The sequence below is a fragment of the Lontra canadensis genome, unplaced genomic scaffold (genome assembly GCF_010015895.1).
Source record: "Lontra canadensis isolate GAN:19392208 unplaced genomic scaffold, GSC_riverotter_1.0 scaffold3, whole genome shotgun sequence".
Lineage (NCBI taxonomy): Eukaryota > Metazoa > Chordata > Mammalia > Carnivora > Mustelidae > Lontra > Lontra canadensis.
Genome location: NW_022630997.1, coordinates 45,266,828 through 45,551,758, shown reverse-complemented (window position 1 = coordinate 45,551,758; position 284,931 = coordinate 45,266,828). Strand labels below are relative to the sequence as shown.

General features: G+C 52.0%; 1 protein-coding gene and 1 long non-coding RNA gene across 13 annotated transcripts; one reads left to right on the top strand and one right to left on the bottom strand.

Moving 5' to 3' along the window:
* Positions 1 to 28,150: 28,150 nt before the first annotated feature.
* On the bottom strand, positions 28,151 to 35,443 carry LOC116879656. The gene is made up of 3 exons (XR_004385074.1): positions 35,371 to 35,443; positions 30,736 to 30,922; positions 28,151 to 28,322 (listed from the first exon to the last, which is right to left on the bottom strand). It is a non-coding gene; the product is annotated as an uncharacterized LOC116879656 (long non-coding RNA).
* A 65,618-nt stretch (positions 35,444 to 101,061) lies between these two features.
* COL13A1 (collagen type XIII alpha 1 chain) lies at positions 101,062 to 241,603 on the top strand. 12 transcript variants are annotated; one of them, XM_032841345.1, is made up of 42 exons: positions 101,062 to 101,895; positions 116,607 to 116,679; positions 145,903 to 145,910; positions 163,067 to 163,093; positions 165,860 to 165,895; positions 168,301 to 168,327; positions 170,516 to 170,566; positions 176,895 to 176,930; positions 177,756 to 177,782; positions 178,827 to 178,853; positions 182,768 to 182,794; positions 182,895 to 182,921; positions 183,752 to 183,778; positions 186,792 to 186,857; positions 190,389 to 190,496; positions 192,624 to 192,650; positions 193,454 to 193,489; positions 202,722 to 202,766; positions 203,660 to 203,692; positions 204,387 to 204,413; positions 206,953 to 207,006; positions 207,766 to 207,852; positions 209,373 to 209,426; positions 210,244 to 210,288; positions 210,688 to 210,756; positions 211,758 to 211,781; positions 213,612 to 213,674; positions 214,700 to 214,744; positions 215,094 to 215,246; positions 215,854 to 215,952; positions 217,201 to 217,245; positions 219,709 to 219,750; positions 220,677 to 220,703; positions 221,632 to 221,712; positions 224,988 to 225,023; positions 227,714 to 227,767; positions 228,918 to 228,971; positions 229,968 to 230,003; positions 235,632 to 235,718; positions 236,705 to 236,782; positions 239,515 to 239,553; positions 241,275 to 241,603. In XM_032841345.1, the coding sequence occupies exons 1-42, from the start codon at positions 101,602 to 101,604 to the stop codon at positions 241,275 to 241,277; spliced, it is 2,304 nt and encodes a 767-aa protein (XP_032697236.1). In that variant the 5' UTR covers positions 101,062 to 101,601; the 3' UTR covers positions 241,278 to 241,603. The 12 variants fall into 12 exon arrangements, with proteins under 12 accessions (XP_032697236.1, XP_032697247.1, XP_032697258.1 ...); XM_032841356.1 differs by lacking the exon at positions 186,792 to 186,857 and adding an exon at positions 185,663 to 185,719; XM_032841367.1 differs by lacking the exon at positions 168,301 to 168,327.
* The last annotated feature ends 43,328 nt before the right edge of the window (positions 241,604 to 284,931 follow it).

The following is a 284,931-nucleotide window of genomic DNA, read 5'->3' as shown; positions in this document are numbered from 1 at the left end:
CACCTGATGTCTTATACTTTGGGGGTGGAGTTCAGGGGTCTGGAAACCCCGCCCCGTGTTTGCCTCCCCGTCATTCACACGCTGCTTCCAGTGGCCAGTTTCTCCACTGACTATGTCGGAGAATGCTGGGAGAGTCCTTAGCTCTGAGTGAGAGACATAAGCGCTCCAGGGACCGAGTTGACATGGAACTGGTAGAAAGAGGTGGACTTCTCGAGAAACAGGCTTGGTTTGGCCAGTCTGAACACTGAAAATAGATCTGATCTGATGACATTTGGGCAGTTATTGACCCTGTCATGGAGCCTAAAGCCCTCGGCTGGACGGGCGGGGATAAAGCCAGAATGATTTCAGAAAGAATGCTTCTCTGCTTCAGCCACGAGGAATGCTGGGTCATTCCTTCCCTGGGGGAGGGAGCCAGGGGGAGATGAGCCCCAAGGGGTCGGCCGTTGGCCAGGCCCATCTGGCCAGCAGGGCTGATTCCTCACAAACCAGTCGAGGTGGACGACTGTTCTCGTTCCTCAGGGTCTGTCTCCTGTCTGTCATGGCATCCTCTGTGGCAGAGTCTGGGCGGCAGGCCAGGGGTATGGGGCAAAACCAGACAGAGTGGGTGCTCTAGATGGGCTCAGATCCAGGGGCAGCATGATGGGAAGTGTTCTGTGCTGGGGCACATTGTTGTTGGAGTCAGGCTGGCTTTCCCACCCTGGGGCGTCGGGGAGGGAGGGTGTGAGTCACCTGAGAGAGGTGGATTGAGGTTCTGAAGCTACGACTTAGTACTGTGTGTACTTACGAAATGGATAGTCTCATGTCTTCATCTTTACAAACCGAACAGTGATGCCTGTGGAGGGCTCAGCACTGTGCCTGTTCAGGTTTTTATTGGTGAGGTACAATGCCAGGCACAAAGTAGGGTCTCAACAAATGGTAATTGATGGAATGACGTGTGGACATTTCCTTGGAAATGACAAAGGCCTGCATGGATGCCAGACGACTATCATCATAAAGCAATGGGGCACTTCAGGTAGCATGTGGGGTCTCTGCACCTGGGGGACCTTCTCTTTGCCTCTTAGCCTCTCAGGTTGGTGCTCACCTGGGACTAGACTAGCCATGTGACTGACCTTTCCCCAGGACAGGAAAGGCTTCAACTGGGGTGAGCTTCTAGACAGAAATTAACCTGTGATCCAACCTTACGTCTCTGTCCCAAACATTCAGTGGTCAGGACTCTCGGGTACACTTGGTACCTTTCCACCAAGCTCCAGTTGTAGGCTGGAGTAGTGGAGGGCTCTTTCAAGAGTGGAGGGATTTGGGGGGAACATATATTTAGGGCGTCAGGAGGAGGGTCCCTTTGATAGAGGTGGGCTGGTTGTCTCTGGTGGGCTCCTGAAGGAGGAGCTCAGAAGCCAGGCTGAGCTGGTGGTAAGGAAGGCACCGATGGAGGCTGACATATTGGTATCTCATAGCTCAGCCCTGTTCCCTGACCCATCTCCAACCCATTCCCCCAGGATCAATCTTTCAGCTTCTAAACACCAAGGAGCCCACCATCTCCCTTGTCTACATGGTGAGGAGACCCAAGAACTCCCCTTCACCTCCCTGGCCCATGACTGCCATGTCCTCACCTACAGACGTGGTCTCACATACATACGTGCATATACTTGTGGATCCAACACACATATATATGCAGACTTACTTTGAACAGATATTTCTTAAACCCCTGCAGGACCCTGGAAAGTTCCTTGATGCTCTCTCTTGTCTGGCCCTGGTGGGACTCAGTGTCCCAGGCCCGGGATCCTTGACACTCTGCGTGTCTCTGTCACTAGGAGCTACTAAGGCAGGGATTGTGTCTTCGTGCTCCAGCTCCTGAACCAGGTCTAACATAGGGAAGATTTTCAATAAATGTTGAATAAGTACATAAAGGAGGATGAAGAGACATGGGGCAGAGAACAGCCTGAGGAAAGTCATGGAAGACAGGAGATGAAGGGGAGTCAAGGCATCTGTCCGGACAGAGCCCAGAGGAAAGCAAGCTAAGACAGAGACGGAAGACAGCAGCCCCAGCCCCACTCACCAGCTCTTCCTGTGAGTGGAAGAAGAACTTCCTTTCCAGTGAGGAATGAATACTTATCATTCATACAACCTCCTGAGCGCCTGGGTCCAGTGTCTCCACCATCACTTTTCCCAGCTCACACCCCATGGCTGGCAAATGTGAGCTCACACCAAGGACGGGCAAAGGCTCTGCCAATCCAGTTCCCATTAAGGTGCCCATAAAGAAACTCGGGAGGTCCTCATGATGAAATCAGACCAGAGGTGAGTAGAGTGACAAAGGTCCCCTGAAAACAGAACCAGCCCCCTGGTTCTGACCTGCCTGAGAGGTTTGAAAATACTCACGGCTCCCTTGGTGTTGGGGTGAGGGCCGGGGAGGGGGCAGCCGGGAAGACCCTTCCACGATGGTGTTCCCAAAAGAACATCAAGCAACACCATCGAATGACAAATGCCTCACCAACGTTGGAGCCAGAGAGCAGCCTAATCTCCCAACAAGAAACAGGTCACTGATAATAGTATCACAGTTATGGTGACAAGGAAGACCGTGCTGGCTAACGCTCACTGGCGCGATCGCAGAGTGGAAGAGGGCAGTCCCTTGGATGATGCCGGTCCTTCTGCTTACTAGACTTTCAAGCTTTGGTGAGGATTCTGCCGGGATCCTAAGGCCATGTGCAGCCTTTGAACAGGGCCTGGCTCAGAGTCCATGCCCCACAAGCATTAACCATATTTAGCATTCTTGGTAAAAACTCCCAAACAAACCCAAGAGATAAGGAGGAGAATCACACCCAACATTCAGAAAAGGTTCAGACACCAACATTCAGAAAAGTTCATTAACACGTCCCCAGGACACGCAACACAGCTAGAACTGGGAGTGAGCCCTGAGCCCAGGCAGGCTGACCCAGAACCCTCCCTCTTGAGCTCCGTTTTATAGGACTTTCTGGTAAGAAAAGGGAGTTCAGGTCAGAGGGACTCAGAAACGGTGTTGCTTAGAGCTGCCGATGTCCGTCCCCGAGAGGTGGGCAATGCCGGAAACAAGAGGTGAGGCAAAAAGTGATGGAAATGCAATAAACAGGCGCTGGAACATTAGAAGATTCCAGAACGTTGGAAGCCAGGCACCGCCTGCCCCATGCCTTCTTCAGGTGTGCAGGCCGGCTCTGGGCAAGGTGAGCGTGAGTCCAGGGTGGGCCAAGGGCCAGCCAGGCAAGGCTCCCCGAACCACTTCCTGTTATTCAGTCTCGTTCCAAGAGTCTCCCATCATCTGGCCAACTCGGGGCAACAGAATCCAGAGAGCTCAGTCCAACACTTGGGAAGTTTTGTTTTCTTAAAATAACAAATCCGTGAACTCGGTTAAAACTTTTCAGTCAAATGCGTGAGAAATCCAGTCAGGTGGGTTGAAAATTCGGGAAACGCAGGCCGCGCTACTCGCAGGCAAGTTTCGTCGTTAACTTCTGCAAAATCAATCAGAAACCCGGTCCGTTGCTCCCGAAGCCCTGGGAGTCTAGACAGAAGTTCAGGCAGGCTGCTCACGTACCAAGATGGTGAGTTGGAAATTTGGTGAGGTTGGCCCAAAACCCGGCAAGGTCAGTCCAAATCCGGGTCAGTTCCGAGTTCCAGGCAGTGAGGTCGAAGTCCATGTGGTGTCGCCGCACGGGTCATGATGTCTGCCGGACCACTTGGCCTCACACAGACTCGACATCCTGTTGTGGGACTGGGTTAGTAACGGGTAAACAGAGAGACAGAGACTGGCTGTGTGTACAGGCAAGGGGAGCTAAGCCGGAGACAAAATGGTACTGTCTGAGGGTTTCCGGAATCATCTCCATCAGGAGCCAGGTGGAGGAAATGGCAGGGCTGAGCTGCAGTGCTGTTCCCAGACAGCCCCCGAGACTGTCTTGAATGGACCCCAAATGCCACTCTGTTGAGCCCTCTGACCCTGGTCTAGGGCAGAGCTGTGGGACCTTCTAGAGCCAGCCTCCCATCCAGCCACTGGGCTGCCAGCCAGGGTGTCCTCACCTGGAGGACAGCCGCCCGCTGAACAAGGCAGCCCGGCCGCCTGTCTGTTCTCCCACGCTCCTTCCCCTCGAGGCCCAGAGCTGAGCAGGCATAGCCAAGAGCTGGCCTGGTGCCCCTGCGCCTGGTGTAGCTGGGCTCCAACCCAGCTCTTCAAAGAGGTTCCATATGGCCCTCCCCGCCGCCCCTCATTCCCCTTCCCCACCTTGACTGTTTCTGAGATTAAAATCCCTTCCTGGTTGTCAGCAAACAGCCGCGGGGAGGGGCCGCCTTGCTGCTTTGGGGGGCTGAGCTGGTGTGGAATAGTCATCAGAAGGCTGGCTGGAGGGGACAGAGTTCCTGGGATGTTGGGTGAGAGGGTGTGTGTGGGGGGGTGGGCAGGCGGTCGGAGCGTGGGAGAGACCTCTGTGTGTCCCCTTGGCCCTGCTGCAGCCCCTGGAGCCATTCCTGAATGTCTGGCCTTGACACAGGGACCCCGAGACTTAAGGTGGGAACGTGCAGGGAGTAGCTCTGACTCTCTTCTGAACCCAGAATTCCTTCTGCAGCAAAGAGGGATATGATGAAAGCAGAGAAAGGGACTGGGATGGGAGGGGAGATCGTATGGGGCGGGGGGAGGCTAGTAACTGCCGGTAACACATGGGCTGCTCGGTCAGAGGGGATGCCAAGCCTGGCGCTGGACTGGGCCTGGCATCTGTCCCTTCGTTCCGGTGCTCACCCTATGGTTGCAGGCGGGGTGTGGGGAAATCATGAGATCCAGGGCCTGGAGCATGAGGGTGGGGGGTGGGGTGGGTGGCGCTCCCAGAGTTGGGACCGTGGCTAGTGTTACTGATATTCGAGTAGTTAATAATTTAACAGCCAGTTCAACAGTCCCCGGGGTCCTGGCTGGGCCTCTGCCATGGTTAGAGCCCATCTCAACTCTGGCTCTGCCATCTTCCCCGGGAAGGCATCTACTGACTATGAAATCTGCACTTGCACGTGTGTGTGCGTGTATGAGAGAGAGAGTGCGTGCACGAGCTCTGGACACGTGGGCTCCCAATAGCCAGGAAATCCACAAGCATGTGCCCACCCTGGAGCTTTGCCTGCCCTTGCACCCCTGCCCCAGCCCCAGTGGGTCCAGCCCAAAGGCTTGTCCGGATATAGGGGCACAGCTGATCCATCTCTGAGCTCCTGGCTGAACCGTGTCCTAGGGATTCTGAACGCTTATCCCCCTCCATCCTGTCATAGACCCATGCCCAGGAGCTGGCCTGAATGTCTGGTGTGCTGAGCACTTGCAAAGCCTCCCCACCAGCCTGTCCTCCCAGCCCCACCAGCCACACCCTTGGCCTTGCTCTGGGAGCCTGTCCCAACCCCTTGCAAAATCAAAGCATCTCCTCGTCTGCTCCCAGTGATGACATCTGGCTGTGGCAGGTAGCAATTTAGAATCTCAGCCCTGGAAGGGCCTTGGATCTCCATCCTGGCTGTCCCGTTCTGCACGTGAAGACTCAGAGAGGAGAAGGACCACCAGGCTGGTGTCTGTGCTGGGACCCAGGGCTTCGCGACTTCCCCAGAGCATCCTTGTGGGCAAACGGAGACAGTAGGTGAGGCCCCTCAGCCAAGACAAAGCTTTCCCTCTCCTCCAGAACACGTAGGGACACAGGGAGGGCAAGTCCTCCTTGGGGATGGAGGTCACAGCTTCGGTCACCTCTCTGAATCCGCAGGGTGTGGGGACATCATGCTGTCACAGGGGGACCCATGGGGGTTGCAGGACAGTTTGGAGTGCATAATGGGAACATGGCCTATGAGATGCTTTGGATACTGGCACAGGGGAGGGATCCCGGAGAGAGGAGCCCAAGTTCATTCAATGCCACATTTTTGTCTTTTTAGTCCCTTCCTCTTGCTCTCTCTTTAGCTGTTCAAACTGCTGCTCTGCACAGTTTATTTTGCTTCTCCTTTCAGGTTCTATTTGCACGTCTAGGGTGGAGGGAAGATGAGTCATGGCTCCAGCCTGCTCTGGAAGCCTGAGCCCCCTGAGTGAGTGTGTATGGGAAGGGCACGGTGGGGGATACACACCCAGTTCAGCTCCCCCCACTGTGCCCATCTGGGCCCCCTCCCTTACAGAACATCCCAGTTGGGGTGTGGGGGGCTTTCCATAACCACATGGCCACCAAACTGTCACAGCGGGCCACTTTGAATTCATCTTGCAATTTTTCCATCTCTTGGCATCTGGGTCCTGCTCACCAGATTTTTCTTGAAAGGCGTCTTAGGACTTCCCACCCTTCCAGCCCAGCTCAGACTCTGCTAGGGTCTTTGGTCCTCTGACCTTCGTGTCATTTTCCCAAAACACTACATTCCTCTGCTAGGGCACGACCCTCCGAATCCAGTGAATGAGGTGGGAAGCACTTGTTGGCGATGTTAACAGTTCTTTTCCTGGAAGTTCACTCTGTGCTCTGTGTTCAAGACACAGAGCCTGTGTGATTAGGAAGAGGGACGGGATGGATGTCAAATGGAAACAAAGAAGTCTGCCTGGCTTTGACCCCAAGCCCCAGATCTCAGGAAAAAAAAGAGAGACTCCAAAGCCTTCATGGAAATTTGGGGGCGAGGTCTGGAGCAAGAGCAGGTGTTGGCCGTTGAGGAAGAGGCTTCCCTGGAGAGCCCCGGGAGGTAGCAGGACGCCGGGATGGAGGGGCTAGGGGCAAGTGCAGGCACGGCCTGGCTTCCACACCCGGGTGAGGCCCAGACCTGAGAAAGGGTCCCCGGGCCCCAGTACCTTGCAGGCAAGCAGCAGGAATGAGGATAGTTTTGGTGGTAAGCTTTGTGGGTGGATGCCTGTGTCTCCAGGACTCCACCCAGGACACCCGCAGGGGACCCCAAGGGGCATGCTATAACTCCTTGAAGCACCCAGGCTCATATAAATAACTCCAACTCCTCCTGGCGGAAATGGAGTGCTGCCCCAAACTCCCTGAGTCTGTGCCCATCCCCTCAGGTGCTTGGAGAGCTCAAGCCAGAGACGAAATCGCTATGGAAAGATGAATTGTTTTGTCCACCTAGCTGAGCTGGGCTCGAGCATGGTACCTGCCGAACTGACCCCTACTGACAGGACCTGGGACAGCTCCACGCACACGCTCTGGTTCCTCCCATTCTACAGATGAGGAACTGAGCCACAGACGCCCACGGGCCAATTTGCCCAAGGTGACAGAGTTGGTTTGCGGGTCAGAGGTGGACCCTTATGGGTCTGACTCCCAAGCCTTGCCCTCCCTCTTAGCGGGTTCCCTTCCCCTCTCTGGACTGCCCCATCGGGGGCTGGGGCTGTGTCCGTTCTCCAGAAACCCAACCCCAGAGTCTCCCTCCCCATCCAGCTTCTTGCTTTGTGTCATTACAAGTTCAGGAGCTCCTCTACCCAACAGCTGTGGCTGGGAACGAGCACATCATCCATGTTGTGACAGTCTTACCTTCTACAGGTCACTGTACCTCTAGGAGGGAGGTGGGGAGTGGGAAGAACTGAGGCGTGGGGCTTGACCTAGGTCCCCCTGAGGACAGGGAGGTGGAACACAAAGGCTTGTTCCTCCTTATTCCCCAAATCGGCTGGGAGATGAGAATCAACTGATACGTTTATTCAATACTGATTCTTGGGGGTTTTTTTTGTTTTTGTTTTTCCTTTTGAGTAGGCTCTGTGTCCAGTATGGGGCTTGAACTCATGACCCTGAGATCAAGAGTCAGATGCTCCTCCAACTGAGCCAGCCAGGGAGGGGCCCCTGATTACTGGATTCTAATTCAGATCTTTAAACCAGCATTTCAGAGAAGAGAGGCAATTCACCTGCCTTTTCAGACAAAACTCTCACTAATGATTTGCAAATTCATTTGAAGTCTAGGAAATTTTACTCCCAAAATCTTTATGCTGGAGAGAAAACCAATGGCATTGATCCTCTGCACAGATTGAAGGGGCTGGAAACTACCTCCCTGTTGCCCTGAGGGGTTCCACAGAGTCTCTGGAAGCCCCCAGGACCCGGTTTAAAAACCATGAACTAGGGGCACCTGGGTGACTCAGTGGGTTAAGCCGCTGCCTTCGGCTAGGTCATGACCTCGGGGGTCCTGGGATCCAGCTCATGTCAGACTCCCTGCTGCTCCCTGCTCCCTGCTCCCTGCTCCCTCCCTCTGCCTGCTGCTCCCCCTGCTTGTGCTCTCTCACTCTCTCTCTCTGTCAAATAAATAAAGTCTTAAAAAAAAAAAAAGACACCCGAGAACCACACTCTCATTTAAACCCCAGGTCTGCCACTTACCAAGTGTGGTCCTAGGAATGTTAGTTAACGTCTCTGTGCCTCAGTTTTCTCATCTGTGCATCTGTGCCACGGGGACAGTAACATTGCCCGCCTCACAGCACTGTTGTGAGGATCAAATGGGCGAATGTCTGTTAAGCACAGAGAAGGACACCTGGCCTATGAAGAAGGGCTAACTGAGTCAGTGTCACTCCTGGGCCACCCTGGCTCGGCTGACTGTGTGTGGAGGACTAGACCATGCGTCAGCTGATTTAAACAGTTGCTTTGGGCAAAGAGAGGATTCCCTGGCATCATCCTAAAGAGGCAGAAAGGAAAGCAGTCAAAGTGATTTGTAGATTTAATTGAGCTGTGGAGCATTTTTAAAAGCCACTGATGGGCGCCTGGGTGGCTCAGTGGGTTAAGCCTCTGTCTTCGGCTCAGGTCATGATCTCGGGGTCCTGGGATCGAGCCCCGCATCGGGCTTTCTGCTCAGAGGGGAGCCTACTTCCCCCTCCCCCTCTGCCTGCCTCTCTGCCTACTTGTGATCTCTCTCTCTCTCTGTCAAATAAATATTAAAAAAAAAAAAAAAGCCACTGATGGGGTTGGGTGAGTGCTATTGTTCTCCTCAGGGTGACCGGCCACCTCTGTAGTCCTGGCAGGCCGGGTGTGTGCTGACCCAGTTCTGGGCCCCCACCCAGGCTTCCGGGAGAAGTTCCCACGGAGGTGGGCAGACGTGGGACGGAGGACTCGCCACCAACTGTTTCCTTGATTGCTCCGGTGCCCTCAGAGTTGCCATGGGGTCAGATCCTGGAAACCCTGAGTGGTTTCCCAGATGGGACCTTTGAGCTCTGCTAATTCATTCCACCCTGTTTTCTGGGAGAGCTTGGCAAAGGGGTTATTCACTTCCCTCCCCACCTCTCCCACAAGGCTCTTTGGAGAGGGGCAGTCCTGTCTGCTCCAGGCAGGGAGGGACATTGGGAGGAGGTTGAGGACAATGATTTCTTTCCCCGTCTCTGTTCTCTTCTGTGATGATCCTCAGATGTGTGTGGGACATCCTGGGTTTCGGGGGTTCTAGGAGAGGCTGCTGGCTCCCGTGGAGACCCTGGCACAGGGTGGGTGGGGGCTTAGGGCAAACCCCATATACATCCAGGTGAGATTGGTTAAGCTGATCATCAAACGTCAGCCTGACTGGAGGGAAAGGAAAAGAGAGATCTGATCACATCACTCACCTCCCTGGTCAGGAACTTCCACTAAGGATAAGGCCGCCAGTTCTCCCCGCACCCTTGTCCTGTTTGACCCACGTTGTAGGCAGCCTCAATCTGTGATGGTCCCTCCTGACCCAGGCTCCGCTACAGAATGCTGCTTCTGCCTCTGGACCTTTGCACATGTTGTCCATTATTGCTTTCCCCAGCTTTTTACCTCTCCACAAAGCAGAAGCCTCAGTCTAAATGTCACTCTTCCGGGGAGTCTTCCTTGAAGCTGTGCTCTCCCCCCAACCCACCCTTCCAGCTGAGGTTAGGGGACTTGCTGTTCCCCTTTATTACACTCAAGCTCTTTAGAATTCTCCTTCAGGACCCTCAGCACGGCTGTAATGAACTTTTGCTTTAGTGTCCCTCTGCTGGGGCCCTTGTTTGCTGATGGCCCACAGCTGCACCCCTCACTGTGATGCAGAGCACAGTCTGCAGGGAGCTGCCTCGCCCAGGTACCTCTCCTTCTGGTGGCGACTCTCAGACAGTGACCAGCTAATGCTGGCGTATGAAGACCTGGCCCTCTTGCTTCAATCTGAGACAATGCTCAGTGGCCATCTCGGGTCTCGAGTGTCCTGTAGGATGGCTCAGGCCTGGATTACAAGCGCATGGGACAGCCCCATTCGTCCCAGGCCTGCCTTCCTTGGTTCCTGGAGCTCCTGCAAGCATTTCTATACATACTTTCTGCACGTAGCTCTCGGAATCAGTCTGTTTCTACTGAACCCCATCTGAGACACCCTCTTTCTTCACTTCTCTCAGAGAGCTCATCCTTTTTCCTTATCCAACCTTCTTTCAGGAAAGGCTGTGATAAGCTCAGTCACATGCAGGTACCAACAACTGATAACAGCCCAATGGTTTTTCCATTTCCAGAGTTATCTACTATTTACAAGAATTCATAAGAAGGGTAGATAGATATTTAGGATTCAGCAAAGTGGTAAATTTAATAAAGTGGTAATGGGGTAAGATTGGGGTAAGAATGGGGTAAGGTTGAGACATTTCTTATTAGTGAATCAGGGACCACACCATGTCTAGTGTAAGGCAGAGTAATCTTAAGGCCCTGCAAATGTCGGCTGGTGAGGCTGGTGCTTATGGAACCCTAGGGGTCTACCATCTTGGAGTCTCAGATTGGGAAACAGTGCGGTGTGACAAAGAGGGTTCTGGTTAGCTGTATGACGACTTCCCTTTGGAGCTCAGCTTCTTCAACTATAAAATGAAGGATCCTAGGACCCATTATCAATCTGCATATCCACACGAGCTCAAGTATGAAGAAGATACACACATTTCTTTGTATTTACTGAAAAACTAGAAGCAGATGGCCTAGAACAGAAGTCCCCAGACTTTCTCTATTCATTGCCCATGTAGTGTCAGCGACGTTTTTATGGTTCTCTAGGCCAAAGGAAATACCCTCAAAGTCCTTTGATTAAGTGGTTGGTCTAAATAACTCAAAGCATATTATGTAGTCATCAAAAAATAAATGAAATTTAAAGAAGAAAGGAAAAACCATTTATATTTCATTCTTAACCACAGTTATTTACTAATGGGATATGAGTTGGGCATCGCATGACTCTCAGACCTTGGAATCGTGTCTCATCACCTCACTTCCTGCACCACAATGATTTTCACATGGTATTTGCTTTTTATCACAGCAACCATCAAAATCCGGGTTTCATAAAGTTATGACATTGTTGAAAGGAATGTTGCATGATCTCATGTTGAAGCTGTGGACTTCGAGAGCTAGTAGTTGGCAGAGCACCCGACAGGTGTCGCTGTGTTTCCCTCAAAACTTAAAACATCCCTGCAGGGTCTCTGTGGATCCTCTTTTGTGCCTGGATGTTTCCGTGCGCCATTTGGGACCTACCTGCTTGTAATCTTTTTGCAGTGTGATACGCTCATTATGAAAGAGATGTGGGAAAAGTAAAAGAAAAAAGCAAAACTGATCCCAAACGACTTATAATTTGGGGCAGGAGGGGAGGCACCGTTCAGTCCATCAAACAATGCAAATCAAAATGAGATTTTTAGTTCACGGCACCTGCAAGATGATACATGCTTTAGTGGTGTAAAAGGTGTGGACTTAGAGCTACATTTTAAAATAATTAAAAAAATAATAATTAGAAAATAAACTAGGAGAAGGCACTGAGATTAAAACATGATCTCCAGGCAAAATATGTTGGGGAAAACAATCTAAGAATCTGAAAGTTTGGGAAAGGACAGATGAAAGGACAATTTGAGATCCAATGTAGGATAAAAGCCATGGGGTACTAGCATAGAGAGAAGAAAGAGCAGCTTTCTTAAAGTCACCACAGTCTAGGGGCACCTGAGTGGCTCAGTTTTTCGTTAAACGTCTGCCTTCGGCTTAGATCATGATCCTTGGGATTGTGTCTCTCGTTGGGCTCCCTGCTCAGTGGGGAGCCTGCTTCTCCCTCTGCCTGCTGCTTCCCCTATTTGTGCTGTCAAATAAATAAATAAACTCTTTAAAAAAAAAGTCACCATAGTCTAAGCTCTCCATCTCTTCACTCTCCCCTACTATACTGGAGCTGATTGAGAATGCTAGGAAAGCTGTGACGTCTGCCTCTGCCTGGGCATGGACAACCTGATGTGCAAGCTCATGGTCATCACGCTGATCCCACATCATACATATATTTAAAGAGCTATACCTAGTTTATCAAAACTTGTTATTTTGAAATGATTTTAGACTCACCTAGAAGAGCTGCAAAGATAGTACAGAGAGTTCCCTGTGCCCTTCCTCCCACTAGCTCCCCATGGTGGGAACACCTTAAATTGTGGCACACTCACCAAAACCCAGACCTCAACAATGGGCCAATACTATGCTCTAAGCTATGAACTTTAGTTGGCTTTCTCGGGTTTTCCACTGATGTCTTTTCGTTTTTAGGATTTGGTCGATGATACCACATTGCATTTAATGATCATGTCTCCTTAGGTCCCCAATCCTCCGTCTTTCCATGTCGTTCATGGTCTTGATGTATTGGATGAATGCTGGTCAGGCATTTTGTAAAATGTCCCTCAATTTGGATTTGTCTTTTTTTATTTTCCTCATGATTAGACTGCGGCTACGGTTGTTCAGGAGAACTTCCCAGGGGAATATGCCCTTCTCATAGCACCAAATCTGAGGGTCTGTGATATCAATATATCTTATCACTGCCAAGGTCAAGTTTGATTAACTGTGGTTAAGGCAGCGGTGCCTGGATTTCTCACTATCAATGCTACAGTTTTCCCTAACCCTAAGTGAGGCTTAAATCCAGCCCACACGCACCGAGAGGGGAATTAAGCTAACCTCCCAGATAAAGGAGGATCAAAGAATTTGTGGATGTGTGTTAGAAGCACCATAGAATTAATTAATAAGTATTTGGGGGGAACTGCTTTGCAGCTACACAAATATTTTTTCTTCCTGTCATTTGGCCCACTCATCTTAGCATCCCTCAGTAGATCTTGCCTGCGAAATATTATCTTGATGTTCTAATAGTGATTTCCTTTTTCCCTTAGTCCCTCCCCATTTATTAATTAGAATTCTTCTATAGGAGAGATTTCTCTCTTCTCCACCATTTACTTATTAAGTCACTTATTTATATCACTCTAGCTTCATGGGGACTTATTTTGTTGCACAAATTGTTGCAGCCTCAGCCATTGAAAATTCTTTCAGTTTAACTCCTCTGTCTTTTGACTTCTTTGTTTTTGTTTTTGTTTTTTTTTAAAAAGACACCTCCTTATTTCTTGGTACCAGAAGACGTTTTAGGATCCTCTTATACTTCCTCTGCCCCAGTCATAGAATTAGTCATTTAACCAAGGAGATTGGCTCCTTTTATTGGACGATGGTATTTAGAAACCAAGATCTGGCCACAAAGTGTGCTTATTGTTACTGGGTGTCCCTGCTTCTAGATGCTCTCAGGGCACAGAGCTAGGAATGCATGTATGTATATTAACCTATGTATAGCCACATATCTGTCATTTATTTTAAGATAAGTGTGCATTCATACCCATAGCTCAGACTCCAATCCAGCACAACAGGGTATATACGTTGAGTTTTGAATTTGGACAATTACACATACTTTTCTTGTTTCCAAAAGTTCAATCTGATTTATTTGCAAAGCCATCACCCATCTTAAGTTTTTTGAGTTTTTACAAATTTTTATACACCCATGTAACCACCACCCAGAGTCAAGATAGAGTCATTCCAAAAGGCTCCTTTATGGTTTTTTCCAATAAATCCCCATCCCATACCCAGACAACCACTGACCTGCCTTCTGTCACAATTGATTAGTCTTTTCTAGGGTTTCATAAAAACAGACTGGCACACTATGTATTCTGTATCTCTCTTCTTTTACACACTATCAGTTTCCTAAGGGCCACCATAACAAAGTGTGACAGACTGGTTGGCTTAAAGCACCAGAAATTCATCCTCTCACAGGTCAGGAGGAAAGGAGTCTGAAATGAAGATGTTGGCAGGATTGGTTCCCTCCCAAGGCTCTGAGGGACGATCTGTTCCAGACCTCTCTCTTCATACTGGTGGTTGCTGGCAGTTTTTGGTGCACCTTGGTTTATGGAAACTGTAACTGCTGGCTCCATCATGTCCTTGTGTCTCTTCTGTGTCTCTTCTCTACTTATTAGGACACCAGCTCACCTTATTCCAGTATGATCTCATCTTAAGTGGATTACACCTGCAAAGACCCCATTTCCAAATGAGGTCTCACTCACAGGTCTCAGGGTAATGTCAGGACTCTGACACATCTTTCTGGAGGAACAATTCAACCCACAGCATAACAATCAGAAACTTGTTCATGCCACTACATGTGTAAGTATTCTTGCTCTCTTTTACTGATGCACTACTGTTCCCATTGGATACCTCCCATCATATGGATACACCAGAATTTGTTTATTCATCCTCTTGCTGTGGACATCTGAGCTGTTTCTAGTTTGGAATTATTACAAATAAAGAGACTCTTAACATTCACGTGCAGATCATGACAGCTCAAATTTTTGCACATGTTTTGTTGGGTTGCTTATCTTCTTATGAGTTTTGATAGTTCTTTATATATTCTGGATGCTTATCCTTTGTCAGATACATGTATTGTAAATATTTTCTCCCATTCTGTGGCTTGAATTCTCTTCTTCTCAATGGTGTCTTTCCAAAAGTAGAAAATTTCAATTTTAATTAAGTCCAAATTAAGAATTTTTTTATGGGTCATGCTTTTTGTGTCCTACTCAAAGTCACAAGGACTGTCTCCTATATATTCACGTAGAAGTTTTAGTTTTTATGTTTATATCTTTGCCCATTTTTAGTATTTGTATATGGTGTGAGATAGAGGTTGAATTTTTTTTTTCATATGGCTATCCAATTCTGGAACCATTGTTGAAAAAACTAGTCTTTCTATATTAAAATACCTTAGTATCTTTGTCAAATCAATGTATTGCCATATATGTGTGGATTTCCTTCCAGAATTTTCATTCTGTCCCACTCATTTATATTTTTTCTATATTTATGCTGCTATTACATGGTTTGATTATTGTACCTTAATAACAGGTCTGGATAACAGGTAGTGTATTTTTCTAACTTTGCTTTTCATTTCCATATTGTTTTGGCTATCCTAGGTTGTTTGCATTTCCATGTAAATTTTAGAATCACCTTGTTAATTTCTACCAAAAAAAAAGTTCTTGGGGATTTTTATTAGATATGCATTAAATTTGCCAATCAATTGGGGATAATTGACATATTTACAATACTGAGTCTTCTGACCTCTGAGCTTGATATAGTCACCATATGTTTGGTAGTTTTCAGCGTACAGGTCTTGGACATATTTCATGAAATGTATTTCTAAGCACTTTGGGATACTATTGCAAGAGGTATTTTTCCATTTCAATTTCTGGTTCTTCATTGTTAGTATATAGAAATTAATTGATGTTTATATATTGGCTTTATATTCTGCAACCTTGCTCACCTCACCTATAATTCTAGTAACCTCTTTATAGATGTCTTCAGATTTCCTATTTACACAGTTGCATTGTTTAAAAATAGAGTTGCACTCTTTTTTTAAAGATTTTATTTATTTATTTGACAGACAGAGGTCACAAGTAGGTGGAGAGGCAGGCAGAGAGAGAGCCTGATGTGGGGCTCGATTCCAGGACCCTGGAATCATGACCTGAGCCGAAGGCAGAGGCTTTAACCCACTGAGCCACCCAGGTGCCCCCTTTTTTTGTTTTTAAGATTTTTTTTTAATCTAAGAAAGAGAGAGACAGCATGAGCTGGAGAGGGACACAGGGAGACAAGCAGATTCCTGGCTGAGCACAGAGCCTGATGCAGGGCTTGATCTCATGACACACAAGATCATGACCTGAGCTGAAATCAAGAATGGGGTGCTTAACCAACTGAAGCATCCAGGTGCCGCTGGATATATCTTTTCCACTGTGAATGCTTTCACGTTGTCTTACCTCAGTGGCTAGTACCTAGAACAGCAATAATGTTAGGAGACAACTTTTTCAACAGAAGATGCTAGAACAATTGGGTAGTGGTATGAAAAACAAACAATTCCAGTGATTCTTAGCACTGTGTGTGCTCTGAGAGTTCTTCAGCTTATAGCTCCCTGGTAATTGTTCTCTCAGATATTGTTCTTTGCTTACCTTTGAATGTTTACTTCATGCCACACAGATTGGACATCAGACAACGACTCGATGAGACTCCAGGCAGATTTTAGAAGCCCTTCCTTTGCATAATTCCCTCTCCTCTGATATTCTGTCCTGAAAATTCTATGCATCTTGGCCTCCCCAGACTCAACTCAGTGAGACTGCTGTCACTGTTTGGGTTCCCAGCTCTGCATTTCAGAAATTCCCTCTATGCAGAAAATCGGTGTGAGGTCTGATCTCATTTGTTTCTTGAGTTGCCTATTGGCCAAGTTCTGAAAACTGTTGTTCAGTTGTCTAGCTTTGAGGATTCTAACCTTTGTGGTCCTTGCTAAATCTCTGGTCATTCACATCCTTGTGTGTTTGGTAATTTTTGATTGTAAGTTGACATTTTGGTAAACTTAATCTTTGGATCTCATGAGGATCTACCTTGGGAATGCATCCCCAGAGAGAATTCATGCTTGGCTTGGAGCCAGAGAGGTTTTTCTGACTAGGAACTCCTGTGGGCCATTTCAGGGACCCTGGACATAACATAGGAGTATCCGTTTCAGCTCCCCAACCTGAAGGTGGCTCTCTTTGGTGTTGCCAAAGATACTTACCCTCAGGTCAGTATCACCTTCAGGTTTCAGTTTCTTGTGAGTTTTTCCCTCCTTTGAACATTTCTCGAACGTTCTGCAAGCTCAGAAACATGTTTAAAAACGTGTGTTGTAGGGCACCCAGGTGGCTCAGTTGCCTTTAGCTCAGGTCATGATCCTGGAGTCCCAGGATTGGTCCCACATCCTGCTCCCTGCTTGGTGGGGAGTCTGTTTCTCCCTCTGACCCTCCTCCCTCTCATGCTCTTTCTCTCATTCTCTCTCAAATAAATAAATAAAATCTTTAAAAAAAAATGTGTGTTGTAATTTACCCAGGATCAAGTTCTTTAGCAAGAAGGCCTTGCCAGGTGCCTATCTTGCCATAATGTTGGAACCAGAAGTTCCCATCTTTCACCCTCCATCCATCCTTCCATCTGCCCTTCTGTTGATCTTTCCTTCATCCCTTACTCATTCTCCACTGACCACTGTGTTGTTTCTAGCCCCCTGCAAGATGCTTCGCAGAAGACAGGGGAACCGCCTTCCCTTTCAGGAGTAACATAGTTGAGAGAACACCTCTAACACATGGATCCCCATTAAAAATGTCCCTGGGGCACCTAGGTGGCTCAGTTGGTTGAGCAACTGCCTTCGGCTCAGGTCATGATCCTGGAGTCCCGGGATCGAGTCCCACATCAGGCTCCCTGCTCGGTGGGGAGTCTGCTTCTCCCGCTGACCTCTTTCCTCTCATGCTCTCTCTCTCTCTCAAATAAATAAATAAAATCTTTAAAAAAATGTCCCTTCTTCACTTGTAAGCCTTTCCTTCCCACATGGATTTACCCTGGCATTGCTGGACCAGGTGTCTAGCTGCTTCCAGTTGGGGGGTTGGGGACACTCCCTTCTGGCTTCTCCTTGTGACCTGGACCTCATTGGGCCCAGGGCCACTCTTGACCTGTGGTCTCTGTCCCACCCTGTTCCTTTATGTGGTCCCCAATCCACCTGCTTGTCAGCTCCAATCCAGGCTTTCTTTCCTGGAACTCCAGAAGCTGATGGGCTTGTGAAGAAAAGAGGGCAGTAGCTGGGGTGGGGAGCACGAGGGTGGGGATGCACTGGAGGGTGTTTTGGTCTTGAGTACAGAATTAGCAGGTGCAGCCCGGGCCGGCCCAGGCCTGGCAACATATGCTCAAAATCCCTGGGACAAGCCTTGCTTGTTAAAAGAGAAAAACAAAGCAGCTCATCTTTCTCTGCGCAGAGTTAATGCATCTTTGAGGGCTGGGGCTCCTCACGGGCCTTGGCGGCTGCTGACACTCATGTGTTTGGTCAGGCCGGCTGCCAGCCCTTGCCCTGTCTCGTGGCACTCCCGGCCCTCTGGCCCAGTGTCTGAAACAGTAAATCACCCACACTCCCTCAAGGGAAGAGGGCTCAGGACGTCCCGCGGCTGAGCAGAAAGATGCTTTCCTACATGAACACCCTACACTCCTTCTCACAGCAGATAAACAGCTTCTGTGGCTGCCAAGGATTTAGGGGGGAGGTGGCGTTCTGGGGGTAGTAAAGGGAGGACAGGTCAGATGACACCTTCTCCACCCAGAGCCCTGAGGACGAGGGTAAGAGCAAAGTTCTGCATTCCCCCTAAGCCGGCACTTTCTACGCTGCAGTGCACCTGCAGATCTCCTGGAGCTCTTGCTCAAGGGCAAGTTCTGGTGCAGGAGGGCTAAGGTGGGGCCACAGGGGCTGCATTTCTCGTAAGCTCCCAGGGGTTGCCCATGCTGCTGGTCCAGAAGTCATGAGGAGCGAGCCTGAAGGGTTTTGCCGACCTACACAGGTTTTTTACTGTATTGGATGCTGAGTGGGCATACACCTTAGAATCACCTGGAAAAATCTGAAATACACCTGGCCCCGCCCCAGTCACTGAATCAGGCACTGGGACCTCTGTGTGCTTTCTCCCTTAAAGCTCCAATGTGCGACCAGGATTGAGAACCATTACACTAGAGTAGGAAAAATTAGCCGCCACCCTAAAATTCGGGGCCGTGAGCAATGCACTTGAACTCAGGGAGGAATGGCTGGGAACGGTTCACCGTGGTCCTCTTCCCGGAAGCATCTTCATTTTCACAGGGGGCCTGTTTAGCCCCAGAGAAATGACAGTGGCAGACCTCCAGCGGGAGAATGAACGGTCAGGTCATCTTTTGCCCAAATGCCGGTGCTACGTGATCTCATTCCAGCAATTTCATGCCCGAGACCTTTGCGTCTTGGCCCTGGCCAGCAGACCTCCCATTTTGGTTTGTCTGTTCAGCCCAGAATTCCCAGGGGTCCAGCAGTTTTCCACAGCTCAGGAGGGTTTTCTTCCCTTCTCGTCTCATCTAAGTGAAGGAGGCAGCTGGGAGCCCTCCCACCCCCACCCACTGAAGCCTGTGCTCCCTCCAGTGACCCCACACCAAGGCTGAGGACAGTGGGAACAAGGTGCTAATGCCCCCAGGCTTGAGTACATTGTTCCCCCAAGCCCCTTGTATCTGGTTTCCATTTCCCTCTGCAGTGGGCCCAACTGAAGCAGAGCCTTTCTCTTTGTATCTCTTGGAAAATCATGCCCGAAGGCTGGGCAGGGTCGGGCCACCCTGAACAAAATCCCCCAGAACCTATCCCTAGACCCTCTCCTCCCCAGGACCTCTAGGAAGCAGGTGGGTCCATGCCAGAGGGGAGGGGAAAGGGTGGAGCTGGCAGGAGTGTTGGGTCCTTGGAGACTTAGGGAAGTGGGAAGGTTTGGGGCCATTTGTAAAGAGAAGGAAAGGCGCATGAACCGTCACAGAAAAGGAGTGTCTACTTCCCCTGAGGTTCTGAGACTGCCCATGGGTGATCCAGAGCCAGCATTCAGAAAGCTCAAGGCTCCTCCTCAGTGTCACTGCTGCAGTCAGGTGGGTGCAAGGGGAAGGCTGCCACCCACATCTCTGGGGACTTCTTCCTCTCACCCAGGCCCTCGGGCACAGAGAGAGCAGGGCCCCATGGGGTAGAGATGGGGGCTTTTGGGATCATAGTCTAAGGGATATCAGTGTCATAAAGACAACAAACTTGTAATACTCACCGACTGGAGGATGAACACCCCACCCCCACAGCCCTGATGTTTCCTCATCATGGGGGCATTACACTGTGGTGGTCAGGGGCACTGGGATCTCATGGATCTCATGGATCCAAGCCAAATGCTTGCCCTGCACTCAACCTACATGGGTCATTGAACCTCTTTGAACCCCTTTCTTCTGTAAAGTGAGGATAATAAAGTAAAAACTGAATTGGGTAAAAAAAAAAAGCGAAGCACCCAACCTAGTATAAAGCCAACAGTTAATAAATGGTGATAAACACCTGTTATCCATCTATCCATGTATCTGTCATTCATCCATCCTCTATCCATCATCCATCCATCCATCATCCATCCATCTCTCCATTCATCCATCATCCATCCGTCCATCATCCATCCATTACCCACCCATCCACCCATGTACCTATTACCCATCCATGTGTCCATCCATTCATCCATTCATCACCCATCATCCATCCATGTATCCATCCCTCTATCATCCACCCATCCATCCATCCATCCATCCATGTATCTATATATCTAACCGATATGATGAGAGTCCACTAGGTCTCGCACCTGGAAATCTTGTTAGCTATGCTGATCCTGGACCCCCTCCCAGAGGTCCTAATTTACAGGTCTGTGGTGGGGCAGGAATCTGCATGTTCACCAAGCTGCCTGGGCGATGCCAATGTAGGTAGTCCTCGAACCCTCTCCAGAAGCACAGGCCCGATCCTCACCTCATTTTACTGAGGATGAAAGAGGCAGAGAGGGTGACTTCGCCAATTGTGTGACTTGGCGATGGAAACAGGACTCACCCTCCACCCCTGTCTCTGTGAGTGTGATGTGTGGGGTGAACGTGACCGGGGGCCCTGGGGGGGTCAGCTGGCAGTCCCCCACGCTGTCCTCCCAGCACCTGTCCCCCCCCCGCCCACTGACACTGCTCTGACTCCCACACTGAGCCTGTCGGGGACCAGGGATTTATTCCTCCGGGCCAGCTTTTCACCCTTTCTTTCTGCGTTATTTATGTCCCCTGCCTTTTATCTCCCGCCTGGCTGGTCCGCAAGGCCCATTATGTGGCTCTGGATGTGGCCACATCAATCTCCAGTGCCGGGGGTCCGAGCCTCCAACCCACCCTTCTCATTTATTTTCTGGGTCCCTCTGAGGCCCGGCCAGCAGATGTCCTGCTACATGGACGATCTGGCTGACGTTGTCCCACAAGAAGCTTGTCTGGGGCCCGGGAGTGAGGTGATCTTCCAGGAGTCAGAGTTGCCGAGGGTGCACCTATGGCACAATGGCTGTGGGGACTTCCGAGTCCTAGCCTACACTCGGGGCTCCATGACACCCTGGTGGCCTTAGACAAGGGACAGCACCTTTCCAAGCCTCAGTGTCTTCCTTTCTAATATGGCTGCAGGGGTGGGCAAGATGGTCAGATAGCAGCTTCCAGGACCCTGGGATATGTGACAGCACTTTCTAAGCTGTGTTTTGTAAATTCGCTAATGTTCATGAAAAGGTGGGGTTGGGGAGATGCGGTTCCATGATCTGGGAAGTTCTGGGTTGAGCAGAGGTGTAGAGAGTGGAATGGGGGCCTCAAAAATATATGTCCAAATCCTAATCCCCAGAACCTTGAGCATGACCTTATTTGGGAAAAGGGCCTGTGCACATGTAATTAAGGACGTCGAGATGAAATCACCCTGGATGAGGGTAAGTCGTAGGTCCAACAACATAGGAAAGGCAGATGCGCAGGGAAGATCATATGAGGACGAAGAGGAGTCATGCTGCCTCTCACCAAGGAATGCCTTGCAGCCACCAGAAACTCAAAGAGGCAAGAACTCTCCTCTGGAAACTTCAGAGGCATCTTGGCCTTGCCAGCACGTGGATATTGGGGTTCTGGCCTCAATAACTGTGAGACAATAAGTGTATATTGTTTTAAGTCACCAAGTTTGTGGTATTTTTGTTATGGCAGCCCCAGGAAACTAACCCAAGAGGGAAACAAATTTCTTTATTGTAGGACTTGTCAGGGCCTTTAGTAGCTAATGTTCACAAGGAAGTGCTAGGGATGCTGGTGGAAATGTGACCTGAAACATTCGACTGGGAATAGCCCTAAAGGCTTGTGTCTTACAGGGCACTTTGGGAAGCACTGATTTATGACTTGGAGGGAAAAGTGAGGGAAGTAGGGTCAGGAGCAATCTGCCTGGTCTGAGCTTTTCTGCATTGGGGCAGAATAGGAGTCAGGGGCCCCTGCCCAGTTTCCAGCTGTGAGGTCTGATAGATTTCAGATCCCTGACAAGGGCAGACCCGAGGCAGCTCGATCCACTCCCAGAGGGGTTTGTGTGGGTGGGCAAGAGGGAGCCACTGGCGGGGTTCCTCCTCCCAGCACACTGTTCCAGGCTACAGGCCAGGCCTAATGCCTACCCCGAAATCTCTCACAGATGCCAAGGATAGGGTGATGGGGCTCCTGTACCCTAGATGCCTCTACTCAGAGGAGCTAAGCTTGTTGTAGCCCCGGAAGCTAAGGATTAATAACAATAATTATCAAAATGATTCTATTCATTGAGAGATTACCAAGTGCCAGAACCTGTGCTAAGTGCTCTGCACATATTAATCAACCTATTCCTTGCCACAACCATATAAGCCCATTTTACAGATGAGGAAGTGAAGGCACAGAGAGATCGCATAGCGTGCTCTGAGTCAAACGACTCGTAAATGTGGAAGGGAGCCAGGATTCCAACCCAAGCTGTCTGACTGCTCTTCATGATGCTCCATGACCTTCCCCATCAAGCAGGGACTCTGGGGGGATCACACCGGGTTTGGAGGAATGTCCCTGGGAGGGAATGTTTATTCATTCATTCCTTCCATCACTCAGCATTATTGCCTGCCTGCACTGTGCTGTTGCTGGGCCAAGCTCTCAGGTCACAGGCTGAGCCTGGGAATTCCTGGCCCCACGGAGCCCTTGAATAGCTCGGGTAGGGGGTAGGGAAGTGGAAAAGATGCCAGACACTGGACGCCAGTACCCACAACTGGGTGATAGGGGTCACAGAGCAAGGGACCATGCCCCATGATTCAGTTTCTCTTTTGCTCACTGGGCTAGGATTTCCAGGGTGAAGAGGAGTTAAGCCAAAGGGAGAGGAGGTCGGGCACTTGGGCTGAAAGAAGAGCATGTGGGGGGTCCTTCTCCCAGCGCGGGGCGCCGAGTCTCCCAAGGGGTTGGGGTGGGATGAGGGCCAGCAGGGGCGGCGAGCAGTCCAGGAGTCTGCACTAAGGTCCGGATGATACAGCCCGTCTCCAGACTCCAACATCACCCCCACGGCCGTGCCTCTACGTCTGGTAATAATTGCTCCATTTACTGACCCTACTGTGTGCCAGACATCTCGCTAAGCCCTCTTTGTAAACAATCTCACTGAATCTTCCCAAAAGCTCTGTGAGGGGCAGCTCCTACTAACCCCATTTAACACAAGAGAAATGGGGGCTCCCCATGGCTGTGCTGTTTGATCATGTTGCGTGTTGTGTGTGGTCCATTCGGCAAAGGCCTAGGTTTAACCACAGACGACATTCAATGCAATTTTGACAACAGGGGCTTTGGGGACTCTGACCCATCAGTGAAGTGCTGACAAGGAGCCTGCCGGAGTCCGCCAGCTGAACCCCCACCCTACTGGCCACCCAAACAAGTACTTGGAATTATGCTGGGAAGAGAGTGGGCACCAGAACCTTTTTAGCTCTTCCTTTCCTTGTCATTATTTTCATTATTAATTACTCTGCCCAGGATTCTGGGGGAAAGCAGGCCATTCTTTTCCATTTCACCGGGCATTATCTTCCAGATTTTCTAAGATCTTATTTACAGGTTACTGTGCTGCTCAGGAATCTTCCAGATCTCCCCCTTGCCTGTAGGAAACAGGCGAGCTGCTCTGCTCGGCACAGCTCTCTAGGACCGGCTCCAGGCTCCCTCTCCAGGTAGATCCCCCTCCTCCCCCTCAAGGAGACCCTTCTCCACCAGGCTGCCCTCCCGCCCCGCCCCCCAGCACTGGGCTTCTCCCCGTGGTCTTCACCAGCCATTCCCCCTCCGCAAATGCCTCCTCAACCAGCCATCTCTGCCAAGAAGTGTCAGACTCTTCTAGCCCTCAGGGAGCACCCACTTTTGAACGCCCTCCAACTGCCCCCGTCCTGTTCCCACTTGTCCCCTTGTCAAGCAGCATCAGACACAGGTCTCTGCCTCCCAGCACAGCAATCACAGAAACCACTCCTAACGGGAGCTGTGGTGTTGCTCCTGAGTCACTATTTCCCGGACTTGGATGTGCTCACGATTCCCCCTGGGGATCTTGAAAAGCCAAGATCCAGGTTCATTAGGACGGTGGGCCTCACTCTGCCTTTTTGACCTCTGCCCAGGTGACCCTGATGCGGCTGGCCCTGGGGCCCTGCTTAGAGCAGTGACGGTTGAGGTTTCCATCAGAGCTTCTAGCCCCTTGGTTCTCAACCATCAAGACTCCCCTTTTAAATGGCTGTGGGTGGGCCAGGCACTGGTTTTGGAAATGCTCTTCCGGTGACTCTGATGGGCATCCGGGGCCAGCGCTGTGATCCAGGCTGTGTAGATTCAAAGCTCTTGGAGGACAGGGTCTGGTTCGGGACACAGGGACAGGTGGGGGGAGTCCAAAGCACCCTCACATTTCACACTGGGTGCCTACTAAGTGTCAGAGCACTTGGAGGGCATCAAGGGAGGGCATCCCCCGCCCCTCGCCCCCGACAGTCCAGCCCAGACAGGATTTTGAACCTACCAACACTACCCACCCCTGGCGCGGGCAGAGCAGGACTTGGGAAGGCCTGGCTGCGGGGAGGGGAGCCCAAGGAGACGGGTGCCACGAGCGCCCTACTCCTGCAGCTGCCTAGTGGGGCCAGGGCCCACCAAGGCCCCTCACCCCCACCCCTGCACCCAGGAAACAGGCAGAAGTGCCCACTCAGCAGGTATGCAGCGCCCTCTGCTGGACGTTTGAACCACTTTTCCCCAGGGACTCCCAGGGTGAAGCGCGGCCCTGAGACCACTTCGTCTCACCCCCTGAAATCTGGCAAGGTCAAAGCAGGGCCGGCTGTTCTGTGTCTCCTCTACGTCTCCCTATTCCAGGACGGGAAATACTTGCTCATAGAGCCAGATGGCACTGAGGCCTTTCCTGCCCCTCCACCTTTTCCTTCTCACGTCACTGGGCTGCATGTAGTGGCTCATGTTTAGAGGCAACGGAACTGAAAACATGACTTTTGCTGTGTGTCCCCAAGAGGGCTCAGCCTTGAGCTCCCATGATTCCTTGTCTAGACTCCCCTGTGGGGCCAGGGAGAGGTCAGTGCCAGGACCAACTGTGATGGGAGTTAGCATTCTGTCTGGGGCCCCGGGCTAGGCCCAGGGGTCAGCCTGTGGCTAGGGTCTGGGGTCATTCTTGCAGAGTTTGGGGTCAGCGGTGTCCAAGGTTGAGGCTCAGGAGCCAGGTAAGCACCTGGCTTACAGCATGCATGAATATCAGAATAATATTTTGATGGCCAGGTCCATCTCATTACAGCCTCTGGCCATGTGTCTGCCCATGGTGATGGAGGTCAGTGTCTAGGAGACACAGGCAGGAGCAGAAAATGCTGGAAACAGAGGCAGCCTGGTTTCCTCCAGCCCGCTCTTTTTTCCTCCATACCTTTGCTCTTCTTGGGGCTGAGAGGCAAGGCATCCATGCGCAATGCCTCATGGGTGTGATCCATGGAGGGTCCAGGGCTTTGGCTCTGTCTCTGGGTTTAACACCTTGTTGTAATCGCCCTTGGCTTTGTCACTCGTGCATGCTTGAGACCAGGCCAATGTGAGCAATACTGAGGGGAAGGCGCCCCTCAGGCATTATGTTTGGGGAGAGTAATTGATGCTGCTGTAGACCAGGGACGTGGTAACTGAAGCCTGAGGATGGGCTTCATGGGTATTCTAGAAACCCACACACTCACCTGGAATCCTATGTGGATTTCTGCATGTGGGGCTTTCTGGGGCTTTCTTTCTTTCTTTTTAAAACTAGATTGTCATTTGGGGCTTTCATTAGATTCTCAGAGGGCCATAACCAAAAAAAAAAAAAAAAAAAGCTAGGAATCCTTACCTAAGCCCATCCTTAGCTTCCCCCCCCCTCAAAAAAGCACCTTTTAAAATCATAGCTTTATTGGGCTATAACTGACAGGCAATAAACTACACACTATATATTTATAGTGTCCAGCTTGGTAAATTTGACATTTATATACTCTGTCAAATGATCACCACACTTAAGACAATGAACACAGCCACTGCCCTGAAAATGGATCTGCTTTCTGATCCTATAGATTCATTTCTAGAATCTTCTATTAGTAGAACCATACAGTATGTACTTTTTCTGGAAGGGGGTCCGGTTTCTTTCACTCAACCAGATTATTTTGATATTCATGCATGCTGTTGAGTGTATCAATAGTTTATTACTTTTTATTGCTGAGTGGTACTCCATTGTGTGGGTATGCCACAATTTGTACAACCATTCCGCTATTGCTAGACATTTGAGTTGTTCCCGATTCTTGGCTATTATGAATAAAGTTGCTATGAACATTCATGAATACATACCTGTGTGGACTTATGCTTTGCCGTCTCTTGGGTAGATACCCAGCAGTGAAAAGAAACTTCCAAACTGTTTTCTAAAATCGTCGCACCATTTTGCATTCCTATTGGCAATGGACAAACATTCCAGTTGCTCCACATCTTGTACAACACTTGGTGAGGTTAGTCTTTTGAAGTCATTTTTAGCCATGGGACTGGGTGAGTAGTGATATTTCCTTCTGCTTTTTCCTTCTTTCTTTTTCTTTTTTCTTTTTTTTGCATTTCCCTAATGACTAATGACATTGAACATTTATTTATGTGCTGCTTTGTTATCCAAATCATCCATGAGGTGTCTGTTCAAATCTTTTGCCCATTTAAAAAATTGGGTTGTGTGTTGTCTTCTTATTGAATTGGAAGAGTTCTTTGTACAGTCTAGACACCAGGCCTTTGTTGAATAGATGTGTTTTGAAAATGGTTTTCCTAGAGTGAGACTTGCCTTTTCATTTTCATAACCACTTCTTTTGAAAAGCAAACATTTACAATTTTGATGAAGCTCAATTTATTTCTTTTTCCTTTTATAGCTTGTGCTTTTTGTATCCTATTTATGAAGTCTTTGAGAAACCTAAAGTCACTAGGATTCCTCCTGTGTTTTTTTTTTCTCTAAGTTTGTTAAGTTTAGCTTCTACCTTTAGCTTAATGATCCTTCCAGTTAATTTTTGTAAATGGTGTAAATGGTGCAAATTACAAATCAGAGTCCTTTTTATTTTTTTTATTTTTTTAATTTTTTTTGTATATGGACATCTGATTGCTCCAGGACTATGTTTGAAAAGATTATCCTTTACCAATGGCCTGGCCCCTCTGTCAAAAATCTATTGACTGTGACCATATATATATATATACTTTTGGGCCATCATTTTCCTTGATCTTTATGCCAATGCCATACTGTCTTGATTACTATAGTCTTCTAATTAGTCACAAAATCAGACAAATTAAGGTTTTCAGTTTTGTTATTTTTCAAAGTTATTTTGACTGTTCTAAATCTTTTGCATTTCCATAAAATTTTAGAGTCTGTTTGGCAATTTCTCCCAGAAGCCTGCTGGCATTTTTACTGGGATTCCATTGAATCTATACATTAATTTGGCAGAAAATTGGCGTTCTTATAATATTGAATCTTCTAATCCATTAACATGACACATCTCCCCATTTATTTGGTTCTTTTGCTTAATTTCTCTCACCAGTGCTTCATAGTTTTCAGTGTGCATGTCTTACACATCTTTTATCAGATTTATCCTTTAGAATTTCATATTTTTTCATGCTCCTTAAGTGGCAGTATTTTTAAATTCCATTTCTGATTACTCATTGCTAGCACATAGAAATACAAGTAATTTTTGAATATTGATCATGCATTCTACAATTTTCTAAATCACTTATTCTAGTAACTTTTTTGTAGGTGCTATAGGTTTTTCTGTGTAGTCGATCATGTTACCTGCAAATAAAGTTTTGCTTCTTCTGTTTGACTGAGATGCTTTTTATTAATTTTTCTTGCCTTATCACATTGGCTTTGACCCCAATGCAATGTTAAATAAGAATAGTAAGAATTGATTTCCTTTCCTTGTTTCCAGTCACACATAGTAAGAAGGTATTCAACCTTGGTTTTTATTTGCCCTGGTAAGTTCTAGACAAGTTCAAAGGGGTGGCCTTTTAGGACTGATTTGAGGGCCCTGGAGTTAGCCCTGGGCAGTGTGCCCTTCTTTCCTGTGTTCTGGCTGTGCATCATGGCTACTTCAAGTGCCTCTTCAGGGCAGAGATGGTATATTTGACTCCAATTCTTTTGCTATGCTTGGCGTGGTTGGTCAGCTTGACAAATCCTCAGTGCCAACCAGGTCACCGAATCACACAGAAAGGGCCTGTTGTGTGCTCTTTGTTTTCCCCCTAAACCAAAAGCAGTCATGCTTTCCTCCTTCCTTCTCTTCCCCCTCCAGAAACCTGAATGGAAGGAGACATGAAAGAGAAGGGCTCAGGTTTCTCCAGCATCAAGTTACTTTCATGAAGTGTCCTCATTCAAAAATAAACCTGAGGGGATGAGGGGAGGAGGGTGACAGAGACAAGAGGGAGCTGTTAGCATAGCTCTGCTTCCAGGCTGTATTTTTATTTTAGGGCTGGCATTTAGGTTTGGCCTGGGGACAAGCGGCTGGAAAATGCAAGGCATTTCCTCTTCCTGTCAGCTGGAGACACTATGTGTGTGTGAGTGTGTATATGGGCCTCTGCCACCTTCCACTTAGCACCTCTGAGTGACCAACAAAATACACTTCCTCCACAGGTCTGCTACGTCCTTGGCCCCACCAAGCCCTTCCAATCCCATCTCATCTTTGGACACTCTCAAGACTCCCCCTACGTGGGACCATTGCACATGCTGATTCCTGCAGGGAGAAGAACCCCTTGCTGCCTCAAGGGCAGACTCTGTGCTCTCTGAGGTCCTGGGTGGGATATTTCAGGAAGACTCGATGATGTAACAGGCTCATTTATTCACTTGTTTACTCATTACTTGCTGTGGGCCATGTGTGAATTACTTAATTCCTCAGTACCTTAATTTCCCCATTTGTAAAATGAGGATGGTCATAAAACCTGCCTCATAAGAGGGTTAAGAGGGTTCAGTAAGTTAGTAGGTGCAACGTCCTTGAAACAGCACCTGGAAGGTAGTTAGTTTTCAGTAAAGGGTGATGGTATCATTTGATCATGTATACTGGCCTTGAGCTTGGGCAGAGGCGGGGGCTGTGGCAGTGGACTAGACCGACATGGTGTCTGACCACTTGTGACTTATTCTGTTGGAGATCTGTATGCTGCCTGTGACTTTAAGTTCTCAACTTCAGCTTTGGAGCGGAGCACTACTGTCTCTCCAGGGAGTGAAAGGTCTCCTTTACTCCCTACAGGTTGATGAAATATATAGTAAGAGACATGATGGTAGTGATGTCATTGGCACTTTGTGGCGCTCTGGCTGGCTTTGCGTCTTCTTTGCTTTATAGAGTTTATCTCACTTTTCAGGGGCTCATTTCCCTTATTTGTAAAATGAGAAAAAGAGCAGTTAACATGGATGCTCCCCTAGGTTCCATTCCGATCCTTTTCTTCACGAACGAATCATCTTTTTCTCTCACTCCCTATCATCTTCTCCTTCCCATACACGTATCAGGGCTGATCTTCCCCAGGACCCCACTGGATGGCACTCCCCAGAGTTGTACAGTGCACAGCCTGTTCAGCTGTATAATCTAGCCTGTTTATGATCCACCTAAGTTCCTAGAATCCTGTCTCCTGAGTTTATGTGAAGAAGAAAAAATATATAGTCTCAACCAGATGAACTAGGAATGGCAAACAAAATACACTTATCTGATCCCCCTTTTTATTATTCCATAAATTGGGAAGGATGTTCCACTGTTGGTTTCTTTTTCCTGAGCCTTAATTAAACAAGCACTTGTTGACATTCCAGTCATTCATTTAACAAATATTTATTAAACACTTATAGTGGGTGAGGCACCGCAGTAGGTGCTGGGGTACAGCCGAGACTGAGGTCCTTGTTCTCATGGAGAGTGAGTTATAGTTCAGGGAAACAGAAAGGAAACAGGCAGACAAATAGGCAAGACAGTCCAAGAAGGTTGGGTACAGTGTAGACAATGACAGAGGGTCCTGGGTAGGTTGGTGTGAGGGAACAGCTTTAGACCATCATGAGGGAAGTCTTCTCCAGGGAGATGACATCTGAGAGGTCATGTGAATGACCAGCAGCCAGCCACATGGACATGGGTCTCTTCACACTGGCTTGGCAGAAAAGGAGTGAGGTCACCTCACCCTCTTAGCCTCTTTTCATCACTCCTTGCTTTTTCTCTACACCACCATTCCACTTCCCCTTCCTCCGAGATGGGATCCCCAGTGGCCCTCCATCTGGAGAATGGAGAAGTCTGCAAATGGAGACTCATATATCTTCATTCAGACTAAAGCTGCCCTTTCCTCCTTCCTCCTCTGACAGACCCAAGCAGAGAAGAGGGAATCTTTCAGGTCTTGCTGTGGGAGGATGTTTAGGGCAAGTCTCCCCTTGAACCCAGCTGTCACAAGGCTGTGCAAGGGGCACCTGGAAGAGAGGTCACTCGTGTCTGCCTCGCTTTCTCAATGGCTGCCCTGCCTGGGATGATGGGAAAACCAGAACCACTAGGTCAGGCTGGTGAACAAGGATAGTGTTGTCTGTACTCTCTACAGGAACGTGTGTAGGAGCACAGCAGCTGGAGGCAGAGGGCTGGAGTTCAAACCCCATCTCAGGCTCTTACCGGCTGGGTGACTTGGGGGAAAGGCACTTGACCACTCGGGGTCTCGGTTACATCATTTGTTATAAGAAGCAAGGAGTAATAGTACCCACCTCACATGGTGCTGGGAGGCTCCTGTGAGTTTATACCCATGGAGCCTGGAGCGGCATTTGGTATGCAAGAGCATGTGTGTTCACCCTGATCTCATTTTTCAAGAGGATTATCTAGCCGCTGGCGAGTTTTCATCCATGTGTCAGAGACCTCTTTCCCAACTCTTGGTTCACGCATAAGAAACTTGACCTGGAAGAGGCAGAGCTGTACGCAGGTCAGGGGGATTATCCGAGTGTGTGTTTCTGGTATAGGGGAGGGGAACGGGGTGGGGGGGACGTAAGTGGGGCGTGGCTGCCCTGGTTTTCTGCACCAGTGTTTTTAGCTTGAATATGTAGGTATCTACGTTTGCATCTCTAAGAGGCATTTCCTCACTCTGCCTATTATGAAGGTTTCCATCCATCCATCCATCTGTCCATCCATCCATCCACCCGTCCATCCATCTGTCCATCCACCCTTCTTCAGCACTTATTTTTGCTGAGTGTTGTGTTGGAGTTACCAAAGTCAACCTTTTCCAGCTTGAGTTCCCCCAGAAAACAGAACCTGGAGCAAATCTTGTGTGCTAGTGCTCTAATGGTGCGTGCAATGCCCAGGAAGCAAGAGTGATGGGACAGAAGTAGAGCAGGGTGGAAGGAATGCAATGCCTAGGCGACATATTTCCAAGCTGGCCTCAGTGTCTCAGAGAACGTGGCCATTTGCTCAGTTCTGTGGACCGTCCCTAGAAAGGTCCTATGGAACCACTGGGTCCAGAGCAAGCCACCACGTGGGGAGAAAGTACAAACAGTTTTTTGGCTGGTTCCTCCCCACCCTCCATGTAAGTACTGTGTCATTCCGGACTGGATGGCTGCCCAACCCCCAACACTCCTGGCAGCCGGCATGATGTCCACAGTGTCTAAGCTCGGCTCTGCCACCAAGTGATTGTGTGCAACCCCAGACACATGCCCTGAACCTCTGTTGTGCTGTCAGGCAAGAGGCCCTTGGAGTCTTGGTGTGTGGGGGTGCAGGAGGCAGGACACCCACTCTCAGGTGGGCATGTGGCAGTGCTGGAAGCAACTGCTTTTGTCCTGTGACTGTGTTGAGGGAAGGAGCGTTCAGCCAGGGTCGCAACACCAGACCACAGCCTCTTGACCACCCACTGGCCCAGAGAAACAGGGTTCCCACCCACAAGTCTGTGGGGACGTGGCCGCGGCCTTGACCCAGCATGGTTTGAGGGCTTCAGGGAGGAATTTGCCCCAATGACACCTTCACCCCTGACTTTCCATTGCTCCCGAAAGGAGTTTTGAGTTAATTATCCTTGAATTAAGAACTGACCTCTATAAGACATTCTTCAAATTAAAAAAAAATTACGGAAAAACATACACGATATTTACCATGTTCACCATTTTTAGATGTGCGGCCCAGTGGTATTAAGTACAATCACACTGATGTGCAACCATCCCCGAGAACTTCTCGTCATTGCAAACCGGAACCCCATAGCTATGACCCAGTGATTCCAGTTCCCCATCCTCCTGGCCCCTGACGACCACCCTTCTCCTTCCTGTCTCTTTGCATCTGATTATTCCTGGTACCGCATCTACGTGAAAACACACAATATGAGTCCTTTTTGTGACTGGCTTAATTTCCGTTGGCATGACGTCCTCAAGGCTTAGCCATGTTGTTGCATGTGTCAGAAAGTCTTTCTTTTCGAGGCTGCGTGGTAGTCCACTGTCTGACTACAGCACGTTTTCTTTGTCTATTTATTTGTTCATTGATGGGCACTTGAGTTGCTTCTGCCTTTTGGCCGTTGTGATTAGTGCCGCTCTGAAGATGGGTGTACAGATATCTGTCCAAGTCTCTGCTCTCGTTTCTTTGGGGTATGTACTCAGAAGTGGAATTGCTGGATCATACAGCAGTTCTATTTTTAATTTTTTGAGGAACCTCCATATTGTTTTCTATAGCGGCTGTACCATCTTATATTGTGTGGGACTTTCCTGTAATAGGAGGTTGTGGTGTGAATATAAGAGGTCCCCCGAATGAGACACCCACCAGATGCACCGAATTTCCCTCTTTCCTTTTTACAGTGGCTCAGGGTTGCCAACTGGTTGTGAGGTACAGTCATTACCCCCTTTTATAGAAGAGCTTGTAGACCGTCTGATTTTATGGCAGGCAGTTGCTGTTTTTGCCTACAGCCTCTACTTGCCCTCCTTCCAGTTTTCCTTTGGGGAGCCACCCCTCCTCTACTCCCAGCATGTTCTGATCCAGTGGGGGCTGACGCTGCCCCGGAGATCCAGAGGTGAACCAGACATTCCATTTTCCCTGGACATGGTGATCAATTCAGCAGGGGTTCCATGACCCAAACCCGGCCAACAAGAGCCTGCAAGTATCTTCTGGAAACTTGCTAAGTGCTTGGGGAAGTGGAGTTTGTTGTCAACTGGGGTTGCCAAACGGTTAGAAAGTGAGTCTTCAGCTGCTGATAGCCGCGTCTGCCACCTCTTGGAAAGACCATAATGGAGCTTGAAGCTAACTTGGAAACACAGAGCGAAGAGGTGGAAAGAGGGAGACTCCGGACCATGTCATCGAAGCACCTGGATCTAACTGTACCTGAAGCTGTGAGATCTACTCCTGGACATTTCCATACCAGAGGCAAGAAATCTCCTTACTAGCCTAAGCAATTGAGTTGAATTTCTCTCCTTTGCACCTGAAGGGAATCCCAGCTAATTGAGAGATTAAGAAACTTGCTCAATGTGCCTCAGGCAGGCAATGGTGGAACTGAATACTTAGACCCCGAGGGGAGTTCTTGGCTTAGATCTGGATCCCAGCTCTGAGTCAGGACGAGCCCCTGTCTAATTCTCCTTCAGAACTCAGGGTCAGCATGCTGTCAGGGCACAGCAGCCTGGGACAGCTGGAGAATTGCAAGAGCCAGCCCAGAGGCGAGGCCTGGTGGGAGCTGAGCCCTTCTGGGAGCTGGCAAATGACAGCCCTCAGACCAAATCCAGCTCTCCTGTTTTTGTAACAGCCCACAAATTAAAAGGGAAAAACACCAAAACAAGAATATTCTGTGACACATGAAAATGTTACGATATTCAAATTTCCTTTTCCATAAATCCCATCTTCTTGGCTCAAAGCCACGACCATTCTCCAGCAAGTTGTCTCTGGCTGCTTTGGCTGTGCAGTGGTGAAGTCTAGCAATTGCGACCAAGATCACTACAATAGTTACTGTCCAGCCCTTTAAAACAAAGTTTGCCTGTTGCTGCCATAGCCTGAGCTACCGTCCTCAGCTCTCCCTGGCTCTCTTCCCAAACCACATGTCATGCACCCCTCCTGCTTCCTCTTCCCCCTGTGGGGCAGGACCCCACAAAATCAGTGAACGGATAGTAAGTACTCAGCACAGCACCTGGCACATCATTAGTGCCCCTGAGTGGAAAAGCTGCTGTTGAGCGACCTGACTCGGCAGTTAAGGACGCACACTGCGGCTGTGTGTCGTTTCCAACATTCAATCCCTTTGTGACCTTGGACAAGCGGTTCCAGTATCTCTGGCCTCAGTGGCCTTCTATAAGATCAGATCGTAATAGTATCGATCCCAGGGTCCTAGGGAAGGTCAGATGAGTCATTCTGTGTAAAGTGTGCTTGGCACACAGGAAGTACTCGGTAAGATCCTAATTGTTTTTCCTATCGCTTAATCTCCCTGAAGGAGGCTGAGGTCTGCCTACTTCTGAACGTGGCCCTGTTCTCACCCAGGGTCCCCCAGCAAGGCCAAGGCTGTGCCAGGAGCTAAGAGCCAGCCTCCAGACTTAGAGCATCGGTGCCTTGTCAGGTGGGGGCTTCGTGCTGGCCCTGGCAGAAGGCAGCCGAAGGTCTCACCAGCCAGGCGCTGACGTGGGGTCTGAAGCCAGGAGATCCTGGGCTTGGTCCCTCTCCTGTGAAAGTGCGTGTGTCTGTGCGTGCTTGTGCAGCTGGAGGAGACGGGCTCATTTTAAGGAAAAGAAAGAGCATGTGGGCCCGGGGCAGGGTGAAGAGGGCAAGCTAGGGACAGCAACCTGGACAGTGAATATGGTCCCATACCCTCTGCCCAAGTCTCTCAACCTCCTAGACCCTCAGAGGGGACTGGAGGAAAATCGGCAGGATCAAAGGGTCCTTGGGACTTCTGCCCAGGCTCAAGGCCATCCACAATAAGTTCTAGAAGTCGCGTAGGAGGGAGGATCTCTGTGACCTATTGCCTGGAGTCCCCAAGGCTCCAGGTTGGTCAAGACCTCAGTGGGGGTGTGCTGAGTAGCCGGGGCCTGGCTTTCTGACCTGTCCCTCATCTGACCCAGCCCAGACCTCTCCCCATCCCCTCCCTGCTGTGTATCCGGGCCAGAGCCCAGCCCTGCCACTCCCCACAGGCATAAGTGTCCCCTCCATTACCTGGAGGGCGGAGTGGGGGGGGTGGCAAGAGGAACTTCCTGGGCCCTTTCAGCCTCTGTCCCTCCCCCAGCAGCCTCACAGAGGTGACAGGAGAAAATGGGTGCCGAATGGACACACACACACACATATATACAAGCTCAGTGTAATGCCGTATATTCTCAGAGACACACGTACACATATCTAATGACACACACACCCAGGCACACACTCCTAGACAGATATGATCACACTCCCCACACATGCAGAGAACTACATACCCTTGACTGTCACACACGCAGCCCCACTCCGACCTCCGCTCACACTGGCACGTCCTGCAGGCTCTTCCTGACCTGTTAGCGCGACTGTGCTTATCTGGGCCAGAGCAAGCTGATGTCAGCCTTCCGGAGTGACTGTGAGAACCGCGTCCAAGGGACATCACACAGAGGCCACCAGAAGGTCAACAGGTTCTTACACACCATCTGGGCCAGTGGCTCCCATACCTGGAAGCACACCTTAAAATTAAAAATTCCCAAGCCCTGTTCCCACCCTAGGCCTAGTGAAACTAAATCTCAGGGAGAGGTGACCCAGGTAGGAGGGCTGACCTCACACAGGCTTTCTGGATGTTCTGAGGCTGGCTGGATTTAATCACCACTGGTCTAACTCAGCCTGTCGCTGTTCAAATGCCGAATGGAGGCCAAGAGACGGAGAGTGACTTGTCCAAGGTCACACAGCAATGGCACAGGAGAGCCAGGGCCAGAAGCCAGGTCTCCTGACGGTCCATGGAGACCCTGCCCCCTTTCCCCTACCTCCTGCCCCTGAGTGCCCCTCCTGGCTTTCTTCTGGGCAAGGGAGTCCGCTGGCCCTCCTGTTCTGCAGGGCCTGGCAGCACCAGGCTCTGCCCGTGGCAGGCAGTGCCCTGGAGAAGAGGGCTCTCTCCAACCCACTTCTCCCACCATGCACCCCCCGCCTCCAGGGCAGAGGCCCAGCTCAGGGATGGCAGGGGCTGGGCTTTGCCACAATCCCACATGTTCACCACAACAGGCCGGGCCCCCACCCCACTCCTGGGGCAGGCCGGAAAGCGGAGTCCGCACGCTGCCCAGACATCTGCATTTCGCACAGAGCCAAGACACACTACCCAGATGTTCGCAGAGCTCGGGGCTGGGTGTCAGCGGGGAGCAGACACCTGGGTGGAGGTTGATGTTTATGTTGGAGAGGAGGGGTTGTATCTGGTGCAGAGTCAGGTTAATTTGGCCCAAGCTGGGGGTGGAGGTGCAGCCTCAGGATGGCAGTGTCCCCCCACAGCCCCTCCACCCCCATGTGGTGTGCTAAGTGTGGCAGATGTGGCCTTTTCTGAATAGGAACCAGACCCCAGGGGCAGCAGCCAGGGGGCATAAACATAATACTAGCTGACTCATCACGAGCACTCGCCATCTGAGCTCTGCCCCAGTATCTCATTTAGCCCTGACAGTGATGCTGTGGGCGGAGCACACTTACTGTCCCCTTCTCTGGGCAGCTACACAGGGAGGTCACCTCACTGGCCCAGGCTCACTGTGGCCCAGGCTCACTGTGGCCCAGGTTCACCCAGTGAGCCGGTGATTCTGCTGGGCTTACCCCCTCTTATGGCCCAAGAGCACCCCAAGCCGTTTCTCAGGACCAGTCCCAGCATGCCCTGGAACACTTCTTTCCCCCAATATAATTTGCATATGAGAGAATTTTCATTGCGAAGATGGGAATCTGGGAGGTGGCCCTTTTCCTCGTGGTTGGAACTTGGAGGGGGTGGGGGGTGGAAATGGTAGGAAGTCAAGCCAGGCACTACCCCTACCACCCTCCACTGGTGGGTGGCTGGAGGAGGGGATGCCAAGTGTCCTGGGGCTTCCAGGGCAGAGAGAGGCTGCTTCTTCTTTTTTTTTTTTTAAGATTTTTAAAAAAAATTTATTTGTTAGAGAGAGAGATCACAAGTAGCAGAGAGGCAGGCAGAGAGAGAGGGGGAAGCAGGCTCCCCACTGAGCAGAGAGCCCGATGCAGGGCTCGATCCCAGGACCCTGAGATCATGACCCAAGCTGAAGGCAGAGGCTTAACCCACTGAGCCACCCAGGCGCCCCGAGAGACTGCTTCTTGAAGAGAAAGTGTGGTGGGGTCCCTGGGCTGTGGAGGAGAGGGACAGAGAACTTGGGACAGGTGACGGTTCAGAGGAGGGAGGGGTCCCATCAAACGGTTGCGCAGGACAGTCTCATAGCCAAGGTGGGGAGGCCCCGGGGTTTGACCCTGGATTATGGCTCAGAGACGATGGGCCCAGAGACATTCCACATCCCTCACGTGTTCCTGAGGCCCTCCAAGGACATCATCTTTGGGCCTGGGGTGGTGGACAGAGAGAACAGGGTGCTGGACTCAAACACGGGGTTCTGGGCTCAAGTCTGTGCTCTGCCACTGACCTGCCAGTGACTTGCTTCCCTGGCTCCTGGGACCTGCTTTCCTGGTTCTCTTCCTTCACTTCTCCTTTGCTGTTGCTTCCGCATCTCTCCTGCCTCACGTGGGAGCACAGGACCCATCCTGGCCTGTCTCTCCACTGCTCTCATCCTTCAAGGACACTCAGGTGAAGAGGATGGAGTCTTGCATCAGGAGAGCAGCACGAGTGAAGGCTTGGTGTTAGGGGTGGGGGTGGGGGGGTAGGAATTTGGTGAGTTGGAGGTACATGGTGTATTAAGGTGGGGGGAGCGCAGCAGTCTCCTGGGCCCATAATGAATCATTTCCAGAACCTGTAGTCTTTCAGCCAGGGGACTGTCATGAAAAAGTAGTTCTGTTAAGGCACAGAAGGTGTTTGGGAGAAAGTGACCACCAGACTCTGAGTTCTGTATCCTCCTGTGCATTGGGGTTCCTCCGTCCTCCTGGGGCCATTTCTTGGAGGAGGGGATCGATGTCAGAAGGGACTGAGGATCCCTCCCAGCAACTCCCCATGGGATCCCTGCACTTCCCCACACCACCTCAGCTGCCCTTGGGTAAGAAGGTTCTGGGCTGTCCAGGGCTGAATGAGGTCAGTGCTAAGCCTGTGCTCAGACAGGTTAATAGATCCACGCCAAATGCAAGCGCTGGCAATTTTCCCGCCTCTGGAAGGGCCTCCTGAGAGGCTGTCCACAGGGCTTTCTTGGCCAAGGCTGGGGCCTCCCCCGCAACCCACCTTGGTTCCCTGGCCGGGACTATACAGAGCAGCAAAGGGATAAAAGAGCTTGGACCTGGGGTGTTTGACTTTAAAATTGCTTGTCTGCCTGGCAGTGCTGGGAGGAAGGGAAGCCTCCGTCCCTCTTTGGCACTCCTTGACCTTCATCTTGGGGAAGACTTGGCTGCCCCGGCCAAGGGAGACAGCAGACCAGTGTGCATGTCACCTCTTGGGCTGCTATCCTGGACTCGAACTGCCACAGAGTCGCAGCGTCTAGGCTCTGTCCTCCCCAGCATACTGGGCCGTGGGGCTATCATCTGTTCTGGAAGGAAGGGGACAGGATCATCTGGGTGTTGTGCTCTGGGGACTGGGACCTGGCTTCCAGGGACACCACCTTCAATCCCCTTCAGTGACCAGCTCACCAGTCAGACCCAAGCTGGGTGCTGTAGTAGAGAAAGCACTGGGTGGTGCTGGTGGTGGTGGGGTACAAAGGGAGGGGTCACCAGGGGTTTGTCAGGGAGCCTGGCTCTCCCATAACCTGCAGGGCGATCTGGAGAAGCCTCTTCCCCTCCCTGGGCCCCATTTCCTCCCCTGTACAGTGACTCATTGGCCTGAGGCAGCTCAAGGGATCCCTTTGTTCTGCCTCTCTTGACCTGGATGCTTTGGCTGCAGCCAGGCCTCACCTGGCTGGGTGGAGACAGGGGTTCCAGTCCTGGCCGCAGGTGACTGGGGACAGCCCACTGTTCGGCCACAGCTACAGAGCAGCCAGGATCAGCGGAGTCACCGCCTCCCACATCCTCCCCCATCCTCGCAGGCCCCCTTGGGGTGCTGTTCTGCTCATCACTTCACCGGTCCATTGGCCCTTTCTGGAAAGTCCGGGCAGGACTCTTGGAGTGAAAAACGGTAGCTCCATGAGAGCCTTCTGTCCAGGGAGGCCAAGGCCTGCAGAATGTTCCCGCCCTGTGAGGGCCTGCATGGTGTGCCAGGCACAGAGGGCATGAACTGTTCAGAACTTGGGGGCCAACGCGGGTCCTCCATGGGTCCCCTGAAAGGCAGGCAGGAGGACACCCGCGAGACGCTTTTGAAACCTGCCTCTGCTGAGAGCAGGCCAACTTCGGGGCCCAAATTTAGTTCTGATTCAGCTCCCCAGGCCAGGCCACAGAGTGGGGCCCCTGTGCCGAGCCAGGGTGCACATGCACTAGCACGGAGGTGGGGGCCTGAGTGTGCATGGCAGGGGAAGGAAAGGAAGATGTGTTTTTATGGCTCTGGTGATCAGCTCCTTTTTAAATCCAGTTTCAGTTTTCTCGGACATCACTAACATCTCCTCCCAGCCCTCCCCATGAAAGAAGTTCATCCATAACTTTAGGGCTAAGGGCAAGAAGGCACCAAGAGGTCACTTCTCTTGTCCAGGGTCCCATAGGCCCTTAGGGGGCGATGTTGCCCACTGCCACCCCCCACCAGCTTCCCCTGCCCCACGTGTGCCCCTGTTCCCCAAGCCTTGGAGAAGCTCCAAAGTCACCTTGTTAGGATCCCGGGTCTGTCCTGTGTCTGAGACCCAGCTGGGGGCAGAAAGTCACGGAGACCAGAAGCAGGAAGTGGCTGGAAGTCGAGTGGGACTCCAGAGTGAGCACCTGGCCCCGAGCTGGGATGACTGTGCACTTGACAGTTCCTGGGGGGCGAGCCAGCGGAGCAGCTGTGGCCTGAGAGCGGGCCTTGGCCCCTGACCTGGACCTCAGGGAGGCTGGCACACCCTGGACTTCCTCCCCGGCGGCCAGCCCCTTCCACAGGAGCCACTCCTGGCAGGACAGCTGATGCCCAGGCCTTCGTGGGGTGAGGGGGCCTGGCGATGAGGACACCCACTGGCCTGTCATCTCCCCTGCAGTCAGTCCACAGCGGCCTGTGGTCTCCGCACTTGTCCCCTGGCACGCCTGGGGTCAGGGGCCTAGCAGGAGCCTCCTCTCTTTGTTAGTCTTCCCTAAACCAGAAAGGGGCTCCTCCATTAGGCAGTGTGGCTTGATTTTTTGGGGGGGACCATTCTTGGGGGGGTGAGTCCTGATATAGATGAGGAATATCCAAATTAATGAATGTACCTCCATTGCCTTGCAAAACTCAGCAATAGTGTGACCGGATACCAACAGAGCTGCCCTTGGCTGTCCCTGGGTCTCCCCTTTAAGGAAAAGACCAGAGACTCTAGAGACAAGCCCAGGTAGGCAGCCAGGCAATGAGAAGTGACTGGCAAGTCTGCCTTCATAATATTACCAATAAAATAACAATAATGGTGAATTCATATACTCCTTGCCATTGGCTGGATGCTCTGTTCAGCACCTCTGACATGTTCATTCATTGAAACCTCACAGCCCATGAGGTAGGTATTGTCATATTATCCCCATTTTACTGATGAAATAAACAAGGAACAGAGATGCTGAGTGCCTTGCTCTGGGTCACAAAGCTAGCAGGCTGGCCACACAGCCCCTGTTCTCCAGCACTTATGCAAATGACCTCTGCACTCTCAGGCGGCTGAGGAGGCCCTCTGTCATCCTGTTCCGTCCTAACTCGTCCTCTGATTTGGCTCTTTCTTCCTGGGTGGTACAAAAGCCCATGTTTGTCCATATTCACATGTGACCTCTTGCAAAGGAACTACAGGAGTAGATTTTTTTTTTAAAGATTTTATTTATTTATTTGACAGACAGAGATCACAAGTAGGCAGAGAGGCAGGCAGAGAGAAAGGAAGGGAAGCAGGCTCCCCACTGAGCAGAGAGCCCGACACAGGGCTCCATCCCAGGATCCTGAGATCATGACCTGAGCTGAAGGCAGAGGCTTAACCCACTGAGCCACCTAGGCGCCCCTGGAATAGATCTTTTTAGGCCTGTGGGTCTCCCCTGCGGCTGCCCTGGCCTCACCCCCCACCCTGGCACCTCTCTTCCCATGCCCTCAGCCCCGCCGCTCCTCTGCGGGAGTCCTGATTACAGCCTCTCCCTGCGGAAAGCAGCCCTCTGAGTCCTCCCCAACTCTGTGTCCTCCCCAAACAACTGAGCCAGTGCAATATGAGAGGGGAGAACCCTTGCCAGAGGTTTCTAGAAAGCATCCAGAGGTCACGCTGGTCTGGCTCAAGTATCTTGGGCCTTGACCACTGCCCTGAATAGCCACCATCCCGCCCCGGGGCCACTCCCTCGGCACCAGAGCGGGTTAATTGGCAGGTGGGGAGTCCATGGGGCTGGAAGCTGGTCTGCAGTTGAAGGAGGCAGCAGGGGAGCCTGGCATTTGACCCAGTAGCTGCCACATATCAAATGCCAAGGAGATCATGGAGTGAAGAGTCCAGATCTTCAGCCTAAAACTGCCTTCCCAGGCCAGATCCCAGTCTGTGTACTCAAACCCCTCCCAACAGGTGGCCTAGCCAACCACCCACCTGACCAGCCCACTCTTATCTGCCACCATCCAGCTGATACCCGCCAGCCCTCTGAACACGTGTTCCCTATCCCCTTCCAGACTCCCAGCACTTCCCCTACTCCCTTGCAGCCTGGGGTATCCACCTTGCCCACACCAAGCCACCACCCTACGCAGGTCAACTCCAGCTGCATCCACCTACCCTTTCCCAGGTCTGTTCACTTCCATGCCCTGATTGCTGGCCAGCCCGCTCAGCACCCAGCCACCTCTGCCACAACTTTGACCCACCCACGTGGCCCCTAACTCCCCATTCACAGCATCGACCAGCCACCAGCCCACTTCCCAAATACACAGGCCCCCAGGCCCCCATTTTGTGAATCAGTGCCACTATTTCCCAATCCAGTCTGTCCAGGCTCTAGTAACTGTGCCCCTGCCAGCTCTTCCAGCCACCCCCCCTACCCCAGAATCATTTTTAGAGACCTCAGCTTTGACAGAAATATACTTTACTCAGGTCTTGAAGGAGCAAGACAAGTGGGGCTGGGCACTTGAAAAAATCGCCGCTCTCCCCCTGAGTGTTTGAGTACCACCCTCCTGGGGAAACACCGGAGGGCTTTGCACATCTCGTAACCCTTTCTACTGCAAGATCTCTTTGTGAAGAGACACCAGGTTTCAGAAGCGAGGAGGCAGGCTAAAGGGCTCCCCAGCGAATGAAGGTGAGGAGGCCCAAGACAGATGAACAGAACTCTTCTCTCTCCCTAAAACCCAGAGCTAGATGGGCAGAGTAGAGCCCTGGGAAGGACTGGAGTAGGAGGGCGGGGCTTGGCTTCCTCTCTCGGCCCCACCACTCATGGATGACCTTGGGCACTGGACTGTGGGAGTCTGGGGTTCGGGGTTTAGAACCAGCTGTCAGGCTTGGGCACTCCAGCTCTAACAGTTCCTCATCTTCTGGCCAAGCCCCGCCTGGTGTCTGGTTCTCATATTAGCCTCCATGCTGAGCAAGAGGAAGAGCAGGCAGGGAGACCTCTCCAAAGACTTCCTGAGCCGAAGCCATGTCAACAACATCGCCACGGCCAAGGGATGGCAAATAGGCATTATTTTACACGTCAGCATCCACTGACTGCGAGGGGCTGCCTGGATCACAGTTCAGAGAAAAATTCTGTGCTCAGGGATCAACTAATGATGTCTGCATAGATAGCAGAATAGGAAAAAATGGACAGGAATGCCAAGAACTTGGAAACCCTAATGAAGGTCCATGCCAGCCTCTGGGTGTATTTCCCTATTAGTACCTTCAACCCTATAGTCAAATCTTGTCTAAATGAGCCTCCTCTCAGCCGTGCTACAGGTGAGCCTACCCCTGGGCCAGATGCCAAACGGAAAGCAGAGCCCTCCCTCCACCTCAAGTCAGCATCATGGCGGCATGGGTGACTACCTGGAAATCTTCCCAAAAGCCTGGCTCTTGGGCAGCAAGGTTGCTGTGGAGTGTGAATCCTCAGTGGGCCCTTTTTCCTTTTTTACATTAAAAAAAAATTATCAAATTTTCCCATGAAAATACAGTCCATGAGGGCAGAGTATGCTCTTGTGTCTGCTATTTCCCCGTGAATGAACTTCAAGCCCTGGAGGATCTGAATGTGTTATTCATGGTTCCTTCACTCCTTCCTCCCTTCCTTCATTCACTCCACATTCACTTCATTTAACCATCCACCCAGCTACCCACCCACCTAGCCACCCATCCACCCATCCATCCATCCACCCACCCATCCACACATCCACTTACACATCCACCCATCCCCCACCCATCCATTCACACACTCACCTACCCATCCATCTATCCAGCCACATACCCATCCACCCTCCTACCCATCCAGCCATCCATCCACCCACCCATCACCCACCCATCCCTCCACCCACTCACCCATCCATTCACTTCCTCACTCAGCCAACATTCCCCAGGCCTGGCTCACCCCCAGTTGCAGGGAGTCTCTGTTAAACCTTCTCACCAAGGCCAGGGAGGCTCTCAAACTAGTGAAATGTTGAAATATAGACTAAAGGAAGCCCCGCTATATGGTCTCGGGGAAGTCACCTCCCCTGTCTGGCTTTAGTTTCCTCACCTGCACGTGGCCAGTTGCATAAGAAGGAAAAGGGAGGAACTGCCAAGGTAAAGGGCAAGTGAGACACTTCCTGGCCATGATAACGTGAGTCCTGCTTCCTGCCCAGACCCAGGGGAGCTGGGAGGAAGTTAGGGAGCCCAGGCCGGTATCTAGGAGCCGCTTCAAGTCTCCAGCTGAAGACTAGGTCCGGGGGCTGTAGCCTGGGGGGCTTCCCCTGCTGCTGCTCCGATGGGGTCTGAATCTGTGTGTGATGGTGTACAAATACTTCTGAGGCCGTTGTGTGTTCTGTGTGTGTGTGTGTGTGTGACTCTTTGTATACATACACACAGTGCTTCCCAGGAACATGGATGATGGTACGCTTCCACCCTGCAGCCCCTTCTTGGAAGGGAGTCGCAACCCTGCTCTCTCCATCCAACTCCCCTCACCTTCTACCTTCTTCCTTCCTGTTGCCTGTCTCCCTTTGCAGAGGCCCTGTTAGCAGAGGGGTAAGAATTTAAACTCTCGACTGCTTGGGTTTGAATCAGACTCTGCCAATTACTGGCCAATCATGTGATTTTGGGCCTAGGAGTTTCCCCATCAGCAAAATGGGGGTACTGGGTGACTCTGGGGCCAGTGCAGCCAGTGTGTGTACAGCCCAGCACTCTTGCCTGCCCCGTTCTCCCTGCCTTGGCGCAGTGCTCCACTAAAACCCCAGGGCCTCCGGTCCAGATGGGGGAGGAGGGGGCGGGGAGGAAGACCCATTTCCCAAAAATATTGACTTCAGCCCTTAACCCAAGCAGCTGGTCAGAGCTGGTGGCCTCTCTCTGAGATTGTTTATATAGCTCTCTTTGTAAACACAAAGGACGGAAAACAAACCCCAAAAATGTTTGAAAATAAATCAATGAATGAGAAATCATTTGTCGGCGGCATGGGCAAGATCTGGGGCAGAGGGGACAACCACCGGCCACTACCTCGGGGATTAAACGCTTGAGTGGGGCCAGGGCCTGACCCCAAGGCTTTCTCTAGCTGCAGCCCCCCCCCCTCCACCACCACCATTGTTGTCACAGCTCCCAGCCCTTCTTATCTTCCCAGAGAGACCCCTGAAACACCATCGCCTGGTCTCAGACATAAAGGAAGCTTGGGAGCCCCAGCCAGGATTCGGCCCACCTCTGCCCAGCTCTGGGTGTGACCTCGAATAAGTCTCTTTCCCTCTCTGGGCCTCAGTTTTTGCAGATCTCCAAGGATCCTTTCAGGATTAACATTCTTCGATTCCTTCTAGCTTGGAGAGTGGTCATGGGAGCACTTTGAGAAAAATAAAGCATCCCATCATGAGAGACTCATTCACACAATGCTGGAGGACAGGGCTCACTCCACCTCTTGGCTGCCAGGAAAAATTCTTTTTTTTTTTTTTTTTTTTTTAGATTTTATTTATTTATTTGGCTGAGAGAGTGAGAGAGCATAACCAAGGGGAGCAGCAGAAGGAGAGGGAGAAGCAGATCCCGAGCAGGGAGACTGATGTGGGACTTGATCTCAGGAGCCTAGGATCATGACCTGAGCCGAAGGCAGACACTTAACCATCTGAGCCACCCAGGTGCCCCAGGATGAATTCTTTTTAAAAATTCTTGAACTGTCTGTTTTAGGACTGTTTAGGCAAGATCTAGGCCTGAATGCCCTCTGAAATATTTTTGGGGCATCTGTACAAAACAGAGAAGGTCTGTCCGCTTCCTGTCCAGAGTCAGATGGTATGTCCTGAGACTGATTGTCCCCCAGGAAAATGGGCCCCCCTTCCTCTCAGTTCTCTGGTGACATAGAACCACTCCATGTTTCTGGTCTCTCTCTGGCCCAGAGCAGACCCAGTGTGCAATTCCAGCAGCCCACCCTGAAGCTGTGGGGCGCAGCAACCTTCCCTTCCAGCCAGATTCTACCCCAGTCTGGACCACTGGCAGCTTTGGCTTTCGGAGGTCTGTGTAGAATGGGGAAGGCAGGGATGCCTGGCTGTCTCAGTCAGTTTAGCATCTGCCTTCTGCTCAGGTCATGATCTTAGGGTCCTGGGATAGAGCCCCTCGTCAGGCTTCCCTGTGCAGTTGGGAGCCTGTTTCTCCCTCTACCTCTGCTACTCCCCCTGCTTGTGCTCTCTCTTTCTCAAATAAAGTCTTAAAAAAGGGGGGGGGGGGTAAAGGAGGCTTTTAATCACTGTCCTGAGTTGGAGATACATCCACTGCAGACATGGCTAATCCACCACAGCACCCCATCACGCTGGGCTCGGACATGATCTCAGGCTCTCTTTAAAGGCAGTCCTCCAGTGTTTCCAGTCAACTTGTACCAGGTGGGGACTCTCCCCTGCCCTGCTTTCCTTCTGGGGTCACCCAGCGAATAAAACAAGATGGCAGCTGGAGGAAAGGAACATACTCCAAAATCAAGTCCAAGTGCCAAGTCTGTTTCTAAGCGATACAAGCCTGCAGAGCTGCAGAGAGGGCGCCCTTCCTGAACATACAGGAGAATTAACCCACAGAGCCAGGAGCAGCTTGTGGGCAGGGACCACGCCTGTGCCCTGGAGCCCAACACCCAGCCTGGCACACATGGCCTACTCACAAATTCTCGTGTGAATGAGCGCACACCCTCCCATGTCTGCCCAGCCCACGGCCACCGACCTAACGAAGGGCAATGCTTCCTCACTCCTCCTTTCTGGAATAAGCCAGCCTAGGCCTGAGGGGTGCAGGGAGGCTGGACTTGGGACAGACAGCTCCTTGGGAGGCAGACCCAGGGCCCTCTGCTGCGGAGAACTGCAGTCAAACACCCTCCCAGGCCTTGTCCACGTGTCTTCCTTCCTTTCTGGGCCAGAGCCTCCTGGGGGCAAGTTGGCCTTAGCAAGGGTGGGGGGTGTCTGTTTGGCACCTTCTCCTGAGTCACCAGCTAGATAAGCCAGTATCCAGGTGCCCGTGGGAACCTCTGGGGTAGCTGGGGCCCGCATCACAGAATATGACAACTCGTGTGTGTTTGTGGAGGGAGAGGAGGCCGGGCAGGGAGGCGGCCGGTCAGCCCCTGCTTGTTTCCAAAGCAGGCAGGTGACGAGAGGAGAGGTGGATTCCCGCAAGGGGAAATGGAGTCTGGGCTTGGCCGGCTCTGTTCTGTGTGTTTATGAACAGGAATCTCACTCAGGAGTCTGGGCCTGCAGACTTTTCAAAGCCCTCTTCCATCTTGGGTCTGAGATGAACCGGGTAAGGCCCTGGGAAGACGTCCACGCAAGGTTGGTACTGTGCTCTGTGAGGAAGCTGGACCAGAGAGGTGAAGCGGCTCACCCAGCGGCACCTAGGAGACCACACTGGCACCATCTCACATGAGTCCTAAGTCCCCAGAAGGCTGTCCCTTAGGGGCCATAGAGCACTCTGGGAGGGTGCCTAGGCCCTGGAGTCAGGCCGTCTGGACCCAAACCTTGTTGCCACCACCTTCAAGTAATGGGACCCTTCGGCATAAGATTTGACCTTCCTAGAATTCACTTCCTCATTGGAAAACTAGGGAATATTTTACCCGCTTTATAGAGGTTTTGCAGAATCATCTTTCTCTCTCCCCCCTCGTCTCCATGTACTGAGGTTTAGTCACTCTGTGTCAGTCTTGAAAGTCATGAAGTACAAAGATAGACAAGTTGCCAACTTCGTCCTGGACTGTGAGAGCCAATAAGCGATCAAACACCGTTCGGGCAGGGCCGCGACTCTACATATTGGCCTGGAGACGCCTAGGAAGGACCGACTAACTATTGGGAGGGGGGAGGGAACTGGGAATCAAAGTACTAAAGGCTGAGTTGGAGCTTCCCAGGTAGACACACGTGTCAGACTAGTATGGGGGATGAGGAAACCCTCTTGCAAGGACCTGGAGATGTGAATGAACACGGCAAGTCTGGACAGCAGGGGGTGGTTTGGTGTGGCTGGGAGTGCTTCCCTGCAGAGGGGAGCCCCAAGGGGTTGTGGGGTCCCTGTCAGGAGCTTTGCATCTGGCCAGGCCCCACAACAGACGAGGGGAGGGTTTCTTGCAGGGCAAGATCTGAGGCCTCTGACCTGGGCTGCTGCTTCTGGGGGTGAGATTCAGGCTGGGGGCTGCTCCAGCATCCTTGGGGCAACAAGGAAGGGAAGGGGGCAGAGGAAGATCCAAAAACTAGGACCTGTTCCAGAAGCCAAACCAGGAGCAGACATCTCAGGGCACACTGATGCCTCTGGGTCTCAGGTTGACCTCGAAAGATTTGAGTTCCACAGCAGAAGCATGACATCAGGAGGGCGCAACCCTCATTGTTCGCTGGCTTCCATTCCCAGGCATCTGGGGACCCCTGGGGAAGGAGGCTCCTGGGCAGGGCAGAACGGAAACCTCACTTTCTGGAGAAGAAGCAGAGAAACTCAGAGACATCAACCGGCCTAGCCAAGGGCACCCAGCAGATCTGGGACAAGGAGAGGCTGAATGGAGGGCTTCTGCAGCTGGGAATGCTGGACCTCTGTTCCTAAAATTATGAAGGAGGACTGGGAGTAGGAGGAAAAGCCATTTAGGGGGCCTATGCCACTGGGTTAGGGGATTTTTGTTTCCAATGCCAGGGATCTCAGAAGGTCCTCATGCTGACTACCGTGAGTGAGCGTGACATGGGGAGAGCAGAGAAGATGGCTCAGAGACAGGTAACAGCCCTTGATGAGATGGGGTTTTGGTAAAACCCCCCTCTGCCTCAGGCTGAGGAGAGAAGGGAGGGCATGGGACCTGAGGCCATGGAGACCGGAGCCCAACCCCAAGGATCTCTGACAGGAAGGCTATGGGAGGCAGGAGGAGTGGACATCAGGAGCAGCGCTCCTGGGAGCTGCAGTCAAAGACCTGAGTCCTTCACCGCACTGTGGGAGGAGGAGGGCCAAGTGGCTTCCTCCAGATCTTTGCAACTGTAGAGAGAAAGGACCCCCCAAAATAGGACCCCTTCGTGTGCTTTCTCCTCTTCTTCTGGGGAACCCAGAGTTATCTCAGAAATGATGTCATTCCTTTGATGTTTTACCCAGAACAGTAACCGTAGGGTGGAACCTTCAGACAAAAGCAGAGGAGAGAACAGCCAGGGAGGTGGCGGGGGTCGAGGGGAAGAGAAGCAGCTTGTAATCACTGAACACTGCGCGGCGGGGGGCGGGTAGCAGGAACCAAGGGAAGGAAAACGAAACTCTCCTTCTCTTTGGGTGACCTGGTCTCAAGTCCTTGATCCACCCGTGTGCTCTGTGTCCTGGGACTCACTGCAGGAGTCTGGTTGCTGCAGAGCTGGGTTAGTACAAGCAACTCAACTGGCAGGAAAAGACTTGAAACAGACACAGCCCAGAAAGGGTCAGAACCCATAATATATCAGGAATGGTTACAAACCCATAATGTTTTGTTTACAGACAAATGTTTGTTATAACATGCTACAGACAGAACATTTACAAATGACACAATGGAAAAGCAATAGCAAATACTTTGAACAGACATCTTACAAAAGAAAGGCAAATGATTGATACCTACATGCACACATGCTCATCCTCATTAGGAATCAGAGAAATTAAAACACAATGACAGTGTTATCATCAGAGTGGCAAAACCGCCAACATGATTATGGTCAAAGGAAAGGAGGTGGGTGGCACTAGGACCCACCTGCACTGGGATGGGGGTATAAATTGCTACAATCGCTTTCCATAGAAATTCAGCCAAAATTAAACCTGAAAATGCATCACCTAGGATCCAGTAATCACACTTCAGGGAACCTACCTGAAGAAACACTAGCACATGAACAGGATGTTTGTTCCAACAATGATGGTGAAACAAAAAGGGAAGGAAACAAAATAATCCCAGTTGGGAATAGCCGAACTGAAATATGGTTTCTTCCCCAATGGAACACAATATACTAGGGGAAAGATGATCCCAATGCACTTACATGCATGGGTCTCAGAATCATCGGTAAGTGCGGAAAAAAGCAAGCCATAGAGCAACATATACAGTGTAAGTCTGAATCAGGGTTTCATTTTTGTATTAAGTAAACAAGCACCCACTCTCCTATAGCTTAAAGGAAAAGGAGTTTATTTTTTCTCTTGTAACAAGGAGTCCAGAAATAGCAACTGTTGGAGGCAGGTCAGCTGCTCAGCAATACATCCTTCAAGATCCTTTTGGCTTCCCCTTTTGCTCATTGCCTCATGGTCACGAAATGACTACTGTGGTTCCGGACATCACATTTGTACTCAAGGCAGGAGGAAGGGAGGAGTAAAAGGCTTTTCTCTTCACAACGTTTTGTCTTTTTCTTACCGGCCGCAGTAGAATTTCCTTTACATTTAGTTAGGAAGAACTGGGGCATCCGCCAATCTTCAGACCTTTCTGGTTAAAGGGATGAGATTATTGAAAAATGTTTAGAACAATAATGATTCATTCTCCAGGAGTAGGGGAGGAATATATTCATCCTGATATCAAGAGATTTCTGCCCACTACTTGAATACATCAGGACCTATTATCAGGGAAGAAAAGGGTGCCATTGGTTGTTGGGTAGGAACCGGACAGTCTCTGACACAGATACAATCTATGGTACCGAAAAACATCCCTGTGTCCAACATTGTCTATCTTTGTACCAAACACATATCTTTGTGGGGGAGGAGGTTGTGGGGAGGTATTGGGAGTAAGGAATGCACTGGGACATGGTGCTCAAAGGGACCTTTGGTTTTACTCACAATTCTCTAAGAATTTTCAAAAAAAAAAAAAAAAGGAGACTGTATTCATTTATCATTTGTGTAATTTAAAAAGTCAGTTTCTGAAAATATTCTCCGTGGCCAGTTTTGGCACCCATAGCTTTGGTCCAAAGCCGACGCTGAGGAAACACAACCATCACTGGGCTCGATTCTCCAGAGTTCAACTCAGCGCCCATGGGAGAAGAGGAAGGAAACTGCCTGAGTGACTGAGCTCTAAGAGGAAAGTTGGGAGCTGATCACTTAAGGCTTTGAAGCCCTGTCAGCGGGGCTGTGTTTGACAGACAGCAAGTCAACCAGCCGCCGTCGTAGGTATCTCCTTGCACATTCTCGGGCCTCCCTCCAGAGTCTGCCCTTGATCTTCAAACAGAAACTGCAGGCTCTGATTCAACTGCCCGTCAGACCCAGATAGACACAGCTGGTGTCCTGAAACCCGATTGGGAGATGCTCTGGGGCACAGAGGTGGGATGGACCTATGGACAGATGGACCCACGGGCAGAATGCAGGCTCCGCAGGCTCGGGGGAGCAAGGAGGGAGCGGAGGGACCTTGGAGTCACTGGGTCTGCCTGCAGTGTCCCGGATCCACATGGGGTAGCAGGAAGAGCGGCCTTTGCTGAGGACCCCATTCACCCTTACACTTCCTTTTATCTCCTTTTGCAAATCGAGCTACGGGGAAAGGATCTGCCGAAGTTCATACAGCACAGACAATCTCACAGGCACCTCTGACCCGCAGTTAGGACCCCCCAGGAAAGCTGGAGAAGCAAACGAGAGTGCTGGGGATGGAGGAACCCACCAGCATGGGCTCCTTCCTCCAAGGCCTCAGTTTCCTCCCTGTGCCTGGGGTCCCTCCCAGATATCCCAAGCCAAAAACCCCTGCCCAAGAGACTTGGGTTCTCAGAAGGTCCTTGGAGGCCCCTAGGTCAGTATGGTTTTTCAAGAGTGGGTAGATAAAAACCAGCTTTGAAAAAAATGAAATAAACAAACTAGAAACTAGAAGATCTTGGCATGTCCTGCTGGTCCTAAATATCAGTGTTGTTTCATGAAATTTATCTGTGATGTTTTTACGGAGTCAGGAACAAGGGTATTTCATACTCTGGCTTACAGATTAAAAAAAAAAAAAGGAAAGCTGCTGATTTGATCTGCATGCTTCATTTTACAGATGGGAAGACTGAGGCCCAGGGAAGGGTGTAACCTGCTCAGGGTTGTGCTGTGGGCTGGGGTGGAGGGTGCGCCAGAACTTTCAGGATAAGCTCGGAGTCGAGGGTCAAGCTGCTTCTCTGGTTCCCCGGGCCCCAGAGCTTCTGGGCCCTCCTGGGGCTGCTGGGATTTCAGGAAGCTCTTCCTACCAATTCCCAACATTTGGGCTGCTTGTTTTCCCAGGTCTGCTGTTTGGGTCTCCAGCTCGGGGGGGGGGGGGGGGCTATTCCTTTGCTGCTTCTGGTAATCATTCTTGCTACTGTAAATACCCAGCTGTAGTCACCCCACTTCCCTCTGAGGCCCCTAGCTGGCTCTTCTTTCCCCTTTGCACACACACCAGGCTGGCTGGGAAGGAACTCTCCTTCCTTTACATGGATTTGGAAGCTGTCTTCTCCAGGGCCGGGTGTGGTCTGCCTCTGGCTGGCTCAGCCCTTGGGAGGGGCAGGGACCAGGCCCCATGTTTCCGTTGGGAGGGCAGTGGCCCAGGCTGGCTTTCTTGATGACGCCATGTCAGGACCAGGAAACCTGAATTCGTACCTTGCTTCATGACACTGAACAAGTCACAAGGCCTCTATGACTCAGTTTCCCTCTCCATAAAATAAGCTGATGATCCAGCACCCTCCGCCACAAGGAGCAAATGAAATCAGTGTTGACATGAAAGCTCATCGTCTTGGATCTCCGTGATTTTTAACCTGACCAGCATCCGGGTCTTACCACTCACCTTTTCTGCTAATGGTCTCCAATTTTCCATTGAGGGACCGACAACCTCTTTCTCCGTCAGTCCCCAACATGGGCATGCGGACTGCCCCCCAACCCCCAGACTCACACCCTCGACCCAGGCCTGCTACACCAGGGACTTCTTTCCTCCTGGCCTCATGATACTTGAGGAGTGAGGTGTGAACCGAGCCAGACCGAGGGGGCTGAGGCCGGGGTCATTGCCAGCATGGCGGCTGAAGGAAGAGCCCGGAGCCACAGGGAGCATCGTGTGATGAGCCAACACGCTGAAAAATAGATCCAGGAAACAAGAGGAAGAGACAGCTTGCTGACATTGCCTGGGCCTCTCAGTCCAGATCGACATAAAGCAACCTCTGCTCCCAGCCTCCTGAAGCCAGGGAACTCTCCTGATGGTTTAAGCCAGCTTGACTTGAGTTTCTTCTGCTGGCAGCTAAGAATGCTGAGTACATCAATGGCCAGAACATAGAAAGTGTTTGAAAAAAAAAAAAAAAAAAGAAAAGAAAAAGAATGTTCTTTCTTTGGGGGCTCAGGAGGACCCATTCCCGCTGCTGCGTCTCCTGCTCTGCTCGCAGCTACCCTGCCCCACACTCTCAGGGCCTCCTGAGACCCTCTGTACCCATGGGCTGGGGCGGGGCTGGCCTCACCTGTCCCAGAACCCATCCCGCACAGACAAGAAGGGAAGAGGTTCCCAAACTGTCCATGGCTGGTTGGATGTCAATTTCTTAAGTGGGCCCCAACCCGCCCGGCTCTGGCCCATCCTGCCTCAGCTGGCCCCCTCTCCTCCTGTGGGAGGCCCTCCAGGCTTGCAGCCCACTTGGGCCTTTTCAACAAGGCAGCTTCTCAGCTCTGCCTGGCAAATTCCTTCCACTCACCAAGCTGCTCAAGTCCGTTATGTGCTCTGGTTCTGCCCTTCCTCCCTGCCTTGCCTCCTTCCTCTCTGCTTCCTTTTCCTCCACCCTATTTGGGATCTGTCCCTTGGCTACTGCTTCCTACCAGCCCCCTCTCTCGGCAGCCTCTGCGCTGCCTTCCGCAGACCTGGCACTGCAATCCAGGTGGCATTTCCTCACGGATACAGGTAAGGAGAGCCCTGCCTCATGTCCCGCTTGGGCTGCTGGGACCTCCCCAGCTGGTGGGGGCACCCTCTCCCATCCTTCCTGAGACATGATGGCAATCAATTCTCAGACATCACGGCCTTTCACACTGAACTCAACACACTGATCCCAATGTGGACTGTGCTCCAGCCTAGGGGTGCTCCAAAGTACCCCCTCTCCCATGGGACAGGCAGGTCTTCTCAGGTTGCAGTGGGAAATCAGGGTTTCGAGGCCAGTTCCCAGCTGGGAACAGGTTCTACACTCACAGTCCATGGTCAGCAGCAGTCTGAGATGGAGTCATGGCCAGAGCTCCCGGATAAAACCCAACAATTTCCAGTTCCCTTTGAATTTCAAATAAACAATGAATTATTTTTAGTATAAGTATATCCCAAAGATTGCCTGAGACATACTTATCCTAAAAAATTAACTTGTCGTTTTTTCTGAAATTAAAACTTAACAAAGTTTCCTGTTATGATGTTTTTGTTTTGACTACATCTGCCAACCCTTGCCCCATAGCCAGAGCTGGTGAGATGACAGTAAGTTAGAGAGAGAGCACTTACTGGCCACAGAATTCTGGAACAGGTGCCTATGGCGTTTCTACCTCTGGAGAACTTCAAGAAGTGTAGAGAGAGAGAGAGGGTGGTGCTGGAAAAGAGATCATTGTCAGTTCGGAGGTGGATGAGCTCCCAGGACTGTCCCAGCTCTGAGCTGGTAACTGTGGCTCCTGTGAGCCTGTGTTTGGGGATCTGGCTGTATTTAAGCATCATGGGCTCTGATCTCCTTCCCAGACGGTCCTTCTCTCAGGGGTTAAGCTCAGGATTTCATGATTGTCTATTAGCACTACAGAAAGCAACAGCAAGGGGCCCTAGAGGCCCAGAGAGTGGATGGGAGAAGGGAGGATTCCAACAGATGTAGCGGGGGGGTGGGGGGGGTAACGATGCGAAATTAGTTGCCGCGTATCAAATCCTAATTTTTCATTGACTTTAATTGTTAAATTGGAGATGGATTCCTCTGGAGGGAAAATCTGGACTCCAACATGTAATAAAATGACTTTTTTTTTAAAGTAAAGTTAGTTGTATAGTAAAGGGAAAAATAGTTTCCAGTTTAATAATGGGGAATATGGACAGCAAGTGGCCAGGCATTAATGCAACTTCAAAAACACCCAGCGACGACTTCATTGAGCAGAACACCAGGCTCATAAACCTCTTTCCTCAGTTTGCCTACAGCCGCAGACATCACTGTGTTTCTTGGCTTCCTGGGGTGCATTTCAGGCACACTGGTTGCTGCTGGGTCTGTAGGTGTGACTCAGGTTCCCCTAGATGAAGGCAGGTGGAGGTCCCGACTTAAAGTGAAGCAAGGGTTCCCAAGGGGGCACAGGTGAACAGACGCAGAAATGAACAGAATGTGTGGCTGCAGAGAAGAATCAGGGAGAAGGGTACCATGGAATATTCTAGAAAGTATCTTTTTAGGGTTTTGAACTCAGAACCAGTGTCTAAAGTAACACTAAAACAGAAGCATATTTCTCTTCATTGTGTTTCTACATTTTGGGGGTCCCTCTATAAATAGGAAGCCCGGAACAGGAAGCCACGGCCCATCAGAGGTGCACTGTAAAATAATTTTGCAGCACCTAGCAGACACGTGTTGCATGACCCAGCTCCTAGAAGAAAAGAGAAGTCCTCTGGGACTTCTTACCACGTGGGGGAGTCTGCATTACAGAGCCAGCCTCTTCAGAGACTGGGAGTGGAGGCGGAGGGAGTGAGGACAGGCAGCTTTGGCTGTGGGTTTTGATATTTGCAAGTTTGGCCCACAGCGTGTTTCTCCATTTCTCTCTTGCTCCGCCCTCCCTGGCCCTGTCACCCCTAATTTCCCCCTCTTGTCCACTTCGTCCTCCTCTGCTTCCACCAGGCCGATGTGGGAGTGTATCCTGGTCTGGGCCAGTCCCTTGGCTCTGGCCTCCGAGTGCCGTGTGTGTGGTGGGTGCCCCGGGGGTGGTTTGTGGCTCATCAGGATGGAAATTGTTTTTCCCAGTTTGGAACGCTGGCCTTACGTGGGGGCTGCTCAGATTTTTCCAGACACAGTGCAGAGGAGATTCTGGAAGAACTGAGAAGCTTCTGGAGAAAGGGGTCTGAGGTTCTGAATGAGAAGGAAGAGGGCAGAGGACCGTTTCAGAGAGCAGGTTCCAGGAGGCTGGATGCCAAGATTTGAGGAGAAAGAGGGTTTGGAGAAGGTGGTGCCATGGGAACAGCAGGAGAGAAAGCCTGGAGATGGCACGTTTCAAGAAAGAAGTAAACCTCCCCTCAGACCAGGATGGATAGTTCTAAGGCCCAAGGAGCCTAACTTAACAGAATCCCCATGCATGTTGCTTAAGCCATTTTCATTCTTTCTTTCTTTCACTCATAGGCATTTATTGAACACCTACTGTGTGTCAGGCTTTATACATCCCGCCCTCCGGAAGCTCCCAGGCTGGCGGGAGAGCCCAACTTACATAAAAACTCCCGGTACTGCTGAGCAGTACAATCTGGGCAGACCAGTTCTCACTCAGATGCTGTGATGGAAGCTGTCAGGCCTGTCCATCAGCCAGCTTTGCATGAGGCCTTCGGAGGATGAGAGAGCTACCCAGTGAGCCTCTGGGCTCCTCCCAGACTCCCCTGAGCTGGCCTCAACTCTCCCTCTCTGTGGCCCACCCAAACATCCAGGGCTGGTTCTCTTGCCTACTCCAGGTCCTCTGCCCCAGCCTGAGCACCAGGACCCTTCTGCCCTGACTCCCAGGACTCCCTGCCCCGCTAGTCTTTGCTCACTGTGGCATTTGTACTCTGGAGCCTTCCCTACTCTTTATAACCCCTGGGGCTCCCTAGGCTTCACTGGATTCATTCCCTCCCGCATGCCAAGAATGGGGAAGCTCATGTTTGACCACTCAGAATCTTTGTTGTTACTGGCATCATCACACTATCGTTGTTTTGCTTCTTACAACTTCTTAATGACTTTTGTCTCCAACAGTCCAGTGAAACAGACAGGCAGAGACAATGGCTTCCATCTATAGGTGGGAAAAGCCAAGACCCTGAGAGGTTCAAAAATTGTCACCAGTCACCCAGCTGGAGTGAGAATTTAACTTAAATGATTTGACTCCACCACCCCCAAGGTCCTGTGGGGACAGGATGCCGGTGGCACAGTAGGACAGTAGGGGGAGGTCTGGTGTTTCCCTACATGCTGCAGAGTACCTGGGTGGTGATGGGGACAGAGAGGAACCAACTGTAGTCTCCCCGTTATACTCAAATGAAAAGCTTAGAAATGTAAATGTCAAAAATACATTTTACATTAATGAAATGTAAAATTCCACTTTTAAGTGAACGTAGAAGTGAATTTCTCTCTGGTCTTGGAGAGTATGGAAGGATTTGCTAACATCCCAAACATACTTATTTTAAAATAAAATATTAAGATTAACACATTATATCTAAGATGAAACATCAAAAGATGGGACAACTGGGTATCTATGTGCCGATAGATAAAGTTGGACCCCTACCCCACCATATACAAAACTTCATTCAAAAATGGATCAAAGCCCTAAAGAACTAGAAACTATAAAATTTTGAGAAGAAAACATGGCTGTAAATCTTTGTGACCTTGGACTAGGCAATGCTTTCTTAATATATCACATCAAAAGCACAAGAAACCAAAGGGGGGAAAAAATAGTTAAACTGGACTTCATCAAAAGTCCAGTGCTTCAAAGGACACCATCAAGAAAGTGAAAAGACAACCCACAGAATGGGCGAAATTAATTGCAAATCCCATATCTAATAAGGGACTTGAATCTAGAATATAAAACAACTTTTGCAATTCAATTAAAAAAAAAAAACCCAGGGGCACCTGGGTGGCTCAGTCATTAAGTGTCTGCCTTAGGCTCAGGTCATGATATCAGGGTCCTGGGATCAAGCCCCGCCTCAGGCTCCCTGCTCTGCAGGACCTTCTCCCTCTCTCACTCCCCCTGCTGGTGTTCCCTCTCTTGCTGTGTCTCTCTCTGTCAAATAAATAAATAAAATCTTTTTTTTTTTTAATTAATTTAAAAAATTTTAAGACCCCAAATAACCCAATTAAAGGATATCAGGAGACATGTCTCCTAAAAAGTTATGTAAATAGCCAATAAACATATGAAAACATGCTAAACACATTAGCCATCCAAGAAATGTAAATAAAAATCACAATAAATGATTACATCTATGACTAGAATGGTTGTACTCAAATGGACAGATAATAGCAAGTATTAGCCAAGAGGTGGAGAACTTGGGACTCCCTCATATGCTGTTGGTGGGAACAGAAAATGCTGCCCTCACTCTTGAATACAGTTCTTCAGTTACTCTGAAGTTTAAACGCACGTTACCGTCTGACCCTGCAACCCCCCTACTCAGGGTATACGCAAGAGAAGCAGACACGGACACCCACACGAATACTTGTACCGGAATGTGCCTAGTAGCAGTGTTTGTAAGAACTGAAGAGCAGAAACCACTTAAATTTCTGTCACATGACAAATGGATGAATGCAATATGGCCTGTCCACATGAGGGTGTATGATTTGGTAATAAAGAGTTCATGTGCTACAACGTGGATGAACTTGGAGGACATTCTGCTGTGTGAAAGAAGCCCGTCACAAAAGGCACGTATTAAAATCTTAAAAAAAAAAAGGCGGGGGTGCCTTGGTGGCTCAGTGGGTTAAAGCCTCTGCCTTCGGCTCAGGTCATGATCCCAGGGTCCTGGGATCAAGCCCCGCATCGGGCTCTCTGCTCAGCGGGGAGCCTGCTTCCCTTCCTCTCTCTCTGCCTGCCTCTGTGCCTACTTGTGATCTGTCAAATAAATAAATAAAATCTTTTAAAAAAACAAAAACAAAAACAAACAAAAGGCACGTATTGTGTGAGTCCTTTTATCTAAAAGGTCCAAAACAGGCAAGTCTACAGAAACAGAAAGCAGCAGTGGGGGAGGGGAGGTGGTGCTGGTGAGCAGAGATTGGGAGTGACCGCTGAGGGTTATGGGGTTTCTGTTTGGTATGAAGAACATATTCTAAAGCTGTGAAGATACTAAACATCATTGAATTGTACACTCTTGTTTTTTTAAGATTTTATTTATTTATTTATTTATTTGTCAGAGAGAGAGAGAGAGCAAACACAGGCAGAGACAGAGAGAGAAGCAGGCTCCCTGATGAGCAGAGAGGCCGGTGTGGGGCTCAATCCCAGGACCCTGGGATCATGACCTGAGCCAAAGGCAGTGACCCAACTGACTGAGCCACCCAGGTGTCCCAAATCGTACACTCTTTTTTCTTTTCTTTTCTTTTTTTTATTTGACAGAGATCACAAGTAGGCAGAGAGGCAGGCAGAGAGAGAGAGAGAGAGAGGAGGAAGCAGGCTCTCTGCTGAGCAGAGAGCCCAATGTGGGACTCGATCCCACGACCCTGGAACCATGACCTGAGCCGAAGGCAGAGGCTTAACCCACTTAACCCAGGAGCCCCCCAAATCGTATACTCTTAAGTGAGGGAGTTGTACGGTGTGTGAATTATAACTCAATAAAGCTGTTATTTAAAAGGAGAAGAAGAAGACAAAGAAAATTGAAGACAAACCACAAAGTAGGGCAAGGGGAAACAGAGCACACGACAGCCTAGTGGAGATGCCCCTGTGAACGAAGGGCTCTAGAAGCCTCCTAGACCACTCCTGGGATGGTACCCTGGCCTGGCCCTTTCCTCTTGAGCCATTGGCAATCTGCGCCATGTTAAAAAAGTCTAGGCTTCCTGGTGGTGATGCCCAGGACCTGGGACTGGCTAGTCCTTTCCCGGCTAAGGAGAATCCTTTCTTGGGGAATGGAAGACCTTGGTCAAATCAGCACAGAACGGGTCCTCTCAGGTACAAGTGAGATTCCGGCCAAGGGAAGCGTTCATCGGTGGGTGGAGTGACATCACTGGCTTCTTGGGGTTAGATTAGGAACCTGCCTCAGGTTCCTTCCTGAGTCTGGGTCCTTACAATACAATGACATGTTTCTCTGAGACTATCTTGTCTCACCCAACATCGTGCCCCCATCCACATACACCATTCCATCCTGAGAGAGAGGAGAAGAACCACGCTGTACGTTGGGGTTTGGAAGTCAAAAGTAAGGGACAGGGACCCCCTCACCAGCTCCTCCTGGACTAGCTTTGTCTTCCAAACCCTGCCATGGGAACATGTGACACCTGTGCCCCGAGGTGAACAGGCTCTGGAAGTCTCTAGTTAAGTCAGCCCTGCACATACACCCAATCGGCTGGCACCCAGAGGCCGGGACACACTGCTGTAGGGGTTCAGGAATTCCTCACCTAGACATCGCCTTTCTTCTCGTGGGCTTACCCCTGCCAGTTCGGGTCCACGTTCCCTGCCTCTCTGATCTTAGTGATCCTGAAGGCAGGCATGTCTGAAGCTTAAGTCCACACACACACACAGCTTACCTCGATGCCCCTGGGCCATGCTGACTGGCTGGGCCTCTGTGACCAACCACCTGAAGCTTTTCTGAAGGACTGTATCCTATCTATCTATTTATCTATCTATCTATCTACCTATCTATCTATCTATCCTCCATCTATCACCCATCTGCCCATCTGTCTTACAAAGCTGATCCAAGCAGGAGGAAAGATTTATCATGACAAAAGGATACAAAGTAAAACATGAGTCCTCATTCCCTGCTGAATTGGGTTTATTTCCTTCCAGACTTTTCTACTAAGCGTGTGCGGACATACGTAATATCCATATATTTTTATCAAAGGTAGTACTCCTTTTTCAGAGAGAATTGCTTGTTCGTTCGTCTGCTTTCACTTAATGGCAGGTAAATGCTTCTCTGTGGGATGGCGAAGCACTGGCCTTCTGGGAGGCATGGAACAGACTCAAGCCAGAGTGAGTGGGAGGGAGCAGGGCAGGCTTGAGAAGAAGGCCTGGACCTTGTCCCTGCTCCATCCCTCACAGGATCTCCGTCCCTCACAGGATCTCCGTCCCTCACAGGTTCAGGGAGTCCCATCTGCATGGTGAGGGGGACTGTCCCACTGATTCTCAGAAGCTCTTTCATCTTTGGCTTCTCTGATAATAGCTCATGTTACAGAGAACGTTCTGTAAATGAGCTTATTTAGCTCCCACGAGCCTGTGAGTGGGTGCTATTAGGACGTCCATTTCGTAGACAAGGAAACTCAGGCCCAGAAAGGTTAGGTAACTTCAAGTTCGCACAGCAGCGCATAACACGGTCAGGACCAGAACTTCAGAGAGCCCGTGAACTTAGACACCAAGCCATACCAGCGGCCATTGTGTGCCAGGGAGCATGTGGGCAGACCTGGGAGGGCAGGTCGGACTTGGGCTAGTAAAGACCTTGGCAAGCATCACCAGCTCATAGTTTAGAGTAAAGCAAGGGAGACAATCTCCCAGAATGAGCTGAGCTGCTGGGGCTCCCTGCCCTGGGGTGGGGGTGGGGGTGCGAGGCAGGCTTGGGGTACAGGCTCAGCTGCCCTTAGGACAAAACCACTCGGTGTCCTAGCCTCTGGACCTTCCCATGGGGAGAGCAGGTCTGGCAGGTCAAGCTGCACAGTCCCCAGAGGGGCATCCGAGCCCACTCTCCTGAGGCTGAAAGGCTCACAGAGCAGGTTAATCCCACGGGTGGCTCCATCTGCCTCCCAGGAGACTCTACCACATCCAGCTGCCTCTGCCCAAAAATCAGCCCTGCCCTTGAGCTGACCCTCCCGTGCAGACCAGCACGGCCTCGACAGCACCCTCCATGTACACCGTGCTCCCTCCACATCATCTGTCCGGTCTTGGTGGCAGTGACCCCGCAGGGAGGGGGCACGCGGAGCTCTGGGCTCATCCATAGTGGAGCTGGGAAGCCACAGCCTTTGTTTTCCCTCTCTTCCTCCTCCACCACCACCAGCACCTGCCTCTATCTGCAGCCGGACCCGGATGCCAGGAAATATCTTGGTCGTTTCGCTGAAATGAAAATACGTGCTTCAGATGCAAACCCTTCTCTGTTACAGTTACATTGCTATCATCCCTGGGAACTGGGAGATGGAGACAGGGGCCTTGGAGGCCAGTGACAGGTGCTCCCAGCCCTGAGTAGCATCAGCGTGCTGGCTGCATGGGGACTTGGCGGGGAGCAGGGGAAGGACAAAAGACCCTCCATGGTCCTCCCCAGGGTCTCTTTGCTCTGCTTTCCGCCACCTTCCTAATAAACTTGAGATCCCAGGTCCTCGTCCTGACTGATGCTCGCTGGCTGTGTGATGTTGGACAAGTCACATCACTTCTCTGAGCCTCCACTTCCTCTTCTGTAAAGAAGTGATAAAAATGCCTTCTTCCCAGTATTGTTGCAGGGTGCAAAGGTACTTTTGGGAGTGGAGAAATGGTTTGGGAGTACAATGCCTTTACAAACAGACCTGTGGTCCCTAATGCACAATTCCCAGCCCCAGAGGATCTGAGAACCAAAAGTAAGTCATTTGATGGCAAAAATCAGAGCTGAGTTGATAGAAGACTGTTTATAGAATGTGTTTATCCCACTTGGTTTGAATATTTATATGTTTGGCTCAAAAATATTACTATGTTTGATCACGGGCTGCTGCCCCAGGCCCCACTAAGGGCTTGATGTGTTTATATAGGTATACTTCAAATCCAGAAAGTTCTGAATTCTGAAACACACCCAGAAGCAAGGGTTTTAGGTAGTGGCTTGTGAAGCCATCTTTGGAAATGAGGAGGAAATTTATTTGTTGTTTTAAGAGTTGGGGACACCTGGGTGGCTCGGTCGGTTAAGACTTTGGCTCAGGTCATGATCCCAGAGTCCTGGGATCGAGTCCTGCATTGGGCTCCCTGCTTGGTGGCAAACCTGCTCCTCTCTCTGCCTCTGCCTGCTTGTGCTTGTGCTCGCTCACTCTCTCTCTGACAAATAAATAAATAAAAATCTTAAAAAAAAAAAAAAAGAGTTGTGGTAGAGGAAGGTACCTGGAGGGGCTGAGTTGGTTAAGCGTCCAACCCTTGAATTTGGCTCAGGTCATGATCTCAAGGTCATGGGATGGAGCCCTGCATTGGGATCCACACTCAGCTGGATGTCTGCTGGAGATTGTCTTTCCCTCTGCCCTTCCCCATCACTTGCTCCTTGCCAATAAAGAAATTAAAAAAATTTTTAACCAAAAAAGAAGGATGTCTGAAATTGTGCTGGATTTGAGACCTTTTTTTAAAAAGCCCCTTTGCACTGCCCAAGTAGCAGCTGTGACCCAGAAATTGTTAATGGGTGCATATATCAAGCACTTATTATACACCAAACACTACAAGAATACTTTATAAATATTATCAGTGGTAACCGCCCAAGGGGCCCATGAGATCTTTCTATGATTTTCTTATTTCCATATGAGGAAATGGGGGCTCAGCAGAGGAGGTGCGCCCCGCTTATGGGCACAGCTGGTCTGACCAACACCAGAGTCGGACACCCCAGGCACCATGACACGACGGAGCTCAGAAGGGACTCTCCTGGGTGGGTGGGGGGGGGTGCATGCAGGGATGGGATCCTGGGCAGAGCAAGGGACCCCAGGAAGGCTCCTTCCGCTGCTTGCCTCTGGAGGGGCTCCAGCTCTGCCTCTGCAGGACACGCTTCCCAAGCCCAGACCTACGGGTCCTTTCCACAGGCATCATCCTGATTGCCTTTTCCAGCAAGGAAGGCCACTCCTAATGGTTCCTGAGACCCACCTTCTTTCCCCCACCGTGAGATCGTATGCCCTCCTGCTGGCTGCGGTTCTGAGTCACGTCATCCAACAAATGGGCCTGGTAACTTGCACGTGGCTCCTCGTGAGGGGCTCGGACAGGCCGTACCAGGCCCACAGGCCCAAGATGGTACAGACCGCTTTAGGGATGTTGGGAAGCGGTCCTGGGAACAACAAGGGGATGGTTGCCTGGGGACACTGCAGGGTTCTCCCATGGGATTGGGCTCCCCCGCTGAGAAATCCACCCTCGATGCCTCCCTCCCCTGTAGACACGGCCCCGCTGAGAGCTGCCTGCATCTGGGATTTGGCTTTGGATTTTAACCACACAAGTGGCTCATGAAAGCCTTCTCATTAGGGAAAACACACACAAGTGCACAGAGCGAACAGGAACAATTCAACATTTTCTCCTTTATGTCCGCCCTCTCCAACCTACCCTCTTCCTGCAGTCACTACTGTTTACAGTTTATTATGTATTCCTGCAGCCCATTTTCTTGGCGTTTATTTACCCTCACATATCACTGGATCTGTCTGGGACGTTTTAAATACCCACCTCACAGTGTTCTGCAGTTTGCTTTCTCCTGCTTCCCAGATGTCTTGGAGATCTTCCCACATTGGGGCTTATATGTCTGCCCCATTCATCGTAACAGCTGCCTCATAGCCACCCGGTGGATGCATGGGGCCTTGCATACCCACCCTCCACTGAGGAACATATAGGGCATCTGCAGTGAACCTCTATGGATAGGCACCACCACGCCCACAGGTCATCTGTGATGAAGAGCCATGTATGGGGACCATTGTGCCTACAGGTGATTCGATTCTAAAAGAGGAATTCCTATGTCCGAGAGTAGGGAATGTTTTAATTTTGCTAGCTTCTGCCAAATTATCCTCTAAAAGGCTGAATCCATTTAGACTTTCACTAGTTGTATATCAGACTCTGAAGCAGCAGCCCCCACCCCCCACACCCCTCTGCTGGCTGGGTCCCAGGTTTCCTGGCAGATGGTTCTGAGAGGGCTGGGACTCATTTCACCTCTGGAGGAGACTTCGGGGGCGGTGGAAATTGCCTCCTCTGCAGCAGTGTGCGGAGGCGGACTGCAGGTGAAGGTGAGTCATGTCAGGAGTAAGCAGTAGAATGTCGTGAGGACCAGCTGGGGACTGGCAGCCAAGAGGACTTGGGTTTGAGTCCTGGCTCCACCATCCATGTATTGTGCGATCTGTAGCTAAATATAACTTCTCTAAACCTTTCCATCTGAAAAAGAAGAGCAATGATAACCACATCCGGCAGAGAGGTGGTGTAAGGCTTTGGCAAGATGGCACGTGGAAAAGCACTTAGCATAGTCCCTGCATAGAGTACGTGGCAATAAATGGAAACTGGCATTTAAAAGCTTCTGATTATTCATATGTTTCCAGAAACAAAGCCCCCTTTTCTCGGGGTGGGGGGGATCCTCACATCCCCACCTGTGCCAGCCACTGTGCCCTGCCCAGTGTTGGGCACCATGTTAGTTGGCCAGTGGCCATCTTTTGGTGCCCACTGTGGGCAGAAGTCAGAGCCCACAGGGAGTGATGGTACCAGGAGGCAGCATGAGCAGCTCTGGCTTCCAGGCTAGAAGGGCAGACAGGACACAACTGGATAAACACCAGTAAACAGAGGTGCGGAATCTTACACAGACCCATGCCAACGCTGCTTCTCCGAGATCAACACTCAGAGCCAAGTCGCCAGGTGGGAGCGGAGGGAGTGGTGCGGATACAGAGCTCGGGTGGGTGGAAGGCAGGGGCAGGAGGTGGCAGGGAGGACAAAGCCAGACAGATGGCACAGCCTGGAAAGGGGAAGTGGAGGACGGAAGTGGGGCGGAAGGGGGTTGCTTCGAAGGTGGCCATGCTCCTGGCAGGCTCGATGGGGACCAAGGTGTCCTGGATTGGCCGGCCACCACAGTCCTTGCTTCAAGTCCTTGCCCTGCCCCCTTTCTTGACACTGCTGTGTCTGACCTCGGGTTAATCATCCTCCTTTCCTGGGCTAGTTTGAGCATCTTAAAATGCGACACGCGGGAGTGCTGAACTAGATTACTCTATCTAGAAACATTTCCAGCTTGAGACTTGTAGGCGTTCCTACCCTGTAATAAAATCTCTGCTATAAGGAGTCCCATCTTGAATTTGAGTCACTGGTGTCATTACTCGAATCTCTCCAAAGTCCAGGTACTTAACAGTTTATAAACTATGTTCCCCTCTGTTCCTTCACCCAGTTCTGCCCTAGAACTTTGGAGGCAAGTGGAGCTGAGATGCGAACCTCATTTCGCATGAGATTAGCTGATGGGCCTGACTGCAGAGGCTGGAAGTGAGAGGAGCTGGCATTGCGCCTCTCCAGATGCTGTCCTTGCCCCTCCCAGGCTGTCCAGGTGCAGACTGCAAGTCTGACAGGAGCACTTGGTGTCCCCACACCAGTAGTTGGGCCCTGGTCACACTCTCCGTGTCAGATTCTCTGCCCATATTACCTTGTCCAACCCTCACAGATAGGCATGCTTGTGATGCTCACTGTACAGTTGAGGAGGGGAGGCTCAGAGACGCTGTTATTGCCCAGGGTCACCAGCTGATGAACAGCAGAGCTGGGCTTCCCAGCACCCCACAAGCAACCCTCATCCCTCCTTTACCCCTGCTCGGAGAGGGAGCTCACACTCTCAGTGACACCTGACAGCTCCGCTCACCATCCGTTTCATTCCAAACCATCCTCAAGGCCCAGCTCCCTCACTCCCTCTTCCAGGAAGCCCTCCCTGACCACTCCTGTCACTCCCAGGCATTTGTGCTATTGTCTTTCCCTTGCGTGCACTCCTGGCCTTTATGTGCGGGGGATCCAGGGCACCCTCCACTGGGCAGAAAAGGGTTTCTCCTCCCCTGTGGCAGGAGCTTGTCTTTCCAACGTGGTGTTTACAGTTTCCTAAATAAATAAATATATATATATTTTTTTAAGTAATCTCTACACCTGACTTGGGGCTCGATCTCACCACCCCGAGATCAAGAGTCATGTGGTCTAGTGACTGAGCCAGCCAACCGCCGCTAAATAGATATATTTTTAATGTAATGGCTGACTTTGACACAAGGATGAAAAACAAGTAACGTATGTATGAGGTTTATTTGGGACGAGCTGGTAGCTGAATGGGGAAGTAAGATGGGTTATGGAAGAACTCAGGAAAGTATGTGTTTCCAGCTGGGCCCCACAGTGGGCAACTAGGACTCCAACTTGCTGGGGGACTCTGGGAGCCAGTGTACAGCCCTTGACACAGAGTCATCTCCCCCAAAGGGCAAGGGGCCTGGGTGTTCATCTAACAGCTCTGGTCAGTCAGTGGTTGAGGGCTCCTTCCAGGCAGAGCAGACTCTGGTAGCCAGAGAGAAGCCCCAGAGCAAAGAGACACAGGCCCTGGAAGGTTCGGGGAGCTCCTGGATGGGAAAGGGGCACTGGCGGCATCTGCCATACACCAGGCTCCTGGAGATACAGCAGTGAAGGAGGGAGAGCAGGTCTCCATGGGCAAGGTCCTCATCCCCTCATGGGGGGCGGAGGGGAGACAGATATTCGTGAAACACTACAGAACAGATCCCAGTGTAAATAAGCCAAGGAAAAGTTCAGGGCTCTGGGCTCAGATGGCCAGTTGGAACCCCAGGTCTACCACTACTTTTGAGCAAGTCACATCCCATTTCGGGGACTCAGGTTCCTCCTTTCTAAAATGGGAATGAGGAGATGATGAAAGTAGTAGCATCTGGGGGGCAGTTTGAGTCCATTTCAATCAAGACACGCAGAACACTCAGTCCAAGGCTGGGCAGGGTGCCGCCCGTGAATGCTGGCTGTCATCATCGTCACCGTGAACGCCGGGGCCCCATGGCCACAGAGGAGAAAGGGAGATGGCAGACTGCTCAGCCAAGGCTCAAACCCCGAGTGTCGGAGGAGCACCTTGCGATTCTCCCAGAACCCTCCCCTCATAGGAGCCCCTAGGCCATCTCCCACTCTCCTCCCTGCCTCCCCTGGGAGGCTGTCCTGAGACCATTTCTCCGTGGCCTGGGTTCTGGTGAGATCTGAGGCTTCTGCCCTATGCCCTTCGGGGAGAGCTGCACAGCAAAAAGCAACTCAGGGGAGTCTGGAATGGGCTTCTCGGGAGCCAAGTATCTCACAGTGCCCACTGCCCTCATCAGGCCCCCTTGGTCTTGCTGTGTGGGACAAGGACCTAGGGAGCTGGCACTACCTGCCCCTCTTCCATGTGCTGTCTATGGGAATAATAAACCGTATGATCCCAAAAGTGGTTTGTTGTCTCTCCCGGCTGAGTCCCTCAGGCCCTGGTCTTGGCAGTTCTGCGACACCAGGAGAGAAAGACTGGACGACAAGACCAAGGAAGGTGGGCTGAAGTGGAGGTAGGGGTAGGAGATGGCGGGAATCATACCAACAAGAGCCATTTATCCAGTGCCCAGGACTATGTTAAGCCTTTACTTATTTATCCTCACAATAACCCTTTGAGATAGGTATTTGCCTCAGAGGTTAAGTAACCCGCCCAGAGTGGTTGAGTAACTTGCCCAAAGTCACACAACCCTTAAATGACAGAGTGTGGGTTAGCCCCAACGCCTAAGCACTCAGCTGCTGGTAGGAGGACAGGGTGGGGAGGAGTCTTCACAGACTGGAGCCTTTGGCTCATCATGGCCTGAGTTGTTCTTGCCTGGGTCCTGGGCACTGCTTGGCAGGGATAGGAGACGTGCCTGGAGTGCCCTTCTGACCCTGTGCTGTGTCCATTCCAACAGCTCGAAGGAAAGGAGGGGCAGCTGGAGCCTAACCCCTCTTGGCCACGGAGCCCTGTGCCTTGCTAACCCAGCTGACTCTGGAGATCAGTGCTAAGGAAAGAGGCAGCTGCCCCACCCCACCCCACCTGCCAGTGGCCCCGTGGCTGTGGTCGCTGGTGGTCGCTGGTGGCCAGGCTCACTGCCGACAAGCAGTCCACACAGCTGCTGCACACAGCAGTCAGACTCCAAGGCAGCTCCCTGGGGCCAAGAGAATGTTCCAGGACAGCTTGGAGTCATTAGGCACTCTCTGCTCACTGTTTGCGGTGAAAGCTGGGTTTCAGACCCGGGGGGCTTCTCCCGCTGTCCGCCCTTCTCTCATTACTTCAAACAGCTGGCAAGCCTTGTCGGGAGAAGGGACAGGAATGTGCTCGGCCCTCCAACATTGCTCCCATTTTCTACCTCGCCTGCGCTCTTCTCCCCAGGGTTCTCTCTCCTGCTGCTCAATTTGAAAGGAGCTACTTCATCCCTTGGAAGGCAATGAAAGAAAGCCGGGTCCTGGTGTTGAGTCTGCTGTGTGACTTTGGGCAGGTCGAATAACCTCTCTGGGCATCTGTCTGTTTTGTTTGTCAGCAGGAACCTCTGGTCCCCACCTCCCCCGACTTTGTGAAGATGAGGAAAGCATTCTGGAAAACATTGACGTGGGAAAACAGATGCTCGCTCGCAGGGCCTAGAACACATGTCACCTGGGAGGGTCAGGCCATTGGGCAGCTCAGAGCATGCAAAAGCATAGAACTGAATGGGCATTCAGGATCATCAAGGAACCTGGCTCACTTTTTTTTTTTTTTTAAGATTTTATTTATTTATTTGACAGACAGAGATCACAAGTAGGCAGAGAGGCAGGCAGAGAGAGGGGGGGAGCAGGCTCCCTGCTGAGCAGAGAGCCCGATGTGGGGCTCGATCCCAACACCCTGAGATCATGACCTGAGCCAAAGGCAGAGACTTAACCCACTGAGCCATCCAGGCACCCCTGCCTCACTTTAAAAGAGGGGAAACAGGGACACCTGGGTGGCTCAGTGGGTTAAAGCCTCTACCTTCGGCTCAGATCATGATCTCAGGGTCCTGAGATAGAGCCCCACGTCAGGCTCTCTGCTCAGCGGGGAGCCTGCTTCCCCCCCTCTCTCTCTGCCTACCTCTCCGCCTACTTGTGATCTCTCTCTCTGTCAAATAAATAAATAAAATCTTTTAAAAATAAATAAATAAAATAAAAGTGGGGAAACTGAGACCCAGCCCATGACAGAGGAAGCTGGGGTTGGCAGCTTGGCCTTCTTTCCTCTGCGTCACCTTGCCATCCAATGACGCTGGGATTCACTGACTTAGAGAGCATTTGGTTGCCAGACCCTAGCCTTGGAGCCTTCCATGAGGCATGTCCCTTAAGCCTTTAAGAGAAGGGTATTAGTGGCCTCCAGCAGGAACGAGACTGGAATGGTGGGCTGGGTGTGCCATAGTCTATTTGCCTAAACAATGGTTGTTTGTTTGTTTGTTTGTTTGTTTTCTGAGCATACAACCTTAAGAGGAAATGTATGTTTTGTAGACACAGGAAGAAAAGATTACCTCTCTGGACTTGGTGTCTGGTTGGATGACAGGTTATGGATGTTTGCTGGGCCCGGTGTGGCTGGGATGGGGCATGAGGGCCATGAGCTGGGGCCGAGAAAGGCTGGTGAAGTCTTGGGTTAGGCACGGGTGTGAAATCCCCCAGGGGAGGGGACATTTATGCAGCAGGAGAACGGACCAAGTGGTATCCCCAACTCAGGTTTGACTCCTGAACCCCTCATTCCCTAGCTATGCCTCCCTGGACATGACGTAACATCCCTAAGCCTCAGTTTCCCTATCTGTAAAGCAACCCGTGTTCTACATTCCTACTGGGGGGACTTGAAATAGCTCACTGACGCCTTGGACACTCGGCGAGCCACTAGACCTCGGACAGTGGGATGCAGTCGGCTCAGCCTGGGGAGGGGGGAGCTTGGTCTGCCCGGAGGACGGCTGGCAAGAGGGGTAGGGAGCAGAGGAAAGACTTGACCAGTCTCCCCAGCACCCTCATGGTGAGAGCTGGCAGCTGCTCAGACCCTTCTTGGCTGGTCCTGCCGGGGGCCCAGGCCAGACGGGCTCTGGCAGAAACCCTGCTTTCTTCTCTGAACAGTGTCATCCTCCCAGCCAAGGGCAGCAAGAGGTGGGCCAGGGAGCTGACAGCTCCGTGGAAACTTCCTGGCTCCTGCCTGCCCTTCCCTGGCCCTCCATGTTTGGGCACATCCCTCAGCCTCCCCGCCAAAGTTTTGTCGTCTGTGAGGCAGGGATAGAGTTAGGCACCCTCTGCGCCTCCTCGATCCTCAGCTGGTCAGACTCTTAGCAGCTCGGGTGGCTCTGCACCCTTGTCCCCGAGCTAAGGGACCCCAAGGGAGGCATATTGGAGTTGCCTTCCTCTTCCTTAAGGAAGGGCCTGGAACAGCAGGCTCTGGCCTCAGGGTCATTTCCGAGGTGCTAAGAAGCGTGGGGCCCTCTCCCTAGCGCAGATGTTCTGAAGAAGGGAGACCCTCTCCACACAGACGCATGGGTACGGGCATGAGTGTGTGCTTGTGTGTGTGCTCGACTGAGTGTGTGCATGAGCACGTGTGTGTGGACACGTGCGCAGAAGGGTCTGGAGACCGGAACTTCTGAGGGTAGGTGCTGGCAGCGACAAGCTGAGGGTCATGGGCTGAGCTGGCTTCCTCCCCTCTCCTTCCGTCTCCCACATGCTGTTCTGGGTGCTGTGGTGACAGCATGAACACCATTTCTTCTTTCATGGAACTCCCGGTCCCTGTGGCAACACACAAGTCCACCAACAAGACGAGCTAGAGAACAGTGCAGGACGGGAAGAATGTGGGCTCATGCCTGGAGTCGTGGTGGGGGTGCTGACCCTGCTGTCCTTGCCCTCCCCTGGTTTTAGGGCAGGAGGGAATGACAAGTGAGGGACGGCAGCAAGGTTGTAGAAACGCTGGGGGTTGGGGGGCCTCCAGCCCAGTCCTTCCCTGCTCCCTGGGACAGGGCAGGAGGCTGAGGCCCCGGGCTGTGCTGCGCCCCAGGGAGGGCTGGCCTCCAGCTCTCTTCCAACAGCCAGGGGCATTCCTACCTGTTCCTTTCAGAGCCTGGTAATTTGTTGTTGGGGGGGAAAATGGAAGAAGAAAGAAAGTGGCAAAAACTCCATTTTAAACTCTTTCAGCCAAAGCTCAAGTTTTTTCCTTCCTCTCTCCCTCCCTCACTTCCTTTCCTTCCTTCCCTTTCTTCCTTTCTCCCTTCCTGCCTGCCTGCTCGCCTTTTCTTTTCTTTTTCAAAGAGGAGAAAGACCAGAAGAATAAGATAACACAAGAGGCCTGGCATGAATCAGGCCATCTTGTTTCCAAACCCCAGGACAAGTGTGTTGCCCCAGAAGCTGGGATCTGAGCAGAGAGACAAAGGAGCCTCAAGGCCAGCTGGGGCGAGGGCAGGGCTCAGAGTCAGGGTGGGGTCTGTGGGGCGCCTGGGGAGTCCCTGAAGCAGCTGCCTCGTGGGGTCCAGATGTGCTCGCAGAAGGAGGGTTGCAGTCCGCAGGGGCAGGCTGAGGTCCCGAGCCTGGGCACCCTGTGGAGCCGATTTGCTCAAAGAACAGGAAAGCCTTGGTGTTAGGAGAATCCTGGCCCCCCTCCCAGGAGGTCCCTCCAACCCACAAATAACTCTTTCATGTGTACATTGATGCCTGAAAGACCTTCTAATCATTCAGCCACAGATGGCTTTGTTTCCTCCCCAATGCAACCCTCAACAAGAGGCAAACCCCCAGCCATGTCAGTCATTTACACTTTAATATAAATGAGTCACCTGGCCCATTTCCAAGGGCAGGTTTGGATAGGAAGAGCAGAAAGAGCATGAGAATGCTGAGTTTCAAAGAGAAAGGACAAGACTTTCACGGGGATTAGGGATTATAGGACAGGGAAAGACCCAGAAAAGGCAGGGAGTTGCTGGAGAAAGTATTCTAGCACTTCATACCTCAGGTGGGGCCAACACTTCCCAGAATAAAATGAAGGCTTTGCGAGGTCATGATAACCAGAGTTCAGAAAGTCTATATTCTCCTGGATGGTGAATTTGGAGAAAGGCAGAGCTTGCCCTTACCAAGCACCTGTTCCTAGGCCCGGGCCCGAGTGCTGTAGCTGCAGTAACCCACGTTACCCTCACAACACACTCGTGAGGCCAGGACAACCCAGCCCACGCAGCCAAGAAGTGGAGATCAGAGAAGCAGCTGGAGCAGGGGCAGCTGGGGGTGAGCTCACGTCTACCAGTTTCTAAAGGGCTCACCTTTCCTGCACATCCCGGAGCCCCCCACAGCCGGCATGTGCGACGCAGGTGGGCCCATTCCCAGGCTCCAGGTGTTACTGACCTGCAAGGCCAGAGGCCCCTTATAAGGCTTAGGGTGGGAAATGACCTGACCAGGATCACACGGCCAAGCAGCAGCCCTGAGTAGTCCTGTGTGGGTACCAGGGTCACCGAGGACCCTGAAAGTGAATGAATGAATGAATGAATGAACGGGAACCAAGGCCTAGGGAAGCTCCATGGCTGCCAAAGGAATTAGGATTCTCTGGGCAACACCCCTCAGCATCCTCGCCCCCCTCTCCAGCCTTTCTGCAGCCTGTAACTTTCCCAGGCTCTTCCCCTCATTTTGTCACATGTCTGTTGGGAGGCTCCCTGCGATTGGGTGCAGGGGCCTGGCTTGCTGTCCCCATCTCTCACTGCAGCTCTGAGGGCCTGTTCATCTCATTAGCACTGGAGCGGGTGCTGTGCCTCAGCGCCCCATTCAGGCCATCATGCGGAGCCGTAGCTGGTGTCGGCATCAAGCCACCGAGCGTGGCCCGTGGAGTCACAGGGGTCTTCAGGACAGGAGCCTCGGAGACTTGTGAGCATCTCCATGTCAGGCCTCCTCTTCCGAGCACGTCATTTTAGTATTGCATGAGACTTTCAGACTCGGTGGTAGACTCATTAAGGGGCTGTCGGTGCAAGGGGCCTGTGGCCTCAAGGAAGAGGCAAGCAGAAGAGTTTCCAGGGAGGGCTTGTGCTGGTGGGTAGATCTTCCTCCCTGCCCCCTCTGTGCACGTTTGTGGCTAACCACCAGTGAGCTGGATGCCCGAGGCTTTTCATCGGGCGCTTGGTGCCTCTTTGCTTCCTGAGTCACGGGAGCTTAGACACAGGAACAGAGCTCCTCTGAGCACACCCCTATTGGTTAGCTACAGCCACCATCAATCTCAGGTCCCTAGCCAGCCTCGGGACCTCCCCGCAACGGCAGGGTCCGACATTACCCCAGGCGCCCCGTCGTGGCAGAGGCGGCACAGAGACGGGGATAGGTAAACCACATCCATCCCCGGGATTGACAGGATTTCTTTCCGGCTTCCTGGGCTCTTCCAGCCTGGAGCCCGGAGTTCTCTGACTGGGGAGTGTACAAGGAGAGGGTCTTGGAAGGAGGAGGGGATCCTGGAAGGAAAGACGGGGGTGGGGGGGGCGGCGCGGGGAGTTGAGCCTGTCAGCAGAGACGCAGCGGGGAGGCAGGAAGCAAGGCTCTGGAGTCAGCAGCCCAGGCTCAAAGCTCCACGTAGATGAGTCTGGTGGACATAAGGGAGGGACCAAGCCTTGCGAACCTCAGCTTCTTCATCTGTAAAATGGAGACAGTAAGAGTACCCACGTCCTAGGATCACTGTGAGCCTGAACTGAGCTATCCCGTGTAAGTGCTCGGCTCAGTGTCTTGCACTTCTCAAGGACTGAATGAATATGAGTTATTACTATTGTCGTTCCATAGGAACAGAGGAACTCCTCCAGCCCCAATGCTATTACAGGATATTAGAGCCGAGGGCACCCCCCTCTAAGCTGGTTCTTCCAACACGTCCGTTTGACAGAATGGACGGAGGCCCAGACAGGGGAAGGGACTTGCCTAAGGTCACACAGGTTTCTAATAAGATGCAAGGGTGGGGCCCAAAACCCGATCTCTGACTCCCCACTTGGTGTCCTTCCCACTCTCTTTTACTCAGCTTTTCTAGTGGAGCGAACTCAAGGAAACCCTTGAAGTGCCTGACCCACGGCTCCCTTCTTCTCCAGCTTCTGCACACCGGACATTGAAGGGCTGTCCCCAGCAAGGGTCTCAGAAGCCAGTTCCATCCTGCACCCTGCCTGGAGAGTGCGGAGGGACAGAAACAGCAAGGAGCAGCAGGCTCCTCCCCGAAGCCTGGTTCCCACTCCTTCCCAGACTCTCTCTGGCCCATCTCCATGGCTGTCTGGACTGGGTTCCCAGGGGATCTTGGGGGGCCAGAGACTAATGATGACAGGTGAGCCCGTCATCTTGCCTCTAGCACCTGAGCGCAAGTGCCCCTCCCGAGACGAGGCTGTGAAAGCTGGCCCACAGCCTGGGGTCTGGGCTGGGGGTCCCATTACAGGGCATCTGGCACCAGAGGGAGACAGGGGTGCGGATGGAACATCCCCACTTGTGTCCGGAGTCTTGTCTGGCTCGACCTTCTTCCTGCCTCTCCTCCCTCGCCACCACTTCCCATTCATCAAAAGCCCAGCACGATGACATGGCGCTCACCAGCGATGGGAGCCATTGCTCCCATCAGGCTGGCCCGCAGGATGTGGGGGGCTCCGCTTGCTGTGTTGGGGAGCTCCAGCCCTGGGGGTTGGTCCAAGATGAGCCACAATTCCCTGCATGATCTTGGGCAAGTCACAGGTCCCCTCGATCTTCTTTCTCCATCCAGAATCCCTTAATAGCTCTTCCAGGTCTGATAGTTTCATGTCTTTTCTGACGACTGCCAGCAAGGCTCGACTGATAACTAAAGACTACGCACTCATCACGTGTGCTCTCCCGCTAAGTGCTCCCTGTTCTACCCTGGCCAGTTAGCTACGGCCACCATCATGCTGCATAACAACCGGCCCCAAAACTCAGTGACTTAGCACAATAATCCTTTATTCTCAGAGGCACTGGCTGAGGCTCAACTGATGCAGGCAGGGCTTGATGAGGGGTTCTACTCCTTGTTTCTCTTATCCTCCCAGGATAAGGGGGTGACCCAGGCACATTTGGAAGTGACAGAAGCATAAGAGGGAAGCAGAAACACATCCAGTCTCCTAAGGAGCAGGTATATTTGCACTTCAACCCCAGGCCATGGTCGTGTGGTCTCGCCCGGAGGAAAGAGGCAGAGAAACATCCTCCATCTTAACGGGGCCATGACAAGACATGGCTGCCAAGAGGGGCAAAGAGAGTCTTATCATCCAATCCAACACAAGAATGATTCAGCCACTTTTTTTAGACCATAGTCATTCTGTTGTACACTGTATCCCTCGTACTTATTTATCTTCCAGCTGAAAGTTTGTGCCTTTTGACCGCCTTCCTCTGATTTCCCCTCCTCCAACCCCCTGCTTCTGGTCCAACAAATCTGATCTCTTTTTCTAGGAGTTTGGTCTTTGTGTGTTTGGGATTTTGTTTTATCTTGGTTTTTTTTAGATTCCACATATAAGTCAGGTCGTACAATATTTGTCTTTCTCTGTCTGACTTAGCTCACTTGGCATACTGCCCTCGGGGTCCGTCCACGTTGTCGCAAAAGGCAAATGCCTTCCCTTTTGTGGCTGACTGATATTTCGTTGTATATACCTGCCACCTGTCCTTTACCCATTCATCTGTTGGTGGACAAGTGGGCTGCTTCCTCGCATTGGCTGCTTCCTCGCATTGGCTGCTGCAGCACACGTGGGGGAGAAGATGTTGCTTCCACCCAGTATTTTCGTTTCCTTCAGATATATGCTCAGAAGTAGGATTTCTGGGTCATATAGTAGTTCTATTTTTAATTCTCTGAGGAGCCTCCATTCGGTTTTCCACAGTGGCTGCACCAAGACTCAGCTCCTTCAGTTTGGAAGTTAAACTATTCTTCTTTCCCCCGTTCTCCATCACACTGGAAAAAGTTGGGCACAAATATTTCCTCTCACTTCCTCATCTGAAGGTTGGAGATTTGAATATGAAGCCCTATCATCGGGCAAAGGAAACTGATTTCTCAGTGCCTAGGAGGTTGGATGGGTCATTAGGTGAAAGAACCTGAAGGAAATAAGGTCTAAGACCAGGGTGAGGGTGGGAGAGGGTCTCCCCCAGAGTCTGGGGTAGGGTGAGGGGAAAGGATGGGGACCAGAGTATGGGAATGGTGCCCAAAAAGAGTCAAGTGAGCTGCCCTGGCAAAAGACCCTCATGGAAGGGTATGTCTGAGGGCCCAGGAGCCACAAGGGCTCTGAGTCTTCACCCGCCAACCCAAGAGCAAGAAATTCCCATAGCATGGGCATAGGCCGATACCATTCGACCCATGGTGACTTCAGTTGAAACATCAAGCCAGAGAGAAACAGCCATTCAGGCCACTGAACTTTGTTGACCCCTGTCTGATGACCCTGTATGAAAATCCTCACCACCTTCCCAAAGGTACCCACAAACAGGTGCCCCATCATTTTGGGGTTCCAGAATAAGAGTACAAATGGTGTCCCATATACTATATGCTGGAAATTGTTCTCCTTACCACCTTCTCTAAGCTGGGAAACCTCTGTCCATAAGTGCCCCCCACATAGGGAGAGCCCAGGTGAGAAAAATAGCCTATATTCAGGAAGTGTTGTTTTTAAAAAGCTACTTCAAAAAGAATGTCTCCTTAGAGGACCAGAAGACCTTTGACAAGGCATAAGTGATCACCAGAGTACCAGAGAAGCAGCATTGACAGAAGTCCCCAGGGTATAAGCACGAGGATGGAAAAATGACTGTATGAGTGAGTTCAGGGCAGTTCACCCTTCATCTAGTCAACATCTACCAATGGCTAGGCTCTGTAACAGGCACCCAGGAGACAACGTTGAATCGTTTCTGCTCTTGAGACTCTCACAATCTTAAAAGAAAGACCTAGAGAGGCTTTTTGGGAGGGAAGGGATTGAATCTATGTTTCAAAGAATAGGAAAAATTGGGATAGACAGAGGACATGAATGTTCTCCAGGCAGAAGAAAGCAATTTCTGGAAGGAGAGAGGGGCTTCCTTCCATAGGAAGTTTGGCTTGTAAGAGTTCCGCAGGAAAGGGTGATGGATAGTCAAAAGAGGTGACTATCTGATGGTAGAATTTTGTTAAGTGTGACAGACAACTGGCAGAAAGGAACAGTCCAACATCTACCAAGTTGCCCACATCCATAGTCATGCCCCTTATGGATGCTTAAGACACATCCTGATTTCCACGGCCTAGAAAAGTTTTCCAGCAACTTCTCAGATCCATGCCATGCTTCTGTTCACATTTTTTATTCCTAAGCCATGATTCTTTGCTTCTGGAAACATAATACCCTTTCCAAGAGAAGTGCTATGGAAACTCCACCACAAATACACTCTGGTCCCTGATTGTGCTAAGTAAACGAAAGTGCTGGTGGGAAAATTATTTTAAGGAAACACAGTTTTATTATTTTTAAGTTAATCTACTTACTTGAGTGACCTAACCACTAAGCATTTCAGAGAGATGGCCTGTTGGAGACCTGCTATAAGGGATTTATGGTGTGATTCATTTAGTTGTTAAACATTCATTGCACAGCTACTATGAGCCACAACCTGGGACTCAAGACTAAGTACATCCCAGTGTCTGCCCTCAAGGCACTCAGTCTGGAGGAGGAGACAGACACACAACTGTGCTTGCAAAGCAAAGTGGTAGGCATGGTAGGAGTGATGTGTACAAAGATTACTGGGGCAAAAAAAAAGAGTAACTGTAAAAGATTGGTGGTGGCTGTTACCATGGAAGATTCTTGATGAAGGAAAATGTGACCTCCTACTCAGTAGAATGAATAGATGTTTGCAGGGAAAAAGCAGGGGATGGGGTAGAGTTGCCAGCAGGCATCTCAGGAGGGCACAGTAGGCACAAAGGCTTACAGGGGACAGGAAGCAGGGTAACAAGGGAGACCAGCCACAGATTAGTGTCACTGGGTTGTGACACGAAGAGTGGGAGTGGCAAGAGTTGGGACAGAAAAAGTCAGCAGAGGTCAGAACCTGGAGCCTTGGTAAGGGTTTGGATTTTATCCTATAAACAAAGGCAGGGGCATTAAAAGGTCCTAAGCACGGGAGTGATACAAATACATCTGATTTCCAGAAAGATAGATGCAGGGCAGATGAGGCATTGGAAGGAGGGGAGTGGCTGCGAGTGGGCTAGGAGAGAGGCGCCAGGGGCCTGTCCTCATTAGCAGCAGGAAAAATGGACAGGAGGGGCTGTATCTGAGAAATGCTTAGGGGACATGGTTAGTAGGACCATGTGATTTATGGGTATGAATAGGAGAGGGAAAGGGGAGTTCCAGAATGACAACCAGGCTCACAGCTTGGGTTACAAAGCAGATGGTGATACTTTCAACTGAGAATGAGAATCCTGATTGATTTCAGATGTTGAGTTTGAAGACCAGGGCAGGATGTCCTATGGAGAGGACTGCAGGCAGGTAGATGTCTGAGCTTGCCCCTGGGGGGCAAGGGGGACGATCTGCCCTGGTGACAGTGACCTGAGGGTCACAAGCTTAGAAACCATAGGAGGAGGTGAGACCATCCTGTGTCCATCAGGAAGCTCTATGCTGTGGGGAATAGAATGCATGCTTGAAGGTGTTTAAAACAAATAAGAGCATTTATTTCTTTCACTTAATAATTTTGAAGAGAGGTCCTAGGCTCCTTCATCATCTCGATATGTGATCAAGGACCCAGATCTTTAGCTTGGCCACCTCCGTCACGTATAAATGTATACCCTGCAATAACATGGAGACAGATAAGGTATCCGAAGGACTTGTAACCCCAGGGACAGAGGATAGAAAACACTAGGAACCTCAAGTTAGTAGATGCGATGCTGGTTGACTAGCAGGAATGAGAGAGAATTAAATGTCCACGAAGTAGTGCCTGTGGGGTTGGAAGAGGCAACTTCTGCTCAACCCCAAATGGTAAAATGTAAAATTGAGAAATGCTATTAGTCAGCAAAGCTGATGAAAACTTACCCTGTGCGCCCTTCTGCTTTGGGCTATGATGGAGTCACAGATACTGGGCTAGCCCCAGCCCACCGTAAACAAGGAGAAAACTGGATAAAATACACAAAACATCTGTTTTCAGACATTGGATAACCAGCAGCACAAGACCTTGTTCCCTGAGGGAAGGAAAACAATTAAGATGAACTCTCTGATCAATCCGACTTTCTGCCTAGAGGCATTTACCAGACAAGGGCCTGGGAGGGGAAGCTGGAGTGGAGCACAGAAGTGTCCCTGTTTTGGGAAGACAGAGATCAGAATTCAGAAGAGAGATGCAGCTGGGATTTGCCGAGCGGAATACTGGAGAGGAGGGAGCTATGTGGAGAAAGAGCTTCAGACGGTCACATAGGAGTCATCTGGGGTCTTTCGTTAAATGCTACACAGTGCACGTGTACTGTGAGTCTCCATGAGGTTGGGCAAGAACATCGGAGACAGAATAATTAGTGGGAAGCTGTAAACCAAACAACTCTCTAGGCTCAAACAGAGCTGGGAGATGTTCAGGTTCAGGCCAACCAAGGGGGAGAAACCTCATTAAGCACCCAGAGTATTTCGTGGAAACTTCCAAAAGGCCACACCTAAGGAATAAAGATACCCTAGCAAGCCGTAGAATGAAGACTGTTACAGACCCCTCCTTACAACGTGTACAGATGGGCTTTGAAAGGATCGAGCTGATCTCCAAGCAAATTGCCAGAATAGAACTCAACACTTTTTAAATAACGATAGCAAAATTCAGCCCTCAAAAAGGTAATATTCAAAATGTCCATCTTCCAATCAAAAATCACTAGATATGAGAAGTGAAGAAATGACACTCACACCCAAAGGGGAAAAAAAAAAGTCAGTCAAAAGAAATCAACTTAGCCATGAGAGACATGGTAGAACTCGCAGACAAGAATTTTAAAAAGCCATTATAAGTAGATTCAATTATGTAAAGGAAAACATGAAAATAATGAGAAAATAAATGAACATATTTTTAAGAAGCACTAAATGCAACTCTACAACTGAAAAATATGGGGTGAGGGTAAATTTTACGGTGTTCACTGAGGCAGATGTCTCACTAAACTTTATTTCTGTGTGTGTTAGTGTCAGCATTTCCAGAAGAGATTAGTATTTGAATTCACAAACTGAGTAAAGCAGATTGCCCTCCCCAATGTGGGCGGGCATCATGAAATCTGTTGAGAGTCCCAATAGAGCAAAAAGATGAAAAATCATTGAATTGTCTCTCTCCACCTGACTACTTAAGCTAAAACACTGGTCTTCTCCCACCCTTGGACTGATGCATCTATCATCAGCACTCCTGGTTCTCTGGCCACTGGTTTTCCCCAACTTGCAGATGGCAGGTCATGGGACTTGTCAGCATCCATAATTGTGTGAGGCTATTCCTTTTAATAAATCTCATTCTTGATAGATGGATATAGAGACAGAGATAGACTCTGTTCGGGACGTCTCTCCAGAGAATCCTGATCAACACATACAGTATATGAAATGAGAAATTAACTGGATGGCTTACATAGCAAATTAGACAGGACTGAAAAAAAGATCAATGAAACCTGAAGACCGGAAAAACTGAAACACACAGACAGAAAAAAAAAAAATCGGAGAAAGCATTAACAGAGCTTCATTGACCTGATGGACAAATGGTCATACGCACATGTAATGAGTCACAGGAAAGGAGTGTGGGTATTTGAAAAAAAAAAATGACAAACTAATTTCCAACTTTGATGAAAAATATAAACTCACAGATTCAAGAAACTCGATGAGTTTCAATCAGGCTAAACACAAAGAAAACCACACGAAGACACATTGCAATCAAACTGCCAAAACAGATCACAAAGCAAAAATCCTCTTAAATGCAGCCAGAAAAAAATCTTAGCCTGTGCAAATATCAAATGGATGGTATGGCTGCATAGCCATTGTTGAAACTTTGAAGAGACTAAAAAGCCAACTTTTCAATCAGAAAAACTTATTCAGGGGAAAGAGACTGGAAGGAAGGCTCTCCTATCTATGTCTGCCAGACTTAACTTACCTGTGATAAACTGCCCACAAACTTAGTGGCTTCGAGGAAGTGGGGCCAAAGAGGAAAAGAGAGGAAGGAAATTCAGCCAATTTAAAATGAATATCTAGAATAAAAACTTATGATGTAGCTAATGGTATATGAAGTTGTCCCAAATCAAATAAGAAGATTGCTGCATCTTTAAGTGAGTGGTACTGGAGGGAAAAAACAAAAACAAACAAACAAACAAACATCACAGTTCTGGACTTAAAAGGCTTATAACTGTTCAAGGTTGAACTCATGGGCTTGCAACATTCTGAGGAAACAGGCTGAGAAAACTGCTGAGCGTCCAAGGAGGGCATCTTCTCCTTACTTGCTATTGATGTGGCCAGGGAGAATAATGGCAAAAAATGTACTTTCCAGAATCGATGTTGTAGCTCCAAGTGCCATGCTTAACATGACATTTAAAAGCTTCAAGGACAGCCTCTTGTTAATTTCCCTATATTTATTAGTTAGAGAAACCTTTCTCAGAGCACACAGCAGACTACCCCTTAGGTCCCTAGGCCAGGGTTGGATCTTGTACCCATACTCTAGCTGCAAGAGAGGCTGGTAAAACAAGTCTCTGGTATTTTCAGTCCCAACTATGGAAAGTGGATTCTGCCAGCAGGAGAGAAATAGGGGGTGTGGGATGACTACTGGACAGGCAACCCCCAGTGTTTGTCCCACTCCAGCAGGGCCAAGAGGGAGAGATGAGGTCACCCGGAGTAGAATTCCACAGAACAACATTTCATGGAGCTCCATTATGGGGTCAAGGTAAAGGACTCTTACTAATTTCTGACTAACAAGTTGCCCTAAAATTTAATAACTTGAAGAAAAGATTTATTTTCTCATAGTTTCTGAGGGTCAGGAACCTGGAAACGGCTCAGCTGGGTGGCTGTGACTTAGGGTTTCTCATAAGGCTGCAGTCAAGCTGTTAGCAGGATCTGCATTATCTAAAGCCTTGATTTGGTCTGGAGGATTCACTTTTGAGAAGGCTCAGTCATGTGGCTGTTGGTTGGAGTCCTCGGTTCCTCACTGGCTATTGGCTGGAAGTCTCAGTTCCTTGACAATTGGACCTCTCCACAGGCTACCTGAGGGTCCTCAATATACGGTCGCTGGATTCTCCCAGAGTAAATGAGCCAAGACAGAGAATGAGATAAAGACCAAAATGGAAGCCAGCCAAGACAGAGAATGAGAGAAAGATCAAAATGGAAGCCACGAGGGCGCCTGGGTGGCTCAGTGGGTTAAGCCGCTGCCTTCGGCTGGGGTCATGATCTCAGGGCCCTGGGATCGAGTCCCGCATCAGGCTCTCTGCTCAGCAGGGAGCCTGCTCCCTCCTCTCTCTCTGCCTGCCTCCCTGTCTACTTGTGATCTCTCTGTCAAATAAATAAATAAAATCTTAAAAAAAAAAAAAAATGGAAGCCACGCGGTCTTTTATGACCTAATCTCAAAAGTGACATATCATTACTTCAGCCGTATTCTACTGGTCACACTGTCCAACTCTGGTACAGTGTGGGAGGTGACTATGTAACTAGGTAAACTAGATAAATGCCAGGCAGTGGGAATCTTTGGGGGCCATCTTAGAGACTGGCTACCACAGAGCTCTTTAAAGGGACAAAGAAGACAGCAAGAAATATGAGGTGATATCACAGAAGCCAAGGGAGAAAGTTCCAGAAGAGCAGTGTTTGATAGTTAAGGATTAAGAAATGTCCACTTGTTGGTCAATCAGGGTCATTCAAACATTAAGAGCAATTAAGAACAACTTCAGTTGACCAGTTGACACGGGACTGAAGTCGAATGGGTACTGAGTGATGGGAGAACGGTGGGTATGGACTACTTTTTTGAGAAGGTTGGATGAGAAGGAGACAGGGGTGGTTTAGACAGAAGCTAGCAGAGCATACGGTGGGGTTTGGGGGAGGGTTGCATATGAGAGGACTGAGTATATTTTTAGGCAGAAGAGAAGCAGCCAGCGACCAGGAGAAGTGAAGATCCAAGAGAGGGAAGTATGATGGATGGGGTAGCCTCTCAGAGGAGGCAGGAGAACTGGAGGTCAAAGACACAGGTGGGGTGGTTGGCTTTGAACAGAAAGATGGCTCATCCTCTTGAGACTGCAGTGAGGGAAGCAGGATGAGTCTGGCTGGTGCAAGAGCTGGGGATGAAGATGCCTGGGAATTGAGAACTCATTCCTGATGGCCTCCATTTTCTCAGGAAGAGTGGGAGGCAAGGTCTCGGTGAACGATGAGCTGGGAGTGAGCAATGATGTCAATTACCAAGGTGATTGCTTACATATGAAGGAAGGCTTAGAAACAGCCTGCTCTCATAGGCAGGGCAAGCCCTTTCCCTGTGATCTAATTTCACATCTAGCTCTCATTTTCCATAGGCACTGACGCCTTCAAACAGAACCTGTTTAATTTATGAGATATGAATTAGTGGGATTGATTGAATGAAAGTGGAAGATACCAGAACTCAGTGGCAATGAAGAATCATGACATCTCAGGGTGGGGGTGGGGTGGGGGTAGGCACCTTCAAGGTCTCACTGGACATTCCATCCAATGGTCTGTCTTACCATCATTGCTCGTGGGCAATGGATGGGAACTACTTCAGTTCTTTCTCTCCCAGGATGGTCAAACTAGTGGTCACCCAAGTTTTCTCACCATCCCTAAACATGACCAAATACTTACCTTGGCATCCAGAAGGAGGTTCCAGATTCTCATTTTGAATCTGTGACTAATGACATTACCTTTACAAGGTCACTTACACCTCTCTGAATTTCCAAGGAGCCTTGACAACACCTCAGGTTTGAGTTTTAAAATATTAACCAGTGTTTCTCCCCTCTGGTATTCCCCCCTTCCATACCATGTTCCTTGCCTTGACTATAATTCCCATATCGTTTGCTCCCCACCCCATCATACTCCAGGTCCCTCTTGGCTCCTCAAGTCCCTTCATCCCCAACTAAACTGAATGCAGAACTACACCTGATAAGCCTTAACCACACCTGCATTTGCTTTAGACGATGAGATTCTGGACTTCGAGCTGACATTTTCGGGGGGTCTGGGAAGGGGTGAGTTACTTTCGCATGTGGGAGGGTCATGCATTATGGGGGCTAGCGGGAAACACTGGGCTAGCTAGCCCGCCTGACTCCTTCAGTCAGCCCCTCCCACACAGAACTAGGATGGACTAATGTGACAGAGAGACACTCAACCAGCTGAGGCACCTGGGTGCCCTCCAGTTATTTTTATCTCTCCTAAAGGAGGCATGGGGAGGCTGAATGGTGGTCCCACACCCCACAGCAGAGCTACTAAACTCCAACAAATAGTCAGTGTCTATGCCCCCAGATCCTGCTCCTATGTCTGCCCCGCCCCTCTTAGCTCCCCCTCTCCTATCTGGGCCACATCTTCATTCAGCCCATGCTCCCATCCCACCCCATCATCACCTTCTGGAAACAGAATCAGCTCTACCCGCCTTCTCAAAACTGTTGTGCTCCAAAGCCAGTCCCCTACAGTGAGGCAATGGTCACCACCACCAGCAGCAGCCCAGGAGTTCACCTGGCCAATCTGTTCGACAGACAGAGTTTGGAGCCACAGTATTTGCCAGTGGGCTCTCCTGCAGTAAGGTAGGTTGGAAATCACGGGGATGCTACAAGACATACAATTCTTGGCTTTGCTTTGAGCTTGTCCGATTGGCTCAAAGAAAGGAGGGTCCTGGTCAGAAAAGCAAGAACTTAATTAAGGCTAGGAGTCATAATATGACCATGAAGTCTCAGTTTGGACTGTTAACCCCTTGAGCATGATATTTTCGTAACCTCCTTTGAGCTCTCGATGCAGAAACACAGCCAAAGGAAGATGGGAGGAAAGATGAACACAAGACTTCGTATTTTTTTTTTAAGAATTTATTTATTTGACACAGAGAGATCATAAGTAGGCAGAGAGGCAGGCAGAGAGAGAGAGGGAAGCAGGCTCCCTGCTGAGCAGAGATCCTGATGCGGGGCTCGATCCCAGAACCCTGAGATCACGACTTGAGCCAAAGGCAGAGGCTTAAACCCACTGAGCCACCCAGGTGCCCCAAGACTTCGTATTATTTGCGTCCCTGCCCTACTGTTCCCTTGGCCTGGAAAGCCTCCCCACTCTCCCTGGAATGAGCTTCTCCCACCATTGCAGGGTAAGTGCCAAGTCAGAGCCTGTGAGTCCCACCCTGCCTGCACCCCCCGTTCCCAACAGTCTCAACCCTCAACCCCAGCCCTCACGCGCCCTTATTTCTTTCAGACTGGCGTCATAGCTTGTTGCGATCACATCCTCCCTCCCCCAACTCTGAGCTCTCTGAAGCACGTGGGGTGGCATCCAAGTCACATCAGACCGCACCGAGGACCCCACCCACCACAGTCCTGGCAGGGGAAGACACTTGGGTGACATCTGCTCAGTTGGATACAATCAAAGCTCCACAGAAGACTGTGGCCACACAGTTCCTCCAGTTACGGGAGTCCATGAACTTGAATTCTGCAAGAAGAATGTCTCTATCGGGTTAAACTTGGCTGGCTGGGCCAGGCGGGCAGAGCAAATAGTATGTGGAATGAAAAATACGTACCAAAACTCTTCAGATTATTTAGCCATTTGAGGAAGGGCTGGTGTAGGAATTTGCTGCAAAGCCAGGCACATTCTCTTGGGAAACATTCCTAACAGCCAGGCTTAATTTCCCCAGGGAGTGGCCCACAGTTGCCCCAGAGATGCCTTTGTCAGGGTGGCCCATCCCTGCCTTTCTCTTCTTCTCCCTTTGGAGCACCTCCTTCTTCAACACTTCACAGTAATGACCACAAAGATGATGGCCTGACCACATGACTTTGACCCACTGTAGACAAATGTTTTTTTCTTCTTAACAGACCTCATGTTTCGACACCCCCAGGAGGAAGCATTTGGCAGGGAAACAGTTTCCTCATTGAAAGTCTGGCTCTTGCACCTAATAAATCAGCTTTTAGCCCACAGTGCGTGGGGGTGGGGTAAGTCAGACACGTGCTTTACCAGTTAGGACACTTGGGGTGCCAGTGACAGAAAACCCAACGCATCAGCCTTGGGCAAAAAGAATTTCTGCAACCTATTCCTGAAAATCCAAGACAGCCCCAGCTTCGGGTGCGGTTTGTTCCAGGGTTTCAGACTGTCACCAAGAAGCAGTCGTGGTCCACTTCCATTTCTCAGACTTACCGTTTTCTGATTGTATTTGTTCTCAGGCTCCATGTTGTGGGAAGATGGCTGTCAGCAGCTCCAGGAGACACACTTCTGGATTCAAACCCAACAAAAGAGGCGTTTCTCCTTCCAAGTACAGGAGACAAGCTCCTGGACCTGGCGGTCATTGGCCCAGAATGGGTCACGTGTCTATCCTTGAGCCAATCACTGAAGCCAAGAAGGCGGCGTGGCACTGCTCTGCTAATCCTAGGTCACGCGGTCCCACCGGGTCCGCCCGGGTCACCTAGCCCATTCAAATCACATGGACAGAGAGTGGGAAAAACAGATTCTTGCCCAAAGGAAATCTGGGGTGCTGGTCATGCGGAGGGTAAAGACTGCATGAACTGTACTAAAAGCAAATATCCCATAATACAACTAAAGAGAGAACCACACAACAGCCCACAATCCATGCTATGGCAGAGAGTTGTTGGGATCCCAGAAACTCCCTCATCTCGGCATCAGTGGTGAGAATCACGAAACTTAGTTTGCTCTTTGTTACATAATTTTTTTTAAGTGACAGAGAAATTGTTACAGCAACATAAACTATGTGGGCGCTGTTGTTCCAGGACCCAATTATTCCTCCCAGTAGCCCTGTTTTCTGTTTGGGGATGGTGACTCGGGAGGGTGGGCTCTACTCGCAGTCCACACTTGGTGGAAACCAGCGAGCACCTACCACCCTCCTGCCCCCACCGGGACTGGTCCGGGGTGAGCATGGGACCTGAGCTGGTCCGATGAGAATGGATCTCAGGACTCTTGCTGGTAACACTAAGATGTCCTTTCTCTCTGGCAGGACACGGACAGGAAAGCCAGTAGTCCTGGTTGCTGTGGGCACCCATCTGAGAACCAGAAGGAAAGTGAGGCTGAGAGCACCACAGCAGAAGAAGCAGGGGTAGGGGAGGGGAAAGGAAGAAAAAGAAAAGAAAGAGCAAGGAAAAAAGGGATGGAGGGAGAAAGAAACTGAGTCCTTGCCGACACTGTTAAACTCCAGATCAAACACCATCTGAAGCCAGATCTGCCTATGGGTTTTTCAATTATGTCAGTCAGCTTTATTGTTCCTGCCAATTTGGATGAAAGGTACCCCTCCCCCCTCCACCGCGGTTTGGGCCCCTCTGTACGGGTGAACCCATTCCAAGGTGCCCTACCCCTGACATAGAAAAGCGAACTCTCTCTGGGGTTCCAGCCAGCTTCTCCGGGATCTCACCCCATAGGTGAGACTTTGTATTATTTGCAACCCAAAGCCTTCTAATGGATTTGCTCAAAACATTTTTGAGCTGCTTCTAAGTCTGGGCAGCCCACAGAAGTGTCCATACAATAGTGCTAGGAAAGGAAATGTAGTGGGAAAGCACAGACATCTTGTTTGCATTTCATTTAAAACATTTTTTTTTCCTTAGAGGAGCAATGTGTGTTCATTGCCAAGAAAGTGGAAAATTCAGAATAGGCAGATCCATTCATCAATACCCCCTAAATCCTTCCATGAGGAACTATGATTGTTTCTGTGTGTGCATTTGGAAGTATATATTGAGTCCTTGCTGTGTACCATGAGTAGACCATGACTGACCTTCATGCATCGGCCACTTTCTGCAGAAAAGACAAGTGAGACTCAGGGCGGGTAGTGACCTATAGGGGGATGTGGGGGTGCCGAGAGTGTAGTCAGGCAGCCCGTGGCTTCTAACTCTGGATTCAGGTCTCCTTACCAGGCCCAGACCAACAAGCTGATGTCAGAGTGTTTGGAATTTGTGCTTCGAGAGGACAGAGAGTGGCAGGTATGGGAGGAAATTAGGCCAGGATATCAGAACCTTCCTTCTAGTTCTGGCTCGGCCATCTACTGGCTGGATGATCTGGGACAGGTATTTCCCTTTTAAAAAAAAAAATTTTTTTTTTTTTTTTTTAGGTTTTATTTATTTATTTATTTAACAGAGAGAGAGAGAGAGAGAGAGAGAGCACAAGAAAGGAGAACAGCAGAGGGAGAGGGAGACGGAGACTTCCAGCTGAATAGGGAGCCCAAAGCCAGCCTCAATCCCAGGACTCTGGGATCATGACCTGAGCCAAAGGCAGATGTTCAGCCAACTGAGCCACCCAGGCGCCCCTGGGGCAAATATTTTCATTTGACTGGGGCCTGGGTGAGGGGTGCCCCACAGAGGTCAACTGTGGGGAATGGAATAGGGTCAGCGAGTGCAGTGGCTCGGGCTGCCTGCAGGGGGCATTACTGAGAAGGCGGGGTGGAAGTACTAAAAGAAAGGGAGTGGCTCCCTCGCCCTCCCCCAAAGAGGCATACCCTCTGCAGAGCTCCCAGGGGCCTCCCAGGGACACTGGGGATGGGGGCCCACTCCTGAGGCTGCCCTAGCCTCTGGCAAAGCTCCAGCCACGTCAGAGTGGAGGCGGGAGCTGGAAACTCCCATGTCTGTGTGAAAGGCTTCATTTATCTTTCTTAGTTCTGCTTGGCCCAGGGAAACGACAGGAGAGTGTTTTACTTTCTTTTTTATCTTTTTTTTTTTTTTTTAAAGAAATTTTCCATTGTGGAAATGGCATGTGTTTATTTGCAAAAGTACAGTTACAGAAATCTGTAAGTTCTGGGGGAGGGAGATGGTTCAGGGGCCAGTACCCACCCTCTTATGTTAAAGTCAGGTCTGGGTTTCTTGAGCCCCAGGATTCTGCCCTCCGAGGCCTCTCTCCTTAGAGCAGAACAGAAATCTTGCTCATGAGTGAGAAGGCAAATGCAAAAGAAGAAACCTGAAATCCAGGGAATTGAAACATCACTATAAGAACTGGCTGACATTTACTGAGCACTTACTGTATGCCCTAGGCGCTTTACCCATTGAATGCTCTGGGGAATGGGAATTATTATCTACACCTTACAAGCAGGAAAATAGAGTCTCAGAGAAGTAGTTACCAGCCCAAAGTGGTGAAGAAAAAGTTGTGTACCCCAAAGTCTGACCTCAAAGCCATAGTCTTATGCCTGAGGCAGAAACATAGAGCTCACTACTGCTGGCAAGAGCCTTCTATTTGGGAGAGGGAACAAAACCCCAAGGAATAGTTTGTGTCTTCCTAGTACCCTAGCCCTCCTCCATCAGATCTCCTCCCCAAATGGGAAAAGGCACGACCAGGCAACCCCCTAAAGCAGGTGGCTTTTTGCATGGGACCCCCAGGACTTCACTTTGTCCTTATTGGCCTTAGACCCTCCTGGAAAATACTTTCTTGGGTAGAATGGGATAGAAGGGGAGGCACTGGGGAAGGATCAGGACCAGAAGCATTCCTGGTGCTCCTATCCACACTGAGCACATTTCCCAGAGGGGCAGGAGTCAGGGGATGGGAACTGCAGTCCAGACCACCTGGCTTCCCGCCCTGCCTCCTTCCTTAACAACTTGGCTCTCTGCATCTCAGTGTCCTCATTTGTTACATGGCAAATAGAAATATGTATGGTTGGGAGGATTTCATCGTGCATAATGGTCTATATCATTAGAATAGTCTTTGGCACATAGTAAATGCTTAACAAAATTAGTTTCTGTTATTCTCCGGAAATAACTCCTTTCCACCGAGTAGACCATGATGAACAAATAGTCCCAGATCTCCATGCTTAAACTGTAAATGTTCAGATACAAGATGCAGTGATCTCTTATGTTTGCTGGCCCACCCCAAGTTCATCTTGCCTGATGTCTGAAACTCAGGAGACACTTGGAATTCTCAAAGGGACCTGGTTGGGGATCCTGGGTCTTTCTGTTCCAGAAGTTTCAACGTAGCTATGAAATTCTATGGGGTACCATCTGTGACCCTCCTCTCCAGGTCCAGGTTCAGCTAGGATTTATTGAGTTAAGTAAAAGGACAGCACCTGACATTCTGGAAAAATTTGTTCTCCTTCACCCATCCATTCTTTGTGGCCATTTCTTGGATCATTCAGACCTGTGTTTCTCAGACATATACCCAGATGAGGCTGGTAAAGCCTTAGCATCTTCACCATGATTCTCATGATCAATCATATGATCACTGCCATCATCACCAATATCATTCCTGTCAATGTCACCATCTGATGTAAACCACATTCACTACGACCTCTGATATGGGCAGCAACAATTCATCATGACAGCGCCTCCAACACTGATGTTGTCTTTGCTATTCTCATTGTCATCTCTACTGTCATCCCTGTTAGGCTTCCTCTCATATGATCATCTTTACACCTCCACAATCACATTTTGTTCATGGTCAGTCAGAGCCCTTTGGTAGCAAGTGACAGAAACCCAAGTCAACAAGCTTAATGAGAGAGAAAGAAAAAGACAGAGAGATGGGGGTTTACACACCAAAAACCAAAAGGGCAAGACCATCCTAGGGATGATGATGTCCAGGGGACTCAAACATCTAAACACCAAAAGGATGCTTTACTTCTGTCCATCGCTTATCCCTGCATCTCTCTGCTGTTCATTTAATTCTCTCCTTCTGCAGACAGACCTCTGTCCAAGTGACCCAGGGATTTACATTCTTGCTACATTGTGACCCAAAAGTAAAAGAATTTCTGTCTTCCAATTTCAGATTGGATAGTTCAAGCAAAGACCCTGATGGGACTTGGTCATCCTTTGCCAATCACAATGGCAGGATACATGTGTTCTTGTACACAGACTTGGCAACTGGGAGAAACTTGGTGAGCACGTGGGTATCCTAGTTTGTATCCACACTCACCTACCCATTTACTACCATCATCTCCACCATGACCATCATAACTATCACCACCATCAGCACCACCTCATCTACCACCATCACTATCACTACCACCATAACCACTGTCACCTCCACAACCATCTCCACCATCACCTCCACCACCACCATCACCTCCACCATCACCATCACTTCCATCACCACCATCACCACCATCACCAGCATTTCCACCATCATCACCACCATCTCCACCACCACCATCACCACTTCCAACACCACCATAACTACCACCACCACCAGCACCACCTCAACTACCACCATCACTATCACTACCACCATAACCACTGTCACCTCCAACACCATCTCCACCAACACTTCCACTACCACCATCACCTCCACACATCACCCCCACTACCACCACCACCACAACCATCACCTCTGCCATCACCACCAGCACCTCCACTATCATCACCACCATCTCCACCCCCACCTTCACCACCATTTCCACCACCATCACCACCATTCCCAACACCACCATAACTACCACCACCACCAGCACCACATCACCACCATTTCCACCACCATCACTGCCATTTCCAACACCACCTAACTACCACCACCAGCACCACCTCAACTACCACCATCACTATCACTACCACCATAACCACTGTCACCTCCACCACCATCTTCACTATTTCTACCACCATCATCACTACCATCTCCACCACCACCATCACCACCATCACCTCTACCACCACCATCTCCACCATTTCCACCACCATCATAACCACCATTTCCACCACCACCATCACCACCATCACCATCACGACCATCACCACTATCACCACCATTATTACTCTTTTTCTCAAAATTATAAGGTGCTGAACTCTGAACTTCACATTTGGAACCGCAACAAATTTGAATTTGATGAAGATCCCAGTCTTCCAGGAATCTTCCATCTCTGAGAAACAAGAAAGGTGACATGTTGAAGGAGCTTGGCCACAGGACGGGAACCAAAAGGGAAGTTTTGTGAACAGGGTTCAGCACCTCTGCAGCACTGTTCCTAATCCCTGGGCAGGCCCAGCGTGACAGGTGCCTGTGTCCAGCTCAGAGAGGGAGCTGCTCCTTCTGATGTGCTGGGCTCCCACCCTTGCCCAGCACTCACAGCTGCCACAGCCTTCAGCACATCTGCCCCCACTTCCCTGGGGGCGGAGCCTTGCTTTTGGCCCAGTGCCTTCTGGTCCTGCTCCATCTCCAGGCAAACATCTGTTTCCAGATGTTGTCCCAGAGCCTTATAAAGCTGAGGGAAGACTAAAGTTAACACAACCACAGCAGACCTGACTGTCAGCAACAAGCTCATGTCAGAAATGGATTGCCCAAAGAAAGCAAGACCCCTCATTTCCTGATGGAGGGTGGGGTGTGTATGAAAGACAAACAGGGTATTTCTCTCTCTAACTTCAGAAATAACCTCAACAAAGCCACAACCTTTAGGAAAAAGAGAAAGGAAAAAAATGCCTTCCTAATGAGGTTAACAGGAATAAATGTTCCAGGCAGTCCTGTGTTCACAGCTACTGCTGGAGAAAGAGCTAGAGGGCAAAACGTCCTCTGGATCTACTGGCCATTGGCTGCAGTCCAGACACTGGGTTAGGCTTGAACTTGGGGGCTGTGCTACGCCTGGTACAGAAGAGGCCTGGCCCAGCTCTGGCTCTGCATTAATGTGCTGTGTGACCTTGGACCACACTCTGACCTCTCTGTGCAATTTCTGCAGGTGCTATATGCTCATGGAGGCTTGGGTGATTTAATCAAGTTTCTTCTGGGCAAGGAGTAGGGACAGTCCCCACTTCAAACCAGGAGAGACTCCTAAGGGGAGAGTTGATGACAGAGCTCCAGGGTCAAGACAAAGACTGTCGTGGTGGTGGTGGGGGTGGCTGGTGGGGGTGGGCAGAGGGCGGGGAACAGGAGAGCCCCAAGAGACATGACACCATAACTTGCAGTTCCCAGATGCTGGTAAACAGGGGTTGGCTTCAGTAAACTAATTGTGCTCATCCTAACCCATCTGTCATCAACCAGAAACATCTGTGTCTTAACCCACAGTTGCTTGCCTTTCTGACAGCCCTTCCCCCCCAGCCCACCTCCCCATCAGGGAGAACACAAATCCTGGGCTATTCCTCTGAGCACATGCTTGGGACGCCCTTCCACCCTCCCCATGCTGAGGCCCAGATTCTGAGCCCTGTGTCCACAGCTCACAGCTCAGAGGACCTGCCTCTCACTCCCACCCCTCAACTGATTGTTCTTACTCCAAAAATCTGCAAATGGGACCCGGATGGATGCCTTTGCTCATGGTTTCTGACGTCTGCCAGCAGCACAACCGTCATCATCATCTCTTCTGGATTTTGAACTGTATTAGAGCCTTGCGCACATGATCTAATTTAAGGCTCCCTGGTTCCTCTGAGTAGGAATTACTATTCCCCTGCCCCCTGTGGGAGGCTGAGATCCAGAGGGGTAAAGGCACTAAAAGGCACACAGTTTGCACATGGAGAGGCCAGGACTCAGAGTTTCGAGGTTTCAAAGACGGTGCTCTATTTCAGCTTGACCTGAGTCAGCAGAATGTTTTCACCCCCAAGCACTAACCTCAACTAGTTGATAATAGCTTTCTGCTTTGAGAAGCCTAAGGGGTGTGTGTGTTGTGGTGTTCTGTAGTTGATTAGTGATGTCTGCCTATGGTGTGGGAATGGGAGTGTTGGTATGTATGCCAGACATGCTCTGTCCTTGCCACCTGGGAAGAAAGGGATGGAAGACACAGATGGTTGGAGCCGGTGGGGGTCAGAGGATCACATGATACAGGCCTGGCAAAAATCAACTACCAAAGTTTAGAAGTTCTGTTCTATTCTCTCAGCCCTTTTTAAAATCTGGATCTTGCCAGGCTCCAGAACCCCGCTCAGGACTCACCTCCTCCAGGAAGCCTTTCTGGAGGAGGTGAGTCCTGAGCGGGGTTCTGGATCTGCATCTTCACCTCAGGGATCTGCATCTTCACCTCAAATCCAAGTCTCCATCCATTTCTTGTTCTCCAAATCCCAAGTCACTCATCTGCTTGTACTTTTGGCCTTCAGCTCACACACTGCCTGGCATGGCATGTAGGTCCCTATAGAGGCCCCATGGGATTGAAGACTCTCTGAGCACTGACTTTGGCTTTTGCTTCCACCCAGGAGCTCAGTAACAGGTGTAGAATGAATGATGGATCAGTGACATCCACCATCCCTCCTCTCAGCAGCGGGAACACAGGCTTTGAGGGGAGGTGTGAACTCCTATTTGGTCTTTGTCGAGTGTCCCCAAATCTCTGCAGTTATTATAGTTGCCGTGATGGTCTCATGTTGAGTGCTGACATGGCACTGAGCATGACCACTGCATCCAATCCTCATGGTGGCCCTATGAAACAGGACTTGCTCTCCCCAGATTTCGGATTTTAAAACCAGTTGCAGAGAGACGCCATTATTCACCCAAGATCACACTGCCAGTAAACAGTGGGGCCAGCTCCCAAAACAACTTGGAACAGCCTCCAAGTGAGCAGAACTTGGGCCCAGAGGTGTACCTTCCTGGTGATGGAACGAGGCCAGGTGGGAGATGTCTGCTGAGTTATTCTTGGACCACCAGACAGAGGGATGTGAGCTATTTGGAGCTGGTCTAGGAAGGGTGTGGGCATTAGGGTGGAGAGTTGGGCATGACCTTTCGGGACACAATAGGCCCCAAATACGACTTTTTCGAGTCACATGAACTTATAGACGGGTCCTACCAAACATTCTTCTCAGACTGCAGGAGACAGTTCCATCTGTGACTTCCAAGGGAGCACACATCTTGCATCAGGCTCTTGGGTCGTCCCCTCCCACACGAATCTGGCCTTGGCCATGTGGCTCATTTGGGCCACACATCAGACATGAGCAAGTGTCATCCAAGCAGAGGCATCATAAGCATTTGCCCACTGGTGCTGGTCCTGTTGGAATGCTCCCTTTGAAAGTTGGCTACCATGCTGTAAAGACTCTGGAATGATGAGAAGACACCTAGAGTGGCCCTGGAGAAGGAGAGGCCACCTAGAATGTCACAGCCCCAGAAGAGCCTCTGCCAAGATTCCCCAACGCAGCCATGACTCCATGGAACAGAAGAACCACTCTGCTGAACCCTATAAACTCACAGAATTGTGTGAAACAGTAAATCATTCCATTGAATGTAGTGTAGTGTGTAGTGTGTTATGCAACTGCAGACAGCTGCAGTCCTGCCCGTGGTTACAGCCGCAGTCACTCCCAGACACGGTCGGGATCCCACCTTCTCAGAAGCAGGTATGTGTTCCTGCGTGCATGTCTGGACACAAGCCCTTTATAAGCACAGAGCTCAGCACACGCTCCTTTCTGGGCACATGCATGGGTCCACACACACACACACACACACACACACACACACACACACACTGGGAGTGACTTGGAGACAGCCCACTGGCACCATGGGGCAGCTCTGGTCAGCCATGTCATCTGCACTGCCCTGCATGTGCCCTCCTGTGCGCGGATCCAGAAATGACCATGACGTCACGTGCCCCGGAACACAAGAGCCCATAAAGGCGAGTACCCGCGGTGAGAGCAGAGCAAGACAGCAGCTGGGATCACGCCCACCCCCAGACGTACACACAGTCGATCGTGGCCCAAGACCATGTGCGCCCAAATGCCTCCAAGCCCCGCGGATGGCTTGAAGGGGCCCCTGGCCATGTCATCAGTGTAGCCTCCGCACCTGGCCCCACTCTCTACTTAATGAGCGAGTTTGTTTTGGCCCCAGTTAACAAGGCTCCCAGGGCCCCCCCAGGCAGGCTGGCCCTCCCCCGCACATCTGCAGCCCCTGCCCCTTGACCCCCATCCTCTGCTCTGCAGCCACAGCCGGAGAACTGATTGGCGTGGCTGTATGGGAAGGAAGTGGGGACTCAGGAAAAGGCATTTCCAAATGTCTGATCTGCAGCTCCAAGCAGGGGCCCTGGGCTGACCCCAACCCCAGAGCACTCTCCCCAGAGATGCTGCATGCTACTGTACTCTAACCAGGGCAGACGTTTCATTCAAAGCTTGTACAAAGGCGGGATTGACAGCTGGAGCCCAAGAGAACTGCTTTGCTCACCTTCTCTCTACCCGGAGCCTGAGTTCAGCCCATGTTCTTTGGGAGCTGGGCCTCCCAGTACCTGGGGCAGGGGCACAGCCCCTGCCTGACTGGCTCCCCTTCGCCCTTGCAGAGTCCAAACCGCTTGTCTTGCCCAGCCCTTGCTTGCCTCTGCACCCTAAGCCCTCACTCTCCACACTGCGTACTTCAAACACAATGGGCCACTCATAGTTTCCCCAAAGCACCATGTTCCTTCTTACCTCTGGGCTTTTACACAGAAAGATCCTTCTGCTGGACAAGCCCTCCCCACACCGCAGTATCTGACTAACTCAGCTCGTCCTCCAGGCCCCACCCCTCCCCCAAGCCTACAAGGGGCTCCTCTTCTACGCTCCCCATGACCTGTACTGTAACACTGTCCCTGTGTACCTCTACCACGAGCCTGCCACGTGGCACAGGCATGTCCCCAACACCAGCGGGGGGCCTGGCAACAGAAAGCACTCCGTGAATATTCACTGAGTGGATGAATTTTTGAGCTGGGAAGGCCTTTAGCCATCCCAATTCTCCTTTCCTTCCCTTGCCCACCAACCTCTAAATCTTGTGTAAGAGGAAGCAGATGCACAGGGTAAGATAATATGACGGGGAGAGAGCAGGAACCCGAACTCATCCATCATCTGCTCATTTGTGGATTCACTCAAACAGCATCTCTCGGGCATTCACGCTGTGCAGAGTGCTGAGCATACAGGGCTAAATGCAGTCCACCCCTGCTCTCTAGAAACTCACAGCCTAGGGGAGAGGGCAGCCACAGGTCACAGGACATGGTTTGTACAACACAAGACAGACTAAATAACAGTGGCTCTAATGAGACAGGTTACTTCTCCTTCACATGGAAGTCTAAGCTTGTCTGGCAACTTGATCCCACAAAGCCCCCCGGGGGCCCAGGTCCCTTCTATCTCATTGCTCGATGCATGCAAGATTCAGAAACAGAGCTGGGAGGAGTGCCATCTATGCCAGCGATCCTAAAGTCTTGGAGAGAAGTAAGCAATAGGGAGAGTGCAGTGCATGGGAGATGTTCTGGCAGGTCCCGGGCCAGGCCACCTTGGGCTCGGTTTCCCAGTTTATGGCTACTATGCAGAAAAGTTGGGTCGGTTTAGACGCTAGGTGTGGGACAGGCGGTGGGAGCAGGGGAATCCAAGAGAAGAACAGATCTGAAAGAAACTAAGGAGGTAGAATCAAGAGGACTTGGTCCCAAACAGATAAAGGATGTAAAGGGGAGGGAGAAGGCACCCGTCCAGCCTGAGCAGCAGGTGATGCCAATGCCAGATGCCAGAGGAATGACATGTAGGAGGAATAGGGGACGCTGCATATGAGGTGAGCTGGTGAGGAGGGGAGCTCTTAACGAGCTGCCAGGAAGCAGCTGGAGGTGGGTGAGGAGTGCTGGGCGTGGGCTGTGGGTTCACACTAGAGTGTCATCATGAGCTAGACAGAACCTGGAGCTCAGGAGGGATATGCTCACCCCAGGGAAAGCGCTCAGGGCAGTGATTTTCTACCCTGCGTGTACACCCCAAAGTGTCGGGGAACTTCTATAAATAGGAGGGGAGACTGGGATTCCCTGTTCCCCTATTCTGACCACAAAGGGTTTCTGACTCACTCTCTAACAGGGGGAGCCCCTGTCTGTGACTCTGGGTTCTTTTCCTTGTGAGAGAAGAAACCCAACTCAAACTAGCTTGAGCAAAAATGACTCCTGTCATGAGAAAAGTGCTGGCATAGATGAGTTTCAGGCACAGTTTGATCCAAGAGTTTAACGTCTTCAAGATTCTCTCTCTCTGCACCTCTGCTTGCCTCCGTGCTCGCTTCATTTTCAGGCAAGATCTTTAGGAATTGTGGCAAGATGCCTCCTGCAGCTCTGGTTGGTACCCTCTTAGAAAGCCCTTCCCAATCTTAGAAGATAGAGCTGGGCATGGGGTCAGTCGCACCGGAGTCACATGGACTGGGGGTAAGGGATCCCTCAGGGGAAACTGAGCCAAAGATATGGGGACAAGTGAGAATAGGGTCTGGAGATAAAACAGGCACTCCCGTGGTCTCTACGAGTGATTCTAACGTGCAGTCAGATTAAGAGCTGTGGGGAACACAGCCCAGCAGAGGCTGACTGTCCTGAGGAGATATAACCCCCATTTTTGATCCAGGGAACGAAAGAGCCAGATGGATGGATTAAAAATCAGGCCAGAGAGACCAGAGTAGACAGGCAGTGGGATCAGAAGCTGAGATGGTAAGAGCTTCAGAAGTGGGAGGTTGAAGTTGTCAAAGCCCCACGCGAGAAGAGAAGTGGGGTTTGTGCACTAAAATTGGACTTGGGGAGAATGACAGGACGTTCAGGTGCAGAGAGCTGGTGAATGAAGGGTGGACGTTCTGGCAGAGAGTACAGCAGGAGCAAATACATGAAAGCAGAAAAGCATAGAAAGTACTCGATGAACTGCACGGCCCATGTGCACGGGGCATTTTTTCTTAACTTTCTATCCCGGTACCCAGAATATCTGCTTTTCTCTAGGAGTAGAAGCATGGTCACAGAGCAAGGTCAAACTCTTTGGGTTAATGTCAAAAGCCTTCTTGCTACAAAAAAGAAAGTCTTCCTGAACCACAGGATCCATGCCCTTCTTCCTGGGAATCCCCGAAGCACTTTCTTGAGGCCTGTGCACTGTTTTGTGGATTTTCACTGTTCTGCTTCATGTGGCGTTTGTTTTTGAACATACCCAATCTTCCCTGCTGGGTTCTGAGCTCCTGAAAAGTCAGGTTTATTCAGCCCCGCATCCGTGGGTCCCAGCCCCCACTTCTGCAGAAAGAGCATTCAAGATAAGCCCAGCTACTCTGTGCCCGTGCTAGGCAATGCTTCCCTGGAAGCCGGAATTCCCCCAGAACATGCAGGGAGAAGGGATGGGACATCTGGGGATAGGGCCCCCCACTCAGCAGCTACCCCCGGCTCTCAGGCATGGGAAAACGGAGACTGTGACTCATTTGCTTTCTCGTGGGATTGACATTTCTTTCTGTTTCACAACTGGGAGCCCAGAAGTGGCTGCATCTTAGCTGGGACAAGCAACCCTGAGTCCTATAGAAGCAACATTCGCCATTTCTGAGAGCCTGCTCTGTTTCAGCCCCATGTCGAGTGCTTTAACTGCAACATGTCATTAAGTTCCCCCAAGCTTGCACCCCCGAGCTGTGATTTAGACCCAGACTTCTCGGACTCTAGAGCCCCCTGGAAGCCCCCAAGGCTCAGACACGTCCACTGTGATGCTGGGGTCAGGCCTGCCCTCTGTGTCCTCCTTGTTTCCAGCCACCAAGTGTGTTCCAGCCCCCCATGAACCATTTCATTGCCATAACAGTCCTGAGCACCCCTTAAGTCCAGGAAGGGAAAGATCAGCCTGTGGAAGGCAGAAGGAATGAAACTAGCCCCCGTCACCCGAAGTTTGGTCCCTCCATGCCCACTTGCCTGGGGGTTGGGTGGGGTGGGGGCGGAGGTAGGGGATGCCAGTCCCTGAATCTCTGGCACATTCTCTCAGTGCGGAAATTCTCTGGCGCCCCCTGGTGGTCACCAACACCAGGGTGCTCTCTCAGGGATCCTGTGTGCACAGTCCAGTGGAGACATCCATCCTGGGTAGAGAAACGTGGGTTTCCCACGCCAAGGAAATGCTCCAACCGGCACTGACCTGGAACTCCTGGTCACCAGCACTTTCCACAGCATCACTTTCTATCCCTGTGGTCCTCTGTGCGGCTGATTGACCCATCAGATTACAACGGAGTGCTACCTTACCATGGTACTCTGTCAAATATGCCATACTGTTAGGTCATCCCTGATACTCTGTTACACATCAGGCCCCACCAAGTCAATATGTACAATGTGAAGTTGGCACAGCTGTTATTCTAAAATGGAATCACAACACTCTTGTCACCCCACCCGCATTTCACATCCCAAAGGCCAGCTTTTCAGCCCCTGCCCCCACGTTCCTGGGAGGTGGGCTTTCTCCAGGAACTCTATCCCACCACCCCGTTTGCAGGAATGTCAAGAGGTGCAAGGAGATAAGGTCTCTTGGGATACAGTGTTACTCAAAGTGGGGGAGGTGACAAGAGAGGAAACTACAAAATGCCCTTCAGCCCCTAGGTTTTCTCTACCTAGGAAATGACAGCAGGAGGGAGCAGGGTTAGCTCTAAAGAAGGACTCATGCCCGGGAGGGAGTCTGAGTGTGTGGGAGAATTGCTCACCTACGTTGGCTGGGCTGTTTGGGCAGGCTGCTCAGAGGGCAGAGGGATGGAGTGGGTCACAGATCAGTGCCAGGCAGGAAGGAGGGGAGTCAGGACCCAGACTCTCGAATACCTTGGAATGGACCTTTCTGCTCAGTTTTATTCTCCTGTACCTTGTTATGTCTTGCTTCTGAAAGAGAGAAAAGGTCAGTTCCGCCACCCCCTGGAGGGTTGACTTTTCACCCCAGAGTAAAGATGTTAAAGATGTGGTAGGTGGAAAGAGCCCCCACCAAAAGCTCAGGGCTGCAGGGCGCAGGATGTACAGAAACAATGTGAAACTGATTTGGGGTGAGAGAGAGGGGATGAGACCCCAGACACGTGGGGGTGGGAGCAATGGTGGCAGAAGGGATTTAGATGGTCCTGCTCAAGATCTTGAAATCCATCCAGGTGCCCAACAAGAACACCGCCAGGCTCCTTGGACTATCTTTAGGGCTGCCTTTGCCAACTTTTCGGAAAGCAGTTATCCTGGCCCCACGACTTCGGTGGAAGGCAGACAGGGCCCTCGGTGTGAATCCGGAGAAAGGGAGAGAAGTAAAGTCCTGCTCCACTCCACACCCCCTTCCTGCCTATAAATAACCCCAAGTGTCACTTCAAAGGGGACAGGGAGCGCGGGAGAGGGGCTCCGGGGCGGGCGGGTTGGGGCGGCGGGCCCAGCACACCACGCCCCCCACCCCGGGCGAGTTTGCATAAATAAATAAATCCAAGCCGTCGGCCCCGCAGGAGGTGGAGGAGCAGAGGGGAGGAGGAGGAGGAGGAGGGAGGGGGGTGGGAGAGATTAGTTTGGGAAGTAGCACGGATTGCTCATCCGATCCGTTCAGCGGCGGCTAGTGTGTCAAGTTACAGAGGCGCCGGAATCGGCCCCAACGCTCCTCGGCAGCGGCCACGACCCACCTCTGCCCATGGGGCCCTCCATGTGCGCCCCTTCGCCCCGGGACTGAAACCGGCTCGCCCGGGAAGCGCGAGACACCAAGAAGGACGGACAGCGCAGAAGGAACTCCAGGACTCTGCAGATACTCGAAGGGAAAAACGGGGCGGAGAGGAGAGCCGTCCAGATTCCCCTAACTTTTCTGGACTTGGAACGTTCTCCTAAATAACTTTCTTCTCACCTGGGTGTACCCCGATTACCGCTGGTGGTGTTTTTTCGGCTTTCCCCCTCCTGCCGCTCCTTTTTCCATCCTCTGCCGGGAGCAAAGGAAAGGGACATTTTTCCCCCCTGTCCACAGCTCGGATAGCGCCTCAGGGCAGCGGCCCTCGCCTTTATTTATTCTATTTATTTATTTATTGGTTCTCAAGACTCTAGGGGATGGTAGCGGAGCGCGCCCGCAAAGCGGCAGCAGCCGGTGCCCGCGGCCCCGGGGAGCCCAGCGCGCCCGCGGCGGTGGCGCTGGCGGTGGCGCCGGCGGAGCGCTGCGCACGGCTGCCGAGCCCGGGTTCCTGCGCGCTGCTGGCGCTGGCCTTGTGCTCGCTGGCGCTCAGCCTGCTCGCCCACTTTCGGACCGCCGAGCTGCAGGCCCGGGTGCTGCGCCTAGAAGCCGAGCGTGGGGAGCAGCAAATGGAGACGGCTATTTTGGGACGAGTCAACCAACTGCTGGATGAGGTCTGTGCTCTTTGTTGCTGGCTTTTATCCCTCCCGGCGGCGCCCCCTCGCGCAGCCTCCGAACTTTCGACCGGCCGGCGCCCGCGGGCGCTTGCTCTGCTCGGAGTTGCGCGGTGCGCCCGGGTCCCGCAGCGGCTGTCTGCCGGTGGGTGGGGGCGGGGACGGACGCGGGCCTGCGGGGACTCGGAGGGCCCGGAGGACCCCGGCGGCTTGCGCGGGACCCTTCAGCTCCCGCGCCGGCGGGCGCCCCCACGTCCCGCGCTGAGAGCGCCAGGGCGCGCGGGGCAGGTGGAGGAAGGCAAGGGGCGGGGAGGCGCGCGGAGGCTGCCAGGCCCCACTTCTCTCTCCCAGCACTCCGCCAGGGCGGTGTGAGCCGTCCAGCGCCCACGCGGCGGGATGCGTGCCGGATGGCCCTGGCTGAGGCTGGCTGGGCCCCCGCGGCCCTCGCATCCATCCCTTAAGGATCATTGCTGCCAGACTTTTATTGCCATGTTCAGCTGGGAAGAGAGTCATCCAGGGGGCTGAGAGGGACAGATGGGGCTGTCCTTGCAGGGAATGGTGTCCTGGTCCCTGCCCACTGCCCCCAGGCCGTGGTTTCCCTAGTTGTTCTGTCCTTGGGCTCAAATAAGCCTATACCCTCTTGTTTCTAAGCCACATTTCCTATCCCTGGTCCCCTGGTCCCCATCATTTTAGGTTTGTGTGTTTTTCTGGGAAAGGGATGCTGAGCTTTGCCCCCTTCTGAAATGTCCTTGAACCTAAGTGGGTTAAAAGCCATTAGTGTTTCTTAGCCATAGCAGTCTTGGGAGTACATGGAGAGAGCTCGCCCTCCCCAGGAAGGAGAGACATGCGGTCTCACTGGTGCCACCAGAGGAAGAGCTGGCCAGTGGGAGTGGGAATCCTGGTGACTTAGGAGACTCTGGAGCACAAGGGATCGGGGGCTCAAATGAAGGAAAAAACCCACAGGTGAGGGCTGTGGCGGTCTGGGAAGAGGTTCTGGAACAGGCTGGCCATGGAAGGTTTCCCTGAGCAAGAACTGGGAGGGGACACCTTACTTAGTGGGAGGTGGTGTGGAACAGGAAGGAGCAGGCAGGAGGCTTTTATCCCCACTCTGCTACCTAGAGCTGTGTGACAGCAAACACCCTCACCTCTCTGAGCTCGCAAACTGGTTGTAACGGTTGGCATCGGAACCCAGTTCTGAGGTGGGTGCTGTGGCCGTTCTGGCACAAGGCTCCAGTGCCCTGCAGCTGGGCTCCTCTCGGGTCCCACTACCAGGCAAAGGCTGGTAGTTGCCCAGGCAGCTTTTTGGTGTGCTCAAGGAGAGGGAGGTCCCAGGACTAGAGCAGAACGGGTGGTCCCAGTCCTGCCAGCAGCCCATTCCCATGCCCCGCCAGGACCCAGGGGATCCAGGACTCTGCCAGGCCCTCTGCAAGTCCTCTGGGAAGTGTCTGGACCCAACAGCGCGAGCCAGTAGCCTCTGCCAGCTGTCTGAGAGTGTTCCTGGGGTGGCTGGGTGGTGGAGGTGGTGTCAGGGCAGCAAGGGCTCCTCCGCACCCCCCCACCCCCACTCCCCCACTCCCCCACTCCCCAATGCTGCGGAGGGGCAAACATTTGACCCTGGGAGCTCTGCTCAGTGCCTCTCTCCGTAGTCTCCCCTCCCCGGCCCCTGCTGCTGGCCAGGGCCTGCCCCAGATCCTTGCTTCCTCCCCTTGAGACTTAGCCCTGTCAAGTCTCATGCTTGCAGGGCCTGGGGGCAGACAGTGTTACTGACCATGCTGATTCCTTGTCTGCAAACCGGAGCTTCTGGGGCAGCCCCTGACTTCTAGACCTCTCATCTGCCTGAGCATCTGAACTGACCCCATCTTACAGATGGGGAAATAGAGACCCACAGAGGGGCTGCGGGCTACCCCAGTCACGTGGCGAGATCCAGAAGTAGAACTCAAGTTCCTGACCCCACTTCCAGGGCTCTTCACTATGTCCTGCCGCCTTCCCCTGTCCGTCTGCAGTCAGACAGGCAGCAAATGTTTCCTGAGAGCCGGCTGTGGATCAGGCATTGTGGGGGACACACTTCTGCCCTCCTAAACTCACAGGCAAATAGGGCACAAAGAAGGCCCCGGGTGGTGACCCCATCATGTGATGGGAGCTGAGGAGGTCTGGGGAGTGTATTAACATGTAACATCCATGAGGGCGGTAGCTTCCGGGGAAAGTGATTTTCGAGTGAGGTCTTAAAGGGTGAATCAGAGTCTTCCAGGCCAAAGGGGATAGTGGAGGGCACTTGTTCCGGGGGGCAAAGGGAACAGCTTCTGAAGGTTGGAAGCCAGAGGGAGGGGTTGGCTTTGGGGAATGATGTGGTGAAAGATTCTGCTGCAGAGAGCCAGGGCGCCTGGGTCAAGAGTGGCCTCAGAGACTGTTAGATCTATGTGAAAGCACTGGGGAGCCATGGAAGGGCTTGAGGAGGGCAGCTGTGTTCCTAGAATGGGAGGGAGAGCAAGGCAGAGCAGGAAGGCGAAACGAGAAGCCGACACAGGCCACAGGGGCCTGGGGCCTGGACTGGGCTGCAGGCAGGAATAGAATGGGGTGAATGGGAACGGGGGCTGCGGTGGGGGTCACAGGTCGGTAGCCAAGGGCCGTGGAGCCAGAGGGAGGGCTGGTCCTGGGGGTGGTGGAGGTGGCGGGCAGCCCCCTCTGTGGGGAGGTGGCCCTGGGAGGCATCCCCTAGATGGGGCTTACAGTCCAGGGCTTCATGAAGGGGCCCTCGAAGGACCGCACTGCCCCATACAATTACATGTGACTCATTATCCGTACATGAATTCAAATCAAATACTACTTAAAATTAAGTTTATCTGTCACAGTGGCCTCGTTTCAGGTTAGTGCTCAAGAGACACGCAAAGCCAATGGCTACCCGTTGGACAGTGCGGATATGGAACGTATATATCATCGTAGAAAGTTCTGTGGGACAGCATTGCTCTAGGAGCAAACCACTTCTGTGCCAGCAAAGGTGTCTTGGAGCAACTCAAGGCCTGCCTCTGCCCTCGGCCTTCTCTTTCCTACATGTGCTCTTCCAGTGGGAGCAAGGGCAAGAGTGAGAAAGGGGAGAGGCCGAGAGGCAAGAGTGAGAAAGGGGAGAGGCCGAGAAGCAAGAGGCTGACCGGAGGAACCCCCAGTGAGAAGAAAAGGCAGAGGAGAGCTGGGGACGTGGTTTTGTTCACACATGCAGAGGCTTCCTGCTCTAAAGGGTGCACAGGCACCCCATGCCATTCCCAGAACAGTATGGGTGCTCCCAGGGGTCTCCCGAGGATGTGGGGCAAACAGTCATCCTGGAGCAGGTAGGCTGGGCCATTCTCTGAAGGAAGAAAGAAGGCCATCAGACAGGGCAGTCCTGGGGAGGCCCACAGCCTACTCGGTGGCCTAGAGGCAGGAACCCAGGGGCAAAGGCACACCACCCATCCCAGTGGGGAAAGCAGGATGCTGGGCAGAGACCAAATCTGGGAGGCTGGCGGAAGGCCAGGCCAAGGGGACCCCATGGGAGAGGAGCCTGGAAGGAGGCAGGCCAGAGGCAGTTGCGAGCAGAAGGCCTGGATCTGATGGGCCTGGCCACTGGGAGGGGAGGGTCAGGGCGGGGAGAAGAGGATGGGGGTGGGGAGCCCGCTTGCAGGGAGCTGGCAGTGTGGTTTCCAGACCTCAGGCCCCCACTCTTCCCCCATCAGTGCCTCTCTCCTGGGCTGGAACCCTTAACGAGCGCTCCAGCTGCCTGTTGCTTGATTTGCTTGCTGTAAAGAAAAGAACTGGAATGTCCCAAACGGAGGAAATCAGATGTCACCCAGGGCTGGGCAGCGGGTGTGCTGTGAAAGAGAAGGGACTGGAGTTGAGAATAGCCAAATCCACGTTGTTGGCCAAAGGGCGGGGGAGAGGGCAACGGGTGTCAGCAGCCACCTTCCAGGTGGGCATTGGGGGATGCCAGGCAGACTCCCCTTCCCTTGACAGTAAGACTAATGGCACCCCTGATGGGATTGTCTCTTGTTGATATGGTACATAGGGCAGCCCATGCTGTGAGTGATATCTCTTCCAATCCTCACAGCCTCCCTAAGGGACGGACGCTCTCATTGCCCCATTTTACAGATGAGAAGACTGATGTCACTGTACCCTCCATCCTGCTATCTGTGATAGACTCCTTTGGGTGTCAAGGGCATTTTCCACCTCTAGGTGTTCAAGATCAAGAGCAATTTCCTGACTCTCAGTTAAAAGAAAAATACAGAGCAATATCTGTTACAGATAATGCCTGGGAGAGTTGTTAACGTTTTACAGCTTCTCCAAAGCCCTTAAAACTAGCAGGTAGCTCTGAACCAAACTGAGAACCTCATTAAATAGCCACCCATCATGGGAAGCTGGTGGGAAAGTCGAAGCCTCTGAGACAGGGTGCCATCTGCCTTAAGCATAGTTTGACACTCTCGGAAAGATGTCTTTTTCATCTTACTCCTAATCATTTTCAGCTTGCCCCAGCACCCTCTGGAAAGCCTTCCCCGGACCACTCCAGTCCCCACTGGACTCTCTCCCTGCTCTGACTTCCTGAAGAACTTGCTGCCATGCCACACATCTAGCTCAGAGAAGAAAAATGTAGACATGGCGTGAGCATAGACGGACCTCAGAATCCTTCTCAACACAGCCCTCCAGATTGCCACTCCTTGCCTGTTAGAGTCAATGCCCATCTATTTGCCACTCGTGGCTCGGCCTCAAGCACGTTGTATAGGGTGTTCTCCTCTCTATTGCCTTTAAATAGCTCATCTCTGCATTTACGCACACCCAAGCCAGAGGTAGGGAGCAGGGCTCACAGTCACCATGTCCCTTACTGAGCCTAACCCAGGACTTGGCTCACCACTTGCTGGTTTAGGTCCCTCTGCTAGGGGATATGGAAGCCATCTCCGTAGCTGCCCCTCCCACATGCAGACCCCAGATCGGGCTGTAGGTTCAGCGTTTGCTCCAGGGCGCACGATGGAGGTGGGTGTTTCCCAGCAACCGGCAGAGAGGAAAGGACAGACTCCGCCAAGTCAGGGCTGCACCATGGGGCTGGCTGGGAGAGTGGGGGTGGCTCAGTGGGCTGGGTTCCCACCTACACAGGGCAGCTGGGGGCGTCCATCCCGTCCCATCCCCTACTCCCAATGGTCAGGAGCTCCTCTTCACCTGCCCAGGCTCCCTGGCACATTTTTCATTTGGGCAAAAGAATCAAGTGGGCAAGCCCACAGCATGTGAGGTCGCTTGGACATCTGCCACTAACTGGTCATGTGACCTGAGCTCCAGGGTTCTGATCTGGAAAATGGGGATGCCTCCTTACAGGGTGGTTGTGGGATTAAATGAAATCATTCAGTTCATAACAGCTGCAATCATGACCACCGCCCTCAGCATCAAAGGAGGAGGTAAGATGGGGCTGTACCATGTCTGTAAATTTTATTACTACCTAATATCTATTGAGCGCTGTTCAAAGATTTCTACCATCTATTGATTCATTTAATTCTCAAAACAATCCTCTGAAGTGATTATACACCGATATTTTTTTCTATTTTCTATTTTATTTTATATTCTTACAGAAGAGAAAAATGGAGGCCCAGAGAAGTTAAGTGACTTTCCCAAGGTCACACAGCTAGTGAGTAGCAGAACTGGGCCTTGAACCCAAGAAGTCTAGCCCCAGAGCTTCCATCTAAAGCCACTAGTATACACCATGTGTATAAAGTGCCATACCCTGCTAGGCCAGCTCAAGCAGGTCATACAGATCAGGGGTTCAGTCTGGTTCAGCTCCCACAGAGCTGGCGTTGACCAAACTGACTTGGCATCAGACCGGCGTTACTGTCTTTGCTATAAAGTGACATTTACAGCAAAATTTGTGACATCAGGCCTTGGTGAGGAGGACCCTTAGGAAAACCCTTGTCCAGCCTTGGTTTCTGGAATGCCTGGCTTCTCAGGAGGGATGGATGGGGTCTTATCTTCTGGACACAGAAAGCTTAGCACCAAATCTGGGTTTCACCCCGTGGCCTGGGCTCATCCTTCCAGCAGAAGTTCCTGCCTAAGTCCCAACCCCAGTTCCCACTGATCACCCTGCCCTTGCTTTCTCTCCGTTCCCCTTACCTCCCAGCTCCCTTACGGTATAATCTGTGTCTGGCTGTCTGTCCATGCAGCCGCCCGAGCATATCCTTTTGGAGCAAGGCAGGAATAGAACCTCTACAGCAACTAAACTCTTTAAAGTCACTCTCCCCTCCTCGCATCCGCACACCCTCACAGAGCTGGCCCAGCTCCATGGGGAGCACAGCATACCAAGGCTGATCCCTGTTCCCAAAGCCAGAAGTGAATCTCTGTGGCGAGGGTCTTGCGGTGGGGTGTTTAACAAGCCCCGCCGGAGACAGATTCTAGCTGTGGCCCTGTGCCCATGCCCGTGCCCGTGCCCTGGGGGCATCTTGTACGTCCGAACCCAGGCCCCTCCCCCGGGTCCCGAGCTTTGCCAAGAGGCTCACGCCGGTGTCCGTGAGGGTCACAGGACGTGTCAATAGAAGGGCTACCACTCACTGCCCAGTTCAAAAGTAGAGGGGGCTTAAAGAAGGGGGTCGATTCGGGTTTGGGGGCTTGAGGTTTGCCCTGTTTTGTTTTTGAAAAAATCAAATCAATGGAGGGTTTGCCATTCAGAAGGAAGTTTTCAGAAGCCTCGGGAATCCTCCCACCTCTTTTAGTGGGATCATACCCCTTGCAGAAGCTGCTTGTTGAGTCCTCAGGGAGTAAAGGAGGTCTGCAGGCTTCTCCGAGGGAAACTGAGGCTGGGATCTGGGGAGGGCCTGGGGAGGCCGTGGCAACAGGGGTCCCCATCTCTCCTGGGTGTGCTCTGTGCTGCCAGCAGACCCTGGCAGGAGCTCCGTGGGGACTGCCCCCCACTCCCATCTGCATGCCAAATGCCCCTGCCCTGGGTGGGGGCCTCCCTGCAGAAAATTCTTTGTGTCCAAAAGGGTGGAGATGGGGTTGCAGGCGGCAGGGGCTCCCCTTCAAAGGGCAAGAGCATGCCACACACAAAGGGGAGGAACTGGTTGCCTGAGAGGCTGGGCGCAGCCTTCCAGGGCACACGGGGCCCCTGTCTCTTCTCCTAAGGCCTATTGTGGGCTTTCCTGAAGCCCTGCATTGCTAGAGGCCACACAGCCTGGGCCTCGGCTGCTTCATCAATGCCTTTTCCTCCCTTCATTACCCCTGCTCACTCCAGCCACATGGGGTGTCCCAGACCCTTTGCTCAGCTGTTCTGTGTCCAGCCCACCCTCCCACCATGAGGTTCCTGCCTCTCTGTTGGTTCAGTTCCAGCAGGGAGGGCTTGCTGCCCTCAGAGGACACATGTTCCCCCGGAAGGCCATTGCAGAGCCCGGGGTTCTGTCATCCAGGGGACTCCACGCCTTGTCTCTTGTCCTACAGATGCTCTGGGAAAGTCCCTCTTAAGCCGTCACTGGGAGGTGTTCTGCATAAGGTCTTCCTCTGACTCAGTGGCCTGGAGGGCAGGATGGGATGGGGGAACCTCTGGGGACAAGGATGCAGGAAGGGGGCTGGCTGAAGGGGCATTAGCTGGGGCTCTTCCAGGAAGAGCCTTGGTCTCTGTGAGCTGACCTTTGCAGTTTCCAAGGGGTAGGTGGAGACCCAGAGATATGGGAGATCAGAGGATGGCCCTGCTACCTCCAGCTTCTCCCCCACTCCATAGAATCAGAGTGTTGGAAGAAAGGAAGCCATTAACTATACCAGGAATTCCCCACAATATCGCTGGTTCTCAGGCTTACATGCCCACAATGACAGGGAGCTCACTACCTGATGTGGCTGACCAGTCCAGCTGTCATGTGTGTGTTTTCATCTGGTCAGAGCGCCAGATTCTTCTTGACATTTACCACCCCACCCCTCCAGCATGTCTTGAAAGCACCTCAAACTCGACATGCTAAACTGAGCAGGAATCCCACCCCTCCCCAGCACCCCTTCATCTCTGGAAGCACTGGCCTCTGGGTGCAGCTACTCCAGGCCCTTCCGCCTGCACCATTCAGCCTCCTGCAGACCTGTCCCCATCTCTCCATCACTGCATGCCCTTCCCCAGCCGGCTACTTCTACCATGGCCTTCTGGGCTGTAGCAGGGGCCTCTTAACGCACCTGCCCCCATTCACTCTGCCCTGTCCCTTTCAACATCCACACAGCAGCCAGGCTGCTCTTTTAAAAGCTCTAAATACAGTCACCACATTCCCCTAATTATAGCTCTTCAGTAACTTCCTATTGTTCTCAGGCCAGAGACTAAATTTCTTAATGTGGTCCAGGAGGCCTGAAGAGCTTGGGCCCTTGCCCCACCGACCCGTATCTCTGGCCTTAGGGCTCCCCTCCCCCCCACTTTCAGAGTCCAGCCACATGGCTGTAATGTGGCATAGCTGGGAACACAGACCCCAGAGCCAGATTGCTGGGTTCAAGTCCAGCTCTGCTAGTTCCTGGCTGTGTGGTGTTGGGTGAGTTGCTTAACCTCTCTGTGCTTTGGCTTGTCCCTCTAAAAAAATGGGGAGGTGATAATGAAAAGTATCTCCCTCTTACTGGGTGCTGCTTTGAGAATTTAAAAAGGTAAAATGAGCATTTTGTGTAGTGCCTGGCCCTCCAGTGGTCAGTATGGCCGAGTCCTGGAAAGTGTCTTCCTGGCTTCCTGGTTTGGATCCCACCTCTGCCCCTCCCGGTTGCCTGTCATTGTGCAAGTCAGTTCGCTGCTCCCTGTCTCAGGTTCCTCATTCATGGGGGGTTGCTGGGTGCGCTAAATGCATTCATCAAGTCAGGAGCCCTGCCTGTTTCATAAGAAGCCCATGATGGTGTCAGGTGTCAGCCGTTTTCCATGTACCCAGGCCCTCCCCTGGGTTCATGGCTGGTCACCCTCAGGTCTCAGCCCTGCCACTCACTTCCCATGACAAACCAGCCTGGAACACCTCACCCTTGCTTGACAACAGTGGCTGCTGCTTCTTGGCGTGTGTGGTTTGTAGACAGTGTGCCCCTGCCTGGAGAGTAAGGGCCATGGGGCAGCCCTGTCTGTTCTCCCGCATGTCCTGGCACTTTGCATGGCTCTGCTCTATGTAGATGCTCAACTCCCATCTGCTTCAAGGAGGGAAGGAGGGAAGAGGCTCCTGGTTTCCACTCCAGCACTCTCACCCAGCCCCTCCCTGCTCTGTGTCGGGGACCCTGCTTCATCCTGCACCAGGCCCCGAGACAACCTCAGGCCCCTTGAACCTGTGGTCCCAGCCGCCTGGCCACCTGGCTCTCACCCACAACCACACAGTTCCAGGGCCCCACTCCCTGACTCCCTGAAAGAGCAGCAGGGCCAGAGGTGAGCTGAAAGGAAGGACTTCCTCATGGGAAGGCTGGAAGGCTCCCACAGGGGCATTCACCTCCTTCCCCAGACCTTTCTGATCTGCAGAGTCTGGAGCAACACAGCTATTTTGGTCTGCTGAACCCCGGGTGGGGGCGGGGCAGCAGAGCAGATGCAACCTGTGGCCTCTGGTGGACCCTTGGGCCCCCATGTCATGGCTCTGGGAGTCTGTGATCGGATGCCAGGTCTGTGGCACAAAGAGAATTGTGGAGGGAGGAAGCGGACTGTTCCCCAGGCACATCCCATAGCACCCGCTTCTGGCACCCCCAGGCTGACCAGGCGAGTCCCGTTTGGGTGGATGTGGGTTGAGCGTCTCAGTTTCCTCCGTTTTTGATTTCCCTACGCTGATCTGCCCGTGCTCCAGGGCAGGCGGCCGCCCATGGGCCTGTCCCCTTAACAAAGCCCATCTGTGGGACCGTCCCTGTGACTGGGCACAGGGGCTGGCTCCGCACAGCTTCCGTCCTGCCTTGGAGCCTTTGCTCTGCACTGGAATGCCCTCCCTCTCCCATCTCCATGCATCCAAATGCTGCCCAGAAGTCCTTGTCCTTCTAGCACCCGGTGCTAGGGGGCAGAACTCAAAGTGATTAATTCAGTGCAAGTGTGGATCAAAATGCCAGACCGGGCCCTGCCCTCAAAAAACCGGGTCAGTCTCCACCAGGGTACCGGCCCCACGGTATGGCACGGGGTAATGAAAAGGGCTCTAGCAGAGGCCATCGGGCACCACTCTGTGCCAGGCATTGGAATCAGATGCTGCTGCAGGGATGGGAGCTTTGCTCAGTGCACTTATTTAAATGGGCAGCTCCTTCTTTCAGCCTCTAGTTGTCAAGGTCCAGGGCAGGGCGGCAGGCAGGAAGGACCCTTGTTCACCCTCCCTTTTCCGGGAAGAGGGGTTCGGAGTTTCCCAGGAATGGGGGCATGGCAGAAGGCTTGACTACAGGTCCCCAGCAGCTCCTGGGGCCGGGCCAGCTTCACCATGGTAAATGGGAGGAGACAGGCCTGGGACTGGCTCGAGAGAGACGGGGACTTCCCCCGGCCACCAAGAAAAACAAGCAAGCGTAGCAGGTGCTTACCTTCTCCGCATCTGGACGCTGTTTTTGTTTTTTGATCCTATCTCGTTTTTTTCGCTCTATCTGTCCTGTGTCGTCCAGTGGGTAGCTGAGATTAGCCCCATTTTATAGATGAGGAAATCGAAGTCTGGAGGGATCGTGTCTCTTGCTTAATATGCAGTGGGAGACCCAGGAGTGGACCCCAGGGTCCTCGGACCCCCAAGTGTAGTGCAGGCCCACATCCGCCCTGCCCAACCCTGCGTGCAGTGGACCCTTCAGCAGAGTCTGAGGCCATCTGTGCTCACCCAAAGTAGAGTCCCACTGCCACCTCCAAGGGCAGAGGGATTCTGATAGGAGTCATACACTCATGATATCAAAAATGAACTATTAAATGACATTTTCCACCAAAATACTTAGCACAGCACCTGAGCTATACTGCTTCATATATGTAGCTATTAGTATTAATGGTAACTTATTTAACAATTCCTCCTGGTAAGTGCTCTATGGTTTCTAAGGCACTTTCCACAGCAACACTGAGGAGGCTGGCTGGGGAGCAAGAGCCCCATTTTACAGATGTCCCCAGAGGAGAGATACCAAGGTCAAGGTCCCAGCTGGATCTGGGCTCCATTCCTCCACACTATGACTTGGACCCACACCTATTACAGAGGCCCAGGTAGAGCCTGAGCCCTTTAAGAGCCCTGGGACCAAGTGCAGGGAGGGAGTGGCCCCAAAACCCAAGGCCAGGCCTCTCAGCATTCTCTGGGGGAAGTGAGTAGCCGCCTGGCGTTTTCCCTTTGATACTGATACAGGAGTTTTAATAGCTGCAGAGATCAGGCGGGTGCTGTTTTGGCTCTGGTCGTGCAGGGCATTCCAGGAGGCCGTCAGCTAGGGGGTAGTGGGACGGCTGTTCTGTCCAGGGAGACTGGGACCTTAGAAGGTTTTCCACTAACCACTGAGCCTCAGCCTGGGCATGTCCCACCAGGAGTCTCAAACTCAGATGCCTAAGGGGGTCAGGCTGGTGGGCCAAAGCAGGCGAAGCTGGCCAGGGGAGGGTACTGTGGTGACCTGGGCAGCACATGCCCACCCAGCGGGGGCAGCCATCACTCAGCACCACCCAGTCATCACCATGGCCCAGTATCCACCAGATCCTTCTGTTGTTCAAGAGAGACTGGAAATCCAAATCTTTTTGTGAAATCTCCTGGTTTGTAAGCAACTGCTCTTTACTGAGCACCTAGCATATGACAGACCTTGTTCCAGGCACTGGGGATATGGCAATGAATAAAAAAGATTAAAATACCCATATCTTTGTGGCGCTTACCTTCTCATGATCCAGGTAGACCATAAAAGAGATAAATGAACCAACAGTACAACAAAATCCAGAGGAAAAAGATAAAACAGGGAAGAAGGAGTGTAAGTATATTGCAGGGTGCGGGGGGCAGAGGAGGTCTCACTGAGAGCGAGAGGGTGATTAGCCGGGAAATGAATATCCCAGGCAGGCAGGCCCGCAAGTTCAAAGGCCCTGAGGTAGGAGAAAGCCTGGCATGTGCAGGAGCATCTAGGAGGCCTGTGTGGCCCCCTGGTGGCCGTGTTGAGAATGCTCTATGGGGCAATGGCAGGGGGACCCATCAAGTTATCACCATGACTGGGCCAGAGAGGACCAGGCTTGAGCTAGATGTAATGAAGAGGTGGTAGAAAAGCATCAGATCCTGGATTTGTCTAGAAAGCAGAGAGCAGGAGTTGTTGACCAAATGGGCGTGGAGTGAGAGAGAAGAGGGCATCACTGGTGATCTCAAGGGTCTGGCAAGATGGAGTTGCCATTCCCTGGGACGAGGAAGACAACAGAGGGGCAGGCCTGGGGAAGCGGGGACAGACTGTGAGGAGCCCGGTTTTGCCGAGCTGATTTTGAGATCCTATCAATGGAGATGTCAAGGAAGCTGCTGGATATATGCATCTGGTTCTGGAGGAAGATCCGTGTTAGGGGTGCAGGGAGGGGGGCATTATCACGTACAGATGGCGTTGAAGACATGAGGTGGGGTGAGGGCCCCCAGGAGCCAGAACAGAGAGAAGACAGTGAGGCTGGGCCCTGTGGCCTCCACGTAGATGAGAAGCAACCAGCAGAGGAGACAGAAGGAGCACAGAGTGGCAGGAAGGACACTGGGAGAGGGGCATCCTGGCAGCCCTGTGAAGAGAGTGTGTCAGGGAGAAGGCAGGGCCAGCAAACCCTGTGACAGGCTGGGATGAGAAGGACAGTCCCCTGGGCTTAGTAGCACCAAAGTCACTGGTGACCTGGGGGAAAGCCGTGGGCAGAGGGCAGGTAGGAGCCTGGCGGGAGTGCTCCAGGAGAGAGAGGAGGAGTTTGCCTAGGAGAGAGCTTGGTCAGAGAGGAGTTTTCTTTTCCTTTCTTATTGGCCCAGCGATGATGTTAACAGTGGGTCGGTGACTGCCACATCCCACCCGAAGCCTGTTTGTGTAAATATGTCTCTATGGGAACACAGCCATGCTTCTTGGGTTTTCATGTTTTCTGTGGCTGCCTCTCACCTCCGACAGTAGAGCTGAGGGGTTGTGTCACCATGTGGCTCCTGCAACCCGAAATACTCACTCTCTGGCTCTTTCCAGTAAAGACAGAGCTTGATGAGAGCCAGGGATGGGGTCTAGAGGAGGCTGCAGCTGATGCAGGCGGGCAGTGAAGGCCCTGTGCACAGCTGGATGGTTGGCCTTGCAGGGGAGGAGCAGAGAGAAAGGGCAGGTGCGGTCACAGGCACAAGTGGCTGGGCTGCCGGGTGGCAGGAGCCTCTGTAGGCCTTTTCTGCTTGCTTTTATCTCAGGACCCTGCCCTTGACAGGGGCGTGGCGGGAGGGATGCTGGGTTGGGAGGGTGGAAGGTGGGAGGAGCAGGGGGCAGTGAGCTGTGCTGATGGAGTCAGGGAGACAAGGTATGGTTGCGGGGCTCTCATCGGGATCATGGTGGGGAACGAAATAGAGGCCAGTCGGCGAGGCCTGGATGGTACACCACACCAACTCACTAGCACCAAGTCTCATGGCTGTCATGGAGCCGTGGAAGTGTCAGGAGTCTGTGTCACTAGAAATTCAGACTCTGCCAGCAAGGAGGCCAGTGATGGAGAAATGTTTATGGCGGGGTGGCCAGCTGGCCTCCTAACCACTTCACATGGCAGGGACTTCAGGATTCTGGTCATTGTCAATAACTGTGAGCCGCGGGACAGGCCCCCTGTGGCCGGGTCTTCATGAGAAATCAGTCACTTCAGACTGCTGGAAACTGATCCAATGGGTGGGGGGGATTGCTGCAGGAACCAAATAAAACCAGCTACCAGGCTCTCACTGCTACACTAACATCAGAAAGCAAGGCGCCATTGTCCACCTTTGACCTTGGCCATGTTAGTCTCCCCACCTCACCCCGCCCCACCTTCCGTCTCGGGTTCCTTACCTGTAACACAGAGTATCACAAGAGCGAGCATTTACTGTGTGCCTCCCAGGTGTCAGTCCCCTTCCCTTCTAAGCCCTGACCACTCCCGTCCTCCCATGAACCCGGTGCAAAAGGGACTCGAATCTGCCCATGAGAACCGTGCACAAACCTCAGCAGCCTCTCCCCGACATGTCCCTTGCAGCCCTGTGTGAGTGAGGCCCACCGTGTGTGGGTCAGTGCCCCGCGCTTTGAAAATCAGGCAGTCCGGGCACTGAGGCTCATGGCCATGTGTCCGTTTGTCACCGTGGGGAGTGAAAGTTGTCCCAGTCTACTCGTTGCCACTCCCTTGGAGCCTTCCTGATTGGCTCCATGATTTGCAAAGAAGAGGTTCCGTAGAGGGGCATGTGGCCTGCTCAGCCCTCTGTCCCCTACCCCTACCCAGCTTGCCTGGGACTGGCTGTGAGGGACCCCAGAAGAATAGTCACTGTCCCTGACACTGGGATCAATCAGGAGCCCAGACCCAGACAGGAAACAATTAGCAGAGAGCCGAGAAAAGCGAGTCATTGTGTCCATGATGGTGGGGTGCAGGAAGGCCACAACTGGTTTACAGGGCCTTGGGGTTGGCGTTAATTTCTTTAAGAGCACTCCGAAGACATCAGACACTGAGATTCCCTAGATGGGACCTTCTCCATCTGCTTCTTATTACGCAGACGCCCGTGGCCAGTCTTTGATCCTGGAACAGTCCTCCTGCGGCCCCCAGGCGGCCTTTTCTCCCCCTCCGTCCCCACCAGCCGCAGACCCTTCCTGGGGCTCGGCCTTCCGCTTCCATGACTCCTCTCCTCTGTCTCCTTTTGCAGAAATGGAAGCTCCACTCTCGGAGGCGCCGGGAGGCCCTCCCGAAGACGTCTCCAGGGTGCCACTGCCCGCCAGGTAAGGAGCTCTGTGAATAGCGGACAAGGATGGGGACAGGCGCCCGGGCCATCTTCACGGGTGTGCTGTAGCCGCAGCAGTTCAGAGCGTCACTTTTCACTTGAAAGATGGGGATGGCTACATCTGTGATGTTCACCTTCCCTCTGCGGGTTTCACTTATTCAAGCATTCATTCATTCGTCTGCTCCTCTGTGGGGGTGCGCGTGGGGTCGTGAAATCCCATACGATGAGGCGCGTGGCCACGTTCGAGTTACCATGGGGGCAGGGGCGGGTACCTGGCTCATCGAGTTCACGGTCGTGCCCCCAACTCCTGACACATAGTAGGTGTACGAACATGTTACACGGATGAATGGATTAGCCCATCCTTGTAAAACTTGCCTGCCTTAGCTGGATGGCTCAGGGTGCCGTATGTTCACTCCCCTGTGTCTAGGCTGTACCCATAAACACACACATGCACACAGAGTAAAGGCTGCAGTGTGATGTGGGGCTTCATCTGGACTCAGACCCTGCTTTTGCCCTTGACCTGCCCTCTCTGCTCTGGTCACTGGGGAGGATGCCCGTTCAAGTACTCTTCCTCTGCGTCTCACCCAGAGCACCCTGCTGGGCATTGGGTTTGATGGCACTGTCCACCATTAATAACGGTGACAAGTAATATCTCATGAGGACTTTTCTATGTTGCTGGCCATTATGATGAAGCTATGAGAGTGACAGATGGGCAAGCCTCACTGTTCCCATGAGTAACTGGAATGAACTGTCCTTCTTTGGAAGTGAGGAAGGAAGCTGCCAAAAAGGATTTAGATGGGGGGACACTTTGGAGTAATTGTAGAGGTCCTCTGCCAGCTCCAGGCAGGCCCCCTGCCACCCTCTGTGGGCACATGATGCCGGCAGGATCGCCCCAGGGCACAGGCTACCAGGGGCCCCGATAGTCCTCACCCAGGGCCCCCAGGCCAGGGAATGGAGGCCAACAGGTGGTGAACATATGGGAAACAGAGGACCCACATTCTCAGAAGAGTGAGGGAGCTGGGGTGGGAGTCACAGTTCAGGGCGCTGCCCAGGGATACAGTGGGGCCATGACGGGATTCAGCTGGCCCGTCGGGAGAGGGTCGCCCAGGTTAATTAAAAGGGTGTCCAAGTCCTGGGAAGTTCCCTCCCTCCCTCAGGGCCCAGGACATTGAGCCCTGGCATCTGGGAAAGCTTCTGGGAGAAGAATGCCAAGATTAATGAGATGGGATGAAGGAGAGGGAAGGGTAGCCAGGCATGGGCAGAGCACCTGTTAGCATCGGGCTTTCTAAGGCAGCGCGTGCCTCAGATAAACCTGTCCATTCAAATAGTATTTAGTGCCAATCCTGACTGCTAGGAAGCACTATTTCCATTATTTCCTCAATTCCTCTCAGACTCAAAAGATGTACAGAAATCCTATCAGACTATGCCTTGGTATGGGTGGGAGGGCATGGGCTACATATTTATGATAAGGCAGAGCCTTGACTTTCTCCCTCTCCATCCTGCTTGGGCTTCACGTGTCCTGTCCATCCACCAAGTGGGTATCTAACCAATAGGCATCAATTTTGTGCTTGGGAGAGTCTGACTCAGGAGGTCCTGGGAGGCTGGGAGGCAGGGAGGTTAGGGAGGGATGTGGCAGGAAGGAGAAAAATTCCAAAACTGCTTCATCTTGCCTCACTTCTGGGAGTCTGTAGGCACCCTGGGGTCTTAGGCAGGGAGAGGGAGGGATGCAGTGGAGAGCAGAAAAGCCTTGACACTGGTCCTCTGTGGAGAGCAGCCACCAGCAGGCACCCAGTTGGCAGGAGATGGGAGGAGAGCAACAGGGCTCCTGGGAGGGGTGTCCCGAGTGTTTGAGAATCACCCAAAGGGCAGTTTGGTCCAAATTAGAGGTCAGAGCCAGATGGGTAGCACCAGGAGAATTTAATCAGAGGACCTAAAATTGAGACAAGAACGGAAGAAGACTAAGATGTTCTCCCAGGTTCTTGGAGAGGCAGCAGGAAGGGACTGGAAGGGCTGCACAGAGAGGCATCTCAGACCGTGGAAGCATGGAGTTAAGTGCATCTGCTGGGATGGGCTAGGTCCCATTGGGTGGGTCCCTGCACCTGCCCCTTCTGCCTAAGCTGAGGGTTCTCACCACACCGTGAACTTACCTCCTTCACGCAGAAGGCTGCCCACCACGGGGCTGCCGAGCTGTCATAAATAATCGTGCTCACCACCATAGCCCCTAACCCAGCTCCTGCTGCATGCCAGAAACAGTACCACATACTTCTCGATGGATGACCTTCCAGAACACTCCAAACGGGCAGTGTGGGCTTTTGACGTTCTAAAATAATAGCAAATCTCCAAACCCAGGAGTAGAACGCCTCTCTCCCTCTTGGGTCTAAATGATGCCTCTCAGATTATTTCCTTAAGGTCAGCGTTTATAAACCACTTTAGGAACCACTTTGAGGTTCCTGATATTTGCAGAAAAACTTATACAACTGGAAAGTGCTACCCACAAAGCATTATAATTTTTGTCTTGCCAGCATCTGATTAGACGCCTGAACATAGTAGATGCTCAATGCATCTCGGGTAAAGGATCATCAATTATCCTTCCTGAGTGATTATATTCTTTCCTGTGTTCCCCCTTCGTCCTCTGGCTGGTTTCTGATACCCCGCCTTCCCACACCACACACCCCACCCCACCCTACCTCAAGCCTGCCCTGCATCTTGCCTGATGCAGATTTTTCACGGCTGCTGGGACACAACACATAAACATTTTCTTTTTCTGCCTCCTGTGGCCACTGGGATCCGAGCCTAGGATCCTGCGCCCGTGCCTGCCCCAGTCCACCGCTGTGGCTTGCTGGGCTAAGGCGGGGTCCTGGGTGTGTTCTTCCTAGTGGCAGCCTTGGGCCCCTGGATGGCCTCCAGAGGGTTCAGGACACATAATCATGGGCAGAAAACCCACCTCCTTCCCTTCCAACTCTGACCTCGCCAGCATCCTCCCAGGATCCTCCCTGTCCCAAAATAGCCATGCCCTTGCTGAGGTCTGGCTGCTCCTGGGACACATGCACTGAGTTCCACGGTTGTGCGCTGGGCCTGCAGGGTGCTGAAGGGTGGGGCTCGGCAGGACAGTCACAGCCTTCAGAAGTTCAGAGGAGTCAGCGTTGGCCATTCCTAAAGCATACAAACTGGTGGGACGGGAGAAAGGCGTTGGGAACCAATACGGGCACCGTGAGACTTCCCAGGCCACTTGAGAAGAAGAATACAAAGATGAGGGAAACTCCCGTTTCAGTCCCGGTTCTCAGTAACAAAGGAGGAGCAGGACAATAGAGCCTCCAGCCAGCAAGGAAGCAGCTCCTTCAGGCCCGCCACGCTGGGGCTGGCAGCGTGAGGGGTTTCACACGGAAGGAGTCACAGGAGTAGGTGGTTCCGCGGTGTGGCCTCATTTCTGAGGGGAGAGGAGTCTGGAGTCCCAGAGGTTCGGACTGCAACAGCGGGGGCGAAGGCGTGGCCTGCTGGGGTCTGTGCATTAGCACCTTAGCCGGCTGTGGTGCGGAGGATGGGTGAGCGGGAGAGAAGTTGCCCTAGCCTGGCTTGTGGGAAGGACCATGGCCATCCCCTGGCTCACGTGTGCGAATGAGAGGTGTGCGGCGTGACAGGGATCCCAGAGGAGCCTGGGACGCGGGGAGAACTTCACTGAGGAGGTGGCCCTGGAGGCTGGCAGAAGGGCGTCTGCTCAGGGTACAGACTCAGCTACCACCGCAACAACAGAGCTCGGACTACAGGGACTCCAACGAGGAGGAGGGGAGGTCTCTTCCTTAGCGGGTCAGAGGACAGTGGTGCCGCGCTGGGAAGGTGGCCTTGCTATCTCCTTCATGTGGCACGACGCTGGCATTGCTCTGTTCTCGCCATCCCCCGCTAGCGTGGAAGAGGACGGAGGCTGGGGCAATATACGCCCAAACCCTTAAGAGGGTGAGGGTGTGGGGGGGGGGAAATCCCAACATGCATCACTTCTGCTTGTATCCCATTGGCCAGCACTTAGTCACGTGGTTAAAGGCGGGGCAGCCATATACCCAGATGCAGGTCTGTCGCTGTTGGAAGCGGAAGAACAGATAATGGAAGAGCAGCTAACAGTCTGCATAGACGTCCTCTGCTGAGGCACCTGCATGGACAGAGGCTCGAGAAGAAGAAAAAGGCAGCGTATTTAGGAATGACCAGCAGCTGGAGGAAGCTGGAGCATAGAAGCAGTGATCTGAAATAAGGGTGGGAAAAGATGGCAAAGGGTCAGGCCGAGGAGTCCCAGCTCTCCCCCTTCTAAGACAGGGAAACGGTTTCCATCCTGAGGGTGATTGATTAGTAATGGCTGCCCAGGGTGTCCAGAGTCTGATTTGGAGGCTACATCCAGGCTCGGTGGAAGACGTGGTAATCGTTTGATGATGTCTGTTGTGGGTGCAGGCCCAGAGAGGTGTTACACCGTGCACTGGCTTTGTTACCCCTCCGGAGGTGATGTGGCATCAGAGAAGGATTGGGGAGCAGGAATCTGACCTCATCCAGTTCGTATTCTAGAGCAATAACTAACAATGACGTGGAGGCTGGCTTGAGGGCAGAGAAGCCCCTTCCAGCAGCGAAAGTTGGCGATTGGTTTTCAGGTTGGAACTGCCTCTCTGGGCTTGGTTATTTTCCATAGGTGGTAATAGCCGGTGTCCACCTGTCCTAAAGCCCTTTCTTTGTCTAGCCTTGCCTTGTTTGCCCTGGTGGCAGATTACCCCCTCCCCAGCAGCCTCAGGGCATTTTCACAGGCACTGACTATGGCCAGAGTTTCCATCCTAGACTGGGTCCCCCCACTTCTGTTGGACTGCAGCAGAGCAGACCCACAGCCATCCTCCCCTGTGGTTCTCCTTATTTTAGACTCAGCTAACCCAGAAAAGGGAGAATTTAGACCAAAGTGTCCCTGGGTGTCATTAATAAAGCAAAAAACTGCTGAGCTGATGGTCGTTAGGCAGAACATTTACACTAAAGAAATACCGTTTTCAGGTAAACTCTGCTTTATAGGCAAATAATTGATGGGTTAATTCTGAGTCATTCCTAGCTAATCCTTAAAGCACATCCCTGAGGGCCAGCCTGATGAGCCCCTCCTATTGGATTCCAACTCACCCTCTTTTCTGCCTTGGCCAGGCTTCTGTGCTGCTCCTCCCTCTGCCACCCCACCTCCTCCTTCTGCCTTTGCAGTCCCATCTCATGTCCCATCTGACCTCCCAGACTCCCAGGCTCCAACCCAGTGGCGGCATCAATGCCTCCTTCTTCACACACATACTCCGTCATCGCTGGGTCCTATCAATTCCACTCGACTGCTCAGAAACTATCCATGGCTCCCTAGTGCCCATACACCCCCTGCCCCTCCCCCCTCAAGTAATAAGGTCATTTGTTTCTCAAGCCTGGGCTCTGACCAGTCTCTTATTTTGCTGTACCCCTTGTCTTTCAGTAAAACCGACCTGCTCGTCTGCCTGTCCTGTTCACATCTGCTCATGCTGTTCTGACAACTTTGTTCTGTTTCTACCTGACAGACTCTTAACCCCTCCAGGCCTGCTACTGCATCCCCGCAGCTCCTTCCATCCTTCGCTCCTGCTCCTTCTCTCTGCTGTTTGGTTACCATGCTAACAGAATGCCTAATGTGTGCTCAGTGTGTAATCCGGACACAACCACCTACTGGGACAAGTAATGTGTCTTCGGATGGGAAGTGAAAACAGACCAGGAGGTATACACCTGTGAAGGATTCTCTTGGGCTGTGATCACTGACCATTTGATTTAGATTCTACAGGTATTTGACAGCAAAACTCAGCATGAGCCTCTTTTACACTGAGAGGAGACTCTGTGGGTTTTCAGGCAGGAAGAACCTTCAAACTCACCTACACACCACACCAGGCAGCCTCCGTGACATCTGCCCCAGGACATGGCACAGGTCGCCCGTCCTCAAAACGCACACCACTGAAGCCACAATCTTTTCCCCAAACCTGGCCCATAGCCAACATCCCCAGTCCCATCCCCAGTCCCAGGGAATGGGGCCGCCGCCACCACACAGGCTTGCACTTAGGCTGGAACCCAGGCTTTTCCTTCTATATCCCACCCACCACCAAGTCCCACTGATCCCACCCCACCCATTGCCTCCAGCCCCTCCAGCAGCACACCTGTTCCAGCTGCCAGGACCTCTCACCTCGCTCCCTGCAGGAGCCCCTCACAGCTCCCTGAATGGTCTTTGATAAACGAAATGCACAGCTCTACTTAAAGCCTCCTTTCATTCACCCTTAGGTTAAAGTTCCCAATCCCTAACGTGGCCTGCGGAGACCCTCAGGTCTTCCCGCCTGCCAGTGTCCCTGCAGCAGGCTCCCTGATGACACCCAGGTGCCAAAGCAGAGGCTGGAGGGAAAGGGAGCCAGGGCTGAACAAGAGCCAGGATGTTGTGCCTTAGAAATCAGACAGCCAGTCAATAAAGCTGAGACCCTGGGCTCCAGACACAGGCACTTCCTGTGGCCTTTTGGCTCCGTTTCAGGCAAACAGCTTGCCCGGTGGGAGGCCGGCTGTTACCTCCTGGAGGTAAGGAAGTCCCCAGCCAGGGGAGCCAGCATGGGAAGGGCCCCTCCTCCCAAGGCTGCCCTCTCAGCACTTGGGAGCCGCCTGGAGCATTCTCCAAAGTTCATTTCTTCCGCGTTTCCTCCCGAAAGCCCTGCCAGATCCCCAGCCCTCCTGGACAGCACTGATAATGTGTTTCTTCTAGATCGGCTCTGATAAGGCTCGCTGGGTGGTCGCTGGGATTTGCAGCAAAATAAAAATCAGGAAATGGAGGGTCCTGGAAAGGCAGTGTGCTGTGGCTAGAAGAGCCCTGGACTGGGCATCGGTCCCAGACCCTGAGGGACTCTGAGCAGGTCACATCCTCTCTCTGGTCCTCAGTTTCCTCATGTGTAAGGAGAGGCAAATAACGGGACAGTATCTGACAAACTGTGGGTTGGGCCCCACAGAGCTGCCCCTCCTGAGAAACCCTTACTCCCGCAGAAGGGAGGAAAGGGCATTCCTTGCGGCCTGTGTGCACTGCAGGGAAAAGGGAAAGGAAAGCCTAAATATTTGTCAGAAACACACATTGTGGGATGTGGGACGGTGGTACTTTCACCAACGAAATATCATATACAGGGAGCATGGATGAACTTGACCTCCAGGCCAAGCAGTGCCAAGGATGAACCTCATCCTATCAAGGGAAAAAAAGCAAATTACAAGACAATAGGTACAATACAACTCATTTATATAAAGTTGAAAAACATATAAAACAACAGGACACATTGTTCAGGGAATATATGCCTAAGTCCTAAGGGTATAGGGAAATGCACCCGAACGATAAGCATCACATTCTGGGGGGAGGAGGGACAGGTGGGGCTGCAGTCCCGCAGGGTTTGGCTATATTGGTAACTCTTTTTTCTTTCTTTTTAAATATTTTATTTATTTATTTAGAGAGAGAGCATAAATGGGGGAAGGGCAAAGGGAGAGGGAGAGAGAGTCTCAAGCAGACTCCACATTGATCACGGAGCCCAACGTGGGCCTCCATCTCACGATCCTGAGATCACCACACAAGCTAAAATCAAGTGGGACACTTAACCCACGGAGCCACTCAGGAACCTCAATGTTGGGAACATTTAAGCTGAATGGAGGACATGCCAGGCTCATGTTACCTCTTGGTAACAACTTCATTGAGATACAATTTTTCTATAAAATTTATCCATTTGAAGTGTGTAATTTGGTGGTTTCCAGTCTGTTCACAGAGCTGTGCAACCCTCACCACAATCATGTTTAGAACATTTCATGACCCCAGAAGAAACCCTGGACCCTTTGTCTGTCACCCTCACATCCCCACTCATCTGCTTCCTAGTTCTATGGATTTAGTGTAATGTTTGCAAGGTTCATCCATGCTGTGACATGTAACACTCCTTCATTCCTTTTTATTGCCCAGTAATAGATTATATTATGTTTATAGTTCTTTGTCTGAAATATTTCAAGATAAAACATTATTTAATCATAAGGCTGAATAGAGGCTGTGGATAGAGGAAGTGGGAGGAGCCCTTCGGGCTTGACTCTAACTAACTGGCGTTCTCCACTAATAAGGATGCGATGATGCTTGGGGCTTAGATCCCATGTGTCGCCAGCCCTACCAGGACCCAAGTCCACGGGGCCAAACCCGGCTCAGCTGGACTCTAACACCCAACACCCTCCCCTCCCTGATGCTGTGCTGCCCTCTTTCCCCTCCTCTGCCTCGCTTTCTGTCCCCACCTCTGTGACGTCTCCTGTGACTCTCCCAGGCACAACTGGTGGCCTTTCCTTCTGAGCACCCCCCCAGAGCTGTGCTCCCACAGCAATTCGGCCCCACTGCAAAGGGACAGCCGCCAGCCCTGCAGGGTCCTCAGCTTTCCTGAGCATCTGCTTCTGCCATCGCAGCCTGAAGGTGCCCGTGCCTGCCTGCTGGGCTGGAGATGCAAGTTCCCTGGAATAAGTCACGTGTCCGTTATGCCTCGTCCTGTCTAGTTCAGGACAGGCTTTCCCCACTCTGACTCCTGCATCACAGGGACTGGTTCTGGCAACGTTGTGCCACCTGTCAGGAGGAGCGCTCACCGGGTTCAGTGGCAGTGGTACCCCCAGGAGCCGCCCGAGGAGAGGCAGGCTAACCCAGCAGCTACGAGTGTGGGCTCTGAGTTCTGGGCAACCTGGGTTCAAATCCCAGTCATCCTCTTCTATTCCATATGAGTCACGGGGACCATGGATGAGTTAGCCCTTCACGTCACGTAAAGTGGGGGTGAGGCTAGCACCCACCTCGCCAGGATGCACACAGGGTCTGACGCATACGTGGCTCGAAACGATTGTTAGTTGCCGTGATGGGGATGGTTGTGTTGAGTGGGAAAGTGTTCTGGTGAAATGAGGTCATGGGGAGAAGTTACAGCCTCCACACAGCTGCACCCAGCCACGTGAGGTCCTGGAGGAGAGTGCCACGTCATGCCACTGAATGTGGTGGGGAAACGTGACTCTGGTTGCCAAAGGCATCAGCTCGCTCCTACTTCCCTCTCTGCCCTGCTGGAGACAAAATCATTCCAACACAGTGGAAAATTCTGGATGTTTCTATCCACAGGACAGCATGCAGGGCTCTGCAGGGGTTGCAAGATGGGTGAGACGCAGGCCTGCCCTCAGAGAGGGCTATGGCGGCCTTTTCCATGGGGCAGGAGACCCCCGTGTGAACCCCAGCTCCCTGGGCCTCGCTCTTCAGCATTAGACAAGCCACTAATGCTTCTGAGTTTCCATTAGCTCATCTCTTACATATAAATAATGATCTCACAGGGTTACTCCAAGAATGCTCGGTCAACTCTGGAGTCCCACACCATGGAAGATACTGGAGGAAAAGCAGTAAAGCTTGCCCACAATGTAGTTACTGAGTGGGATGTAGGCTGTGTGAGGGCTGGGGGACACAGAGAGCCATGGACTGTGGCAGAGGGAGGGGTAGTCGCAAGTCGGGTGACGGTTGGTTCCTCAGATGTTTGAGATCACTGCCGCTACCATGGGTCAGAGGACCTTGCAGATGAAGTTTATGATGAGACTCACGCTCCCAGCACGTCACTGCATCCAGCCACAGCCTGGAGCAGGAACCAGTGGGCAGTGGGACTTTTCTGAAAGGTCATGTTCCTGCTCCTTACCCATACAGAGGCAGGCTAACAGCTTCGCTGTGTCCTGAGAGGGAAACGAGCCACATTTGTAGCAGCTGTTGCTTGGGGGTGTGGGTGCATCTGGAATTTTGCAGAAACTCCAAAGAATCAGGGATGGTTGTCTGGGGGGGGGGAGGGGCGGACTCACAGGTGGGCAGCAGTATCTGCTGTGTGTCCACTTCTCCCTGTCTGTCTACCTCCCTGTGTCCGAGAGGCCAGCAGAGGAGAGCAGGAGAAAGAAGAAACTATACTTCCCGGGGTCTCAGAGAGCCATCCACGCCTATGATGATTCCACATGTTTGCAGCAGACACTCAGCTATCAGTCTTTCCCTTAGGACCTGCCCTTTGAGAGCAGACACCATGGCCAGAGGTATCAAGTGAACCCCCACCTTCTACTTCCTAACCCCAGCCCAGCAGAGGCAGGCCACACCCCAGCGGCCAGACTTCTGGGCTGACTATATACCCGTGACGGATCTGGGCTGCCTGTGGGCTACATCAGCAAGTGACCTTGACCCACAGAGGGTTATCAGCTGCTCAGTGCCCTGGGGACACCCAGTGAATCAGAGTCCCTCATGTCCAGGGTTAGGTAAATGCTAAACAGGGCTGGAGAGTGCAAGAGAAGGAGTGATCACTTTTAAACGGAGGAATCAAGAAAGGCTTCGCAGAAGAAGCAGCGTTTGAAGCAAGCCCTGAGAGACAAGTAAATCGTCAGTAAATAAAAACGCACATAAAGACATCGTGAGCTAAAGGAACAGTATAGAACAAGTGCAGGGACATGAGGAAGAGGCTTTTCCGCTCCCTGCCCACTCTGGGAAGGGAGGAATGATCCAGAATGACAGTAGCAAGCTCCCACGGAGGGACGGAGTAAGAGATAAGGCTGGAAAGAAAAGTTGGGGCGAGGGAGGTGGCCCCAGAGGGGGTTGGACATCACCCTGAAAAGGCCATGAGGGTCTCCAGGAAAGGAAGGGACGTGATCCACCTGTGCAAAGCTGTTGCTGAGAATGAGCTAGAATCAAGGAAGGAGCCAGGAAGAGGCCACATGGCCCTACTAAGAGAAGACACGGAGTAGCATGCAGGAGGGGCCCAGGGGGCGGGGTGGGAGGGTGGTAAAATCGCAGAAGGAAGATGGGCACGTGTTGACTATCTGGTATACTTGGGCAAGGGACAGCATAAGGCAGGGTTGAGCCTGTGAGCCCAGGTAACTGTGAATGACCCCGCAGGTATTTACATTAGGAGAGAGCATCATACAACAGAGAGCAGAGAGTGTCTGCAACACAGTAGAGCTTGCAAGCGGTCTGGGGGGTGGGGCCGCGGTTCTCCCTGGTTCAAAGCTGAGTCCACTGAGCCTCCGATGTCTAGGGACCACACAGGGGCGATGGCTGGGAGACGGAGCCAGGACTCAAGCCCAAGGCTTTGTGGGCTAGTGCCCTTACCCACAGGGAGAGAGCCGAGGGCCGGCAGGGGGAGAGGAAGGATGCAGAGCTCTATGCTGGAGCATCTGGGGGTGGGGCGGTGGGGGAGGCAGGACATCCCTTGTGGAAGTGCTGAGGGCCCTGGGAGGGCTCATCCCGGGGACAGTGGGATAGGAAATCTCTGATCCTTTGGTCTCAAAGAAACTCTGTCTGGCTGGCTGCTGAGGTCGCTGCTCAGGGCACAGAGGGGGCAGGGGCATGTTTTGCTGGAGAATCACTCCTCCCATGCCAGCTCCGGCCCCACGTGTGCCGAGCCAGGGTCTTGCGCCAGGCTGCTGAGGGCGGAGGGGCTCCCAGCCTCAGACTCCACGGAGGGTCCCCAAGTCTAGCCTCTGCCTATTCTGCCCTGCAGGGTCCCAAGGGACAGCTCTTCCCTAGTGTCGCCAGAAGAATATCAGGGCCATTTTACAGAAAAGGGGCAGTCAACAGGAAAAGCCAGTGGCCCTTAGAAGGGACTAGAAGGTGGGATATGCTGGGCACATGGCTGCAGCCCCCTATTCCTCGTCCCGATGCTCTCCGGTGCCCACACCATCCCAGGCTGCCCCCATGCCTGGACACAGCCCAGCCAGCCCCCCACCTCGGAGACTACCTGGCAGGTTCCTGCTCCCCTGTTGGGGCGGCCTGGGTGGTCTCTGATCCAGCCAGTGTGATGGCCCGCATCATGCCGTGTACACCATATGTCCTCCTCCCCTCGCCTCTCTGAGGTGCAGGATCCCGTGACCATGATTTCCAGAGGAGGACCCTGAAGAGGGCAGAGTGTTCCCATCAAGGATCCAGGGTCAGGCAGCCACAGGTCTGGGACTGAAAACCAAGTCCCAAGTATCCGAAGACGCGTACTTCTGATGCATGTCCTCCAGGGTCCGTCCCTCCACCGGCAGAGTGCTGCCCTGGGCCATGGCAAGCAGACGAGGACTTAGCAATGGCCGGCACTCTCGTCCAGGGAGGCCGTGCCCGATGAGGCTGGAGGACATTCGTTAATAGAGGCGACGATGCACGTCTGTGCCTGGCGCCGTTCTAAGTACCGTATCCCATTATCTCGTGGAAGTCTCTCGCACGTACGCTACATGGCAGATACAATGGCTATCTTCATTTTACATGGAAAAAGGACTGAGGCCCAGAGAGGTGTGACAGGCGGCCAAGGCGCAGAGCTGGTATGTGCTGGAGCCACGGCGATTCCCCGCAGAGAGAACCAGAGGTCAGAGGCAGGCTTCCTTTCCCTGCCTCTTTGTCTCCGTGTCTTTCCATCACTCTCTTGACAAACAGCTCTTGAGCACAAGCTCTGTGCCCTGCCCTGTCCTCGGGAGACAAAGGGGAGCTCACAGTCCGTCTAGAGAGATGCACAGGTCGAGCGGCGGCTACAGAAACCTAGGGCACAGATGGGGCAGGTCTGCTGGTGGGGGCAGGTGCGTGCCTTGCGAGCCGTCCAGCGGCCGTCCTGGGCCCAGCCCTGGGATCCCAGCCCCTGGGAGGTGGGCCACGGGCCAGGCAGACACCCACATGGCTGATGGTGGCCTGCACAGCTGGCCTTTCTACTTAAGGCCCCAGGGCCCTGGGCACTCAGCCCCCAGATGAAAAACAGGGGAGGCCCCCAGCACCAACCCCCCAGAGGGGAGTTGGCTGGGCATGCAGGGGTGTGGCAGAGGTTGTGGGGGTGGGGTACAGGGCAGACAAGAAAGGAGGCGAGGATTACAAAAGGCTCAGACCCTCCAGAAGCTGAGTGGCAGCAGGGCTGGCTGTGGGCCTGCCTGTCATTCTTTCTAGCTCACTTCACAATCTTGTTTTCGGACTTACTGCCATACCCTCCAGCCTCTGCCATCTGTCTGTGTAGGACAGGTAGGACAGAGCCGGGGACTGTGGGTGTGTCTCGGGGTGGGGGACAGGGGTGCAGCTGAAAGAGCCACAGGTGGCTTAGCTGGGGACACTTCCACCCAGCAGAGGCCCTGGGGAGGCTCCGGGAGGCAGGGGTGGGGGTCGAGCCAGCCCGCCACCTCAACCACCCAAGTGGGTTGGAAACGTGATGAGCTGAGCCTGGCGGGGAGCCCTAGGAAAATGCCCAGCAAGAGACGGGTATATAAGTGGCTGCTGTCTCTCCACATAGTTATGTGAGCCGTCATGGCGTGGTGTGGCCGGCTCCCCACGACAAGCCAGCAGGGAGGGCGGGGCAGGCCCCAGACGTCCTAGGAACAGCGTGGCCGTGTGCCTGCGCGTGGGCACGGCGGGCTGACCCATCTCTGTCCCCAAGGCTCCGGGCTGCCCGGGGCTCGAGGGCTTTGGCAGCCAAAACTGCCCCCCTTGTTGCCCTTTAGGCCTGGAACCTGGTGCCAGTCCTTCTCATATGAAGAATTTCCGTTCCCGCATGGTGCTCGTGAGTCTGGGCATGACAGCCTTACGCATTAATCACGGCTGGCGTTGGTTCGGGCTGATGGGTCCCGCGTTCTTAGAGTTCCAGACGCTTGACAGCATCACCCCTGGCTCTCTTGTTCTTTGCTCCTTGGCACTCAGAGGCAACGACCAGCACGTGATGCTCTGTTTTTACCTCAAGGAACAGGGGGTGAGAAAGGGGTTGATGATTCCCGGGGCTGAATGTGCACGGAGTCTGAGACATGGCACTAGAAGTCCACAGAGGCCTTTCTGGCATTGCTCTTATGTTGTTATCTTGAAGTTAGGTGCCCCTTTCTCCTACGAGGGCCATGTTTGGGATAATCGAGTTTCCTTTCTGCTTAATCAAGGTTGTGTGCCTCCATGATGCCCACGGTGCCTCATTTTTGATGGGTATAGATTATTCATTTCCTGTTTCCACTTCAGCCCTCCGTTTCTCCTTCACCGACCATGCGAGAGGACTTGACTTTGGAGAGTCTGTTCAGTTCTAGAAGAATACAGCTCCCAACACGTACAGTTACAATATTGGTGTCTGCCCGTGTGCTCCCCAGCTTAGCTGAGGGAGATACGGGGAGACCAAGCCATGGGTTAGGAAACTTTACTCTGGGGTTGGGATTGGCCTCAGTGTGCATCCCAGCAAGCCCTCCGACCCAGTGTGGAGCGGGTGTGCCCCCCCAGTCCTGCCAATGCCCCGTGCCGCCCGAGGTGCCCCCTGCCGTCCCTCTGGTGAGCGTGGGGCAGCTGTACAAGGGACACGCATGCCCCTTCGGGATGTGAAGTCCACTGGTGACCATTCGTCCATCTTGCAGTGGGAGAGAAGGAGGGCCCGAGAGGGCAAAAGGAGCTCCCCCTAACCTACACAGCCACCTGGAGACTGGAGACGGTCCGCATTCCTGCTGAACTCATTCCACCGCATCCTGTCCCCCAAATGGTCCCCAGAGCCACCGCTGGGGTCACAGGGAGGTGGTAGTTTTGCAGAAATGAAGACAAGGCTGAGGGATAGAGAACAGCCCGTGGCCAGTATCAGCCATCGCCACGGGACCTTGCTGCCTCCCAAGGCCAAGAGCTCCGGCCAAGTTGGGTGTCTGGTTCCGGATGCCAGCAGACAGCCTGTTCTTCCTGACAGAGCAAAACACACTGCCACAGCCCTGAAACCCACGGGCCCCTGACGCCCCCACCCACCGCACAACTATTTCTAGGAATGAAGTCAGGTCCAGCCTCCTCTGCTCTCCCTGGGGCACTCGCTCACTCATCCTTCTATGGGCTTCTGCAGAGGGTAACGGATCCCACAAGAGTTAGGAATTGGCCTTGGCTCTCAGCTCTCCATCTGCCATGCCCATCCCCCTTGGGGGGTGGACAACCAAGGCTGTGCAATCATGTTTCTGTAGAAAAACAGACAAAATCTCTGAGAAAGGAGGAAGGGAGGGAAGGAAGGAAAGGGAGAAAGGAAGGAAGGAAGGAAAGGAAAGGGAGGAATCGAGGGAGAGGGAGGGAAGGAAAGGAGGGAGGAAGATACAGAGAAAGTACCAGATTTTACTATCCAAAGGCAGCCCTGGCTGGGAGCCCATTTCTGATGTTCATTTCAGCGGTTCTGTAACGGGGTGCAATCCTTGTAGCATTTGCCCACTTTAACTACCCCTCGGCCTGCCCCCGTGGATATGATGAGTCACTTTCTTGGTAGCTCCAAGGTCTTCCAGCCCTTGTCCACTCCCGCGTGCCCCTGGTCTCTGTCTTCCAGCCAGCACTGGAGGCTGGGGCCCGGGGGATGGATTGTTCCTGGAAGCTCCAGAGCATGGTCTGCCCCTGCCCCAAGGCAACCATGTAGGCCCTTCCTGAGGTTACGGGGGCCACAGGACACAGCAGTGGTCACACACCCATGTGTGTCGACAGGCCTAGACAAGATCTTGTGTGAGCTGGGGCTTTACAGGTAGGCTCTTAAACCCAAAGAGGACAAAAGGCTCTTTCAGGGTCATCCAGCCACTTTTGGAGGTGCCCCAACTAGCCAGTGGCTCGACCGTCTGCTGGCTGAGTTCCGGGATCCAACTCTGTGACCACAGGAAAGTGACGTAAGCTCTCAGAGCTTCAGCCTTCTTGTCCATACAATGGGGCAAGGACAACGTTTGCACTGCACTGTTGCGGGCATTCAGGAAATGTATGCAAAGCACTTGGTACAGTGCCTGTCACAGGGAGGTGCCTAGTAAATGGTCTTGAGCTGCTATCACCCTGCTGTCCTGAACCCCAGCCCAGCATCCTTCTAAGTGCCCACATTGCCTCTCTTCCCAAGTGCCCTGAAGACCGGCCCTTGCAGCGGACTGTGAGCAGGAGCCCCTCCACGGAGCCCCAGGCTGTGTGCAGAGCACCGGTGCTCAGGCGGACCCAGCCCTTTGTAAAAGCTTGAGGTCAGCACTGGGAGATGGGGGCGAGTCCTGGCTTCTCACGTGCATACCACGTGGCCGTGACTCCCTGGGCCTCAGCTCCCACATCTGTAAAATGGGGCTCTGAGAGCCTCACTGAGTAGCTGGGAGAGGCCCAGGAATTCACATCGGGGAAGGTCCTTTGAAAGCTCTACAGTGGATTGCCATCCGCTCTGAACTTGCCAGTTGTTATTTTCATAGTTATTATGAAGGTGGACAAGACCTGACTTGCTCCTTCCAGATGCCCAGCCCCTCCCTGGGTCTCCAAGCAGTATCCACAGGAAACATTTCCCACTGAGATCCTGCAATTTGTACATGCCAGCTGTGGGGTTTAGAAAGCACAGTGGTCTTAGAAGCCTCTTGGGGAGAGGGGACCCCTCCATTCATTCCTTCTCAAGGGCAGACACGGTGCTAGGCTCTAGGGATCTGTCCTCCTGGAGTTTCATTATATTGGAAGACATAGCCAGTATGCACTTAAGGCAATAAATAAGAAAATACCATTGATGTTATGATGAAAGTGAATTGAGACATATTTTCTATAGGGTCTGTTTGGCTTGGAACAGCTTATCTGTATTTGATGGTGATCATGAGAAGGGGGCATTTGACCTGACAAGAGGGAACCAGCTGTGCAAAGAATTAAGAAAGGAATCTGAACTCAAAATGTGCTGAGAGCAAGCCTGCCTTAGAATAAAGCACAATGAAAGTGCCAATTGAATGAACAAACTAAATAGTTAAATCAGAGACTGGGGAGTGAGCAGTCTGAGCAGGAACAGCATGTGCAAAGGCCCTGAGGTGGAAATGAGCTTGAAGTGTCTAAAGAAGAGTAAGGTCATAGTGGCCTGCTGGGATGAGGGAAAAGGAGAGAGAAGTCGGGGAGCTCCGAGGGGTCATGGGGCCAACCCTGTGGCACCTTGCATACCTCTGGGGGTGGGTTTGTAAATTTTGCCCTCAACGAGCCAGGAAGCTACTGGAGGGTTTTAAGAAGGGGAGTCACACACTCAGGTTTACATTTTACCTTCCTCTTGGCCCGCATGGAGAATGGATTACAGAGGTAGAAAAGCAGGGAGAGGAGAGCTCGTTGTGGGTGCCCAAGTGAGAGGCGACAGTGATGTTTTGGATGATGCTGGCCCACCTTGTTGATGGTTTGCCTGTGGGGATGGGAGAGGGAAGCGTGCAGCTGGGCTGTGAAGGGCAATGAAGAGGGGTTGCAGCCCTGAGGTGCTACAGCTGGAGGCCGGTGTCCTGGAGGGATGGGACAGGACTGGAAGAACAGGAGAGTCTGTGGGATTGAAGGAGTCTGGTTGCCTGGGGGTCCAGTAACAGACATGCCCCTCTGCAGTGGCGTCTGCGTGCTAGAGCAAGAAGTCAGCCGAATGGCCTGATTTCACCTCTGGTTCATCAGGCTGGCCCGGCTTCGAACCCCGTAGAGAGGGCCTGGGCTTGGGGGGCAGGAAGAGACGGGGGGCCCTTCCTTATCATTGTGGAAGTGCAGCGTGTTGGTTGATGAGATGCAGAGGGCCCCAGAGTCAAAGATGTCCTGAGTTCCCCTTCCTGCCTTTCCTCCCCCACTGACTCTCGAAATGCTAGGACATTGGGCCCCCTTTGAAACTTGAGCGAGGTAAGTTTAGGACAAATTAAAGGAAGTCCTGCTTCTCACAGTGACTCAGGAGCTCAGGGGACTGGTTACCCCACGAGGTGGTCCAGGCTGGGAATGTCACAGAATCCCAAGGGGATCTGGGTAACAAGACAAATTGAAGCCCTAAGTGGCCCCTGAGAAGAGACCTGGGATCTGTGTGACCTTTACGTTGACGTCAGAGAGGAAACCGGTCCCCTGAGGTTTCTGCTGGCAGTGACTCCAGAGCCTTCCCAACCTAGCCCCATGGGCCTCATACCCTGGGCGCCAGAGCTGGAGGTCCCCCAAATTGCCCGCTCAGTCCTCTCCTTTGACGCAGGACCCTCCCCGGTCACCCCTCTGCTTGAAACCCCACGATGGCGCCAGGGCCGTTCCAACAAAGGCTCATTCGGCTGTCTGGCCCCTTCTGTCCCCACGGCCCCCCATCCACTTGTGGCCTCACTGACACTCAGTTTCCTTGGGCTCTCTCCCCTCCAGGCCTTTGCCCCTGCTCTGCCCTTGGCCAGAGGGTCCTCCCACAGAAACTTATCTAGGGAAGCCCTCCCCGATTCCCAGTCTCCCCGCCACCAGACGCCTCTCTTAAATGCTTGCGTGTCTTCTAAGCAAAACCTTGCTGTGCTGTGTCATCATGGCCTGTCTCCATGTCTGTCTCCTCTCTAGACAGTCAGACTGCACCCTTCCCAGCATCTGGCATGGAGCAGATTCTCAACAAGTCGTCACCAAAGGTATCAGGCCCAGAGATCAAATTGCCTTGCATGAAATCCCAGTAGCATCCTTCCTTCCACGCTTGCATTCATGCATTCAACTCCTGCTCTTGAGCGCCTACCCTGTGCCAGGCCTTGGGTGGGTGCTGGGGACCCAAGGGTGAGCAAGCCATGACACCTGCCAGACTTTACGGAACTAATGGTTTAGTGGGGGAGGAAACTTCCATTAATTGCACCAGCAAATGTAAAATTGCCATGGTAACCAGCCCTACTGAAGGGACATATAGGGTTTCATGAAAAACTAGAAAAAGTCCTTAAGGTCAGAGAGGTGTAGGGAGGCTCCCTTGAGGCAGTGATCCTTAAGGAGTAGAAATTGAGGGCGCCTGGGTGGCTCAGTCGGTTAAGTGGCTGCTTTCAGCTCAGGTCATGATCCTAAGGTCCTGGGATGGAGTCCTGTCAGGCTCCCTGCTTAGCCAGGAGACTGTTTCTCTCTCTGCCTCTCCCTTCTGCTCTGCTCTCACTTGTTCTCTCTCTCATAAATAAATAAAATCTTAAAAAAAAAAAAAAGGAGTAGAAATTGACCAAAGAGGAACAGCTTATGCAAGGGCCCTGGGGTCAGAAGGAATATAGCAAGAATGAGGAAAGGAAAGAAGAGCAGGGTGGCCAGAGCAGGGAGTTTGGGAGACAGAGGGGTATAAGACAGGTTCAGAAGGTCAGCGGTAGCTGGAGTGTATGGGGCTTTGTAGGCCATGTTAAAGTTTTGGTCTTTATCTTAAGGGCAGCAGGGAGCCAATGAAGTGTTAGTGAGCAGAACCATGACCTGATCAGGTTGGTGTCATGAAAAGCTCCCCGACTTCTGTGCAGAGCAGGGATGAGAACAGGTATCCTCGTACCCAGCCCCCATGTGATGTTCATGTTCTGTAGCACTCCCTTCCCCCCAGGTCATGGCATCTCTAAAGGATTGCATCCGCCCCCTGTAGCATTCATCTGTCCAGGCTCGCGGGGCACTAACCTGATCCCTAGCCCAAACACTGGCTTTCGAGAATGCCATAGTCTTCTCTACGCCCTTGTTTCCAGCAGCCAGCACAGGCTATGGGTGCCAAGATGCTGATCCCCACGCAGTGAGAGTAAAGTGTTTACGATCCCTGGCTTCAGAGTGCGTGACCAAAGGCCTCTTGCAAAACAAAACAAAAACAAAAACAAAAAAAACAACCTGTGGTTTGTGGGATGTCACCGTGGGAGGATGTGGGATCATCTCCTCCAGTGCCCACTGTCAGAGCAGGAAGGGGGCCCAGGGAAGTCCAGAGTCTCACGGAGGTTGGCCACAATACACAATACACAGGAGTCCCCTGGGAACCGCAGAGGTCGCCCCCCTGCACTGGAACTCGTGTGGTGATGCTAACTCTTCCCCACTGCACCCACAGTCTAGGGCAGAGGTGAGAAGATGGAGTTACAGCACAGGGGTGGGGGGTTCAAGCCTGGGGGCCAGAGTCCGACACTCCTGACCGTGAGTCCCACCTTTATCATCCATCAGATGGGGGCTCTTAGACGAATTAGCTAACCTCTTGGCTCTTCCTTCATCCACACTGTCAGGTCCATCATGACTGCCACTAGCTACATGGGAGCCTATATTTAAATTAATTAAAATTAAATAAGATTGACAATTTAGTTCCTGGGCCACACCTGCCCTATTCTAGGTACTCGTGTGGCTTTTGGAAATTGTATGGGACAAGCACAGGTGTGGAGCATTACATTACTGCCTAAGGTTCTGTTGGACAGCTTGGATCTGGAAAGGCAATGAGAAGCCTCACTCTGAGGATCAGGACAAGATTAAATCAGCCAGCGAGTGCACAGCCAGCTGCACGGCCCCAAGCATATAGTAAATGCTCAGCTAATGTTGACTGGGATGGCGAGGATGGTGATGAGGTCGGGAGCGGTGCGGTCACGTCCACGTTCGCTCTCAGCGTCCTGCTGCACCCACCGGGAGAGGTGTTCCCGACCGATAAGAACATGCACCCCATGAAGGGGGTGAGAATGTCCTGCCATCGAGTTCGGTCCTGCCGCAAATACAAGGTCCTTCGGTCCTCGTCTGTAAAACAGAGAAATAACAGTAGCCCCTCCATTGTGTTGTTGTGCGGATCAAGCGGGTTAATGTGTGTGGCGTGCTTAGCCTGGTAGAGGGCACAGTGTGAATGCTATGGAAGGGTCAGTGTCATCGTGGGCATGGGGATGACAGAGATTGTCATGCCTGTCTTGGAGAAGGGAAGTGTTGGCTGACCTCTTCGATCATTTGAGCAGGACTTGAAGAGTCCTAAAATCGTGGCCGGCCATGCCTCACCTAGTTTAAAGGCATTTGAAACCATAAAGTACTCCTGTCAGGTGAAGGCACACAGGAGAGAGGAGGGAGCCACCCTGTCAATTATGGCCGTGCTGGGAAAGCAGGTGGGACTGATCCCAGTTCCTGAGCTGACATGCTGGTTTTGTTCTGAAGGGCCTGGTTCCTTCTGGGGAATCCCAGGGGAGGTGACTTCCTGTGGGTGTTGAAGGATGAGTAGGAGTTTGCTGGAGATGACTGCAAGAGAACCGTGTCACTAATTACTCCCCTAATTAGTCATTCAATTCTCTGTCCCTCGGTTTCTTTATTTGCAAAATAAGATGTTTGGCTAGACAGTGCCTAAGATCCTTTCTGAGTCGCATCTTCTGATTCGTTCCATGGAAGGCTTGGTGCTTCTCTGGAGGTCGTGTCCCAGAGGTGCCACCCTGGGGCAAGCCACAGGCACTCTCCCACTGCCCATAAGTTCTATATCCAGTGGTGTGCGGGCATCGGGGAGGATGGGGAAGTCACGGGACAGGCAGTCTGAGCCTGAGTTGCAAAAGATGTGGCTGATGCAGAAGGGGCCATTGGCCAGGTCTTTGGGGTTCAGCAGTCTCTGAGCCACCAACCACCTCCAGTCTCCAGCTCCCCACACTGTGCCCCAGAACTGCTGTCCTAGAAGGTCTATGGGAAGTGGATGGTGGGCCTCCCCAGGCTCCTGATAGAGTCTTTTCTGTGTCATGGCCAAGCTCACTCCTCCTCACACTTCGGGCCTTAGAAGACATGTCCCGTGCAAGGAGAGCCATCTCAAACCCTCAGCCCAATTACTTTAGGTGCCCCTAGGTTCTGGGCCTGGCACAGGGTCTGGCACATAGTAGGCCTTCAACACATGATAAGAGCCTCAGCTGCAGGGACAAAGCTTCTTCCCCCTGAATCAGCTCAGCCCTCTTGTAGCTCCAGCCTCGGGGAGAAGCAGCCCTCTCCACCCAGCTCCAAGACTAGAAACTGGGGAGTCTCTGTACCTCTTCCCTGGCGCCCCCTCCATCTTCCAGGCACCATGTTCTGTGGTCTCAGCCTCCTTGACATTCGCTATGACTGTCCGCTCCTCCCCACCTCCCGCCACCACCTTACTGAGCCCTACCATCAGCCTCATTGAGACTCTTGCCATGGCCTCCTAATGCCTGGTCCCTGCTCCATTCTGGTCCCCTCCACCCATTCAACTTGGCAGCTAGAAAGGTCTCTCTAAGCTGCAAACCCAAGCAAGACCTCCTTTGCCAAAGACATGACCCTCCCCTGGGGGTCCTTCTGTGATTTCACCTCTGGCTCAGCCTGGTCTTTTTTTTCTGTGTTCCAGCCACGCCACCCTCGGCCTCAGCCAGGCTGGTTCACCCTTCCTCTCCCTCAGCCTGCCCCCCCCCCCCCCACACACAATCAGCTCAGGCCACCAGGCCTGGAAAGTTCTTCCCACCTCCTACACCTGCCCCTACACGCCTTCCTGGCACCATCCCTGACCCCTACATGTCAGCCTTCTTCCCAGTCAATGCCGACATCCCCTTGCAGCAAAATCACCCACTCTGCTTAAAAATGCAGATGCCCAGGTCCCACACCAGACCTACAGCTTCAGAATCTCCAAGGGTGTGGAATAGAAATCTGCATTTGGATAAGCCTTCCCCAGCAATCCTTTTCCTGTTGAGCTCTGGAAGCCACTGTTCTATACACATTTCATTTGAGCGAATTCTTTATGCTCTTCTCTGCCCACCGCTTCCCTCACCGCCCCCCCGTCCACCGCCGTGGGATGGCAAGGTCCTGAGGCAGGGATAGATACAGGGCCTCGCTATCCATTTCCCAGTGCAAGGCACAAGCCCTGGCACAGAGCCGTGCCCAAGCAGTTCTGAATGAACCATTCCTGGACGTGGCATGGATCCAGCCCCCCCGCCCCAGCCTGGGCAGGAAGTAACCTTTTATGAAGGCTTTCCTGAGTGGTTTGCAATCTCTCTGGGAGGCTGGGCACGTTTCCCTTGGTTACAGGGGAACCTAGATGAAGAGTGGCCCAGCTCTGGGTGACAAGGGCCCGGGGGTGTCCCCAGGACAGGGAGCCTGGATGAGGAGGGGGTCTGGCCAGGCTGGAGGGGTTTGGGAGAAGGCGTCCTGGTTCCTAATCAACAGGAAGGGCCTTCTTCCTCCAGGATCACTTTTCAGCCCAGCTGCTTGGACATAACCTGAGCTGGGGTTGGGGCAGTGGGGGAGGGGCGACGACAGACAGACAGGCTGATGGGAAGGCCAGCATCTGGACACAGAGCCCAGGGCCCCACACGCCTGCCCGGCTCCCACACACCCCCAGTGCCCAGGAAGGCCTGTCCAGGGAGAAGGCTCAGCTGGTAAACACTTACTGCTCTCCTGTTCCCCTCCCCCAGCGCTCTCCTCCCGTCCTCTGCTCTCTCCAAGCCCAGGGGACATTCAATCCTTCCTTTGATGGACAGCCAAGAAAAGACTTCTTCCACATCCTAAATTTGTTAGCACCAGCTAATCATCTTAACCTTCCTCCCTCCTGTGCTCCCAACAGGCGCCTCCTTAAAGACACAGGGAGCTTTTCTGATTCTCAGCAAGGAGCCCCCCCCGGGGGGGCACCAAATTCCCACCCCCTGAGCTCCCTCTGCAATGAGCAAGCTGTGCAGGAATTTGGGGTGGGGGTCATGGTGGCTCAGAACCCTCGAGTTCCCCCTCCATCGTTCTCAGCTGGGCCTTCCCAGCAGGAGCTGCCATCTGCCCTCCTCCCTCCACCATCCTCCAGCCTTTTGGGGTTCTGGAAAACAGAAGCTGGCCACTCCCAGGTGGAGACAGGCGATGAGCTCTCATGCTCAGACATTCCACCTTACCCTCCCCTATTTTTTCAACCTTTCTACTCCTCCCCCTGCCATATTTCCTGGCCCCTCTCCCTCCTCCCCATGACAGCCACCATCTCCTGCAGGTGGCTTGACCCCAGCTTCTCTAGAATTCTGGCAACTAGAAATTTTCATACCCATTCTCCAGATGACAAAACAAAGGCTCAGAGAGGTGAAGGAAAGTGTCTGTATATAAGCTCATCCTTTAAGAGTCAAGGCTGGTTCTTGGACCACGGCCTGACTGCAGGGCCACTCCGTTGACCACAACCCCATCCTATCTCCCAGCACACGGCCGCCCTGCACATGCAGGCATGCTGATTAGAGACCAACGGCCATCTCTTCAGGGTAAACGCCTGCAAACATCTCCTCCAAGACCAGGTGCAGAGAAGGCCCTCTGCAGAGGAGTGCCCCCTCCCCCCATCTGTCCTCTCATCCCTCTGTCTCTCTCTCTGCCCTTTCTCCTTCCCTCCCTGCTTAAAACCCAGGTGAGAAGAGCCAGGACAGAAGAGAATGTGGCCACAATCTCATTCTGGCCCTCAGCCTCCCAATAAATAATGGGTCTGTGTATAAACCACTGGGTCTGCAGCATCTCAGCCTGGGAGGACAGGCATTTGCAGGGGAGGGATTCGGAGCCCTTCGAGGGAGGGACAGGGGCTTTTGGCCAAGGTGGGGGAGGGGCTCTTATTCCCCTTTACCCTCCCCATCTGTGACCCACCAAAGCCATATGGCAGGTCCCACGAAATCAGCCAAGAATCTGAAAGAACGTTCGATAGATTTTCCCCATCAAGGTCCTCAGCGGGAGTAGGGCTGGCCCAGGGGGAGAGAAGGAGGGCAAGGAGGGGGGCCCTGTCCTTGCACAAGGCTAGAGCCTCACCCAGAGGGATGAGTGTCAGCGGGCTCCAGAGTCAGCGTGCAGGAAACACAGCCCTTCTTGCCCCTGTCTTCACCCTCCTTCCTCTGCCCGCTTGTCTGGATCCTGTAGTGGATTTGGGTCCCTTGCTCAAGCCTTCTAGGACTCCCTGGGACCCTGGACTTTGGGTCCCTTGCTCAAGCCCTCTAGGTCAAGGTTGGGGAGGGACTGGAACAGCTGAGATGAGGGGCTCTGGAGAAGACGTTGCCAAGCAGATGGGATCAGATGGCTGCCTGAGTGTCCACAGCTACTGACAAAGCGGGAGCAGACAGTGCCTGAGATACATCAAAAGCACCCACGCAGATATCTTCAACCCCCGGGATGGCTCCCTAGCAAGAGGCAAAGCTGGAGTTGATTGAGTGTTTATGAAGTGCAAGGCCTTTCTGACCCTCTCTCCGGCCCTCTCCGGCCCTCTCTCTGGCCCACTCAGTAACCTTGCAAGCTGGTACTATTCGCTCCATTTTATAGATAATGAGACGGAGGCTCAGAGACAAGAAAAGAGACTTGCTGGGGGCTCCACAGGTACTGAGAGGCCCTGGGATTTGAACCCGGGTCTGTTGGGCTCCACAGCTCAGGGAGCCCCAAGGAAACGTCCAATTTGGTGTTGTCAGGACGTCAGGAGTATAAACAGATCAGGCTCAGTGAAGTAGAGTTCAGCCCGCAGGCGTACACTGACCTTCCGTGTCCCCTAGATGCCATCCGCCTCACCTGTCTTCCCCGCTCCAGAATTCTGTTGTGTCTTTCTGGAGACACACAGACCAGGACGTTGCATTGGACCAGAAAGGGACCCCCCCATCCCCTTATGAAAACAGAACACAGCACCCCCCACAGAAGAAACAGCATGGGATTTCCTGCTGTCACTGAATTGCCCAGCTGCCCGATACCCTGACCCCCTTCTCCGTGTGAGCCATGAGGAGGTTTGTCTCCATGTCCCCCTCCAGCCTCGATGGACTGCAATTGCCAGAACAGTTTTACCAAAAACAAAGAGAAATACCCAAAATGGGTTTTGTTTGTTTGTTGTTTGACCATATCTTAGAATTTTAGATGTATTTTGAATCACTGTGCTTATAAGCAATATGTTCTCACATCTGGGTACTAACCAGGCCACACCCTGCTTAGCTCGAGAGATCAGGTGTGTTCCGGGTGATATGACCGTAGACTAGAGCAATAGGTTTCTAGCCCTGAACCCAAGGAAGGTCATTTCCAGGCGTCAGCCACATTCTCCGGTCTCACCGGAGACAAGATAAGAGTTTCTCTCCCCCTGGAATCCCTTTCCCACTTCCTCCAGGAGGGCAGCTGGTAGCTGGCAGAGATGTCCTGGTGCCCTAGCCGGGCCCCTTGCCCTGTCCCATGGAGGCCCACAGTGGCGATCAGACTCAGTGGCCAGGTCAGCTCTCCCCTCTGCTCTTGGGAAGAATTGTGGGATTATTCCCTCCTGTTAACAACTTTCTATTCTTATTTCTTTATAATGAGAGGAGAAGCTGTTGTTTCTTTTTTTTTTTTCACATCTCCATTTGATCCAGGCCCCAACCCTCCCCAACCCTGGCCCCCCATCCGGAGGAACTTTCTGGCCCTAGTAACATAGGGGAACTGGCTTTTCAGAAGCCTTATGTAGCCTTGTATTGTCTTGTGCCATGTTCAGGGGCTGGCAACAAGAAGGGTATCTCCTGACATCTTCCCAGGCTGCCTCAGCTTGTCCCCAGGGAGGGTCACCGCTGTCATCCCCAAGTGACTCTTTTATGGGTGTTTTTTCCCATCTGCTGAAGTCAAAATGTTCCTGGCCTCCTTCCAGGCCTTGCCCACTGTGGGCTGCCTAGCAGACTGCAGCTTCCCTGAATTGTCCTGCCTCCAGGCCTAGGATACACACGGGTCCCACAGCCAGCTCCTGACGAGGTCAGAGGTCAGGAGAGCAGCCTGGGTTGACCATCCTGGGCTCCACTGAATGATTTATAGCCACTGTCTCCATTAGGGGCAGTTAGCACATCAAAGCCATGTTTGTAGAGCCTGGAAAAGTAGAGAGACCATGACAGATGACAGACCGTAGCTGTGGCCACACCATCAAGCGCACTCGGTGAGCAGGGGGTGGAGGGAGAGGGGGTCACTTTGGTTCTTGACTCCAGCACAGGTGAGATGAGAGCCAAATGTCCATGTTCCTTAACATGGATTCATCCAGCGATGCACGAATGCTTGGGTGTGGAACTCTGGGGGTCCAGGCTACATGGTGCAGTGCCGGCAAAAAGAGTGGACTCTGGAACCTAAGACCAGAGCTCAAATCCCAGCTCTGGCCTCTGGGAACTGTGGGAAATGGGGCTCATCATGGACTCTCTCAGAGCCTAGGCCTTGCTTCCAGCAGGATGCTGATTACAACACGGCTCTTGGAGGCCTGGGGAGAGGCCTGGGGAGGGGACATGGGTCCACGTATGTGAACTGTGCGGCTGGGGGAGCTTGGCAGATAGGCTCTCTCAACACAGGGCCCTGTGGGGACCTCCCAGTGGCCACCCCCACTCGGGGGAGGACACTGCCTCTGGTCAGGGCTGTGCTGTCCGGCTTCTCAGCTGTCTCCCCCCACCCCCTGCCCCCCGTGCACTAACAGACAGGCCGATCTCCTGTGAGCCGAGGGGCTGAGGCGGATTGCGGGCTCCGGGAAGCTGATGTCCAACATGGTAGGGGAAGAAAGGAAGCAGGAGTGGGCGAAAGGAAGGCCTGAGCCGTGGCATGGTCTCAAGGAGGGCCTCAGCCCCCTCAGGTAGCTCTGGAGCTAGGACAGCCCTGCAGTGCTATTGCACGTTAGGTGTGGGGGCCGGGCCCCTGAGGGGCCCCAAGACAAGGTGGTGCTTGTCAGCCAAGGCAGCTCCAGAAGAGAACTCATGACGGCAGCGTTTTCAGCGTCTAGGGGACAGTTTTTCAGCCTCTGAAGGGGAACCGGGGAGCACAGTGCAGGACCCACGCTTGGACCCTTTGTCCAGGACCAGAAGCTCCTCCCCGGCCTTCAGGACAAGGAGCCACGCATCCCTTGGGAAAGTGCCAGGTCCCTGGAGGTTTCTGTGGCATTCCTGTTTACTCTTCAGAACTGGGAGGTTTATCAGACTCGGTGAGCACATCTGTTCCTCTTCAGCTCTGACTTTTGAGGATTCCTCTGCCTCAGATGAGTGGAAGAATTGGAAGGAGCTCCTTCTCTACCCTTAAGCCAAAGTCTGGACACCCCAAAGTTCTCCTAGTGCACTGGGGACAATACCAAACTCCTCAGCGTGGCCTCCGAGATCCTTTGAGGTCTGGCCCCTGCCTGGTCTTCCTGCCAAATCTCGTGTCAATCTCTTCTTTTCTTCCAAAGCTCTAAGATAGAGCCTCTCAACGGAACTTTCTACAATGTGAAAATATTTTATACCTGTGCTGTCCATTAGTCACATGTAGCTAATTAATACTTGAAGTGGGGTTAATGTGACTGAGGAACTGAAATTTAATTTTATTTCATTTTAACATAAATGGTCACAGGTAACTACTGGCTATTTCCCAGAGACATAAGCTAGTTCCTACCTCAGGGCCTTTATACTTGTTACAGTTTGTGTGGCGTGATCAGCCCTTGGATCCTCTCACACCGGCTTCTTCTCATTTTTTAAGTTTCAATTCAAGTCACTTCCTCAGAAAAGCTTTTCTCTACCCCTGAGGATGAAGCACTTTCCCCAGTCCCAGCCTCCGGTGTGTTACCATGTACTTCTTCGCAGCCATTATCAATGTCTGAATTTTCTCGCTTAATTATTTCTGTTCAATGTTTGTTGCTTGCAACAAGAAAGAATAGTAACAAGGCAAAATGTAATAATTTATGTGGACGTCCCGTGTGTTGGGTCCTGCTTTGAGCACCTCACACACGTTGTCTCGTGGAATTCTCACAGGTACCCCTGTGAGGTAGGTGCTGCTTCATCCCTATTTTACAGATGAGAACACCAAGTTCAGAGGTTGACTCCCCAAGGTCACACGCCAGGACTCACTCTTTTTTTCGGTTCTGTAACCCCAGCAGCAACTTTGGACAGTGCCGGACACTTAGGGCAAGGCCTCCAGAAGTGACTGTTGACTCTGGGCTGGCTAGCACTCAGCTGGATGAGGAGGCTGGGCCCACGTGGCCCCAGGAAGGCCCTGGCCCTGGGTGTGGGCACCGGCTCTGCAGCTCCGAGGAGCCCCAGGCTGCAACAGCGAGCTAGGGGCGAGGTCCCGGGGTGGCACTGAGTATGACCTAGAGTCACACTCATTCAATCCTATGAGACTCCAGTGGGCTGAGTGGGGAGAAGGGTGGGCCTGGCTGGGCTAAACGGACGGATCCTTCCCCAGGGCAGCGAGGCGTGTTCTCAGCCAAGGTGGGCTCTCAGTGGCTAAGGTTTGGCTGGGGTTGGGGCTGGGGCAGAGGCAGGGGCAGAAGGAGGCCTGGGGCAGGGCTAGGGCTAGGGCTGGGGCAGAGGCTGGGGCTGGGCTGCGGCTGGGCTGGGGAAGAGGTTGTTCAGTCTGTGTTTATTGTGCTTTCCTGGTGCCTCGGGCAGAAAAGGACCAGAACTTTGGAGACCACCCAGCTTTTTCCTCTGCAGAGAGCTCTCCCACTCTCCTGCCCTCCCCACCAGAACCCAAGCCTGGGGCTGTCCAGCTGCAGGAAGGTGGAGTGGAGGGCTCTGTGCAGAGGCTCAGTGGGGAGATGCTTCCCTGCTGTGAGCTCCTTTATGGGAATCAGTGCCCGGTAACACAACCTGGTGTCCTGGGGGACCTGCCTGCCCCACCCGCCCCCGCCCAAAGGCATCTTCTCATTTTTAAAGAGTCGGACAGGGCCTCCTGTGGGGAAGGGACATTCCACAAGAAGGGGGGGCTGGTGAGCACAATTGAGAGAGACTTCACCCTCCTCTTGATGCTGTGGTTCTGTCCCCATTTCCTGTGTCCCCTCCCCCTGAACAGCCCCCTACCCCCTACCCCACCCCCACCCCACCCGCCACTGCACATGTCCCTCAGGTGTGCAGGAACTTTGGACAAAGAGCCTGAGGGACATGAGCTGGTTCCAGTGGAGCCTTTTTTCTGCTGGGTGACCTGGAGTAAGCTTCCTAACATCCAAGCTTGAAGTACAGGGCTACGAACACTCTCGGGAGTTTATACGTGTGACGTCAGAAACAAGCGCAAAAGTCATAACGATGTCCATGCAAAATTTCTGTGTTGACCCAACAATCCCACTTCCTTAGCCTACGAAAAAAATCAAGGGTGCTAATTGCACAAAGGTATTCACTGTAACATAAAATAGGAAAAAAAAAAACAACAACATAGAAACTTCCAGATCTAGCAGCCAACAAATCTAGGTAAATCATGATCTATCATGCAGCTCTTTGAAAAATGGCATTTGGAAGGCTGAGTGATGTGGGAATGTGTTTACCTTGTCACATTCAGGGAAAGAGGCAGCGAGCCACAGTCCGTGCGCTCCCCTTCCCACTCTACAAACGTAGGGCTGCGTGTGGGGGAGGATCAGAGGCAAGAAGAGAAACTGGAAACAGTTGTGCGAGAGCAGGGGTCTGGGGGTGGTGAGGGATGATGCTTTTCTTTCACAAAATGTCCTTTAATGTTCTTAAAGAGCTGTTTTAACAATAAATAAATGTCAGAAAAACAAACCAAACTTTTTTTGGAAAGCAAAGCCAAATGTAAGATCCAAAGTGTTTTCACTCTTTTCAGCTCAGATGTCTCCAGTTCCTTGGCTCCTCCTTCACCCCCAGCACCCCACAGCCCGGCCGTGTACTTGCAAGGTCCCCTGCCAGCCCTGCCCCCAGCCTGTCCAGCCTGGCCCACAGCCCACAGGACCTCACCTCACCTTCTCCTTTTCCTCCTGTCCCTTCTCCTGTCACATGGCTAAGATAGTGGTTTCCACTATCTCTGCTGGCCGCCAGACTGGCTAGAGCTTCTACAACCTGTGTTATGGAAGTTCTTTCACTTGCAGCTGCACTGAGACCCTGGCCAAGGAAGGCAGCTCTGTTTTCTCACAAATGCCAGCTGCAATGGATTGATCATGCCTGCCAAAAGTATACAAAGCAGCTCTGAGATCAACTGGTTATGTCTGCCATGGACCCTGGCTAGAGCTAACAATATATGTCTCAGGTATTTGCTTTCCCAGAGTCACCTGGTTCTAAAAGTAGGGCTCTGACTTCTGGGTTTCATCTCAACCCCGCCAGTGGGTCCTTGGAGAATGTTGGCAGCTGTACCCCTTTGTCGTGTGTAAGGAAGAGTGGACGCACACAGTGCTCCAGGCAGTGCACTGGTATGGAAAGAGGACGGGCTTTGCAGTCTGAGAGACCCAGGTGAGAATCCCAGCCCTGTCGTTTATTAGCTATTTGATCTTAGACAATCGAGTTAACTTCATAGAACTGTCCTGTTTCTACCTGGAAGTGAACATATTTGCAGAAAAGTTGTGTTATGAAAATTAGAAGTCGCAACTGGAAAGTGCTCAGTCTGCTGTCTGGCACAGAGTTTTCATGGCCATCCTGGGGTTCAGGAGGGTAGTGTGACAGCAGGCTCCCATGCAGGGGCTCCAGACATTTGCCTATGCGTCCACATATTTCTTTCTGGTTCCCTGGCCCACAGCTATACCCATGAGCCTTCACCACGGCCTTGTGGGCAAAGAGCACAGCTGCTTGAGACATAACTAATTGAAAGACAGAGACAAGCAAATTTTTCACTTGATCATGCCATTATTAATGAAAACACTCTGTACTCTGACCATGACTTAACATTTATTAATTACTGAGCACGGTATATGGTTTTAATTGTGTAAAAATTAAAGTAAGATTTAAGAAAAATAGATAGCTGGGGGCAGTTAAGTACCTCACAGACTGTTAATTTATCCTGGTCACTGCTCCACATAACCCTGCTTCCCGTCCAGGCCTGAGTAAAGCTCTCCTTTCTTACCCACCTGACATCCTGAGGTTTGGGCCTTGATCACTGCTAGGCCCCGACTCTGGGCTTCCATGCCTCGTGGAAGGAGGGAGGCAAAGGGGAAGAGATGTAAGGACTCTGGAAGGCAGCAAAACCAAATAATTCCACGCTGGGAGAGAGCTCCCTCTCCAACACAAGTCAGTTTCCAAATGCTGTGATGACATTGTTCCTTCATAGATCCTTAGTTCGGGTGCTAGACGGTGACCTGCCACATACTCATCGCGAATTCAGCAGGGATTCATCAAGCACATGTTCTGGGCCGGCAGCTCCGGGCTGTAGAATTGGAACACAGCACGCCTGGAAGGCGCCCCAGAGACTGCGAATTGCGAATTGGTGACTTGCGCTCCAAATGCAGCTTCTCTTTTGGCTTGCAGAATAGTTTTTTATATTTTCTTCAATTAATTTCAACTTTAGAAACCGGAAGGTTTTGTGTAGAATATCCCATCTTTCTTGGGTATTTTCAAGATCCAACAACCGTGAGTCTGGCAGTATTTGGTTGTGACTGATGAGTGGTCATTCCATTGTAGACGCACAAGCTAGCCCTTAGCACTTTGCCGCAGTCTCTCTCCCACCCTATCGCACCATGCCTGGCCTGCTTCATTCATCTGTTACTTATCTGACTCCCTGCAGGCATTGGGGTTTGCAACATCTGAGCTCCCTAACCTCCTCTTGGACTAGTGACTAAAAAGTAAATGCACGCACCCATCTGAAAGCTTACATTCTAACAGAAAAGCCGAGGAAGGAAAACAGGGAATTAGCATCCCTATGAGAAGGACAACAAACTGAATATTTGGAGGACTTGGAAGAGAATCGAGGATGGTACCCTGTGGTTGTGGTAAATCAAGGCCATCTGCTTGGAAGAGGTGGTGTGCAGCAGCTGAATTTATGCTATGACCTTTGCTGGAGAACCTTTTACGCATTTTAGACGTGGCAAAGGAGAGCAGTTTGCTGGACCGCTTGACTGCCTCCCCAGCTCACTTCCTGGAAAGGACCTGAGGGGAGGGGTGGGGGTTGGGAACTCTCCTCGCGAGCTATCTCCAGGTCACACGGGAGGACCTCACTGTTCTCAGAGATTCCGTCCAAGGTGACAAGATCAAGTGAGACTCCAGATCCATATGGAAATAGAGCTGGGGGTCAGACCCAGCAGAGCTTGATGGGTGCCCCATCCTTGGTGGATCTCCACCCCGACTACACAGGGGGATGACTTGATAGAGAACTTCTCCTCAGCCCCCCCAGCCCACTGCCCTCCTCTGTGCTCGGGCAGCCCGGCCCCTCTGGCCTGAGCCTGAGGCTGTTCCGGGAAGCCCGCTGCCGGAGAACAATGCCAACTGTCCTTGGCCTGGATCTACAGAATTGGGCCTGTAATCTCCACCAGCAAGACCTACCCCCCACCCCAGACTTCCTCACTCGGGACTTCTGATTCTGACCCCAAGGGGGAAGTGTCAGGGGCCCAAGGAAGCAAGAAAATGCGTAATTTGTCCCACTGGTTCAAAGCTGAAAACTTTAATCTGTACTATTTTAGTCAAATGTTCACCCAGCCCCATCCTGTTCTGCTGATCTCCGCTCACTCTGACCCCTGTTTGTTCTCCTTGGTCTCCGGGGCTTCAGGGGCCCTTCTGAGAGTCAGTACAGTGGAGAGATTAATACCAGGGGCCTTGGAGTCAGCCTGTCCCACCCTGGGACCCCAAGCAGGGACGTACCACCTCACTGTGCCTCTGTTTCCTTGTCTATAGAATGTGAGTGGTAAATGTTGCCATCCTATAAGGCTTAGGAAGGGTTGACTACAGTAATATCCCTAAAATGTGAAGAACGACACTTGATGCATGGAGAGAGCTGAGTGTTAGCCGTCCTTCTGGTTAGAACACAAAGGAAGGTAGCAAACCCTTCCGGGAGAGAACATCATCATTCAGAGCCAGAAGAACTGTCAGAGCTCTCATCTACTGAGGGCTTCCTCCAAGCCATGACCTGAGCTAAAACACTTTGCCTGTATTCTCACATTTAATCCTTGAAATCCAATGAGGTTGATACTATCATTACCCTATTTCACAGAAGAGGACCCTGGACTTCAGAGAAGAGAAGTGACGGGCTCAATGTCACACAGCTAGTAAGTCGCAAAACTCTGATTTCACCCAGTGGCTCATTGTCTCCCAAACCGATGCTCTTACCCACAGTTCTGGGCAGGAGCCCAGTGTGATAAGCAAAAGACCCAAGTGGTTGAGTCACGTGTCGTCTTCCAGTCCTTTTCCGTAAAGGAGGGAACAATGAAACCCCGCATCCACGGGGCAGGTGGCTGGCTGGTGTTCCTACTCAGACGTGCAATGTCTGCATGGGGTTAGCAGCAGGCCTCAGTGGGGGGCCACTCGGGGCGCTGGCTTTAAGAGACGGATGATGGAGGTCTAAAGTAAGCCCGTGGATGAGGTCGCGCCGCCCTCAGAGGGACTAGAAAGGGCTTGCTGTGGATTCTCTTTTCTCCACCGTCTGACCCTCTCACCCCACATCTACGTTTTATGGACTCTTCTTTGCTTCCACGGTTGAAGCGATATGTGCAGGTGTTAAAAAGAAAAGCTTTAGGGTGTAGCTAGTTCCAGATGTCAGCTCAGCCACTTACCAGCTGTGTGACCTTGGATCCATTCTGAAACTTCTCCGTGACTCGAGAGCCCCATCTGTAAAATGGAACAAGAATTCCATGCCTGTCGGAGTGGTTGTGGCTCTTTGGTGAGGTACCGCATAACTCTGGGGCTACAGACAGACTTGGGTGCCCCTGTCTGACTGTGGGCTGTAACTTGGCCTGTGTGCCTCAGTTCCCTTATCTGTTACGTGTGGATAATCGGAGTGTTACGCGTAGGACTAGCGTCAGTGAGATGATGTATGACACACTTGGCTTATGTTGGGGGTTGGTGAGTACTCAGGACCTATTAGTGTTGATGGCAATGCTGAGGTAGAAGATTCGGGATGCCAGCCCCTACTGTGTCATCAATAAATGTGACTTGAAAATAAAAAAGCCCTTCCCCAGGAGGTAGAGGCCTGTGTCTAAAGATAGGACTCCAAAGCCTCTGGTCTGGCCCGGGCCTCTGAGGGAGAATGTCCTGTGTGGGTCTGACCCAGGCCGCAACCCCTGGCTGGCTGCCCCCACCTCTCTCCTTCCAGCAGTTGCCCCATGGGGCCCTGCCCACGGGGCAGTGACGTGTGAGCTGCCCCAAGCAGGGCCTTCCACAGGAACATTGGATACGGGCGGCCAGATCCGGCGTCAGGAAGAAGGACCAGGGTCAGAGGTGTGGTCCTCCTGCAGGGACCGATGTGACAGCCCAGGGAAGAAAGGAAAGCCTGGCTTGGGGGCTGGGAGTGGCAGTGGAGGGTCTCGTGAGGACCACTTGTCCCTAGGGGTGCAGTCCCTGTCAGTCAGCTCCAGTCTGCAGGTGGGAGCTGCCCAGAGGGCTGGAGCCAGAGGAGAGGCTGGATGGCTGGGCAGTCCCCAAGAGGCGGTGGGCAGCATGTCCCCCACCCGTGTCATGGTTCTCCTCCCATAAGTGCTCCCAGCACTAACTCCCTTTCAGGGTTTTTTTTTTTGGTGGCTCAAATGAGGAAAGGTGAAACAAAATCCTCGAGAAGGCAAAATCCAGCCACCAGGCACCCCAGGCAGGAGCGCCCTGGGGAGTGGGCACCCAGGTGGCTGAGGGCCCTGGGTAGAGGAGAGAGCAAGACCCACAGCAAATCTGGCCCAGATGACACTCAGGGTCTGGGGCTGAGCCAGGGGTCATGTGGGGGTCCTGGGCTCATTCGGGGGTCTGGGAGGTCCCAGCTGGATGGAGAAGCTGGCCGGAAGCTCAGGCTCAGGGACAGAGTGTCGGGGTGGGGGTCACTTGGGGTGGGGAGGCATCTCCTGAGCTGGAAAAGAAGCGTCCAAGAATAGCGATAGTGGGTGATTTTCACCCTGTCTGGCATAGCTGGCCACTGTGCTGGCATTAAACGGATGTTCACAGTAAGAAACATGTGCAGTGAGCATGGTGGGAACTCAGCTCAAGTGTGCCAAGACACACTTCTTCACCGTCCTAATCCTGCACCCAGCGCTGCCCTCAAGCCCCGGCCTCCGCTGAGGGTGGGCAGGCTAGACCGGGCTAACTCAGACACATCCTGCCCACCACTTAGCCTTCCAGGCCCCCTGCTCCCAGGGCTGCTATGGCTAAGGGCACATGGGCGGCTGGTGGCCATCCCTGGTCTGAACTGTTATCCATCCTGCCTGGGGTTGGGCAGGTCCCCACACGCCTTCTCCTCCCTGCCTATAGGAGCCCTCCCAGCACCCTCCAGCTACTTCCCGGGGCCTGAGGACTGCTGCCCCTGGGGATAGAGCCTATGGGGGTCTGGGGTGGAGGCAACTACAGTTCTTTCTTGGGAAACAGATCCCCCATCCCTTGGTGTCTTCATCTGTGGGCTTTCCCCCTTGGCCTTCTCAACCCTCACCCCTTCTTAGCTGGGCCTGGGGTGGGCTCCTATGTAGAACTAGGGCTATCTGGAGAATGGTGGAAACCCGAGGAAACTGGGGGTCACATTAGGAAGGAGACGGGGAGAAGAAGCACTGGAGAGGCAGCCGACAGAGAGTCTGTGACCCAGACACCCGTCTGGGTCCCCAAGTGCCAGGCAAGGCATGGATCCTGTTCCCGTCCCTCTACCCTCTGCCTGTCCCCAGGCACTCAGCGAAGAAGATGAATCCCTGAAAAGGGACAGACTCCAGATTGGAGGGAAGGGTTTGCCAAGGGCAGAATGTTCCAGAAACCCCTGGAGCTGGCCTGAGGCCCCTCCAGGGATGAAGGCCACCTCTGTGGTGTCTGCAGGAACTTAAGACTCCATCTCTGCTGTGCCCTAAGGTTAGACTAGCTCACCCAATAAGTCAGAAAAGGACCCTCATGCTTTTCCTACTTGCTTCCCTGTGTCTCGGCCCCCAAGTAGCTCTAGTTCCAAGATGACTAATAGGTTCCATCTCACTTGCCATTTCCTGCTGATTTATAGTGGCTGTGTTGGAAAGAATGATGAAGCCTTGTCAAGTCTCATTGGGGAAAGACTAGCTGTGATTGATTAGCAATGTCTGCAATGAGTGCAGAAGGAGAGCATGTGGTGTGTGTGATTTTAACTGCTGCCCACTCCTCTCAGGACCTGTTACTCTCCACCAGCCACACTGGAAAGGTCTGTGGATGTCTTACGGCCAAGAGACATCATCATGGGACAGATCTAAGCTGCACTGTGCTGGGAAATGATTAACAGATGGCTCTTGGCAGGGGGTGGGGCAGGGCTACTTTGTAGCTTTTGCCAATTTCTGTGGTGTGAATACTCTCATAATGGCCAATTTCCAGCCGCCAATGCAGAGTCACTGAATATGGAGCTGGAAAGAGATTGCGTACAGTCAGCTCTCTTAAGACTATAAGATGAGCTGGCTTCTGGCACACCACTGTCTGAGTAGTTGTGTATTTTTTCTCAGAAATGTAAAACCCCCTCCCCCCCTTCAGCGCTCTGCCAATGGTAGGCTACTCTGGGAAGAGCACTAGACTAGGATTCAGGATCACTTACCCGCCATGAACCATAGGCAAGTATGTCCCTTCCGAGCTCATTGTCCTCATCTGTAAAATGGGAGTTGGGTTGTGGTGAAGCTCAATGAATATTCTGTCGGTCATAAAGCTGGATTTGTCAGGCACGCTCCCAGAGCATCACGTCTAGGGGGCCTGCCCAGAAATCGGCCTTGGCCCTCCCTTGAAAGCCAGTGTTCCTGCCGTGGGGCTGGAAGGGAGAAGGGCTTCTTCTTCTCTTGGATGTCAACCTCAAAAGACCGAGGCTGCCTGGGAGCTCCTTCAGTTTCCCTTAACAGGCCATCACGCTTGTCACTGATGAGTTTCTTAAGATTTTTTTTTGTTTTTTTGTTTTTAAAATTTTATTTATTTATTTGACAGACAGAGATCACAAGCAGGCAGAGAGGCAGGCAGAGAGAGAGGAAGGGAAGCGGGGCTCAATCCCAGGACCCTGGGATCATGACCTGAGCCGAAGGCAGAGGCTTTAACCCACTGAGCCACCCAGGCGTCCCTCTTAAGATTGTTTTTGAAGCTACTTGTGTTTCTGTCCTTTATCATTCCTTAAGTCAGAAGTGGTTCCATGTACTTCCCATGCATGCACATTCTTCAAGCTTCAGGGAGCCCACAGTCCTGGAAGGCTGGGCCACGCTGCGTTCACACCACCGTGGCATCAGGCAGATCTGGGTTCAAGTGCCAGCTCGGGCATGCATGAGCTGTGGACCGTGAACATATGTCTTAAACTTTTCCTGGGCCATAGCATAATAATAATGAATAATAATAATAATAAGGCTACTTCACTGGGTTGTTGGGTGGATGGAGTGACATAAAATACCTAAGGTTCTTTGCATCGTGCCAGGCACAGAATAAATGCTCAATACAAGAATTATTATTTGTCCTAACAAGGTCTTGAGTGGAGGTAGAACAGGCCAACCTATAGAAGAATGGGATCCCCAAAGTTGGCGAACTACAAGGTTGAGTGAAGACTGGGGCTTCAATGTAGGGACCCAGGACTGGAGGTGCACAGGGAACTCCCAGGAAGGACTGGTCCTATTAATCTGGGGCAGGGTTTCTCACCCTCATCAGGGTGAACATTTGGGGTCACCTCATTTTTTTTGTAAGAAGCTGCCTGTGCTTCTTGGGACATTCAGCAGTGTCCCTGATCTCTACCTACCAGAAACTGGAAGAAGCCTCCCTGTTGTAATAAAGGAGAAGTTTTCTAGAGATTGCCAACGAACTATCCCCTGGAGTGCAAAATTGCCTCCGCTTGAGAAACCCGGCTCCAGCAGACACAGTGACCAGTGCTGTTGGTCTCCCCAGCTCCAAGGAGAGCCTGGAAGCAAAGTATTTGTCCTGGCAGAATGGGTGGGTCAGCACGTGGCAGAGGCAAGCGGCAGGTGGTCAGCTGTGGGCGGCTGGCAGCAGGCAGCAGGAGGCGTGGGTCGAGGTAGGACCCCAGCTGCCAGGAGCCCTGCTGTCAAGAAGGGTCAGATCGTGGCTCATATGACGTGGAACCTGGGCACACCCTGTGGCTCTCTGCTTCCCCCTCCAGGACCAGGAGAGGATCCAGGGTCTTGGCGGAGCCAAACCCTCAGAGGAGAGGGAAGATCCTTAACCTGTCCCCATTAGAAGCATATGAGGTTGAAGGCCAGGCCTCCCCTCCCATCCCTCATGACTTTCATGACCTCTAGCTCGAGAGCACAGGCTTCTGGGTAAGAGAGACCCGGTTCAAGTCCAGGCTGTGCTGTGTGGAAATTCAGAGTAAAAAAAACCACACACACACACACAAAAGCCAGACACCACCACTTAAGACAAGGAGATGACCTTAGGCTGGTCGCTTAGCCTCTAAGCCTCAGGTTCCTCGTGTATGTCGTGAGGATGCCAGTGGCTGCCTCACATAGCTGTTGTAAGCATTAAGTGTGTATTCTAAGGACTGTGCTCAGCAGGACACATGGCACATAGTAGGCACTCAGTAAATGTTGTTGATTGAATGGATACGTCCTCCTGCAGCAAACCTGTCTCCCTAAATCCTTTTGTTCATTTCAGTTCTCTTCTCTGGAATGTCTCCAGCTTTCTAAGTAGGAGACTACTGCCTTATCAAGGGGAGGAAGTGAATTATTTATCTCTGTATCACTAGAGCTTAGCCTGGGGCCTGGTAGGTATTAGGTGCTTAAATAATAAAGTTTTGCTTCCTCGAAGGGCAACGACTGTGCCTTATCCCTCTCCACATAGCCACAGTCCGGCACAGTGAATGACACATGGCAGGCAATCATCAAATGTTTGTTGAATGAGTGAATGAATGAATGAACATACAAAAAATGGTTGAAGAAAGGCACAACCCAGAACACTACCTCGGGATTCTTCTTAGAAGCCCATTCCTACATATCCATTTAAGAGGAATGTTGCTGTTTACCTGAAGGAGGTCAGCCAGACCCTGGAGAGGATAGTGGCGTCCTCACTGAGGTAGGAGGTGACAGATATCAGGCAGAACCTCTGCTGTGGACCCTGCCCTGGGGGCCTCACTGCAGATGCTCTGCTCATCCCCAGGGCACTGCCACAGTTGGTCAGGCCCAGGGGTGGAGTCAGGTGTCTTCCTTCTCCCTCTGGCTATGGCAGTGTGGGCGTGGGCTTGTTAGGAAGACCCAGGGCTTGGGGAGTCAGGAGCCCCGGGTTCTGCTCCTATCCCTATGCCTACCCACACAGTGACTGTGTATCACTCTCCAGGCTCTGTCACTCTCCGTACAATTGGGACTTGGTATTGCCTTGTTGTGAGCCCATCCTTCGGTGTCTGGTGGTGGGATAGGTCAGTTAGCAGCCACATTACTGAGGATGGCCAAGTGGTCACACGGGAGACCCAGCTGTACCATCAAGGCCCTGGTGGATTTCACAAGCCATCTTCCAGCCACTGGGCATGGGAATACAGCATTAGGTGACGTCCAGTGCTGGAGGGGGACAGGGCAGCAGTTAGATTTTCCAAGGGCCTGACGATTTTCCAGGGGAACACTTAAAGTCTGGGTAGGGGGTGTGGTGGCCTGGAGGAGACTGACACAGCCAAATTATAACCAAGAGATGGGAGGATCTAGAGAGAGAAGACAGGTTGGAAAACTGGGCATGCAGGCAAGAAAGAAGTGTGGAGAGGGGGCAGATCTGTGAGCAGCTTGAGGGTAGGTGTGGAGAGAGGCACTGTAGTGAAGGGCCTAGGGACCGTAGCTCAGATTTTCTGTGCCTTGGCGTCTTCATCTGCAAAGTGGGTATATAACAGAGCCTTTCCCCAAATGCGAAACACATCGAATCATGCCGAGCATCTAATAAGGACCATGGATGATAGAAAAACCCTTGAAATCTTCAGTAGAAGTTCTCTTCTGCCCGCTCTGGGGTGGACCCAACAAAGAGCTCTCTTGGGAGCCGGCTAAGTGCCAGAGTCCTGGGTCAGCGGCCTGGCTGCCTCCAGCATACACACACACAGCAGTGGGGGCTAACAGCAGGCTGGGCCATCGCCGAAGCAAGGCTCTGTCACCAGAGATTCCTCCAGAGCCTGCGGTCCTGGCAGCTGGGGTCCCAGCAGGCGCGGACGGTGCAGGACGCCTGCTCTCCATGTGGCTCAACCATCCCAAACGCGCCGTGCACTGAACTTTGTCACCAGCCTGCTTCCCACGAGGACGCTTCCCGTAGCCAGGAGGTCCGGACTTTCTGGTCTTGCTGGCCCCTCCAGCAAGCTGCGCTCAGGGGATATTTTCGGATTCTGGGTGACACCGCCTTGCCCTTCCACCTAATAGGTCCCAGATGCTCCCCTCCTCCCACCATCTCCCTCCCTCTGGCTGTTCTGCAACCATGCCGGGCTGCCCCGGGCCTCTCCACCCAGTCACTACTCCTCTTGACTTATTATTTTCGTAAATTTAAAACATTTTGTTCCCCCTTAACGTGACAGCTTGACAGGGGCCAGCATGAAAGAGGCTTTTTCCTCCTGGCCGGACAGGAGAAGCAGGCAGATGGAGGCAGAGAGAAGGAGGCCGGCTTGGGGAATTCGAGGGGGGAACAGAAGGAGCCTTTCTTGGCCGAGCATGAAAGAAACAACAGGAGTAGCAGCTGTGTTAACGTAGCCAGGTCCCTAGGGGCCCCCCTGGCAGACACACCAGGCAGGCCCAGCTGGGAATCCCACTGGCCCTGGGGGTTTCATGACTCACGTTGGGGCCGAAATGCTGAAATGCCTTCAGTTCACTGTCCGGCAGCTGCTCCCTCTTCTCCACCTTCCCTCCGCACCCATCCTCCTGCCCCCTTCCTGGAACATGGGAATTTGTGATTCTTGGCTGTCAGGGGAAATGAGATGGGGCTAATGCTGAAGGCTTCCAGGGGACGGGGGATGGGGGCAGGGTGGACAGAAGCAGGAGAGAAGAAAGAGAGAGGCACAGAGGGAGGGGACCACTAGGCACAGGAGGCTGGGGAGGAGGAGGGAGTGGGCAGCAGACCCGGGAGGGTAGAAACAAACGCCCGACTCACGGTTTAACAGAAACCAGGACAGGCCAGATAGACCTGAGGCGGGGAAGCCAGTGAGGAATGTTCACCCGAGCTGCTTGCTTCCTGCTCATTCTCCGGGCACTTGACAGAAGCATGGAGAGGACAGCAAGCAAGCTAGTCACCCTCGTCTCCTGAGGTTCTGTCACACCCTCGATGGTTTGCAATGTTGCCTCGGTGTCCAGGGCCCTGCATTCTGCAAAGCAACCGTGTCCCCGGGTTGGGGCGGGGCCCCAAGGAGCCCATCCTCTGGGGTGGGAAGTTAGGGCCCGGCTGGGGCCCAGACCTCTGGATTTCTCATCCAATAATGAAAATATGGAGATGAAATAAAGGGGGAGAGATTATACTGGGGAAGGCGGGCCAGGAAAATACAAACGTCGCAGACCAGATGGAAAGCCCCAGCCAAAGGCTTTTTGGACGCTGCTTCTGAGGCTGTTCTGCCTGTCCTCCCAGCAGTGACACTGACCCTGGCATTTTCTCTGTCTCTTTCAGGCCCTCCTGTAAGTAACTCCAGCCGCATTCCAGCCTTGCTCATCTGAAAGGCCTCGCTCCCTGCTGGTAACCGGGCCCTGGGAGGGGGCACTGACAGCTGGGCCCACCGTCTTCCAGGGGAGCCCCTGTACCGTCCGCATGCACAGGAGTCTGTGGGGTCCCTCCGGGATGCTGACTCGGGGATGGAGGCCTCCATTTCGCCACTGCCCCTCTCCAGGGCCAGACAATGGCTGCCCCCAGGCCCAGCGGGTCCCAATTTCAATCTGAAAGGCAGGCTTGCCCCATTGTTAGGCCACTCCTTGGTCCCCAGAGGAAGCAAATGGACTCAAAGAAGCTCCAGGTATGAGAAAGAAGAAAGATAATCTGTACTCAGCCCTGGTCCTGAGAGGTCTCCTGGCCTTTCAGGAATCAGGTCAGCTCATGGCTCTGCGTGGACTGCTTCCTAGGACCTGCTGTGCACGCTGGCTTGTATATGGGCCACTCCCTTCTGGCCAGCTTAGGTGGTTAGCAGGTGGTCGTTGCTGGTGGTGGTGGTATTTTGATGGGACAGATCAGTTTCAGTGGGCAGACAGTGCGAGACAGCACAGATCACTGCGGGTCTGGCTCCTTCCCCTGGCGTCACCCTAAGGCCCAGGGCGGGGCCAGGAGCCCAGTTGCTTCCAGAGAACCTGAGAAGAGCCCAAGGAGACTGTCTCCCTGAAGTAATGGATCCAGAGAATAGGAGCATGTCTTCTTTGAGGACTGCATTTGATACCCCAACAAAAGGCCCAGAGGTTTCCGGTGGAGCTGAGGATTGGAGCTGAAAGGGAGGAGACCCCACCCCAGATCTTTGTCAAGTTTCCTGGCCTTGCTCAGAGCCGCCCATGCGTGGTCGGTCCCCTCTCCCTCTGTCCTTCAAGAACAGCCAGCCCTGTTTGTCGTCAGACCATTATTTACTATCCCGTCTGGTCCTGAAAAGGCACGCTGAGCCCACACCGCCCATCCTGCCCAGCTCTCTGACTGCCGGCTTACGGAGAGAGGAAAATTGTGTCAGTCCCCGCAAGCCGGGGCGTGATTCATCACGGCGTGTTGTAGATGTCAGATCTCAATTCCTGTCATCAATCTTCCAAAATAAACTCTGCCATAGGAAATTTCAACAGACCACCTGCTGGAAATGGGCTGCTTTCCCCCTTCTTTCTTGACAAAGCCCAAAAGAGTCCTCAGTTCCCCACTCCTGGAAGCTCCCCCAGAATACCCCACCCCCACCACTCCCCACCCCCACCCCACCACCCCCCGCAACCAGGCTGGGGCCAACCTGCCAGCATCAGGTCAGCTCGAGGTCCCTGCCTTGCCAGGAATGTAGCTTTCTGAGAACATCAGCGAGCCTCACCCCCAGACAGCTCCCAGCCAGAGAAGGTGCTGCTGGCCCCAGGGGCTATGCAATGGGGAAGGATATGGGTGTCCCTCAGTGTCCCTGTCTGCCTGGCCACCACCTGAACTGGGAGCAAGGGGCAGGAGCCCAGGTAGCTTCCCGACACGGCCTCTGGGTGTGATCTGCGCCTTCACCCTATCCTGGTTGAAGTCACAAGGAGGAAATGGGAAGCTGGCCAGGGTGGGGGTCACCTCCTAGCCCTGTTCTATCTGCTTCATATCATGCTGTTGGAGGGAAGGAAGAATGCTGTTGAGGAGGCAGCTGTTGAGGAATAGAGAGATGGCAGCTGGTGGCAGTGCCTGTCGCCACCCTCTGAGTGTCTCTTGGGAGAGCCCCTCCTGGCGTAACTCTGTACTCCAGTTGGAAGACCCAGGTCCCCAAGGGCAGGGGATGGCCACTGCCTAGAGAACACAATCAAGGAGGATGGATTTAAGTAGCCACAGGAATCATTTAGACGGTAGAAAAACCGTGGGCCCCACCTCCCGGTGCACCACCTCGTGCCCATGGCAGACATTGCTAATCAATCAGGAGGCTTCTTAACATAATGCTTTGCTCAGTCACTCCCAATCCACTGGAGTCGGCACATTGGAACTGACACCTGCAGGCCAGGCCTGCTATAGATTTCAGAGAACTTCTTAGTGGGAGCTGTGAGGCTGAAACAGACGCTAGTGGGAAGTAGGGAGGTCTCTTTCCCTGGAGGAATACAGGGAAATGTGTGATGTCCAGCTGCCACCCTGGCTGAAGGTGGTCCTTGCTGAAATCCTAGCTGGCATTTACGATGTGTCAGGCACTGTTGTGCTTGCATAGTGATTGCAAGCGTGGGCTGTGCAGCCAGACTGCCTGCATCTGAATCCTGGCTCTGCCACTTCGAGCTAGGCCCTATGTCACCTAGGGCAAGTTGCTTTACCTTTCTGTGCCTCAGTTTCCTCATCTGTAAAATGGGGTTAGTCATAGCATCTGCCTCTTCCAGGAGTTGTGAGGAATATATATGTATCGATATGTGTGTGTATGCATGTATATAGGCCTATATACACACAAGTGTGTGTTAGAACGTATTTCCAGTTACAATATACTAACTCATTTAAATCCTAGATGATCCACAAAGATTCTGGTAAGCCTTTTAATTTTAAGGAGGGAATGATTATTCTGAAGGATTTTATTAATTCATTTATTATTTCATCTATTTCTACCCACCTTATTCTAAAAAAAATATTCTGGGGTGATTTACAAATGAGATATGGAAACAATGGAGGAGGGTGGAGAGCAGAGGCAGGAAAGCAAAGGGATCCAGAGCTGATGACATGACAACATCCTATGCAAAACAAGCCACTGACTGGGCTCCGAGCTTCCTGGTGGCCAGAGCAAAGAGGAAAGCAGAGTTGTTCAAGTCAGGCTGTAGGAAGTTAGGAGCATCCTTGGCATTTGAGTGAAACACAGATGTTCCTGATACTGACACCAGAGAGAAGTCCCTCCCATGTGCAGATGAGGTAGGACGAGTAGGTGGTGGGTACACAGGAGCAGTAGTAACCTGTCCCTTTGGTCCTTTTTCAGGGTAGACCCACTGTGTGGGGTTGGAAACCTTCAGTAGGCCTGTTCCCTTCCCTGGGATGTGAAGGAGGTGGCTGGCCTATGTCTGGACCACTCCCTGGTAGCATCAGGACCTGGCAGTGTAAAAGTGGCAGGAAGTGGGTACTGGCTCCGTGCTAAAGCTCTTTGTTAAAGAGGCTATTTGGTGCCTGAGCTGTCTTCCTGGGGGCCTAGGAGAAAAGGAGGCTGAATTCCCAGGGCCAGAGTATCCGCCCTCAAGTTCATTCATTCACAAATAGGAACAAAGAACCGACCAAGAGCTCAGCACTCTGCAGGCACCGGAGACACCTTCATGAACAACACAGAAAAAATCCCTGCCTCGGGAGCTTATGTTTTAGTGCCGAGGGGGCAATATCAAGCAGAGTGGAGAGATGGGACATGTCCTATGCCCGTGAGAGCCATTCCCCAGCAACCCCCAAGGACTCCCTGGCAGGGCCTGACCTCAGTTCTCTGTGGGCCAAGCACTGCACCACCTCCTCCGGGATGCCCTCAGGAACAAGGGTCAGAGGGGGTGACTGATTCCTGGTGCTTCCCGGGTCTGCCTGAGCAGCCCAACATCACATGCACTTACCTTCCAGGGAGCACCCCAGGGCCCATGCTTGGTCCTGCCTTGGCTTCGCAGGAAGAGCAGGATGTCTGGAAGGAGAGAAACCACATCTGGTAGCAAAGACTCCACAGGGAGAAACCAAGGCTAGCTGCACATGCCTCCTGCCAGGGCTCTTCTCCAGTAACCGTAATAGCTAGCATTTATTTAGCACTTGCTGTATGCCAGCCGTTTTGTGGCCACCCCCTTGTAGCAGATCCATCTGAAAGTTGAGGGCTGGAACTAATAAGCCCCGAGTCTCTTGGGATTTGCTTGGTTCCTGAGTCACTGCTCTGCCTGTTGGTCCGGTGATAATTATTTAGCTCTGAGACACATTTTGTGGAAGGTCTTCCTCTTTCCAGTGGGATTTCAGATCCATTACATTGAGCCTTTAGTCTGTGCCCAGGATTGGGCTGGGCAGGAGTACTAGGGTAATGGGGGAAGGGCTGAAAGGCACTGCATGGTCAGGGAAGACAGATTTCTGGAGCCACACGGGGCCAGTAAAGGGTGGTAGGATACCACCCTGGCCGAGACAGAAAGGCTTAAAGAGAAGAGGTGTCAGTAAGACCCACAGCCCTAATGATCCTTGAATCATGATGGGCAGAGACACGAGAGGGGACATTCTTGTCTTTCTTTTGCTTGCACCTTCCCTGGGTCTGACATGGAGGAGACCCCCATTAACTGCTTTTCTGAATGAATGAATGAATGAATGCTAAAACTGAAAGGAAGCTTAGTGATCAAGGTCCTGCCTTCATTTTGTTCATAAAATAACAGAGGCTTCTAGAGCACAAGGGACTTCAGGCCACACAGCTGATTGGACAATGTGGAATGCTCAAGTCTTACTACCTTGACCTTCATAAACCCCGTTCTTTCCTCCCTTTATTTCAGGGTCCCGCTGGAAGACCTGGCATCCCGGTAAGCAGCTTTCATTTCTTCCTTCCTTTGTATCTCTCTCTTCTGCTCTCCTCACACCAAAGGGCTGGCTAGGCTTGATGGCTGCTTTCCTTCAAGTGTGTCTGGGTGAGAGGGCTCTCTCCAGCACCTCTAACCTACAGCCAAGGGTGAAGCTCCTGGGTAGCCCTCCCGGGGCCCCAGGCAGGCATATGACCAAATGCGGGCCCTTCTGAGGCTGGATGGACTTGACCTCTAGACTGAAGGCCCTCTAATGGGGGCTGGAAGGGGAGGCAGCCCACTGGCCTTAAGGGCTATCCTCCTGCATACAGGCATAGCTTAAGACCACTGCCCCTCTTTTGTCCTATGACCTCCAGTAAAAGGAGACTCAAAAACTTTGTTATTCCCCCGGTTACCATTTCTGAATGCTAGATAGGCTGAGCCAAGTAACCGTGGGGATTTTGGATTCAAAGTAGAAGTAATACTGACAGCCAACCCTTACTGAGACCCTCGTCCAGGCCAGGTACTCTGCCCTCACTCTTCATGTCTTTGATTTGTTCGACAACTCAGTGAAATGGCCATTAAAATTCATACCCATTTTATAGATGAGGATACTGAGACTCAGAGAGGTAGAATACCTTGTCTAACTGTCCAAGCTTCAGTTGAGACCTGTGGGAGCCATGTTGTCACACACATTTCATACCTCTGTTTCCTGCAATGCATGCCTGATGTTTGAGAAGTGTTTTAAGTCTTCAGAGACATGGCTCTGTGGGATGTAGCCTGGGGCATAGATGCCTTGAGTGCTGGATACCACGGTCCCTGGGATGGCTTGGGGAGTCGGACAAGATGCAGTAGGCAGCCAGAGGGCAGAGACGAGCTGCCCTCCCTGCGCTGAGGGCCGCATCCATTGGCTTCCAGATCCTTCTGTGCATCCCAGTTTCTCTTCTTTTCAACATGAATCACACTGTAACTCCTTGACTAATCTAGCAGCTTCTAGAATTCATGTCCAACAGTGACTTTCTTAATGAAATGCATGTGGGAGGGTGCTTAGCTTTGAAATTGGAAACTCTCCCAGTAAGCACCAAGTCCCGGAGCAAAGGAGGACGGGCAATTTGGTCCCATGAAATCCAAAGAGGGGAAAAATCAGATGACTGGGGAGAACGTGGGCAGACTTTGTTTTTTCTGACAACGTCCACCTTTAAAAAGCATTTGGGGGCAATTCACTGAGCCGGGGCTGCCGCGCAGAGTTCCCAGTCTCTGGCCCTTCCATGCCTGTCCCTAACCAGAGCATTTTATGGCTAGGACTGCAAAGAACATTAGTTTTTAAAAAAGAGATGGACAAAAAGCAAAACACACATCCTGCAATATCATTCAAAAGCTCCAGAGTGAGTGGGCCGTGGGGGAGTCACAGCCAGCACGAGGCAGGCCTGGTGTCCTCAGCAGGAAGGGCGGACGGCCGATCCCCGGGTCCTCGTCCCCCTTGTGCTTCCACGTGGGGGAACCTGGGAGGGACCCGCGAAAAAGACCTGCTGCTGCCCGCCCCTTATGAAATGCAAAAAGGATGAAGTACAAACACCTTGCACATTTCACTTGCCCACAGCTGTGCTGGGCTCAAGGCGTGTAGACCTCGCTTATGCAACATGGCCCAGGTGCCAAGCCCTGGGAGAAGACCTTCCAGGGGCATCATCTCCTGCCATCCTCCCAGCAGCCCCTTGAGAGAGACACAAGCGCTCAGGGAGGTACAGAAGCAGAACCAGTCTTCTCACCAACGCTGCTCCCCTGCCACTCTTGGGCGAAGGGTAAATGATTTACTAGAGACACCACGGACCTGTGTGCCTAAGACCCTAATTTCAGAGTGCTTGCTGTTCTCGGGTATACCCACATACATGCTGAGATGCTAAACTGTCCCTCAAGGTGTGTTGTCTCAGTGGGGGAGTCAGCAGACGCAGAATTGCCCAGAAGCACCCATACCCTTCAGGGAAACTGACAAGCCCAGCTCTCTCCTGCCTAGGAAGCCGTGACAAACACCATCTGATTTTTGGCCCCCATTACTTTATGTCCTTCTAGACTCCTAGCAAACCCCAGGCCCCACCCCAGATTTTTATGATGTCTGCACACTTATGATTGCAAAAAAATGTTTTCTACCAAAAGGGAGAGGAACAAAACTTACTAAGCAGATTTCCAGAGTGAGAAGAGGTGACCCCTGGCTATGAAACGAAGTAGGTCCCTCCAAGCAGCTGAAACTTGGGGTGTGGCTCTATCCACATGGCTCACTGCCCTTCTGGTTGGTGCCAGGGGTGGCCGAGAGGAGGACAGGGAGAAGGACTCTGTCGCAGCCTTCTCGGACAGAGGGCCTGGGGACACGGCCCTGCTCCTCAGCTCTGGCCAAATAGACCACTCCCCTGTCACATGGGGCAGCACAACCACTCACCCCCCTCTGTGCCTTGGAGTTGAGCGGGACAAAGATATAGCACATCCTGCCCATAGCCAGACTAGACTGTGACAGCAGAAGTGTAAAAGAGGAAGGGCCTTGGACTAATCAGGAAACACATAGGGAAACGGAGGCTCAGGCTGGGGACCAGACTCCTACGTTAGTGCACTTTGCACAGCACTGTTCTGAGTGTGGACGGTGATAGGGGTGGCTGCTTGCCTAACTGTCCTTAGGGGCTGAGCGGGCATCCTCCCAAGTGCTCATGCAAAGCAGGTCTTGGGTGCACAGCCAGCCCATGGGGTCCTTCACATGCTGGCCCGTCTCCAGCCACATCTAACTGTTTCTGCCTTCTTCATCAGGGGGACAAAGGTGCCATTGGAATGCCTGGACGTGTGGTGAGTTGGCGCATTTCTCTCCGCTTGGGTGGCTGTTGCTTGCTTCTTCGTGCGGGCCTGTCTTCCGATCCATAGCAACCTCCCTGGCCCCAAGGAGGGGGTCAGACCTCTCTCTTCCCCCACCCAAGTCGGCTTCAGAGAGGGGCGGGAGGAAAGAAGGGAAGAAATTTTATTCCCATCCTTCTGCTCCTGCCGTATGACTTCGCTCTCCAGATAGCTGCCACAGCAGAGGAAAAACGCAGGCAGTAGCACTGATAAAGTTCTTTGTCCATCACCCAAGCCCAAGCCCCTCCTGACATCAGCAGGACTCCCCGCCCCCGACTCCGCCCCCACCCTGACTCCGCCCCCCACCCCATCCCCAGGCTGGCAGCTCACCCTTAGATTTCCAGCTGCTCTGCCACTAAGCCCCCAGCAAGAGCGGCACCAGACGGTAAGAAATGCAGCCTCAAGTTGCCCTACAGAAGCCGCAGCGGGGCCGCCTTCCAGAGGCGCCTTAACTTAGACAGAGACGAGAAGCTGGTGGGGACAGGGCTGGCTCCCAGACGGTGCCTCCAAGTCCTCCCCAGGTGGCTGGGAGTGATCCACTGAATGTTTCCTGCTGAAAACTCAAGATGAAGAAAGGGAAGCAGGAATGTTCCACAGGGAGGGTAGAGCTCAGACATGGGAAGGCTGACCATAGGCCTCGGGGTCCCAGCGCCAGGCTTGTCCCCGGTGGCTGCTAACCTCCAAGGGGCTAGAAAGGGCAGCTCAGGCACTGGGGGCAGCCCAGGTAGGTGGTGGCCACATGCCGGCCTCACCAGTCCCGAGCGAGACTAGGATGTGCCCAAGTTATGCTCCCTATCTACCCCCACCAGCCATCAGCCTCAACCTCCACCCTGGCTCCCTCGGGCACCCCCGCACCCGACTCCATTCCCACGCCCCCATGCCATCCTTCTGTGCCTCTCACACGCCTTGCCTCATGACCTCGCCTCCTCACGAGTTGGCCTTACGCCTGGGTCTGGCATCCTTGCGGGAGTTTGCTCTCCTGGTGTGAGCTGGTGCTTGGAGGAAAAGCCTCTGAATCACAGCTAACACCCAAGAGTGCTCACTCTGCCCTGGGCCTTGTGTCAAGAGCCCCACTTGGTCAGCTCATTTGGTCCCAAGAGCTGCCTGAGGCAGGCACAATCTCCGCCCCCATTGTTCAGATGAGAAAACCAAGGCTCAGGTGTAAAATGTCTTTCCCAGGGTCCTGCCTGACCCTGTCCCTCTGCTTCAGTTCTCTCATGCCATGCGTGGGCCTGAGGCAGGCCAATTCTCTACCGGAGCCGTCCAGGGACCCGTCCTATCCATGAGCACACTGAGACTCAGTTTACCCACATTGCGGGAGTGGAGCTGGGACTTGAACCCAAGCTAACTGCCCGATGCCGAGATCCTGGCTCCCAACAGGTGGGCTTCAGGACCCTACACTCTGAGTTCTGCGGCCAGCCTTCCCCCCTCCTGCCCTCCTTCTTGGGCCCTTGTGGACCTGTGTCCCCAGGAAGCGTCCACTTGAGTTCTGAGCCTCAGGGGTGGGGGCAGGAGGGAAGGCCACAGGAAGCCCCCATTTCTTTAGACAGGAGGCTGTTTTCCAACCACTTGGGGGTTTCCACGCTGCTTGTACTGTTTTCAATGTGACAATGGACACATTCGGTGGGTTAGGGTAGATCGGAGCTGTCTCTCCGCTCCTCACTATGGTTACAGGGGTTCTTAGTGACTGCCCAGTTTCCTCTGCATCCCAGACCCATCCTCCCTCCTCCCAGATGTCTGTGTCCTGCCGTCTGTCTTCCCATATTCCTTTATTCCCTCTCCCACCATCTTGCCTGGCCAGCCCTGATGGCTTCTAGCACGTGTAGCTTGGCAAAATTTTATGCTTGGTGCACATTAGGACCTTCAAACCAACTAAACTCCATGTCACAACACAGTCCTTGGGCAAGGTCCCCCTCATGTCCATTCCCCCCGAACCACCACCTCCTCAAGCGGCCCCGTCAGCGGGGGACATGGCTTCTCATGGCTTCTCAGGGTGACTTTCTGACCTGGATAGGTCTCTCTCTCTCTCTCTCTCTCTCTCTCTCTCACACACACACACACACACACACACACATACACACAGACAGGTCTCCTGCCACTGTTTCTCTCTGTCATCTGGAACGGCTGGCTGGGGCCGGGCCCGGGGGTGAGGCAGAAGCGATCCATGCACTGTGCCTGTTGGATGCCGGACCTGTCATGTGTCAGCATCGATGTTTTGTTTTGTTTCTTACTTTGCAGCGATTCCTTTTGTTTGGTCGTTGTGCCTTTAACACAGATTCTTGCGTGTGCCTCTCTCTCATCCCTTCTCTTTTCTCTCCCCTTCTCTCTCCTCCATCCTGTGTTGCATGTCGCTGCCCCAGGGAGTAAAGGGCCAACCAGGCGAGAAGGTGAGTCCTCACTTTGTCCTCCATCCTTCCACCCCAGTCTCTTCCCCTTGGACCCTTGGGGGGGCTTCCAGAGGCCCCCGTCTCAGTCCCCCTCCCCCCAGCATGCAGGCCCCAGCCCTCTGCCCTCACGGGCTCTCCCAGCCTGGCATCTGGGCCCCTGACTCCCAGCTAAGGACCCAGCTTCCCTCCAGCGTGGGTCTCCCCACACACCGAGGCTGACTGTGGCCTCGCCATCCCCCTTCCCCAAGGCGAGGGGATCTCAATGGCTGTTTGGGGCAGCTGGTTCTAGTCCTTCCCCAGCCCACGGCTGGTGCCCTCAGACATAGAGATTCTCTTCGTGCTACCCCAGAGAGACTCCCAGGGGCATGGAGCAGAGCCCCCTCCGAAGCCAGAAGCCCGAGGGACCATTCTGGAACATTAGCCCTGGTGGATCCTGAGGGATCAGAGAGCAACACATCTAACCAGTTCACTTTACAGAGAAGGAAACTGAGGCCCAGAGTAGGGGTGGGGCTTGCTGAAGGTCCCACAACAATAATGACAAGCAGAGGCGGGAAGCCAGAACTCCTGATGCCCAGCTCAGTACTTCTTTGTCTGTCCCTGGCAGTGTGTGTTTTCGAGAGTCTGTCCGTCTCCAAAATAATGACAATGGCAGCAAAACACTAGCAGCTACGATGTAGTAAGCACAAACCCCCAAGTGCAGAGGTATTTTGCCTCTGTTCTCCCAGCTAACCCGGACACAGCCCTTCCAAGGGGGCTTTAATATTCTCATTCACATGAGAGCACAGAGAGGCAGCTTCACAGACCCAAGGTCACACAGCAGCAAGTGACAGAGCTGGAGAGGAGCCCCAGCCTCACAGGGTCCCCTCCTGGGGCTCCATGCTGCTGGGAGAAAGACAAGGGCCGCGAGGGCCGCGATCAATGGTGTAGGGACAATTGCAAACACTTCCAGCCCCTTCGTGCCCCATAAGCACTTTACAACATGATCTCATGAAACTTTCACACCCGCCCCATGAGACAGGTACTCTTCTCCCTCTCCCTGCATTACAGATAAGAAACCAAGGCAGAAGGAAGTTGAAAAGCTGGGAGGGAACAGAGCCGGGCTTCAAATCCGGGGTTCTGGCTCCTACTCTGACACTACCCTGCCTCGTGTAACAATTACTGTATCCTTGCGGCAGTATCAACAGTTACAGATCTGAGCTCACTGCTCACCTGGGCGTGAGGCATGACAGTCACGAATGCATTTAGGTCCTTTGCTTGGAAAGGTAGCAGAGCAGAGGACAGATGTGGACTGGGAGAGGTTCTGGGACTTGTCTGCCAGAGCAGGGCCTGGGAGGGAGGCCCTGGGCCTTTCCTCTGCCAGGAAGGGGGGGTTCCTGGTGCGGAGAAGCAGCCAGCCATCTCCGCAGCAGGGCACAGCCTGGATCCTTCTGCCAGGGCATCATCTCTGACCCCCTCTGCATCCCCTATACCTTCTTTCTGTCGCCCTCCCTGGCCCCAGCTCCCATGCATGTGCATGTGTGCACACGCGTGCGCACATGCGTACACACACACACACACGGGTGTTCCATCCTCTTGCGGCTGAAAATTCTGGCCTGACTTCAGCCCTCTGTGTCACTCTGACATCAGGACTAGGAGGTCCGAGGCCACTTCCACCTGCGGGCTCAGGGCCGAGGGACCCACACAGCAAGCGTAGTCTTATCCCCACCCTGGCTGGGGTGTGGACAAAGGCTTCAGGGGCTCGGAGGCTAGGGTGGGGCTGGGCAATTGGGAAGGAGGGGGGCAGGGCCTGGGGGAGGCCTCTGGGGTCTGAGCTGCGTGGCTGAGCTGTGTGCCCTCCCCCTCCCTGTGCTGCCTTTGCTCATCCCTGTGCTGAATCCCTTCTTCCCTCTTCTGCCGGGGGTCCTACCCGCCTTCTGTCTTCTGTCCCACATCTCATGCTACCACTCACCTCTCTTCCCTCTTCCTCCGGCCTCCCGCTGCCCTTCTCACTCCCTCCTGGATTCTCCGTTTGCCCCTGTGTCTCCTCTGGTCCTCTACCTCCCTCCACACCTCCCCTCCTCCTGGCCCCCTCTGTCTTCCTGGCCCCATCCCACCCCGCTCCCCTTCCCCACCTGCCAGCTCCTTTCTTTCCCTCCTCCTTTGCCCACACCCCCCCCACTCCGGGCCCCTGTCTCTCTCTCTCCCACAGGGGGCCCCAGGAGATGCCGGCATGTCTATCCTCGGCCCCCGAGGCCCCCCAGTAAGTGGCTTTTGCTCTTCTTCAGGGTGGGGGGGCTGGGCCAGGGAATGACAGGGGTTTGGGTGGAGGGGGAATGAGTCCCAGCTCTGCCTCTGGGCCTGCTGACCACCGCCTGTGATGTGGTCAGCCAGGCCAGGCCTGCCTAAATATACCTAAATTACAGCCTCTCGGGAGGGCTCGCAAGGGCCACCCTTTGACCATGAAGCCAGCAGCTTCGAGGTGACCCTGTTGCTTACAGGCGGGGAAGAAAGTGCTCGCTGCTCCCCAGACGGGCTGCTCCAGCTTTCCAGGGGGTGAGCCTTGTTTTCAGAAGCCCGCGGAGCAGATGCCCAGCAGATGCCCAGCAGATGCCCAGCAGATGTCCAGCGTTCAGATCCACTGCCCCAAATGCCCACTCCTGGTCTCAGCAGCGTCCTCACCCACCACTCATCCTGAAAGGCCCCTTTCTGTGCATCCTGCTGATTCCTGGTTCTTACTCGCCTCTACCCACTGGCCGGGGGCTCAGGGCATCAGAGGCTTCCCCTCTGACATGTTTCCTTAGGGACCAAAGGGGGACAGGGTGATGATGTGGGAAGACACTGTGACTGTGGGAAGGAAAGACCAAACCACAGGGCATCAGGGCAATCACCAAACGTCAGGGTAAAAAGAACCTCAGCAATGGTCTAGCACAACCCCCTCAGAAGGGGAAACAGGCCCAGCGAGGGGCCAGGGGCCCACACATAGAGGCTGGGACAGGAATCGAACCCAGGACGCTTGGCACTCAGGGCGTCCCCCATAGATCAGGCCACCATCTCCATGCTCCACTGTACACTTTTCCTGCCCTGCCTGCAGAGTGAGAGGGTGAGGGAAGCAGAGGGCTAGCCTCTGGGAGTCTGAGGCTAACCCAGCGGAGGTGTGGAGCCTAGCCTGCCCCTTCCCCTGCCTTCACCAGAGGGAGCCGGTGGCAAGCCAGAGCATCTCCTACCCATGGTCTAGGGAGCGGGGACCAAGAGCAGATTGCTAAGTCCTGTCCACAGGAGGCTCGGCCATCCAGGGCTGCTGGGAGGTGGGGGGCAGGTCAGAGAGGGGAGCCAAAGGGCAGAGCTAGGGAGCAGGGCTGGCAGACTGGGCAGGGGCCGAGGCTGGAGGCAGAGTTGGAAAGGTCCTGGGCTGCAGAGACCTGGCTTCCTGGGCAAGATTCCCTCTGGCTTGGACCCCAGCAATGATGTTCAAGGACTGACCCTTGGCACAGAATTTGTGGCAGGCAGCGTCCTAAGATGGCTGCACACTGTAACTTACCCAATTCTCACAAGAAGCCCACTGGTAGCTACTGTTAGCACCTGAGAAAATCTGGGCGCAGAGAGGCCGAGCAGCTAGCCCAGGGTCACTCCCTTGAGGGTGGCCGCGTGGGGATTAAGGTGCTCAGCCTGGACCTCAGGGCTCCCTGCTGTGGCACATGGGCAGGACTCGGGGTAACCAGCATCATCCGGGCCTCTGGGCTCATGTGGCCATTGCTCAGATGGGCAGTCAGCTTCTGTGTGCATCAGAGGAGCTGCCGCACTCATGCCCTGAGCCCAGCAGCTCCTGCCAAAGATGGCACTCAGCCAGGGGGTCCCTAGGAGGTGAGAAGGTCACTGAGAAAGCCAGTCCCCAGGTTCTAATGGCCAGGACCAAGCCGGGGCAGGCCTGTGAGGTGGACCGAAGAGTAACAGAATACGGGCCCTACCCCTTGGCCACCACCCAGGCCTGCCTCCCAGTCTCATCACAGATCCCCCTGGGTCAGTCACTCCAGTCCTCTGACACCCTTTTGGCAGTGTCATGCCAACGAGTTACCAAAAAGTTGTTGAAAAGGTCCCCCTTCTGAGAACACTCGGGGGCAGGGGTCTGCTTCAGATCCCCTGGCTTCTGGATCAGTGCACGTGATGAGGAACCGTACCCTGCCCAGGATTTGCCTCTAGTGGCGAAAAGTAGCTTCTCTTCAGTAACACGGATAAATTCCATCCCCTGGGCACCTATCCTGTCCTCGGGCCTGTGCCGTGAGAGCCCACCTATGCTGAGATCCCGCCTATGCCCAGGCCTCTGTCAGTCCTCCCGACAAAGTGGTGGGGCAGGCCTGCCAGCCCATCTCCCAGAGAAGGAGACAGAGTTTCATAACTCACCTGAGACCACTCAGCAGCTCAGGGCTAGACCCTGGGCTGGGCCAGCTTTGCCTCATTCCAAATGCCTCATGCCACTCTCATGGCAACCCTTCCTTCCATGTTTCAAGCTGTACTCTTTTAAAGGTATATTTACCTTCAGGAGAAGAAACAGTTCTCCGTGTGGGTGCAGCGTTGGTGGTAGGGGAGGGTATAGTACCAGGAGGCTTAACCATGCCCAGCTTCCTTCCCCTTTCGCCTGTGTGGGCGCCCATCACCCAGATGACTGGACCCTTCTGAGTCCTCACTGGAGATCAGGGCAAACACGTCACCTCCTCCTGGGAAGCCATCCAGAGCTGGTGAGAGCAGGGGGCAGGGGAAGACAAAGGGAACGTTCATCATAAGGGGGAAACGCCAAGTAGGCAAACCCTCTGTATGGCCGAGGATTATGGGGACCGTGTGGCTTTCCACTCAGCCAAAAAGGGCTCAGAATAAATGCTCCTAATAAGAACCAGCCTTGTCACCCTCAAGGGCCACCTGCCTCCTCTCTTGGAGCTTCTTCCTAAATAGTCTGACCCAAGGGGGAGCCAGCCAGGAACTTTGGGAAAGGGCGGTTTACATCCCAATGAGCAAGATGCTGGAATGGGGTGCCCCATTACAGCGAGGGGGAGGCCAGGACTCTAGCTGACCCAGCTGACACCGATCAGGTCATCTGCCAGGCTAGGAGACACCCTCCCCATCTCAAGGGGAGCTCATTCCCTCCCTGAGCCCCTCAGCTCGTCTTCAGGGGCCAGGAGGGAGCTCTCAGGGCTCTGAGGAACTCTCAGCCCTCACTCACAAGGAGATGCCCCAGGCTGGATCCATACACCTGCTGAGAGTTTCTTTGCTTATTCAGATTATTAATATTTATTAGGCACCAACTGGAGGCTAGGTGCTGAGTAGACAGTGAAAATCTGACCCACCCTGCTTATCCCTGCACAGAGAGACCAGGAAGCCCATCTTGATTAGAATACAGACCGTGCTCAGCCATGATGGCTAAGGAGTGGTGCCCACATGGCGGGGGCACCTGCCTTAGGGTGGGGGCAGACAGAGAAGGCTTCCAGGAAAGGGAGGATTAAGTAAATGGTGATCAGAGAAGAGCAGAGGTTCCCAGGTTGTGAGGCCAGGGAGGAGCCCCACCCCCCCCACCCCACCCCCCTCAGGGAAGACAGGTTCTTATAAACTGCCAGGAAACAGGGAAAATGCTTTGTATAGCAGAGCAAGGGCAGGCTAGTGAGGTGTGCAGGGCCTGGTGGAGAAGGACCAGGACAGGGTCTTCAGGAGTCGGGACTCTATCCTGAGGGCCGTGGAGAGCCTTGGTTTGTGTTCAGCTGAGGATGGATGTGATCAGATGTGCAGTTTGAAAAGATGTCCTGTCCCTCCCTGCTCTGGCATGGAACGTGTTTAGAAGCAGCTGCAGGTGGGGGACTGGCTGGGAGACGTTTGCAGTAATCAAGGGCTGGGCTGGTGGCACCTTTTGGAGGTGGAATTGGCTGATTCACTTTTGCTGGGGAAGATGAGTTTAACCAGAAAGTGATGAACTTGAGATGTCCTTGTCACGTCCAAAGGGAGATGTTGCCCCTCCACCCACCCCATTTGTTGCTGGAGGTCAGAGCTGGAGCTGGCTCACCGGGTTCGTAAGAGCAGATCACGCACAACCCCTCCCAACTCTGTGCTCAGTGGCATCACGTTGATAGCTTAAAATCAGCCATGGTGGGAGGTATATTTACACCACAGAGATTAGCAAATGCTGTACAAAGCAGGGCTCTTCTCTCCCACTCTCTGTCACCTCAGCCAACAATTAAATACTGACCAGCACAGGGTTTTGTTTGAAAGATAGTCAGCCTTGACGTGGAGTGGGAGGCCTGCTCTGGGCAGATACAGGACTGACCCTCTTTCAGAGGTCAGAAAGAAGGAAAGAGAGAGTTAAGCTTCTGTCTGTCTATGTGGATTTACCCCACACAAATTGCAAGTAGGAGTAGACATTAGGGTCCACTTCCAAAAAGCAGGGATCCACTTGGCTCCCTCTCCACCCTGGCCTTGAATTAAGGGAAGAGATTTTGGAAAGAAATGTAAAGTTTGTGTCCCTTGTTCTTACATGGAAGGACATAGTATTAATACATTATTAATTTACAAATAAATTTATAATCCATAATTTTAAAATGATCCTAATTCCAGTGAATTTTTTATGGGATTGGGAGTCCAACAGAATAGTGTTCATTTCATTTGGGGGGGGGGAAGTAAACTTTCATAAGGATGTTAGGAAAATTCTGAAAAAAAGAGTAAGGGGAATAGGGCAGGAGAGGACTGGTTGTTCTACTAGATATCCAGTGTATTATAAAAACAGAGCAGTTAAATGGAACAAAATGGGGAGGCCAGAAATACAGCCAAATGCATCTGGGAAGTTAGTCCCTGGTAAAAGTTTCATTTCACAGTAGGAAGAGGAAAATAGATTGTTTAGGAGATGATGCTAGGATAGGGGACAAGTCATTTACTAAAAGGTAAAGCCAAAAAAAAAAAAAAAAGCTGAATCTGTACCCCACTTGTTATACCAGAATAAATACCAAATGGATAAAATACTTAGAAGTAAAACCTGAAACTATAAAATACAAGGACAAAGTGTGAGCAGACATTAATGAAGTCCGCACTGGGGAGGTCCCCTAGAAACATGGCATAAAACCCAGGAGCCATAGGGAAAGATTGATAAGTTTGTCCACCCAAAGGCAAAACTTCCATCGGACGGGAAATACAGCATGAAAAAGACAAATGCCGGGTTGGAAGGAATATTGGCGACGCACGTGGCTCTCAAAGAGTTAGCGTCCTTGGCGAAGAGCTGCCCTTGGGTCAATAGGAAACAAACAAGTGAGGGGAAATTGACAGTAAGGAATACAAGCAGGCAGTTCACGGATAAATGATCCGCCTGTAAACACCGCGAGAGAGGTCCAGCTTCAGCGTGTAATTGAAGAGATGTAGATTAAAATCCAGTTCCAGGCCTCCCTGGATGCCTTACCCAGCCCAGCATCTCCAGAAAGTAGAGCCCCGGTTTCCATTGGTCAATGACAACATTCTTCCCAAGGTCCCGAAAAAGCCTTGGTTAGCCCCGGATTTGGCTCTGAGCTGGGGAGATGGAGCCTGCTCCCAGGCAGGCTCTGTAATTAGCAAACCATGTGATTATCCTTACCGTGTAAACATTATCCCGAGTGGGACTTGAAGATGTTTCTTGGAATCCTCTCCTCCTGACCTTTTTCCTCGGGCCTCTCGGCATTCAGAGTAGTTGAAAGTTTACACTGCGAGGTTCCAGAGGCCACAGCGCAGGGTTTCCGGGTTTTCTCCTTAGTGCTATTCTTAGCATCACTCACCCTTGAGAGGAGCGAAGCCTGGGGCCCTCTGACATGGGAGCGGCATCTCCTCCCTCCTGCCCTTGGGCCGCCTGCCACAAGCCCATCCTGACCCTGTAGGACGCAGTTCACTCCCCACTTGACTGACGCTCCCACCCTGATGGCAGGGTCCCTTTCCCACTGAGCTGTATCCCCTGAGCAGAGGTCTCTGGGCACTCCTGTCCTGGGCTATGACCGGTGGCTTCTAGTCTCCAGCCCAAACGCCTACCTGCATGGCTCTCTGCACCTACAGGAGAATGGGCCTGAATGGACACAAAGATCAGGGGACCCCGAGATTGCCCAACAGCAGGTGGTGGGGTCTGCTGGCCAGGGCGAGAAAAAAACGAGCAGTCTGACCCATGTGGCCTAAAAACACCCCTTCTGAAGGTCGGCTTCTGCTATCCAAACCACCCTCATGTACATGGCCCAGGGCAATGACTGTGTAAATAAAATGGACTCAGAAGATCACAGCTGGGGAGTTCAGGGTATGGTGGGCCGGTCCATTCACATGTCGGGGTTCAGGGCATGGAGGCCCTGAGGAGCTCTCAGCTCTGCTTCCCAGGAAGACCTGAAGGAGGCTGGACCCCTCTTTTTCCCCAGACCCTGGGGAAGGCTTCTTTTGGTATTCCTTTCCATCTTTCTCCAGCCTTCCTGGTAGGCAGCTCACTGTGGGGAGGATCTCTCCTGGAGGATCCCAGAAGAGTGGGAGGGAACCCACGGGCACTCTGGGAGCAAAGGGGACTCAGTCTAACTTCATGCCCTCCTGGCCCATCCTCACTCCTCTCCTGCTCTTTCCAGGGTCAGCCGGGCACTCGAGGTTTCCCTGGATTTCCGGTAAGTAGGGAGGGCTGAGATGGGCTGTGTCCCCAGTGACCCCTGGGCCTGGCTGGCTTAAGCTTCATGTGGGGCCAGCCCTCAAGCTGCTCTTGACCTTCCAAACTCTAGTCAGTAAGGACCCGTTCCTGCAGCCTCTCCCGGAGAGCCACTGAGGAGGGTAGCTGGCATTTGGCCCAGATCGCAAGAGAGGACAGGGACAGTCATGGGGGAAGGAAGTGACAGCAGGACAGGGACAGGCGAGGCAAGTCACAGGCTGGGTAAACCCCAGCAGGACACGGGAACATGGAACAGATGACAAACCTCAGGAAGCAACCTCTGACCTGGCTTGGAGAGGAGACCTGCCTGCACGAGGTGGTCATGGGGCCATTCAGATGCCTGTGACCCCTGCCCCAGGGGTCCAAGACAGGTTCTACGATGGAGGGCAGGGGAGCAGCTAGATCTTCCTTTCCCCCGGGCGTCGGTGTTAGCCAGCCCCAGGGTCTCTAGCAATGTATAGTTCACTTTGCAGTCGGCAGGGGGTCGGGAGGAGGAGCTAGGTCTGTGATCTCCGTGGTGACTGTCATCCATCAGGCTGTCCCCCGTGCCTGGTAGAGGACAGTGGCACTTCCCTCACTCCTCACAGAGACCCCTCTATTAACCCCACTGTAGAACAAGAAACTGAGGCTTAAGCTCACCCATGGTCATATAACCAATAAGTGGTCAGGCAGACCCTTGAACTCCAACTTGGAGTCCAGAACCCGCACCCTTAACCACAGCCCGGGCAGCCTCTTTGGCAGGAAACCTGTGCTGCTGTCTTGACATGTGGCCTCTTTCCTCTTTCAGGGTCCCATTGGGCTCGATGGCAAACCGGTGAGTGGACCCTCTCGGGCTGGGAGCTCCTCTCCCTCTCTCAATCAGGGTCAATAGCCCAGGTCCTCAGTCCTTCGGAAAGACCCGAACTCCGTGGGAGAAGCTCCAGAGCGAATGAACGTTCCCAGGGCGGGAAATCGTTGCCCGTGGGAGGCACGGAGGGGCTGTTAGAATGAGTCGCCCCTGACCCCGTGGGCCTCCCCGGGCACAAGTCCACGGCCACCAAGCTGGGCTCTCGGCATCTGGGGCAAGAGCCACCCCGAGAAGCTGGTGTTTCTGAGGCACCCAAGGAAGGGGCTGAGGTAGGGAGTGAGGCAGGGCGGCAGCAGGGAGGGAAGAGGAGCAGAGAGCTCAAGGCCCTGACTCTAAATGGAGCGTGGAACCCCCTCCCCACCTCTCCCAGCAACGCCGGAGGGCTGCCTTCACCTCCCTGTCTCCCTGGGTCCCCCACCCCAATGGAGGCCCCCTGAAACCCTCATCCACATGGACCCTCTGTCCCCATCCATAACTCCTCCTCTGTCCATTTTAATCCTTTGGGCTTGGACCCCAGACACAAATATTCATGGGGGAAAGAGACCCCTCCCCACTCCTCGGAAAGAATGAGCTAGGGGAGAGCTCTGGCCCTCTGGCCCTCAGAGATGACCAGGGAAGGCAGTGAGAGCCATGCCCTCGCCTCAACCCTGAGCCACTGGCGGCCCCCTGATGAGGGTCTGGCCACCCGCCTGGCCGGTCCCCCACTGCAGGCCAGAGCTGAGCACAGCAAGGGGTCTGGTGGCCTTTCCCACTCAGCTCCCAGGACCCGGCGTGCCTCCAAGCGGCCCGGGGTGTGTGCACGGAGCAGGGCTCTTGGGGCGCTGGCGGCTGCTAGGTAAGACCCAGAGAAGAGTGGCGGGCAGGTGCCCAAGCCTGAGCCAGTGGGTCCAGGGGAATGAGAGGACAGGTGAGGAAGAGAGACGTGGGCAAATGAGCAGTGGGCGATGGAGAGAGGGCAGGGCAGGGGCTTTGGGGTGCAGTTTACCCGTGCTCACACTCTTCTCCTTCCAGGGCCACCCCGGACCCAAAGGGGAGATGGTAAGACCCCGGCTTTCCTGCTTTCCCTTTGGGGGTCGGGGGGTGGTCAGCCTGGTCCTCATGGTCTGCAGCCAAGCGCCACCCAGCAAAGGAGGCCCCCAGGGACCATCCATCGGCTGCCCCCACAGTCACTCCCAGCTGTGTACAACATATCCCCCAGGTCCTCATGTAAACACAGTGGGGAGAGGCAGGCAGGGGGCTTCTCTGCCTGAAAAAGGAGGAAGAGGAGGTCCAGAGAGGTCCAAGGTTGCCAGTGTCCCACAGTGGAGGCAGGTGCTCCCAAACTGCCACGCCTTTGCCTCAGAGTTGAATGTAAACTCAGCATGGGGGTAGCATCTAGCACTTTCTCTGCAACCGGATTTCCTCCTAGCCCGACCCTGCTCGGGGCTGCCCCAGGACTCTCCATGCTCCTGCCCCAGCTGGGCACAAAGCCGACTTGCCCCCACCTTCCTTCCCACCTTTCCACTTTCAGCAAAGCCTTGTAAAGGGATTTCCTGTCTCTCTGGTCTCCCCCAGGCCCCTCCTTCCAGAAGGGAGAGCTGACCCTTGTCAGGAGCCGCCCACTCCAGGGGAGGGGGCCAGTTCTCCGTGGAAGGGATGGGCCATTAAGAGTAGATGAGCCAGTCCCAGGCTAGGATGCTATCCAGCCTCCCTGGGTGGTCACCTCTACATTGGGAGGACCCTCCCTCCTGCGGAAGGGCCTGGAATGTGCAGCATGGCAAGGCTCCCCATCTCCCTGCCCAGCGCGGCTCTGGTGTGTGTCTTGCTCCAAGTGCAGGCATGAGGCCACTCTCCACTCACAACCGGGGTGCAGCCATGGTACGGGAGGCAGGAACCCTGCCCATCAAAAGAGGTGGCTAACTTTGTGGATGGGAAAGGAGACCTGGCCTTTCCCCCAGCTCCCCCTACATTGCATGGGACCCTTGGCAACTCAGCTCCCTCTGGGCTTTAGCTTGTCTGGTTAACTCAGGCCCAGTTCACACTCGCTGAGGGTTTTCTATGAGGTGGGCACAGAGCTAACTACTATGCGTGCCTCATCTCCTTCATCCTCAGCATAAGCCTTGTGCTCCAGGTCCTACTAGTAGTCCCCTGAGAGCAGTGGGAACTGAAGCTCAGAGACGCTAAGGAATTTGCCTTAAGTCACACAGCTAGGGAGCCTCAGAAACAGGATCCAAAACCAATTCTCTAATTCTTTCCCTCCCTCCATGTTTTATGGCCTCTCTTCCTCTTTCTTTCCTTTTCTCCTTCCCTATCTCCCTGCCTCCTGCCTTCCCTGGACACGTTCTTATTGAGTATCCGCACTACGCTGGGCACTGTGCCAGGTCCCAGGTATAAGGGAAACACTGTCCTTGCCATCCTGGAGCTCACTGTCTAGAGGGGGAGCATACATTTGAACAATCCGATGCATAATTAACAAATTACATTGGCACAGTGTTATAAAAAGGCAATGCCAGGTAGCCTGAGAAACCTCCATGTTACAGCATGTCACCCGGGGTTAAGAGTCAGAGAGACTTTCTGAGAAAGACATGAACTGTGGCCCAAGGGATGAGGGTTTAACTAAAAGAAAAAGGAAGGGAAAGAGCATCTGGACATGGGAGAACAGCATGTGCAAAGGCCCTGAGGCAGGCAACCAGAGCTGGAAAAAGGGCAGTGAGGTTCTGGGGGCCATGGGTGAAAGAGCTGGCTTTGGAACCCAGGTGTCCATCCAGCTTTCCTGTCCATCATGGCCACCCCCACTGCAGTTGCATGACGTGTTGCCCCTCCCCTGTCTCAAGCATTGCTCTGTGCATGCGTGAAGCAGTGGAGACCAAGGCAGGAACCCTTCTATGCTGCCATTGTTCCAGAGGCGCTAGGGTTCAGATGTCAGGAGTTTGGGGCGCTTTTCCCTCTACCCCTCCCCGCCACCTTCTTCCCCTTCCTTGTGGCCCAACGCTAACCATAGCACAGCCTGTGGCAACCCAGAAGTCATAATGTAATCCTGCTCTGCTAATGTAATCCTTGTAATAGCTTATTACAGGCCCTGCTCTGTAATCCTTGTAATAGCTTATTATCCCCACTCTACAAAAGGGGAGACTGAGGCACAGAGAGGTTGAGTATATTGCCCAAGCCTCCACGGCTTCTAAATAACCGAGCTGGGGCTGAGACCTATGGGGTGGGACCTTACCACACTCCTTTCTGTGGCCAGAGCCCTTTGTCTTGAGGGACAGGAACCATTGTATGGGGGCACTTCCTCTGCCATCCCATCGCCCCACCCCACTGAACCACCCATGAGTCTCCCCTGTCTTTGGGGGTCTGAACTAACTTAGGGGGGAAAGGGTGAGGACACCCCATCTCCCATGAGCCCACACCAGTGTGATAGATCCCCTGTCTGCCTCTTAGTCATCCATCAACATCTGACAGACCCCAGAGCCATTAGGCTTCTGTTTGGCTTGGCACAGGGACTCCTCGCTATTAATTCAACACACTGTCTAGTGTAATTATCTTGGCCTGCTTATCATCCGCCTGTCTCCCACTCACCTCCATCCCCAGATGGTTTCCCCTCTGCTAGACATGCAGCACAGGGGCCTGGGGCTCATTCACATGCTGAACCTTGTCCTCACCTCAAAAGGGGATCGCCCCTGCCCCATCCACCCCATAGGAGCCCCCAGAACCAAATGGAAGGTGAGGACAGGCCTTGTGCTAAACACCTGGCCAGCCACATGGGTCACAGTGCCGCATGGGTGGTCCAAAGTCCACTTGTCCCCTCCCACGAACCTGCTGAGAATTTCCTGATTTGGTGGTTGGTCCAGTTGACAAGTCGGGGCCCCTCCAGGGAGATCCTGAAGAGATGGGTCCAGTAGATGGAGCCTCACAGGCCCTCGGGATGGTGGCTTAAGGGGACCTCAGGGCCCCAGGGGCTGAGGCACTGCCTGTGGCTCCAGCCAAGTCTAGAAGCCCTGCCTTCTGAGCCCCAGCCCAGTTCGGAGAGCGTGGCGGAGTGGAAACAGCTGGACATTTGCCGTCAGAAGACCCAGGCTCTCGTCCCAGCACCCCCACTCACTGAGCCTCAGGGCCCCTCTCCATCATCTCATCTGGGAGGTGGAGCAGACATGAGAGTTTTCTCCGGGGGCCGGTGCGGGTATGAGTTCAGCACATCCTGAAAGCCTGCCTCAGAGCAGGTCTTCAAAGCATGAGGCACGTGTCCTCCCCTCTTCCCTCCACACCAGCCTCAGGTCAGCTCCCGAGACAACCAGCTGAACCCTGCATCCTCCTCAAAGAACAGGGGTCCACCCTGAACCCAGGCTTCTTTCTCAACCCTGCAAACCTGACAAGACACCCCAGAAGGAGCCCCAAGACCACTTAGGTTCCTCTGAGGGGTCCAACCTCCTGGGTCCTCTCTTCACCAAAGGCTTCTCCAAAGCACCCCCCCCCGCCAACCATGTACCCCGAAGCCCTTCTGACTCTGTGGGTTTCATGCTGAGGCAGTGCTGGGTGGAAGACAGAATGTGCCGGCAGGGTCTCCTAGAGGCTTTGGACCTCAGCTTCTTGGCCCCATGAGGAGATGGGCATGCGTGAGGCAGGGCAGCCCACAGCAAAGAGAACCACCTGAGGTCTCCACGCACCCCCCTTCATGGCTGGCCCATGAGGGGACCATGGAGGGACAGAGGAGGGATGGCGTCTGTTCTTCATCGTGGCCACGTGCGGGCGCAAGTCACCGAGTCATACCCACTGATGGAGGAGGAAGCTGAGCCATCCTGGACAGGCCACACCCCCTAGAAGGTCTCGGGCGCAGGAGGACCAGGCCGTGGGTGGAGGCCGGCCTTTAGGATTCCGTGCGTTCGCGCCGGTCCCAGCATGAGCCCCAGCGGGGCCCCCACCTCTGAGCCTGCCGGGCCTCAGTGTGCCCACTGACCCGTGTGTGCTTCCTCCCGCAGGGCCTGATGGGTCCCCGAGGACAGCCGGTGGGTACCTCGCCCTCACGTTCCCCCCACCCCAGGGAGGCTTTGGGGCCCTGTGGCCTTAGCTTCACGTTCTGACTCTGCCATTTCTGTCTTTTCACAGGGACCTCAAGGACAAAAAGGAGAAAAGGTAAGCTTGATGGAGGTTTTCTAGAATCTTCATAGCAGGAAACAGCTCCCCTAAAGAAGAAAGCGGTCCGAAGTGGTTATGTTCAAATGTTCGGGTTTATCCACAGAACCGGGCGTCCTCGGGGGTGGTGCAGTGGATGAGAAAGAAGAGGGAGGGCGCTCTGGGACAAGTTCTGTGCTCGGGGAGGAGCAGTGGCCAGGAGCCCGGCCCTCCCCGGACTCCTTGTCTACCCCAGGTGCTTCCTGACGCGCCGCCATGAGCCTCTAAGGTTTTGAGGTATCCATTTGTAAACCACTGGCCTGGGTCCCTCTCTGGCCTCATACATTCTCCATTTCCTTAAATTTCTGATGGAGACACTGCTGGGCTGGCCTTGAGAGAACGGTACAGAGACCTGGCACCCCCATCTCGGAGAAGGTGTGTCCCAGGGCCCCCAGGGTCCATAGCTCAACTCTGTGTCTGCACTTCCTATCCAGTGGTTCCTGCTCAGGGCTGCTGGGGGTGGGGGGTGCTCACCCAGAGGGCCGACCTTTCTGCTTTCTCCAGCCAGGCATGGAGCATGGCTCCTGACTGCGGTCATGGCAAGTGGGATAGGACAGCAGAATCCTGCCCTATGTTGCGTGGGGCCATGTCCAAGCAGGCCTTCAGGGTTTCTTCTCTGCTGCCAGCCATGGGTGAGGGAGAGGTTTAGTTCTCCTACCTCCGGGAGTTATGTCCCCGATCAGCACAGGGCTGGTGAGCAAAGAGGACGTGTGCTTCTAGGGATGTCCCTGAGGCACAATTTCCCCCGAGTGCCTAACGCCCTCTTCTCCTTCCCTCCCTTTCTTCCCCAGGGTCAGTGTGGAGAGTACCCACATCGGGTAAGTGAACCCCTAAAACAGATCCATTTCTGGGGCATCACCCCCAGTTCAGCCTCATCCACCTGGGGCCCCCAGAACCCCCAGAGGTTGGAGACTAGAGGTATCCAGGCCCCCCCTGCACTCAGCAGCCAGAGCAGTGGCCATGGGGGCAGGTAGCCCCCGGGAGTGTGCCTGGTGGTCCGTAGCTTGCTTGACCGGAGCTGGTCTCCAGTGGCCGTGTTCGCCCCCCAAGCGTGTCTCCGTGTGTTTGCCCCTGCAAGGCAGCCTTCGGGACTCTGTTTGCTTGCAAGCCTTCCAGCGTGTGCATGCACCTGAACTCCAGGTTTCTGGCCCTATGTCCCCTCTGCATGTTGCCTTCTCTGTAAGGCCATGCAGCTTGTGTGAGTCCATGAGTCTGACTCCCTGCCGGGGTGTGTATGTATGTGTGTGTGTGTGTGTGTGTGTGAGAGAGAGAGAGAGAGAGAGAGAGAGACTGGGTGTGCATGTCTGGCCGCCTGCCCCGGCTGAATCAGAGGGACTTTTGGGTTAGTCACTGTTGCAGATGACCCAGACCTCAATGGTGGGAGATAACTGAGGGCTGACTGTGTTGATTCAAGACTAGAGCCTCTGCTTTGGACTAGGACTGGAGGAGGTCTTCTCCAAACAGGGTGGGGGTTTCTGAGCTGGGATGGTCTCCCAGTCCCCCCACCCCACCCCAGGCCCCAGCTCCTTCCTTTGCCTTGTTTTGCCCTGGATGTAGAGTCCAAAGCCTGCAGCAGTCCCGTTAGGAAGCTGCAGACGTGAGCACTGGGATCCAGGGGTTATCCTTGGGACAGGGAGGGTGAAGATGTGGGCCCTCCGGTGAAAGCCCCAGTGAGCTGGGACCAGAAACATGTCACTCTCAGACCCTAGTGTCTTTGGGTGCCCATCCCTATGCCATGGGCCTCACTGTGCCCAGAAGCATACACACGGTGTAGCCTCCCTGGCTGCCACCCCCGTCAGGCAAGGAGACCGGGAAAAGAGGAGAGACAAGCACCAGTCGGGCCCAGAGTCACATGAATCCAGAAGGTCCCGGGGAAGTGTCCCACCACCCAGACTCTGACCCCTGGGTTTCCCAGGCCAGTGAGAGGCTGCAGGGGTCTTCCCCAGAAACAGCTGGGGCAGGGGTTGAAGCCAAAGGGGGGCTGGGCCCCGGGCAGGGGGTACCAGACGGTAGCTGTGCAAACAGAGCCTGTCGGCGGCCTGTGCTCCAGGGCCCTGGGGTTCCGGCCTGCCTGATCCTGGTACAATAACAGAAGGTCAGCTGTGCTGATTTGAAACGATGGGCTCACGGAATTGTTATGCTATCCGAAAGAAAGACAGTGTCCCCAGCACAAAAGACAACACAACAGCAGACATGTTGGCAGTATGTCATCGCTGGTCCTTAGTGAATGTAGGGGGAGGTGGGGGCAGCGGGAGGAGGGGGAGGAAGAGAGAGAGAGAGCAGCGATAGAAGGCTCTAGAAGCACCTCGGCCATGGAGTGCAGCAAATCTATGGCCCTGGCAGGGGAGGGAACAAATCTGGCAGGGGTGACCACAGATTTGAGTGCTCAGCTGTTGGACGGGGCAAGGCAGTGGGCACCCCATGTTGATCCGGAAGAGGGTAGGAAGAGGGCATCTAGGGAGAGGGCCCTATTGGTTTCCCAAGGGGTCTGCAGGAATGATGGAGGGGTGGGCGTCCTCCAGGCCCACAGGATGAGAGATCCAGGGCTGGTCCCTGCCTCTGCTCCAGCCTGCAGCATCCCAGAGAGGGGAAGGAGGGCAGATGGAGTACCCTGGGGCAGGCATCAGGCAGGTGATGTCTGTGGGCTCCGGAACTCATGCCCCGGTCGCCCTGTCTCCCAACTCGGTCCCCTCCCGCACCAGGAGCACCTGAGCAGCACTCTCTCGGCTCTGCGCTCCAACCAGATCATTACCCTGAAGGTTGGTGGATTCTGGAAGGTCTCCGGGCCCCTCTCTACTGAGAGACTCCCCAGACCAGAGCCCAACATTGCACGTCCCCGAGCTCCACAGTGGGAGGTAGCCGGGCTCTCAGGGCAGCCGTGGCCCCTAAAGGCGGCAGGGACCTGGAAAGACCACGGGTGGGCTCCCAGTTCTCAGCCCAGGCAGCCCCTGGTCCTTAACACTCATCCCAGGGGCCTCGTGGGAGTTAAAATGCTTTCAGAAACCAGAGGTCAATTATACACCATCTTTGTTGTCACGTGGGTTCTAACCATTTCCTAAAGCCTTGGAGCTCTCAGCTTCCATTGGTAGAAAAACTGGAAGCAAGGAGAATTTCCAGAAATGAAAATCACATTAGATAATGCAATTGAACGTGGCCTCTCCCCCAAAAGTGGTTGAACATGCCGGAGACATCCTTGCCTAGCCTTTATTTTCCAAACCCACCGGCCCCAGGGGCAGACCTTGGTAGCATTTAGCTTGTGCCCACATAGGCCACACCCTCGGCCGGCTCAGCCCCTGGAGAGCCCGACTTGGCACTGCCCTTAACCATCCTCCCCAGATCTGCTGACGCTAGCCTTTCTTGTTCAACCAAAAAAAGAGCCCAGAGGTTGCCACCCACCCCCGCCTGGCTTCGAGTACCAATTTAGCTGGTCCTGTGGCTCTTGCCCAGAGCCTCTGTATCTGCCCCCCGCAGCCCAGCAGCCCCCGTCCTCCGCCAGGCACAAGCAGGGCCGGCAGTGCAATGGTGGGCTGTGTGTCAGGGGACCACTCTCCCCGTTGGGGCTGCTGCTGGCCGACTCCCCAAGGGCCACACCCCTCCTTCCGGGATGGCGTGCAGTCCAAGGACAAGCTCGGCGCTGCGCCCCTCAAACCGCGAGAGGGAGCCCTCCACGCCTTCCCTCCCCAAGCCTCGTGCCTGCTAATCACTCTTCTCTCTTCCTCTCCTCGCCTCCCACTTGGCCACCCTGCCTTCCTGGCGACATTCGGCATCCTTCTGAACACCTGCGATCTCTGGCCTTTGCCCTCTGGCCTTCCAACTCATCTTTCTCCTCAGCTGCTGCCTCTCCTCAATTCAGTGCGACTGGCTCCGCCCCCAGTCATAAAAAGACGGACCTTCCAGGTAGACACCTTCCCTTTGTCCAGTCCGTGCGTGGCGTCCCCAGGGGCTGGGCAGGTCTCCGGGCCCCCGAGGGCCAGCTGGGACTGTAGACAAGGGCAGAGTCTTGCTCTGCTTCAGTTCACGTCAATTAGACAAAACCGGACCCGTGAGTGTCATAGATGTGGAAGTACACAAGCCCGGAGCCCAGGACACCCCCCAGCACCACACCCCACACACCACGGCTCTTCAAAACACCCCGCTACAAGAGCCAGCCCTGGGTTCCGGCCCCCGCGCTGCGCATCTGACAAGTCTGATTTCCTTTCATTCTCTGGCTCGCTTTGCGATGTGGGCATGATCGTGCTTATTTCACAGATGAGGAATCAAGGCTTTGGGGACATGAAGGCCGTTGCTCAAGGTCACACACCCAGGACATGGCAGAGCACCCAGCTTCTCTGACTCTTCCATTGGTAGAAAAACTGGAAGCTGTGGGATTGGGGACAAAAGCCTTAACCTCTCTGGGCCTCTGCTTTTTCACTTGTAAAACGAGGACATGAACGGTTGCTACTGCATAGGGCTGCTCTATGCGCAGAGCACTTGGGATCGTTCCTGGCATTGTTTCAGTGCTGTTCTCAGATTGAGGCCCAGAGGGGTGAATTTGTGCCCAGAGGGGTGAATTTGTGCCCAAAGTCACACAAACAGTGAGAGGCAGAATTGGAAGCCGGGGAACCAAGACTTTAGACCCCACACTCAGGGCTCTGTCGGTTGGACCTGTACCCTTTATATTTAGAAAAGGATGGCTTAGCACCCGATCCCTTGTAACCTGAGTTTGAGGAGTGAGGGCATTTGCAGAGGGAATGTAGCCCACGACCAACCGGTGTCATCGTTGTGAGCAACTGCTTTCTTCTTCCTGCCTTATGAACCCCAGGAGGCTGCGATAAGACCAGGTTACAAAGAACAGAACACAAGAGAGCTAGGGAGCCAGCATAGGCGTTGCACCTGGATTCTAGGCCGGGCGGCCCACAGCTGCCCTTGTGCCCCCAGCCCTCCTTACACTGTGCAGGAGTTACCCCCAAGGCCACGGGGATGCTGGAAGGGGCAGGGCTCAGAGATGCTCTCTGAAAGCTGGACAGCAGGGCCCAGAGCCACCATCTGGCCACACTCAAGAGTCAGGAGCCCCGAGTCCAGCAGTTCAGGCATCTGACTGAACAAGGCTGAAAAATCCCTCCAATTAACAGCTAAAAATACAGAGGGACACATGACGCGTATGCTACCCGAGTCCACATATCCCGTTACAGCAGCCAAATCCTCGAGAGCCTTTATGGGCTCCCAGCTCTTACTCCAAGCATGGCCCTTCGGGGGGCCCCCTGGCAGCTCAGAGAAGCACCAGCACCCCCAATCACCGACCCCTCCCTGTGTCAGACCCCATTCCAGAAGAGCTGTCCTTGCTCTCAGACTTGTCACTTGCCTCAGCCCCCAACAGCCATCTCCTGGCCTTAGTTGCATTAGGCACCCATCATGCCCACCTTATGGACAGAAAAACCGAGGAGGTGCCCAGAACTCCATCCAAGCCCCTGCACATTATGGCCTCCCTTTTCAAGAGCAAGGCATGGGCTAGCCCGAACTTTCTGTGCCGCCCTGAGCTGGTTTCCAAAGTAGAGAGGGAAGCGTGGGGGCCCGTGCTCGGCCCGCCGCAGTCTGCCTGGAGAACAGTGCTTTTCTGCCCCCGGCCATCATGGGATGTAAAAAGGTTTGTCCGTTTCCTATCAATAAACCAATATTGATTTTACAGGCTCTGTAAGACGCTTAAACATTGAGTCTAACATTTGCCGAAAGAGGAAATTATATGAAATATGATGTACTTAGCAGATGGTGTTGGAGGTCATTTCCAAAGTGCAGAAAGTTGGACAGTGAGCAGGTTTTTTTCTGGGGGCTTATTTGGAATGACTAAGAACAGTCTGGAGTTCTAGGTTTGGGTCCCAGGTCCCCACAGGATTCTCGGCCAGGGAGCTCAACCTCTCTGAGCCTATTTTCTCTTCCGTGCAATGGGCCTCGTGACCCATTTGTACCCCAGCCCCCTCCCCCACGGACACTCTGTGCCCTTGAGTGGCTTCTCAGAGGGTAGAGGAGATGGAGTCCGGGCCCCAGCCTGACCGTGCTGTGTGCCCTCTGCACTAGGACACCCCAGCCCAGCGAGGGACCGCAGGTGCTGCTGGAATCTCCTAGTTCTTGCCCTGAGGTTGCTCACCCCATTTCTACTCATCTTTTCCTCCCGTGAGGTTGCAGCAGGAAACCGCAGCCCCCTGTTCCTGCCCCAGAGGGTTGCAGAGAGTACACCAAGAAGGCTGGACGGCCTGCAGTTTCTGGCCGCCCTTGTCCCCCAGCAGCCCAGCCTGGAGCTTGCACACCTGTCAGGCTCTTCTGCTTTGGTCTATCTGCAGGGATGGGCCCCTTCTCGCAGGAGCTGAGCCCAGATGGTCCCTGGGGCGCTCACTTAGAAAACAACACGACAGCTTCGGGCTAGATCTAGGATGACCCCGGTTGGTCCCCAGCTGGTCCCCGGCCCCAGGAGGTGCATCACATGGACCAGGCTCTCTCCTCCTCCTCCTGAGGGAACACGATGCCACCCCCAGCTCCTTGAGCCCTCAGCCCCTCCCGGACACAGGCACAGTGGGTGACGGGGGCTGGGCTCAGACCAGCTGACTGACCAGTGCGGGCAGGACGAAAGAATTCTCCTCAAGACCCACGCAGGCATTCGGCGCTTTATTTTACAGTGTCAAAGTCAACCAAGCTCAGGGTTGCAAACCCAACTGTCCTGTGAGGCTGGGCACGGATGACGGAAGAGACAAAAGCAGGCCGCAGGGAGAAAGAATGGGGGAGGGTGACTGGGCACCAGGGGAACCCAGGCCACACCTGAAGGGTATGACTGCCCTCGGGAATGTGGGCCTCCCATGCCAGGGCTCCCGGTGTTACATCAGAAGCCCCCAGTCCAAATGTTTACACCACATCTTTTGTCCAGCTGTTTAGTGAGCCAAACCAACTTCCATGGCCTCTGACCTAAGGACCCCCTTGGACACTGGGGGCAGAGAATCAGACAGCAGAAACAAGGAACTGCTGCCGTCATTTGATGCCTGGGAGGCCCAGCGTAGCCAGAAGACGTCACCGCCACATGGAGGGAGGGGCTGAGGCAGGCCGGGCTGAGGACCCCCGGCTAGACCCGGGCATCTGAGTGGGCCCGGAGAGTGCCCACTATCGGGCAGGGTCCCCTCACTGACACCTTTGTCTCTGCCCCCAGCAGGGCTCTTGCTCTGGGGCTGTTTGTGCAGCCGGTCCTCTCTGGACGTCCCCCCCACTCTTGGGGACCTAATGTCTTGACCATCTCCTTGCTACCACGGGTCCCGCATGCAGTCACCGCCACAGCCTCACCACCGTCACGCCACACCGCCTGCCCACCAGAGCCCACCACGGGCCCTTCACCGGATGCATGGCACTGGGGCGGGAGCCGGTCCCTGGGCCCAGGGCTCTCCCTCTAACTCTTGTTTCCACCAACATCAGGGGGAACAGGGTCAGGCCGGCATCCAAGGCCCACCAGGGCCACCAGGCCCCCCTGGACCGAGCGGACCCCTGGGGCCCCCAGGACTGCCAGGGCCCATGGGGCCATCAGTAAGTATCTCCTTCCTCTCTCCTTTACCCCCTCTCCCAAGATTTGTCCCAAGCATTCTCTGGAAGCATCCAAACCTTACATCATTGACAAGAACCTGGGTCCCCACCCAATGGGCAGAACACCTTGGCAAGGTCAATGGCTGTGGGGGGCTGGTGCGAGTAGCTGCCCACCCTGCCACACTCAGCCATCACACTCTGGTTCTGACCCAGCTGCTGGGGCCAGACCCCAACGGCAGTCATTGCCTTCCAGGGAAGGAATCCCCCAGAGGCTGCCCCTTTCACTGTTTTAGATTCCCAGAGGTAGAATTGCTGGGTCATGTTGTGCCAACAGGTGCCTCCCTCCCTCCAGGCAAGACCACGCTCAGGCAGGAGTAGGTCAAGCCCAGGGTCCACCAAGTCCCCCTTTTCCAAGTGCTGGCCAAGACCCCGCTCTCTTGACCTAGTTGGTACAACAGAGCAGCTGGGCCGGCACCTGGCCTCCTTGGCAGAGAACAGGTTCTCTTAGTCTTAGAGCCAAGACAAATGTCCTATGTCACTGAAGGGACAGGATTAAGGACAAAGTCTGTCTCATAACGTTTCTTTCACGTGATTGAAAAAGAACCTGGTTTTGTTTCTTATGACAAAAGCATCATGCATGCAGTGTGAAAAATTGGGAACATGGACAGAGAAAACGTTTTGAATTGTCTATTTTGCCATATCCCGAGTTCACTGTCATTAACATCTTGGAGAGGTCTGGCATGTTTCTCCTTAGACTTGTCTGCCCCTAAACACTTTCCAGGTTGGTCACGTTCTGAGTAATGTAACAGTTTGTGCCCCGTTATGTTTTTCATTTAACACCGCAAACCACACCCTTTCTTTGGGCTGGAGTCTCCTGTGATACGGATTTTGGGGCTGCTGGGCTGATTTCCAAGTAGTTAATGAGTTCCCTTCTGTGATATAGATCCCTGAATGTAAATGTTTGTGTCCATCTCTGGTGCTCCCCATACAATAGATGCCCAGCATTGGAATGGCTAGGTTGGCCGTGTCCCTGCCACTGGTCCCTGTCACTCATCGAGCACGAGTGTCCCTGTCACTGGACCCCGTGGCGGCTCTAGCTGTGCTAGCCCCATGCTGAGGCTCCGTGGAGGGCCCCTCTGGGCCGGGCAGCAGCTCTGACCACCCAGGGCACCCAGCTTGGCAGCTCTGCTCAGCGTGAAAGCCTAATTTCCCCACTCTTCTGCATAGCTTGACCCCCACAATGGATTTTAAGTATTTCTGTGTTTTGGGACCCCGGGAAGGAAGATTAGTCCCAATTCCCTGGGTTTGTAGATGGGAAAACGGGAAACCTGAAAGGAAGTGAAATTTAGGGAACTAAACCCAACCACGCTGAGAGAACCCCCAAGAAATATTCAAAATCCGCTCCTTGGCTGACCGCTACACTCCGCCCCCAGACATGTGGAGTTCCCACTCGTTGAACAAACCCAAGCCCGGTGGTTTTCTTCATTAGGTTGTTTGTAAGGAAAAAAAACCAGGAAGCGTGTTTTGAAACCCACGGACACAGACCAGACTTGGCCATCTTGCTTTTCTCCAGCCCATGTGTGCTGCCCAAACCTCGGCCCCAGACCGCGGTGGAGCCAGCCGCCCTTGCCGCTCCCCTCAGGCTCCCGCAGGCCTGGGGCCCACACCACCTCCCCACGGCCGAGGGCTGTGGTCACAGCGCCCCGGGCCGAAGGAGACAAAAGCCTCCCCCCAAAAGCTGGCAGGGCCAAAGGCAAAACCAAGGCTCTGTTGGGCAAGGTCAGCGTCCCAGGAAAGGGACCCAGTTAGGAGGCGGGAGGGCGGGGGCACAGACCAGACCACACTGTCATTTTAACTGGCTGCCGCTGACCTATTTTCCAGTGGGTGAGCACAGCCGAGATGCCCACGGCGCCCACGTTGGCTCCAAAGGGAGCTGTGAGCTTGTCGTCCCCATGCGCCCTCCGCAGATTTCTGACACCGTTCCAGGATCCTTGAGCTCTGTTCTCTAGCACATCCAGAGCTCAGAACCCCTGGAGCACTCCTCTACCCCAAGCCCCCGCGGTGGACATGCCGACATGCTCTGTTCGCCCCTAGATTCCATCTCCACTCACCTTGCTCTTGCTTCCACAGGGCTTACCCGGGCCTCCTGGACCAAAGGTGAGGGCCCTTCCGGGTGATGCGGCGCGGGTGGGAGCGCTCTCTGCTGGTGGGGAAGGGGAGACAGCCTGCCAGCTCCTGAGTGCGGAGCTGAGCGTGACCTCTGTGAGCGCTGGGTCCCACCTGGCTCCCTTCACAGTGCCGCCCTCCTCTTGGGAACTGCTTGGGCCCCACAGAGCTTGCATTCGTGTGTGCCCGGCCACATCAGGCACTGTGACTGGTACGGAGACTGCAGTCCCCACCGCCGAGGAGCTCAGAGTCTGGTTGGAAACTCTAGCTTGATGCCCAGGGCGCTGTCACAACATCCCAATAAGAGAGGCTTTCCTACGGATTCAGAACTAGAAGGGACATACAGGATCATCAGGCCTCTTAGGCGTCCTTTCTGGAAACCCACCACATCAAACCAGCTCTCCCTCTGAAGCGGGGGACCCTGGGGTTCTGGGGACCAGAAGCTGCAAAGCACTGAGCCTGTCCAGCCATTTGCATGTGTGGAGGCTGAGAGCCCTTGCTAGGGAAGGGACTTGTCCAGGTTTGGCAGAGAGTCAACGGTGAAATCAAAACCAGAATCTAGGTCTCCTGGCTCCTGCCAGGTGGACCCTTTCCACCGCGCATCTGCAGGTGGGGATGTGTTTTGAAGAGAAGAGTCCCTGTTGGTTTCCAAGGATGCAGAGCTCTTATACCAGGGAGGGCTGGAGGACTGGTAGTCATTGAGAAGAAGAGAAACAGCAATGTGAGGGTAAGGGTGAAGCCAGAATGGAGCATCTGGGGAAATCCCACTGATGGTTTTCTCTTTGTTCCCCCAGGGAGACCCAGGAATCCAGGGCTACCACGGCCGGAAGGTAAGGAGGAAGGGGAGGGAAGGACCCTTGCCTCCCATGGTAACCCAAGTTGGGCTCCACCACAGCAACCACAGGGGCAGAACTTGGTCTTGTTCACGCATGTTTGCACACACGCTTGCCCGGTGTGAACCTCACCTTTGTGAGGTGGGATGGACAGGAGTTCATGTCTCCAGTTGTGGGGGAGGGGGAGAGGCTCAGAGGGGCAGGGCCTCAGGCCATCAGTGGCCTGGCCCGACCTCAGACCCAGGTGGGTCTCCTACCACCACCCTGCATCCCTGTGTCTCTACCAAGGCAGGCCAGGTGCTCACTGGCCCCCAGATGGGAGCAGATGACCAGGGCCCGCTCTGCACAGAGCTCCACACTGAGCCTGGTGGGGCTATGGGGCTGAGGGTCCCAGCCCTGCTTTCTGGCAACTCCCAGTCTAGAGAGACAGAAGGACTCCTGTACAAATAACGCAGCGAAGGCAGATTGTGGTAATCGATCATCACAAAGCATTGTGTGAATATGGGTGGGCGGGCAAGTAGAGAGATCATTTCCAGGTTGGGAGGAGTCTGGGAAGTCTTCTGGGAGAAGACAGCCTGTGAGCTCCATCCTGGTGCCTGGGTGGGTGTATGTTACCTATAGAAACCATCCCAAATGTCCCGGCTTCACAGGATGTTTTCTCTCTCATTCTGGGTCTGTGGGCGCGCCATCTGGGAGTTCTGCCTCTGTCCTCTGGGCTCACTCATTCAGTTGCACTGGATGATGGATGGAGGGGCCGGACGGGCCAAGCAGTCTAATCCACATGTTAGGTGGCTGGTGCGGGCCATTGTCTGGGGGCGCTGTTCTCCCCGCCATACCCTCTTGGCCCCCATTAGGCTATACAGATTTTCTTCCGGCGTAGTAGGCCCAGGGCAGTGTTCAAACCTGCCAAGTCTGAGTACACGAGAGCTTCCCCAAAGCATCTACAGCCATCACACTTTCTGGGGTCCTGCAAGTCACATAGCCAAGTCATGCGGCGATGGTGCATGCGGTGAGGGAGAGGTATAGCAAAGCATTCGTGGCCATTTTTAACCCACCTCTGGGGTCCTTCAACCACCAAATCTGAAGGCACATGGCATGTTAGACAGGGAAACAATTTGAGCAAAAGCCCAGAGGTGGTCATTACGTTAACAATAATAAAAATAATCTTAGCCACAGTCACCACTTACTAAATGCCTACCGTGGGCCCAGGCTGTCCTTCCCTGGGACCGCCCTGTGAGGCTGGTACTCTTCTCCCATCTAACAAACGAGGCACCAGAGGCTTGCCCAAGAGTTCATGCCTCACCAGGGGCAGAGCAGGAACTCAAGCCCAGGCATGGGTCCTTCCCGGGGGCACCAACCACAGGGAGCCCCATGCAGCACTCTGGACCCTGGACCTGGGCTCCAGGAGAAGACAGGAGGACAAAGAAGGGTGGGGGGTGGATTTGGGAAAGGGATGGATTGCACGGGAGAGCACAATTCTCGCACTCTGTAATCGGGCAGCTGCCCTCATCTCATTGGTTTATGGGTGCTTGGGGGTCGGGGGAGGGATGAAATGGCAAAACCTGGGGACCGCTCATTAGCCCTGCATACACCGAGAAGTTTGTATTGTGACAGGAAGTGGAAACGATAGCCTCTGTGGTTGCTTCCATCCACACACAAAGACTCTCAAGGTTTGCTGCCTCCTGGTGCAGGCAGAGGTCCCCCCGGGGTCAGGGTGATGCCAGTGGCTGGCGGGCATCTACATTTGCAGGCCAACTGGAAATCTGGTTCATCCGGAAAGGAGCTGGGTTGGGGGGTGTCTATTGTCCTGAGGATAGAGAGGCCTGAACTTAAGGTTGTGGTGTCAGATGACTCCCAGGAGGCTACAGGTGCCCGCCCCACTGGGGCCTCGGGTGTCTTGAGTCAGTGACCACTATCTCCAGGCAGAAGTTTGCTTCTCATCAGAGCTCTGAGATAAAGAGGCGAATGCCCAGGGTCAAGTGCGGCGATACTTGTCGTCTCTAGTTCAGCCCAACTTCACTCAGTCCCCATCCCACCTGGTCCTTTCCATGGACCGTTAGAGCTCATCATCCGCCCTGCCCCCGCGCCCAGTGTCAATGAGAAGTTGCTGCTCTACCCTTGGTGGTACAGCTGCTGAGGGGTCATGCTGGAACCGGAAGCCAGGTCTCACGCGGCCAAGCCCAGAGGCTAGTCTTGTCCAGGCACAGAAGTGAGTGCCTCCCCAGAGGGTCTCAGTTAGGCTGAGCTAACCATGCAGCAACCCTCCTCCCTGTGCCTTCTCCGAAGCATGGAGGCTTATCTCCCGAACTCCTTCTTTGTCCGTCGGTTTTCTCTTTTTCTCTCTCCTCCTCTCGGCTTAGAATGGGGCATGGGGGTGGAGGGAGACAGCTGGCTCCTGGGAAGATGAGTTTGCCCTCACCCCACCATCCAGGGAGGAAGGAATGAGTGCTGGGGGTCGGGGGCAGGTAATGCCCAGCTGGAGAGAAGCATGGAACAGCCCCTGTGTTTGGGGTATAAGGGGAACCCATGGGGGAAGGGAAGGACACTCCGCACCTGCTTCATTACCCTGTCCTGGAGACTTCAGTCCGCGTGCAGGTAGCTCTTTCTTTCAGCAAAGGTAGAATTTAACTCTTAGCAAAGATGTTTTCTGGCCTGTGGAGTTTGCTAATGATAGTTCCACCCATCATCATGGCTGCTGCTACTTTCGCTGCCCCCAGGGCAGCTGGACTGCACAGCACCCTCCCAAAGGCCAGCCAGGCCAGCAGCGCAGGCTTCCTCTTTAGCTCCTTCGGATCAAAGCCCAGTGGGGCCAGCAGGCCCTGCGCTGCCCCCAGCTCTGCTTGGGACCAGCCCTTCCACCCATATATCCGAGGGGGGCTGCTCACCCACCTGGTACCAATGTGATCCGAATTAATGACTGCCCATCTACTTTAAGTAAGTTGTAAGACGCAAAGTGTGTTTCAAACATTACTCCTTGGCTCTCTTTCAAGGGGATTGGTGGGTATGTATGTGGGTCACAAAACCTGCCGGGAGCTTATGTATAAGGGTGTTGGTGCTGGACCTGCTGACTCTGACTGCCCTACGGGGCTTTCTCGCCTCTCCTCAATCCATCTGCAAAAGGGCCTGATCATTCCACTCTGCTGGGCAGAGCAAGGGGCTACATGGGTGGACACGTGTTTGCAGAACGGCAGCTAGCATTGTTACAACTGCCTCACTGGCCTTTTCGACAGGCCAGCCGTGGGCGTGCCACTGGCCCCACATCATATTACTGAATCCTTAGAACAACCTGGAGAGGAAGGCTTTATTTTTGGTCCTGTTTCACAGATGAGCAAACTGAGGCCCACAGAGGTGAGTCCCGGAAGGTCCACAGCCAGGAAGTAGTAAAACCAGTTGTGTCTTATCCCAAATCCTTGCCCCGAATGACTTTACTACGTGGGCCTTCTGAGCCAGGAAATGGGGCAGGCGCCGCAATTTCCGCTTTCCTGTAGGGCCTCCACTCCTAGAAGGAAAGAAAGTGGGAGCTGGGCTGATCTCTTTCCTGAGGGAAAAGGCTAGGGCTGGATTCAGGCTTTTCTCTGAGCTTCCTAGGCTCTCTGTGAGCCAACCTTGGGGTCCTTGATGCATTTCAGTCAAAGAACCCAGGAAGTGGAGTGTCGGGCATGGGCACTGATCCCCCAAATGATTTCCACAAGGACTTAGCAAGGTCCCGAGACTCCCATTAAAGGCAGGAAAAGGCAGCTTGTCTCAGCTTGTCCCCCAGCACTGGACCCCTCTTGCTCTCAGAGGGCCTGAGGAACCCCAGGCCTCACGCGGCATTAGTGCGCAGCCTAGCGCTCCAGGTGAAGGACGCCGTAGATGGCGGGGTTTCCTAGGATGGGGACAGCACTTTCTTTCACAACCATGAAATCCCCCTGGGGACATCCAGACCATTTAAAATAAAGCCGACCAGGGATCTGAGACATGGGCCCCAGAAATGAGGCCTCTCGGGGGCTGAGAGTCTCAGCCCGCCGGCCTCCAGCCCCCAGCTTGTGCTCTCTGGGCCCTGTTTCTCCCACACTCCAAAGCCCACAGATTAATTAGAGCTGACTTTTCTTTTTGGAGCTAACTACAAAATCAACCGATCTCAAATCGAGATTACAAGCCAGCCGCCCTTCCAAAGCCCTGGCCTTCGATGGGGCGCCTGACCCCGGTAATTCCCCAGATTACTTCCTGCCGGTCCTAATTACCAGAGGAGCTGGCATCTCCCCCGTCCCAGTCCTCTCCTGTCTGGAGCTGACCAGGGCTGCGAAGAAGGAAATGAGCTGCCTTTTCCTGGAAGGAAGGCCTAGGAACCCTTTAGGGCAGAAAGAGACATGAGCCCGCCTCACGGGCTTTCCCAGCTCAGGAAAAGGCCCTGATCCAGGCCCAGGCCTGAGCCCCCTGCTGGCCTCCCCCACCCCCACCCCCAACAGCCCTCAGACAGGCCTTCCTCCTCCCTACAGAAAACAAAGAGTCTGTGTGTGGAGTGGCTTCACCCTGGCCCTCCCCAGGGCGCTGGGCTGCTAGGGAGATTCACCGGAGGGAGGTCCATTCATCTCCCCACACTCCTCCAGCCTGGCCTCTGCTTGGCTGGGGAGCTGACCTTGAAGCCCCCCACCTCCCTCCAGACTATGTCCTCTTGCCAAGTCCCTGCCCTGCTTTTTCAGCAAACAGTAAATCACCAATTAAGAGGCCACTCCCACAGATCAGGAGCGTGGCCATTTGGGGCTTCAAGGAGCTGGCTTTCATCCTGTCTCAGTAACCAGGGGGTCCCTCCACCTGGAAGCCGGGACCAGAATCGAAAACCTACTGATGGTGCAAGGCGCTCTCTGCCCAGCTGGAGAGTCAGTGGCATCGTGAAAGGAAGGGCTGGGACGGCCTTCAAGGTCATTCCAGGCAGCTCCCTCTCTACCCACCCGTGCTCACCCAGAACTTTCTTAGTCACAGTGACTGGAATCTACCCCTTCCTGGCCAGCAATCAGGCATGGGTTCTTGGCAGCCAGGCTCCTCGGTGGTGGGGTGTCCTGGCCTGGGGGTCTCCGACATGGTTTGCCAGCAGCCTCTGCCATCCATGCTCCAGGCCCCTGGGCAATAGGCAGAGTGCTCAGCTCCCCAGCTGCAGAGTGGACAGATGGGGTCTCTAGGAGCCCACCGGGGGAGCTCCCAGGGTCCTATTGGGAGGATAGAGAAGGCAAAGATAGAGGGAATAAGCTGGGGACCTTGGACTTGGACAGACTATGAGAATTCTCTCTGTGCTTAAGAAGAAGACACTTGCAAGTTAGTGAATCTAAATTCAGCCCAATTCCAAACTTAAACCTTTTAAACAGGAACATTCTTAAGAAGGGAAATGGGGAAAAGGACCCTCACAAACATATCAAGGGGGAAAACTGTGCAAACAGAAGTCATGGTCCCCCTTTTAGCCATAGCTGCCAGAAACCCCCTTCTCACCCCCTGCAGACAGGTGCCCTTGTCCACAGGCACCCCGAAGTCCTTGACAATGACACAGTCCTGTCTCACCTCACAGATCCAAGAACCAGTGCTTCCTGGTGTCAGACTGGGCCAGTCCCTGGGGCAGAGGTCAGGCTGGGGTAAGCCCCTCCTGATGAGAGTGGAATGAGCCTGCCGGGCGGGGTCAGCTGGGGGCACCCCTGCTTCCTGCCCGACACAAGGGTGGGAGTGAGGGAAGCCTGAGATGGGATCAAGAGATCCTGGGTCATCCGTAGAATTAAGAGACTTGACCCAGAGGGGAGGTAAGGGGCGAAGGTCAGCCCTGCTAACGAGGAGGGCTGCCTCCTTACAAGGCTCCAGGGGGCCTGGATTTCCCTGGAGAGGGTGGTTTTATCTTTGCCTACAAGCCCACAAAGGCTGAAGACAACCCAATTAGCAGGAAACCCTCACTTCCCTGGGCTTACTCTACACTGCTCCTGCTGAGATTGGAGACAGAAGCCCAGAGATGGGGCTCGAGCAGAACCCCCCACCCCCTGCCTTTGCTGAAGCATTTACAGCTGTCCCTCTGAGTAGGAGGCAGGGAAAGCAGAGACCCACTAAGACTGGTCCTAGACCAGCATTTACCCCCCGACACACAGCTAAACTTCCATCTCTACAGCCTTGCTCTGCAGCCGCCTATAGACCCAACATCCCCTTCCCCAGCTCCAACCTCTCTCCCAGCGAAAGGCCTCAGGTAGGCAGGGCTGGAGGTGGCTGGAGAAAGGGGTGGAGCCATCACGGGCAGATGGTCTGGAGTCTAACTCACTTCGCAGAGAAGAATCCTGGCCCCGAGAGGGAGAGAGGCTTACCTAAGGTCACACAGCCTCCCTGACTCCCAGCCAGTTGCCCCAGATGGAAGCGAGAGGAGGCGGACAGCGGCATTGAGGGAAGGCTGAGGGAAAGAGGAAGGGCCAAGCTCCCACTTGTACCTCCCCAACCATGGGAACTCTGTCTCCCAGGTGTCTTCAGGGCTAAGTCAACCTGGTTGGGCCAGCTGGAATGTTAGCAGGAGAGCCTGTTTGTCTGAAGGAGAGAGTGACAGGGCCCCTCAGCTGGGACTCCCAAGGAGGGGGCTCTGACTCCTTCGTGTTCTGACAAGGTCCTGTGGCGCCCTCTGCTGACCACAGAGCAGATCTCTGCAGGCTGGCAGGGCCCTGCCCAGCTCCTTCCTCCCGCAGTGTATGGTTAAAGACCCAGCCCCCAGAGGAGCTGCCCCCCCTATGTTGACCCCTTCACCCTGATGCGGCACGGACCTGAGGGCCCTCCAGCTGAGAGGGGCTTGAGAATCTGCCCATCGGATGCTTGGGGTTGACTTAGTGGGATGAGTATCTGGGCTTTAACAAAGACCTACGTTCCAATCCCTGCTCGGCATGAACTTGGCTATCATACGTGGCCTCCCTGAGCCAGTTTGTTCACCTGTGAAACAGGAATAAAATCCATTATCACATTGGAGAGGAGTCTTAGAGATTGAATAGAGGAAAGATGGAAAGTTTTAGCCTCGTACCAGGCCCATGGCAGACACAGTTAATGGCCTGCAAGAGGGATTTCCCAGAATGCGGAGCCTGTGGCAGTGACTCGTCTGCTGTGTTTACTTCCTGAGGACGGCTCCACTCACCTTGCCTGTGGCTCCGGGGTCCTAGTGGGCCAGGGTGAGGAAGGGCTTCTGTGTTGGGAGCTAAAGATTCTGGGCGTTTTGCAGAATTCAGAGACTTAGCCCAAGGAGGATCAGGATGAACCATCCCAGGCAGACATGAATTTGTACACATCGATTACAAATGCCAAGTGGTCCCCCACTGCACCCAGGAACCAGCCCTGGGCGATGGGCATAGCGAAAAGCTTCATAGAGGAGATATTTTACCACGGCCCCTAACAATGAACAGGGTGTCGAGTTGAGGGAACAGCAGAGAGACATAGAATCCTGGGTGGCTCAGGTGGTTAAGCATCTGACTCTTAACTTCAGCTCAGGTCATGATATCAGGATCGTGAGATCGAGTCCCACGTCAGCTCCATGCCTGACATCACGGTGTGGAGCCTGACTTGCTGGGCAAGCAAGGAGCTTGCTTGAGATTCTCCCTCTCTCTCTCTCTCTCAAAAAAAAGGCATAGAGTACTGAAAATGGGTGATTTTTTCCAGAGAAACAGGTGCTAGGTGTCAGGACGTCAGGTGATGAGGCTGGAAAGGAAGCAGAGGATGGAAAACTTGGCCCCTCTTCCAAGGTCAAGGCCAGGCAGCGGCTGTTTGGCAATAAAGAGGTGTTAACTATCCTGGGGAGCTTCCCTGCGCACCAGCACCAAGGCCCAGTCATGGAGGAGAGAGGTCGGAAGAAGTGCTAGCTTTGGCAAGCAGGAGGGTGGATAGGACTTCCCAGAAGATGGCAGAGAAGGGATGAGGGCAGCGGAAAAGATGGAGGCCAGGTAGGACCAGTCTCCCGCTCTGCCGGTAAGCCTGTGGGAACTGCGGCCTGGCCTGAAGGCCACAGCTCTTGAGACCTGAACAGGGAGGCTGGGCTGGGATACAGTCTGTCAGGACCCCGCGGTGCTGTGCCCAGCCTTCAGATGCCTTCTGATGCAGGAAGCTGCCACAGAGGGCTCACCTGTCCTGTCACTGCTGGCATTCGGAGCCCCGGCTGGCACTTCATTTGGGGCTCAACTCATGGAGACAGGGGCTGCCCTCCTTCCTTTCCTGAGTGCCACTCCCTTCTCTGACACAGTGGGTTAGTCTTGACTCCTCTACTATTTTTTTTTTTCTTAAAGATTTTATTTATTTATTTGAAAGAAAGAGAGAGAGAGCACAAGCAGGGGGAATGGCAGGCAGAAGGAGAGAGAGAAGCAGGCTCTTTGCTGAGCAGAGAGCCCGATGCGGGGCTCGATCCCAGGACACTGAGATCATGACCTGAGCCGAAGGCAGACACCTAACCCACTGAGCCACCCAGGCACCCACTGACTCATCTGCCCTTGACCTCCATTTGTCACTGACTGTCATCTGCAACCCCATCTCCTTCCTGTCCTTCCTGAATTCACATCCCTGCCCCATAGGTTTGGCATTTTCATGGGGAGGGAAAAGAGGTTGAGGAGAAAGACAGGACACCGCTGAGATCATAGAGCAAACCCCACAATGTCCTGAAGCCACAGCTCTCTCCTGGTGCCCCCAGATGGGTTCCAGACGGCACCCTGCCTCCACGCCCCAAACCACAGACTGGCCCTCTGCCGTGCCCGGCCAGGACCCATGAGCCCCCGGGAGGCCTTAGACTTAGCTGGGAGGAAGGGGAGCCCCAGGATGAAGTGGAGAGGCAGGAGCCTGTGTGGCTCAGCCAGCAGGTACCACGAGAGCAAAGCTTCTGGTGTGAGAATGGCGCAGGAAGTGCTAGGCAGCAGTGAGAGGGAGGGCTGCTCGGGTGAGCGGTCAAGTGCACGGAGCGCTGACCCAGCTGGGCCCCCAGGCTGGTAGTAGGACCTTCACAACTCTTCCTGCATCCGCTCCGGGGCTCGGACTCTGCTGGTGAGACTGTCTGTCTCGGGGGCCCTTCTGTGAGTTCACGGAGCTCAGAGGAGCGGCCTGCAGTGGCTGTGGGGTCCTTGGAGATCATCGTGAGCTGGATAGCAATCCCGACCTTCCAAACCAGCCAGAAGGGAGATCTGGACACCCCCGCAGGCCGTGCTTCAAGGGCCGAGGCCTCGGGCAAGTCCGGTCCTCTTCTCAGCGTTTCTTTTATTTCTTCCTTCAGGGAGAACGGGGAATGCCAGGGATGCCGGGCAAACATGGAGCGAAGGTACCTGCCCCTCCCTGCCCACCCCTCCCCCCGCCAGCCCCTCCCTGAGCTCCAGCCCTCTCTCCTAAGTTCTGGGACACCTGGGAGGCCCAGCTCCTTCTCCTTCCCAGGTCCGCTGTGGAGACATGAAGACAGGGTGCATGTTTCCTCCCAGCCCTCTCTCCCTGCGGTGCCAGCCTGCTCCGGGCGGGGGCTTCCGTTTGGCCCATGAGCCAGCACTCCCCAGTGCCCTCCTGACGTGGCCGGGCCTCCTCCCGGGCGTCTTGGTTAAGCCCAGCTCCAGCTGCCGCCCGCATGGAGAGTAGGGACTCCCTAAAAATCACCTGCCCTTGGGATTGACTAAGTGGCACATTGGGCAGCCTATTTACCTCAAAGTGGCTGGTCGTGGGCTGATGTGGAAATGGGGTTCACTCCCAGCTGCTCCCCAGTCCATGCGGGCACAGGTACAGAGAATTCTCTGGGAGAATCCCACCCGCACACCCTCTCCTGTTCTCCCCTTCCACACGGCGTTCCCTTCTACCCCTTTCCCTTCCCATCTCCTCCTCCTCCTTTCCTTTCCCACTGAAGCCCACCCCACATGGCACCCCAGAGATACCCCGACCTGGACATTCCTGGGCTCCCTGCTGTGAGGGCCTGGTAGCTGAGCAGGTGGGTGGGAAGCTTGGGGGACTCAACTGTGCAGCTCAGAACCTCTGCCTTCCTGGGGACCCACGCTCCCTGTGCCAAACTCTGCCACCCACCTTTGCCGTGGGTCTGGGCATCAGGCAGAAGCAAGCCATCTGCCTTCGCATCCCCCCTCCACCCCGCCCCAGGGGAGGCTGGGAGGCTGGCCACTCCTTCCCTGCTTGCCTCAACTGTGGAAAGTCGCCATGCCGTTTTCTTCTCTCCACCAGGGAGCTCCTGGAATTGCTGTGGCTGGGATGAAGGTCAGTGGAAGGTTATCACTCCACATATGAGGGGCATGATGGGAGGGAAGGAGAGAGGAAGACATAGTCGGGGCTTCAAGGACTCCGTGGGGTGGCCGCTGGGCCAAGGAGGGCGCAGACAGGATCCAGAAACATTTCTCTTAAGGCAACGTCTATGCCATTATGCACAACTTGACCAAGAGATGCTTTAACTGAGCCCTGCAAAGTACATAGCAAAGGTTTGCTGGCCTCAGGGAAAACAGCGTCCTGCCCGTGAGCAAGGGAGCCCAGTGCTTTCCTTTATACATTGGAATCCAGCAGCTGCATGCCCGCAGAGCTCCCGAGAGGAGAGCAGGAGTCCTTCCCCTGAACCCCACCCGAACCGCATCTGGTCGGCAGGCAGACGGATGGGGACCCCCAGAAGCACAAAGGTGTATCTCCCAGCAGATCTATGGACAGGGGGCACCGTGTCCAAAGCCAGTGTCCTTCCCTTCTCTCCGCCCGTTCCCACCCTTGCCACATCCCTCACCTGGGGGATGAATCAGGAAGAGTCCAGGAGGCCTCCTTTGTCCTGAGACCTGAAGCCTAGGCAGAGGAAAGTCCTGGGCAGGCCAGATGCTTCACACACTCCATGAAGACCTTTGCTCATTTACTCCTGCGTCAGCTTTCACTCTTTCTCCTTCATCTCTTTACCAGAGTCTTTGTTTTCACACAGGGTGAGCCAGGGACCCCAGGAGCCAAGGTACTGATAAAGAGGGAATGTTCTGGGCTGCATGACGCATCAAGCATGGGGGGAGGCGGCAGTGGCTGCTATTGTTATGCTCCTGGTTCCCCTGAGGCTGGCCTGGAGCTGGGGACCTGACTGAGCAGAGGAGGGCCCACCCAGGAGGGGCCTGCCTGCCAGGAATGCCTTCCCCTCCCTGGATCCTGGCCTGGAGCTCAGTCAGTTTGCCTGCACACAAGCTCCAGCAGGCAGTAACTCCTGTGCCCTGTGCCTGCAGGGCTCTGTGTCTCTTGTCTTGTTCTATAAGGGATGTAACATGAAAAAAGTTTCCATGCCAAATAAGTTTGGGAAATATAGACTTAAAAGTATTTCAATTTTTGTTTAGTTTTGTTTTGATTTGTTTTACTGCAGACCTTCTCAGAGCCTTTAGGAGGCTATATGTATACTGGGGACCTCTAAAACTATAATCTCTGGTGCAGCATTTTCAAACATTTTGACTAGAGCTTCCTTTTTTAAAGAGGAACGTCATATGGGACTAGTATTCTGGAAACGCTAGTTTACCATCACTGTCCACCGTACCCCTCAACACCCCCCAGTCCTCTTATCAGAGACTTTTCTCTTCTTACCACAAAGGGAGAGCCAGGAGCAGTAGGAAAGCCAGGGCCCCCAGGTTTGCCAGGAAAGAGGGGGCAGAGGGTAGGATATTGTGTCTCTGAGCATGTGTCCGCTTCAGACTGGCCTCTGCTGGTCCTCCCACTCCGTGCCCCAACCCCATGGCTCACGTGCTACCTGTAGTATGTTCAGGGTGCGTGTGTCCCCTGGAAGAGGGGAGTGCCGGGATGGCCTGGAAAAACTTCAGAAATCCTACACTCGGGAGCACACCGTCCCTCCTCCAAAGCATTGGTTCCCAGGAAGAAAGACCAGCAGAAGGAGGCCTTCCCTCCGTCTGTCCCCTCTCCCCCAGGGCTTCTGAAGGGCAACACCTACATCCTTCCTCTTTAGACTCAACCTGTTTTGGGCTAGGCCCCAGCTCCGGCATACCCCAGGCACAGCCCAGGCGGAGCTGCGGGGAAGTGGGGGTCAGGACTTCCCGCCCATCAAAGGGGCCCACACTTGGCTCCCTCCCTTTCTTTGATGGGCTTCAGGCTCTTTTGTCATTCAGCTTCTACCCAAGGGCAGGTGGCAGGGGGATGACAGTCAAAGACTTGGTGCGGCATCCTCTGGCTTCAGCTGGAAAATTCACTGAGACACCTGTCAAATTATGACCCCAGGGCCCTCCGTTTCTATTATTAGCTACAAGAATGGGCAACCATCCAGCTATGGAGAGGGGTGCCCTCGGGTGCTGACCTAGTGGGGTACTCTTGGGGTGCTCTCCCAATACGGGCTGCTCTGGGAGTGCCAAGTGTTGTCCTCATGGTGTAGAAGAGGGAGCTTTGGGAGAATTGAGGAGACAGACTGCTTCTGTCCCTTGAGGCTGGGAAGGGGTCACTCACAGCCCTGGAGCCTCTTTATTTGTGCAGTGAGAGCAGGGCTCTGAGATGAGTGTCCTGGGGGAGAAAGTTCTTCTTGGTGGAAGAAGATGCTTAGGGCAGGGTGTCAGCTTGTGAGGGATGCCTGAACCAAGGACCACAGGCTGTGTGGCTCAAACAACAGAAGCTTATTGTCCCACGGTTCTGGAGGCCAGAAGCCCAAGGTCAAGGTGTCAGCAGTGCTGGTTCCTTCTGCACGCTGGGAGGAAGAATCTGTTTCCTGCCTCTCTCCTTGATTCTGGCCATTTGCATCCCCGGTGTTCCTTGCATCTGGCATCCCCGGTGTTCCTTGGCTTGTAGAATTATCACTCCGATCTCTGCCTTCATTTTAACCTGGTGTTCTCCTGGTGTGCCTGTCCCCCCATCCAAATGTCCCTTTCATAAGGACACCAGTCGTACTGGATTAGGGGCCCACCCTACTCTCGTGTGACCTCATAACTTCTCCAGTTATGTCTGTAATGACCCTATTTCCCATGAAGGTCACATTCTGAGCTACAGGAAGTAGCTGCGACACACGAACTTGGGGAGGACAGAAGCCAACCCATCACAGGAAGCAAACTTCTCAAAATGGTCCTCCAAAGGAAAAGTCTAGTGAGATGAAGTTTGTGTTTCCTGGAGGCAGGGAGGGGTCAGCAGAGACCGTGGACCTCTAAGTGCTAGACATTTAAAAAAATGAAAAGAGCAGAGTGGTTAAAAGGAATTGTTTCCCTGACTGCTGGCCTTCTATACCACTCAGCTCTCCCAGGAGATGCCCCCAAAAGGAGCTAAATGCTCTTGGTGCCTCTTGCTTGTAAATGATGAGGGCCCAGCCCATATGGGAGCAGGAGAACAATGACCCAGGCCCTCACCAGTGTGAAGTGGTCCAGGAAAGGAATCTGGCACAGATGGGGGTCTCAGGGGGAAATGGCCCACGGAGGAGCAGGGAGGCAGCAAAGAAAGCCAAGGCTCTCTGCGGGAGGGGCTTGGGCCTTCCCAATTGGCCTGGAGAAACCGTTCCTAACCCTGCACTGTCTGCATTCCCTCCACAGGGTGAAAAGGGGGCGGCAGGCTCCCCTGGGCTACTCGGCCTCCTGGGGCAGAAGGTGGGTATCGGCAAGCTCGGAATGGTGGGTTTTATGTAAAGGCATTGGGGTTCATCCGCATCCACATTCCCGGCCCTGGCCATTCAGGGGCCCCAGTATCAGAGGTATCCTTGGAAGACAGCAAGATTTGTGCGTGCCGTACCACGTGGGAGGCCCCGATTGACAAAAATGTCCATATTCAAAGACCAGGAGCTGTGACCTTGTCCCATGTACTCGCACCAGCTCTGAAAATCACTCCCTGGTACACGAGCTCCATGACATTCCACTAAAAAGAAAAGAAGACTTGAGGTCAAATAAGTGTGGGCAGAGCTGCATGAGACAGGCCCCCTTGGAATGTTACAGGACACTCTCCTGTCATGCTCAGAGCACCTGGGGGGCAGAGAGCCTGAAGTGCTTCCTTTCCCTCTGCCTTCCCTGATATTCTTCGGCCACCAGACCCTTTTTTCCACATTTCAAATATTTCCCATCCCCAGAAGAAGGTTTCCATGGACACACTCTGAGGAAACAGTCTAGACCCAAGGCGTGATGGGTCTCTTGCTCAGCTCCATACCTGCTCCCCTGCAATGGCTAAGTCCTGTCTCTCCTTAAATCCCACGGCCAGTGAGACCAGGCCAGGCTTCTGAGGGCCTCTGTGCCCAGCCTGGACCAAGGCGTCGTCTGCTGCCCCCATTCCTTGGAACTGGAAGGGGGGAAAATACAGGGAGCTAGGCAGGCCTACTCATGGTTACGTTCCCACTCTCCCCCTCCTTCTGCCCCCAGGGAGAAAAAGGCGATGCCGGCAACTCCATCGGAGGGGGCAGAGGGGAGCCCGGCCCCCCAGGGCTGCCCGGGCCCCCAGGGCCAAAGGTGAGTTTCCCTGGGATCCACGCTCAAGGGAGACACTGCCTGTGTGGCCTTTATCTTCAGCCTGTTCTTGGGGACTCCATCCTGGGTGCCTTGCCTTCTCTCCTGCTCCAGATGTCTGGTTTTTCCAGTGGTTTCTAGAAAGACAATTTGGACTGAGCTCCTGATTTTCTGTGGAGACTGACTATCCAAGAGAAGCAGTCCGAGGGCAGGTGGCTGGTCCCAATGATTCAAACAGCTACAGTGTAACTGAGTCAGGAATGGGTGGCTGCAGGGTTTAGGAGAGCCGGAAGGGCCCCCTACCCAGGCTCTGAATATGAGATCAGTGATCCGTTGGGCCCCACCGGGTGCTGGCACACACGGGGCCGGGGGGGTGGGGGTCCACAGTGGGGTCAGCTGCAAATGGGACTGCTGTCACTTTCCTTACACCGGGTGGAAGCTACAGGGGTGAGATTTGGGTTTCCTGAAGCAGAGGCGTCCTGCGCTGCTTGGTTTGCTCCAGCAGCCCAGGGAGTGAGGAGGGCCTCTTTAAGGCGAGGACGCGTTGCATGATTTTGGAAGATACACATATTCGTTCCACCAACATGTATTGAGGGGCTGCTGTGGCGGGGCTCTGCCTGACCTTCAGGCTGCAGAGAGCTGCCGTACGCTTGCTCACGGCCTGGCAGGAGAAGCAGACCCAGTTCCCAAGGAAATCGTGGCAGGGACCAGAAGGAAGCCCACAGATGGGAAAGATGAAGTGGCAGAAAGGGTCTTGGGCAACCGCCCACGGGCCCATCAGACCAACTCGAGTGCCAGCTTTGCCAATGGTGGCCCTGGAAGCTGGGCTCGGGGACATCCCCAGGGTCAGATTCCATCTCCATGGGACGTGGATCCCTGGCAGGTCTTGGGTTTTGATTTGGGGTTGGGGAAGCCTGGTCGGTACTGTCCCTGCATCCTGGGACACAAGAAGGGAAAGCTTAGAAGGCCGTGTCCTCCTTCAGGGAACGGGCAAAGTGCTGAGTGAGGGAAGTATGCGCGGGGGACCTCCTCCCGTCTCTCTCTGCGCCTCCCATCCTAGGCCTCCTGTTTCCCCTCCTTATGTACTCAGAGCCTTCATGGACCCTTCCGTCTCCTGGGCAGGACCTGCTGAGGTGGCCTTCCCAAGTGTTCCAGGTTCTAAAATGACCTGCCTCCCTGTAGTTAGGACCGGATGGCAGTCTACACCGGGGGTTGGGGAGGAGGGGGGGGAGGGGTGCGGATGGCAGTCCATACCCCAGGGCTGAAACAGAGCTGGACTGTGTGTTAACCAAGAACTGAGGAGCTTCTGGCACTGCGGGCTGGACCCCAGAAAGTGGTGCAGAACTCAGAGGAGGAAAGAGGCAGGCAGGGAAGGCTGCCTGGAGGAGGTGAGACTGAGGCTGGGCCCACACAGTGGGTGGGAGTCAGATGAGTAGAATGAAGTGAGTTAGTTAGTAGAAGCCAGTGCAGACAAAGACAGAGATCCGGAAACACCCAGCACCCATGTCTCTCCTCTTCCCCAGGGAGAAGCTGGCGTTGATGGCCCGGCCGGCCCCCCAGGACGGCAAGGAGACAAGGTACAGAGGCTCGCAGTTCTGAGATGAAGGTTGGCTTGGGAGTTCAAGACCAAGCTCAGGAAGAGAAAGCGCGGTGGCTGTCCCTGCGGCTGGACCCCCGGGCACAAAGCTGTCATCAGGGTCTTGAGGAGTCAAATTCTATTGTCCCTTTATATTTACTTTCTATCTTGATTTTAAAAAAATTTGTATTTAATGTTAACATTGTCTCAGAACCATTGGGACTGTGGTTTGTTATCATGTATTCCCCACAGTCCCATCCTGTTTCCAACCGGGATGACCCCCCACCCCACCTGGCGGGCGGAGGGAGGGGTGGAGTGCTCTGAGTGCCTTCTGCCAAAGCCCCTTTCTCCATCCTGCTATGTGGGGCTATCACACACAGAGAGGCCCCTGAAAGAACCCACGGCCCCTCCGTGGCAATTATGGACCCCTCAGGCGATGGGCAAAAAGTTGCTAAGTTCTCATGCCTTGAGCCAACTGGAAATAAAGGGAAGCAAAGGGGGTGGTCCTCCAAAGCTTGGCATGGGGGAGGCGGCCAGGGAGTCACAGGGGCGGTCCCTAACAACTAGCCCAGGCCAGGAAAAAGGTTATCCAGTGAGAAGCGGGGTGAGAAGCCGGAGAAGCTGGGAGGCCCAGAGGAGGGCAGGCTGGGGAAGATGCTCTGTGAACGGGCGGAGACTGCACTTTCCTTCACGGGAAGGTCATCGGCTTCCTGGCCTGAGCAAAGATGAGCCTCCCAACCCTTCCATGGCCCTCTGGGGACAGTAGACGCTCTTGTACCCAGCCTTGTCCCCATTTCACTCAAATTGTCATGCAACAGGGGGAGACTGGAGCACCTGGAAACGAGGGACCAGCCGGCCCCAAGGTACGTGCATCTCCCCCCGCCAGAGTCAGAACCTGCACCTCACTTCCCTGGGGTCATGGTGTGAGTGGCTGGGCTCTGGGTCTTGAGGGGGAGGGAGGGAGAAGAGACTTCTTTCTGCAGTCGTGGCCGCTGTGATGGGATTCAAGTCTTCTCTAGGTCTGTCTAGTCCATAGTTGTCGGACAGAGACTTCTGTGTTGGTTTTAGACCCTCTGGGCATCCTCGGTCAGTGTGGGGAACCCCCTGACAGGCTCCCCGGCCTGCTGCTCTGGGTCCTCCTGTGGGCAGCCAGACATAGCCCGCCTCAGCTACAACCCTGTCTGGTGAAGAGCCGGCAGCCGTGCCCCACAGCCTGTCCCTCCTGGCCCCGGCCAGCGGCTGAGACTGCATTTGTTTCGCAGGGCACCAAGGGGGAACCAGGGAAAGGAGAGATGGTGGACTACAATGGAAATATCAACGAGGCTCTCCAGGTACGTGGGAGCTGACGGAGAGACTAGAGATCGGGAGGCGCTCAAGGGCGCAAGGCGCTGTGCCATGGCCCAGTGAGGGGGCGCTTCGATGCCCCAACGAGTGTCCTTGACATCAGACTATTGACAGAGCTTCCAGAAGAGTGGCCCCCTTGCTCTCTCTCCCTTGGCCTCTGCCTCCAGCCTCCAGGCAAACGCACCCCCTCATTTGGCCAACAGGTGGCCTGGCTCTGGGTCTGGCCCCGCTGGCTGGATATCCGGGCTCCGGGAACTGAGCATCATAGTGGGTGGACCAGGGTTCTGGGGCCCCACGTCTTCAATACCTGCGGGTCATTTTGTGGGGAGTTGTGGGGGAGGGGTGACCTGTATGTTGTAGGTTGCTTCACAACATCCCTGGTCTCGAGCCACTAGACACCTGGTCTCTCACCACCCTTGCTGACAACAAAAATATGCCTCCAAACATCACCAAATGTCCCCTGGGGGCCAAATCCCACTCGCGGTTGGAGAACCAGTCCTTTAAAGGAAACACTGCCCCTCTGGGGATCCGTTTACTTGGGGTACGATCCTGTCTGCGTGCCAACTCTCATCCCCCTGGTTTCTTGAGTGGCTCTGTACCTTCCTATTCTGCATTCGATGTTTACAAGGAAATATGTTGGAGTCTTGAAGTCTGGTTCTGGGGGGAGATGTGGAGAACAGGGGAGGGTCCCAGTCAGCGATCAGGGAGAAGCAGAGATGTTGCACCCTCCCTCTTTGGCAAAGTGAAGGCGAGTGTGCAGTCCATTTCAGGGCCTGGGTCTGGGGTAAGACAGCCTCAGAGGCTCTGCAAACCTTGGGGAGATGTGGGGGCAGCATGGGGTGGGAAGGCATGGAGCCCACCAAGAGGGCCTATCCTTACTGTGCTCCTAAGGGAGGCCCAGCTCCCATGTTTCCGTGCCTGGGCCAAGGGGACCCTCCAGATGGCCCTTGACTTGTTCTTGAACTGATCGCGTGGCATTGGTTTTTAGGAGATCCGAACGCTGGCCTTGATGGTAAGTCTTCCTCTTTCCCTTGGGCACTGGGCTGAGGGCTGGGGCGCTGGGGCAGAAGGGCCGGGGGCCAGGGGAGGGCGAGAACTTGAGGTCTGGCCTCCAGAAAGCAGGTGCGGGGCTTCTAGGTCAAGGCTGACCCTGAAGTGGCAGGGCAGAGGGTGATCCGCACCTGAGCGGGGGCTCTCCGGAGCCTCCCCCACCCGGGTCCCAGCTGTCCTCAGGAGCGGCTCTTCACCTATTCCACAGAGTGCTCTTATCTCGGTGTAGACACTGGGGCACTGTGCAGCCGTGTCAAGGAGATGGAAGCACAGAAGAGGATGTGTGTATGTTTCTCCTCGAACCCAACCTTCAGCTCATAAAATCCATAACCCAAAAAAATCAGGAGAAACTCAACCTCCACTTTTTCACCTTTCCTAGAAATCAGTTTCATCTTCTGCACTTGGAAAACCAGTGAATTCCAAGCCCTGATTTTGCGTGTGTGCCTACTACCACCGACAGGCCTGTGGATTTTTGTACTGAATATCTCTAGTTAAAACAATTGCCATGAGGTTTAACTTTCAGGTGCAGAGAAGAAAGGAGATCCCAAAGTTCTCAAGCTATCGGAATCTCATTTAACTTAGTATTTTTATTTTTTTAAGGAAGTTATTTATTTATTTGCAAGAGAACGAGAGAAAGAGTGTGTGCACACATGAATGGAGGGAGGGGCAGAGGGAGAAGCAGGCTCCCCACTGAGCAGGGAGCCTGATGTGGGGCTCGATCCCAAGACCCTGGTATCATGACCTGAGCTGAAGGCAGATGTTTAACTCTATTTTTAACTCCATTTTCTCTTCTATAACTATTTTTATTCCAGACTCAAACACCAATCATATCATGCCTCAACCCCAGAGGTTGGTATAAACACATGATTCTAGAATCAGTGAGCTTCATTTGAAGACATTAAAATATATTATTTGAAATAGCTATCCAAAGCAAAACTTTCATGGAATCTTTTTTTCTTTTAAAGTCAACCTCAGTGGGCACCTGGGTGGTTCAGTTGGTTGAGCGACTGCCTTCAGCTCAGGTCATGAACCTGGAGTCCCTGAATCGAGTCCCACATCGGGAACCCTGCTCAGCAGGGGATCTGCTTCTCCCGCTGACCGTCCTCCTCCTGTGCTTGCTCTCTCTCACTCTCTCTCTTTCTCAAATAAATACATGACATCTTTAAAAGTAAATAAATAGAGTCAACCTCGAGGCGTAATTTACACACAATAAAATAGACCCACTTCCGCGGTGAAGTTTGATGTGCTTCGACAAATGTATATATCCCTGTAGCCACTCCTGATGGGTTGGGGTTACCCATGGGAGTTATCCGTGTAACCCCAGGCACTCCAGAAAGTCCTTTCATGTGCCTCGGGAGTCAATCCCACACCTACCCCTTCATTGTTCGCTGCGGAGCAATGTTCCAGGGCATGGGTGTCACACACCTGCACCTGTTGATGGATATCTGCACTGTTTCCCGGAGGCATTTTGAAGTCCCTGTCAGGGGAGGTGAATCGTATCTTCTCAGAGCCCTGGGGTGCTCAGAGGGAGGAGGAGGGAGAGGCTGGTAGGCGTGGCTCCGGGATCCCCTCCCCTCAACCCCGCCACGCTAAGCCAGACACACTCAGTGCTTATCCACTTAAACTGTGGAGTCCCTGTGCTCTTCCCTTTGCTGAAAGATGTTCCGGCCACTGAGGAGACGTTTGAAAATGATCGATCCCCATAAACCAGCCTCCACATACCCCCCTCTGGCAACAGGCCACTCCTTCTTGGTTGGAAAGTTCTTCCACAGGTCTTTCTTTTATTTCCTAGGGACCCCCCGGTCTTCCTGGACAAATCGGCCCACCCGGAGCCCCAGGGGTCCCAGGCCAGAAGGTAACACTCGTCTTGACAATGCAGAGACCCCACAGAGGCACTGCGTGTGTCCCTGAGTGCGGGAGACAGTGGGTGATCCTCCCATCTTCCCTCAGAGCTACTGCTCCTCCCAGGCAGCCCAGGCCCTGCCTTGTCCCCATCGCAGCCACCCCCTCTCCTGCCACCTCACTCTGCCATTCTTCCCCTGCTGTCTGGCTTGGGCTCCCATCATTCTCAGGCTCCTCTGAGAGCTGGGTGGAGCTTGGGTCTAGACAAGCCACTGCTCCAGGCAGAACCATGGGGGGGACCCCAACCCACTCATCAGGGAACATGGCACTTGAGCGCCTCCCCGATCTCCCCCCTCCTTCGCTCCCCACCTTTGCTCCCCTCTGCCCCACCCCTGTGATTTTCTCAGGAGGCCCTGCGTGTTTGCACCTCTGTCCCCTGCTCACCAGGGCCCCTACCCTGAAGTACCCTCCCCTCTTCCCTACCTTTCCAAGTCCTCATATTTCAAGTCCAGCTCAAAGCCACCTCCTCCATGAAGCCTCCCCTGCTCTACCAGGCAGAATTCACTGCCCTTTCTTGTCTGCTTCTCTCTTAGCATCATTTTGCCTTGGTGATGTGGGTCATTCTTTACTGGCCTCAAAAACAGAGGCCAGGCCTCCTTTATCTCCCTCCCTGACCTAAAGAAGAGGATTGGGCTGATGCGAAGATTCAGGGAGTTTTACCTGTGGGGCAGGCAGGATAGGAGGGCTGGACTGGGGGTGAGGGGAGTGGGGCACTGGGAGGCAACACCCCTCCCAGGGAGTACCCAGGGTCCTCAGAGACAGCGTGTGAGGCCATAGCTAGAGCGTGGACTGCGGAGCCAGGATCTAGCTGCCCGCCGCCCAAACCGCAGGCCTCGTGTGCACGGCTCTGCCCTGGGGGCCTCACCTTGAAGTGGAGGCAGTGTAAGTTCATAGCTCCGGGCTGACCGTGGCACAGAGGCAGTGCCGTAAATGACAGCTCCTCTGCTCTGACACTGACCTTCGTTGTTCTGGCCCCAGGGGGAGATCGGACTGCCAGGCCCTCCAGGACACGATGGAGAAAAGGTTAGAGCAGATACTCCTGGATGAGCTTCCGAAGATGGACCTTGACCTGGGCTAATGGGGGATGGTGGAGCTTGGGGGCCGAAGGCTCTGGAACAGGCCCATATGTGAGCCTGTGGGGAAGGGAGTGGGGGAGCGTGGGGCCAACCCTGCAGGAGCCTGAACCCTACACTGCTGGCCCCAGAGGAGCCGGGCAGACCCAGCTGGGACGGGCTGGAGCTGGTGCTGTCTCCTCCAATTCCAAGGGAGGTGGACAGAGCCATGTCCTTTGGACGTCCCATTCTTTTATGCTCCCTCTCTCTCTCTCTCCTCCATCAGCGTATATAATAAGCATTGCTCATATTTTCTAAAGGGACCTCGAGGCAAGCCAGGAGACATGGGCCCTCCTGGTCCCCAAGGCCCCCCAGGAAAGTCTGGGCCTGCAGGAATGAAGGGAGAAGACGGACACGCAGGAAGCCCGGGAGAGAAGGGGGAGAAAGGGGAGATGGGACAGGTGGGCCCACCGGTGAGTGCCAGGGCAGGCCGGCCAGAATTCCACCCTGGGACGCCTGCCTGCCCGCGTGGTGTGCCACCCCAGCACGGCTTCTGCACGGTGCCTGCTGCAGCCTGGGCTGGAAACCTGGGGCCGGGAGTTGGGGGCCGGGGACTCCCCTGGGTTTCCCTCAAACCCCTGGCTTTATGAAGGCCAGCGGCCCCCCTCAAGAGAACGGGGCCTATTCAGTCCTGTGTCCTTGGGAAAGTCCCTGAGCCTTGCAGGACCTCTATTTTCTCATCTCTAAAATGGGGCTAATCTCCCTCCCTGGATACTTCACTGGGTTGTTGGGAAGGAGATGAGGTCACAGGGGTAATCCCGCCTCTTTGGCAAGTATGCAGAAGCCCGACACCTGGGGGAGGCTGCCTGTACAAAGAAAGCACCTTACCCAGTCCTACGAGGCTCCTGACTTGACCTGGGCATCTTCCGGGGGCTTCAGTGGCTTTTCATCTGTGAAATGGACACCTTCTCGAACCCCTGCCCTTGGAGGAAGGGAGCCATGCCTGCATGCCGCAGTTGGTCACAGACGCTCGGCTGACACCCTCGCTCTCAACTAACAGAGATCTTTGTCGATCTGTAGGGTCTAGACGGCCCAACTGGGGAGAAAGGAGAACCAGGTGGCCAAGGGAGGCCCGGAGCAACAGGAGTCCCCGGCCCTATCGGGCTCCCGGGATTTACAGTAAGGCGAGAGGGTGGGGTATTGAGGTTGTCCGCGGGCCGCTGTGGATGCGGGCACGCAAGCGAGGGGGCCCCTCGTGGGGTCACCGGCCTGGCGGATGCCTGGCCCTGTATCGAGGCTGCACTAACTCCCCGCCTGCCTGGCCGTTTGCGGGGGAGGGGGAGAGTCAGAGGGGTGGATCGGGTCCTCTTGAAGAACAGCTACCCCGTGCAGAGCACCAGAGTGTGAATACTGGTTCCCGCTTCTCAGCTCACAGCATGGTGGCCTCAGCCTTCAGGCATCAGCCTGGCTCAAAGGTGCTAGAGTCTTGGGCTCAGAATTCTCCTATTTGAAGTATAGAGAACGTCAGAGGTCAATGAGTCCCACCTGGGACCCAGGGCAGATGTCCCTCTGGCAGATGTCCTGCTCCCCGGGGCTGCCCCGCTCAGCTGGGACAGGGAGGCAGTTTCCAGCCTCCCGACGTGGCCCTCCACCACGGAGCAGCTCCGGGCTAGAAGGAGCATGTGCAGAAGCTTCCTTCTCAACCTCGCAGCCCTAGCCCTGTTCCTAGAGCCACAGAGTCGTTTCTGTGACCACGTAACGAATCTCATATTCGGCAGCTGAAAGCAATGTGCTCTTCTGATCTCAGGGTCTGTGGGCCCAGAGTCCAGCTCGCCTCCGCCGGGCCCTCTGCCCCCGGGGGGCTCACGAGGCTTCAGTCAAGCTGCTGGTCTACATTCTCACCCGGCTGCTCTTCCTGGCTCGCCGCTGTTGGCGTAAGCAGGCAGTTCACATTGGAGCAGCTTGCTTGTTCAAGGCCAAGGCCAGAGGGGGTCTCTGAGTGCCTCCTGCCAACACAGGGCCATGTGCTCATGCATGTGTAACATAATCTGAATGTATGCGTGTTATAATCTGTAACATAAGCGTGTAATGTAATCACAGGAGTGACATCCTGTCACTTTGGCCAGGTGCCATATTCTATTGGTTAGAAACAGGTCACGGGTCCCCCCACGATCTGTGTACCCTGGGGTCCACACATGGTATCAGCCTCTCCTCCCACGTGCTGGGACCTCAGATCCCCGAAGATGGTGATCTTAGGCCTCTTGTCCCATCTTCTTTATTGCAAGCTGACTGTCCCCTCAGCTTCCCAGGTGGCCCTTGACGACACCTTGGCCTCATCTAGTCCTGGTCTGGTTTGTCACAGGTGTGAGGGTGTCCCTGTGCCCCCCCCAGTGCCAGCACCCACAGCTTGGTGTTTTGTGCCCACAGGGAGAGAAAGGAGAGCCTGGGGAGAAGGGGGAGCCAGGAGTGGAGGTAGGTTGCGCCGCTCGGCCTTCTGTGTCATGGGGTGTTTGACAGGGATCTCATCAGCCCCCAGTCCCTCTAGGACACATGGCATTTCCATGCTCTAGAAGGAAACACACAGCTGCCTGACACAGGGAGTGAGCAAGAAGCCAGACATTTACTGAGCACCATAACCCAGCCTCGGTGTCCCAGGTCATGGTCTCCCCACCAGTGTTCACAGAGCACCCGCCATGTTTCCTTCCCATGCTAGAGTCTGGAGTTAGGAAAAGGAACAGAACCACCTTTGCGAATGGTCCCCAGTAGCATGTTCTAGAATGGTTAGCCGCTCAAGGAGTTGATGAACATCCTAGAAGACGGGTCTTTTGAGCAGGATCTTGAAGACTGTAGGATTTTGCCTAGAAGCTCAAGAAGTAAGCTTTCCTGAGAAGCACATTCTACTCTGAGAGGTGTGGTGGTGAAGGCAAGAGGAGAAACAGTGGGGACAGAGGTGCTGGGGACGGAGGCCAGGGTCTCATAAGATGGGAGAGAATCGGGCATATTTGTAGGCTCAGGGAAAGAGCCAAGAAAACAACAGAGCTCAGCTACATGTGAGGGAGACCGTGTTTGATGGGAGGGCCTGTGCCACCCAGACAGAGCCAACAGAGGGACAACTGAGCCTTCTCAGCCCCCGGAGAGGTCCCCCGGCCCCTGTCACCGTCAGTGTCACCAGGGCCTGTTCCCCATTCAGGGAAGTAAACTTGATGAGGAGGTATGTTCCTGGGTTAGAGACCGGTGGCCTCCTGATGAAATGCTCCGAGATTCAGGAAAAGCACCACACACAGAAATGTTCCTTCCAGAAGTATTTAAAGTAACAATTGGAAACAGCCTACATTTCTAACAAGAAGGAAATGATTCAATAACTTATGGTAATAATACTAATGGTATAATAGTCCCCATGTTTGGGAGCGCTCCTTGTGCCAAGCCCGGCTCCAGGCCCTAGCCGGAGAGTAACTCATTTCACGCTGCTCAGTAGAGACACGGAAAGGAGGCTTGTGGGGAACGTACGGAAAAAAAAGAAAGAAAGAAAAAAGAAAGAAAGAAAGATAGAAAGAAAGAAAGGGAACCAGGTTTCAGGTTAAACAAAAAACAGCAGAGAATCAAATTATATATATAAAATCATTGTTAAACATGAACATATATTCAGATACATTTTATGCATCAAAAAAGAGTGGAAGGAAATAAAGCAAAATAATAGGATAATAGGAGTAGCCAGATACTTACTCTTTCCCTCTTTCTGTTCATTCAATTCCCTCTAATTTACAAAATATTTTCGTGGGTCTGTTATTCCTTTATTTTCTTGTTTGTTTGTTTTCAGATCATCATACAGTAAAATTGGCTTTTGGGTTGAGTGTGTATAGGTCTGTGAATTTTTTTAATATATTCATAGGTCTGTGTAGCTACCGTCACAATCAGGACACATGAATCACTGGTTTATAATAAGGAAAAAAAGCAGTAAACTTTTTAAGAAAAGATTCTAGAGTTTCCAGAGATTGAGCTGAGAAATCCATGGATCCGAGAGACATGAGAGGTACCCGGTCTGCCCAAGTTCGGGGCTTCTCTTTGGTGGCCTGACAGAGTGTTCACTCGGGCCACACTCCATGGGATTCGAACCCGGGGAAGGCAAGAAGAACCTCAAAGCTGAGACGGTGTGACCAGCTCTGAGAGGAGCAGGCAGGCCTCCCTCCTGCGTCTTGGGTGGCCAAGCGTTGGCAAATGGATGGCCGTCCTCATCAGAAAGAATCTGTAATGAGCACCATCCTCCGTAGAAAGAAAGACTCCCTGAGTCCCTTCACCTTCCCCATCCAGCATGAATCTGTCCTACTTCACTCTGCCTTTAATTAAAGGGAAGAGAAGAGACCAGCAGTCTCTGTTACAAACCCGAGGGGACTTGAGGGGTATTCTTCCAAAGCTGCTCCGCCCCCTCCCACATAACCGATCTCCGCTCCTGTAAGCCAGAGGTCTCAGATTCAAATACCTACAGGCACCAGGCACACAACAAATGAATGCCAAGTTCCAGATCAAAGACAATAGGGAGTGGTGGGGCCTGGGGTTATCTGAAGATTTCATGCCCCGCCTGGAGGGCAAAGCTTTTATTCAGCTCCAGGCAATGTTGCCATGCTTGAACGAGAGCCTGTGCTGCCAGGCTTTTCTTTTCTTTTTCTTTTTTTTTCCAAGAAAATCTGGACATCTAGACGTTTTGACAGCATTTCCTTGGCAATCTGTGGGTTGTTTTTTTTTTTCCTCCAACAATGTGCAGGTTAATGTATTGCTATGCGTTTCTGCCCTGTTCTCAGCCTTCTTTTGGGAAACCAACAAGCTGGGCACTTTTGACCTTGTCTAGCAGTCCCCAGCTAGACCTTGAACCATGGTAAAAGGGGAGGCCACTCGGAGGGTAACAGAGGGTGGGCTAACCATCTCCCTTTTGGATTCTAGGTTCCTGGGCCTCCAGGGCCAGAGGGGCCCCCCGGACCTCCGGTAAGTGTGGTGTGCTTGTCAGCATTTCAGTCCACTGTGACTGGGTCCCTAATATCCCTTCCCCCTGGCAGTCACTGGGATCCATATCAGCCTCGGGTCACTGTCACCTCCTCCTCCTCCCTGGGTGGGATTTTCTCATCCACAAACCTCTCCCTACTCCTTTGCAACGCCCCCCACACACACACACCATGTTAAACTGGCCCCGTCTCAGTTACCCTGAGGAGTGTGGGTATCACCAGCCGTCTTAGAGACAGCTGACTGGAGTGCCAGCCGTGGGGTCTGGTCCCACTGCCCCGCAGAAGTCCCTCTGCCACTAAACTCTGCCCTTTGCTATTAGACGCCCACTCTCCCCCTTCCTCCTTCTGACTAACCAGCAGCAAAAACATCTGGATTAAGATGGAAAGTGGTATAAAACCAGCCCCACTGGATTAGCCTTTCCAAGTGACAGGGGATAAGATGAGGCCTTTCTAGGGCCCCCCAGCATCCTAAACCAATAGATGCTGGTCCTTCCTCTGCAGGGTTCCCAGTCCCCACAGCACCGTGTCACCCATTGTCATTGGCACAAGTAGGAGTAATAACAATGGCAGTGTTTACCGCGACTTCTTACGTGCCAGACGCTATTCCCAGCACTTCACGTCTATTAATCTAACCAACATTTGCTGTCTGTACTCCTTCTGCATCTTCCCTTCAGGAGGCTCGAGGCCCACTGTGGTGGTCACAGAGAGACACTCTGTCAGTCCCTGGTTGGAGAGGCCTGCCTCAGACTCCACCCCAGGGAGCCCCAAGCACGAACCCCCTTAGCACTCTCTTCACCATCCCTGGGCGGGGACCCCAGGCCCTTGCTCTTTTGTGGTCCGATGGACAAGGTGTTTTTGACTTACTTAGAAATGCAGTTCTCAGGTGCCTTGTTTTGATTCCAAATACAGGGGCTCCAAGGTGTTCCTGGACCAAAGGTAAGAAGAGGTCACATGAGAGGTGCTGAGTGGGGAGGGGAGGGGAGGTGTCAGAGAGGGCCAAAAAGCAGGAAAGTCCTTCAGAGACTGGTGGCCCATCTGGTCCCTTCCTAAAGTAGAATCATGTGACAATGGCCAGCGGCTACAACCAGGAGAGAATGACGTCCTTTTAACACCCGGCATTGACACTGGACAGGCTTCCGATTTAGAATTTTCCCATCCATCAATCACCCTACGAGTGTCGGGTTGGATTCTTAGCATAGAATGAAATGCCCAGACCTTTCTGCCCCAGACCTTTCACTCACCCTGAAGTAGAGGTGGAGACAGAGAGGGGTGTAGTGCAGGCCCCCCCATCCCCAGGTCCAAGCCCACTGGTCTCTGTCCTGGGGGGGTTCTCCCAATCTCCCCCCTCAAAAGCATATCAACTGGATAAGAGGGGCTGGGAGCTGAGGGCAAATTGTCCTGTGCCTCCCACCCCCACCCCAATATTCTTCAGGAGACTGTTGGGCAATTTCTTGTCCCAAAGTTCCAGAGCCTTGGAGCTCCCATGGTGACATTCCGGACCCTGCCAGTCAATTTCTGCAGGGCCCCAGTTTTCCTGCTCTGCAAATGGTCACTTATGCCCAAGCCTGACCTGAAATGCCCTTTGGGTCTGTCTCCACTCCACCCATCTCCTTTTCCTTTGGGGACCTCTCAGTTACTACAGGGATACCGAGGAGTCTAATGGAGGTAGAGCCAGGCTAGGAATTCAAGAATTCTTGGAGTCTCCTGCCTACCATCCACGGGCCAGCCACCTCTGCCCCCTCCCTCCTCCGTCCTCTACCTGCCCCCGTGTCCCCAACCCACCCCTACCTCCAGGACCCCAGGATGCAAGAACAAGTTGTCTGAGACATGCCTTTCTGTGATCTCCCCCTTCCCTTTCCTTCAGGGGGAAGCAGGACTAGATGGAGCAAAAGGAGAGAAGGGTGTCCAGGGAGAGAAAGGAGATCGAGGACCGCTGGGATTACCCGTAAGTATCTCCGAGCCAGCAAACCTGGGCAGATCCCAGCCGGGTGGTCCTGAGGAGGCTGGGGCGGCATGCAGAACCGCGGGAGAAGGCTGCTGCAGAACTGGGGGTCCTAAAATTCCATTCCAGAACACTCCATTTGGTTTTGCTTTCCCACGTGGGCAAGATCGTAGACTCTAATTCCCTTCCTGAGGGCTTCCTCTGGGCCAGCTCCAGGCCTGGGCATGAGGGGATGATGCAGAGCTAAAGAAGACAGGGCCCCCCACCCAAGAAGCCCCCAGCTGGAGAGCCCCAAGAGGCCTGAGAACGTCTCAGGCCCTACATATGACTGATTCAGAGGCAATAAAAAAATCTGCCCTTAATGGGAGTCAAGCTTGGAGGACCTGGGAGCAGCGAGTCGGTGAAACGTTCAACATCTCCCTCCTATTTCCCTATCTTCAGCACCGGCCACAGCAGAAGAGCTTGTACAAAAGCAGATTCTCTGCTCCCAGCATGCTAAGGCCACTCAGTCTCTTGTCTCAGGCTGCCCTGAGATCAGACCCCAGGTCGGGGCGAGGGGCTCCCTAGGAGGCAACTACATTTCCAGATGTGGGCGCCTGGCCTGGGCAAATCTTTTGCTCCAAGCTCCCGTGGATTCATGGCCCCGTCACTGCCTCCCCTGTGTCCAGGACCATGTCCTCTACCCCCACCTCCCGGAGCCCTGGGTTTCCTTCTCCCTCATCCCTCAGTGGGGCTGGCACCGCTTGCTTTCCGAGAGCTGGAACAGATGTCAGGGATCCATCTGCTCATTTTACTGAGGGTCCCAGAGAAGAGAGAGTCACTTGAGGTCACATATGAAGTCAGTGGTCAGGCCACACCAGAGGCTGCTCCTTCACTGAGGCCACTGCCTCACGAAGGGGCTCATTCCAGCCACTGGGGCTTCCTCTGTCCTGGGCGCAAGGCCAGTTCCCACCCTGGGAAGCCATAAAGATCAGGAGAACAAAGAGCAGCCCAATTACCCCAGCTTGGCAGAGACTGAAGTTCTGGTTAAAATAGTCACAGCAACCAAACAGCGAGAGCAAAAGGTATGATCACATCCTCATTAGTGCATCAAATGTAGGACATTTAAGGAGCTGATGTGCCTGGCAGACTGTAAGGAACTGATGACTTTAACAGACATTTTCCCATGTCTTAAGCTGTGTCCAGAATATTTAAGTACTCATTACTAGAGAAGAGCCTTCCTGCCCTGACTCCACCACAGATCTCTCATCCGCCTTCACGGCCCCAAGGCCCTAGTGAACGCGGGAGAATTTAGTCAAGGCTCAAAATGCAAATGGCACAGAGATCAAACAGGTTATATAAACAGAGAATGTGCCTGGTGTGTCTTTAAGTTGTCAACTTTCAGTAAAGGCATGGGTGCAGAGAAATATTTTTGCTAGCTTCAGAAAACAACCGAGCGAGCATCTCCACAAGCGGCAACGAACGGGGACGTCAGGGATGCAAGAGGGAGTAGTGGGGACTGGGGAGCACTGGAAGCCAGGCGTCCCTTCTTAAGGAGAGAAACTGACTATTCAGCTGCCTGTCGTCTCAGGGGAATGAGGGGCCAGTATTTCCAGATGGTCTCATTTTTCCAAGGAAGTTGAACATCTGGCATTTTATGTGAAATCTCCCCATTTTCTAACATTAAATCAAAATTACTTGCAACTCCACAGACCACGCAAAATATGTCAGTGACCCACATATGGCCTGAAAACTGCCAGTCCGTGCCCTCTGCCCCAGATCTCTTGAGAAAACTCGGAATTGGTACCCTCTGCCCCAGATCTCTTGAGAAAACTCAGAATTGGTACTGCATAGGCCAAGTTTGTGACTACTTAGTTAAAGTTCTGATTTTCAGCTTCACCTCCATAGTTTATGCCATATAGTAGCAGCCTGTTTTTCCAGAACATTCTATGGAGTCCCTTCTGTTGGCCCTATGGAAGTGGTTCTCAGTGCTGGCTACATACTGGAGTTGCCTGGAGCTTGTCAAACATGCCATTACTCTGGCCTCCCTGTTGGAGACTTTGGTTGAATTGAGGTGGGAGAGGGCCCAAACATCTCTATTATTTCATGTGCCCCCCAGCCAGGAAATGCTGATCTTGCCCTAGAGTGGAGAACCTGGGCTCCCTAGGCCAGGAGTCAGGATCATCCCAGAACTTCATGATCCTAAAACTGAGAAGGAAGTCCCTGGAGGATCCTACTACCTTTTCCCTGTCCTTCCTTGCCTGGGGCATTGCCCCACCTTTAAAACCCTGAGGCCTAGGCTCATTTCGGAGGCTCAGTTAGATGCCCTTTTATAAGAACTCAGTTCTCACTGGTCTAGACTGTCCCCACTGCCTTCTCTCTGGTTTGTCACATTGGAATCATTAGACAAATTTCCCTCTGGGTCTCCTAGGTGGGTCTTGGGGACAGCATCCCAGCCCAGCATTGGAGCAAGAGTTCCTACTGGCACCTCACAGATCACTGGGTGCTTCATGGCAAGTGGGTCCCCTGTCAGCCAGTTTACTCCAGAGCATACGTGGCCTTAGACCTCTGTCCCAGTCAGCTGCCCCCAAAGTCTTTTTCTCTAAGCGGGCCCTTGTCTGGGAGAACAGGAATGCACTGCGTTTGTCCTGAGCTTTGCAAACCACACAGTGCCAGCAAAAGGTCAGGCATCGTGAGGACTCACATCCCAGACCCCTGCCCACCCCCGAGCAGAAGCAGACCAGTGTCTACCCACATCCCCAAGCCAGGTGCTGTAACTCAGTACTGATTTCCTCAGGGTTCTGCAACCTTGGCCCGGTCTCCACAGCGGTGCAAAAAAACGCTAGGAAGACAGCCCACCCTCCACATCGGCTTGTCCCCCTGCAGGGAGACTGGTCCTGGGAAGGAGGCGATCCCTCTGTCTCCAGACATCTTTCCATGAATTCTCTTTCTGCGTCCCTTTTCCCGGAGCGCTGCAACCCCCCGGCAGAGGGATTTCTGAGAGGGGCTACCAGGAGAGAGGGGGTCAGAGGGCACAGAGGATGAGATGGGCTGTCTGCACTGCTCCCCACCAGCCTGCACGGTGGCTGGTCACACTGCCGCTCGGTGTCCGTTTTTGTCGGTTTCCATGTGAATATCATCACCTGTCCTCCCAAGCTTATTTCTCCCGTTTGTTTGATGACCAGCATTTGTGTCTGTCCGGAGTCACTGCTTCACTCACCTCTTCCCTCCCCGGTCCCTTTTTCTCCCTCCCATCCCTTCCCTCCCCTTCTTTCGGTCAAACTGTCCCCTTCGTCCAGGGAGCTGCAGGTTTGGACGGCAGGCCTGGGCCACCGGTGAGTGTCACTTCTCCGCTACCCCTCAGCCCGCCCCGCCCCCCGCCTGTGGCCCCTCTCGTCTGTCCCTGTCCCGCTGTGGCCTCGTTTTCCCAGTGAGTCCTGCCTTATTCCACCACCAACACCAGAAAGGTACCGTCTTTGCCCAGGTCAGAAATGCTTCTTCAGGCCTCTTGACCAAAGATGGGTGGCCTTCCTCCAAATTCCCCAGGCCATCGTCTGGACCCAGGGTCCTCAAGTCTGGGTCTCTGGACCACTGGATGTGGGATGGAGGTCTGCTCCCGCTGCACGGTCTCTGTTTCCAACAGAAGGCTGAGTACGGCCCGGGAGCCCAGCCCCATGGGCTGGGACCACGACTCATGCCCACCAAACGTATCTCTATGTGCCCGTTGTGCTGTGTTGTCTCCATGCTGTGAGCTCTGTCCATCTCCTGTCTGCCCACGAGGGCTTCCTAGTCATGTGCAGCCCCCTCCAGTGTGTACTGGGGTGATATTTCTAGGATCCTATGGGACAGTCCCAGCTTGGTGCTCTGCGGGCATGGGACCCTGCTTCCTGTGCTGCCCCAGCCGCCCCACAATTCAACGAAGGCTTTATGCAGAGCAAAAGAGGAACACATGGGCCCCCTCTTTCTCCATTCTTTCTGATTCCAGAAAACAGGCATCACCTACTCAGGACTAGAAAGCACCTGGCCCTTCTTCTTGGGACAAATAACTGAAGCATCAGGAAAAATCTCTCCTCTCCTCTCCACCTTCCAGAGCGCCCCATGATGGCTTTAGGGATGTGGTGTTCCCACTAAAGCCTGGCACTTTCCCAGGGTCTAGGGAACCACTGACCATCAAGGGCCCGGAGGCTGGACTTCCCTGCCCAGGGGGGCCATAACCAGACCTATGTGTGTGCCCAGCCCCTTCCAGCCAGAGACTCCCAGCTTGGCCATTGTGGGACAATTTTGAGGCCCGGAAGACAAGGTTCTAATGAGCTGGCTGGGATGATACTCGAGTGATGTTGAATTTGCAGGGTTTCATTTATGGAGGGGAGGACAGGCCTAGAGGTGGACCTCACGACTGATGCTGGGGAGGACCAGGAGTAGCCCCACTCAGAGCCTCATCGTGCAGCCCGTGCCCTCACAAAGCTGAGGAGTAGACAGGCTGCGCCCAGGACCACATCCTTTCCAGAGCCCCTCCCCACTACGCCTTTGCGGAGGCCACACTGGAGATTTCCCATTCAGAGACTAGACCTCTTTTCCGGGCATCATTAGGGCTGTGCTCCCCTGCCCCCGAGCCCCTCCCTTTGCACCCTCCTCACACCTAGCGTGCCTTCCCCAGGGGACCAGTCAGGGCTATGGGGCCGACCTGTGGCTGGAATCAAAGAAGCCAAAACAGTCCTTCATTCGTGCTGGACAGAGGGGAGCCGTGCAAACTTGTAGATTCCGTCCCTTTTGGAACCCAGGTTTTATTTTTCTCCTTAAATCAACATCACAACCTTAAAGGAAAAGTTTTATGGGAAGAATAACCCTGCTGTGCCAATCCTAACATTTATTGGGGCCAAATGCGTGACGTGCGTTCATCCGTTTCAACCGGGCAGCGGCCTTGAAAGCAAACACTCGTGTCATCATCCCCCTTTTACAGAAGGGGAAACGGACCCTCGGAGAGCCAAGAAGCTTCTCTAATATCTCCACGTTCGTAGGCTTTCGAGGCTGGACTTGAAGCTGCCCAGTGACTCTACAGTGCTGTTCTCAGCCATGACCCTGATCAGGCTGCTTTCATTTCTGACATGTCCATCGTCTTCCCTCGTAGCTAGAGAGGGGCCATGGAGCACTTCTTATGGCTCTTTTTTTCCCCCTTTGTAACATAAATCAGCGTTTCCCCACTTGCTCACTGCCCACCAAGCAGCCCCATATCCTCAGGGCCTCATCTGAGCAGGAAGCCTAAACACAGAGGCAGAGCCATATAGACCTGAAGTCTAGACCTCCATCTAGTCGGGTGGAAATCAGGAACCTGGGGAAGGTGTTTAATTGCCGAGCCAGCCCGGCCCTGCCTCCAAGCCCAAGGTTCCAGCTGCCCTGACTCCCCTGGAACCCTGAGTCCGGAGCGGGTGGGACCCACCTCCCTGCCAGGCCCACACTCATCCCTCTCAGGTCCGGACTGCCCCGTAGGGCCGGGGAGCAGGGACAGAAGCTGAAGGCCAGGGTGGCCGGCAGTGGGGAAGGTAGGGTGAGCAGTGGCAGAATGACCCCCCACCCCACACCTGCCTCTGTGTGTGCGCATGTCTGCATTGGTCTCCATGGCATGAGCCCTCCCCACCCCCGCATGTGAAGCTGCAACAGCAACAGGTGCCAGCCCCACCCCCCCCAAGGCCTCCCACCCCTGCCAATCCCCCCCAAGCGCTTCAGGGAGCAAACCGAAGCAGCACTTATCCTACCATTTTCAGCCTTGGCAAGCTTGGTGGTGAAGCAAAAGGGTTTCCCTCCTCAAATCTGGCTCTGAGCAGGGGGAGGCCTCTCTGCCCGAGGCCCCCACCCCAAACAGGGAGACGCCCCAGTCCAATGACTGCCCTGAATGAGCCTGGCCTCGCCAACCCTGAAAATGGGCCTTTGGACCTTGCTCATCATCTCCAGCGCCGGGCGGGGCCCCCGGGGCTCCCCACTCTCCCGGCATTGAGCCTCTCACTTCTGCTTTCTTTCTTTTCCCCAGGGTACTCCAGGACCAATCGGAGTCCCAGGCCCAGCGGGACCAAAGGGCGAGAGGGTGAGCGCTCAGTGGCCAGAGAGCCTGTGCCCTGGGAGGGGTCCAGCACCCTGGCCCCACTGCTGGTCCTCGGCCCCCATCTTTCCCCCCAGACCAGCACACCCCCAATCTGTGGCCTCGCCTGGTGATCCTCACAGAAGCCCGTGGGGGAGCCAGCCGGCCTGGGTTGCTCACTTTATCTCTATGAGTGTACAGATGGACAGCTGCCTGTGCCCGGTCCCTGGCCACCCAGCGTCGGTCACGGGCTCTGTCTGGCCAGGCCCCAGGTGCTGCTGGGAGCAGATACACCTAAGCCTTGTGATGATTTAGGAGACAGCTTGGAATGGAGCGCCGGGTAGGATGAGAAAGTCCTGGGCAACATCAAGAAATCAGGAGGCCGGGGCGTTAGACCTGCTCCCACAGTCACGGTCTCCCATGGCGTGGGTGCCTGTGCGGTGCTGCTGGGGCGCTGGGTTCGGGGGAGGAGGAGGCCTGCGCATCCAGTCCAACTCTGCTTTTCCTGCCCAGCCCCAAGTTTCCGCACATCTGGGGTAGGAGATCACCAGAGGGCTGTGGGGGGGCGCTAGATGCGTGCGGGGCATCCGTGGCCCTTCTGTCCCCAGGGAGGCTCCATCCCCCTCGCTCACCTGCTCACGGACCACACCGCTGAGGGTGCGGAGGGTGGAGAGCTCCTGAAGAGGGGCATAGGCTTCCCTCCCGGAGATCACAACCGCTTTGGGGACGGAGATTGCTGCTCTCAGGATGACAATTTGGCCTCTCAGGAGGACGGAGATGGCTGCTCTCAGGATGACAGAAGAAAGCAAAGCTCTCTTTCACTCTTCCCCCACCTTCCCTGTCCGTGCTCATTTCTTGCTCCTTGTTTCCCCCCTTGGCTTCTGCTTGAGGCCATCTAGAACATTCAGGGCCCCGTACAGCCTTTCCAGAGGGCCTTGAGGGATGGGCTCTGCTGGAGGGAGGGTGAGGGGGGCCTCAAAACCCCCCACTGTGGGGAGTCCACACCAGTCACACCCTCCGCTGAGCCCTTGCTCCATAGAGGGCTCTTTGAAGGGACCAGAGAGGTTTCCCAGGTTTCCTACAAAAACAGAGGCCAGTGGGTGGAAGGTTGTTCCCACATCAGGGAGGGCTCATGGGTTTCTTTCTCCGGTTTCAGGGCAACAAAGGCGACCTGGGGATGACAGGACCAACAGGAGCAGCTGGGCTTCCTGTAAGTGTCATGCGACTGGGGCTTTCTGTCCCTCATCCCTACCCCAGCCCCCAACAGAAGCCCTGTCAGCAAACATCCAGAGCCAAGGATGAATGTGATTTCTGTGACAGAGGAAGCTGTCCCAAAGCCATGTGGTTGCAGAACTTTCCTGCTGGGCATGACTCGGGGCAAACCTGGGGACACAGGGTGGGGGTACCAGGTCCTCAGCCATGTGGCCCATCTGACGGGATGTAGTGAACACGTGTGAGCCCCTCCCACCACAAGTATCTGTGTTTGATGCAACAGGGGGTCCCATAGATGAACGTGCCATGGTACCCCAATGCTGTCGAGGAGAGGCAGAAGCAAAGCTGAATCATTATAATACAAGAAGGAGATGTCTCGTGACAGGGGAAGCCTTCCCGAGTGACTAGCTTCCCAGTTTGCAGCAGATTTCCTGCTGTGTCATTATGAAAGCGGACAGCCTGAGAGAGCCAGGACCTCTGTTTCCCATCCGCCTAAAGGTTGTACATCTGTTCACCAGCTCCACGCCTGGCTGCCCTAGCAGCTTTCTCTGGCCAGCCCCGGGCGGTCTTTGCCTTGTGCTGCTCCCCTAGCTGAAGTCATGGAGAACAGCCTGTACCTTGAAAGGGGGTATGAGCAGCTTTGGGGTCACTTTTCTAGCAAGAGCCTTTCAGAAGAGTTACAGAAACACTTCTGCCAGGAGAGTGCTCTGTGCTCACATAGAGTTCTCGGCACCTGCCACCCTTTGGAAGGAGCGGGCTAGAAGAGAAGGGCCACCAGCCAGGGCCTCCACTGCAGAGCAAAAAACCTGGAACTGCATTCTTGGCTTCACCCAGAACTCAATATAGTCCCTTTGTCCCCCTTTTGTAAAATGGGGATAATTAAGTCTCTCTCTGATGAATTAGATATCAGACCTTTCTGAGCCTGGAAGGAAGGCCAGGATGGCCATCCTGTCTTTTCTCATGAGCGTGTCTTCATTTCTATGATTTATTGCAGGGTTTACATGGACCACCCGGGGACAAAGGAAACCGGGTGAGTCTGAGCCCTTGCACTTCAGCTCTGGTTACTAATGTCTTCATGATGTGGTGGAATGATCAATTGGGGATTCCTGACCCAACATTGGCAAATATGGTTCTTCCTGGTAAATGATCCTAGATTAAAAGGCTCTGTAGTGAGGGGCTTACTCTGTAGTGCGGGGGCAGCCTGAGGCCTCATCGTGAAATGGAAGCCTGTTTCTTTTCCACGTGGCAAGGGGAGACTAAATCCCATTGTGGCCATAAGATTAGCATTGCCCTCCAGCAATGGGAGCTGTGTGCCCACTCTCTACGGCACCCTGCTAATAGACCCCTCAATGGTATTTTTAGACCCATCATTGCCTAGTTGTAGCCTTCTGAGACTTCATTTTGCCAGGCATCCCAGGCCACTGGTGAGAGACAAATACATTTCAGTTCCAAGCAAAAGCACACAGCTGTTTGTAAGCAGCCAACCCTTAAAAAAGGATCACAGCCATTATTTATCTTGTAAAGAGTCCACAGGACCATGAAATGAATTCTGCCTCCCGAGGTCCTTTGCTGTCCCTTTGGTTTCTGCCATCGTCCCCAGCACAGAGCTGTTGAATGTCCACAGCACCCACAGCCATGTGGTAAAATGGGACACATGCCACATATTGGACACGGGCCACATATGGGCCCAGCAGGGACCATTTAACTGCCTCTGACCCAGAGATGAGCTGTGGGTCCATTCACAGAATTTCTTATCTGCTGCTTCATCACAGCACTCCCCAGCGTGTGACCCACAGCACCTAGAGGACCCAACACATCTTTCAGTGGGTCATGTTGTCCAAGGGTCTCTGAGGGAGGAGAGGACGAGCAGAAGAATAGAGGGAGAGACAGGTAAGAACCACAGCAAAGTACACCGAGTAGGGGCAGAGCAGATGGCTCCTAGATCCCAGGTCCTCCAGCTGATCTTTGCACACTGATAACCATGTTCATGGATAGGAAGTGCCAGAATCTGTATGCTTATATCTTGCACCAGACCCAGTCTTCTCCATTTAAGGTATTTATTGAACCCTTCTCTGTTATTTATTGAACTGTCTTCTCGTGATCAAAGGAGCAAGACTGATACAAACTGAAGGCCAAGCAAAGCTTTATTTCGCGCCAAGCATCGAGAATCGAACTGACTGGGCAGGGCCACCTCTTACAGAGAGGACGACGACTCCCAGCCTCACAGACTAACTTTTATAGAGCAAAAGGCCATGTGGTTGAGCCTGGCCACACACAGGTGGCCAATGAGATTGCAACACACAGAGAAAGCTGCACAGTCATGCTAGGTCACACACGGGTGGCCTATTGAATTACAATTCACCCCATAGTGGCTATTTGAACTAGCCTATCACCTTGGTCAGAATTGGCACCCAAAAGGTGGGGCCCACACTCCTTGGTAGCTAGGGAGACAGTATGCGTGCTCCACTGATTGGATGTCTCCACCTGGCCCTACTCATCCCTGCATTCCGGCTCTGTTATCTCCACCTGACCTGACCTGCCCTTGTATTTGGGCTCTGTTATCAGGTACTGGTCGACCACATTTTACTGGTTTCCCAAACTTGCTTCTAAGTAAGTTTCTTGGGCGGGGGCAGGGTCAGTTTAAGTTTTATTGCATAAACAACAAAATCACTATTTAACCAAGATGAAATCACTCTGGCTAAGTAGGCCCTTACATTCTCTAGAGTTCAGTTCCTCTCAAGAAGAATTGAAATTCTTCTTCCTGGGAGCTGGTCAAAAGTAACTTGATTTTTTCCATATATTCTATAAAAGCAAGCAGAGTGACACCTGCCAAACTGTCCATGGAAGACCAAGTCTAGAAACCACTGGAATTATCAGACCTACTTCCAGGAATGTGCTGGCTGGGAAGGCAGGTTGGGAAGCCCACCTTCCTTCCTGTGCCATCAAAGAATTTAGGGGAAAAAAAAATTGATCATTCCACCTCTTAGCTGAGATACTAATCCCCTTTCTAACTTATTTCTAAAGTGTTCTGGTTCTCTTTATCATATTCAGTTAATACTTTTAAGCTATTTCTTAAGACTTTCTCAGTTGGCTTGTGGCAGTGAGCCATCTGAAGGCCTCAAAACCAGCAATGACCATGGTACCCCTGAATGTGGGGCAGGCAGGTGCCCTTGTCACAGGTGGAGGGGTAGCTGGCAGTGGGAGACACTGATTCCAGGCTCTGGGGTTGTTGAATGAGCCAGTGAGGCTGCAGGAATCAGCAGGAGAATATTTCTTCTCGACTTCTCCTTCCTAAGGCTTTATGAACCTTCCCCTGCCCCACCTGTCAATTAGAAATATGACTTTAGTAAAAGTCAAGTCCAGAAAACACTCAATTTGTGGAACCTGCTCTCCAGTAAACTGTAAGGATAACTGACTTATTCCAAAGAGCAGGTTTGAGAATCAAGGAACAGCTAGTGTCCTCCATTCGAGAGATCTGACTCTCAGGACACCAGAATGTCCTAGAAGAGTGCCCCTTGCGTCTCACCTCCCCGAACAGACCTCTTTATGCCACTGTCCCTTGCAGACCTCTTGAGGGGACATGTGAGGGTTTCGTAATAAAACCTTCAAAATGAAGGAGGTCCTAAGCAGAACCAACGCTTGCCACGGACAGGTCTTTTTCCTGAGGCCTGGGAGATCAGAATAGTGACACTTTGGTCAAGGGAAAAGACCAGAGGGGCTACTATGACATTCTAGGTAGAAGCCTGCTCGTGAAGGCCAAGCTGCAGGTGTTCCAAGCCCCAGGCCCCCACAGGGTGTGAGAAGGAGGCTGCCTGAGGCCCCTCTCAAACTCCACTCCATGTGCCACCAGGGCCCATTGGAGAGGCCCAGGTGGCTGCACCATAAGCCCGTTGCTCCATCTTCCAGTGGAAGGGGACACGGTCTTAAAACAATGCCTCTCTGTGACCCACCACACAACGGTCTTGGAGCCTCTTCCCCATTCCTGAGAGGAAGAAGGTCCTAGTCCTTGTAGTAGCCCACAAGTTCCAGAGCCCAGAATAGGCCATTTTCTAAGGGAACACACATGACCATGGAAAGACTGTCCTGGTCTTGTCACAAGGGACGCCATTCCCGGCCTCTAACAGCCCCAGGAATTTGGCCCAGGAGCCACATTTAGGATGAAAGAGTTCATCACAAGATAAAGGGTGCCCCAGGGGCACCTGGGTGGCTCAGTCAGTTGGCGTTGACTCTTGATCTCCGCTCGGGTCTCTTGTCTCCCGGTCGTGAGTTCAAGTCCGACGTGGAACCCACTTAATCAAAAGGGGAAGGGGGAGAAAAAAAGATAAAGGGTGGCATGAATTTGGCATTGGCATTGGAAAATTGGGTGGAGCAGCGGTAGTGCTCTCGCAAGCCAGCCAGCTGTAAGGTCTGCGTGCGTGCGTGCGTGCTGGCGGGGAGGGGGGTGGGGGTGGAATGTGCATGCATGTGAGTGTGAGCGGCCTGTGCTGCCTGGTCCCCCTTGCCTCCTTACCTCTCCGTCCTCCCTTATCTCTTTTGGCCTAGGCCGGACTCTTCCTTCCTTCTCTCCTTCAATACTTCTCTGCGCAGACGCACTGGCCCCATCACCAGACCCCACCCCCTCGTCTTTCCCTGCCACCCTCCCAGCCTCCACTCAGTTCCTCCGAAATCAAGTTATGTATCTGTATTTTATAAAGAAACCTCTGCTGCTTACTTTTATTTGCCCTTTCCCCTCCTAGAATCCCCTCTTTGCCCTGGCCTCTTCTGCCTCACTCTCTGGGGTGGGATGTACCTAAGGCTAGGACTCTAGCACCTTGGAAGGATGCCCACTTTAAAGCCATTTCCTGGGCCCTTCGGACCTGGCTCCCTATAGTGCAAGCTACAGAGCCTGAAAGTCAGGACCACCACTGCCGACCCCGTGTTGCCTGCGGACAAATCATCGGGGACCTGGAACCCCACTCCCAGCAGCTCCTGGGGAGCTTTGCCCACCCTCCAGACGTAGGCAACTGCATTCACTTTGACACTGTCCTGACCCAAGGAGAAAGAGGGACCCCATTGGTGAGAAAGTTTACACTGGGGCTTCCCATCCAAAGAGCTAGCAGATTTACTGGCCCCTGCTCAAGGATCGTTGACGCTGTCTGTTGTGTTCTTCCCGGTGGGCGTGGTTCAGAGCCAAAACTACCGCAGGTAACAGGCTTACACACGTGTCCTCCCGATCACATCAGTTTCCAAGGAAGCATCTGCACTTTAGAAATCTCACTCAGAACAATCCACTGGCAATTACAGGGAACCTCTGGAATCACGAAATTTGAGGCGTTTCCAAGGACTCAGATACGTAAGAAACGTTCTTGTCCTTGCCCCGCCCCCCAGGAACCTGCTGCCTTCCGCTACATGGACGCAGTAGCTGGCGGCACGCTTGGCTCCAGGACGGGCTCGCAAGAACTCACCACCGTCGCCACTGTAACCGTTGTGAAGCAGCTATCATTGCTGAGCACGGACTCTAGGCCACTATTAAATGGCACGGTTAAATGTGCACAAAGACATCACTACAAAGTTTTGAGGCAGGTGTTACGATCCACGTGGTGCAGGTGAAGAAAAATGAGGCTCGGAGAGATTGAGTGATTCCCAAAGGCACACAGCTGGTCACAGGCAGGACCCGCTCTGGCTCCAAGCTTTTCTTCTGATGCTGTGCTGCCTGCCTTCGAGGCCTTGTCCACCTCGAGGAGCACTGTGGAAGGCCCCCGCCGTGAGACAGTCAGCCTTCTGTAGCGGTGGAGAACCATCCCCAGAAAGACTCTCCATGGACACACTTGGCCTCTTTATAAGGAGACTCAACATGGGAAAATCCAAACTCAAGTCCATGAGGAAGCATTCCCCATAGCCTTTCTTGAAATGGAGAGTGACCCTAACACATACAAAAGGGGGTTCGATTTAGAAGGTGATGCTTACTGAAGTTTTTTGGAAACAAATGAGTTCCTTGAACCAAATCGCCTATATACAACCTAGCTGCCTCTGATTCAGACCAGAGACCAGAGACCCACATACAGTGGGAGGACCTAGCTGAGAGCCAGGGGCCGCCCAGGAGCCCTGGACACCTATGTACACATGTGTGCTGTACACTCACACACAAGCACACACTTGCACATGTACACGCTGTAAACACACACCCAAGCATATACATACACACATATGTGCATTCACACATGCACACGCACACACACACACACACACACACCCCAAGGCTCTAAATAAAATCATCTCGCCTCCTAATACAAATGTCAAAGGGATGAAAACCAACAGGGACCAAAGTTGGCAGGTCAAAGTCTTTAAAAAATGGACCCTCCGAGAGAAAATTGGCCCTGAGTAGCCTCCTCTTGCCTTTCCTTCCACCTCCAGCTCTGAGCCCTACTGCTCCCGGCCCTGAGGTCTTGACTTCCTCCCCTGGCCCCCTGCCCACCAGTGTTAGCCACCGGTCCCAGTTTCTAGAAGGGTTGGGGGTGGCTGCTGACCTCAATCCTATTGGAAAGAATATCTTCATTAAGTGATGCTATTTTTCCCTTCTTTAATTTTTTTTTCCTTTTCTGTTTCTAACCTTAACACATGAAGGATCCTAAAGTTTTGATGTTATTTTTTTTCTCTCGGACTAAACCATTATTTACAGGGGGAGAGGGGGAAGAAAGGCTCTAGAGGGCCTAAAGGGGATAAGGGAGACCAAGGAGCGCCTGGATTAGATGCCCCCTGCCCGTTGGTATGTCTTCATTTATCACTTGCATTGTTCTGGGTTTTTCCTTGAGGTTTGCAAGCCGGAAACCAAGAAGGCAAATAAGCTAGGATGAGGAGGGGATGTCTGCACTGATGTTACCACATCTGTCCGTGCACTTGGTACCACATCTGTCCGTGTACTTGGCAGGAATTCTGCCTGCGGGTTGCTGGTGCCCTCAAATCCCGGCTGCAAGGCATTCTGGCAAAATCCTTTTCCTTTGAGGATGCAGGACAATTGATGTGTGGAAAGAAACCACCCCCCCCCATGCCTTTCCCCCCCTTAGGCAGGGGATTTGGAGCAGGCCTCTGCCGTTCGCTCCAGAAGAGCTCTGGAACCCACTGTAGCATTTGTAAGCTACACATTTGCCTTCTTTGTTTCATGGCCACCTCTGTGGCTAGCAGTCCACACTGTTGGAATCCTCTGTCAGGATGCAGGACACTGAGATCCGTGTCTCCCCGGGGCCGTCTAGGCACTGGATGGGGTAGAACCAGGCCAGAAAGGGGGCTTTTAAAATCGAGCCTCCCTGTGCCCACTAGCCATGCAACGAAACCTGTGAAGCCGCAGACTGCCTTCAGTAGACAGAAACCCCCGCCCCCGGGAAGCCCCCAAACAAGCTTATAAGGAATGGTTTGTGGCACATTAGCCCGGCTTCCCAAGTGCCCTCACAAATCCGCGTGAAGGTTCTGAAAATTATGATACGCTAAATTTGAAGTTCATCTGAGTTCGTTCCAAGTGAGTCTTGAAACGGAGAGGGGGCCAGCTGTACGCGTGCCAAAGCTCGGCTCTCAAGGGAGCCAGAGAGAGCACCACAGCTGAACCTGGCAGTGGGAGTCCGGTGGGACTGGGGCCCTGCTTGCAGCCGCCTCAGGGGTCCTGCATCCTGGCTGGGGTGGGACTTGGGCCTCTCCGCTCCACAGTCGGAGCTGGCCAACCTTGACCTAAATAATCATCGTGGTTGGTTTTGTGAACAGGGACACCGAGGTTTTAAAGGAGAAAAAGGGGAGCCGGGGTTACCAGGGCTGGACGGACTGGATGCCCCATGCCCATTGGTATGGCGTCACCCTCCCCTGCCTGCATGGCCGGTTCCGGCTTCCCCACGTGTGTGGTTCTCGCCCGCATGCCTCTCTGGCCGCGCCCACCTTCCCCCCACATCACCTGCCCCTTCTCATTGTAGACCCTAAGGGTCACCCTGCTACGGCCGGTCCTCAGGGGCTCCCGCATGCCCCTCGTGCATCCCAAGTTTGCCGAGATGTTTTCTTGGCCTCCGCCTGCAGCTGCTTCAAAAGCACCCTCCCCTTCATGGGAGCCTTCCCGCCCGCCCCCCTAAGCCAGCTTTGGCTGCATCTGATCCTCCTTTCACAGCTGCTTCTAGCCATCCTGCCCCCAGAAAGCAAGCTAGGGAAGTGGAGTCTCTGGATGGATTCTTAGCAACCGTGACTTCTCTTCCTTCACACACTGCAGTTGCTTCAGCAACAGCTCCCGCTGAGCACCCAGCAAAACTGAGACGCTGAGCCAGTCCTACACTCCTTCCTGCTCCATCTCTCCAGGCAGCAGGGGACCGATGGGCATGCTCCTAAACACGGGAGACGGAGAGGTTCTAGAACGGACGTAGAGGAGGGCGTGGGGTCGCTGCCCCGGTGATACCACCAGAACCAGGGAATGGTCCAAGAGCAGGATTATCGATGCTACAGGGCTCATCCCTTTTGCTGAAACCCTGGAAAACACGAGGAGATCCTCCCTTAGATTCCCCTTCTTCCATCTTTAGATGGTTCCCCTCCAGCAAGGCTGGAAGAGAATGGAAAGGTTGAGAATGTCGTTGAGGAACAGAAGAGAGGAAGTGGGGAGGCACTTAGGAACCCTTTCCAAGAGTGTCCCGGCGGGGTGGTCACCGTGCAGCTTGCGCTGCGCTGCACTGGGCCCCGGCCCTTTGGGGAGGAACATTCTTGCCCCCACTGCCATCCTTTCACCTCGTTGCAAGGGGAGCACATGATGGTGCCTCATTCCAAGGCCATGGGTTTAAATGGTTCCTGCCCTCCTAAATGTCCCCAGGAGGCCTGGAGTTCATGGAGCTATTTTCATACAAGTAACAGTCAGACAAGGACTCCCAGTCCCACATCCCGCCCCAGTGTCCCATGATAGAGACTTTTTAGGACCGGTATATGCAACAAAAGAAGAGCACAGAGTAGATTGCTTGCTGTTTCCCCACCGCTGAAACCCCCGCTCGCTGCCCCCACTTCCCCACTGCCCTGCCTGATGAACCCGAGCAACCATGGGACTCCCGGGTCCCTCCCGAGCACCTGCATCAACCCCCAGTCAGATCTCCTCCCGCCTCGTGCCTCCCACGGTCTGACACCTCGAGTTCTGCCAGCTGCAGCCCCAGCCACCGGCTCCTCTCTCCCATGCTCCCACTTCCCGCCTTGCTCTCCTGCGCCGCCCCCCCCCCCACCACCGTCATGTGCCAATGGGAATGCCGCTGTGGCCCGCGGAGGCTCCTCTCCCTTCCAGAGTCCTTGTGAAAGGATGCACCGTGGTGGGCTGGGGAAAAGGGCAGAAGGTCTTCATGAGGCCTCAGAATGCACCACCTCCTTCTGCAGGCCCTCCACGACCCTGGAGGACAACGAAGGTCATCTTTATTTGATCCTTAATGAAAAACCGTGTTTCTCACCATTGCTCCCGTGCTGTGTTTTTGTGGACGTAGGGTCAGGGGGAGCTAGCTTAGTACAAGATAAGTAGACTGCTTCGGCCCTCTATGTCGGGCCAGCTGCCTGCTGAACGCCAGGTGAGCGGTTTAGGCACCTGTCATGGTGCTGAAATTGGTCTGGGGCGCAGAGAGCTCCTCTTCAGCTGCCTCTGGACTGACCACTGGCTCTGGTCCCTGAAACCTTGTGTCCATCCCTGCTGTGCCCTGAAGTGTGAATTCTAGAATCTGGGCTGCAATTCTAGTAGACACAGACTGAGAACCAGATCTTTGCCCCACTTCGGCCCCAGCCTCCCCACTTTGTCTTACGAAAGTTCCGGGCTCCCCAAAGGGTGTACCAGTGAGCCCGGGACATCAGGGCCCCAAGAAGACTCAGGTGTTCCAATAGGGGCTGCCCGCAAAGAAGACAAACGGCACACAGTTTGATTCCCATCCTCCACTCCATCCCCCCCCCCGCCAAATTCCCAGCAATGGCTAGGGCCGTGCCATGGGGCCAGCGTCACCTCGCTGAAGGCACCTCAGAGCCACATGACAATACCTGTGAGTGAGGTGGCTTGCCCCTTTGTGTCTCGTCCTCTGCCTTATTGATGATCATCACATGGGCCACCTAGACTTCCTCTTTCTACAGATAAGGAAAAGAGGAACTAAGATAGTAGGAGAGCTGGGGGCCCCCTAGTGGCCATTTCATACAGACATGCCTTACCAGGTTTTACAGAGGAAGACACAGGCTACCAAGCGCTGAGCGACTTATCCAAAAGGGCCTAGTACTCAGTCCAGCCAGAGCAGAAACCCGAGGGGCTTAGGGCTGTCCTTAACAGGTTAGGGCTGACCCCACAGCCTAGGGCAGCCCCTCTTGGTGGTGCACTAAAACTCATGGGGCACTAGTCAATGGGAAGTCTGCCTCCCTTGCTTCCCAGCCCCTTCTGAGGCTCTGCCCTGCGGCAGAGAAGAGAAATAGACAAGAGGTGGGCTGTATCCTGATACGCTGCCGCAGGGTGTGTGGCCCTTGTCCCCCCTCCCCATCCCGCCTGCTTGGGGGGCTGTCTCAGAATCTGAGCCATCTGCCTTCCTTCCTCACTGCAGGGCGAAGATGGCTTGCCAGTCCAGGGCTGTTGGAACAAGGTAAGGCTGCCGGGCGGTTTGCAGTGCCCCGGGGGGCACAGGCGTACTTGTGGCCTCCTTCTCAGGGGCGTTCAAACACGTGCAGTTTCCATCCAAGGCCTCTCTGCAAATGGCGTGGGTCGAGAAAGGAACGCTCCTCAAGGCAGGGTGCCCACGAAGCGTCCCACACACTGCATGCACTTAGAGAACTTTTTCAAAATGCTTTTTAAGGCGTCGGCAGACCCCAGGGTCTGGAATTTCCATGTAGCCACACGGTTGATATCTTTATGCTTTGTGTGCTTAATTTCCACAGCACCTTTCCTCCGAGGACTGCTAGACCACGTTTTTAAAATTAGTTATCAGTAGCTGTTCTCCCAGTGTTCACACGAGGTCATTTAAGGCATCAAGCCACATGATGACGTTTATCCAGATGTAGGCAATCTGCCAGAAGGAAGGAAAATGTAGGAAAAATGCCAGAAGTATGATGCATCTTATAGATTATTTAAAAAGAAAAAAGAAAAACCTGCATATTTTGTACAGAAAACACCAACCTCCTTCCCTTTACTTAGACTATACACTGGCTTCCCTACTTCCTCATGGAGACTGGCTGGCTCACCACTCTGCCCTTTCCCTTGAACTTAAGCGGCCAGAGCTTCACGCTAGCACACAGCAGTCCTGCAGCCCAGCCCCTCCCGGGGTCCCAGAATTCCTACCAGCTGTGAGTTTTCCTTCAATCACCCCACTTGGTCAGGGCCCCCGGGGCACGGGGCTCCTCCACTTGACAAAGGCCATCGGCTTGCTAATCCAGTTTGCTGGCGGGTCCGGCAAAGGTACAGCTGCCGTGCCGCTCACCTTCCGTCCGCAGCCCCCCTCCAGCTTGCTCCCGCTGACATGTCTTACGGCCCTCACCTCATGGTCTCCAGGTGTTGGGTTGTCCTCAGAAAAGGGCCAGAGACCCGAGCATGTCCAAGAGCTGGTGCTTAGCTCATTGAGCCCTGTCTCAGTGACAGCAGACGCACACTTAGGGTCAGACGGGGCTCCTCCGTGCTAAATGGCCAGCATCTCATTAGTTCACAGGATTGAGTTAAAAGTAGTGAACCCACCAAGACCCCAGGCCCAGGGCGGAGGCCCTGCACACCCAGGCACCCAAGGCATCCCTGACCACAAAGAGGGAGAGCTCGGTATCAGGGAAGAGGCCACCCTGAGAATCTGCCCCTCATCCCCTCGCTGTATTCCCCTAGACCTGGTTAAAACTCCACAGACGCAGGAAAGAGGCAAGTGGAAGGATGTTTGCAAGATTTCCTTCTTGGAGGTTGCGGCTGATGGTTAGGAGATGGGAGTGGTTGAGCTCAGCAGGGGAGGAACAGCTATACTATGGAGGGCTAGAGCTACGGTGTCTTGGGGTCTTGGGGAAGCAGCCCCAGAGCCTCCTGTCTGTTGGTTCACGCCTTAAATTCAGTCTGGGAACATGCAGTAATTCATTCTGCAGCCGGGCCTCGCCAGGCTACATGGAGGGCAGGTGCCCTCTAGTGTCCGCAAAGGGGGTGACAGGAAGACGAAAGTGATTTTCTGCCTTTAGGGTGCAGACAGCAACAGGGCTTTCCACCCAGGGGGCCATGGCACCCTTATCCAGAGCTGCCCGCCACCCCGGCCCTCCAAAGAGCCACCGCTTTCCTACAAGGGAAGGAGACACCCACAAGCCCACCGACACTAACGCTACTTTGTGTGTTTTTGTTTTGCAGTGATGCCTCTAACCTGGGAATGGCCTTATTGTGTGTTTGTACATAGAATATTTATTTTTATACAGTTTTCACTTTTTGAAAATGCCAGAAGTATGATTCATCTTACAGATTATTAAAAAAAAAAGAAAAAAGAAAAACCTGCATATTTTGTACAGAAAATGCCAACCTCCTTCCCTTTGTTTACAAGATGTTTTGTATAAGTCTACGACTCTAATACACTTTTTGTTTATGAGTATGGGCATATGTTTGCATGATATTTGTGCACACTTATTAAGTACTGAAGCTTAATAAATTATTGTGTTCTGGTGCCAAAGGGGGCCAAGCCAGCACCGAGGTGCTCGCTAGTTTACGTGTGAATTCACAGGGACGTGGAAGTCAGTGGTGTTTGCCAACTAGGTGTGTCTAAGAATTTTTTTAACTCTTATGGATTTTCACCATTAAAAAAAAATGAAACATGGCAATTTATGATCCCGATCAATCATTAAATTAAATACATTCTTTCTTGTGAAAGCAGGAAGTCCCGGAGGTCCTCAGAAATATAGGGTAATGTATAGAAACATGAGGTCCAACAGTGAGAGGGGAGGAGGGGTTGCTTAAGCCAGGTCCTTTGTATGTAACATATCTCGAGTTCCTTGGGGTGCCCTTTGAGCGTTTCAAGTTCAAGTTCAGGTCCGCTACAAAGCCCTGGGTCCCCAAGGTTCCAAAGGCTATTTGTTACAGCTTTCAGTATTGGGGGGGATTTTGTTTTTCTTCCTTTTGAACGGCAGTGAGTAGTGACAGCCACGGCTGCTGCTGGTGGTGGTTCATGGGGAGCAGATCGACAAGGTCCCCTCACACCTAGCCACTGAGAGCTGTGCCTCATTGCCATTCCACTCTAACCAAGAACATTCAAACAACACTCACAAATCAGGGCCACACTGGCCATCTGAAGTTGGGTTTATTTTTTAAAAAATTGAGTTTTATAGAGTCCTGCTCACACTGCAGAGCTTAGTAAAGGGCTCAGGAACCTTGCCTGAAAGACTACATAGGACCCCGCTGTTGTGTGGCCCACAGCTTTACCATTCAAGGTTTGAAAACATAAACCAGTGTTGTTTTGGGCCTTGAAATAACCACCTGCTTGGGTAGAGTGACTGTACTCCATCATTTTATTTCATTTTCATTTTCATTTTTCTTAATAGATCCTTTCCTCATAGTCAGGACAGGGGCAAACGTAGACTCAGATTCTGTCCACCCAGAGTCATGGCCATGAACTCTGCATGAGGGGGCTTCTCAGTCAGGAGACCCTTACCACATGGTAGTAATGGGAACTACGGGCTTCCCAGACCCCTGGGGACCAACCATTCCCACTCCAGATGTCCATTCCATGTTTTGGGAATCAGACAGCTTCCTCCTTGGAGTCTTGCCTTCCTCTTCTGGAAAGCAAAATGGGGGCACTGGAACTGGCCTCTGTGGTCATTGAAAGGAGCTCATCTGTCCCCTGCCCGCAGGGCAGAAGCACCAGGGCCCCGGGCCCAAGCGGCCAGCAGACACAGTTGCTATTCCTATGGGAGGAGCATTCCAAGACGGGCCCTTTCCAAATCCCCCGGAGTCCAGGGACACAGCTCATCCCCGAGCCAAGGCCGATGTCTCAGGCAAAGTGCCATGAGCCTGGCCCCATAGTATTTTCAGGGGCTAAGAAAATATTTTCATTTTTATTTCTTTTAAATCGGGGGGTGGGGGGAAATGAATCTATAATAAATGAATCCAGCCGGGGTTACATTCATCTTTCTGCCAGAGAATGGCACAGAAATACATGTGAGGGAAAGTTTAAAAGTCAGTGTCCGGAGAAATAAGTACAGAGGAGGTGACAGGAGGCCCAGATGGGCTGGCGAAGGTCCCTCACACATTTCCCTGAAAGCTCCCCGTGGTCGGAGGCAAAAAGGAACAATCCACTAGGTTCCAGGGACTGCGCTGCCCTTCTCAGCGGCAGAAAGTTCACGGAGGCAGACTCCATGTGCAGGCTCGCTGTCTCTCCCTGGCCTTTGGAGCCTCGTGTCCCCTCAGCCAGATCCCTCCTCCCTGCAGGGCCTGACTTCGGGGCTCCCCTGGGCCCCTCCACTGGGCCCTGAACTCAACTCGTCTCTGGGTCAGGGGTGGTGCAGGGAGATGAGAAGCAGGGAGTGGCACGGTCGAGACGTCTGCAGGGCAGCTGGGCATCAGCACTCATGCTAGCACGAGGAGTACCTGGCTCCAGAAGGACAGGGATGCGAGCACTGCAGGAGCGCAGATCAGAGGAGGACAGCACCCGGGCCGGTACCAGAGAGCGCTCACGGAGCTTGGAGACACTCATTCCATTCCTGGGACGCACAGCCCCTTCTGAGAACCACTTGCCCGGAAATGAAGGCAGTACCCAGGCCCCTCCGCACGGGGCAATTACAGCCCTGTTGGCGAGCATCCTCTATGAGTTATGGAGGGCCAAGTCTTGAGTCCTGTCGCCTTCAGTGGTTCACTCCCGTGCCTGGCCCTGCGTGCTGGCTCCAGCACCCTTGTGTGGCCCAGCTCTGCCTACCTGCAGGCCTGGGGACACCTGGCTTCATGAGAGACTAAGCCAGGACTCCTGCAGGTGACCGTGGACCTGGTGGTCCCTGCCCAAACCACCACTCTCACCGAGGTCAGTGACCTGTGCCTCTGTGGCCACGTGGGCCAAAGGAAGCCCCTCCTCGCCAAGGAAGAAATGGCTCCTTCCACCCGGGCCCTCCCGGCCCCACCTCTGCCTCACTCTATGCTTCTGCCCTGCTGGCCTGAGAGCTGGCCTCCCTGAGGGGAGGGTGGCGGTGGGGAAGGGGGGAATCTTGACATCATCTGGCAGAATGAAATGCCACAGACCTGGGGGGCGTTCGGGGTAGCCCGGGACGGGGGAGGGTGCTGGCCCACAGGTCTGGAGGCTCAGCTTCCAGTCCCTCCTTCATGGTCAGCCCTGTGGCACCGGACAACTTATTCTAGCTCTCAGTTTCCCCAAATGTCAAATGAGGAAGCTGACTTGGGTGACCTCTGACAACCTTAAACTCACTGATCCCACGGACCAGTGGTCATCTGGGAGGACTGGGATGCTGGGGTATCCCCCACCCCTCTAGCTCGTGTTGTCCGGCTGGGCTAGTGTGATGCATGGAGCTAGCATGGCCTCACTGCATGCTGCATGCGTGTTGCCCATGACCCTGACAACCAGGACTCTGGCACGGTCGGTGATTGGGGGGGTCGGCTCCCCTCAGCAGCAGAACTTCTTTCTCTCAGCTGGCGTCTACGCTGCTAAATTCATCAGAGGTGGAGTGGTACAGGTGTACTCACCTGGAGCACAGGGGGACAGTCCCTAACGCCCTACAAATGTTCAAGGACACTGTGCTGCCTTGACAAGTTTCTCCCTAGCCTCCCCCCATATCCGGCTCTCTGCACCCCTGTCTGTGCTCCGCCCCCCTCACACTGGCGCAGCCTGGCTGCCTCCCACCCCCAGACCCCGCGCCTGGACTCACTTTCAGACACCCCGAGAGTAAAACACCCATGACTGCAGGCCTCTGGAAAGAAGGGTGGGCCACTGGTGGGTGCCCCGGGGGAGAGCGGGGAAGGAAGGACCAGGGATGGACCAGCTGCTCCTTTCTTCAAGGAGCGAATTTTCCAGGTGGCGTTCCCTTGAGGCAGCAGGCTCCTCCGTGTGGGGGACGAGGGGAGATGGCGCAGGGAAAGGAGCTGGGTTCTGTGTGCTAACGCACAATTCCAGACACAAAGTGACCCCCCCCCAGTCCCTAGGAACGGCCTGCCTCCGGGGAACAGCCAAGCATCTGCCTAGAGCGGTGTAGACAGAGCTGAGGCCCAGCACGGCGGGGCCTTCCCCAGCCCCGGGCCGGCTCACAGGTCCCCGCACACACCCTCCTCTTTCCCCTCACCCCTTGGCCCACGCCAGGCCCTTTGCCTGCCAGGCTGTTCTTTCTCACCTGCCAAAATTCTACCCTCCTTTCTTTCTTTCTTTCTTTTTTTTTTTTTTAAAGCTTTTCTTTATTCATTTGACACTCAGAGATCACAAGTAGGCAGAGAGGCAGGCAGAGAGAGAGAGAGAGGAGGAAGCAGGCTCCCCACTGAGCAGAGAGCCCAATCGGGGCTCGATCCCAGGACCCTGAGATCATGACCTGAGCCGAAGGCAGAGGCTTTAAACCACTGAGCCACCCAGGTGCCCCTCTACCCTCCTTTCAAGGCCCAGCTCAGACCACCAGGGCCCCGGGAAGACTTTTCTGGGTTCCTAAGTTGGGTGAGTCTCCCTCGTTGGAAAAACCCAGAACTCGGTGTTCTTTTCCTCCTCCGCCTTCTATTAGAGGAGGAAGAGTCAGTCTTCCACACTAGACAGTGAACTCTTGGAGAAAAGGGACTTTCTCATTCATTAGGCACCTGGAGACCTAGCTCAACGTCTCCCTCCCGTGGTCAAGGTTCATAAACATCCATGATCAGCTGAGTCATCAGTCTACTTGATTAAAGCACCTATTGTGTGCGAGCAGTGGGCGGGGAGGCCAGAGCTACTATGGACTGTGAGGCCCAGTCTGTCCTCCAGGAGTTAACAGGGACGCCCACAATGCTAAGACGTGCGAGCTAAGTGCTCGGTGAGGGCCACAGGACTCTGTGGCGGCCAGTGCAGCCAGAACACTGAGAGGGAGTTTGCCACCGAGGAAGGAGGGAGAAGCTGGCTACCACGGACGATCAGTCTCTCCCTTGCCTCGCCCTCCAGCCCCGGCCATGGAGCATCAGGCTGGGTGGGCTACACCTGCTTTTCACATCAGGGGAGGGCAAATGAGATTTCCGCAGAAGAAAGGGGGTAGAGAGGGTGGGTCCATGCTGGGAGTCCAACGGGGTTGGCCAGGTCTGTGGGATGCCCCTGGCCCAGGGAGGCAACCCCACAAGCCAATCCCCAGTGAGTTTCCGTCTCAAACATCCCCTTCTCAATGTTTCCTCAAGGGCCAGAGTCCATGGTTGGTGGCCAAGAAGTGAAGCCAACCAGCCCAGAGTCTTGGGGAAAGCACCTTGCCCTGGAGGAGTGAGAAGATGGAGCTGTCCCCAGACAGAGGGTCATGGGCCAAACCCTTCTCAGGGAACTTGCTTGAGGGCTGATTGGAGGGTGACCACAAGAGCCAGAGCTCAACTAAGAAAAGTGAACGCTGGGCCTGCCTGTCTCCTTCAGCCCCCAGCTGGGATTTCTGCCGCAGCCTACAGCAAGGACCCTCTGTTGCTCCTGCATTTTTAAGGGCTCTTGGCTGCCACTTTCTTGTGGACACTTAGGGTTCTTCGAGCAGCCTCTCTGCTGGGGGGCTGCCCACTCTGACCTTGGAAAGCCTCCCCAGGAGGCTGGGGCCAGACACCTGTCACCTTCCTAGCTCCTTCTCAACACATTTCCTTTCACTTCCATTGGTGTTCCCTGTGAAGCCTTCCGCTTCCTGGGTTCTTTCAAATGCCGTAAGCTGATGAGTGTGCCAAGCTGGAAAAGCAGAGAACATCCGTCTTCGAGAGGAAAGAGTAATGATGTCAGAGAGGAGAGAAGCCCAGAGCAAGACCAGGCCATGAGGTGGGACACCTGGGCTCACCCTCGGAGCCCAGGGCCTCACGCATGTAATCTGGTGTTCTGAGATGCTCCTGCCGGGTACGGAGCTGAAAACGATGGAGAGAGGCAGCAAGGTACATATTTTTGAGAAGATCTAGAATAAGCCGTATTCCTTTCACCAAATTGCTGAAGGGACAGTACTTGGAAACTACCTACCCCCTGCCTTCCTCCTCCGTTGGTCACCATATGCAGACCCCTTCGCCACCTGCCTCTCCCATGAATAGCGTGGCTGTATCCTTTCATTCCATCGATGACTTTCTGCAAATAGAGGAGATCAGAACAGGAGTGACATCCATATCGGGAGGGAAGGCAGGCCACAGAAAGGCAGAAACAAAGGGCGGTGGGTATTCAAAGGAAAGCGAAGTCTTCTTGAATAAACTGACAGCTCAGAGGAATTCTTCCCCAAGACTTTTCCAAGAGGGAAAGTCTGGGTCACTAGCACACATTCTGACCTCAATTCGGTTACATCTTTGCTCGGCCCCGCAGGTTAAAGAAAATGCATAAGAACAAGTTTAAGGTCATTTCCATCCGCAGTGTCTGGCCCCCAGAGCTGTCCTGACCCTCACTGATATCTCCACGTCCTCCCCGTTTGGATGCTGGCTGTTAGTAGGAACCGCAGCCTCTTTCCCTGAGTGGGAGGAGCGCATCAGGGGCTGCAGACAAAAGGCAGGGAACCATCTCAGACCCCTCTGGGGTCAGGGGCTCTTATGCCTAAATGAATATGGCAAAAATCGTGGCTAATGGACCCAGGTGGTGCTCCAGACATGACGTGGGGCTCGGTGGGTATGGCCTGGTTAACAAGCCACACAACAATCCTGCCATCCTGAGGGCAGAGGAGAAGGAGAGAGCGTCCCTATAGGACACGACACACAAGTGAATGCGTTGGAGAACTTCCAATGACTCACAGGATCCTGAGCTTTGGTATATGGTCAAACGGTCTTCATCACCTGCCAGCAAACCACTCTGAGCCGATAACGGTCCAGGAAGACAGATCCAGCACGGCCACCATTTAAGAGAGGAAACTGCCAGGCCCTGGGCTCTCTTCACTGTAAGAACACAGTGAAACCACCTGCTACAGACATTTTTCTTGCACTCTGCTCATTCCAAAGACCAAGTGTTTTCTTACAAGCGTCCACCGAAATAAACATGCCTGGGAGTCCTGCAGCCAGAGGGAAAGCGCCGTGGCCCGGGGGACACAGGTGCACGTGACTGCCATCTGCCACCGACCGCACTCCCGGCCTCCCCTGCCTCCGTTCCCTAGGCTGTTCTGCCTGCTTCTCCGCTGGGTGGAAGGACTGGGAATACAGCAAAGCACTCTGTAAAGGTTAGACAAGCCACTGGTTAGAGTTTGCTGCTCAGAAAAAAAATCTTACTTTGCATAATCAAACCTCAGTTAACTGGAGTCGCTTGAGCAAGGATGCATTAAACTTCTGGCAAAGTCAGATTCAGAGCAGACCTTCCTGTGTCCACCCAGAGGGCCTGAAGGACAAACCGAGGATGCTGAATCCCAGAGTTGTAGACATGGTGGCGGATGCGAGGGAGGGGGTGGTGGGGGTGGGGGGCGGAGGGGGGTGACGCGGACAGGACAATGGTTGCGGACTCCCCCCACCCCGCCCTGGGAAGCTGCTCTTTAAAACTAAATCCTGTAAATACTCCTAGGGTTTCATTTTTCTTTTCCCTGAAAGGGGAAAAATTGGCAATTTTTAAAAAATTCTTTTTAAAATTCCCATTACCTCTATTTGTGGCTGAATGAGGATTCTCCTTTCGGCGGATGCCAACAGAAGATATTTTATTGGTGCGGGGCCACTCTCTCCCCAGCAGTCCCCGCCCTCCTTCTGCTCCCCGCCCAGCCCTCTTCCACACTGTGGGCAAGACTCCCGACCAGCCATCAACCTGTTGTCTTAAGTTGAACAATCATTACCTCGCTACTTCAGGAGAAGTTCTATGGCAGGAAGCTTCGGTGCGGTTATAACTGAGTTTAATGCATTTTTTCAAAGCGAGTCAGAATATAATTTTCAGAATAGGATAATGAAGGTCAACAGCATATCTGACCGCTGGATAGATTAGGCAGTGGGGGGGGGGGAGTTTTCAAGAGTCAGCCCTAGATGATGAAAACACTAACTCATTACTGTTTTTTCTAGTACTTACTTTTCGTAAGGACCTGTCCATACTGCAGGCAGTGGGTCTTTTCTACAGAAGAAAACATTTACCTGTACATAGTTTGCTAACTGTTTAAGTTTTTCTATCATTTCTATTTTGGTGTTAAAGCAAGATGTCTTCTTTTTACTAATGGTATTTTTCCTATGACTTTTAAAAAGTTATGCCCCCCGCCCCGAGCTCTCCTTTGGGTCAAAAGCGCCTCCCGTGAAGGCATCATGGTGCTAAGCCCCCCTGGAATGAGCCACCCCCCCACCTCTTCACCCCAAGGTGTCTCTATAACGTGCACAGCTGTCCCATCCTACCTATAGGAATTTCTTTCACACACAAGTGCCTTTTACCAAAAAGAAGTCATTTTTCAGCATGAAGGACTTTCCCAGACTACAGATCGGTCACTGTTTTCCCTCTCGCCCTCAGACCACTTGGCTCCCTCCTGTGTCCCTGCCCTCATCTCTCTCTGTCTGCATCCCCATCCTCTGTCCCCCAGAACTCCCCGCCATTCTAGCTCACCTTCCCAAGACAGTCTCCTGGGAGAAAGACCTGCCATCTTGTCAAGTTGTGTGACAGTCCTGTTTGCCTCCCAAACACTCCCGGGGTCTTTCATTTCAATGGTCTTTGACGGATGTTATAATTTCTCTTCTTATGTTCCCCGTAAGTAGGGAAATGCACTCTTTTACTTTGTGTCTGAGTGTTTATTCTGATAAAACATTGTTATTAGGATCTACTAGTTTAAAAAATGCTTTCTTTTTTTTTGTTGTTGTTGTTGTTTTGTTTCAGGGTCATAAGCAGATCCCTGGGGTTTTCTAGTGGTTAGAAGTTCAATATGTTACAGTAAACTTGTCAGTGCAGACCCGCGGCGCCCCACGTCTCTGGGGAAAGGTGGCAGGTTTCAGAGCCAAACTTCTCCATCCTCACAAGGGTGACACTAGATGTACTGTTTTGCATATTTTGCAATTCTAGAATTCAGTAGCTTTTTTTGTTGATTTCAACAGGTCAGATGCCTTTGTCTTTATGCCTTTCGGTGGTTTGTATTGTTTGGTTTTCTTTTTAACCACATAAATGTCTTTTTTTTTTCCTAATTTGAAGAGGTTTTCTGGCTCCAGTCTGAGCTGATAAAGTCTTCCTCCTCTCCAAACCTGCATGCCAAGCTGCAGTGAACAAGGAGGGGCTAAAATTCCCTATGCAGGTGACTTCCTTTTCCCTTGGGAACTCACTTGGTTTCCTTCCACGCATGGACTTTTGGAATCTGAGATGAGGTCTCCAATATGTGATGAGACATTCAGAGAAACCCAGAGCCAGGTATTTGCAGCAGAAAATAGAAGAGTTAATTTTTTTTCTCAAAAACCAATTTTTTATTCTATTGCTTACCCCCAAAAGCAAGCCAGTTCCATGGCCATCCAAGCCCTCCTTGAAAGACCCACAGTATACCCAAAGAAGGAGCAGGGTTCTGCAGGGTTCCCCTCGCCCTGGCCATTAGAGTTCAAGGTGTATAGTCTAGAATGAACAATATCTCTGTGGGGTCCTGCTGCTGTCACAGGTGTGTCATCACTGTGCGTAAGAGGAGACCGGCACCTGTGCCGTACGTGCTGCTGGAAGGTGTCACCACGGGTTCCTGCTGGAGGAAGAGGGGGCTCTGGAAATAGGACTGGGCGGAGACCAGAGACTACCATGGGTCATGCAAGTCTCACCCTATAGGGGTGGCAGCAGAAGAGAGGAACATTCCACTGCACCAACCAGCCAGGATCTGTGGTCCCTGATACACAGACTAAGAGGAATGGACTAGTTCTGTGTTGGGCACAACCTCTAGTCCCCCCTGTCCAAATATGAACCTAATCGTAAATGGAGAATGTCCTCCACTTCGAAGAGGGCCCTGAAGGAAGTGTGGTTTCTCTAGCTGAGGTCTTCTTTTCTGGAAAAGCCACTCCTGCGAGTGTCCCTCACCAAGTCCTAAGGAGGTCACGCTGTGTTCTTCACAATGAGTGTGGTTCTGAAGAGCAGCACTCACAGCTCTCCACATGTGTCCCCACCCCCAGTCTGCTGGCCGTGGGAAGATGCAGCCTTTCTGGGGTGCCTGGAGACCTGGGGTTTCTGGGGTCCCTACTAGTAGCCTCAGAAAGACATTGCGCTAGATGGTGGTAACCCAAGAACATGACAGCCTTTGTAGGGCCTCATAAGGCCCGACCCTCCAACTTGACCTCTAGCTATTGATCAAAGGGACCCCTGCTGGACAGAATCCCAGCCTCACAGACCACAGATTTTCTCCAGCAACCGGTCTGTTATCCCAGACTCCACGAGCACTGTGGCCTCTTCCATTAATGATTTTAAGAAGGGTTCCAAAAAATTGTAATGACTTCACCATAAGTCTGAGGGCTTCCTTTATAAGAAGAAGGACACAGTCTCCCAACATAGCCCAGTGATTCTGTAAAATGCCATCTACCAGGAAAGCGCTACTAAGGGCAAAGTTGCCTGATTCCTTTATGGCCAGCATCCCCCTCTGCCCAGCTGCACATTGTAACCCTCCACCGCAGCCCAGGCTGATCTTTTCATTGAAACAATTGGACTTTATGCATTTGTTACCTTTTTTTTTTTTTTTCAAGTTTTAGTTACTTAAGTAATCTCCATGAAGGCTGCGGCGGCTGCGTGAGGCTCGAACTCAGGACCCTGAGATCAAGGGTCACTTGCTCCTCCAACTGAGCCAGCCAGGAGACCCACTTTTACTTTTATTTAAGCTTTCCACCCCCCCTTGTTATTTGGTGCATTTGATGTACAATGTTTAAATGCACAGTGTTTTATTTCTATAAAGAGCTTGATAATGGAACAGTTTCTCTTGCTTCCCACAGCTTTCAGGTGATTTCAGAAATGTTTCAATTTTACAGACCTATTTTATCTATGTTGTGCTGTTGCTAACTTCTTATATGTAATATCTTAGTATTTTAAGAACTGTCTCTTATTATTGTGATCAGTATCACACGTATTCTATGATCATTCATAATTTTGAGTATTTTTTCTGGTGCACTCAATTTCTTTTTCTAACCACCCTTGATTACTTGGAAGTATGTCAGTTATTTGTATAAGCAGGCAGAGGAAAACACTTTGCTTAAGCAGTGAGCAAGCTTTTCATAGATACGGATGCTAGAAGCTTGGTCCTTTTAGATGCCGCATTATATTGTCTTCTTCCCATTATCAGGTGCTATTTCACCAAAACTTATCTCTCTGCTCAATTATTCTGTCCTTCCGGGTTCTGCCTTTGATTTTTAATTAGCCATGAGTCAATCCGCCAATGCCTGAACATATAGGTCAAAAAGAGCTTCCCCCCGCTCCCGCTGAAGGAGTTTTTACTCCATTTCAGTAACATCCAAGCTGAAAGTAAACCAGAGCGAGAACATCCCAGGTGGTTGGGGTTTGCCTAAGGACCTATGAGTAGGTAGGTTTTCACAAATGCCTACTCAAGTGTTTTTGAAGTAGAGGGCAGAGCCCCACCACCATCACTGCTGACCCATATCCACATCTCTTTGAAACGTCTGTCCTCCCACTTGGACACATCTAGGTAGACTGAAATCTGGAATACTGAACAACTCCATCCCAGCCAGTGGGACCAGGAGAAGATCCCTGTGCAGGGGCCAGAAGATCCAGGTTCTAGTCTCTGTTTGGTCACTGGCTCACTAAATGTGGGTCCCTTCCAGTCCTCGGCCCTGTAAAATACAAGGATGGACATTCTTGGCCACATGCGTATTCTGTAGAAGACATAGCTGAAAAAAAATCTAACTATTCCTTGAAAAGTAGCTTTGCTCCTCCCGGATGGGGGGATTCCTAGCAAACGAGTACAATGGCTGCCCCACAAGGGCGAGAGGCCTGAAACACGACAGAATAGGTGTCCTAAGGATGAAACCCCAAAGAGTGGTGTGGAAACTCTGTCACTAATTGCATTGAAAGAAAAAAAAAAAAAAGCTGTTTGGGAGAGGCCACTCAGGTTAAAAAAAAAAGAGAGAGAGAGAGAGAAGAAAAAAAGAAAGAGAAATAACTGGCTAAATTAGCAAAATGATTAGGCAACAGCTTAATGCTTCCGCTCATTAAGGATAAAAGTAGGAGCCAAAAAACTCTGCTCAAACTATAGTCTTTCCTGTCTGTATCATCGTGGGTTTTCTATACTGTTTTGTACTGAATGTCTACGGTGTAAATATTTTCCTCTGTAAAAAAAAATGTAAATATAAATTATATATTTTATTTCTGTCTTTTCTAAAATGGAAGTTCATCTAAGTAATAAATTACAAATCACGGATGTCGTGGTATTTTATCTTTGTGTGTGTGTTTGTTTAGAAATTATATACCTTTACTTTAATACCTTTCAGAAGGAAAAGAGAGTTTCACGATGAAAGGGAGTCTTCATTCCTAACTAATGAAAGGAAGATGGGGTTGTACAAACAGGAAAAGATTAAAGGTCATTGGGGTGGGTTTTAGTTCTGACTCTTTGCGAACAGATGTGATACTAAGTCCCTTGAAAGTGGGGCTTTATCTCCTCATAAAAACAGCTGCCAGGGTTGTTTCAAAATTCTAAAGTTGCGTGTGGAATTACTGTTTTAATTTTCATTCTGTTGATTGGTGGGAGGATGGACATTTTCTATAAAGGAAATTTCTGTTTAATATTTTATTTTGCTTAAACTCTATTTTGGGACAAAACCAAAAAGAAATTGAGTGTGAAGTTAACTTTTCCCATTGAGACTTCTAAAGACCCATGATTAATAACTGTAATTATTTTATTAGCTTTAAGAGCATTTAGGGAAGAAATCATTTTCAATTTTTTTTTTTTTTTTTTTGAACGAGAGAACAGGAGCAGGGGTTGGGAGTAGGGGCAGAGGTAGAGAGAATCTTAAGCAGGCTCCATGTCCACTGCAGAGCCGGAGGCAGGGCTCCATCTCACCACCCTGAGATTCTGACCTGAGCCCACATCAAGAGTTGGATGCTTAACTCTTGGAGTTAAGTTGGAGTTGGAGCCCCAATCTTCAATAATTTTTAATGAAATACTCAAGCTTTGAATATGTTCTTGGTTTGACCAAAATTTCTTCATCAGTATCATCCCATGAAGAAAATTTGTACGGGGGCAGAAATGTAATCCGATGACCCAGAATGGACAATCCATCCAAAGTAGGCAAGACCCCAAGGAATATCTCGCCGGCCCCTGCAGGGGAGCCAAGGAAACCCTGCAGTAATCCCGCTGAACTGAGAAGTGCTGTTTTATGCTTTCTGGATGACCAAAACAAAGCTGTAGAATTCAAAAGGAAGCCTTGATGAATAGCAGCTTGCTTCCCTCTTCATCCAAAGGCTTGACCTTGGCTTCCTACCGTCAGAGTAGAAACAAGCCTTCGAGATCATCAGCACCCAGCTCGTCTTCTATAAGAAAGACTGAGGATGTTTGCGACTCATCCAAAGTCACTCGACACCGTGAGCTCATGAGAGAAACAGCTAGAGATAAGAGGACTCTCCAGGCCCTTCTCCAGAGCTGTGGTCTCTTCCTCTCTGCGTGCTGCTCAAGGAGACCCACAGGGAGGGCAAGTAGAGGGGAATTTGCTATGTTTACTTTTCAGTTATCTGTGGGCCCTCTGTCGTCAGATTAAGGCATCAGGAATGCAGTCATTGCATTGTACACTTTGCGGGTCTGAGTGGGGGGCTTCTAAAAATATAAGCTTCTACCTCTCTTCTCCTTCTTTTCCCAAAGAACAGTGCAGACCTACAAGGAGATAACAAGTTCCAGATCTGGGCCTGTCTTTAGATGTGACCCTGACCCGGAGCCCTTCCTGCTCTAAAATGATAGTACGGGGATGAAGCCCTATGAAAGGCATCTTTTCTCTTTCCTGTTTCTTGACATTTTCTTTCCCGCTCTCCTCCCCCACCCCCCATCAACTTCTCTCAGCTCCTTGAAGCAAAATTAGTAAAACATGTGAGTACTTTAGATACATAGTCTTGTGGTTTCAAATTAATAAACCCAACAGTGCAGAAAACAGCACCCCCCCCCCAAAAAAAAGGTTTCATCTGTGTGTTGTTTTTAAAATACCAATGTTTAAAAGTTCTAGTAAAGAAGTCTCCAGAGACCTGGTCTGCATCACCAAATCTTAGAGAAACAGGGAAGAGGAGAGAGGTTGGACTTCTTCACACGCCATCAGCCTACAGAAGGATTTTGTGATAAAGATAATATTCAGGAAAATAACGATAATATTCGTTATTCCCACACAGATATCAAAATGAACATGTGTTCAGGATTTTGATTCAGGCGATGGGGAAACAAGACTGTGTTTTAACCAGCCCAGCCGAAAAGTCAGAAGGGCACAAATGTATATGAAGGAGAGAAATGTTGAGATCAATTGCAGAGATAATTTAACAGTTAGTTATCGCAATCAGGCATGACAGGATTTATCACTCGATAATATCACTCGAAGACAATGGACAGATCTAGAATCCGCTAGCCCACCAACATATATATACCCCAGATGAAGCACACTTTTCCGTTGAAAGACAAAAATATTTTCTGCAATTGTAAAGCAATGCTTTGCTTTATTTAATACCCCTATTTCACAGACACTGAAACCTTTCGTCATTTTCAACGCTGCTAAATGGGTAATCAGGAAAACCCCTGTGGACATAAGGATGGAATCCTGTATTTGAGTATTAACCTTCTGATCCCTGCAAGCTCTGTGCCCTTCCTCTCCTCCCTCTGCTTTCTCTCCGGCCCGGCCCGCCCCACCCCCGCTTCCCTTGGGGCTAAGAACTCTTGCCATAAATAAGTAACTCCCCAGAGCTTATCAAAAGCAATTGTCCTGAAGGATCTTGACCCTGCGTCTCCTAACACTCATCGCTGGGTGAGCAATAAATCCCCACATTTGTATGGCTGAAGTCTTTCCTCTGAATTAAAGACCCCTGACCCCTCACATGTGTGGCTGTTAACAGGGACAGACCTCTTTGCTACTGGACCCTTAATTCAATGTTAATTCAATGGTTAAGATGTTCTCAGAATAATGAATCATGGTCTCTCCTTTTTGACTTCATAGAGCCCCATCCAATGATGCTCCAAGCATATTATCCACCTGACTGTTGTAATCGGACCAGCGAATGCACAGCATGTTAGTCCTGAAGATACGAACCGCCCCCCTTTCTTTCCGCTATTCATGCAGTTAATGTGGCCCCTGAAGAACTGTGGTTTCCTTAGGATTGCTGGGTCATTTCAAGTTTAAATAATAAATCAGAATATTAACTCAAGATGTGGCTATGGCACTAACAAGCTCTGTGGCCATCCCCAGCACTTCATCTCCAAGGCCCTACTTCTTCATTAAATGATGTCATTGGACTCGAAATCTCTTCTGATGCTATCACAGCTGATAGTGACCGCTGGAGACACAGTTGTCATTGGTATTTTCAATATAATATGACTATAGTTGCTGTCAGAGCTGTATGGGTGCCTGAACAAAGTCAATATGCAACCTCCTGGAGAATGTATTTGAAACATGGGAACTGGGGAGACATTGGTTTGGAGATCGCCAACACACAGAGATCTCTTCCCCAACTCATGCTCTATTTGAGAGAGCTGTAAACTCCCCAAAATGAGCTAGTGAATGGTGTCTCCAGGGATTCTGAGCCTGAACAGGCCTTGAGGAGTTTGGGTACTGGGTGTTCCCAAAGAAGACTGTGTATCTCCCTGGCTTTTCAAGAGTGAGGGTGGGTTATGCTGAGTTAAATACACTCTCATTCCGTTTCTCTTCCTCTAAATTCTAGCAACACTGAGTGTAAGAATATGACATAATGGGGATTCAACACCAACACTGGCCTGTACTCTTCAAAAATATCAGTGTTATGAAAGACAACGAAAGACGAAGGAACTGATCCAGATTAACGAAGAATAAACATTAAGGAGACATGAGAACTCAATGAATTCTGGGCCAGAAAAAAAGTACTATCAAGTCAATGATAGGGCTCAAGTGGAAACACTTGAGTACAGTTTGAGGATTAGCTAGTTCTGTGATATCGATGTTAGATTTCCCATGTTTATCATGGTATTAAAGCTGTATACATGAGTATTCTTGCCTTTAGAAAATACACACTGAAGTATTTAGAAGTTAAAGGGGTTGGATATCTACAGCTTGCTCTCAAATAGTTCAGAAAAAAGCAGAAAGACATAAAGACAAAAATAATAAAACAAATGTGGGAAAATGTGAACAGTTGGTAAATATTGGGGAAGAGTGAGCAGGAGTTCTTTATACTATCATAATTTTTCTTTGTTTGAAATTATTTTTTCAAATATATTTTAAAAGGGACACCTGGGTGGTTAAACATCTGCTTTCGGCTCAGGTCATGATCCCGGGACCCTGGGATTGAGTCCCGCATCGCGTTCCCAGCTCAGTGGGAAGCCTGATTCTCCTTCTGCCTGCCACTCTCCTTGCTTGTGTGTGCTCTCCTTCTGGCAAATAATTAAGTAAAATCTTTAAAAAAAAATAAAAAATTAAGAAGAAATGTACAAATAACTTTGAAGTTGAGACAAAATAATTATGAAACGAAATTCTATATTTAGTCAAACTAGTGTTCAATTACTGGCACAAAATAAAGACATATTCAGATACACAGGACTCGGAATATTTCTTAGACTGTGAATTCACACTGTAATTATTTCTAGTCCTGGGATCAAGTCCCACATCGGACTCCCTGCTCAATGGAGAATCTGCTTCTCCGCCTGCCCTTCCCCACCAATGCTTGCTTGTTTTCTCTCTCTCTCTCTCTCAAAATAAAATCTAAAAAAAAAAAAAAAAAAAAAATCCCTTTCAATAGTGCATAAAACAAGGTTCGTGGTCAACAAGAAAATAGAAGACTTGAACAATACTACAAACAAATTAGATCCAAGAGACACCTATGGAAAACTCCATCCAAAAAACAACAGTATGAACATTCTTCTCCAGTGCACGTGAAACATTCTTGAGAAGAGACCATAAGTCAGGCCACCAAACAAGAATCGGTAAAATTTAAAAGACTGAAGTTATACAAATTATATTCTCTGACAGCAATGGAATTAAATTAGAAGTCAATAACAGAAGGAAATTTGAAAAAAATCACAAATATGAGGTAAAGAACACACTCTTAAATAACCAATGTATCAAAGAAGAAATCACAAGAAAATTAGAAAATACTTGAAGAGAGAACAAAAATGAAAACACAACATAATAACACATAGGATACAGCTAAAGCAGTGCTTGAAGAAAAATTTATAACTGCAAATGTTTATACTTTAAAGAAGGGAAGGAAGGAAAGGAGGGAGGGAGGGAGAAAAAAGAGAGAGAGGGAGAGAGAAGGGAAGAAAGAGAGAGAGGAAGGAAGGCAGGGAGTGAAGAATGAAGGAAGGAAAAAAATCTCAAATTAATAACCTAAATTTTGCCTTAAGAAAACAGAAAAAGAAGACAAACTAAATGCAAAGAAAGCAGAAGAAAGGAAATAATAAAGACTCAATCCAAAATTAATGCACTAGAGAATAGAAAAATAGATAAAGTCATTGAAGATAAAATTTTGTTCCTTTAAAAAAAATTAAATGGATTTGGCTAGACTGAAAAAGAAAGAGAACTGAAATTAGTAAAATCAGAATGAAAGGAGCATTATTACCAACCTTATAGAAATAAAGGAGGTTCCTCAAAAAGTTGAAAATAGAGTTACCCTATGACCCAGCAATCACACTACTGGGTATTTACCCTAAAGATACATATGTAGTGATCTGAAGGGGCACATGCACCTGAATGTTTATAGCAGCAATGTCCACAATAGCCCAACTATGGAAAGAACCTAAATGTCCATCAATAGATGAATGGATAAAGAAGATGTGATATATATAGATAGATAGATAGATAGATAGATACACAATGGAATACTATGCAGCCATCAAAAGATAAAATCTTGCCATTTGCAGCGACACGGATGGAACTAGAAGGTATTATGCTGAGTGAAATAAGTTAATGAGAGAAAGACAAATTTTTTTAAAGATTTTATTTATTTGACAGACAGAGGTCACAAGTAGGCAGAGAGGCAGACAGAGAGAGGGGGGGAAGCAGGCTCCCCGCCAAGTGGAGAGCCCAATGTGGGGCTTGATCCCAGGACCCTGAGATCATGCCCAGAGCAGAAGGCAGAGGCTTTAACCCACTGAGCCACTGAGGCGCCCCAAAGAGAAAGACAATTATTGTATGATCTCCCTGATATGAGGAATTTGAGAGGCAGGGCGGAGGGACATGGGGGTAGAGAAGGAAAAAATGAAACAAGATGGGATGAGGAGGGAGACAAGCCATAAAAGGCCCTTAATCTCACAAAACAAACTGAGGGTTGCTGGGGGGTTGGGGGTAAGGATAGGGTGGCTGGGTTATGGACATTAGGGAGGGTATAGGCTATGGTGAGTGCTGTGAATTGGGTAAGCCTGATGATTCACAGACCTGTACCCTGGGGCAAATAATACATTATATGTTAATAAAAATAATTTTTTAAAAATTTTAAAAAATGAATCATAGAATAGAAATCTCTAAAAAGAAAATACAGCTGGGGCGCCTGGGGTGGCTCAGTGGGTTAGAGCCTCTGCCTTCGGCTCAGGTCATGATCCCAGAACCCTGGGATGGAGCCCTGGTCAGGCTCTCTGCTCAGCAGGGAGCCTGCTTCTGCCTGCCTCTCTGCGTACTTGTGATCTCTGTCTGTCAAATAAATAAATAAAATATTTTCTTAAAAAAATTTTGAAAAGAAAAGAAAAAGAAAATACAGGATTAAATATTCATGGCTTTGGGGTAGGCAAAACCTTTTTAGATAAGATACCAAAATCACAAGCAACAAAATTTTAAAAAATACATATTTTAGACTCTATCAAAATTGAAAACTTTTGAGCTTCAAACATCACTGTCAAGAAAGTTAAAGGATTGGGGCATCTGGGTGGCTCAGTGGGTTAAAGTCTCTGCCTTCAACTCAGGTCATGATCCCAGATTCCTGGGATCGAGCCCCACATCAGGGTCTCTGGAGCCTGCCTCCCCCCAACTCTCTGCCTGCCTCTCTGCCTACTTGTGATCTCTGTCAGCCAAATAAATAAATAAAATCTTAAAAAAAAAAAAAGAAAAAGAAAAAAGTTAAAGGGCAACCAACACAATGGAAGGAAATATTTGCAAATTATATATCTGATAAAGTACTTGAATCTACAATAAAAAAGAACTCTTCAACTTCACAATAAAAAGACAAATAACTCATTTTGAAAACAGTGAAAGAATTTTAATAGACATGACTCCAAATACAATATACAAATGGCCAATAAGCACAAAAAGATGATCAACAAGTTAAATCAAATCCACAGTGAGGTATCACTTCACACCCACCAGGATAGCTATTAAAAAAAAAAAAAAAGATAATTATAAGTGTTGATAAGGATGTGGAAACACTGGAACCCTAATAAACTCCTGATGGGAACATAAAATGGTGCAGTCACTTAGGAAAACAGTTTTGCAGTTGTTCAAAAATTTAAGCCTAGAGTTTCCATATGAGCCAGCAATTCCACTCCCAGGACCATACACAAGAAAACTGAAAACGTGTCACACAAACACTTGTATGTTAATAATCATAGCAATATTATTCATAACAGTGAAAAAGGATAAACAACCCAAATGTCTATTAACTGGTGAGTAAAGGATAAACAAAATGTAGTATATGACCTATACAATGGAATATTATCCAGCCAACAAAACAAAACAAACAAACAAAAAAGAAATGAAGAACTGGTCCATGTTACACTGTCGATGAATATGGAAAACACTATGCTAAAGGAAAGAAGCCCAACCTATTGTAATGCAAATACAAATTAAAGCAATCAAAAGCGTGCAAGTTACCAAAAAATCGTTTTGTGATGTGAAATTTGACAAGAATTAAAGGAAACAGACACCCCATTATACTATTAGAAAGGATGTAAATTCAAGTCCATTTGGCAAAAACTCTCAAATTTTTAACATGTCTACTATGTGAAGTTGACATTCAACTTAAAGGGACCCACCGCATAGAAAGTCTCACACAGGTTCCAAAAAGTAATGTACAAGAATATCCACTGCAACATTGTTTGTTATATAAAAAAAAAAAAAAACAAGGAAAAAACTTGTATGTCCATCAATAAAAGAAATATTTTAAAATTTTGGTATAATCTCGTCTACAAAATAAAAAAAAACTAATTCAAAGATACCTTGTAAATTGAAAAAGCAAGATACAAAACTACATAGAAAACTTACTTGCAAAAAGAAAAAAAATAGCTAAAAAAAGAAAGAAAAGAAATAGCTGTATATATATTTGTATGTATGTAGCTACAAAGGAATAAAATTAGAATCATGCTCATCAAATATTGAATAGAAATTTACTTCCAAAGGGGGGGGTGAGAATGCTAAAATGAAGGGGAACTTTATTGTTTCCTCTCCACTTAGTCATTATTTTGATCTTTTACAGCAAGAATGTACTCGTGTATTCTGTATTTTTTTAAGGCAAAAGACAAAGAATGGAAAGAAAACAAATCTGAGGGCAGAGAAGGTACTAATAAAAAAACAAAAGTGGAAGGAAATACTACAGTGGTAGTATCAAAGCTGGAATTAAGGCTGATTTTTCTTTTTCTTTTTCTTTTTTTTTTTTTGTTTCCCTCTCTAAATTTTTTGTAACAATCTTGATTGGCTTTTGTAATATAAAGTTTTTCAAGATGTATTTATTTAGAGAGAGAGTGTGTGAGGTGGGGGTGGAGGGTAGAGCGAGGGAAAGGGAAAGAAAATTGAGCAGACTCCCCACTAAGCCCAACGCCGGGCTCTATCTCACGACCCTGAGATCACCACCCCGTAATGTAAAACTTTTTTAAAAAATTTGTCTCTGAGCTGGACCATAGATTCCCTAAACACCTGGTGTTTCTCCGACTGGCATCCCCCAAAATAACTTAGCATTTCTGAATACAGACAAAAAGACCCTTGCATCTTTGGGAGAAAGGGGTGGGGGGACCTCTCCCTATTGCGTTTTCTTCTTTTTTTTTTTCTTTTTTCTTTTTTTAAAGATTTTATTTATTTATTTGACAGACAGAGATCACAAATAAGCAGACGGGCAGGCAGAGAAAGAGAAGGAAACAGGCTCCCTGATAAGCAAATAGCCTGATGCGGGGCTCGATCCCAAGACCCTGAGATCATGACCTGAACCAAAGGCAGAGGCTTAACCCACTGAGCCACCCAGGCACCCCTCTATTGCATTTTAGAATGGTTTCCATCAAAACCGTTCAGTAAATGTGCTTCATCTCCTCAGATTATCATGCAATCATAAAATCACACAATGATGATAAAGTTCATGATGTAACTAGGGAAATGTGTTTGACAGTTGCAAGTGAAATAAAAGTAAACAGAAAATGGGGTGCCTGGGAACATTTTTTCAACATTCCTTTTAAAAGTGTTCCATCAAGGGGCACCTGGGTGGCTTAGTTGGTTGAGCTCAAGAGTCTGTCTGTTGGTTTCAGCTCAGGTCATGATCTCTGGAGTCTCGGTATCAAGCCCAGCCTCAGGCTCCACAGTCAGCAGGAGTCTGCTTCTCCTTTCCCTCTCCCCCTGCCCCTCCCCCAAATCACACACACACTCTCTCAAATAAATAAATAAATAAATAAATCTTTAAAAACAAAATAAAAAATAAAATTGTTCTATCAATAGATAAAAAACAAAGGGAAGAAAGGGAAATGGGAAGAAGACCAATGGAAAACCATTTCTCTGAAAGACAAATATTGTCCGCTGCAAGTAAACACAGAAAAATTCTGATCAGTGGTTCCAAAAACTGCCCTTTGCACAACTTCAAAATATTTTTCAAGATACTCTATATAACTTATATACATGTGTATATATGAGATATGTATTTTTTTCTATTAGAAATGTGGAGTTGGAAGGCATTTTCTTGGAATGAAATTTAGAGGCATGAGATCTGTTATGAACTGAATATTGGTGTCCTCTCAAAATTCAGATTCAAAAATCTATTCAAAAATAGGTTGAAGCCTTATCCCAGAATGTGATGGTATGGGAGGTGGGAGGTAATTAGGTTTAGAGTAAGTCATGAGGTTGGGGCTGCCGTGACAGGAGTGGGGATTCTTACAAAAAGAAGATGAGAGCTCTCTCTCCTCTCTCTCCTCTGCCATGTGAGGACCCACCAGGAAGGCAGCTGAATGCAAGCCAGGAAGAGGTTCTCACCTAGAACCAAATCTGCCATCACCTTGATTTTGAATTTCCAGCCTTCAGATTATGAGAGATAAAACCCTGTTGTTTAAGGGAGCCAGTCCACGGCATTTTGTTACAGCAGCCCAAGACAAAGATCTGAAAAAGCTTTGTAAACTTCTATAACACACTAAAATTAACCAGATAATTGCATTCCCAAAGGGAGGTTGCAAAACATTTCCATTTCCGAGAAAAATTAAAGACAGTAGATAGTCCATCCCTGAATAGCAAAATCTCATTTTTTTTTAAAGAAAGATTTTATTTATTTATTTGACAGAGATCACAAATAGGCAGAGAGGCAGGCAGAGAGAGAGAGAGGAGGAAGCAGGTTCCCCGATGAGCAGAGAGCCCTATGCGGGGCTCAATCCCAGGACCCCGGGATCATGACCCGAGACAAAGGCAGAGGCTTTAACCCACTGAGCCACCCAGACGCCCCCAAAATCTCATTTTTTTAAACAAATATTTTATTTATTTATTCGATAGAGAAAAAGCATGAGTGGTGGGGAGGTACAGAAGGAGAAGGAGAAACAGACTACCTGCTGAGCAGGGATCCCAATGCAGTAGTCCATCCCAGGACCCTGGGTTCATGACCTGAGCCAAAGGCAGACGCTTAACTGACTGAGCCACCCACGTGTTCAAAATGTCACTTTTTTTAATCATTGAAAATAACATCAGTACAACAGGCAAATGATCCCAAAGGTTATTCAAGAAAATGGATGTAGGGCGCCTGGGTGGCTCAGTGGGTTAAGCCGCTGCCTTCCGCTCAGGTCATGATCTCAGGGTCCTGGGATCGAGTCCCGCATCGGGCTCTCTGCTCAGTGGGGAGCCTGCTTCCCTCTCACTCTCTCTGCCTGCCTCTCTGCCTACTTGTGATCGCTCTCTGTCAAATGAATAAATAAAATCTTTAAAAAAAAAAAAAAAGAAAATGGATGTAATAATTTTTATAAAATAAATCATAAGGATTTGGAACCTATAGAAAAATCTTTCTGAATCCCTACAACACTTACAGCAGAAAAGCATCCACTGCCACAGAAAGAACAAATTCCCAGGGAACAATGGTTGGGCCATGCTGGTTACCACAGCCAGTCAAACATAAATGCTCGTTTCCATGAAGCCACCATCTTGTTGAAAAGTCAACTCTCCCAGCAAGAAGAGAGAATCGAAATGATCTCTTCTGCATATACTGCTCGGAACTCCTGAACCTCTTTGACATTTTTCTTAAGAATTATCATTTCCAGGAATAATTTTCAGACTCTATAACCTCTGTTCAACTTCACAGCCAAGTACTAAACAATACCATTTGTAATTTACAGTCTTTCAAGCAGATTGCAAGCCACATGACTAGGTTTCTCATTCCAAGGCATCTTAAATTTTACTAGCAAAATTTTCAAACACTAAAATGTGTTGCTAACATGTCTGCATATAACGTCTACTGCATCTCCTCCAGTTTAAAAAATATTAAAATAAGCAGCAAAATGTTGCCCGATAAAACCATTTTTGTTTTTCCTTAATAAACCCTCTGTGCTTAAAACTCACAACGTTACCCTCAGACCAGTCATTAGCCAGTTCTCTCTATTTCCTTACCATTCAAATAAAAATATCAAAGTCAGGGGTGCCTGGGTGGCTCAGTCGGATAAGTGTCCAACCCTTGATTTCGGCTCAGGTCATGATCTCAAGGTTGGGAGATCGAACCCTGCATCGGGCTCCAAGCTCAGTGAGGAGTCTGCTTGAGATTCTCTCTCTCCTCTCCCTCTGCACCCTCCTTTGTCTCTCTCTAAATAAATAAACAAACCTTTAGAAAAATAAATAAAAATAGCAATGTCAGCTGTATATATGATTATTAAGATACACTCATCTTCTCCATTAACTCCTAATGCTATCTTCCATGATACCAAAAGAAACATAAGTTTCAGTGACTAGATGGCTACTTTTTTCCAACTTCAGCCCATCACAGGTGGGCCAGGGTGGATCTTAGGAGGGCTGAGGGAAGCCATCCAGATATGCAGTCAAGACAGTCAAAATCTGGGAGAGAAGAAGAAAGCCAGCATCCTAGAAGGGAGAGTCTTAAGCCTAAGCCAGGAAGAACCACCGTCAAAGTCAATCCCTTTGGGGGTAAAAATTGAGAGGTGAATCCAAAAAGTAAGAGCAAACAAAACTGAAGTTTCAGGGACTCCAGAACAAAAGAGTAAATGCTAGAACCACCCTCATGGGAGCCTGGGAATTATCTTTATGGCCAGTTCTGCTTGGTACATGATTTAAGAGCATATGATTTAAAAGATGGACAACCTGATCTTGAGTATGAATTACACCTTCTACACTGGATAAGACCCACTTCACAAACTTCACAAATTTTCTCTCTCTCCCTTTGCAAAGTTAATTATTCAAACAAGCACCTGGCCTGTTAGAAGCCATCTGACATATCCCTCCAGAGATAGAAGTGTCCTCCCCATCTCCTCTCCCTCCACCTCCCCTATGCTCAATGGAAGCCTACGTAGGTTAAGGTTCCTCAAAGCTCCTTCTCATGCCAAGCTGGGGAGTCTCCCGTAGCTTTTGCACCCCTGGCCTGGGGTCACCTCACACATCGCTTGTTGGGGGTGGGGATTCAACAGCACCCCTTAAAAGTTATCGGCAGTAGCTATGGACATTCAAAACGCACATACATTTGACATGTAAGGACCAAGGGCCGGCCACTCCCAAGATGGCCGCCACTTTGACATGGGGATTATTTCAAATTAAAAAGCATCAAAACCCAGCAGATTCAGGAAAAGCTCTTTACCTCCCCCTTAACTGCCTAAAAAGAATTTAGATGGAGAATCCCCTCCAGGAAGACAGCAATCACTGTAGATAACTACATTATGGTGTCAAGCAGGTCTGGTAGAAAGGGAGGAACAGAGTGAGGCCTGTTAGAGCCACGTCCCTGGTGTCCCATTGTTCCCGGGGGGTGAGGGGCAGCAAACATTTGTTTACCAAACACGAATCCTTTTTCATCTTCCTGTGAGTTGCATTTCTTCCTTTTGAAGTCCCAGACTCCTACCCCCTTCTCCGTAGCTCAGAATGACACATATCCCTCATTTTGCCTGACTGTCTTTGGAATTTCCACATCTTTGTGGATTGCCCTTACGTACGAAATAAAATTTTTATTTTCTCCTGCCTCATGTCAATTTAATTCCTAGTCTGGCTAGGAGAACCTTGAAGAGCAAAGGAAATCTTTCTCCCCAAGAGACACAACAGTTCCACGTCTCAGACTTGACCTCACAAAAAAACCAAAAGAATCATCCCAGAAGAATGGATGTATGAGAATGTTTCTTACAGTGTTGTATGTAGTGGGAGAAAGGGAAAGTGTTGAACGCATGTGCTATAGTGACACTACGGTATCGTAACCAACTTCTCAAAATAATTAGCTAACCTAAAGCAAGAGGAAAAAATCCCCAGGGCCAAAAATGCAAAAAGAAAAAAATTAAAATTAAAATGGTAAGAAGGAAGAAAATCCTGGTGACTTACAGAGGTATTAGACTGAAGGCATAAAAGTCTGAGGTTGGGATTTTAATACCCACCAAAGGCAGGAACAAGGCCTAAGGATTATATGAGGCAAGAGCTGAGTAAAAACCCCTTGAACTGTTGCTCTGTCTTTAAATAAGGACTAAAAAAGACTCTTGATAGACCCAGGGATGCAGCAAAACGTCTTGTCCCCTGGGCCTCGGTGGGGATGTGTAATCTGAATTTACATTACTTACACATACAAAAACTTCGATTTTTAGTGTGCTTTTATCACACAGTGCACACACTATAAAATTCACACGTTAATGTGTGCGACTCAGTGGTTTTCCTTTATTCACAAAGTTGTGTAGGGATCATCTCTATCTCTTCCAGAACATTTCCACCACCCAAGAAGATACCCCACTACTATTAATAATAATTCCCATTCCCTCTCCACCTATAAACCTAAAATTAATATTAAAATTGCCCTGCCCAGAGATCATGAAACCCTTAGAGTATTACCAGAGGCAAATACAAACTTCTCCATGAGAACATGACTATCAGAACTCCCACAGAAAGGACTCTTAGAGATTAGTTCATAGTCGAAAAGTACAGGACACGTGAGGCCCAGAGCTCCATACAGGAGAAAAAACACCCTAAGAGCTGAAGACACTAGAACACTGAGAGGTAGAGCAGAAGCATATGCTTCAAATGCTTCGATATGTTTAAGAGCAGAAACTACACTGAATGCACAAGGCACTATGAAACAGATCCACTTTTTTTTTTTTTAATAAGCGATTCGAAGTCCTCGAGAAGTAGTTTAAAGATTCACCAAAATTCAAAGTCAGCGAAGTGGGTTCTTTTCTGAAAATGATGGGCTAGCTTGTTTTGTTCTACTAAAAAAGCCATACAAGTTAGCCTAGGGGCACCTGTGTGGCTCAATCGGTTAAGGGTCCATCTCTTGATTTCAGCTCAGGTCCCGATTTCAGGGTCATGAGATCAAGCTGCACACTGGGCACCGCAGTCAGTGCAGTCAGCGGGGAGTCTGCTTGAGATTCTCTCTCTCCTCCCTCTGCCCCTAACCCGACTTGCGCTCTCTCTCACTCTCAAATAAATAAATATATCTTTTTTAAAAAGTGAGCCTAATTTTTCTTAAAGATTTTACTTATTTATTTATTTGACACACAGAGAGAGAGCGCGTGGATGCACAAGCAGGGGGAGCGGCAGGCAGAGGGAGAAGCAGGCTCCCCACTGAACAAGGAGCCCAATGCGGGTCTCGATTCCAGGACCCTGAGATCCTGACCTCAGCTGAAGGCAGATGCTTAACCGACTGAGCCATCCAGGCTCCCCTAGCCTAACATTTTTTAATCTACTTGAAGGTGTTGGAGCACTATCAAAGTCGTCAGCACTTACAGAGCCAAGAACTCAGAATGAAGGAAAGCCCAGGAAGGGGAATATTGGACCCACCTTTCCCCATGTCCCCATTTACCAACTGGAAAACAGTAGCGGAGAAGTGGAGCAGGGTTTTCAGGCCCACCAAGGAGGAGTCCCTTTCAAAGAGGACTCTGAGGGGCCAAATGGAAGAGTGACCACCCCTCCCTCCAAAACCAGAGACACAGACGGGTGGAGACAGAGAGTCACAACATCAGCAGCAGAACTTCTGGGGGAACCAGTGCCACGGCAGGAAAACCGGAATTAGGACAGATAAGTTGCTGGAGGCTCCATGTGGACACGACTGAGAGTTAGGAACTCCAGAGGGACCCAGTCACAGGGCAACCCCCATGCATTTGTGAGTTTTACCTCCTCAAGGAGCCTGATAAGTTCTGCAGAGTAAATATCAGAGAAAAATCCCTTCGTGCTTCTGGCAGAGGAGGGGGGAAAAGAACCATTTTTTAAAATAGATCTGAAAGCTCTGTTCTTCTTAACAAGGCCTGCCCTCAGGAGAAAGAATATGGCCAAAGCCTAGCTAATGGGGGTTTTATCAATGCTACACCAGCCTGCAGAAAGGGAGATATGCAACTCCAGCCCCCTCAAGCATCCCATCAAACCCAAAGGAGAGTGGGGTTACTGAGCAGGACAGGGGAGGTTCTCAGTTCAGGGACTTGGGCTCATCAAAGGACTCAGTCATAAGAGCAGAGAACACTTCCTTCCTTCTCCAGCTCCCCACCGCATTATTAAAGACCCTCTTGATGCATTCGGTACATTATGTTCCCTTTTTAGCAAAAAATTGAAAGGCACAGGGCGCCTGGGTGGCTCAGTTGGCTAAGCATCTGCCTTGAGCTCAGGTCATGATCCCAGAGTCCTGGGATTAAGCCTCTGCTCCACGGGAAGCCTGCTTCTCTCTCTCCCTCAGTCCCTCCCCGCGTTGTGCACTGTCACTTGCTCTCTTTCTCTCAAATAAATAAACAAAGTCTTTAAAAAAAATTTTCAAGGCATACGCAAAGGCAAAACACTTGGTTTTAAGAGATCAAACAGGCATCAGAACCAGAATCAGATAGGACAGGAACTGCTGGCAAGATCAAACCAGGAATTTTGTAAAGCTATAGCATGTTATCAGAAGGTTAGTAGTAGCCTGATGCTACATAACGATGCCTACGTCACAAAGCCTACGTCATTCACCTCGCTTCATCTCCTCACGTGGGCATGTTATCACCCCCATCATCATCAGAAGAAGGACGAATCCAGTACAATAAGAACTTTTGAGAGAGAGAGACCACATTCACGTAAATTTTTTTACAGTATATTGTTATAATTTGTTCGATTTTACTGCTAGTTATCGTTGTTAATGTTTTCTGTGCCTAATTTATAAATTAAACATTATCATAAGTACATATGTGCAGGAAAAAACATAGTATATAGAGTTCACTACTATCGATGGTTTTAGGCACTCATGTGGGGTCTTGGAACATAACCCCTGTGGATACGAGGCCACTGCCATGTAGGTAAAGAAGATTCAGCATATGAGGAAGAAGAAAACTAAGGGGAACAGAGTAAACTTTCTTGAAATTAAAAAAAAAGTTGTGAACGATATTTGAAAAGAACACATCCCATGTACCTAAGATTATTGACTCAGAATGACCCAGATCACAAAATATCCTAATGAAATTACTAAACTTTAAAGGAAAGGAAGAAAAAAAATACTTTGGGCATCCAGCCAAAACCGCAGATGAATTATAAGAGAAAGAAAATTTGATTATCATGAAACAGTTCTACACTAATATTTCTCCAGAAGCAAACACAGAAGAATTTTAAGATACTCAGACAAAGAAAAGATGAATCAAGGATCTGAGAGGCAGCAAAAGTGACATTCAAGGGTAAAGGGACCAAAAAAGTTATCAACATGCAAAAACATGCAGATACGGGTCCCATGAGCCGTCCCTGAAAAACATACTAAAGAATGAACTTCAGAAAAGACCAAAGGGCAGAAATAAAAGTTTAAAGAAAGGAATGAACTTCAATCCAGCAAAATAACTAAAGAAACATCTAATGTAAGGAATGACGATCAGTAGTAAACATGTAGTTATTTGTAAAAACTAAATGAGGCCAAAAAGAGGGAGGTTTATAGTATGTCATGGCTAAAGCTCCAACAACGTAGATACAGTTAATTATTTTTAAATGGGGGTAATTATTTATTTTATGGGGGTAATTAATTATTTTTAAATGGCGAGACTAAGTTAAAAAAAAAAAAACACTTTCGCTACTCTTAATAATAACACTTGTGGTAGAAGCATCAAGATTACTTTTCCGAAGGTGTTTGGTTTTAGTGAGAGACAAAGTAAGTAACTGTGCAATGTCCTAATTCTAGCACCTCTTGTGTCGTTGAGAACCAGGGTTCATGGTGTGAAAGAGAAGAGATACAGACGTCGCAGAGAAGAGGTTAAACTTCACAGTTCTGTGGCTCTGAAACAGAAGATCCATGGGAAGTCACGAGGCATTTGGAAACAATCTAAATTTCGTAAAGGCACACACGCCTACAAAATTTAGTTCTGTTCACTAAAGAAGCTTGAGAACAACAATCGACCTACTAGAGGGATCGACCCCCACACTCAGATTGTGGGAAATACCATTTTCCACAAAAAAGAAACAAGAGCTTCTCGGGGAAGTTTCTACTCTCGGTTTGGGGCAAGAGATCCAAGAGATCGGCACAAAATGAGCTCGGAACATCTCCTCACACTAAGCTAGAGAGGCAGTTTGCAAGCTACTACGGTGTTAAAAGGACCGAGAGCCAACCTGAAGGGCCCCCCCGCCCAGCAGAAGACAGGATAATTTAAGCTTCAGAAAGGATAATAATTGCAATTGATTAAAACCCATCAGTCAATGAGTTAATAATGTTATTAAAGATTTTTTTAAAAACAAATGGGTCATCTTGAGAGAATGATATGAAACCAATTCATTATCTTAAATGAATCATTTATTCAGCCTTCCCAGATAAACTGTATCCTGGGTAATCAAATAGTAATGAGGCTATGTGTCTCTTTATAAAGGTACTCCATCTAAAAAATGAAAAATTAAAGAATTAGAATATCACCGTTTTGCAATCCTCAATGAATGACTAAATGTAGGCATTAAGCATTAATGTAACATCACGAAGAGAGAGGAAACGAGACATTATGTGCCTCCTGGTGAAAGGCAGCAGCACTGTAATCTTGCCAAAGACACCGAACTCAGAGTTGACCAAACCTCGGGATCTGCAGCCCATTTGCAGGAAATGCAAGAGACCAGAGCCAGGTGCTGAGCTGTGCCACAAAAATGCAGCAGCAAAAATCCACAGTGTGAGAAGCTAGAGGCCAGAGCGTCTAGTTCTTCCACAGATTTAATGAAACGGGAGGGGAAAAGGCATGGTGAAGGTTTCTGTGTATTAAAAGAGACTTAAAAGATGTCTGATCATTTTTTAATGAGCAAGACTGAAGTATAGTTTCTAGAGATAAAACTACAAAGTAGCGTAAGGAAGCAATCACTCTGAAAGTCAGGATAGGGACCTCTGCTTCCCATCAAATGGAGTCACAGGGACCAGACTCGCCCTCCTGCCTGAAATAACTTAAACGTGAGACAACACGGAGGAGAAGCCCTGGTTTTAGACGACGGCTGTCTGTCGGCCCAACAGTCATCCCTGAGAGAGGGAAACAAAGGAGATGGGCTTTACCATTGCCCCAGCCTCCTGCCTGCAGAAAACATCAAGTCCAGAAGGCAGGGAGGAGGAGCCCTGTCAGTCTTCCTGAGTTGAAGAGACCAAGCTAGGAGTTCAAGGAGGCCACGTGGCAAAGCACGGGGTGGGGAGGGGTGGGAGGGGGGAGGCCCCTGCAGAAGGAGCTCCAAAAGCCTGCAGGGGAAACACCTTGAGTACTGATCAGCACACAGACCTAGGAAACTGCCCAAATCTGGTGAAAGAATCACTCAAAAGGAGCGAGGTGAACAATTTCTAGAGCTCACGTAGAAGCAGGACATGTCCATGGTCTCGCCAACCAGGGTGGAAAAACCCTGTAATTCATGATGTGTTCAGTAGCTCCCGGAAATCAGCCTTAAAACCAAAAACGGCTCTGATCCCACCTGACAAAGCTGGAAAGCAAGCTTCGGAGTGATCAAACGCTTGCCCCGTCACTTCACCGAACTCCCTGGATGAACTCAGGAATATTTGCAGGAATGCAAAATATCCAGCACTCTACATGTTAAATTACCTGGAGCCAATATCTGCAACCAATTAAAAAAAAAAATTACAAGGCATAAAAAGGGACAGGAAAATGTGACCCATTATAAAGAGATGCAGCAATGATACAAGTAGAATTCAGAGATGAGCACATAAAACAATTATAATGACAGTCCTTGTATTCCATAAAGTAGCATAAAGACCCAAATGAACTTCCAGAGATGAAAACTGCAACATCGGAAATGTTTAAAACACATGGGACAAGAAGAACAGCAGATTAGACGTTGCAGGGGGGGGAAAAAGCTTCAAGACATAGCAATAGAAATTATCCAAAATGAAACACATAGAGAAAAGACTGGGAGAAAAAAAAAAGAAACCCAGAGCATCAGTAAGAAGTGGGATAACTTCTCCTGGCATAAAATATGCCATTTGAAACCCCTAAGGGTGGGGGGGGCAAAAACTAATCAAAGAAATATGGCTTAAGTTTTTCCAAATTTTATCAGAATTATTAAACCCCATAGATCCAAGAAGTTCCATGAACCTAAACACAAACAACCAGAAGAAAATTACAGAAGCATATCATAGCCAAATTGCTTCAAACCAATGATAACGGTAAAAATCTTATAAACAGCCAGAAGAGTGAAGATAAGAACACAACTGACTTCTGAATGGAAACAATGCAAGCCAGAGAAAAATGGAGTAACGATTTTAAAATACGAAACACAAAACACCCGTCATCTTATAATATTACACCCAGAAAAAAAAGTCTTTCAAAAACAAAAGTGAAGTCAAGGTTTTTTCCAATATAAAAAAAGCTAAAAGAATGCATTGGCTACAGACTGGCACTTGAGGAAATGTTAAAGGAAATCCTGGAGGCGAGAAGACAATCACGACAGATGGAAATCTGGATCCAGACGAAGAAATGGAGAGCACCAGAAATGGTAAATATCTAGGTAAATAGAGAAGCGTTTTTTTTCTTCCTTTTTAAAAATCTCTTTAAGACATTATTGACCATTTAATGAGAAAAGAGTAACAACACACCTTGGGGCTTATAACATATATAGAAGCTGTAAATGATAAAATGTCATGCATGATAAAAACTAGAATAGTAGGGGGTTTGCCTGGGTGGCTCAGTCATTTGAGCCTCTGCCTTCAGCTCAGGTCATGATCCCGGGGTCCTGGGATTGAGCCCCACATCAGGTTCCCTGCTCGACAGGGAGCCTGCTTCTCCTTCTTCCTCCGCCGGCTTCTTCCCCTGTTTGTGCTCTCTCTTTCTCTCTCTCTCTGTCCAATTAATAAATAAAATCTTTAAAAAAAAATTTAAAGAATTTTAAAAAACTAGAATAGTAGTTACTTTTGTAGCAAGTGAGGGGGTTCAGATGGTGATGGGGTAGATCTAGGGACTCCTGGTGATGTGAGCAAAGTCCTGTTTCTATATATGATACTGGTTCCAAGAATGTTCCCCCTTGTGATACCTGACACTAAACCTATACATTTAAACATCTTCTATATATCAGTTCTATTTTATTTATTTTTAAAGATTTTATTTATTTATTTATTTATTTATTTATTTGACAGAGAGAGACAGTGAGAGAGGGAACACAAGCAGGGGGAGTGGGAGAGGGAGAAGCAGGCTTCCCCACGAGTGGGGAGCCCGATGTGGGGCTTGATCCCAGGACCATGGGATCATGACCTGAGGTGTTTTTAAAAACAATATAGAGTAATTTTTTTTATTTTTTTAAAGATTTATTTATCTGAGAGAGAGAGAGCTCAGGGGTGGAGGGTAGTGGGAGAGAATCTCAAGCAGATTCCCCGCTGAGTGTGGAGCCCCATGTGGGGTTCAGTTCCACGACCCATGAGATCATGACCCAAGCCAAAACCAGGAGTCGGACACCCAACCAACTGAGCCACACAGGCACCCCTGAAGTAAATTTTTTATGAACGATATAGACAACAGGCTTAGAAAAAAGACAGGAAGGATGGGAGATAAAATATCAAAAAAAAAAAAGAAAGAAAGAAAGAAAGAAAGAAGGTGTCAGTGATGGTTGTTTTATGAATGTTGAGATTAAAGATGAGGACTACTATTCTATTTTTCCCAAAATTCTGACAATAAATATGATTTACTTTTGTAATCAGGAAAAAAAAATAAAACCAGTAAACACTTACAATGGAAATACTTTATCTGCCAATTGTATATATTGTCCTCAGGACCAAGATTCATACCTTGGGACTCACTGCACTATCTTGGCTTCTTTGTTTTTACTACTTCAGCCCTACCCACTCCTCTCCAGACTGCACTGTGGTGCGTTAGCAATCGGAATCTGGTAAGGGACAAAGACGTTCAGGGACAGAACTGAATTAAAGATAGTTAAAATCACATCTTTATGGATCCGTTATTCTAACTAATAATATTTGGCCGAGAGACAAGGGATGAGGAACCGTTATGAACAAACCAGAGCTGACCTGGGGCTTTCTCTACCCCGGGGATTTCTCTGGGAGGGGCTGGCATCTTCTAGAAGATCTTGTGGTGGTTTGTGAACAGGAGACTGTATCTTGCCTTTACAAATTCTGTGGGAAGATTCTGCATTTTCAGCATTTCAGACAGAAATACAGAGTGCCTCGCAATTTTGTATGACAGAAACATTATGCCTGAATGAGTTGTACCCCCAGACAAGAACAAACCTAAAGGAAGACTACCACAGACCACTAACCTCCGCAAAACATTCTACCCTGAGGGAGGATAAAATCAGCAAGAGGGAAATGCCAGGTTTGCCTAGAAATCTGAGGACCTGACAAAGGCCCGGCCTCCTATAAACTTAATTGCTCACAGAGCAGCAGGAAAGTGAAAAATATACCAGGAACATCTGCTGTTTGTGAATGAGTAGGGTTGAGTCAAGTAAGATTAGCCACATAAAATACCAGCCTCCTAGCATTTCCCAGGGAAGCACCTCACGCGTTGTAAAGATCAGCAAAGGGACTAGAGGGCCCTTTGTTTTTAAAGGATGCCCAGCTTGATTATCGATTAAAAAAAAAAAAAGGCATTCAGAAACGCGAAAAGGAAGAATGTGGGATGTCACGTGCTCTCACCACGTGTAACACAGGATTTGTTTCAAAAATTGGGATTTTTTTTTTTTAGTTCAAGCAGCCAACATACAGTGCGTCCTTAGCTTTTGATACAGAAAAATTGCGATTTTTTTTTTAATCTAACCTTGGGCAATACAAGAAAATTTTAAATAGTTCCAAAAGAGGCCCTGGGGGCTCTTCATTCAATTGAATCATTAATACACGTAACCCTTTGAAGGATACGTAGGTGCATTGTAAGGTAATCTGAACACTCATTCTGCTTGGGAAGTAGAAACATTGGCATGTGAGGAGTCCTTATTCTAAGGAAAAAAAAAAAAAAACCTGAGTGCGTCTGGTACCTGAAGGTTTGCTTCATTATGTTTGCTGAATTATGTTGTCCTCTACATAATTCTCCTTACAAATGACTCTATGGGTTACCAGAACAAGGATACACATCACTCCATAGAAATCCATGCAGTCCCCTAAGCCAGCTCAAAAACGCATAATGGAGAACTCGAGTCGTTTCCTAGACAGAGGACCGCTAGCAATAACCCTTAATCACCCAGGGTCCCCGGTGGCACATTGAGAGCAGGATTCCAGAGCCTGCATTTCAGCAGCCACCATGGAAAGAAATAAACATTTTGCAATAGAGCAGGACACCCCGCTGTTCGGAACTGGCTGGTTCTGCGCCAATGGTTTCTCATCTCAACCAGCAGCAGCTGTCAAAGCCACTCTGCAGGGACGTCTTTTTGAAAGTTCTTAAAGATCTTAATTGGGACCGTCCCCTCTGGCTCCAAATAAGCTTCTCCTTGCTCACTTGTCGGATTATTGGGGAACACTCAATTTCATGATCATCAGACAGAATGGAGTGCAGAATAGCCCCATCTAATGAGCCGGATGAAAGGGAGCACCAGGGAGAGGGCTGGGGTGGTGTGCTGGAAAGAGACCCCGTCCTCCCATCAAAGTGGGGCTCAAAGGACAGGCTGCTGTGACCTTGTGCAGGGGAGATCATTTCTTCGGGAAAAAGGGTGAGGACGTGTCTACACAGTCTACCCTCTGTGACTGTATGGTCAGATTCTCGGTAGATCTACTCAGTCCCCTCTTTGAAAAATATCTTTTTATGAAAATAAGCATGAGTCGATAAAGAGATTGGGCCGTTTTCATTCCTCCACGTAAAATCCAACTGCAAAAAATTCTTTTTTTTTTTTTTAACAGATTTTAGTTATTTATTTGACAGAGAGACCACAAGTAGGCAGAGAGAGAGGAAGGGAAGCAGACTCCTGGCCAAGCAGAGAGCCCGATGCGGGGCTCGATCCCAGTACCCTGGGATCATGACCTGAGCCGAAGGCAGAGGTTTAACCCACTGAGCCATCCAGGCGCCCACCAACTGCAAAAAATTCTTATGTATAATTATTTTGTGTTGACTCCAGCCTTTGATGTAGTAATAGGATATCCTGCACGTATTCTACACACACGCATTTGTACACATGCTCATACAGAGAGGGCTGGTGAGATTCAGTGGGGCATGAGGGGACGTGGAAAGAACCTGGGACTCTCTATCAGAAAGCCCCAGTTCTGACGCCTGCCAGGCCGCTGTGTGACTTTGGACACACAAGATAAGGTTAGAAGACAAATTCTTGCTCAGGCAGTGACCTAAGTGTGTCTCTTGCCAGAGATACTCCCAGAAAAGCCAAGCTGGAAGACGAGAGGAAAAACGTGCCCCAGATAAATTGCAATGAGTCGTTGCAAAGGCTGTTCTTCCTTGATTCAAAATGCTTGTTTTGATGTACATCCTTAGTTTTTAAAAAATGTAATCAGTTGTTCTACTGTGCAAAGAGAAAGAGGATGCTGTGGGTGAGCGGAGCCGGGGGCACCTGCTACGGCATGCTGGGAAGGGCCAGTCTCCGCTCCAGAGTCTCCCAGCCTGGCCATCCAGTGGGCAGGCCCCAGCTGTCAGGGAATAGCCCCAAAGCGTGGCTCTCAGGCTGTCCATTCCCCTATTCCTAAGAAGCTCCAAGATCTCCCTGCTTAACACAAAAAGACCAAAACCTCCCCCTTAAGACCAAGGCTCCCTCCACCCGCCCTCTCCAGGGAACACCCAAGGATCCATCTGCTGGGACACTGGCCACTGCCCCGCCTGGCCCACCTCCAACCACCTCTGATCCTCTGCCCCCCAGCTCCGCCCACTCACATCCCACAAAACCATCCTTGCTCAACTCAGATGCCATTTTCATGAAATTCTTTTTTTTTTTTTTTTAGATTTTCTTTATTTATTTAGCAAAGAAAGAGAGAGAGCATGAGCAGGCAGAGTGGCAGGCAGAGGCAGAGAGAGAAGCAGGCTCCCCGCTGAGGAGGGAGCCCCATGTGGGACTCCATACTGAGACCCTGGGATCATGACCTGAGCAGAAGGCAGTGGCTTAACCTACTGAGCCATCCAGGCATCACTCCATGAAATTCTTTACCAAAGGGGTTGGAGGAAAGGGGAAAGGAGGGCAATGAGAGCCAGAGAGAGATCCGCAACCCCCCCACCAACCCCCGCTGATGGTTTTGGCATGGCAAAGGCAAGCATATGCAGGGTTTGAGTCTGAAAACCCACATTGTTAAAATTCTTGAACAGTGTCTCTGGCAGCTGTATAAAGCCATAAAAGTTCCACCACTGAGGTGATAGAGGCTGAGTGACCATCTGCCCGGGCTGTCACATAGAGAATTCCCATGGCGGGGGGTGTTAGAGTAGAGGACCCCATGTCCCCTTCCATGATGCTAAGCCATGTTGTGGCCATGGATTCCAAACAGTAAGTTTCAAGTTAGAGACAAGTTTTGCTTAAGGTCCAGCTGTGGTTCTCTCATCTCACCTGCTGGGTTTTAATTTTTCATTTAAAAACCCAGACACAGGAGGTGGGCCTGGCTGGCTCAGTTGGCAGAGCGTGTGACTCTCGGTCTCCACCTTGTGGGTTCAAGCCCCAGGTTGAGCATAGAGCTTACTTAAAAAAAAAAAAAATCAGATAATGGGGTTCCCCAGAGGCTCCGATTAAGCATCTGCCTTCGGCTCAGGTCATGATCCCAGGGTCCTGGGATGGAGTCCCCCTCAGGCTCCCTGCTCAGTGGAGAGCCTGCTTCTCCCTCTCCCTCTGCCTGCTGCTCCCCCTGCTTATTCTCTTTCTCCCTCTGTCACATAAAGAAAGAAAATCTTTTTTAAAAACCCGATACAACATTTTAGGAAAAGGTGGAATGGAAGGAAGAAAACAGCAAAAAGCAAAGACATCAGAGTCGGGGTAGGGATAGATGTAAACCCTTGCCTTAGGCAAGATGTGGGACCACCCACCCGTCACTGTCCTCATCTGTAGACTGGGCTGGTAATGGAACTGTCCTAAGTGCTTCTTGGTACATGGCATGTGGCAAGCATGCCATCAGGTTTATTAGTATCAGCCTTGTTCCCATTATTGAAGGGCTTTGCAGTCCCAAGCACATGGAAAGTGTTCAGTAAATAAAAGTTAGGGATATTATAATACACTAAGTTTATATGTGAAGTAACATTCATTTTAAGGATTCACTTTAGGTTCACTTTAGAGCAACTCTTTGAAGATGTAATTCCAAAAGCAGAATTTGGTAACCTCCCCCTCCCCCCCACCCCCATTCTATGATCATCTTATAGATGAGGAAACTAAGACTCAAGGAGATTCCATCCCTTGCCCAACGTCACACAGTGGAGGAGCTGGGACTGGGCCACGTCTTCCATCTCTAAGCTCATTTTCCTTCCATGAATGGTGCGAACACAAATGAGACAGGTTGGAAGGGTGGTGGTGTGCCAACAGTTCGCCTCCTCCCCCAAGAGACAGGGGTATTTCTTCCTCCACCTGCTGGCCCGCCCTGAGCCATTCATTCCCGGATGTGGAAAAGAAATCTCTTCTCCACGTAATGAAGGGTCTCCTCCTGTTAAATATGGCGGTTTGAACACAGGCGGTAGATGAGTCGGGATGCACTAACAGTCGAGCATTTGCAAAATCAGTTGTGATGACTGTAAACACTACCTTTGAACCCCTGTTATGAGAAATGTTATCACCCCTAAGATAGAATTCCACTCTTCTCATTTGGAGACCTGTATTACCAAAAAAAAAAAAAAAAAAAATGTTCTCTACTCTTTTTTTTTTTTTTAAAGATTTATTTATTTATTTATTTGACAGAGAGAGCTCACAAGTAGACAGAGAGGCAGGCAGAGAGAGAGGGGGGAAGCAGGCTCCCTGCTGAGCAGAGAGCCCGACTCAGGGCTCTATCCCAGGACCCTGGGAGCATGACCTGAGCCGAAAGCAGAGGCTTTAACCCACTGAGCCACCCAGGCACCCCTGTACTCTACTTTTATTATAATCAACATTTTATCAATAAAATTGTTACGGAGGGGCACCTGGGTGGCTCAGTGGGTTAAAGCCTCTGCCTTTGGCTCAGGTCATGGTCCCAGGTTTCTGGGATGGAGCCCCGCATTGGACTCTCTGCTCGGCGGGGAGCCTACTTCCCACCCCCCTCTCTCTCTGCCTGCCTCTCTGCCTACTTGTGATCTCTGTCTGTCAAATAAATAAATAAAATATTTAAAAAATAAATAAAATTGTTACGGAAATTTCCTTTCTTTCTTGTTATATGAGTACCTATGTATTAACCTCCATTTTGCCTCATGACGAAGAAGTCTAAAATATTTACAATCGGGCCCATTACGGAATAAGTTTGTCCCCCTCTGCTATAAAGGGAGGAATGACACTTTCTCCTAGCAATGGAGCCAGAGTTCAGCTGGTGAGGACAGGAGCCTGGGACAAGGTGGGAAAACTGAGTCAGCACTAGCTGACGTTTGTGGTGGGAATCCCTTTGAGAAGCTGCCAAAACGTAAGATGGGTCTTCTCAACAGAAATGCACAGGGACACAAAACATTCCAGAACCCCAGTTTCTTCCAAGAGCCCTAAGTGCTCCTGGTGGATCTCCAAGTGTCCAAGAACCCAAGCTAAGAGTTTCAAAGGGGAGGGAAGGGAGAAGGGAAGGGAAGGAGGAAGGAAGAAAGAAATGGAGGTGGAAACCTTTATGACTAGCAAAGGTATGAGTGACTGAGTCTCCTTTAGCATTAACTCCCTCCGCTCTCACCTTGGGTTACTCTTTCCCAACCCAATGAAATGGAAGGAATAATTATGTGAGGCAGGGAGTGGAGTTGAGGCCCAAGGGTGGACACAGGATTTCCTCTATAAAGGGTAGGAGAGGAGCAGGCAATCTCTGAAGACCGGAGCAGAGGGGGCCATAGTTAAATGTCTGTAGGAAGCCCTGAGCTTCCCCCGCAGCCCTGCTAACCCACAGTCCTAGTGGGCCTTGGCTGTCTCAACTTCCTACCCGTGCAGCACCCAGGGCAGCATTATGCCCGGGGCCATTACCCTCAGATTTACCCAAGGGCTGGGCTGCGGCCAGGCTCCTGATGGGAAAGATGGTGGCCCAACCAGAGAGCACCAGCCCTAAGTGAAGGTGACCCTGCCCAGGGACCCCAGCTGCAGAGGTCCCAAGTAGAAATGCCCTTGGGCGTGATCCCAACCAAAAACCACCTTATCGTTTCTGATGCTCTTTGCAGTGTGGAACTTGGAGGCAACCAGACTCAGTCTAACTCTCCTGAGAGACCTGTTCTCTCTAACCCCTCTAATGGGGGTCCAAGGCAGTGTCCACTTAATCTCTAGCTCCATGACTGGGAGGTGTTTGTGGGCAATAAGGCTGAGTGGCATCTGGGCATCTCCAAGGATCGAGCCATCAAAAGTAAAGGGTGGGTCCTCTTATCTTCTTATCTTCACAGAGGTGGGATTCTAGACTGTCAGCCTGAGAGACAGTTTGGTGCCAGATATGTCACAGAGCTCTGACTGATGCCGTGTGAGGACGTTCCTAGGTCTGGAGATGAAGGTCTTTGCTTTGCAGCACTGGCAAGAGATCCCGAATCTGTACCTTCCCCAGTGTCTTGTCTCTGAGCCTCTGCATCCACTCTTCTGCCTGAGACCTCAGCAGAGGACAGTGCATGGGCTAAGTTGTCCCCTGAAGGACTAAACACTAAGACTCTTCCAGAGTCCAGAGAAGACAGGGAAGACCTCTTCCCACAACAGGGAGAAAAGTCCCTGCTTGGAAGGACACCCAAGAAAAGTAACTTTGGGTACATTGGACAGGGCAGCTGGCTGCCTAGAGGTACAGGGGAGCAGACCCTATGGATTGTCAACCTAGGTCACTTTTTATTTATTCAAGTATTATCTATTCTTAAAATGTTTGAAAACCAAACAGTAAATAAAATAAAACATTTGGGGGAGAAACCTGGTTTAGCTCATTTTAAGAATGCTTTGGAACACCAACATGTAGGGACTGGTGTCAATTTAAGAAAGGTGTTCAGAGACAAGTAGCTCCTAACCCTTGTCACCAGTTCTTCATTGATAATTTCAAGGTGATTTCCGCACCTGCTGCCATGCCCTCGGTTATCAGACGGCAAGCTTCCTGAGAAGAGAAGATGCCTCTCTGTACCTCTCGTGTGACCTGGCCCAGTTTCTTGCAGACAGTGCCTATTAAAAAATATTAGATTCCATTTGGAAATAAATATTTATAAATATTCACTTGAGTGTCACCTTTGTGTACAGGGGATGGGATCAGGGGGCCTTCCCTCCTCTTCCTCTTCTCTCTCTCCCAGCCTAGAGTCCTTTTAGTATTACTAGTAAGATCTAATTTCCAATAAGAGCCATTGATGGTGCCTGGGGATCAAGTGGCCAGGGTCATTCAATAATGATTTGTCCCCTTGTCCTCCAAAAACGAACCCAGTGCTTGAGTACAAGCCCATGTCCCTGCTACCACCCATCAGAGCAACGAGCTTCCACGTGGCCAAAGCTCTCCAAGTGTTTTTATTTGGATTTTTCTCCCCAGAAGAAACATGTTTTTCATGCAGTAATCTTAATAAATGCAACTGGGCTCCATTTCTTGGCTTCGAGGTAATGAAAATTAATTACCATACTTTACAAGTAATAGTTTCCACTCACAGCCCTCCTGTAGAAGTAAATATATCATAAATAGTTGCTATTATACCAATGGCTCGTGGATTGGGCAGCCTGTCGTCCATAAATCCTTTTTCAACAGACATGTTATTTCTTTTGGGGGAACAAACAGATTTGTTTTAGATCAGAGAGTCAACTGACAGATGGCCTTTGTAAAAACACACCATTTGTATAAATAAATTATAGTTTTACTATGGTATTCTGCTTTTGTGGATTTCAAAAATCTGTCCCCCCCCATTCTCTAGAATGGGTCTAAATCGTAAAGAGCAATTTTGTTCGGGTGAGAGGCCACATTGCACAGATCTCCCAACACAGATGCTAAGGTCCAGTCTCTGTAGACGCATGCTGCCACTTCCCACCGCAATCGTGGCAAAGAGCTCTGCCTGGAGGTAATGGGTTGATCTCCCGGAGAGCTCTGGCACCAGGCACAGCAAGATCCCAACTGGCACACTCCCCTTAGCTCTGGGTTCTGTTTCCATTAATAATGACATCTCATGCCTTCTCTTCCTAACCACAACTTTGCATCACTGGGGCTGATAATGTATTTCTCTTGAAAACCTGCAACATTTAATTTTCTTTTACAGCGTAGTTCATCATCAGTTAAATGCTAAACATTTGGTTGATTCCTTTAAAATCCCGATCAGCCTTAACTCTGAGCCTACTGCTGTAGAAGTCATGACCCATCTCATAACACACACACACACACACACACACACACCAAATGTTTATAAATTTATAGAGAGATGTATCTACATAGTTACTTATCTACACACACAAAGAGACTCACTTATGTAAATCTCCCTGTCCCAGAACCAAATGGTCAGGGCTTAGCCTTGAAAAGGACATATTTTGTTGCTGTTTTTAAAAACCTGGGCTATTAAGATGTTCCTTTTGTTAAGAGACAGCGATGTTCATTTTAACTAGAGCTACTAACAATAGGCATTGTTGGCATAATAAGGGCCTATGTGTTTCTTTAAAGACATCATTCCCTTTCCTAAGTGATTAAGATCCTAAAGCTGCCAGTTTTGGTGAAGGAAATCAAGTGATTAATTAAACATTAATCAAATGTTCACCACTCAAAATATAACACCGGGGAAGACTTTGCATATTTCTAGCCAATAAAAAATTTTGAGTCAGATTGCCTAGTATTTCTCAGGTTATAGGGTACATTTAAAAGCTGTGTTCGTTTCCTAGAATGGTGGGGTACTTTTTAGCCTGGAGCTTTGCCTGCACTCATAACCTCAGGCCTCCGTGTCGCTATTTCAAGTTATGCCAGTTGGTGCCTTGATGGAATTAATACAGCATCTAGAATTGCCTAACTTACATTCAAAGAAGAGCTTAAACCAATGATTTCCATCTGTTTTTATGACACTCCCAGGGAATCTCAAGTTACTTCAAAGGGGAGCAGAAATTCTCAAATGAAATTAATCTGGATATATAAATCTTAGACACATAATATGCATACACTCACGTAGGCCAGATATAAATATATGCCCACACGAAACAGTCCTTCTGGAAGAGGCGAGGGTCAGGAAATTAATAGGGTCATTGCATACCAACATCTTAGAAGGGTAAAATGACCACAAATTATAATAGGTGTCACGAACTATATTGGAACAAATCATGGAAAATAAACACCCACTCAATTCACAGAATATCATACATTGGGATCATAAGAAAATAAAACTGGGGGGGGCAAAATCAATGAAGCTGTCTTTAAAATAGATGATTTTGTGAACGAATGACTAGTAGACTCCACAGACTATGAATCTAGCTGCATGGCTGGTTCTTTTTTTTTTCCCCCATCTCTAAATCATGCTGCATGACTCCCTATGTGGAGAAGAAATCCATCCTGCACCTCCATAAAATGTTCGCTAGACTCCTTGTCGCTGATGGAGTCAACTCACAGCCAACCCATTTATTCATAATGTTATCTACACACACAGTCGAAGGTTAAGAAAATGTTTTCAGCGCGGTGGTAATCAACCAAACCTGCCGCACCTGGGCTTTTCACTGCCTCCTTGAGTATATGTATCGGGAATCGTCCGGTGACCGATCACAAAATTACTTCACCTGAAGTGAACGCACACGTTCCCTCCCACCAGATTAGCACAGGGATTAAGAACAGGAAACCGCCACTTCCTAACTCCATAACTGGGGGCAAGTTTCACATTCACTCTTTGCCTCAGTTTCTCTGTCCATACGGAGAAGGTAATACTGCCCAACCCACAGTCGTTGTGAGGATTAAATGAGTTAGTAAGGGTAAAAGTACAGTGCACTCTGGAAAAATGCAGGAAGTGCAAACTCTCGTTATTCCTATATATTATTCTCTTTGTCTGAGATTCCTTGAGGTAGGTCAGTGCAGAACTTACAATTACTGATGAATTTCTAATTAGGTTGACCATTTTAAATGGCCAAT

Bases quoted from the DNA above. Each gene is read 5' to 3' on its own strand.
- COL13A1 (XM_032841345.1), top strand. From the start codon at position 101,602: ATGGTAGCGGAGCGCGCCCGCAAAGCGGCAGCAGCCGGTGCCCGCGGC. The intron at 183,779-186,791 runs GTAAGTGAACCC...CTTTCTCCTCAG, and splicing joins GTGGAGAGTACCCACATCGG to CTGCTGCCTCTCCTCAATTC. The intron at 193,490-202,721 runs GTAAGGAGGAAG...TTCTTCCTTCAG, and splicing joins AGGGCTACCACGGCCGGAAG to GGAGAACGGGGAATGCCAGG.